The 285,114-nt window shown below is 45.6% G+C and overlaps 1 protein-coding gene across 2 annotated transcripts; it reads left to right on the top strand.

The window, feature by feature from the left end:
• Positions 1–41,892: 41,892 nt before the first annotated feature.
• On the top strand, positions 41,893–208,283 carry SFMBT2 (Scm like with four mbt domains 2). 2 transcript variants are annotated; one of them, XM_059725755.1, is made up of 21 exons: positions 41,893–42,181; positions 58,788–58,939; positions 68,147–68,241; positions 71,509–71,749; positions 110,754–110,842; positions 113,801–114,047; positions 122,947–123,044; positions 136,898–136,999; positions 138,414–138,561; positions 146,087–146,169; positions 154,235–154,361; positions 162,689–162,802; positions 164,763–164,805; positions 165,936–166,006; positions 169,239–169,378; positions 185,910–186,019; positions 193,735–193,910; positions 195,858–196,030; positions 197,819–198,067; positions 198,237–198,365; positions 200,464–208,283. In XM_059725755.1, exons 2-21 carry the CDS (start codon positions 58,834–58,836, stop codon positions 200,602–200,604), a joined length of 2,682 nt encoding a protein of 893 aa, XP_059581738.1. In that variant the 5' UTR covers positions 41,893–42,181; positions 58,788–58,833; the 3' UTR covers positions 200,605–208,283. The 2 variants fall into 2 exon arrangements, with proteins under 2 accessions (XP_059581738.1, XP_059581739.1); XM_059725756.1 differs by lacking the exons at positions 41,893–42,181; positions 58,788–58,939; positions 68,147–68,241; positions 71,509–71,749 and adding an exon at positions 99,491–100,101 and having other exon boundaries at positions 113,992–114,047.
• Positions 208,284–285,114: the final 76,831 nt, after the last annotated feature.

The raw sequence follows: 285,114 nt of genomic DNA, 5'->3' as shown, positions 1-285,114 counted from the left end.
TGCTTCCCTGACCTCTGATCATGCGCGTGGCTCTTCTCTGGACTCTCTCAAGCTTCTCCACATCCTTTTTGAATTGTGGAGCCCAAAACTGGACGCAGTACTCCAGCTGCGGCCTCACTAAGGCCGAGTACAGGGGGAGAATGACGTCCCGGGATTTGCTTGAGAAGCATCTATGGATATGAAAGGGTCAGGAACAAACTTATGAAATGGATCAACAAACTTTAAAAATGGATTCTGCTTTAAAGAACAAAAACATGGGAAACCATGGGTTTTCCCTTGCAGGCTGGCAGAGTTCCAGCTTGTAAGGGATTGCTTGGGACTCCCCATGACCCCCCACTCTCCCCACCCCACACACTATTGGCGCCTGGGGACAGCAGGTTGGAAGTGAGTGGCATCAGCAGGTCCAGGGGACTGTTTTCTGCTTAGACTATTCACTGGCTCAGGACTGACCAACCATATTTACAAATGGGTCCTGGTACAAAAAAGTTTGAGAACCATTGATCTAGTCCAACCCCCTGCTCAAAGTACAACCACCCCCAACTAGATCATCCCAGCCAGGGCTTGGCTGAGCCAGGCCTTAAAAACCTCCAAGGAGGTAACCTGTTTTAGTGCTTTACCACCCTCCTACTGAGAAAGTTTTTCCTAATATCTAACTTAAACCTACTTTGCTGCAACTTGAGCCCATTGCTCCTTGTCCTGTCACCTGCCACCACAGAGAACAGTCCAGCCCCATCCTCTTTGGAGCCCCCCTGCAGGGAGTCAAAGGCTGCTATCAAATCCCCTCTCAGTCTCCTTTTCTCCAGACTAAATAAGCCTAGCTCCCCGAACCTTTCCTCACAAATCACGTGCCCCAGGCCCTGAACCATTTTTATTGCCCTCGGCTGGAATCTCTCCAAGCTGTCCACTAGGGCGGTGCAAAACAGCACCATTTCGTTTTGACTTCCGATTCGCTGTTTCGGTGGGACAGTGTTTTGTTTCGAGTTTCATTGCATTTTGAAACTGCTGTGCCGTTTCATTTAATCAAAACTGTTTCGCTGTTTCGACGCTGTTTTGATGTTTTGCCCACAGGCTACAATGGGGAAGCACGGAACTGACTGTAACATTGTCATTTTTTGGCAGATTTGGATGAAAAGAGCAGGGATGGTAGCCCCTTTTGAGGGCATGAAGCCTGCTAAATTTCAAGGAGAAAGGTTCAGGGTTTCTGGGAAACTGCACCTCAGGCTGCTGCCAAGCAAAACTCATGTCGTGTGTGTGTGTTAAGGCGCAGCGGGGTGAAAACTGCAGGGATGGTGGCCCCTGCTGCGGCCATGAAGCCTGACAGCTTTCCAGGAGATAGGTGCAGGGGTTTCTGGAAAACTGCACCTCAAGCTGCTGACAAGCAAAAATCGTGACATGTGACTTTGTGTGTGTGTTAACTTGCTGAGGGTGCACGCTATACCATCTTCCAGATTGTTAATAAAGATATTGAACAAAATTGACCCCAGGACCGACCCCTGGGGCACTCCACTTGATCCTGGCTTCCAGCTTGACACTGAGCCATTGATTACTACCAACTGAGCCCGACACTCCAGCCAGCTTTCTATCCACCTCACAGTCCATTGATCCAACCCATACTTCCTCAGTTTGCTTGCAAGAATGCTGTGGGAGACGGTATATAATATACCTTGTTAAAGTCAAGGTATATTATGTCCACTGCTTTCCCCGCATCCACAGAGCCAGTTATCTCATCACAGAAGGCAATCAGGTTGGTCAGGCATGACTTGTCCTTGGTGAATCCCTGCTGACTGCTCCTAATCACCTTCTCCTTCAAGTCTTTACAAATGGCTTCCTTGAGGATCTGCTCCATGAATGGAGCACCATATCCCTGCCCACTCCATCCTCAGTTATTACTGAGTGTGATTTATATGCCAAGAAATGAGAAGCACCTTATTTTAACTTGCACACTGTTACTCCTCCTTGTTTGTTGCATCTCCTGACATGTTCCTCTGTTCTACCTCTTGCAGCCTATCTACTGGCGGTGACAAGCTACAGCAATCTAAGGACAACTAATTCCCGAATGACAGCATATACATAGTAACATAGGGGCCTCCTCACCCATCAAGCGTAGTCCCCAGCTTTTGTAGGCACTTATTAATCAAAGCGTTCCTCCAAATCACTACTTTGAACCATCACCCACAAGGACAAGGAACATTATCCAAAACACCAAAACTGCCCTATAAAAGTGGGAGTCAACCTTTTTGGTGCATGTGTCACACATTAGCCCCACACCCTCCCTGAGTCCCCTTCATCTGACCAATCTGCTGCTCCTTTTTCTGTCCTGTGCTCCCTCCCTGACATCTCCTGCTCTACTTTCTGCTTCCTTTCCTATCTGCTGCGTGTCCATTCCCTGATCTGCTGTGTGGTGCACACAGAAGCTGCCAGTGCCACTAGTGGCACACGTGCCACAGTTAGCCACCCCTGCCCTATAACTTGCCATTGATAAAAGCTGAGGAAACAAGGGTACTGTCAGTGTCCTGCCACTGCAGTGACAGGGGAAATGGGTGCTAATATGCTACAAGTTACATGCATTGACTTCATGCCTTTAATAGTGTGGTGGGCTTGCCTATTTTCACCCGGTTCCTTGGGCTTAGAGAATTGCCAAGTGATTGGTGGGGCAAACCCACCAATCAGAGACCAACAAGGGAGGAGCCTTGGGAAGAGTCTACCCCACCCCGCCATCAGAGCGAGGTAAAGAGCGGACCTAATTGAAGACCGTGCTCCACCTCCCTCCTGATTGGCCAGTCTTGAATCTTGGGGCAGAGGAGTGGACCTAATTGAAGACTGCGCTCCACCTCCCCCCTGATTGGCCAGTCTTTGATCTTGGGGCGGAGCCCCAAAAGGGTATATAAGGAGCTGCATGCACAGCACACAGAGGAGGCAACGAGGGAAGAAAGGTGGGGGGGGTTGCACTTTATGTCAGTGAGCAATATATATCAACCCTCATCAAGACAGAATCCGAGGTTGAGGAAGTAGAAGGATTGTGGGTTAGGCTACATGGGGGGCAAGGAGAAAGGGACTTGGTGGTAGGGATCTGCTACAGACCTCCACACCAAGGGGAAGAAATAGATGCGGGGCTCCTGAGGCAACTCTCGGAGACCATAAAAGCTAAAGAGGCGGTAGTCATGGGGGACCTAAACTACCCGGACATCTGCTGGGAGACGCAGACAGCAAGGTCCCATCGCTCACGCAGGTTTCTAACCTGTGTACAGGACCTCCACCTGACACAGGAGGTACACGGTCCCACTAGGGGGAATGCCATACTGGATCTGGTATTGGCAACGGGAGATGACATGATAGGGGACCTCCAGATCGGTAGCCATTTGGGAGACAGTGATCACCTTATAATAGAATTCAACATAAGACGGCGAGTGGGTAAGGTAACTAGTAGGGTAAAAGTGCTAGACTTTAGGAAAGCTGATCTCATTGCACTCAGGCGATTAGTCAAGGAAGCACTGCAGAGTAGGAGTTTTGATGGGATGGGTGCCCAGGAAGGGTGGCTGTGCCTAAAGGAAACGATCCTTTGGGCACAAAGCAAGACGATCCCCGAGCGAGGCAAAAGAGGGAAAGGGGCCAGGAGGCTTCCATGGCTGACCAGAGAAATCCAGGGCAGCCTAAGGGCCAAAAGGGGAGCACATAAAAAGTGGAAACAGGGTGAGATCACTAAAGATGAATATACCTCCTCTGCTCGTGCTTGTAGGGAGGCAGTTAGGCGGGCCAAAGCTACCATGGAGCTGAGGATGGCAACCCAAGTAAAGGACAACAAGAAATTGTTTTTTAGATATATTGGGAGTAAAAGGAAGGCCCAGGGAGGAATAGGACCGCTGCTAAATGGGCAGAAACAATTGGTGACAGATAGGGGGGACAAGGCTGAACTCCTCAACGAGTTCTTTGCCTCAGTGTTCCTAAGCGAGGGGCACGACAAGTCTCTCACTGGGGTTGTAGAGAGGCAGCAGCAAGGCGCCAGACTTCCATACGTAGATCCTGAGGTGGTGCAGAGTCACTTGGAAGAACTGGATGCCTTTAAATCGGCAGGCCCGATGGGCTCCATCCGAGGGTGCTGAAGGCACTGGCCGACATCATTGCAGAGCCACTGGCGGGAATATTCGAACGCTCGTGGCGCACGGGCCAAGTCCCAGAAGACTGGAAAAGGGCTAACGTGGTCCCCATTTTCAAAAAGGGGAGGAAGGAGGACCCGGGCAACTATAGGCCAGTCAGTCTCACCTCCATCCTTGGTAAAGTCTTTGAAAAAATTATCAAGGCTCACATTTGTGAGAGCCCGGCAGGGCAAATTATGCTGAGGGGAAACCAGCACGGGTTTGTGGCAGGCAGATCGTGCCTGACCAACCTAGTCTCCTTCTATGACCAGGTTACGAAACGCCTGGACACAGGAGGAGGGGTGGATGTCATGTACTTAGACTTCAGGAAGGCCTTCGATACGGTATCCCACCCCATACTGGTGAACAAGTTAAGAGGCTGTGATGTGGATGACTGCACAGTCCGGTGGGTGGCGAATTGGCTAGAGGGTCGCACCCAAAGAGTCGTGGTAGATTGGTCGGTCTCGACCTGGAAGGGTGTGGGCAGTGGGGTCCCGCAGGGTTTGGTCCTTGGACCGATACTCTTTAATGTCTTCATCAGTGACTTGGACGAGGGAGTCAAATGTACTCTGTCCAAGTTTGCAGATGACACAAAGCTATGGGGAGAAGTGGACATGCCGGAGGGCAGGGAACAGCTGCAGGCAGACCTGGATAGGTTGGACAATTGGGCAGAAAACAACAGGATGCAGTTCAACAAGGAGAAATGCAAAGTGCTGCAGCTAGGGAGGAAAAATGTCCAGCACACCTACAGCCTAGGGAATGACCTGCTGGGTGGCACAGAGGTGGAAAGGGATCTTGGAGTCCTAGTGGACACCAAGATGAACATGAGCCAGCAGTGTGACGAAGCCATCAGAAAAGCCAATGGCACTTTATCGTGCATCAGCAGATGCATGACGAATAGGTCCAGGGAGGTGATACTTCCCCTCTATAGGGCATTGGTCAGACCGCAGTTGGAGTACTGCGTGCAGTTCTGGGCGCCACACTTCAGGAAGGATGCGGATAACCTGGAGAGGGTACAGAGAAGGGTAACTCGTATGGTCAAGGGCCTGCAGACCAAGCCCTATGAGGAGAGACTAGAGAAACTGGACCTTTTCAGCCTCCGCAAGAGAAGGTTGAGAGGCGACCTTGTGGCTGCCTATAAGTTCATCACGGGGGCACAGAAGGGAATTGGTGAGTATTTATTCACCAAAGCGCCCCCGGGGGTTACAAGAAACAATGGCCACAAGCTAGCAGAGAGCAGATTTAGACTGGACATTAGGAAGAACTTCTTCACAGTTCGAGTGGCCAGGGTCTGGAACGGGCTCCCAAGGGAGGTGGTGCTCTCCCCTACCCTGGGGGTCTTCAAGAGGAGGTTAGACGAGTATCTAGCTGGGGTCATCTAGACCCAGCACTCTTTCCTGCTTATGCAGGGGGTCGGACTTGATGATCTATTGAGGTCCCTTCCGACCCTAACATCTATGAATCTATGAATCTATGAGGGATGGAGAAGAAAGAGGAAGCTGGGGCTGAGGAAAAGCTGGGGAAGAGCCAAGGGCCACTTCCAGTTGCTCTGAAGAGCCCAAAGACTCCACTGTTGGATGGGAGCGGCAAGCGGCCGCGTCCTCATCCCTCGCTGTGAGAGAGTATCATTGCGTTGCTGTTTCACAGGCATCACTACACAGAGGGTCCAAGAGGAACTGGGACCTTGGGAACCGCTGGAGGTGGTTCGGGTCTCCAACCCTGGTACAAGGCCGGACAGTACAGGCATCGCTGCACAGAGGGTCCGAGAGGGAATGGGACCTTGGGAACTGCTGGAGGCAGCTCGGGTCTCCAACCCCGGCATGCCCTGATGGTGCAGGTGTCATTGCACGGTGAGTCATTGATGGGCCAAGGGTCCTTGGAGGGGGCAGGGGGAGGTTCAGCCCCCATTCCCCACTGCCGGGCCCAAGGGCCCATCGGCAGTGGAGGCTTCCCAGCACGGCGGGCCTGTCCTGGAGCCCCAGCCCTGGGCACGCACAAGGCCACCCAGGGCTGCAACCTGCTGAGAAGGCCAAGCCATCCAGGTGTGTGAACGAGCCATGCACCTCACAAGGGGACTGAGGCAGAGCACCTGCTGCAGGAGCCATTTGCGTAGCTGGGGACGAAACACCAGGAACCCTTGCTGGACCCCTACTCGCCAGGAAGCATGAGTTCTTGGGCTAGGGGTTTCCCACCGGGGAGGGACACAGTGGATAGCCCCATCAAAGGGGGTTTATGCTAGAGAAAAGGAGACTCTTTTAGAGGAGGGGGGTATTTGGGATTGCCATATATTTTGGAGTCTTTATTAATTGCTTACTGAGTCTTATATTTTGAAGTGTTTATTAATTGCTTGCTGCATCTCATATTATGGAGTCTTTATTGACTGTTTATTGTGCTTTATATTTTGGGGTGCTTACCCATCGATTGTTGGGACATACCCTCTGGGGATCCATGGGCGAGGTTTCTCTCGTGGGTCTTGGGGACTGCTATACTTACCCTTTCTGTTATTTGCTGACTTGAATATATTATATGTAAATATTTATTTTTTATCACCTATCCAGTTATTTTATCTCTTCCCCCTTTTATTCTGCACCTGAATAATCCATGTATATAGTTAAGTTACTCTGTCCTGGTCTTCTATAGGGACATTGGAGAAGGAAAACTGAAAGCAAGCTGCAGTGTCCATCTCCAGCACATATGCCTTGCTGACCATCCCCTTCTATTGGAGAGGGGAGTACACATTCGGATTACAGTAGATTCACCTAACTACCTAGAGAAGTGTGGGATCTTCATCTCTGGACATTTTCAAGAGCAGGTTAGACAGACACTTGACTGGGGTGGTTCAATCAGTGATGATCCTGCCTTGAGTAGGGGGCAGGACTAGATGACTTATGATCCCATCAATTTACCCAAGTGTCCATTGTCTAGATGAGGCTATAGAGTCCATCCACATTACAAAACCTCTCTTGACGTAGCAAAGCTGCCATTGCTCCATCAGCAAAGCTCCCTAGCAGAGATGCGGGATATATTAATAGACGGCCATTTCACTGATGGCATAGCTAACCTGAATGACAGCAGGTAAGCTAACAAAAGCGCTCTTCTGTCTGCCAAGCTGCACCTACCACAGGGATTGTTCTGGCATTGCCAAGGGTGTGATTTTTCTCACCCTTAAGTACGCCAACGGGAGTCAGTTGTGTAGATCAAGCCTTTGCATGCCTGCTACACCAGTGTCACCTCTCTCAGGCTCAAGAAGCCAACTTTGGAGGGGATGTACAAAGGGCAGTAGGTTGCTTCTGGAAAAGTGGCTGTGAGTCTAAGTCAGTCTCAGGGCACGTCCGTGCTGCAGAGGCACCTCAACAAGCTCCAAATACACTTGCTTCAATACTGGAAACAGTCTAGCCATAAGTTTCCATGCAGGCTATTTCAGTCTGTAAAGCCTAGTTTGTGCCTCTCCTTCCTATATCAGGTATGCAGGTTGCCATATTGGTCTAGAGGAAAAGTCAATCAGAACTCATAATAGAGGTGATATCTTTTATTAGACCAACAAGATTTTTGCAAAAAGAGGTCTTTCATTGCAAGCTTTTGGGCACAAACACCCTTCATCAGGCATTGGAGAAAAGATTGCAAAAGTTATGAACCAGCTATGAACTGCCTGCCCAGAGGAGTTTTCCATCGATTGACTCCACTGTGAAATCCTATGAAATATGAACTTTCATTTCTACCCAGAAGAACTTTTGCAATCTGTTCTCCAATGCCTGATGAAGGGGGTTTGCTCCCGAAAGTTTGCAATTAAAGAATTTTTTTTTGCAAAAATCTTGTTGGTCTAATAAAAGGTATCATCTCTTCTCCTTCCTATGTGTATATCTGCACTACAGCCTGCAGTGCCTTGTAGGTATATCTGTACTAGCTTGGGTCCTGGAAGGCATGTATCTGGGGAAGCCTGAAGAACAATGTTTTGTAATAGGATAAAGCAGCTGTTGCCAAACTCCAGGGATTTGCACTAATCCAGGTGTCCCTACAGTACATTAATGCTATTGTAGCTCTTGAAGCGTTTCCAGGCCCTCTCAAAGCTAAAAGCCCTTGCCATTGCTAGGCGAGAAAGGCCATAGATCCAGGACTACTGCTAGATGCTTGGGGCAATGAGAAAATGAACAAACAAAAAAAACCCGAAAGAAGAGGGCATAGGTTGAAGGTTGCAGTGTAGACCTCCCCTTTGGGAGTCTCCTTGGTGTAACGTATGTCCAGGATATTGGAGGATCCCAGATGAACTAAAAACTAAAGCCTTGAATGTGCCCTTGGGAATGAATTCTTTCACGCCTCAAACGCTTCCATCGGGTCAAGGTGGACCAACGTGGCTCAGGAAGCTTGCACGGCTGCCTATGCTATGCTTCTTCCCGATCAACTTCATGGCTGTCAGCAACTTTGCCCTGGCGCAGCTAGTCTTAGGGGCACGCAAAACATGTAGTGAGAGCCCCTGCTGCCATCAAAAGACAGCAATAACGCAAGCGCAGATTTTTGCCACCAAGCCACCGGCATTTTTAAATGCGTTCAACATAAGCCGTCACGTCGACTGCCAAGCGATCCTCCGTGCTGCATGGTGTTGCAGCAGGTCAGCGAGGAAACAATGGCAGCGCATCTGCAGGCTGTCATAATTATGTTATGTCAGGGGGAAACTGGCGTATTTGCTTCTTTAATGTGACATTATTGTAAATGATTTTATTTCCCTCAAGGAGGCAATGCCTGTGGAAATCAGGTCCCCTTGACAAAACTTCTTTTAACTGGCGCTTGAAATGGATTCCATTCACTGCGCCAGTGGCAATAAACCCAGCTGATTAAAAGAGTAAATGGCCATTATTCCTGCAGAATTACATGTCTTTACAAAGGAAGACATATTCAACATTCGGTTTCTGTTTATATTAATATGCAATCAGCCAGCGCAGGTTTTTCTTTCAACTAAGACTTTGTATTTCAATATTCTCAAAGGGATAATGTCAAAATAGAAATCGCATTTCCCATAAATGTCTTACCCGTGTTGTTAGAATATTTTAATTGATGAATACAGAAGGGAAATGAATGATCCCATTCATCTTCTACCATTTAAGGCTGGTTGGATTCTTTGTGCATTTCTTTGGGTGTAGAGCAGTGATTTTCAACCAGGATGCTGTGGCACACTGGGGTGCCAGGGGATCCTTTTATGGGGCCGTAGGGTGCCGTACAGTATTAGCGCTATTAGATGTGCAAACACCTACACAAGACTCACATCATCAATCCTTTCAAAAAGGACTCTCTAGTGTCAAAAGCATTTTTTGTGGTCTTTCTCAGGTCTTTGTCACAGAAGAAATACTCAATTATTTTTCCATAGTCGAGAAACAAATGAAAAATTAGAGCTGGCGTTTTCTGAGGGGTGCCTTGAGTCTAACGAGGGAAGTCTTAATCAAAGGGTTGAGAACCATTGACTCAGAGGAAGGATGATCTAACGGTTGAAAAGAGCTCAGTTGTTGGCTCTGTCTTGCTCTTCCTCTGTAACCTTGGGTAAGTCACCCCATCCCTTTCTGCTTCCCTTTCCCCCTCTGTGCATTGCAAGGCCAGGAACAGAAATTACACCTTTACCACTATCAGTAATCAGCAGGAATCCTGGTTTTCTCTGTTAAAAAATCCAACATTTTCTGATAAAAATCCCAAATCCTCTGATTTAAACCCCCCTAAATCTGTGTTTTTCCATGATTAAAATGGAACACCACTATATATAAATAATATGTATCAGTTGAACACATTTTATACACATCTTTGGGGTAAGTAGGGCCTGGGGGCGGGCTGGGACCTCCAGCTTCCCCCCCACCCCAGGTCCCAGCCCGCTCCCCCCACCAGGCCCTACTTACCCCAAAGGCTGCAGGAGGCAAAGTGAGTCTGAGCCAACCCTGGCTGGTCTCAGCTACTCAGGCCCTGCCCCCTCTCCCTCCGCTTTCAGACAGGGCTTAGGGTTTTGCATCCTTTTTTTGCAGAAAGCTCATTGCAGGCTGGAGCTCTGCCAGCTGGCAGAGAGCTGTTTGCAAAAAGGGAAACCCATGGTTTCCTGCTTCAAAGGGGGAAAAGCCGCGTTTTTCTCCTTTAAAGGGGAAAATCTGTGTTTTTCAACAGGAAAAGGAAAACCCAGATCCCTGGTGATCAGAAACCTGTCTATACCCATAACAGAAGTTTGGCACACATAGACTGATTTAAAAATGGTGGAACCCAGTCTCTTTCCCTCCCCCACCAAAAGGGCGAACATGTATTTTGTTCGCTACTGGTCTAAACTACACCACTTACAGAAAACCACGTAACTTAGATTGATTCCACCTTGGGCTTTTTGAATGTCTGTTCCTAGCCGAAGTGATCGTAATTCCTCCCTGAATCCTCTGCGCTAGGGAGACATTCCCATGCAACGGTGATGGTGGTCACTTATTAGACCATTAAACTTCACTGATCAGTTTATTTTCCTGGTTCAGTTTTGTTTCCTGTTTCTCTTTGTACTTGCACAATGCTGCTTTGCTTGTAGGAAATCAAGAGTCACAAAGCGCTCTTGAATGGCTTAGATCTGATCACACGAGCCAAAAGTATTAGCTATTTCTGCAAGCCCCCGCTGAGATCAGGGCCCTATTGTGGGTGCTGTGCAAATGCATATTGAGACAGCCCGAAGAGTGGGACTATTCCCCAAAGAGTGGGAATATGTCCAGAGGCTTGTTCATCATTCCCATCAGTGGTAGACTTGGTGCAATTCATAAAACCTTTATGCAATCACTGTCTTTGGAGGAAGGAGCCAGAATTGCAATCATCCAACCAAGGGTTGAAATGAACTGGGGGCACCTTGTGTGACTGTCAGAAGAGCTCCTTCAACTTCGTGAGAACCAGAATCACATGCACAGGACGGAAAAAGAAAAATCAAAGAGGATTTTGTTCTTTTCAGCACTGTTGACCTTTCTGTGGATCTAATGTTCCCAAGGGGAAAGGAATTTTTTACCCTGGACTATAACGGCCTTGCATAAGTCTCATCCCACCCCTGCTAGGCCTGAGATCTGGGCGGTGTTGTAAATATTGATGCAAGGGGTCAGTGAGAAGATGGCTATTCCATGACCAGTGAAATGATGAGGATGCTCAAAGTTCATGCGATATGAACCAGAGAGGAACTCGATTTTCCTGTGCTCTGTGTCTTGTTGAGAGCCCTGAAATAAAATGCTAATTTGCTGTGACCTGGAGAATACGCGTCGCTTCTAACCCTTTGCTCCCTTGGCGCTCAACAACCATAGGTTCCTTCTCTTTCCATCCTTGATGTTTTATAAATGTTATAGCGAAGACATTTCTTTTATTCCTTTAATGTATCTTTTACAGCTGCAGCAGAGAAACTATTTGGATTCAGGGCTGCAGCCTATCTGCAGGAGACACGACCTCCGCTCAGTCCCCTGGGACACTTTCAAAGCAGCAGTGCTACCCGGATTTAAACTAATAATCTGTTAGATGACAGCACTTCATATGAACCGTGCGGCCCCAACTTTGGCCATCTGAGGTAGTCCCAGGGATCTGAGAAAATTCATAGGAAACATTCAGCCAGGGACCTTGCCCACTGGATCCTGGCATGGCTTGGCTCCTAAGAATAGTGAGAGCCTTCTGCTCCGGGATGGAGCCCAGGCATGGAGAAAGTGGGTGTTTTTGGGATTATTATTTTTGGGATTATTATTTTTGCAGGAGTTTGCTCCCTGCCTTGATCTCTCCAGCCAGAGGCAATTCTTGGTGGAGAGCAGCATCGCTGCATCTCAGCATTGGCAACTAAGCATCTGTGTGCTGACCAAAACCTTTGATCTGTGATCTCGTCTGTTCACAGAGAAGCCTATATAGTGTATACACTAATTAATTAAGGAAATGCCAAAAGTTGTGAATTACTGATGTCTCCTTCAACAGGCGATTGACCTGTAAAGCCCCCAAATCTGGTACTTCTTGGCAGAGGGAGGATTTTTTTTTAAATGCTTCACTATCTTGATAACGCTACTGCAGAACACCCTGCTTATTAGTTATTACTGGTTACAAAAGCCGATGTTTTTCAAAGGCTTCCAACGTGGAGGAGAGATTACTTAACTAGGAGCAGAGCCAATGTTTATCAAAGTCCATGGGAATCTTTCCACCAACTTCAGTGCGCTCTGCAGCGTTGGCTTATAGATCTGCAAAACAACCAGGCTTTTGTGAATCAGTCTATTCTGGACATGTTTGTAACACATTTTTACTTCCCAAATCCTGGATATATGCCATAGGGGTGCTCAGTCAGGATAGAGGAACTCTAATTGAGAGAAAGGAAGAACGTCCGCCTGGGTGAGATCAAGGCTTGGGTAACCCCTTCTGCCGAGTGGTTAACAGGAGGAAGCAAAAAGGACCAATACAATTGGGTCACTCTTGACGAGTAACTCTGCTGACTGAAGCCCTCAGCAAGGAAATGGGAAACTCAGAGGAACCCTCCCTGAGTCTCTGTACCTGCCCTGCTCACAAATCATCTGGGTGTGTCTACATTGGTCCCATGCCACTCTCAACACTGCCAACTGGCTCTAAGTATAGGCTACGAGGACTGCTGAGTAGGTAACCAGTTAGCTTATTTTATGCATATCTCCCATGCAATAATTTCCAAAGCTGTATAAAGCAAATACAATTTCCATGTTGCTTCCTTCAAAATATTTCACCCTTTTTTTTTTTTAAATCAGTGAGACAATCCGCTTATCTTGCAATTACAAGGAGGCAGGGTTGGCTACAGACAGTCATATCTCCACATCTGGCTTAGCACAGGACAAGGGGAGCCAGTGAGCAAGTCTCCCTTTCAGCTATCCCAGTGCTGGCATTTGTCAGGGATTGTAATGGCAAAGCCTACAAGCTCATGCCCATGAGCGTAGAGCATTTCGAGTCTGCTCCAGCAGCTGAGTGCATCCGAGTCCACTTCCACCTCATCACATCCCAGTCCGTCTCACCTGCCACTCCCAACGTGCCACCTGTGCATGCAATGGGGTGCATGATGTATGTGCCAGCTTTATGCCACGTAGGATTTCCTCCTAGATCCGGTGTTGCTTAAAACACCCCTCTGTCCCCTTCGGGCCATCAGCATGGCAGCAATAGGATGGAGATGCAAGACATTTTGATTCAGGACCACCCCCAGAAGAAGGCAAGTACACAGTCCAGCTAATGACATGAGAAGCGTGATGTGCCAGGCAAAACAACCACAGGAGACGCAAAGAGTCTCAGTTCACACCACCCAGTGATGGAAACACAACTGATCTGCACAGATAGAGCCATTTTGCAATGCCAAGGGCTCAACAGCTAAAGAGGATTTTCTTACTCCCCTGCTAGCTTGGGAGAGGACGAGGAGGTCAGCTGTGGGTGGCATCTGCAGGGAAGAGACAATAAGGTGGAAGAAGCTCCCTCTACCCACCACTTCCTTATAGCAGCCATGAGGGAGCTGGCTATAATACTGCTCTTGGGCTTAGACCCTTATCATCCTTGATTTGCACAGCTGAAATCTGGCCCTTGAGATGTAATTAGCCCTGCCTGTCTCGCAGTTAGCTATCTCACTGGGAGAATTACTGCCCACAAGTTCATCACAGGTGTCAGAGTAACACCTGCAATGTAACACCATAAACTCAGAGGCCGGTTGAAGGCCTGAGGGATTGATGTTCAGAAGTACTTGGCTGCCGTGGCTTTAGGACCCCCTGAGCTAATCTCCTTTGTCACCTTTCTGGGAATTTGGCTGGTTCACGAAACCTGCTTTTAATATCTTTGCTGATGACAGGAGCTTGATGCCTGGGAGCTTGTGTCCTCTCTCTTCCAATTATGTGAGTTGGTGCAATAAAAGATACTGCCTCCCCCCACAAATCTTTCTTCTCCAATATCCTTGCCGAGCAGACAGGCCCTGTAGCTCCTTTAGATAAATTGCTGCTGAAACCCCCCATGATAACTCAGGGCCATATCCAGAGCCAAGCTGAGCTTTGACTTAATTGTCTCCTTTTTACCCTGGATTGGAAATTAGTCTTCAGGTGAAACAAAATGATCCTTTAACGAGTTTATATTGATAGCTTTTGAAATGCAGGTAAATGAAATCACCTCGGAGCAAAGCAGACTGACCAGCTTGCGAGCTCAAATTGTGTTTTCTCCGTTCAATTACCAAATGCTGCAATGCGTTAATGAGAAGCGGACAGGAGTGTGTGGCAGCTGTCCGTGGAAGGGGAGTCCTGGGGGAGCCCACTTTTCTTCACGTCTTATAAGGCTGGGGCTGTTTGCATCTTCAAGCAGTAGGAGAGAAACAGGTTTAATTAGCATGAGTGGCAGTAGCTGGTATAACCCTAACCCCTGTTCTCAATTGCCCCTACCTGTTCGAAACATTCACTTGTCATGCGGAAAATGTTCCGGGTCTAATCCCTGACCAGAAGTGATGGGTTTGTTTAAACCCTGATTTCTTTTGTTAAGGCTTTTTCCAAACATTATCCCCCCAGGGACACGTGTGGTTCCTGCAAGCAAAGGCACACACAAGACGGCTAAATGCAGCTTGCAGGCTTACAAAGCCCGAAGGTAGAAACAGGACCCAGACTTGTGTCATTCGGTGCTCTCATAACAGGTAGCAGCCCAATAAAATAAAAAAAACCCCTCCTCATCCTATCAGTAGGATGAGATGCCCTGAAATGTAGTAGAGTTTGCTGCACCAGCTGGAAATAATAATGATGTTAGCACTGCAAGAAACCAAGCCATAACTTTTTTTCCTTAGTCGGGAAGAAAATGAGGAAAACCCACTTTTTTCATTATGAAGGCATTCGTGCTTGGCTGTTGTTTTTAAGAGCTATGGAGAAGGCAGTTTTCCTGAAGGTTTTCTAAAGAAACTGGGATAGGTACATTGTCCAGAGTTTATAAGGTAAGTTCTTTATTCCACGCAGTCAGATCAGCAGGGACTGTGTGTTTTTGCTATCTATCTATCTATCTATCTATCTATCTATCTATCTATCTATCTATCTATCTATCTATCTATCTATCTATCTATCTATCTATGCTTTCCTCTGTAGTGGGGACTATGGCTATATTTAAAACTCTCTAGTGTGTTTTAATAACCCTTGCAGCAGTGGGATGCTGATAGTTCCCTTCTCTACCTGCCATACCTGTGGTAGGTTAGGGTGTTTGGGGGGCAATGTGCCTTGTAGTTACACAACAGAGCTGTTTGGAGATTTAGGAATAAGTTAGACAAGTACTAGTATGGGCTGGTTTGGAAAGGCATGATCCTGTCTTAGGCAGGGGGTTGGACTAGATTACATTTGGAGGTCCCTTCCAGCCCTAGTTTTCTGTCATTCTAAAATAGAAACAGGAGGTTCAGCTAGCAAAGCAAATTGTTGCTGACAAGAGCTCAGACCTTTGACCCCAGCTGACTTCCTGCCCCTGGGGCAGGGGACTGGACTCGATGATCTCCCGAGGTCCCTTCCAGCCCTAATGTCTATGAAATCTATGAGATCTCTCTGAACCTAGTCATTTCTATGTTGCCACCTTGCCCTGCTTTCTTCCTGATGCTCCACCAGTGTGAGGCCATTTTTTCCTGCAGGACAGGAGTACTTTTTAATTCCCTTCCTGTTCTTCTTTAGAAAACAAACAGCCCCCAAAACCTTAAGAAATGCCTCAAAAATGTATTTCAAGAGACTGCAATTAACCTTCCCCTGAGGTTAGAGGGCTTAGGTTGCATAGCAAACCTTCACTTTGCATTTCTTGCCTTTTGACTGATCAAAATGATGCAACCGTAATAGTCTCTCCCTTAGGAGCTTGTCTACACAGCACTCCAAACAGTGGCTCCAGCTTTAAGCTAGTTAGCTTGAGTACTGATAGCTGCCCTGCCCATTCAGGCTGCAAAACCAGTCCAAGAAACAACATAAATCAACATGTGCTGAGCTCCTTGCTGTTGTGGATAAATGACTACTGTTTAATAGTAGCTGGGGTATAGCTACAGCACATTGCAGTCACTCCTGAGACTGTGTGGTAAACGTAGACGTCACGTGCTGATGGAGTGCGTAGTGAAAAGGATGGCTTCCCAGATCAGGCACTGGGCAGGGACTCAGGAGATTTGGATTTGAATGTCAGCACTGTCACAGATTTTTTCTGATACGAAAAATGTTTATAATGCTTCATCACCAAGATGGCAACCCTGCTCACTACTCCCACCTTGCCCTGCACCTGCCAAACCTGGATGCGAGGCAGTAAAGCTAGCTCTTTCTCTCATTTTCCTACCAGTAGATAGTAAGTTAATAATAACTAGCTACCTAATAGGGGAGATGTGAGATACACTTGTGAATATTTGGAGGAGCCTGGGGGTCCTCCAACAAATAGCTCATAATGCCAGTAGCATGGCAGGATTGACTCATGGTGATATGGGGACACTGCATCTGCACCCTCCATCTTCTCACTCATGAAGCAAGCTCATCAGCAGGGATCCTGGTTTTCTCTGATTAAAAAAAACAAAACAACTTTAGTGTGTTTTAATAACCCTTGCAGCAGTGGGAAGCTGATAGTCCCCTTGTCTTCCTGCCATACCTGTGGTAGGTTAGGGTGTTTTGGGGGAAACGTGCCTTGTAGTCAATTGATGTTTATGTTGTTTAATCATGTTTAATTGCAGTTGAAGTTGTTTAATCTTTTTTGCAGATTAAAAAAAAGTAACCCAAAATCCACATTTTTCTGTGATGAAAATGAAACTCCACTAATATATATATATACATCTTTCAGAGTGCAGAATGTAATTTGTTCAGTTTTTGGGGTTGCCAATTCTGCATTAAAAATTCAAATCTCATCCACTTCTACATAGCAGGGATGAGAGATCATAAATATATGAGCAGTTAATACAACTGTGTGAATGTAGCTCTCTGAGCAACAGCTTGTGAGACATAGTACTGCAATAGCGAGTGATTGATCAGAGGTACATACATCCATCTTCCAAGGTAAAAAGTAACATCCCACTAAAATCTAGGGGACAAGTAAAGGGAGAATTATGACAATGCACCCTTTAGAGGGAAGGTGACTTGCATCAGATGTCAAAGTTGATACAGATAATTAAAGACTAAGCAAAAACCTTGCCAGAGTCTGAGCCCCACGACCGTTGCTCAGGAATTGAACCAGGAGGATACAATACATAGAACCATGATTCTCAATCAGGCTGCCTTGACATCCTTTCAAGGGTGCCACGGGGTGCCACACAATGTTAGCACCGTTCGGTTGACAAACACAAGTTACAAGATAAAGCCGGAGATTTCAAACAGAAATCCACAGCTGCAGTCTTCCTGAGTTCTTTGCAAAACAGAAAAACTAAAAACTGCTCTATTATTTCTCAGAACTCTGGGTAGAGGTGATATCTTTTATTAGACCAATTAGATATTTGCAAAAAAATTTTAAAAAACTTTATTTGCAAGCTTTCGGGCACACTCCCCCTTCTTCAGGCATCAGAGAATACAAAGGTTGTAAAATTTCTCCTAGGTGGAAATGAAAATTCATATTTCACAGGAGAGCTGAAGATGTTGTAAGATCTCCTGGTTGGAACAATTCATTTTGTGCAAATTAGGCTCAGATAAAAGAGCAGTCTCTTTACCGTGAAGTAGTCTGACGGCAAGCAGGATGTTGAATTAAGTTTCCTCCTGGTTGTGATGTTTGATATTTCACAGGAGAAGGGGTTGATGGAAGGCTCTCCTGGGCAAGGAATTTCTCTTGTGTTGAGGCAGCTCTGTGCTCTGTGAACATGCACAGTTAGCTGGAAACAAGAAGGCAGGAGCCAAGGTGTCAGCTTTCAAGGTGTTGAATTTAGCTTCCTTCTTGAAAAATTATGTTTTCAAGGAAGAGTGAAAAGTGAGAGCTGGTATTTTCTAAGTGGTGCCTCAAGCCTAAAAAGGCTGAGAGCCGCTGGCGCAGGAACTTACCATAGGTCTACAATGCTTCTGCAGGGGTCCCTCGAACATTACTGAAAAGCACCTCTCCTCCCTGTCCCAGGTACTTTACTGTCAGGAAAATTTCTTTAATTGCAACCTTTTAGGCACAAACACCCTTCATCAGGCATCGGAGAAAAGATTGTAAAAGTTCTCCTGGATAGAAATGAAAGCTCATATTCCATAGGAGAGTCGAAGGTGTGGTAAAATCTCCTGCTTAGAAAAGTTCATTTCTAAGAGAACTTTTACAATCTTTTCTCCGATGCCAGGTGAAGGGTGTTTGTGCTCGAAAGCTTGCAATTAAAGATTTTTTTTTTGTGCAAAAATCTAGTTGGTCTAATAAAAGATATCATCTCTACCTCCAGTCCTGATTGCTTTTTCCTCTAGACCAATGTGGCTACAACCTGGATATCTGAATACTGTCAGGACTGGAAGCACTTGACAAGGGAGGGCATTTTATATGGTGGAAGGAACAGAGCCTGAATGTTGGACTGTCACGGACTGATCTTTTGACGCTCACATGCAGAAGAGGTATTCCCCCTACAGTGGTGCAGAACTAGTATAGCCATTTTCTGTTCAACACACAAACGTACCCCAGCAGGAGGGTGGGAAGGGGAGAAGGTGGAAATGGACAGTTCTCTGGCAATCTTGCAGGAATTAGAGCAGCCCCCAAGAGTGTATTAAATTAGGCAAGGACGGTGCAGAGACAAACAGAGAAGTAGGGACTCTCCTATGCCCACTGCCAAGATCTTGCTTAGAGCAGTGAATTTGCTCCATTGTACCTATCTAAGATGCACCCGATGATCTTCCGACGTGCATTCTAGCCTTACAACCTATGAATCCATGAATACATTATTGCTTCCTTCTTCAGAGGCAGGTATATTATGGATCAGTTCCCCAGTGGAGGAGAAATCAGTGGCAATCTGAGGATATTGCAAGTATGATGTGATTTATTTATGCTGAACCCCAGTTGTGTCACCAGATGGTCTCAGCCCAACATGAAAACTTAGGTCCTAGAAAGCCTCCAGAACCGCCTCTCATCAGAGCATGAGTGGAGAAGAGACTTTCCTGACTGCAGATTTACAAAAGGAATCAGCAGGCCATTTCACAAGGGTTTTTTTCGTCACCTGCTGTGCATCCAAGACAGGCATAACTCTCACCGTGCAGCTTTCAACCCTCTAAATTTTCCTTGCTTGTCTGATGCTTTTTCAGAACTATCCCAAATCTGCACTGATGGGCTGGGATCCTGGTTTTCTCTGGTAAAAAATAATCCCCAGTTTTCAGATTAAGAAAAGTAACCCCAGTTACTGCCTGTCTATACAGGCAGTAACCCTGCCTGTATAGACACCGACACCTTTCTCTCAGCTGGTCTGCAGTTACTACTCTAATTAACAAAAATAATTAGCACAGCCTATTTAAATGCATTGTTGGGACCAGGATAAGGCAATTGGAAGAAGGGGCCCATTATTAACATTGCCAGGTCTCCTGACTTTATCATATGTCTCCAGAAAATTTGGGGTTCTTCTTAATGCTCCTCTGGTGTTGGAATCAGACACTTTCATATATATATATTTTCATATGTGTGTGTGTGTGTATAGATAGATAGATAGATATAAAAATAACTCAAAATCCACATTTTTCCATGATGAAAATGAAATGCTACTATATATATATATATATATATATATATATATATATATATAAAGTAACCCAAAATCCACATTTTTTCATGATGAAAATGAAATGCCACGTATATATATGTTGGGTTGAAAATGAAATGTTGCTATATATATTTTTGAATTTTCTGATTAAAAAAAAAAATCCAATTTTCAGATTTAAAAAAGTAACCCAAAAGCCACAGGTGTGGGATAATCCCTGCTCCAGAGCACTCACAATCAGATTTAGCTGAAGATGCAGGGGGTGGAGGCACTGCTGCAAGGTTGCAGTATCCATTAGTAGCAGAGCTGGGTCTAGAGCACAGGTTGTCCAGGTGCTCAGCCAGTGCTTCGTCTTCTGCACTGTTTTGCCTCTCATCCGTTGCATCTGTCATGGATATTGTGACCTACAACATGCAAACTGGTGTCTTAATGCTACTGTCCAAAAGGAGGTCTCAGCCCCTGTTACAGTAGGAGAATTTATTCTCTTATTCTAATCCAAGCAGATCATTATGTTTTCTTTTTATTACCTCCGCCCTTCCTCCTCCCCCACCTTCTCATCTATCCCCTTTTGGCAGACACCAAATAGGCAGCATTTTAGCCCTAAAAGGGAAAGCTGGGCAAAGTCAGACCCTCTGGAAACAAGGCATTTATAAGTTTACAGCAGTGCTACTGCTCATGCTAAAATATCTGTTCATGCCATCTGCCTGCTCTAAGGTGCTCTCAATGTTGCCTGTTACGGGGGGAGCCTGACACTGGGCATTTGGCATCTCTAGTGTAATAAAGCAAACGGAAGTGCTTTCAGACTAAGAGGGTGCATCTACACGTGCAATTAGGACGATGTGATAAACTCTGGCACAGTTTGCACCCGAGTCAGCTGCTCCCAGACACAGTGTTTACACATGCACCTGGGACTGCAGCATATGGAAGCAGGATGAAGCATCCCTGGGCTGGCAGGTGGCCCAGGATGTCAGCCCTGGGCTCCAGGTGGTAGCATCAGGTGGTGGAGGGGCCGGCAGGCAGCCCCCACACGGTAATGCCCTTATTTCCCAACCAGCCCTGTCACAGTCTATACATATATTTGAGCGCCTGTAATTACTCCACCATAGTACTATTCTTCTAAGTCGGAGTTAATTAATTGACTGTGCCTTAATACAGGTGCACATGTAGAGCTAATTAGTTTGCTGTAAAGTGCATGTGTAGATGGACCCATTGTAGCTTTCTTCTGGAGAGCTTCATACAAGCTCTATAGCGGGAGGGGAGAATTTAATCATAAATTCCTAGAGATGTATGAAGCTTCTCAAAATTGCTAGATCATCACAGCTACTTAGGCAGAATAAGTACAGAGGGTGTCTCTTTTTCTGAAATGTAAGGGATAAAAAATCTTTCCCTAAAGCAAAGGGAGTATTTATTCTGCAACTTGAGAAAGCTACACTTTTTTCCCCCCGTGCAGTGAAGGAAGTTGTGATGTACATTGAGCTCTGTCTTAATGTTCCAGCAAAACCGCTAGGGAACTTTGTCTGAAGGCAGCTGCCTACCAGGTAAGTGATTCTCTATCTGTGTTCATGATGTCCCAGCAAATGCTCCTGGTATCTGCCAATTTGTGGCAAATACACATTGATTTTCTTGATGTGCTACTCATTCCACGGGGAGCCAGGCTAAGATAAACAGCCCTTCTATTTAGGGATTGACTTGGCCTGTGAAACTGGAGGCTAGGAAGTGTCTTAACCAGAGGTAAAACAAGGCTTATTGCCAGGGAGGATAATAAAGAAGCGCAATTAAGTGAACACACGGACGTGTGTACATACTTGCACCGTTTTCATAAGCCAGGCAAGCAGCATTTACAAAGGATTTTACTGCAATTTACTCCAAAGGAAAATATGTGCTGGTTTCCAGCAAGTTTATAGGACATTAGTATTCATCAGCATGATTTACAGGTCTTCGGCAGATGTGTGTGTCTGAAGCCAGGTCTATGCTTAAAAGTTTTTCTGGCAGAGCTGTGTAAGTGAGGGAGTGAGGTTTTATAACAGAGCTATACCAGCAAAATCCCAGGAGTAGATGCAGTTACTGAAAAAAAAAAGCACTTTGGCCAGTATAGCTTATTCCACTCCTCAAAACAGAATAAACTATACAGATGAAAGATTTTTTTTGCTGGTATAACTGTGCCTACCATAAAAGGGTTTTGCTGATATAACTATCCTGGTAAAACTTTTATGTTAGTCTAGGTCTGAGCGATATACATGTTTATTGGGGCTGGGTGAAATTCTTCAATGGGAAACATTTATTTCCGATAGGAATAGTTTTTCCCTTCAAGCCCCACCCCAACAAGTTTCCACATATTTTTATCTTTCAACTTTTTTGTTTTCCTGTGGAAAAAGCAAAAAAACCCCCAGATTTTTTTTCTCTCCTTTTTCCACCTTCTTTTCCATGCTGTCACTGGATATGGGAAAAGAGGGGCTTGTTTTAAAACAAAATGAGCAAGGCAGGGGGAAGGCAAGGGGGAAAAAAAAGGACAATTTTCGCTTTTTTTTTTGACAATATAAGTCCTTGGGCATCTTTGTGTTTTTTAAGTTTAATTTTCCATGGGAAAACCAGCAGGTATTTTCTCATCATATCTCATGCTCAAGTTAAAAAGCAGTAAAAAAAATAGAGGAGGAAAATTTCCCCTAGGCTACAAGTGGTAGAGATCACCAGGTACTTTGTCAGCTTTTATCTAATACAGTGAGGGGGTCCATTGGTCACTGCAGCTTACAGGCTCCAGCAATAAATTCAAGGACTGCAATGAGCATCTGTGCAGTTTCTCCTACTGCAGCAGCTCGTGGTTGGATTCTCTGCTGAGCCTGAAGGCACGATGACCGCTCCCTTGGCCAACACATCAGGACTAAACTGATGAATCTTGGAGCTCAGAGCAGGAGCTGTGTGGCTTGAGTGAAGCAGCCAAAGTATTTTAGATGGAGCTGTCACAGGCTCCTTTCCTCTGTGGATTAGGCGCTGTAGCACACTCATCTGTGGGTTGCACAGGTATAGCCCCTTGACCCTCTTGTGCTTTCTTGTCCCAACTCTTCCCTTTTGCAGACTTTGGCCTCCTAGAGACACCTTCCTGGAGCCCAACGAAGGAGGGAAGGGATTGTGTGGGTAGGGAGACAACTGAATTCCCTGCAAGCCATGCAGAAATAGGGACTTAGGTATATGACTGAAGGTCTGTGTTTGGCCCATATGTGCAGCAGCTGCTTGTGATTCTGTACAAGAGGTAAAATTAGACAGCTGCCTAGATCTCTGTAATGGGACAAAATGAACCTGGGACTTGGACTTTCAGCCTTCGGACACGGTTACAAATTGTCCTTTAATTCGGGGGTTTGGGATTTGGGGTTTGGTGCTTTGGTCCTTAGGAAAATGCTGGAGCCGTGAACTTGGAACCTACTCTGAATCAAGGGTTTTAGTATGAAATACCCCAAGCCAGCAAGCCAATCTCTGCACCAAACAGCAGATGGGCTCATGGTACAAGATGGTGCCCTATAGCAGAGAATAGCCTCACGGTGCTGTTGTTAGCTGAAACATTTCACAGGGTAGGTGGGTTTGTGGAAGAGTGTTGATGCATGCGACCCACATTATATCCCCTAGAGCAATGTTTCCCAACCTTTTAAGTAGCAAGTACCCCCTAACTTCTGAAGATTTTAATAAGTACCCCAACACTCAATTTTCCAGGAGATTTCATATTTACAGACTAATGTGTGCCATATGTTGGAAGAAGGGCTGTGTATATAAGGCTGTGATATAACAGATGTCTAATGCCTTTTATGCTGGGGGTGCACAACTCAAGTATGTACCTGGGCTAGAGGTGATCTTGGGCAAAGCTAGGAGGGCTGAACCCAATGACGTGCAAAGCACGGCACACCAAATTATTACTGGGGAATTTAATTTTTTTTAATCGCACCACATTTTTTGCCATAGTTTTGAGAGGAGGAAGGGGCGAGAGAGAGTGTTGGGGTACCTGTGTACCCCCTGCCTGTGTCTTGTACACCCCCAGGGGTACGCGTACCACAGGTTGAGAATCTATGCCCTAGAGACCTGTATCCTCTTGTCATTTCTGATGCCTACACTGTAAGCAGGTATTCAGGTTGTAGCCGTATTGGTCTGGAGGAAAAGGCAATCGGGACTCGTAGTAGAGATTTATTAGACCAACAAGATTTTGTTAAGTTGTAGGTAGGCTTTCACCTCTACGGGGCCTTACTTAGTTCCTGTTAATCAAGGTGGCTGTCACACAGAGAGCATTTATACTGAGCATTTCAGTGTAGTGTGACGATACCCATGCCAGTGGGGTGCCAGAGATAGTCTAAATGCAATTGCACAGAGCTCTGCCTTGACTAATTCACTTTGCTTCTCTGCAGGGGATGTGCTGCAGTGGCTAGGCTGCTTCCAGGACATGAACCTATGTATTTAAAGCTAGCTCAGATATCTGCACACTACTCTGCTATATGCAATGCAGTCACAACTATGAATTGGGAGTGTGGGCCAGCAAAAGGGGTGATGTGAAAGGAGTTCTGGCTGGGGAAAGTGCAACACAAAAAGCATGAATGATGCAGGAGCTGCGAGGGAAAAGCTTAAACGTGTGTGTAGAGGCCAGTGCAGATCTATTCAAGAGTGCTGTGGTGAGGCTTCCTCTTGCTAAAGGACCGGTGCTCTGTCTCTTTAATTAAATATCTCAGCATTTGGTGGCAGCATCCATAGCAAACTTTACAAAAACTCCCATTTCTTGGGAAGGAATTTCTTCAATATAATTTCTTTACAAGGTTCTTTCTTTAAAAAAAAAAAATCATTTATTTATCTCAGAAAATATGTTCATTGCTTGGCTGGATTCCCATGTTTACTCTGTGTTCCCATCAATCACTTTTACTGTGAAGCATAAATACAGACTCTCTCAATGAAGGCTCTTTTACAGCATACAATAAAATTGATTCATGACTCATTTTCCTCTTATTATCTTTCAATTGCTACAGCTCTTGATACTCCTTAAAGTGGACATTAGCCCCCAGTAACACTGACACAGCCCATGATAACACCGAGCAGAGAGAAGGCTTCTTCTCTCTTATCCCATGATGCTTTCATCACATTGGGATAAATATTATCTCATTACACTGTGCATTTTCCACGAGAAGCTCTTGTGCAGATGACAGTGTCTGTGAGAACTCGCTGTACCCACAGGGCTATTCAAAGGCCTTCAAGCCTTGTTGGAGTAAAATAAAAACCCCAAGAAATCATTAAATCGCTGATAAATGACTTATTCTGAAAAACTGGCCAATATTCTCAACAAGGGTAAATGGAGAGACTTAATTGCTGCAGAGACTGTTTTACTCTGAGGGTCCGGTGCTCTGTTTCTTTGGAGGGGGAAGACTGAAACCACCAAGAACAAAGTCCAACATTTTCTTTCTATTTGGCATAGCAGCAAAAAATGTTTTGAATTTCATCTGACCTGGAACAGCCTGTTTATAATCGGTCCTGGAAGACTTCAAGACTTGCTCTGTCTTTTGACCTTTTCCTGCATTTGGATGGATAACATCAATGTCGACTGTTATGCGGTTTTGCAGACTGTTGATTCAAATTCATCTTCTAGGAGGAAGATTGATGCACAGTTTTTCTAACACTGCTTTTTCACTTATTTAGGAGGCAGTCCTGGAAGGGACTGAATGCAATAGGCCTGGTACAGCAAAGCACTGAAGTACATGCTTGAATTCAATTGTGCATAGTGCCCCAGGGTGACATCCTGGCAAACCTCCCATTGACTTCCGTGGGGATCAGTGTTTCATATAACCCATATTTGCACTTTAAATCCTTTAAGAGCTATCACAGTTGTCACACAAGCTGTATTCAACTATGTCATAGAAAAAGAATAGTTTGCTACCGTTTGTGTTCAGTATTTTGGATCTGCTAGTCCTTGTCCTTATCTTAAGGGTGACAGTAAAAAGTAACATTGCTTTTTTGCGTTCAGGTATTCCGCCAGCTCCAACTTGGCCAGGAGTTTTAAAACTCCATGCATAATACACGCTGTATTAAAATATGACCTATACACTTCTGTACAACTTTGAAGGCTCTTTGGTTATTCATATCTGTGTAGCTGATGACTGGAGGGTATTTGAACAGGCTGGCATTAACACTAAGGCCCAGGATACAAAACAGCAAGACCAGTTCCCCAGTATTTGCACTGACTGCAAATAGGAAATGTAGAAGCTGGGTGGAGGCAATGCTGCCTAGTAGGTAGGTGATTGGGCTGTGATTGAGCTGGGTGGTCTTAGGTGTTGGTTGGTTTACCTCTCTGCGAGTGCATTTACACGTGCTGTTGATGAGCCTTGGGGTTACTGCACAGTAAAATAAGGCACAGTAAGCTTTCCCCAGGAACGTGTCTACATGGGCACCCGTTGGGAGCAAATTTGCTTCCAATGGGAGCAGTTCAGTGCAGGGCTGCTCCTGCCCTGCTCTGCCCCCTCCAGAAGCCATGGGGAGCTCCCCTGGGTGCGAGCCCTGGGCTGGCAGGGGGCATGAGGTCAGGCTCCTGAGGGCAGGAGGAACTGCCTGGGCTCCTGGGCAGCTGCCTGCCAGCCCTGTGCCCTGTTTTGCATGAGGCGGGGGGGTGCATTGGACTGATTTACTGCATAGTAATTGTTGTGCATGTATAGATGGTGACACTTTACTGGGCATTAGATTAGTTTTATGCACAGTAAAGCATCTCATGTAGACATACGCTTTGTACCTCAGTTTTCCCATCTGTGAAATGGAGATAATGATACCGATCTTTTTTTTTTGTGTAAAGTGCTTTGAGATCTACTGCTTGAAGATGCACAGGGCTGGCTTCTATGCTGGGATGGAAGGGAGGGAGTAGTTTGGAGCAGGCTTCTTGCCAGTCTCTGCTGCCGCCGACTATCCTTGTAACCTTCTGCTAGACCGCAGGCGCTGCAGCGTGGGTAGCTAGTGGAAAAGGATACTGGGCCAGATGTAAGGGTTGTGGGGTAGGGGTGGGGAGTAGGGGAATAGGAGGACAAAAATCCTGATGAGTTTTAAAGTGGAGGTAGATCAGGTGTTTGACAGAGATTATGTGATACAGTTGCCTGTGACTGCTGGAGACTGGATGATGAGGTGGGCCTTTCCCATCTTACATTCTTTTATTTTTAAAATGTTTCCCCTGCCTGGAAAACTTTTTCGTTTAAATTTTGACAAATGTTGTTATTTCTTTTTTTTAATCACAACTAGTTTAATGTTTTCTGCACTGTGGCAAACACAACCCTTCTATAGTGGACTTGAGATTGTATTTTTTTTAAGTTAGACAAGATGGGAAAGTGTAGTCATGTGCAAGTCTGCCCCATGGGGTCAGAACTGGCTTTGAGGAGCTCTGGGCTACTGGCCTGATCTACCATCAGTGTAGAGACCAGACTTGGAGGGATGCTTAGGATGCCATGATGTCCCAGCGACTTTCAATGAGTAGTGTGGTCCCTCTGGGGCTGCCATGGCTGGCATAAATTAGAAAAGCCTGAGGGCCACTCTAGCTTATGCCGCCAGGATCAAGGGGGCACAAATGTGAGTTTGTTTTAATTCTAGCCCACTGAAAGTGGTGAATCAAGCACAGCTTGGCTGCACCCTAGGATATATCCCTTCAAGGTCTCTTCCCTCATCTGGAAATTGGGATCAGTAACACTGATCTTGTTGAAAGGGGTGCAATGAGGTGAGATTATTATTTGTAAACTGCTTTGTGAGTCCCTGGAAAAAACGGTGCTGCAAAATGTGATTCCAGTATTAGTATAAATGCTACTGCAGGAAGTCTGCTTCTTATATGCTAAATTGGAAATTAAACCTTCTGATGGCTTCTTATTGTCAAGACCCTTGGACTACAAACCTGGGTCTTTCCTGCCCACAGACAGAGGCAAATACCAGCCTCCGCTCAGCCTGGGCCCTCCTGTGAAGTTCACAATGGGGAACCAATGACTTGGGGAAACCCAGGGGAACCATAAGCCCTTGATAGGGAGGCTGTAAAATCCTCCCACCTCCTCTAGGGCCTTGTCCCAGCAACATTGTCAGGTGTCATTGTCATTGTCAGGTGTCATTGTCATTGCCTTGACTCCTTCTGGCTTGGATGAACTGCTGCCCTGACTCTGATCTCGTCTTGACCTTGGCAACTCTATGGATACCTGGTGTTGACCTCAGCTTCCTGGTTTCTGGTAACCCCCTGACTCTGGTTCTCATGTCCTCAGTCCTTCTTGTTGTTCCTGGTATCTCATTTTCTAGGTCCTGTTTCCTGAGTTCCTGACTTCATCCTGGCTCCTGTCTTTTGATTTTTCCACCCGTAACTGCTCTGCTATATAAACCCTGGGTTGAGCTAGCCAAGGCAGATGGCCAGCTCAGGCTGCGGTGGAGTGTGCAGCTCCTGAGTGCTCAGGAGACTGGAAGAAAACAGCTTTGTAGACCGGGGCATAGGGCAGAGCGACCCGGAGAGAAAGAGATGCTAGGTAAGCAAGCACACCACCTCTGTTATTTTTCTTCTTTGTTATAGCCCAGGGGCTTAGCATTTATGTTGTAGTTTAAACCGGTGGTTTGGGTTTGGACTGTAGGGGAGGTTTTCAGAGGTCCCGCTAGCGCCCAAGGGGCACGTGATCACCTTGAGCCCAGCCAGGGGCCCACTGTAAATGTAAGCTAGAGCCTCAATGCTAGGCTCAATGCAGTGGGCCTAGGCTAGAAGGCCTACCTAAAGTAAAGGGGCAGAGGCTGGGGACGTTGAAGCTCCAGTAGTGATGATTGTAACAACTGTGAGGCATGAGGCACGGTGTAGGGATGGTATGGAGCCGTGCAATTAGCCCTTAAGGCAGGAGCTCCCCACGTCTGGGTGTTTGGAGCGGAGACCAGATCTGGGAAGCCCTGGGGCAGCCTCCCCTTTGAGAGCTAGAAGGAACATCAAGACAAGGAGGGCATCCTAGTAGAAAGGTTGTATAGACCAGCCAAGGTTGTTCTTTCAGGGGTGTAGAAATATAGGGCTGAAAGGGACACCAAGTGGTGAACTCCCTGCCCTGAAGCAGGATTAAGTATATCCATGCCAGTGGTGCTCAACTTTTTTCCCCCCATGGGCTAGATGACTGGGGTGGGATCCATCCCCAGATTAAGGTCATGAAATTTGGTGGTGGGGGAGCCATGTCACTGCTCTCCCACTGTCAAATGTCCAGACCTGTGGTAGCCTGATCATGGCTGGATGACATGGGGCCGTGGGTTGGATCTGTTCCTCAAGCCCAGGGTTGAACACCCCTGGTCTAGGCTGTAGTTATCATCATTGGGAGTCCCTTGATATAAAGATGACAGTGTACCAGTTAATAGAGAAGTCATCAGTATGTCTGGAAATGACTGGGGATGCCTATCTGAGATCCACATGTTTGACTGCAGATGTGACAAATAGTTCTGGGAGGAAGGAGTACATGCTAGCAATGCTGGATCATAGCTCTTTCCCTCTATCTCTCATCTATCTGTCTCCATAGTGAGATGAGTTTGCTCAAAATGATTGATCACGGCATCACTGGGGATGATTTCAGTGCTTAAGTCTCCCAGGTACTGATGTTAACATTGCGTTTCTTCAGATTGGTCTTCCTGGTTTGTTTGAATCTTTTCTTTTGGCCATCTGTAGAGTGTGACTATTGGTAAGCAGAGAATAGAAGACCTGCTTGGGAGCCAGTTGTCAGGCATCCTTATGACATGTCCTGCAATGGAGCTGGTGCCATATAAATATGGCTTCAATGCTGGTGGTGTTTGCTTAAATCAGAAGGCTGGCATACATTCGTCTGTCCTTCCAGTCGATGTGGAGGATTTTCCAACACTGATGGTAACGTTCCCGGGGATTTGAAACTCATTGGGGTATCCGTGAGCAGGCTCATGTCTTATCAGCTGTGCTGTACTGACACCACCTCTCTGAGTAACATATACTACATTAGTAAGAGGCCTCTTGCAGCCTAGTCACATCTACATGAAAGATTTTTTGGCAGAACTGTGTTGGCTCAGGCTGGAATTATTTTCCTCTGTTCCCATAGAGGGCAGCTATACCAGCAAAACCTGTAATGTATGCCTGGAGTTTTCCCAAAGCTGGGCCACGAAGTTCAGGGAACACGGGCCTCTTGATCTTCTACAGCGTCTCAGCTTCCAAAATGGTTATCTAATTGTTAAGTGGTGAAAAAGCCTTTCCAAATCTAGAAATTGTAGAAAGACAGGGCTGGGAGAGATCTCAGGAGGGCTTTTAGTCCCAACCCTCTGCTCAAAGCACGATCATTTTTTTGTGTAGACCACCCCCAGTCAAGAAGCTCATATTTAACTGATACTTTTGTCTGAATCTGAAGTGAGCCTAAAGCAATAGATCTGAGGTAGCAACTTCTACCTTCATTTTGATGGGCATGGTCTCAGCTGGTGATGGTGATGCTGCTCCCCTGATTACCCAAGCACATCAGGGGAAGGATCGTTTTCGGGAGGTTGAGCATTGTCTTCAGAGTAAAATTTATATCGCTGAAGGGCACCAAGTCAACACACAACTGAATCCCCATTTAAGGAATATTAAGAAAATGTCAGTGAGACTTAAGCGGGAGCTCGGATGTGTGCTATTCTGGTGCACAAGGGTGAAGTTTAGCCTTGTAACCACTTGTAGGCTTTGTTTCAAGGTGGCCAGAGTAGGACTGGTGTCTTTTCATCTCTTGGGATGACTTTTCCCCCTCCGTTTGCAGCAATGCATGGTGCTCACTAGAATTTTTTAGCCTTAATTTGTAATTTTTTTTTGGCTGTTACTTGGTGGCAGATGTAGTAGCTGCAGTTTTATGCATGATTTATGAGCCAGTATCTGAATGTAAAATACACCAGATGCTTTTTATCTGACCAAATCTTATTGCTGTGATGGAAGCCTCAGCCCAGTGGGGCCTCCAATGTACTCAGATGTAGCTTAGACAAGTTTAGTGAGAGTTGGGAAACTGAATCAAAGATGCGAGCGGCAGGTGAAAGGTAAGGACCCCAAACAACTGACTGAGGATGGAGCTGGAGGCATTAGCTACGAGTATAATACTTTAGTCCTGTTACAAATTTTGAATTTCTCCAAGCCGCCATTCGCCATCTGCGGGATGGGGATAGGATGGCTTCCTTTTTCTCACCCTTCATAGCATAAATGGATGAAACAAGCTATTGAGGAGCTGTTCCTTCCCTCTTTGTCTATATCCAGTTGCTTTTTTTTTGGCTTAAATTAGACATGTCTAGCTTGACTTTCAAACCGTGAGAGCAGACGATGGAGGGAAAATGATGGACCAACGGCTTTATTCTGGAATCGTCAAGAGAGCCAGGAAAACGCGCTGGATGTTGAGTAGCTGTCAAAGCTCCAGCTCAAAATATGTCCTTGTAGCCTCCGACGAAGCACTTAAAATACTTTGCTGATTCACATTCTGTTGGGAAATCAATGGGAAAATTAAAATGAGTGGTAATCAGTAACTCGGGTGGTGCATTTAGCAGAGATATATTTTTAGGGCTGGATTATGGTTTAAATAATTCTGCACTGTCAGTATTGCAGACAAGGCTGTCGGAGCCTGACAGAGTTGCAGGTGTGGAGAGGGTGAATGGGGAATGCAGGATTTAGTTTGGATCGAAACAGTCACTTGGATCAAGAGTGGGCCTTTTAGGAGGGAAACGCTGGGTTAAAGGCTACATGGCATCACTTGCATCATCTACCTCCAAGCTCCCTCACAAAAAAAATCCGTCTTTTCCTCTTCTTACTGACGACAATGCAGATTTAGCCATTGACCAAAAGCGGACAAGGCCAGGGTTTTTCGCCCTTTTCCATACCATGCCAGTGATATGTCTCAGCTGGATTCCTCCCAAGGCTTTCATCTCCCAGGCAGTTGAGAGCAAACTGAGGTTGACCATGGAGTGGCCTCAGGCCAAACCTCTTAAGCATGCCCTTCTCACTGTTTCTATATGCGTGCTCCAAACTTAGGGATACTCCCATGAGGCCAGTTTGGGGTTTTTTCCAGTGGTTCCCTCTTAACCACATTGGAGGTGAAGGTCTGGAGAGTAGCCACAAAGGCAGGCCTCTGACTGGGCTCCCTGGTGTACTTCCATGCCCAGAGCATGGCTATGGGAGTGGGTGGTCAGGGCATGCTTGGGAACCTCCTGGCCAAAGCATGCTGTTGCTCTGACGTAGACATGCAATTGGTCTCCATAAATTCCTGAAAGACACTGTGCTGCCTTCCTCTCCAGCAGTAGATCGTAAGCATTTTATACAGCTGGCCAGTACCATTATCCCAACTTTACAGACAGGAAAACTGAGGCATGAAGTGGTAAAGTGAAGTGACGTGCCCAAGGTCATCTCCTGGGGCCAGTGGCAAAGCTCATGTCTCCAAAGTCTCAGTCCAGTGCTTGATCCACAAGGCTGATGTTGCTCAAACAAAGGGTCAGGAGCCCAAATGAGGTCACAAAACCCTTTCAGCAGAGTCATGAGCTCTCGCCAGCTTGGTATCGATTTCAAGTCATCACACAGGGTCGGGGTTATGAGGGAATTTTGTTGTTGGAAGCAGGCCCCAGCTCAAATCAACTTGAGCTCTGCTGCTCTCTGCCATCATATAACATCTCATCATATTGAAAAAGATTTTTTGTTACAAAAGGACCTGGGAGAATACCAGGTATTTCTTTCTGCTTTAACCAGGCTGGTACAACATCTTTAAAACAAGCTAATTCATTCTGGATGCTGCACAGAACATGTCCACTTGTCAGATCAAATCAATCAGAAAAGACGGAGAAACGGGCTCTATTTTTCCCAAAGCTTTCTCAAGAAACTCCTACTTTATTTATTAACCTAAAGGCTTTTCTAGCCAGGCAGAATCCTAATAAGGAAAATATTTATACATACCCTCCCTTCTGATCCCTGGACTGAGGTAGTTTGTCAGTTCGGAGCTCATTATGGCCTTAAATATGTTACCTATTACCTTTAATGGCATATTGTAGACTCATCTGCTGGTAACTCATAAGCATTCTTATGAAATGTGCTTAGCAACCTGGCACTGAAGCAATACAAATGTCAGTCTCCTCAAATTAAAATAAAAATCAATTATGCTTTTAAGGGCAGATAGAGATTAAGTGGAATACAATGTACATTTACAGTATTGTGGCAACCAAAGCCTTTATGTGCAATTAGCAGCATTTCATTTTTAAATCTTTCTGCTTAATACAGCAGGAGCCATTAAAACAATAAAAGCAGCCCACATGCTTTCACAGTCAAACGTGGACAGAGTCCTTCAACTGTTTTTTTTTATCTTTATGCTGATTCAATATGTTATGTTATAAATATATACGCTATACTTATATATGCATTACACATTACATATTTATATATAGCATACACTATATATAAATATGACATATGTTTATACAAGGCGATGTATCTAATGATGATAATGATGATATGTATGATTATAACACATACAGTGTGTACTATATATTTATATATTGTATGTGTGTATAGACACACATGTATGTTTTATGTTATGTTATGTTATATTATGTGCGCACACATGCTGTATATCCAGAATGCCACAGAAATATTCCTGTTATTTGCAGATGGTGTTGGCGCTAGGTTGAATATTCTTTGCGGGAAGGGTTATCTGTGTAGCAAGCCTAGGAGCAAGCAGGTAGGTAAAGAATTAGTTTAGTGGGTTCTCATTAAATTGAGGTTGGGGGTTATATTTTTGCCTCCGGACCACATTTTTGGAGCTTGTTCCCAGAGACATCTGACCTGGATTTTTTACGCTGGGTTCTATGCATTCAGAGCTTTTTGCAATTCAGTCAGTAGCCTGGTGGGATTCAAGATGACAGGATGGCTATTATGATTTATATTAGAGGAGTACCTACAGCTCCCCCAAGTGGTACAGCCCTGTTGTATACAACGTATACTGGAACGGTTCTTGCTCTGAAAAGCATACTTTATAGAAAAAACAGATTAAGGGGGAAGGGAAATGGAGATGGAGAAGTGACTTATTCAACATTACAGAGAAGGAAAAAAAATGAAGGTTTCTTAGAGCACGGTACAGTGCCCTGGCCACTATGGCCTACTGCCTTCAAGCCCTGAAGCCCTGTATTTAAAGAGAATGAGTGGTTTGTTTCCTGCTTCTGCCATAGATTTCCTGTGTGGCCTCAGCCAAGTCATATACTAATCTCTCTGTGCCTCAGTCTCCCTAGTATAAAACAGGGATAATATTTCCCTGCCTAATAGGCATATGGTGAGGATAAATTAATCAGAATCCAGAAGAAGAGGCAGGACTGGTGCTTTGCCAGTTGAGTAAAGAGCGCCAAAGAGAAGCCTATAAATAATTTAAAAAAATATAAAGGGGAGGACAGTAATTAATGCTGCAAAATGGGCTTATTGAGTCTTCTGCATGGGAATGAATTTCCTCTATAGCGTGGACTTGCTCAATAAGGCTCCTAAATAGGAGTCTTCATAGTGAGTCTCAGCATCATGATTTATTTTAAATGCATGCTGCTTTTCATTTATTGCTGGGAAAGAAGAGCTGTGGTTTGGATCCTAGACCAGGATTTTCAGGGAATCTGGAGCTGCAGATGGAATATAATGACCAATATGCTATACATCTCTGATTTACTTAGCCTATAAGGTGCTGCCTCTTTCCCAATATTTTTGCAAACCAACTTTCCATAAGACCTAATTCCATAGTTCGGCAGATAAGAGAGCATCCTGATTTTCCAAGCTGATGAGTACCTGCAGTCCCAGGTATGTTTAGCTGAATTAAGTAGAGCTCATGCAAGCATCAGATGTCTCTGAATAATCCTTGGTAAACGAGGGAGAAACGTTGGAACTTGGGCCATTCCAAAATGTGTTTGTTGGACTCTGCAGTTAATTAACATCTCCCGGTGAACAAGCGCTGATTCCTCGTGGTGCCTTCAGTGACTTCTAGAGAGTGCCATGGACTAAAGCAAAGAAGTATAGCAATGTTGGGGGCTTTTTGGTTTGAGAAGCTGTCTTTAACTGATAGACCTGAGTCCTGTGCTTTAAAGATGTGAAGAATACACAGAAATATAATATAGCTTGTTACTGTACAGAAAGGGGAATCTTGGCAGGTAACAATGCCCATTATCCTTGAACCATATGCTGCCCATCTTCTCCCTGAGTGCATGTTGTGGACACAGCTACCATGAGGGCTGGGCCCTCTTTCCACAAGGGAAGGGGCAATAGGGCACACAGGGAAATTTGATACATGGATCTCAACAGATGATCGGTTCTTGAGTAAAGGTTTGGCTGCTTTGAATATTGGAAACATCACTATCAGTATCCTATCCCTAGATCTTCGTCTAGAGCTTTTAACCAGTAGCTCTCAAAGTGCTTTACAAAATCTAGCGCTGTTATCTCCATGGGGAAACAGAGGCATGAGGAAGAGAGGAAACCACCCAGGTCACCCACCCCATCCGTCGCACAGCTGAGAGTAGTACCCAGATCACCTGAATCCTAGCCCATGCTGCAAGCACTGGTGAACTCTGCCGCCGTCTGGGACATTGGTTTTGAATGTTATTGGGGATTTTTCTTTGTTTGCTTTGTTTTATCTGCAACGTCTTCAGATCACGCGTGATACCACTATCTTCAGAGAGACCTGGAATCTGGACAAAGCCGGACAAACATTTGACTCCCCAGTGGAGTTATCTCAGATAACTTATCTGAGACCGCCGTAAAGGTTTAGATTGCAGCTGTCCAGTAGATGGCGCCGTGAAACTAGTCTTTTCCCATCCCATTGTTAACTCTGTGGTCCTGGTTACATTTGAATAATAATCATAATTAAAAAAAAAAGATGAATAGAGTGTAACACAGAAATCAATGGCTAGTCTTCTCTAGGTGTAAATCAGAGGTTTGCCCCCCTGAAGGATCAGGTCCAAGTGATGTCAGCTAAGTTACAAGTACCAGGGACATTGAGCAGAAGGGGGTATAATAGCAATGTCCTGTCATTTGTGCCGATTTGGCATTAAATCAGGAGCTGATTCGTCCCTGCAGTTGGAATATATCTCTGCAAACTGAGCAGCAGGGACTTACCTTTCCGAGCAGATCCCATTTTATTTCCAGTTTGCAAAGGGAGACATAGCTTCACATGTGAATAAACTAAGACTCATGGACTCCAACGAGTGTATCTTGTAATCACAGGCCAACTTACACTCCTTTATTCTAGTGAAGTCCAGAGTGATTTCACTGAAGTCGATGGAGGAGCTGGTCCTAACGCGGGGTGGGGCAGGGTGGTTTTGCTGCAGCAGGAAAAGCAACTATCAGGAAAGTCTGAGATACAGCGTGGGTGGGCGGGTCGGCCTTATCTCTCGAAACATGAGGAAATAAACTGCAGGGAGCAACTGACTTGGGTTGATGGGAGCGGATGATCTGAGGAGTCACTTCTGCGATCTCTCATGCTCCTGTTAGCTAGTTTTTCTTCTCCTGCCCGTTGGCTTCCACTTCTTGCGTTTGCTCTCTGTGAATACAAATCTGAATAAGTTACTCAGCCCTGGGGGGTTTGAAGTGTGGCGATGTTATTGCTGTGATGGTCCAGGAAACATGCAAGAGGCAAGGATCTGTGTGGGTGACACCTTTTATTGAATCGACTGCATCCTAACTAGCTCTATCCTAACTGGGATAGATGCGGACAAACTTTTGGGTATCGCAGTACTCTTCCTTAGGCCACTGGGAGGGAAGCAAATGCAGCGAAGTCGCACGTGCGACAGAAGCTTGTGTAAAACTCCACGTATAAACAAGAATAGGATATAGGAGAAAGTATCAGGCAGCCAACAGACAGGAGAGGTGCAGTGAAAATCTAATAAAGAAAGGTCAAGATTGTCCAGGAAGGTTGCTGCCACCTATGAATGGAAGAGGTTAGCCAGCATCGGGTAGATGGTAATGGATCATGAAGTCATTGTCTATGCGAAGTCCCTGATATTTAACATCCAATAAGCTAATGGATTTCTGTGTTCAAGCTCAGACAAGGACCTTGTCTGCCCACGTCCTTAGACCAACATGACTTCAACTACATCCCTGTTCTCAAGCTCCTCTTATAAGGCTGTTGCGTGGATCTCCTTTGAGCACAAGAATTATGAGGTTAGAACGAGGGTGATTCCCCCCCACCATGTGAAAACTGCTCTCCTACCTGTGTTCTTGTGTCTCTGTCCTTTTTCTTTTTTCTGTGCTCATTCATACTGGTGCATAGTTAATTTTTTTATTTCCCCCGCCTAGCACTTGGAGCACGGATGACATATTCCATGTTCTGGGAGAGCTGTGTCTGATCCACGGTTGCTGATGATTTTGTTGTGGGGAGCGTTAATTGTGGCAGTGGAGATGCAGCTTTGCCGTTTGGAGCTGCCTAGTGAGGTAGGTATAAGTTGGACTGACGTCTACATCCTGCTGAGTTAGGATAATGTGTCACTCCAGGCATTTATTTGGCTCCTGACCCTCTAGTTCTTGCTCAGAGGTACATCTATCCCACACGCATCCCATCATTTACAGCAGCTAGAGAATCTGCTTCTGTTTATGTTCTCATATTGGGTGCATCTACGTGTGCATTAATATGCTTTAGTTAATACGCATTAAATTTGGCACTTTTACACATGCTCCAGGGGTGGTGGTGCTGTGGGGGATGGCACTTTAATTACAGCAGCTCCGAAAGCCTCTCTAATTAAAGCGCCGTCGCATCTTGTGTATCAATGTGCTTGTGCTTAAAAATAGCGGTGGAAGTACTTGAACTAAAGCTCATTTGACAAGCTTTAGTTCAAGCACCCCTGCCACCATTTTAAAGCATGGGGATGCTGAAACACGGGATGCAGGAGGCTGCTGGAGTCTGCTCCGATGTGCTGGAATTCCAGTGTCTCGGAGCAGCCTTGCTGCTTGTGTATAGGCACCCCCCATTGTAAGGTATTAGGAAAATGCGCATTAGCTGGGCTTCGTGCACATTAAAGCGAACGCTTTGTAAGCGATGCTTAATGTGCATTAAGTAAAAAACACCATTTTTTAATGTGATGCTTTAATGCACATTAAAATAGGCTAATGCGCATGAAAGCATGCATGTAGATGTGCCCATTATTATGTACCACTGCAGGCCCCAGTTCAGAAATGCATTTAAAATCATTCTGATTCTTCAGCTCATGAGTAGTTCCACTGAATTTCAGCAGGACTAATTATGTACCAGGTTAATCAGAGCCATGTATGGATGCATCTGTGCATCCACATAATACCCGATGGTTGGTCTCCCCTGTGACACTTATTTTCCTGTGTGGAAGGAAGGCAAATAGCTCCTAAGTGACGGAGCTTAGAGTGAGTTTTCTTCATAGCTCTCTCTGAGCAGAGATTAATGACATAAAAAATCAGCCATCAGGTAGTGCTCTAGACCCTATTCGCAACCCAGCTGCGCTTGTGTCATGCCTGGGTGCCTGAATGTTGTCTCAAAACTTTGCAAAATAAATTGCCCTGTAATGGCTACCCCCATATTGCTGAAGAAACAGATGCACCAGAGATTCTTCTCTCCAAAGATGGTATTTGGTGAAGCCTGGAATAGAGTCGCAGGGGAAAGCCAGGCCGCGTGGTGTGTTAGTCCCACCCCACATTGGGACTCATTTCTAAGATTGTGTAAGATGGGGAAGTACGGAGAAATCATCTAACACAGTACAGTATCCTCTAACAACTGTTGTTTAGGGCTCAGCCTTGCTCTAGGCTGCACATAATAGCCAACCCCTAGCTTTTGCTGGGAATTATATGAGTAATAACTCTCTCTCAATCTCTCTCACTCTATGTATCAGGTGTATATATTTCACATATACACCATATGACGGTGCATATATAATGATATATATTTAAAAGGCATTTTTTTCCCTTTCACCTTCTTGCACAAAAATGAAACTATTGAAAATAAGAGTATGGAAAGCTGGCATGGGTGAGAAATGCTTGTTTGTGTAAGCCCATGAGCATTGCCAGTTTCAAATGACTTGGGCATTACTAGTTTGCTGAAGTGCAGGCACCACGATGGCACATTGATTATGAACGGATATAGATATTATCTGAGGCAGGTTATTCTGAGCACAAAGAGCAGATAGCTACCAGTAGAAGTCAGGGACCCAACTCCTATTTGTACCTCTGGAAAATCCCACCCTTTGTACATATTATTTTCATATAAATATTTAAAAAAAAGATAAGCCCTTACATAGTCAGTCCCCACTTGGGAGTCTTTAGCTGCATTTTTTTTCAGCAAAACTATAATGTAGGAAAACTGTATTTGGCCCCACTATCTTCCTGTATAGAAATGGTAGTTCTCCCTTCCTTACAAATAGCAGCCTTTAATCTATTTTCTTTGTTGAACCACGGGTTCAAACCCCATTTTAATGAAAATGCTATAAAACGAGTAGATAACATTTCTCAAGTTAGCTACCTCTTTAAATTAGAATACTACTGTGAAATACTTCAAATATCTCCTGCAACATATGTTCACTAAGCCAGTTTGTGTTGTCCTGTTGTCTGCTGCAGGCAAGACCCAAGGGCTATGGCAGTGATTCTCAATTGCAGCCCACTGGGGTGAGCTGAGATCCTTTCAAGGGTGCTGTAGGGTGCTCCACAACGTTAGGTGTGCAAACATGTTTCACAAGATAAACCCAGAGATGTCAAATAGGAATCCATAGCAATAAATAAACCCTGACCTGTTGTGGTCTTTCTGAGTTCTTTGTAACAGGAAAAGAAAATGCTCTTATTTTTCTGTAGTCAAAAACAAGTGAAAAAACTAAGAGTTGGCATTTTCCAAGGGGTGACTTGAGGGGCATTTTGAATCTAAAAAGGTTAAGAATCACCGTCTATTGAAATGAACTTTTGATTCAGTAGGCTTGGGATCAGCCATTTTACTCAATAACCTTAGGATCAGGCCTGATTACAAGGTTGAACCACTTTGCCAATGTCTAATCTTTAGCTTGCAGTGGCCACCCAGAAACGTTGGGGAGGTGTCCTATTTTTCATAGTCTTGTGTTCATTGCTACAGACCAGGAAAAACCTCCTGAAGAGGTAATATATTTAGGAGTTTAGGTTAGGTCCTAAACTCCTTGGGAGAAGAAAAGCTTTCTTTTATTCCTATAAGTGAAGGGCTCAGCACAGTCTCAATTCTTAAGGTATAGTCAATAAAACAGCTGATGATACAGGACAGCAAGACAAGATGTACTAAAGAGCAAGAGTCAAGAGGGAGAGCAAGGGAACCGAAGACACAAAAGACACCTGAAAACAAGCCAAGACAGTGCAGAAAAGAAAACACACAATAATCCATATACTGAGGGAGAGAAAATGTGGGAATATCTAGGACATTGAAGGTACAAACCATTGACATCTTCCTCATTTGGATTACCGTTTATCTCCTGAATTTACCAGGTGTATTGATATCCTAATGACACAATGCATGTCAGATAGGGAAACTGTAATGGTCTGCAGTGGTGCTGGGCAAACAAAGGAAGGAAATGTCATTATTTGTTTAATCTTTTGGGGAAAAAGTAGAAATCTGAATTCCCATAATTCCAGCACTGCCCCCACTTGTATAAGGTATTGAAACCAGGAGACAGAGAACATCATGGAATCCAGGTACAGTTAAAATATTTGAAATATTGCCAAAATGTTGACATTTGAAAAATTTTGGCCACTTATTTTCCAACTCCTGTTTTCCAATACTTGGATTAGATCATTCTTTTTCCATTATTATTCATGAACATGTGCAGAAATGGGATGAGGATGGATTCGGCGGATGTCAGAAATCTGGATACATGAAATGTGTGTGTGTGTGTATTAATCTAACTCCCCCAGATCACAACTTTTGATCCTTTACAATTTGTTTTTCATGATTAAAAATACAAAAGTGTGAATCAAGTATCTGTCTTTTGAGCAAACAAGTCCCCTTTTGCCTGGAAACCTCAGGGTATAATAATGTTGCCATGAAATACTGTTGGAAGCAAATTCAAGATGATGAAAAGATTCAGTACCTTTAAAAAAAAAAAAAAAAGAGAAAAAGTCCGGGTTAGAAACATATCCTCTGGGGATGTACATCACATCAGTGATCCTGCTGCAGAATAAAAGTGCAGCGTATCCGAATTGAAGTGGGAGTGGACACGAAGCCAAAAGTAGCGTCCAAGATGTGGAGGTCTGATCTCTCCCGGAATGAGAAGGCACTCGGGTCCCTTTGCAATGTGGTGGATCTGTGAAGCGGAATAGAAAATCAGATCTAAATTTAAAAGGGGGAGAGGAAAACACACGCAGGGCGTAGTCGCCTGGTGAGTGGGGGTAGTAACAGGCTCCTTTGCTGGAGCTAGAGAGATCATCGCGCGGCATTGTCTTGCTTACAGCACGGTGTAATTTAGGGCGAAGCCCTGTTTTGTTCCGTGTGATGACTGCTGGCTGTACCTGCCCGCACGGCAAGCGCCTTCCCTGGAAGGAGTTTCTTCCCTTGCTCAGTGTGCAGATCCGTGTAGCAACCCCCCTCCCTCCCAGGCGGATCTTAAGGTGTCCTCCCTGCTGCTCACGGGCTTGGATTTGGAGATCTCTTACCCATGCCCCTGCCTCCGCCCAGCCTAGGATGCGGTCAGCTCAAGGCAGGCTTTTGCCTTCCTTTCTCGGTTGAGCAAGGCAGATGGGCGGTGATGGAGCGAGGTGCAAGGCTCCCTTCTTCATCGCCCCCCACGTGGATCAGATTTGGGCTGCGTCTCGGGAGCCGACACCCTGGAGGCGTCTCCAGCCGCACGGAGCAGGGCACATGGCTGGGGAAAAGTCTCCGTGTTTGCTCGGGGCTGGGTCCTCTGCCTTCCCACCCCAGATCCGCGCGTGCCCCCATGCAAGCCCGGGGTGCAAAATGTGTCCGCTCCCCGTTTGGGGCTGCAGCTCCCTGGCCTGCCCGCACCTTCTGATCCCTAGTGAAATAATTAAATTAAAAAAAAAGGCGCCACTCCCAAGTGCAAGCGAAGTAACGTGTGTGCACGCACGGGGGGGGCCCGGGGCAAGTCAGTTTCAGTGCGCGTCAATTTGAGCCGCGCAGCGATCAATCGCGGGGCGCGGCGGGCGGATCCTCCCCGCTCCCGTGCACTTATTTATCTCTGTCTGTTGCCCTTGCAAACTTCTTTGCACAGGGGAGGGGGTGTGCAAAGGGTGCAGGGGGAGGGCTCGCAACCCGCTGTAATTGGCTCCGAAAAAAGAAAGAAAGAAAGAAAAAAAAAAAAACCCACCCAAAAAGATGTTGCAACTGCTGGAAAAAAAGGTCATTGAAGGAGTTGGCTGCGAAAAAAAATCAGCTTAAAAAAGAGTGGCAGGCATGCGCAATGGGAGGATGCCATGTTGGAATGAGGCTGTAGCGAGAGAGAGAGAGGGAGAGGGAGCGACAAACTGGTCGCCTGCTCGCCGCGGAGCCGCAGGGCAGTGCCCTTCCCGCGCCCGGTAAGACGCGGGGCCGGGCTGCGGGGAGCAGGGCAAGGAGGGAGGGAAGGAGGGAAAGGAAATTAAAAGGCACAAGGAGCCTCCAGCCCGGTCCGAGCTGCAGCCGGAGCCGCGCGGGGCGTGCGCCGCCTCGGTGCCGCGGGACTTGTGCGAAGTGCGCGGGGCTGCCCGTGCGCCGCCGCCCCTCGGGCTGCTCCCGGCCGCCCCGTCCCGCCCCGGCCGCAGGGAGCCAGCCACCGGGCGACGGGCTTCTCCCGTCTGCCCGCGCCCTCCCCCGCGCCGCTGCTCGCCGCACCCCTCCCCGCCGCACCCCGCTCCCCCCGATCCGCGGCTCGCGGCCGTATCCTGTTATTTCGGGGCTAGTCTCGGCCGGGCTCATGTGACCTCCTTTCGCGTCCAGCCGGCTGGTGCGGCTCCGCGGAGTTGTTGGATGCGGGCGTGCATGTGTGTGTGTGCTCGTGTGATCCGGTGTGGGGGGGGTGCGTGTGATTTGGGGTGTGTATTTTAGTGCGCGCGATTGCGCGGGTGTGTTACATGGGGTGCGTGTGTGTGTGATTTTGGGGGGTGTGTTAGATGAGGCGCGTGTGATTTGGGAGGGTGTATGTGTGGTTTGGGGTGCGCGCGTGTGATATATATATGTGTGTGTAATATGGGGGTGGGTGTATGTCTTTTGGGGTGTGTGCGTTACATGGGGTGCGTGTGTGTGTGTGTGATTTGGGGGCTGTGTTAGATGAGGCGCGTGTGATTTGGGAGGGTGTATGTGTGGTTTGGGGTGCGCGCGTGTGATATATATATGTGTGTGTAATATGGGGGTGGGTGTATGTCTTTTGGGGTGTGTGCGTTACATGGGGTGCGTGTGTGTGTGTGTGATTTGGGGGCTGTGTTAGATGAGGCGCGTGTGATTTGGGAGGGTGTATGTGTGGTTTGGGGTGCGCGCGCGCGTGTTATTTGCGGGGCGTGGTTTGGGGCCCGTGTGCGCGCGTGTGTTATCTGGGGGGTGTGTGTGTGTTCATGCGCTCGCCCCGTCGGGGCCGCCGGCTGCACCAGGGCGGGTCGCGGTGGCTTTTAACCCCCTCGGGCATGAGGGGTGTGAGCCGTGGGGAGGGGTCCCGTGCCGTGCCGTGCCGTGCCGGCCCGCGGTGGGGATGCTGCGGGGCTTGCGCGGGGCTCCCGCGGGCAGCGCCGGCCGCCAGGGGGCGCCTGCGGCTGTGCGGGGGGTGTGTGCACACACGTGCGTGAGCGCCTATCTGTGTGTGTGTATGTGTGCCTCTGCCCGTGTAGGTGCGTCTGTGTGTGCATGTGTGTCCCCCGTGGGGGCAGGCAGGTGCCGCTGCAGCCGCCGGAGGTTTGCTTGAGGAGCGGGTGTGTGCATGGGTGTGCACCACGGCTTCAGAGGATCTTAACCCCCTGCAAAAGCAGCCTCAAACGCGTGTCCTCGCACTGCCGGGCTCCGGGCGTGCGGCGAGCGCTGCCCCGAGCCGGGGGGTTGCGGGAGAGCACGTGGAGCGGGCGCTGGCCGGTGTTGCTGTGAGCCCCCGGGGGTCTCTGCCCAAAGCACCAGCATCCCTGCCCAAAAAGGAGCGGGGGTGTGAGAGGCAGGGCTGAGATGCCAACCCCGTGGCTCTGGCAGGGAGTGCTGCCAACCAAGCTGGGGCAAAGCAGAGCCTGAATCCAGTAGGCTTCCCCGGGCAGAGCCAAGGCAGTCAGGGAAGCCGGGATCAAGCAGCTGGGGGGGCTCCTTGGGAGACAGGCACTAGGGATCTCCATCTAGCCCCCGCTTGCCCTGATCTGAACAGCTGCAACCCCTGCATTAGGCGAGGGGAGCTGCAGCAGCCAGGTTTTTCTGCTCTCCAGAGCTCATGCACTTTGGTTGCAGCTGGAAGATCCCTTTTGTATAGTGGTGGGATGCCCAGAACAGAGGGAGGAGTCCCTGCCCTAATCAATCTCATCCCTTTTAGGCAAAGAAGAGATTAGCACTCATAACTTCCAGGATCAGGTGGGATGGGGGGGAGATGCAATGAGAGCAGGCATTGGAACAAAGTGGAGCACTGATCCGAGGATCAGTGGGTGGTAAAGGAGGAGGAAAGGATCCTTTGGGGGTGTTATTTTTTAAGAGAACATTTGGTCCTGGAACCTGGGGCAAGATGCAGGATGAAGAAACCAGTTATGGTCACACTCCCTTATTAAGAGTGGAGTAATAAATGATTAGCAGATATCTTAACTTTGTGGCAGACACCAGTAGTGCAGCGTAATGCAGATGCAGACATCTGTACTCGGCGCATAGATGGTCCTGCAGGCCACAGCCATAAGCAGCTCTTTGTTGGACCAGTTGGTTGACCATTGAAGTCCTTTAAAAGCACTAGTGCTATAAATAGTATGTAAAACTCCAGTGGGATAGGCCAGTATTATTTCCTGTCACTTAACGAGCCTTTGTTGGCAACATTCTGAGTTACCACCTCCAAAAAGGGAGAGATTTTTTTTCTTTAAATGAAAATAGAATGATGTCTGTGGATATGAAAAAGTCCTGACAACCCATTATTATCTAATCAGACATAATTGAGTCTCTGATGAGTTCGGTGGAGTAATAAGCCAGTGCTGCTAGCTGCTGAAAGGACACTAAACTTTCAAGTATTTCAACAGCGTGTAGTGAATTGTGACTTTGTCACTAACTCGACAGAAAAATGTAAACGGGGAGGATTCTTCTGTGGACACACCTATTTTTCAGAGGCATCATCTAATGCTTTTCTTGAAGCGGTGAGGAAAAGAGGAGGCATTGGAAATGAAGGAGAAATGTCCCCTGACCTATGCTGTCCTGGGCTAGTTCCATGAAGCCCTGGATACGGTACCATGCTGCTAGTCTATATGGTGCAGGGCAGAGTTGCACCTTATAGACTACCAGAATTGCAGATGCATAAGCTTTCATGAACAAGAGCTCATTTCACCATCAGGCTAATACTAAGCTGTTCCTTATAGGAGGCAGGCACCCCGTCCTCTTCTTCTGTGATGACCTTCAAACCCCGAGCACTCTATCTTCTGCCGCTTACACCATTAATATCTTCTTTTAAAGATCAGGATCCCAATCATTCATAGATGCTACACACTAGGGCTGGAAGGGACCTCGGAAGATCATTGTGTCCAGCCCCCAATCATAATTGCCATCTGTCCCTTTCAGCTATAGTGGTAATGGGGCCACTATACCTAGATGGTCAAAAGTCCTTTTTATTATATTTCTTTCTATTGAGATGTGTTGGGAATGCCTCGAAGAAGAAAGAAATCATGACCCTTCCCTGGAGGGGTTGATAAGCTAACAATAGACAGGATGCAACAAAGAAGAAACAATACAGCAGGGAAGATAAAGAAGAAAGACAGAGTGATATCAGTGAGACCAGGTGATTACTCAGTGAGGGTTAGTAGTGTGATAGGGTTTTTTTGGTTTGCCTTGTTTTGTTTTTCTCAATGACTGCCACTCCATTACTTTTGTCACAGCAGCAAGGGGTCTTAAGGAGAGGCCCAGGCACACTAGGAAGTGTATCCAAGGTAGATAGGCTGGTGATGTATGTTAGGGAGAAAAGCAGATGGGTGGGGTGTTGAGGCTGGCATTGCTGTTGGAGCAGGAGGTTTTGGAAGGTGAAGACCCTTGATGTCCTGGAGAAGGAGGATTTGGGAGTGCCATGGACTAGGTGACGGGTCTGGAAGGTGATCTGACAAGTCCTGTTATAGGTGGAGTACAGGGGGGATGCTCAGGGGGTGTCGGAGAAGCCATCTGCACCAGGTAAACTTGATCCACACGACTTAAAAATATCTCGTTAATACAGCCCTGAATGCTGTGGCTTATAGTAGGAAGGCTGCTGGCAAATGTTGTGTTAATTGTGTTACTGCATTGTGCTGTCCAGCCGCTATGGACTACTGTGGTATCCCTTCGGGTTGTGGGAACCTGCTATATATCGTTAGCGTTTGCAATCTCCCGGACGTTTTCCTGCTTAAAACAGCATGTTTAGTCTTTCCACTTTGTGCATCTTGGACATTGGAAATAGACTTGTCCGTTTCCCTTTCCCCTGGAGAAGCTTTCGACTGGCTTTTATTTTCTGCGTCTCCTGCGTTCCCAGCTCAGTGACACAGAGGTTTGGGTTGCCAGCCCTGCAGGGGAAGACAGCAATGCAAACAAAAACGGTGCTGGCATTTAGAAATTATGAAAACAGTTCTAGTAAGAGCAGGCTTTGACAAACCTCAGATCCCAAAATACCGCCGTGAGGGCTATTTGGAAGCCGTGTATTTATAACTATTCTAGGTTTTATTTTTATTCCTTTTTTTTAAACAAAGCTAAATAAACAGGAACAAGAAAAGAAAACTGAAGTGACATCTGATGGCAGAATCATAACAGGCTAGGCGATGCTACTCAGAAATAAGCCAAGTACCCAGATCTTGCAGTTTTACACACATAATCCTTGCTCGCACTATTACGTCTGTTAATGGCAGTGGAGTTCTGGTTTAGCCACAAGTTATTAGACTTTGTAGTGTTTGTTGTCTTACTAGGAAAGAGTAATTCCCTGCATTAGGACCAGTAGGTGAAATGTGGCCTGTGTAATGTGAGCAAGATGTTTGTGACCCTTGTAGTGTAAAGTCTATGAACCTCTGAGTCCATCTCAGTTCACGGGGGGGGGGGGGGGGGGGGGGGGGGGGGGGGGGGGGGGCAGGGAGGTGGAGCATGGAGAGAGACCGGCAGTAGCTTTTCTGGGAGATCGTGTAGGAAAGAGTGTACATAGACCTCCGATGTAATTATTCCTTGGAAGAAATTGTTTTAATTAGTGAACAATTTCACTCTGAAGTCAAGGAGAAGGCGTTTAGAGCGCCGCGTTATAAATGTAGGTCAAGCAGCTGTTTGCACGGAGTCCACAATCTTGATTATATTGGGTACGATAACACATTAATATTGCATGATCTCGCATCACTTGGACATTCACCATTGCATCTTTAGAGACTGTTTGTGGAAGCGAACGGCACCTGATTCATTTTCCTTTAGGGAAAAGGGGGTGGGATCACCCCCTTGTACATGACCCGCGGGGCTCTAGGAGTTAAACTGTGCGTTGCAAATTGATTCTGAGCAGATTGTGCCAGCAAGCGCGCTGCAAACTACAGTTGCTCGCCCTTACCGAGAAGGGCTCTTCCGTGGCTGCCTTCAGAGCGTCCTGAGGAACGGCAGTGAGTAATTGTGATTCCAGTGCACGACAGTGGCTCGGGTCTGCAAACGCTTATGTAAATGAGTAGTCCCTTCCAGCAAGTGGAATTATTTTTGGATGGAAAGCTACAGGCGGTGTGGAGCAGCGTGTAGGATCAGGGCCCACATGCTGATTGGTTGGAAAGTTTAAAGTGAATGGATGCTGCCAAGAACTAGAATGCAATCTTCCTAAAAAACATTAGGATCTGATGGCAGATGTTTTCTGGATTCTAATCTGCTTGCCTTCCTTGCAAAGCCGCTCAGAGAAATGCAGCTCCATAAAGCCAGACTTTATTCTCCTGATCAATGGGAGTTTGGCTGATTTAAGGAGTTCTGAATTGGCCCTTGTATTAGGGCCACAAAACCAGTGTTTCATGTTCCCTCCTGAGAGTCCTGGCACTTAATTAATCAGGCCTGTTGGTGGGATATGATTGAGTTTGTTTTTTTTTTTTCCCTGTGGCTGGTGCCAAATAAGATGTTTTGGATTGATAAGCAGCTGCGTGCATTCAAGTTGTCAAGCAGTACGAGCTGTTAATTTTAACTCTGTTTGCATGGCTGAGGCGAGGAAGAAGTGGAATTAAAACAGTCCTGTAATTGTGACCGTCCACTGCTTTGAAATGCGTGCCCTGTACCTTGCTTATATCCCTTTGTTTCCTCTAATGGCTTAAATTGCAAGGGGTTTGGGTACTAATTGTGTCTTCATCAAGGAAGGTCCCGATTCAGCAGAGCACTTTAGTACATGTTTAAATCTAAGCCTGCCTTAATCCCACTCCTGTTTAGCCATGCTGTAGCCTTTGAAGTTTTGAGACCTATGCATGTGATGAAGTGCTTTGCTGAATCAAGCCCCAAATCTTGTAAATGCCCTGTTTCACTAATAAGTAGCCAAGGCCCCGAGAAAGTGATTGGAAATAGGATGCCTATCTAATAAGTCTTTTTTTGTTTCTCCATTGCCAGCCTTGTGTTGACACTTACACCTGAGTAAAGTGGATATAAAATACTAGTACCTGGATATGGCAGCATTTTACAATCACTGGATCCTAGGGGTACAAAACAGGTGCAAGGCAGTGCAGAATAAAGCTCATTATTTCACTGGAAGTTAATGAAAGAACCACCTTTGCTATTTCAGGACTCGATCTAGCACCCTGGGCTTGACCCTGAGAGCTGTCATTGGGTGATGATTTCTACACCATAAACCGGTGATTTTCAACCAGGGTGTCATGGCACTCTAGGGTGCTGTGAGATCCTTTCAAGAGTGTCCTGGGATGCCATGCACCGTTAGCCCTGTTAGGTGTGCAGTCATGATTTGCAAGACCCACCCAGGAATCCGTGGTGTTAAAAACATTCTGCCTTGTTGTCATTGTTCTTAGTTCTTTGCAACAGGAAAAGTGCTGTATCATTTTTCCGTTGTCAAGTAAGGAGTGCCTTAAGTCTAATGAGGGTTGTCTCGAGTCTAAAAAGTTGGAGGAACACTGCTCTCCCTGATGTCAAGGGCAGTGTTGCCAACTCTCAGGAAATTTACTGACTGTCAGTAAAAAAAAGCAGGCTAAAAATGCCTGTGAGTAAAGCCTGTAAAAAAACCCTGTAGCTGTCAGTAAAAACACTTAAGCAGCCACAGCTTTCTTGAAGCTCTCACAGACAGAATAGAGCAATGCCACTCGGTGTCTGAGTGGGAGCCCAGTGAGCATTATCTCAGCCATGTGCTACTGCTGTATCTCGGGCTGCCTGCAATACTGCTGGGTCACAGGTTGGCTTCTTTGGGGCTCTGTGGCAGACTAGGGGGAGGAGGGCTGGTAGGGATAAAGCTGGGGGTGGGGCAGGGTGGTACAGGATGCAGTTAAGGGCATCAGGGTCTGGCGATGAGTAGAGGGCTCCAGTTCGTTGGGGTGGGAAGCAGGGGCAGCACAGTGTAAAACCATTGCTGCTGTCAAGCAGGGTTGCCAGCACAAGTACATATTTTATTGTTACAAACTTTTTACTGACAACCAAGCTCTTTTGTTTTTTTACTTGGTTGATGTTAAACCCTTAAATCTGTACCCAAGCTTTCTAACTGGGGCCCGGCAGCAAGGTGGCATGTGGCAGAAGAGTTACATTTACGTTATGTAAAACATGTATCAGTAAAAGTGTGTGTCATTAAAAATGTTTGGCAGCCAGTAAAAAGCCTGTAGCTTGTCAGTAAAAAAAAAAAAAAAAAAAAATCTTAGCTTTGCAATACTGATCAAGGGTTCAAGAAAAGATACCGTGAAATGGCAGGGGCATAACTGCGGTAGCAATAGTCCTCTGTAATTTAAGGCCAGAAATAGATGTGAGCTCCAGACTGCCCATGCTGTCCTGCCCAAAGCAAATAGATGGCTGCTGCTAAATAGTGGCACAGTTTGATACCATCTGTGTCATGGCCGTAAATTTTGGGTGTTTTTGATGTAACAAGGGGCACGGATATCTGTTTGCTTGGCCTTTGTGTCACCGTCAAATTTTGTATTGTAGCAGAGGCACTGAAAGGCAATATCTGTTTCAACCCTAAAACACCCCGTTCTAGCTGGAGAACTGTAAGTTAAAGAAAATGTATTTGCAGCACATTGAACTCATCCTGAAGTCAGTGAAGCCCAGATGAATTTATATGGTCTGCAGTTTCATATCACTTTGCTACCGGCTCCAGCGTGGATAGATTTATCATTGTAGGTAATTATGTCCTGCCCACTTGGATGGAAGTGGAATAAAGACCAAAAGCTTAACTCGGGTACAATTAGGCTACCCATTTATCTCATCTATCCAGTAACAAAGAAGAACTTTCCTTTGTTAACATGTTTGGTGGACTAATTAGCTATGTTATATTATCTGTCTAAATATCACTAATCTGTATACTTATCCCTTACTCCGGCCTGTTCTGTGCTGTGAAGCAGGGCATAAGAGACCCGTAATCTAGTTTGAAGTTAATGGCAAAAGCTTTCTGTGCTGTGACATGACTGGATAGGATCTGCCTGCCATAGCAGAGGACTGGGCTCAGGGACCAAACACCATATCGTATAATCCTTCTCGTGAACTGCTCACACTACTTTGAAAGCACTTGGGATTTTGCCCCCACAACTCCTATTGGAAGGCTGTTCTTGAACCTGACACTGAGAAACCTTAATCTAATTTCCATTTTATATTTATTCCTGGGCCATCTTCCCCCATTTGTTCTTGTGCCCGTATTTCCCTTTATTTTAAATAGCTTTTTAATAGATTTATTGGTATATTGGATTTTCAGTTCTAAAAGTAGCTGTTGACTTCACGGGGACCAGATCAGTCTCCTCATATTGAGACCATATTGAGCTCTCCAGACTGGAACGGGCCTTTTCCTAGGATTTTTTTTTTTTTTTTGAGTCCATGCAGTGCATTCAAAGTAGTTATTTTCCCTTAATACAATCTTGCAGAATGGTCAATACTAGAGCAAAATTGTCACTAGATATTAATGAGACCAGTTGGCAAAAGGCTCTGTTTAGAGCCCTTAAATATATATAATGCACACAGAAATTTGGAAGAAATGATCCTTAAAAGGTTTCCAACTGGCATTTTATCTAAAAAGAGAGACAGGCTTCTCTCAGAAGAGGACAGCTGCTTTTTAATGGGTGCAATAGCACTTCTGAATGATGGGCCATTTGCACCGGGGCGATGCTTTGGGGTATAAATATTGTACTAGATTGCCATGAACAATCCTTTACAAGTATGTTCTTAGGTAGGAACATCTTCCTGTAATATAATATCTGAGTTTGCCCTGAGCTGCATCCTGTAGCTTTGTTCATGTACATCCTCTTGTCAACTTCAAACAAGGAGAATTTTGACCTGTTTTGACCCAAGTTGGGAGCTTGTTTCTGAAGAATATATCAACTAAATTGGGGTCATCGGAGGAGTTTAGAGGATCAAGTTCAGACTGTTGAGACCCTGGAGGGAGTGTTGCTGGTGCAAGCCAAGCCAGTGGGATAGGGAGGTGGGGATGCAGGGTATACGTAAAATAGGACCGATTGCACATGCTGTGAACTACAATACGGCTGTATGGAGGGTAGGAAAGATGAGTCCCAGTCTGCAGTCCTCTCTCTTCAGCCTGAACATTTGGGTGTTTGCATCCAATAGGTTCCAGTGCCCCAAGCAGCCAGAGTGCTTGGTTAGGGGCTGCTGGATCCGCTGTCTCTACTGCTTTGCTCCAGATAATGCATTGGAGGGCTGTCTAGATGACGGTTGTATAGGATCGATGAGAGAGTAACTTGTGGCCCCTCGACTCCTGATGTGGGCACTGCTCATCCCATCATTCATTTGCTATGGCTGCTGGAGTCTCTGGCCTCCTCTTTCCTTCCTCCAGCATCCCCTTCCTGCCCCCACTTTTGGGGCAGGATGCGTGTCAGAGATCCCATGGGTTGGAGGGACTGGGACCTCCACATATTGCAGCAAGGAGGCCCATGTGGTGGGATGGTGGGTGGATTTGGTGGGAGTAGGAAAGGGACCGGGCCATCACGCAGTGTGTGGCACCTGGCTTAGAGGTCATGTGGCCCCAACTGCTCAGAGGCTGGACAGCCCTGCAATAGGGAGTTAATTATCTGGAAGACTATGATCTGGGCATTCAATTAACTGCAACATTTTGTATGAACAAAAGCATCAGCCCACAGCTGGGTTTTGCTTGTTGGTGGAAAAATTCTGTGCTGTTTATTTACCGATGCTTTGAGGGTGTAAGGCATTATGCACCCCTCTACATTTGTTTCTTAGTTTAAAAAAAAAATCGCGGGGCAGTACAGCGTTATGGCTTGCAGCACTTCACACTGCAGTGTTTGATTATCCGGAAGAATTGATTCTCCAGAATGACGGTAACGCTAATTATTCTAGATAACTAACGTCTGACTGTACATTGTAGGAGCTGTTGTCTTTGTGGGACGAGTTACAAGGCTCGCTGGCTGTGAATGACCTGGTAGTCCATGCTCCAGGTTTGGTTGTGACAGATCCTGCCTTGGGGATCCCAATCTCAGCTCGGCACATAGACTTGTGTGCTGGCCGGTCGTCTCTGTGGGCGTGCATTGCTTGTATTATGACAATAAATCCTCTGCTGGACCCTGCTCTCTTTTTCTGGGGCAAACTCCTTAGATCCACCAGGTGCATTGCATTCTGGGAGCCGCTCATTCTGTTGGCTAGCATCCAAGTGAATCATTGAGCGATGGCATTTGCCCTCTGTTGGCCAACGGGCTCTTGTTTAGGATGAAGTCTTGCACCCTGGGGCTGGGCTGTATTGGCAGTGGTTAAGCATATTGGGGCTCCAGAGCCATGTGTATGAGCCTTGCTCAAGGTTGCTCCTGGTCAACTTAGCTCTAAATTCACGCTCCCCAGGTTAGGGAGTCCAAAGGCAGCCAACTGTGACCCTGGGTTGCTGTTGGCTAGGAAAAAATGGGTGTGTGTTCACTGTGTTTTCCCCCTGGGCTCTTCAGCTTGGGAAGACTAATGACTTGATTGTACCCAGGGCCTTGTAGCCAACATTGCTAATGGCTTAGTTCAGTCGTGCGGAAACTTGTTGGCTGCGGGGTTGTGACTGAGTGTTACAGGCTTGGATTTGACGTCTCTTGTCACACATTTGGAGCTCCTCTTCGTTCTGAATATAGCTCCCTGTTCCCACCAAACCAGCTTCAGGAGAGCATGGTGCTGCTGGACCTATGCCACAGGTCATAGAAATTGCTGCATCCGAGGCCTCCACGAAGCCACGTGATGAACAGCAGCAGGCTCTTCCAGGATGACTGGCCCTTTTTCTGGTCAATAGGTCTCCTCTACCAGTGGAGGCTGTAGGATTATGGGTGCAGCTGGTCCTTCTGGAGCCCTGCAGGAAAGGTAGGAGTCTATGAATAAAGGCAATGTCCTACAAGGACTGAGGAGAGGGAGGGAAAAGCCTAAGGGAACTTGTATGTATTTGTCCTAGATATTTAGTTGAAACAAAAGATTGGCAAGAGCCTGATATTGTTCTGTGGAGGCATCACCCATTCATGGGTTGGTGACTTGGTTTATGCAGCCACACTCCTGTTCGGAGGTATCCTAAGGATTCTTCCTGGCATACCTGTCCCAAATTGTGTGAGGCTCATATTGATTACTAACCTATCTGGAGTCCCACTGCGAGTCAGCGGCAGTCAGGGCTCAAACCCAGATCTCCTTCATGCTTAGTCTAAACTAACACAATTTCCTCTAACATGTTAAGTGCTCTTCTGCAAGCTGTACTGAGTCTACCGAGCCCCTCTAGACCTCCAGATGGACTCGCTGAGAAACATGGATGGTTTCAGTGGGTGATTACTGCATTGTAGGTGGCAACGGCCCCACAGGTCCAGCCACCCACACCCTTGTTTTTCAGTTGCTTCAGCCATCAGTTTGCCTTATCCATTCAGGCCCAGTGGGCCTTCTAGGCTCAGGTAGACCATGATTGACTGACTGAATACTGTATAATTTAGGGTGGCGTTTCCACCCTCCTTAAGGTTGTAAGAGTAACCGGGTCCTCTTGAAGTCAATAGGAGATGCATGTTTTTTTTTTTTAAGATGCCCCGGGCACAGTGGTCCGTGTCTATCCACAGTGTGCAGGAAGCTTGAAGTGGTGTGCAATTCTTTCCACCAATCCCGTTTTCACCATCTTGCCTTTTTAATTCAAAAAAACTTTCAACTGGAAAGGTGAAGGGTGTATCACCAAGTGGGAGGACAAGTGTCACTCTGGGTGTACCTACAGTGTTTCTACAGCAGTGATTCTCAACAAGGGTGCCATAGCACCCCGGGGCGTCTTGAGGTCTTTTCAAGAGTGTGACACACTGGTGTATGACCATGTTTTACAAGATAAGCCCAGGTATTTCAAATAGGAGTTCATAGTGGCAAAAGCATTTGGACCTATTGAGGTCTTACTGAGTTCTTCGTAACAGAAGAATTGCTCTTTTATTTTTCTTTAGTCAACACGCAGGTGAAAATGAAGAGCTGGCGTTTTCCGAGGGGCGCTTTAAGTCTATTGAAGGGGGCCTCGAGTCTAAAGAAGCTGAGAACCGCTGCTCTACGGCAAATCTGAACATGTTTCTGAGGAGCAGGCTCCATCCAGTCTTCCCAACTCAGGTCTGGGACAGACATTGCATAAACCGGTTTGAGCCAAGTCAGTTAAGTCTGATCCTGCATTCAACCAGGTTTATCTCAAACTGGCAGCCATTTTCAGGCTGGTTTATGTGCACTGAACATCTGTTCTGTTATGGGTTTAAACCAGATCACTTAAACCGGTTTATGTGTCATGTCTGTCCCTAGCCTGTACGACTTAGACCGGGCACGAGGCAGTGTAGCCAGCTTGACACTGCATGCTGGTTACATGATGTACCAATAGCACACTTCTCAGTGGCGCTCCTAGGAGGCAGTGTAGATGTGCCCTCTGGGACCCGTCGGGAGATCGGAAGGGAGAGGGCTTGTCCACCATCGCTCCATGCGGTTTATCAAGAAAAACAAGCTGACGAGGCAAGAAATGTAGAGCAGTTCAATGTGGGTGCTGGCTTGTTCTATGCCGACAGCCTGTATCAGTAGAGATGACCATGCTGCGGGTTCGAGATAAGTGCAGCTGAGGCCGGGGCAGCTGTAGGAGGAACAAGCAAGGGGAAGAGATGATTTTTTAGTAGTGTCTTTTGCCGCCTGCTGATGGAATTAGACTCCTTGAGGGGAACGACCCCGATGAGGAGGAAGCATCGTGTGGACTTTGGCTTGGGTGAGAATCGTTCTTCTGAATCTCCAGTCTGAACTGGAAACTCCTCCGGCCTGAAACTTCTGACTCAGGCATTCATAGAGGGCAAGGGTTTGTGTTTTTGTTTTTTTTTTTCAATTTATTTATGTGTTTTTTTTCCCCCTTGTCTCAGTTCACATGTTTAAGCTTTTACCAGCAGCCTGTAATGACTACTTTTTTTGAAAGGAAAGCTACTGAGATTTTCCCCTTATTCATGCGATGGTGGGAGTAGGGGCTTTAATCAGTGATGCAGAGTATTGTATTGGCAACCCTGGAGCATCCGCACACGTTTTTATTGGGCTGTAGCTGACTCTACGGGTTTGTTCATGTCTTGGAAACTCTTCACTTGTGGGTCTTTGCCTTCCCAAGTGGTGGGGGATAGTTTCCCACAGCAACATTTCCCTCCTTCCAAAACTCTGGGTCCTTAGGGGGAGGTAGGGCAGGCACTGGGGAGCACATGCACCATTGCCTGGCTAGCCCTGCAGCTTCACGGCCTGTCTTGGTGGGGACTTTCTTTTTTAATAGCATCACCCAGGTGTGCAGCACTGCAGGGTGGGGGGACCACACATGTAGAGAGAGAGAGGATGACTGGGTGCTAGTGGAATTGGATCATAGGAAAGTAGGGCTGGAAGGGACGTCATGAGGTTACCTAGTCCAGCCCCTTGCTCAGGGCAGAATCATACCTGACTAAACTACCCCAGCCAAGCGTCTATCCAACTTAATTTTTAAAATTTCCAGGAATGGCGATTGCACCACTTACACAGTTTGGGCTTGTTTTCAAACCAGCCTGGAGAAGACGCTTTAAATGTTTTCTTCCAGTAAATTATAATCTTGTAACCATTCCCAAGATTGGCTATAGTCCATTACCACATCTCATTTTCTTGGAATTAAAAAGGCATGCTTAGCATAATGATATGGTTTCCCCCCCTCTTCCTCCCCCAAAAACACAATTTTCCTCACTAATGTAAGTAAAAAAAATAAAAAAAAATCTTGAGGTTCTTTCTTTATTTTGCAAGGTATTTACTTGCTTTATCTTTTATGTTTATTGACTCGATGAGGCTGAAATCCGAATTCTGGAAACGCCTTCCCCTGAATTTCACATCCAGGCTTTGTCCCCTCGTTTTTCCTCTGTTCCTTTTATTACAGTGGGACAATGGAAACGTCCCGGTCCTGTTTCTTGGGCCCAATCCAAAGCTCAATGAACTGAATGGAAAGATTCCCATTGCAACCAGTGGACTTTGCACCTGACCCCTGCGTACCCAAGGCTACAGTATTTGGCTTGCAAATATTGTGTAAATCTAGATCAAGACCACTACTGCTGACTTTTTGAAACTGTAGATGTGAAAAGATTTCTCTGTATGAGCTGCCTTGAAAAACGTCTTCGCTATATAAAAGCTATAACCCCCGTTGGGCATTCAAATCCGTCGGTGTAGAAACCTGGGGTTTTGAGTGGCTGCTGGTGGACTTTGCTGTTTACCTGCATAAATGCTACAGGCGTCTGAGCTGGGACCATAAGCTTTGCATCAGCTCGTCACTTTGTCCTGTCAGAATAATGGAAACTTCCCAAGGTTTAACTATGCTACTGAGTAACCTGTCTTTCTCCTTAGTATTTATATTGTTACCCTTGTTAAATCTATTTAAAATGATTGATTTGGCACATTTAAATTGATCTCTCTCTCTCTTTCTTTCTCTCTCTTTTTTTATATAGTTCCAGATTACCTTTCTTTATGGTCTGATTAGAGGGGAAATGTAAAAATAGCTGAGTCCACCAAGGGGAAAGTAAAAGCCTTAGTTAACAATTTCCCCCCCACCCTCCTCTAATAAGCATCGTTCAAAAAAGCAGATACTTAACCAATTCATTATTAATGATATCTGCGGAAATGCTCCAGCTCTTTTCTGCAGAAGGAGAAGCGTTTCTCAACCTCCAGCACGCTGATTGCATTTAGTTTTGTAGTTAATTGAAAGTTAATGTACACCGGGGATGACCGATATATATGTTCTGAGGTTAGCTGTGTTTGAAGGAGCCATGGTACATAATATGCCTAATTCATTAACAAGTCAGCGAAGAGGAAAGATGAAGAGCTTTAATCACTGCATCAAGATGGGGAAATAAATGATTGTTATTATTTAGATAATGGGCAATTTAAAGAGGCCAGTTAGGACATTGCTGTAAATAATTTACATTATTATTACTACTTTTATTACAACTATTACTACTGTAATGTGAATGTGATGTGTGTAACAGGATATTACAACTATTACTACTGTAATGTGAATGGGATGTGTGTAACGGGAGGTGGAACCGGGGGGGGGCAGTCTGCAGAGCTGTGATGTGTTCATTTGGACTGCAACTCCCAGCAACCTCTGGAGGCTGGGGGGCAAGGGGAAAGGGAAGAGGAAACTGGAGTTAGGGGAAGAGAGAGCACGTGCATGTGAACCTGGTCAGCCCGACGCAGGGGAGTGTGCAGCGGAGTCGGAGATCGGTGGAGTTGGGTGGGAATTAAGGTGCTACCACCGTGTTGATGTTTCTTTACCGTTCACCTGTTCCTTCTCTTTGGCCCATTGGTTTGTGACCTTAACTCCTATGATTTTCTATATAAAAATGGGAACTCCCCCTTGCTCTTGTGCCGGTTTTTGGACTGCGGGGTTGGCACACCATGCTGTTACTGCTACTGCACCCCAAGGCTTCTTCCAGGGCCGGTGCTCTGTCCTACAAGGGTCTGTGCAAACATGAAAACGCATAACCAAATTCATGGCTCCAAAGAGTTTACAGTGCAAATCCTACTGGTGCAGCTCTGAGCAGAGTGATTTATAAGTCGCTGTCACTTGAAGGTGGTTACTCAAAAGTGGCATTTCCGTATTGCAGTGGGGCGGCGTGATTGCTGTATCTGAGCTAGCGCGGGTGCTAGCACCCGTTCAAGCTGTACATGTCTATCCAGGACCCCCGTGCTTTCTCAGGGGGTTAGTCTGTACTGAAGTCCGTGCTGCCACATCTCCGGTGCTGGTGGCACTCAAGCTAGCCGGATTGAAACTCAGGCTTGGTGTGCCCTGCATTTCTCCTGCATCAGGATGGCAGTCATTTGCCAGTGGCCTGTACAAGCTGGTGTGTTGTGGAAAGGAAGGAGCAAAGGCATAGTGAATCAGGAACAACTTGGTTAAAAGACCCCTGGTTGTACATCCTCTTAGTCTAGCGTTGGACCACGCTGCTTTTTAATGCACCAGACCTATGCACAGCTTCTGTCGAACCCGGGAGCAAGAAGGACTGCATGGGCAGATCAAATCTGCAACTGGCCTTGTAATGAAGGCATTGCACTGAGGTGGGGTAGATCTGATTCCTGGTCCTACCTCAGCCATAGATTTCCTTATAGTACCGTGAGTATGTCAATGCAAGCCTGATCCAGACCTGTTAAAGCTTATGGAAGAAACCAGGTTGATTCAGCACGTTTGGGTTGAGTTCATCTCTCTCTTCCTCACCTGTACGGAGGGAATTATCATCCCCATCTCAAACCCAGGATCCCGAGATGTTCAGCTAGTGCATCAAAATAGACCAGGGGACAACAGTCAAGTTAAATTTTCTGTCTTTAAACTGCAGGGTAACTCAAGACTGCCCTTACTTGGGTGGAATAGGTTGCTCACTGTTGTATTTTTCTGTCCTCTAGGAAATTCTTGCTGCAGGATGAATTAGGAAAGGAAGAAATCTGAACAATGGAGACGAGGACGTCTTTGATTTCCAGCATGCAGGAAACACAGCATCTATCCCAGGAGAAGGGCCAGAGTCCAGCCAATGGGAACAGAGAGCAGTTTGATTCAGGTGAGCTTTTGTGCTTTTACCATTTCACTTTTACGTTGAAATCCTTTTTTTTCTGGAAGAAGCTGAATTTTATTCTTTGACATTTGGAGAAAGACCAGAAAAAAAACTTGATAAAATGATCGCAGAACATTTTCCCTGAGTTTTTCAACCATTTTTTTTTAAATGTTGGGGGGCCGAAAATGGAAATTTATAAAAATCCCCCCCCTCCCTTTCTTTTGGTGAAATTTTTCCCTCTTTCTGTTTAGCAGCTCTACTAAGTTGCTTTTAGGAAATATTTTTGACCCAAGCATTTTAATGGAGAATTTTTCACAAAGCATCTCCCTGCCGGCAGAGTGTACACTTTGCATATGGTGTTTTTAGGTGTGCCTGCAACGTCCATTAGGATTGGCTACTGCACTTGGGATCTGTGGCTATCACCTTGCCTGGGTAATGGTTTTCTCTGCCCAGAAACCTAGTATGAGGTCTGTATGCCACTGGCATCCTAGTTAATTATTCCAGATAGGATCCAGTGCCGGATCTGTGCGCCAGACCTCTGGACTGGGGCAAACATTCCTGAATGATTTGATAAGCATTTGCAGAACTATTAGCATGGCTTTTTTTAATCTAAGAAAAAGCCTTTAATTAATATTTTTAATCTTTTCCTACTTTTATTTGGAAAATTGAAGGCAGTTTAGTGGTGGGCTTGTTAAGGTACTGACTTGGGACTGGCTTGGGTTCAGTTCCTACCTCTGCCACCACTTTACTTGGCGATCACTAACTGTTTTGATCCTCATTTCTCTCTGTTCTGCTTGCTTGTTGTATTTTTGTATCCCACTCTTTCTCCATCTGGTCCAATCAGGGCCAGCTATTTGAAGATATTTAGAAGCAAACCCTTCTGGGTTTTAGTGGGACTGAGGGTCCTACATATCTGTAAAAGTCAAGCTCTGAGCTCTTGAAGGCAGGGACTGTATCTTGCTGTGCCCAGCACAGAGGGACCGTGCTGATGGATGGGGCATCTCAATAACTAACCTTCAGTATTGAACTGTTCATCTTCTGCAAGTTGCTGAGTACTTCATGCATTGTACATTATGGTGTTTGCCTTTTTGCTAATAAGGCTAAATGCTTTTTCCAGCAATCCTGCATTTCTAGGAGACTGACATGGGATATGTTGCTTTTGAGTTAGTAATGATGGAGTGAGGTCCAGATTTCTAAAAGAGCCCCTGCAGCACCCTCTTGGCTCCCCTGGGGACGGTGGGTGTTCCCTGTAGATGCTGATGGGTGCCGAGTCGTTTGCTGCTATGATCCTGATTTTTTTTCCGTGATTTTCATCTTTCTTTTCACTACCAGGTGGGAATGGGGATCCCCTAAAGCTGCATATTGGAAAAATGATGTGTGGGGCTTTTGGAAGCTCTAGATGTTGAATTAATTCTCCTCTTGTCCAAGTCAATGACCAGTTAAGTGGGAAGAGGCTGAGTGTGTCTGGATTAGTCTTGATAGTCCCTTTCCAGTCCTCTGTTCCTATGTGAGCATCCTTACTGCCTGCTTTCTGGGGTTGATGTATGAGGCAGGTAGGATTTAAACCCTTGGCGGGGGAACGGCTGTTATTCCTGAGGACTTTGGTCCCCTCATACTCTGACAAGATTGCAGGAGGAGCTTGAATTCATTGGACATATCTGCTCATGGAACTTGTTTCTCACTTAAAATAAATTTCCTTGGCGGCTGATCATTTGAAACCTGCTTTGAGGTTCCTTTGCCTTAGAAATCAGGTCTTTTATTTCAGAGGTTTCTCACTGGGGATACCGCTGGTTTGGCTTGATGGTGCAGGTAGTCCTACAGTCTGTTTTGGCAAAGCATTGGTGTCTTGTCATGTTTTGTAGACCGTGTTCTCTAGACTGGCTCAGAGTGGGGTTAATTCACACCAGGGTATTAAAAGAGTAGCCCTGGTCCAGATCGGTTGGGCTGTAAGTTTTGGAGTCATTTTTTTGTACAGCTCCTAGCACAGGTTGGGGGGTCTGATCCATGCCTGAGGCTTCTGCAATAAAAATAATAAGCAGTAACAGTGCACTTGCCCTCCAGGTGTGGGTACCAGCCATGGGGCGGTGCAGGTGATAACCACGATGGGAAACCAGAGGGGAAAGCTCTCTTCGGTGAAAAGGAAATGCTTTTCATTTACTCACAACAGGCAAACGTGCTATGCACTTCGTATTAGTGATAGGAGAATCAGGCCTGTCTCTTTTGAGGTCATACGGGAGGGGGAACAGGAGAGAGGCCATCATTTAAAGTAGGAGGATAGGAGAGATCAGTGATACTGATCTGGATGCAGGGCACTCCTGGGATGTATGGCAAACTGATTAACTCTCCAGATCAGTGGTACCCGCTTGTGGCTTGCTTGTGGCCTCTGAGACCTGTTGCTTTTGGTTGCAGGAAGGTTTGCTTTGCATAGGTAGAGATGGCTTCAGCTTGGCATGGAGAGCAGAGCACGATGGTGCCAGTGGCGTGTTGCTTGCTCAATCTGGTGGCCGGAGGGCCTGCTCAAGTTGGAGACCATTGCATTTGGAGACCAGGTCTTTCTTGCTGTTGCTCTGATGTTCCTAGTATGGATGTCATTAGGTTAAATCCTTAGGTTCCTGGTCGAATGAAGCTGGTGCCACGACAGATTGGTCTGGGAAGTGCATTTTCAAGTTTTATTTTTCAGCTTGCTTCTGTCTTTAAACTCCAAGGGGCTGTTCTGGGCAGCGCAGAAACGACTTTGAAGTCTGAAATGAGTGGGCCTGTTTGGACTGCATTATTACTGCGCACCTGTTTGGTCACAGTTCGTTGCTGAAGTCTGGGGGGGGGGGGGGGGGTTTGAGCACTTGTAATTAATTTGGTTGACATGTCCTGGTATTGCGGGGTGGGGCAAGATCACCTTGCCCTTCCCTTCCAATACATGGGAGGTAGCAGGAATTAGGCAGGGGTCCCAAATTTTTTTCCAACTGTCTGGGTCACGAACTGTTTAGCCGGTGACAATCTGATGCAAAATGTGTGGAAAACCCAGAAAATCCTGGACTGGAGCCCGGGCCTTTCCATCTCAGTTGGGTGCCCTAACTAGTAGGTGATAGAGTCCATCTGGATCACTTCTCTGGGGCCAAGTGCTTCATTATTAGCTGTCGCAGCCTGTCAATGAAGGTGTTTATGGGTTCAGAAAGACCAGCTCCCCCCCTCAAATGATTAGGCATCAAGTTCCCATTGAAATGAATGAGACTGAGATGCCTAAGTAGGAGTTGGGTATCTGCATAGCTATAAGGGTCTAGGCCTAAAGGATTTGCCCAAGGTCACATAGAGAGTCTGTGGCAGAGCTGAGACTTAAACTCAGGTCTCCCAAGACCTAGTATTGTGCATCAGCCCCTGGACCACCCTCCTCCTTCTCCATTTTCTCTTTTCAGGTTGGACGTGAAGACAACTCTTTTGTGGACAAAGTGTAAAACTTAACTAGTGTGTATCAATTGGTAGAGGTTAAAATCAGAACTACTCGGCCATCCACCTGAGACTCTCGACTGCTGAACTTGGAGACTTTTCCCTTAGGTGGGGCAGTAGGGATTTATGCTTTCAGAGTAGAAGGATCTCTCTCTTCTTTCACACTATCACCATGAGGTTCCCATAGTACATAGTGCCAATGGTTATGTCTTTAGAGGATGCGGTGTTTTTGTAAGAGCTTGCATTTTTACAAACTGAGGCTCTCCTAGCTCTTTCAAACTACGGAGAGAGCAGATTCATTTTGGTTGTATACCAAAGCCTTAGGTGCATCTACTTAATACAGCCTAACAGGACATGAAACACATGGTGGATTTGGGCTGTTGCTAGGCTTGACTGTTTCACAAAAAAAAAGAGCTTAGGGTGAAAGGCTCAATAAGTGATTTACCAACATACAGGGGTCAAATAAGCACCCTGTAGAAGTAAAATAACCATCTCCCAATGAACACGGGGGGAGCCTGACCCCATTGAGATGAACAGGGAGTTTTGCAGTTGTCTTCAGTGGAAGCCAAGTTTTCATCCTTTGAATGCATGACTCAAGCATTTGGAGGTGATACAGATGGCTTTGTGATCATCTCCCTTGTAGTAGACACAGTCATAAAGAATAATATTAAAAACACTTTGTATTTCTAGGAGGGGGTGAAAACACTTGATAGAGCTGAGCACGAATCATCCTTCACACTTCACTGGTGGGGGAAACCCGGGCAGTATCCAAGTATATCATGGATAGACTTGGAAATAGAGCCCAAGTGTCCTGACTCCCTGCTCTGGGTTTAACCCTCTAGGTAATACTGCCTCAAGCCTGGGTAATGTTATGGCAGACCAGAATCAATAAAAATGATTAGGGGAATTTCCAGTGTCTTCAATTTCTCCGTGATAAAACAGAGCTAAAGAAGGCACTGACGCGATGATAAATGAGCTCCCTGCCATTATTTTTACAGACCCAGTAAAAGTAATTTCCTGATAAAGTCTGTAGATAAAATGCTGGAGAGAGATCAGGCTTGTGAGGTGTCACAATGAAGTGGACGGACTGGCAGTGAGCGAAGCCTGCCGGCTGCTCCGTAGAGGGTGCGGGGAGAGGTACGTGCCCCTTGGCAGTCTTCTGGACTAAATCTCTCCCTTTTTGAATTTGATTCACAAAGAGGAGAATTAGGCAGTTTTCAAAAGGGGCAGTATTTAGGTGTGTTGATAGACATTTACCCATCTGAGTGCTGAATGCCAACAGAGCCTGATTTCTCCTGATGCTCAGTGAACAGTGGGCAGACAATCCTGGAGAGCTGGTTTTGTGCCACACAGCTTGAAATCTCTGTACTTCCATTTCTGCTTGGTCTATGCCTTGTCTAGTTCAACTCTAAGTTCTGGGGCCAGAAACTCTCTTACATACTTTTCTTTATGGTTATATGCGTATGCATATACACATGCATATGCATACATGTGTGTGCGTGCCTGTACATTCACACATACATATATGTATTTATGTATGTTCCCTTATTTGAGGAAGAGCTTTTTAAATATTTAAGCCCTGGTACTCTGTACTGCTGAATACTGCACTCCTGTCCGGTGCCAACACCCTTATACCCATCATATCGACACACAGGTGAATGCCGCCATGCGAGTAGTAAGTGGCACACTAAAACCCGTGCCGCTTCCATGGCTGCCGGTGTTATCAATCATTGCTCCCTCCATGGTGAGAAGGGGTCCACTTGTACTTCGGAGAGTATGAAAAGATCGTGGCTGACCATGAACTCCCATTGCATGAAGATATCGCCCGCCCACCAAGTTGTAGGCTCAAGTCGAGGAAACCTTCTGGTTATGTACGCTCCAAACTTTCATTGAGCAGTCTGGATGCTGAGAGCTGGTGGCGCGAAATCTGGTCCACAGCAACAGCGTGCAGCAAAAATTTGGTTGTAGATCTGACCATCAAGCTTCTGGGTTTCCATCTGCAATGCATATATTCGACGGTACTGAACCGCCTTCATATGGGACACGGAAGGTGTGCCTATTTATTGAACAAATGGGCCGTCAAGGACTGACTGAACTGTGTATGCGGTGAGATGTAGTCAGTGAGCCACATTGCAAACTCCTACCCTGAACTTGCTTATCATGGAGGGATTGAAGCAATGCACTTAGCCGGCCTGATGTCATCAACTGGCTATCAAACCTCAACCTACAACTTTAATTCACTTGCACCTTTTCTGCCGTTGCTTGCCTTAGCCATACGAAAGAGAGAGAATATTTAATGACAGGATTTCCCTAGCATTTGGTTTAGCAATTTGAGTGTTGTGCTCACTTACAGGACTCTGCATTCCTTTTATTTGTGTTTCATTAGCACTCGCAGACGACAGTTCAGCAGTGGCCCTATTGTGCTAGGTACGGTACAGACACATAATGAGAGCCAACTCCTGCTCTAACAAATTCACCAGTCTAAATGGAGATGAGACGCTAAAGTGAAGTTACCTGCCGAGCTCCTAGCAAGCCCAGCTCGGTGTCCTGGTTTCAAAGGATTGGGAGCTATTGCTAGCTCGTGAAGCTATGAGTGGGAAGCAAAGAAAAAGGTTTCTCATGGATGCTTTCTTATGATGATACTTTAGTAGGAAGGCAGAGAAGTTGGATCTCAAGATCAGAGAGCAGATGGAAGAGACTACTTTTTACCCTATATGCCCACCTGGGAAGAACAGCCTGGAAGGTAATACATGCACTGCAATGAACTGTCTAGCGTGTGTAAGCATGATTTCTGGAAGGCAGAAGCTGGGCATCACAGGCATTATAATGAGCTGTAACTGCTCTTGGGTTATTATGCAAAGTAGTGTAACAAGCTAAGTATATAGCATATACCTAGATGCTATCCTATAGCTATATGCTATACTATAGCTAGTATATAACAAGCTAAGTGTATAGCATGTACCTAGATGCTATCCTATAGCTATATGCTATACTGTAGCTAGTATATAACAAGCTAAGCCATTGATTGTAGACTTGGCCAGCTTTAGCCACCTCCAGTATTCCTGAGAAGAGAAATCTGAATGTCTTTGGGGGGAAAAAAGTGTGAGCGTTTTCTGTTCTGTTCCTCCTGTGCTTGTCACGGAGGTAGCGGAGGGTGTATATATAAGTGTAGTTGCCAATAAAGGATGAAAACATTTTTGAAAACAAAGGCTTCCTTTTCTCCACGTTGCCTTTCAGGAGCTCCCGTCACACAGGGCTTATGAAATGTCCCCTTGGTTGGGTTTTGATGAACTTAGTGGGTGCTTCTGAGGTGGATCAGTTGGAATTGGCACGCAGATGCTGCCCTGGCATCTGGAAGTCTCTTGTTCACATCGCACCTTCAATGAACTATAAACCAGGTAGTCCTTCCCTTTTGGGATCCCTTTCGCTTAGACTGAGTTGATCACAAACCCTGGTGGCAGATCTCTGTTATGAGCATCTTTTCTTCCTAGGACCTAGGGGCTGTCTGAGCACCCGGTGAACAGAATCTGGATGTAAAGCCTCCTAACGCATAAGCAAAGAAAGAGCTGCTTCATCTCCCTGTTTTGCCAGAGGAGAGCAGCGATCATTGAGGCTGTCCCTTTGCATAATACGAGCCGAAGAGCCTCATCCAGCAATTTCTGTTCAAGCCCATACCTCCTGCTCGAGCTTTTGCAAGTCACCTAGGACACCCAGTCCTGACAAGACTTCAACTGGTGGGAGAACCACCATGCCTCTAGGTGTGTAGCTAACCACTGGCACGGTCAAAAGAAAATGCACACCTGGTTGCTAGTCTGAATTCCTCTGTCTTCACCTTCCATACATTGGATTGCATTATGCTTTTTTCTATAAAGTCAGGAGTGCACAACCTCCAGCCTGTGGGCCAGATCAGCATCTCTGAACTGTATCGTCTGGCCCCTGGGGCTCTCTATGGGTTTGGAAATTTGGAGGGTGGAGCAGCATTCATTGCTGCTCCCCTCCTGGCAAATTTTTGGACCTGTGTGGAGCCCCGCATACGGGATAACACAGCTTTACATACCGTATTGCACCAGTGTGCGGCTAGATCTGGCCACACAGGGTCATGCTGGCACACGTCTGGGTCCGGGTATGTGGGGCTGGGCTGATGTGCTGGATCGTACCTGCAGAGTAAACCCACGCAGGATCTGGCCTGCAGACTGTCCCTTTGCCACTCATTCAGTCGGTTGGTGACAGAGCCACCGTTTCTGTGTTTCTTCAGTAGATTCATTCCTGATTTCTACTGCCATAGTCGCACCAGGTTCAAACAGCACAAATCAGAGGAGACTCAGGGCCATCATCTTTAGAAACCAACTTTTATAAGTCGTTGTGCTATATTTGACAGCTTTTGGAGCTGTGACTTCTCTGAACTGCTACCCAAGCCTCCCCCCGCCCCTAGCCAGCTCTTATACGCTGACACATTTCTCTTTTTTTCTTCCTGATGCATGTGTCTGGCACCGTGGGCAGCAAATATAACCTGTTTCTTTCCCTTTTAATAATGAGAGATTCACATTACACAATATAATTTTCAGGTCTTGAAAAACGGAGACCTGTAGCAATAATTGCAATAAATTAACCCTGCCGTTTTCTTCATAAAACTGTCTGGGGAGGTTACTTAATTCCCTTTGTCATGAGTCACTTTAATTACATCATGACCGGGCTGATGAATGCCCGAGTAGGTAAGGGGCTCTTGGAGTTTGCCTGATAAATGCTTATTGCTGGATCTCGCTGTTTGGCTGTAAATATTTGGCTCTGGGACTGAGCCTGGGTTTACAAGATTGTTTCTGTTTTGTTTCCAGGCAGTCAGATTTGGCTGCTTTTCTGCAAGCAAAACAAGATTTATTTTTTTTAGTTATTTGTATTTCATAATCACTCGGAGCCTCTGGCCCCCTTGCGTTAGGCTTGCTATAGATATGCAATAGGAGTATGAATGTTTAGAGTGCTTTCGCTGCGGGAGGAAGTATAATGTAGGGCATAATACTCAGGCATTGGAGATTAAATGTTCTTAATTTGGCCGTTGACTCCTGTGTTACCTGAAGCTAGTAGACACTTTGATCTATGCCTCAGTTTCTCCATCCGTGCAATGGGGATAAAATTGAATTCCTCACAAGGATGTTTGGGAGCTCAATTAATTGGGCAGTGCTCAAGCCCCTTCACATGGGACTTGTTGCAGAAATAAAAACCAGTGTCAGTAGTTATAAAAGGAGACCGAGAAGCATCACTAATCACGATTAACTCCTCACAGCCACAGCGAGAGGACGACCTCTGCCCTCCAAACTCAGTTTCCTACTCCTTCAGAGTATCCACAGAGCATAAATGTTTTGGGCCACCAGCTTGGTTACTTACTTGGCGCGTTTTCCTGTAGTGCCACACACTGCTCTGTCCCGGTGACCCGAGGACCATAAGCTGCCATTGAATGACAATATCCAAACATAAGTCATAAAAACAGTTCCATCGTTTTTCATTGCTACATGTAAATCCAACTATACCAGAAGCTGGTTCATTTTGCTTTGGAAAGCATAATTGCCAAAGTCGTCTAACTAAACCATCTGGTAGAGACGCAGCGAAATCCAGGTAACTAGGTAAGCACAGCAGTTAAAACAGCCACATTTTCTTTTATCCAGGTTTCGGTGTTTGTCGCTGCCCTGGTCTGGGGTCCCAGCTGGCGCCGTTGGGCAGTTCATGGCTTTTAGCAACCACGTTCTAATTATTATTTTTTGTTTGCTTTTTTTAAAACAGATGAAGGGTCAAGCTTAGAGGATACCGATTTTAATTGGGATGAATACTTGGAAGAAACAGGAGCCAGCGCTGCTCCTCACACATCGTTCAAACACGTACGTACTTTGTCTGGGCCTTGAAAATGCTCTTTGTATTGCCTCTTCGTTTTCCTTGGACAGGGTCATTCTGGAAGATTAAGGATGTGACTGATGGTTCTTGGGGAAAACATCATCAGGCATTTTTCTGTCCGTCTCAAACAGTGTCCTCCATTCCAAGTGCTGCTGCCGAAATCCCTGCCTGCCCCCACTCAGATCTCCTTTCTCTCTCTCTTTCTTCCTTGCTAAAATCCTGTTTTCCCCTCTGCTCTCCTCCCCTTAGCTGTACACTTCTGCTGGGTCTGTATGCATTGCAAACAAGGTGGGATTGCTGCATATTCATTCCTCACCAATCTGGCTTTAAGCTAACCAATTTAGCTACTGATAACACAGTGCATGGTAGCAAACTGCCCAAGGCTGCAAAACCTGCCCAAGTAATTGGTGAATAGCCTTACTTCACCTCCAAGGTACCACAGCTGTACTTCCAACAGAGCACAAGCCAAGCAGCTTGGGTTTGTCTACACGAGCCACATTTACCTGCTTGATTGTAGTGTAGACACACCCCTTGTCATCCTACCAGCCACATCAGAGTTGGGATTTCTCTGAGACACTGCATTGCTTTTCCTTCTTTTCCTCTTGCCTCTTTCATAGTCTCATTCATTTTTGCATGGTGCTCCAACACAAATCTCTCTCGTACATCGTTCCGTTTCATCAAAGCTCATCTTGAAACAAAAATGATCTGGGAAGCCTATCTATGTTAATTTGCCTTGTTACCAGGGAGTGCCTCCACTTCTCCACACCGAAGATATCTCAGTGGGTATCTCAGAGATCCCTTCTGGTAGCAATTTGGCTACTTAGGGCACTTGGAGCCATACATAGGTCTACAAATATGATACCCTCACTCATGGAAATGTGGCTTTATTTGTACAACAAGAGGCCTGGAAGCATCGTGATAAATACAGCCGCTGTCAGCAGTCCTGACCCATGCTTTTTTCAATTAGTGGAGGAGAGCCAAGAGCACCTGTGATGGTAAAGACCTCCTTTGAAGAGGAAACTATCTCCATCCTAAAGCACAAGAGAGTATCTTCAGGATGTAGGAAATCATTGCTCAGTGTGACCAACCTTGCCACATACCAGCCATTATTGAACTCTCCCTTTCCTAACTGGGAGGCTTCACTTTTTGTCCCTGCTGGATACTAGATCCAGTTGAACGTTTCACTCTTCATCTTCAAAATCCTCTATGGGATGGAAAGGTCTTTGATTTCCAAGGGAGCCCCATTTCATTGTGCATGATCATCCCCCCACCCAGCAAACGTCAACCTCAAGAGCAAGATGTGTGTGCTTGTGTGTATGTGTGCGTGCTTGTGTGTGTGCTTGTGTCCCTTCGTGGTGACTGTTCTCTTGAGTCTGGAACTTATTTTCAGAGGAGGTTGGGTGGACCTCTCTAAAAGCATTGGGGTTTGTGAAGTAAACAGCCCGCTTGTTTGAATTAACCTTTGTACTGTTGCATCATACAGTCACTCTCTCATGAAGGATGCCACGTTTTCCCCTCTCATAAATACCAAACTCTGGTCCTTACAAACAAGAGCAGTGAGAGAACTACAATTTAATCATTTTGGGAGGTGCTTGGTCACCACGGGCGCATTTACACGAGACCATGCACAGAAGACTAATTCAACTGTGCATTAGTGCGGCAGGAAAAGCCTGTGCTAATGCACAATAGAGTTAGTCTAATGCACAAGAGTGTCACAGAAAAACGTTCATCTGTGCTAACGTGCAGTAGTACCAATTATGGTGCATTAAGTTAGTACCCGTCATTACAAGCACTAAACTTAATGTGCCGTAATTATGGCTCATTAATGAACGTGTAGATGCGCCCCATGGTGATGGATGCCACCGAAGAACTTCCATAGAGGTGTATGATCCTGAGACCAAACTGCTCCTGTTGTTTTGAGACTTTCAAGATCTGACAAAGACCACATTTTGGGGTTAAGGAAAAATAGGAAATGCTCTCCTTGGCTCATTCATGCAGATCTCACTGATACTTAAGGACCACAAATGTACAGTGTAGCCTGAACGTAATTAGCAGCCACAGCATAGCATTGTGATGATCATATATGGCAAGCAGAGAAAGAGTATTCAGTCTCAAAGGTGCTCTTTCTCCAAAGTACCGTGATGTATCTCTTTAACATTTGGTTGGAACTCCCAAGGTATAGATTGCAATTTGTGTATATGCAATCCAGTAGCACAACAGTAGTGTATATATATCTTTACAACATCCTTTTGAGGAAGGGAAGCATTATTATTCCCATTTTAGAGACTGGCACTAAGTTATAGAGAAACCAAGGATCACTTTTTTTTAATAAGCATTTGCCTTTATGGTGCTAACCAGATTCTTAGAGCAGTGGGTCTCGCACTCGGGCCCGTAGACCATGACTGGTTGGAAAGGCCATGGTAAGTGCTCTGTGGATTGTACCTTTGCACCTTTGTAATGTTTTCAGTTAAAAGTTCGGTGCATGGTGGTCTGCGGGAAAAGTGGAAGATCGACAGTGGTCCATTAGTCCAAAAAAGGTTGGGCACTATTGGACTAAAGGTTGGGCGCCATTGGACTAAAGGATGTGTGGAGTGCAGTAGGGAACTGAGCTTGATTCTCCCAAATTCTAGGCCGGTATCCTAACCATTGGGCCTTCTTTCCCCAAAAAAGAGTAAGGAAACTTTCCTTCAAGTTCTGTAGCAAAGAAAAGATATATCAAAACAACAGTTCGGAGATACAAGAAAGTCAGTACATTAAGCATGCGTTCAGCTCTTAACTGCATTGGTTAGGAGTATCCTATAGAACATGCAATGCCTTCTCTTGATTTTTTTTTTTTCTGGACAGTTACTTGGGATCTGCTTCTGCCCCTGTTGAAGTCAGTAGAGGTTTTGAGAGTATCTTCAATGGAGAAAGACGGTGACTGTAGTCTCTTGCTTCTTTTCTTCTCTCAACCAGAGACTGAGGCTATGTTGTGCCAGCCATGGTGCAGTCACATTGTAGTAGATTTTCTGCCCCAGAGAACTCACAGCATAAATAGACCAGACAGGCAAAGGAAGCAGAAAGAGTTTGTCCAAGTTTGCTTCTCATGTCATTAGCCAACCTGAGAACAGATCACAGGCCTCAAGCCCCTGCCTGGGACTTGGACCTTCTGTAGTGTTGTTGCCTACCTCAAGGTATTCCTTCAATTTGTTCAGCTGGAGAGACATGTTTCTAGTATAAAGAAAAGTAATAATACCTGTTTCTAATTTTGTAAGGTTGAAATCAGCCTACAGAGCAGTTTCCAACCAGGGATGAAGTTAGAAGTGGCCAACAAGAACAATCCAGACACATACTGGGTGGCTACAATCATTACGACATGCGGGCAGCTCTTACTGCTACGTTACTGTGGCTATGGAGATGATCGCCGAGCGGATTTCTGGTGTGATGTGATGACAGCTGATCTTCATCCAGTCGGCTGGTGCACCCAGAACAACAAGGTGCTGATGCCTCCGGACGGTGAGTACTGTGCATCTTGTCAGGGTTGTGTTCTAGTGCAAAGGGTGATGGCTAGGTGGTAGTCTGGCACCCGGTCTGCAGTTGTAACTCTGCATCCTCAGCTTTTGTGGCTCTGTTCAAGTCATGTTACATGAGTTGAGAATCAGGTCCTGTGAGTCCCAAGAAAAGCTTTCAGGGACAGCTATCCTTGACGGAGTTGGCCACTGAACTGCAAAACCCCTGTCCTCATGTGCTGCCTTTACTCCCTTAAAGACTGTGGGAGTTACGCCCGAGTAAGCACAGATAGATTTGTTCCTTGGGCACAAAGGTTACGTCTACATGGAACAGGGAGAGAGACCCACACTAGGTGTGAATGCTCTGCTACAGTATTGTTCTCGAGAGAGCTACTTAGGTTGGGCTGCTGCATTAATGTTGCATTAGATTGCTTCTGGTATACGAGCCTGCTTTTTCAGAGTCAGCGTGGGTATGACACTGCGTTGTCTCATGTAGACCTACCCTAAGGATTAAATACAGTTCTTTAACAGCTGAGGTGACGGAGTGACAGCTGCAGGTTAGTTGTGCTGCTGGGGCAGTCGACAGAGAGCAACGCCATGGTCCCGACCAGAGGAGGAACCACGTTCTGTACGAGCAGTATGAGAAAGCATGGTGGGTAGAGGAGCAAAGTACAGCCAGTGGCATGAAGCAAGTTGGCCGTGCCCCAGCGTGGGGAGAAAGTGCTGCGGCCCCATACGCTACTGCCGCTTCCATGAAACCTTTCAAACCTAAGCTCAAGCACAGCTACAAGTTTCTCTTACCACTGACCACATAATATACCCTCCCAGTTTGTTTCTTGAGCAGTGGATGGACATTTAACCTCCAACTTCAGCTGTTTTTGAATCAATTTTAGAAAATTTAAAAAATTTAAGGCGACGTATGAATGCAGCTGAAATGAATTTTATTTTTCTTGTTTATGAGAACTGCTTGCAAGGCTTACACTTCATTCGCGTCTTGTGCATGATTTTTTATGGGGGAGAGAATGTATCAGATTGCTCTCTAAGACAGCGGTTCTGAACCGGGGGTGCATGTACCCCCAAGGGGGTACATGAGATATATTTCATACATTGTCTAACACAGGTCGAAGGGCCTAAAAAAAGTCTTGACAATTTGAAAAGTCTTTGTATGAGTATCTTGCCGTTTTTATAATACACGATTACATGTAGTTTGACATAAAAATTAGTTTCTCATTGAAAGGGGGTACGTGAAGTCTCACTCTGAGACCAAGGGGTACATCGACTGGAGAAGGCTCAGAACCGCTGCTCTAAGCTGTTATCAGTGAGAGATGTACTCCCTTAAATCAGGATTGACTTTGGCCCGATTGCCTTTGCACGTGCTGAGCACTGAGAGACGGTGCTCTGGACCTAATTTGCCCTGTCTGTCGTTTTGAATGAAAAGAGGATCGACTTTATAAATGAAGCCCAAGTGTGAGATCTTTGAGTGCAAATATGATCAAAAGATTTATTAGCCAAGTGGTAATAAATCCAGATCATTTGAGAGGGTTTTGATTTTTATTGGTCTCCTAAACTGGCTTTTATTGCATGCCGTATAATCAATGTTGCCAGCATGTACACAATGCCGAGAATGAAATCACGAAATGCCAGGGTAAGGGGGTAAGAGATTTTATTGATTTCTATAATAGAAAATAGTGATTGTTTTTATAACTGGAGGCAATTGCTTTTCATGGATAGGTTGAAATCTGTGTTTTGGGTCTGGCTACTCTTGTGTGTATAGTGTTTGACTTGGGTCACCAACGTCGTTGAGTCACCAGCTTCACTCCCCTGTACCCTTTGGTCCAGTGAAGGCATCGGAATTGCATAGGAAGTCATGGCCCACACTGAATTCAGGCCACACTGTCTTGAAATAGCAGTGGAAGCCTTTGAATGAACAGATGCTAATTTACAGAAGTTAGGTACAATTTTCAAAGATGCCTAAATGACTTAGGTGCCTCAGTCTTATTTGAGAGATTTGGGCACTTAACAGTCTAAAAGTAATACTGTAGAGTGAGAGGATGTGGCTTTACCACACATTGGTTGGTTTGCCATAACTGCCGGCATACATGCCATTACATCATGGCGGATAAAATGCACAATTTACCACTCCTTTCTTTTTCTTTGAGGGCTAATCTCTTGGCGCTGAAGAGCATCTACAGAGGCAATTGCCACAGAGAAACCAAGGGGGTAAAGTCTTGCCCCCTCTTTACCATGCTGTGAATTGCATGTGCATCCCCACATCCCATTGAAAGCAAAGGGAGTTAGGCACTTAAAGTTGGGGTTTTAAGTCTCTAAATCACTTCAGTGCTGTGAACATTTCCTATTCGGTCAACTATATATATATTTTTGTAGTTTTCGTGACAGAAATATGATTTTTAAAATTATTTTGACACATTTCATGAAAAATTTGTGTTTTTTTTCTACATGTTATTTGGACCTATTGGCAGTTTTTTTTCTTTTGTTACAATTTTTGACCTGTATTTGACTGGTCAATTGACCCGACTTTATTTGACCAGTCAAAAACCTAATCCTACTTAAAAGTTAGGTTTTCAAGAGAGCCAATTTAGGTACCTGAAGGAAGTGGCCGGATTTTCCAAAGTACTCTGAACTTGTCACCCCGCATCGAGAGCGCTAGGGACAGTGGTGTCTTGCACAGTGGAAAATCAAGCCAGAAGAAGCAGATCCGTAACTGTGATCTGGGGAGTACCAGTTCCACCGTGCTCTGATGTTTAACATCATGTGCGTAGGTGCTTTGAATCCTTGTTTCAGTCGAGATCAGGCTTTGGGCACGTGCTACAAGAGGAACCGCTCTTTGGCAGGAGGCTCCCAAAAGCATTAGTGTTGCATCGCTACCGTACTTCTGAAACCTTACTCTTTGTGGTTAATGGCACACTATTGTACCTTTAACAGAAGTCTTGATCAGTACTGAACTTTATGCTGCATAACTGAGGCAGGATCCAGACCCTTAATAACGCTGGAAGACATGCAAGCAGCATGGCTGCAGCCCAGCTATCTGTCGCGAAGATTTGATTGCGGTCTGTCATTGAAGCACTCTGTTTAATAAGCAAAGAAACAACTTGTTCGACTGGCAGGCTGGCAGCACTGGGAAGTGCTGCGTTCCTGCTTACCAATCAACTCGGTCTAATCAGTGCTAGTCTTGCTTATAAAAGCAATACGTTACACCTCCGTAACACGACCGAGAGTATTATAAATGTCATTAGACTGGAGGGAGATGCAAAAAGCGGGTCTGTTCAGTTTAGCGAATCGATAGAGCTTGATTTAGTCTTCAGCACGTGCCGCGCTTTCAAGGGGCAGCTGCCAAAATAATTATTGTTTATGATCCCGGTGTAAGGAAGTCATTGAATTTACAGACTGGTGCATGATTATTTATTGGGAGGTGTTAGCATTGCATCATAGTGCTTGGGACCACGATGTCAAGTCGTGTTATGTCCTGCCGTGACATTATGATGCGATGCAGCAGAACAGATCGTACGGGAGAATGCCTCCGTATGCAGTAAAATGTATTGACTTAAGAAAGAAAAGCTCGTGCATGCACGTGTGTGCATATGTGTGTCCTTACTGCAGAAAATGAAAAGGACTAAAACTGTACATTGCTTCAAATCTAATCATTAATTATATATTTTTTTCATTACAAATCGGTGCGTAATTTGAATTGCAAACTCAGCTATCCTGGCAGAATAGATCTGTTTACCATTCAGAGCAAAATGAAAATTATTTAAATTAGTTAATATGTAACTCATTTGAATGAACGGATGTTTATTCATGAACTCACTGAAGAAAGTGTGAAGACATCCGTATGGTCTGAAGCTTTGCTGCTAATCGGCTCCAAAGGCACGTCCTGGGACGGGTATTTTTTTCTGTTGCATATTAACTATTGGTGTACCCAAACAGGAGCTGCTGCCTAATACAGTTGAAGAGGAAATGTGATGTTTTATTTGTTCTCACTCTGCATGAAAGCCAAGTAAATATTAAGAACAGAGTCTCACCCAAAGCATGTGAGGACAAAGGGAGTCCAACCTTACTATAGTCAGCGTTGGTTTAAGTCCTAAGTCAACGATGCAAATCATAGCTGAGGGCTTGCACTGTACAGGTCCTGCTCTCTCCCTAGAAATGGGTGTGTGGATCTCCACGACCCCGACCTGCTGTTAAAACTTCCCATTCACACCTGCCTTTGGAAACTGGCCCAACGCTCAACATCTCTTCATGGATTCCCCCTATGCTATCCTCCTTCCCATGACTTTGAGGATGTCCTGGCTGTTTCCTGCAGAGTTAAGAAAAAATTGGTGCCCTGAGCTTTCCATGGCTAATGATGTCTTTAATTGTGAAGGAAAATGGGCCATTTTTCCTCTCCTCGCCATTTCTGTTCACGTGATGTTTTCCTTTGTTGATGACATTTGGGTTCGTGAACACATTTACCGTCGGGTGGAAGAGCAGTGCAGAGAACTTGACAAGTGTAGTAGCTAAATTATGCATTGTGAAACGCACAGAGAGAGCAGTAACATCTTTTGATTGACACCTGCTTTTTTTTTTGGGTACAGATTGCAGATTTACAGCTGAGCCAACAGAGCAGAGCCTCTTCTGCCGTTAGCTCAGTGCAGTGGGGGGACGAAGTTAAGACGCTAGACGATGAGATGATTGTGTAATTGCCTGTAATTGCCATGGTAGTTGTGCCTTACCCTTATGGATAGATAATAATTCAAAGGGGGCCATCCCTATCATAAATCCACATGGTGAGCTTGATTTCGTTCTCTGTTGCGCTGGTATAAATTTGAAGGTGCTTGCCTGAAGTAAATGGAGGAAGGCAGGGGTGAACGAGGGAAGTAGGTCTGTAAAGTGATTTTTTGAATGTGTTGAGAGGATAAAAACCCGAGGGACACTCCTTCTCTTTCGTGCTCTGCCATGGGATCAATAGGACCATGTTGACACATCAGCTTTTACTTCTTTATGTGTTCAGAAAATAACCTTTCTTTTGTAAGTTATGGGTGTGTGGGCAGAATTTAAGCTTCAAGTCCTAATTCTGGCATGTATTGAACCCCTCCGTGAAGGGCCACGCTACGTCAAGCTGTAAAAGTGCCAATTGGTCATGGGGATCATAGGAAACTAGGGCTGGAAGAGACCTCATGAGGTCATCTAGTCCGACCCCTTGCTCAAGGCAGGATTGTCCTTGACTAAACCATCCCAACCAAGTGCTTGTGCAACCTGCTCTTGAACATGTGCAGGGATGGAGATTCTGTATCTTCCCTAGGTAGCCTGTTCTAGCCCTTAACCACCCTAATAGACCATTCTTCCTAATTTCCCACCGAAATTCCCTCTGCTGAAGCTTACATGCATTGCTCCTAGTCCTGCCCCCTAAAGCCACGAAGAAAAAGCTATTTCCAACCTCTCCATAATCGCCCTTCAGGTATCTGAAGACTTATCAATGTCTCTCCCTCTGTCTTCTCTTCTCCAGACAAAACCCTAGTTCTTCCAGGTTTTTCTCATAAGTCTTGCTTCCCAGGTCTGGTATAATTTTTGTTGGTGTGTGCTGGGCTCTTTCTAATTTGCCTACATCCTTCTTGAAGCATGGAGCCCAAAACAGGACAGAGTTGTCCAGGTGAGGCCTCACCAGTGCTGAATCGAGTGGAAGGATCACTTTCTTTAATGCGCAACACCTTACAGGATCAGGGCTCTGCATGAAGGTAAATGCACAGCACGGGCTGTCCTTGGACTGCTAGCCTGTGATCATTGATGTTTTCTGTCTCTGTGTGCAGTGGATTCATTTGGGACTCTTGCTCCAGGCTGAGGGTGGGGACCGTTCACTTGAGTTCGAGATGCTGGACTTGATCTTGAGCCATTTACTCATGCAAAAGAAGATCAAACTTGTGCAATAGGAAAATGGATTGCTTTATAATGCATGCAAATGATGTCCCTATTTCAGTTGACATCTGCCTACTTATGGCACACCCTACCACTTACTTGCTATGAGCTAGTTTTAAAATCTTATTTAAAGATGCCAAGTTACAAGCAGAAATCTTTAAGCCATCTTGGCACAGACAGTGTCTTTTTTTGCATATTTTTTTTTATAAGAGCGTTTTGCCTGAATTTGGCCTACCAGAGTTATCCTTAGCAAAATGTATCGGTGGGGCCAAACTCCACCCTTTGAGACCATTTTGGGTGTATAAGTCGGTGCCAAGATGTCTTGCTGAGACTGACGGTAAAACCTCCTAGTGAATTCATTGAGACCAAGATCTTAACCACTCTATGAAATTTATAACCACTGGAACTGGAGCTGGATGAGATCACCAGACTGATTGTGCTCTGCGTGTTTAAACACCAGTGTAAAATTACTCTCATCCAGGAAGAAAATCGCTTGGGTCTTCGGAGATAGCGACCCACAGAGTTTTCTGTTAAAAATTCAGAGGCTGTGTTTTGGCATCAGTGGCAATCCTCTTGTCTTTGTTGGCATGGAATGGTGTAACACAGTGGGTGCCAACCTGTTTGGCAGGTGTGCCACAAATTAACTCTGAACCCTTGTTGTTCCCCTGTCCAATCTGCCGCTCTGCTTTCTGCCCTGTGCTCCTTGCCCGATCCGATGCTTTGCTTTTTGCTCCCTGCCCTATCTGCCGTTGTGCTGCCTGTCCCTTCCCTAACCTGCCCCGTGACACATGCAGAGGGTGCTTGTCCTGTGCTGCAGGTTGGTCACCCCCGGTGTACCGGGTGACTCAGTCTGGCTCATTGATCTCCTTGTGGCTTCATGGTGACTGATTCAGAAGCAGACCATCCCCATTGACATGCTTGCATCTGCGTATTTTGAGTTCAGAATCGGTCCTGCCTGCAGCACACATATAATAGGCAAATTGTGAAGTCAGATATATTTCTTTAGTTTCAGCAGCAAAGAGTGGTAATGCAGCCCCCATATCTGCAGTGGCTAAGTATAGACCGTCAAAAAGCGTGCGGCCGAATTGATTCAATCTTTGCTAGGTTAGTCTGAGGGGTGTAGATTGAACCAATATGCCACTGAACAGAGCCTCACTTTCGATTCCAGAAATGCAGCCACGTGCCTGCAGTGGCTCAGGCCAGAAACTGGGGGTGCGCTGTAGGGCACGCCTCTCTGCTGGGCTGGAGCAGACAGCTTTGGGCCAAGGCTAGCCCACCTACCCTGCAAGAGAGGGCTTGCAAGGGAGGTGCAAAGCATCCTGGGATGCTGGGGGACTGTGATTTAACTTGAATCTGGAGGAGATCTGGTACTGAAGTTCAATAAACCGATTTAATCTAAATCAGTTAAGTCTGATACCACGCTGGTTTATGTTAAACCAGTTTCGGCTGTTTTTGCAAGCAGTTCATAAGCACTGAATTTCTGTTGCGTTACAGATTTGAGCTGGTTTTCGATCACTTATTCTGGTTTATGTGTAATTCCTGTCCCTAGCCGATGTGATCAGGAGCAGACTATCCCTTCAGGCTGCTGTGAGCAATGTGTTCCCTCCATGATCCCTGGATCTCATCTAGCCAACTAGATAGTTGCCCTACCATTGGTTCCCCCAACCTGTTCAGTTCTTTATGGGTGGAAATGACTGCAGAGCTAATGCTTTAGTGGTTATCAAGACGAGTGAGCATTAATTCCCCTCAATGTTGGGCAGCAGGAGGCACCGTGCGGCTGTCTGAAATTTCCTTAACAGCTGCAGTCGTTCCAAGCCACCACCATCCTCTGGGTTCGTCTCAGAAAATCCGATCTGGATATTTAAATGCACTGACCTCTCCCCTAAGGAAATAAACTTTAACTACTTTTGCAGCCCAATGTGTGCAATGCTTGAAGGAGCTCAGATGCCAAGATTGGATTTCTGCTTTTGGTTATGAGAGCTGAAGTTCGCATGGACCAAACTGTTGATTTTTGTGCTGAAATATAATGGAGAACAGTTTTGTTCCCCTCTGCGTTTGTCTGTTCACCATTGGCTAAGGATTTGGGGCCAGATGTGTATCGTGGTGTAAATCTGCCCAGATCTGCAATCCTGATTTACGTTAGCTGAGAATCAGTCCGATGATTTTCAATTTACTCGGTTCAGAAATCTTCTTGGGAAATCAAAGCAGTAAATAGTGTGGAGGCTGCTGAAGTATTACACACTTTCTTTTATCTTCTTTCCCTAATCCTTATCCTTTTATTCTGTCGGTGCTGATTTGAGATTCCCCTAATGTAAATAGATTGCAGGATTTCTTTTTTTAAACGCCACAAATGGCTCTTTTAGTTTAGTGTTTTATGTGGGCTTTTAGAGTTGACTTCAGCAGAGTATTAATTATGCTGGAATGACGTTAACATAAATAACGAGTCAGCAAATAAATGTCAGTTAAATATTCTATTAGCGTAGTAGGCAGCCTTATGCATTGGCACAGAACATTTAGCAGATTACTTCTAATGAGCATGTAAAAAATCGCATTTTTTTTCCCCCTCAAGTCTGGGTATTTCTAATGAAAAATGGGAAAAAAAAAAACGGTCTTTGTTTGCTGAAGAGCACAGGATAGTAGGGCTTGAAATCCACCCTAGTGTGAACTGCGTTAGTTTGCATCTGGTCCCCTCAGGCTAAAAACAGACAACTAATTTGATCTGCCCCAGAGCTCTCTGCGCCACATCCAGACCTTGCAGACAACCAAGCTCAATGCCCTGCATTGAGTACGTTTGAATGACTCGAATTAACACTTTGCTTTGGAACAATTCTGGCTCATTCAAAGTAATTGCCATTTAAGCCTCCTGGGTCAGCAGCACCTGTTTCGGTGCAAGGCATAGTCCATGCCGGCATGTCTAGCATTGGGCCCGTTGTCTGTTTTTTAGCCTCTGAGACCATACAACAGCTGGGAGCTGCTGGAGCACATCAGTCCTAGCCCCTTGCCGTATCCCACCCCCCGCCGGCCCCCACGGCATCAGGACTGTTTCGAGGGAGGGACCCAAGAGAAGCTTTTCCTCCCTTTGAGTCATGGCAAAAATTTGGCCTTTGAAATGTAACCGGTAGTTAACCTGCATGTGGGTTTGCTCTTATCCTGTGTGTGCAAATCTGAAATGCTCTGTTCTGTGTTGGTGGCTAAAAGTAGGACTCATTTCATAGCTTTTAACAGGTTGAATGCTCCCAAATATGTACGCTTAAATTGGCTACAATGGGCAGCTTTCCCTGGTTTTTTTTTGGGGGGGGGAAGAAAATTTCGATCAAGATCTTATTGATTTAATGACAGGACAAAAGCATATAATACCCGATTCTTTGGATTGTGGGGATTGTTATAGTTTTGCATAGTCAAGCATACTGAGCATTGAGTTTCTGCTTGAGTGCTGAATTTCCGTTTCCCCGAGTCTTTAAAACTGACCTCTGTTGTTTTTATTCTTTTTAATAAGCTCTGTGAGCGTACTTCGGTGAACCATTGGCAATTAAAGACGAGGCTAGGTTGGTAAGAATGGATCCTGATGAAAGGCCTGATCAGAATAGATTTATTTTCCCGAGGCTCAGACAAAGGGAGTTTGTGGTAAGAAACCTCTAGGGAATGAAACGCTTCGGTGCGAGGTGTACTTAGTGCGAGTGTTGTGTCCTGTCCCAGGCAGAAATCAATATGTCATTTATCACAGCTTCTCTTTGCTTAGGAGAGTCCACAGGTGAGGGTATCTCGTTTCACCGATGTCTTACCCGACTCCTCCATACTGCGGCAGCTGTTACTCGCCAAGTCACAGAAGTTTAGGGCAGGAAAGACTGCCGGGGTCTTTGCTGGGGTCTTGCTGGGTTATTTGACTGCTGGGGTCAAACACCCCAGTAAGGTGTGCATCCAGTCTCCTTTTGAAGATCTCCAGGGTAGATGCACCACCCCTGCTGGGAGTCTATTCCAGAGCCTGGTCTCACAAATTGTAAAGAAGTTTTTCCTTATATCCAGTCTGAAACCTCCTCCTAGGAGTTTGACTGTTGCTTCTGGTTTTCCCTTGGTGCACTTTGGTGAGTAGTTGTTCGCCTCACCCCTGATGCTCTCCCCTAATATATTTGGAAGCTGCCACCAAACCCCCTCGAAGTCTTCCCTTTTTGAGGCTGAACAGTCCCATATCTGTCAACCTTTCCTCGTACGGATTGCTCTTAGGGCCTCTAATCATACGAGTAGGTCTTCTCTGGACTCTCTCAAGGTTGTCCACATCCTTCTTGAAGTGCATGCCAGCTGCGGCTTCACCGATGCCGAGTAGAGTAGTAGAATCACTTCCTTAGTTTTGCTTGAGATGCATCGGTTGGTGCATGCCAGCATAGTGTTTGCTCTGCTAGCTGTAGCATCACAATGGTGGCTCATGTTCATTTTATGGTCAATTATAACCCCGGGCGCCTTTTGGACGTGGTGCTAGCTAGTGCAGCACCACTGAGCCTGCACGTTTGTTGAGGATTTTTCCTCCCCAGATGGAGCGCTTGGCACTTCTCGGTGTTGAACGGCATCTGGGTCTGGTCCGCCCATCTAACTCGTCTGTCTAGGTCCACCTGGATGGTAATCCTATCCTGATGTGGGGAAGGGTGGCCACACAGCTTAGTGTCATTGGTGAACTTTGCCAGCGTGCTTCTCACGCTGGGGCTCTGTGTTCTCCTGTGCTGGGAGGTATGGAGGGACGGTGCAGAGAGTTTAACTGGGATGGAGAAAACCTCAACCAGAGGTGAAAGGAAGGGAAAGACTGTGGCTTTGTGGCTTCTTCTCGGCTTTCTGCTGGAGTTCACAGATGCCCATCAAACCACCATATAGCTCTCAGGGTCAGGGGTAGCATGGAAACAGCAGATTGGGGGGGTGGCTATGGAGAGCCAAGCTTCCAGCTTTCTCTTCCTACAGGTTCCCAGGGTCTTCAGGGTTAACCGGCTGGGTTGACCCGTTAGCCCTGGAGAAAACTGCATGGGATGAACTGCATGGAGTTTCTGGATAACCGTGCTTCAGGGTTTGAGGCGAGGAGCATACACTGTGGTCCTTTAAAGTCAGTGGGTCTTTTTTAAACTTCAGCCATTGCTTCACTTGAGTAAGGACTCGATGCTCAAAAAAGCTGCCTTCTGCCTTCTAGGCTCCTGAGTGACGTCTGGACATTAATAGAGAAGGGGCCCTCAGGTGTTGCCTGAAATACTGCCCCAAATTTTCAACTGAGTCCAAAACAGAAAGACTTTGGGAGTTCAGCAAGTGCAATGTAAATACTCAGAAAGAGATGGAAATTCATCCCTGGGGATCATGAGCTGATGGACAATGAGCTAAGGCTGAGGTCAGGCGTACGTGTTTCATTAACCTCCTACTGACTGTCTGCTGTGGGGTGAGTTTCTCCCCCGGTGGAGTCCTGAGCAGTAAAACTGAACAATAACTCATCTGAGGTGCCTTGGAAACTTTCCAGTTTTGGGGTGTTAGGTTTGTCAGTGTAAAGTACGTATTGTCGTAGAGACTTTTCAGGGGGAAAAAACCACCCCCACCCCCGAGAACCCAATTTTCTGCTGAAGAGCGGTTCCCGCAGAAGTTTTTCCAACAGCCCCTGTTCACAGTTATCAGGGACAGCAACATCTGCTTGTATGATATTTCTTGCCAAGAAGAAGTGGAATAAGGGAAACAGAAAGAATTAATTAGTTTGATTAGGCAGCCCTTCTTCTGGCAAAACTCCCACTACAGTCAGGGGAAAAAAAAAAAATTAGCGCGGGGCTCAATGAGCTTGATTGCCATGTGTGCTTAGGACCTTTTGATGCATCCATTTGGAGACCTACTTATATTGTCAAAACCATCTAAGGGGGCTTTAGGCTTGCCCAACGCAGGGTTGGCATTAGGGTAACTATTTTTAACAATGTTTTAACTGAGATAGTTATGGTAGTAGAAGCCCTAGTGTAGATGCACTTTGACTGGTATAAAAGTGCCTAGATCAGGGTAGCTTACTCTTTCCCCTGCTGGAATAAGCAAAATCTATATCTTTGGCCATGTGCATATTTTAGCATGCATTGGGGAAGTACATGTCACTCTTCAGGTATTTGCTGTTTGGGGATGCCCCTCTGCACAACAGCAGTATTTCCACTAAGGCACCTGATAGAAACCTTGCCCTTTGGGCCATGGATGTGCCATGAAATGTAGAAATTTGTTGATTTAATTTTTTATTTTAGTAGGTGGAGAGGCCTCTTCCCATGTTAGTTTAGTGCTGAGTGTACGCAGGGAAAACTCTCATTGCATTTGGGGGTGGCTTAAGAGGATCTTTATCCTTTCGGTGCATTTCAAGAGGCAAAATTATGATTTTTTTAGTAATAAATTGCCTACAATATTCAATCGCCTTATGTCCATACTAGGAGGTCTTAGTTCCACCTTTAGCTGTTAAAGCAGTACGATTTTGGTGTGTAGACAAGGTTGTGTAGTACTTGAGAAAAAGGCCCAGGGCCGTATAGTACTTGAGAAAAAGGCCCAATGTGATACCTGACAAGGCTCAAGTCTGGAGTCTGGAGGGAGATAAGGGAAAAAAAACCCCATTTTCTTGGTGTACGGCACATTATAAATATATCATGGGTGAAACCAGTAGTGTGCAACTTTATGAAAGATTTAATGAATAAATATTTCATGCCCACATGGTGCTTCTCCAGTAGTGCCTGCTTTAGGTAAAAAGCAATAAACAAAGAGCCTCCTTCAGGGTTTGTTTAAGCTTTTAAATTAAACTAATTTAATCAACTCTTTCAGTCAAGCTTGTTATTAGTTCGTCTCTGTACACAGCACTGTACCCAGAGCTGTTGTTCTCTCCTGATATTTTACTTTTTGTTCGGAAGGGGCTTGAAGATCTCGGTAAAATTATTCATTTAAACCTGGTTGTGCGATTTGAGGCGCTGGTCTCGGGGCAGATAATAGGAGCCGTGTTCTCCGTGGCCCTAGAGCTCACGGATCCAGGCTTGAGTTATGGCGCTCAGTTGCCGCTGCACGTGGCTGGGCGTAATTCTGGGATGGGGCTCTGTGGTCCATGCTATGTCCAATCCAGGTGATCTCAACAGTCTCTTCTGTGCATTTATACCAGCACCGTGTTGTCTTGCATTTTCACCATTTTGGTTGCGAAGAATTTGATGCCTACTTTGCACCGGTTTAACAGACAATACAAGCTTCAGTTACCGAAGGATGTTGCTCAGCACATGATTTCAAGCATAAGCTGCTTCCTTAGTTCACTGGTGGGAACTGGGCACGGCCGTAGCTGCTGCCTTCGTTCACTGGTGGGAACTGGGCGCGGCCGTAGCTGCTTCCTTAGTTCACTGGTGGGAACTGGACGTGGCTGTAGCTGCTGCCTTCATTCACTGGCCAACAATATCTGGAGGATCAGTCAAGTCGGAGGTTCCCCAACTAGAAATGGGGGTGTAACAGGAGAGCCCGATCAGCCAAACCCTGTCGGAGAGCAAATTGAGTGGCTTGAAGCACAGCGTGTAGGTGGAAACAGGAACTCCAGTGGGAGTGGGGGAGGCTAGGAAAGGGGATGAAACCCCAATGGGTTTGGGAGGTGGTTATCATCTGAAGTGAAAGCCCCTTCCCCATTTTTAAAAAGGGCTTCAGGGGTTATCTGGGCAACTGAAGCCTAGTGAATCATACTTCGAATCCCGGTCTAATTACTGCTGCAGGCAACTGGAGGATCTGGTAGAGGATGGATCACTCAACACCTGCCCTGCTGCTCATACATTTCCTTTAAAGCACCTGCTATTTGCCAGTGTTGTGGACAAGCTCCCGGCTCAAATGAACCCTGTGGTGTGACGTAGGATGACAGTTCAGAGGGTCTTGCAGCCCCCTGGTTGAGAGTCACTTTATTAGACCTATAGTGTACACTGTCTGCATGCTAATTCCTAACACGTGACGGACCATGGATGCATTTCTGTCTGTCTACAAAGAAAAGCCCTGTATTATTTTGTTTCTCTGCATATTCTGCCTAGACAGGATGCCAGTCTCTTTCAGCAATTCTGAACGTGTTACCCAAGCTGGGATAGCCACGCTTATTGTGGCAATGTCAATAAATTATTGTGAGGCACGCTAGGATGTGAATTTATAGTGCATTAGCTGCTCTGCAGTAACCACCCGTGTGCATGCTCTTACCCCACACTAAATGCGACCTTGTTTCCCTTTCACTATGGGTAGGAGCAGCTGGTTACCAGGGAACAGCTGAATTCATACCCTCGTGGTACTTTCTTCAAGTAACTATAACCCAACTAAGAACTGCAAGAAGTACATATCCTGTGGAAATCCTCTAGTCCAGTGGTTTTCAACCTTTTTCGACTTAAGACACTCCTTGTGGGACTCAAGGCACTCTCCATAACTTGTGAATTGTGTGGCACCAAATTTTAAAAAGTAATGCATACATGGCAGTGCTTTCCTCCTTGCAGAGCAGCAGTGGGGCTGGGGGATGACCAGGTAGGGATAAGCCTGAATCTTGAGTTTATCTGCTTGTCACCTTGTGGCATCCTTGAAAGGACCTGACATCACCCCAGGGTGCCGGTTGAGAATCGCTGCGCTAGTCCTATTAGGTAAATAATACTGCTCACCGGAAAATCCCAGATAAAATTCTCTTTTCAGGGCACTCTTTTGGGTAATGGGATTTAAAATGAGCTCTTGAGACGCTGAAGTTTTGCCTTGTGCTCTCTCTTTCTCTCTCTCATATATATATATATATATATATGCACACACACCTTATTTTGTTTGCAAGGTGCATATCTACCCTGCCTTCTGTCTTACAATGCTGGTCACGGTATGAGGTACGATGCTCCTTCGGTTAAAGTGTGACTAAGCAGCTCCTTCTAGGACTGCCATTTAGAGCAAATTGTACCATGGAAACAAATATATTTTAGAAGAAGATGACTACAGAGTACAAGACAGATGTGGCGTGTGAACAGTCAAGGAAGATTGCATCCTAGGAAAAGGCCAGTGATAATATTAACCTTTACTAATGCTACAAAAATGCTTTGTGATTCTTAAGGCCAAATACTGTTCCACCCGATCTGCCATGTAAGTGGACTTAGGGCCTTGCGACACCTCGGGCTGTGAGCTGCAGAAATGTCGATCCGTGTTAGTGCTAGTTTGGAGCTGTCGCATTCTTAACCTAGACAACTTTTTGACCATCTCCTATGTGCACAGCTGTGTCTTTCCACTAGAGGCCGGGTGAGCAAGGGCCAGACTGGGAGCTGTAGCTGTGAGTTGCTATTAAAGGGCTGGTGAGCCAGGACAGGCTTTTAGCCCTTCTCTATGGGTGGGGTTGTGGGAGATCCTGGGATACTGGAGGACCTCAGCTTGGGCAACACATCTGTTGGAAGTGGCCACATCTTAATGGAACAAGAGCTGGGTAGGTGGATCAGAGATAACTCTGCCTTGGAGTGGTGTAACTTGGAGCTGCATAACAGTGCTTAAAGCCACTCATTTTGTGGATTGTGCAGACAGTCCAGGTGTTAACAGCTCCAGGAGCCACCCAAAATTCCTGTGTAACATAGGTACCTATGTATGATCCTATTCTGTCCTTCCTGAGTCCCTCAAAATGATGAATAGGAAAGATGGGTAGGTCTTCTTTTTCTCTGTTTTTTGTGACTTAGTTTTAGGGCCAGATGACACATTAATGGCTTTTCATGGACTAAAGCTGAATGGAGAAGGATCTTCCTAAGTGCCTCAGTCCCCCCAGGTGCCTAATTGGTGATATAGAACCTGACCTTTAGTGTTTGAAATTTTGGGCTCAACTTGGCGCACCTTCAAGTGGTTTTTCTGGAAACGCTGAGTCCTAGGTGACTGGAAGCCAGACGTGTCTAAGACCTCTCAAGCTGGATATCCAAAATCTTGGGCAGAAGCCTTTAAAAAGCCACTTGAAAAAAAATTCCAGGGCTAAGCTCTCTCAAGTCATTGAAAACTGATAAGAGTATTAAAAATCAGGCCATCTCTTTAGGTGCTGAGAAGAAGCCTGACTTTAGGGAGCCCTTCTGAAAACCATGGACTTGGGTATGTATTTTTCACCCTTGGTTGTTCTCCACATATTGGGTGCAAAACCACACGTGAAAAGTTAAAGCATGGGTTTACATGCATAAAAAGGGAAGAAATGCGACCTAGTTTGCATGTGCAATAGTCTTCGATGACTTAGCTTCCTTGTTCAAAAAAAGCACAGCAGACAGCATTTTTCATTCCAGACTCTGGACATAACGTATGAAACATTATAAAAACAGAGCCCATTAGGAATTGTCCTATTACTGATATTCTTGCACAGAATATACTTAAGTTCTGCTGCTATGTGCTGCACTAGAAGATTAAGTGTGATAAGTAGAAAATAATGCTGCTAGAAGCATCATAACTGATACAAATAGCTTTTCTCCTCTGTGGCTAACTCACCCATACTGTTCAATAGATAGTTTTGAAAACGTTCTGAGCAAAATTGCAGATTGCAATTTGTGTGGGGAAAGTGACAGGTGATGATAGTGGGAGCTTTAGAGTGCACAAATTGTCTCATCCTTAAGCATAGGCTTATGTAGTTAATGCAATGATACAATGATAATAACAAGGGGAGGAAACACCGATAGATCCTTAAGGCTAAGTACAGACATTCAAAAAGCCCGAGCCTGAATTGATTCAATCGTTGCAGGTTAATCTAACCTGCGTAGACTGAACCAGGAAGCAAGTGAATAGACATTCACTTTTGATTCTGGAAATGCAGCCAATTGCCTGCAGTGGCTCAGTCTAGACGCCAGAGGGCTAGAGCGAGCCTTCCCTTTGGCAGTGGGAAGGGAAGCTGAGTTGGGGTTGGAGGGGTGGGGGGTGGCGAAGGCCAGGCAGGCTGCTGAGTATGATTGGAGAGGGGTTTAAACCCCCCCACCCTGGGCTGCAAGGACCCTAGCTGGGGTGTGCCTGGAGGGGGCAGGGGGAAGCAGCCCTTGCCAGGTTTGTCCCTGAGTGATGGGAGGCATGCCCAGACACTGTCAGGGACAGCAGCCTCAGGCGAAGGCAGGGAGGGGATTAAATCCCCCTGCCTCCCCTCTCCCACCGGCACAGGGAAACCAGATGGGGTCTGCCTGGCTCTCTGCACCCCCTTCACCTAAGACTGTTGCCCAGGCCAGCTCCGGCTGCACCCCCTGCCACGCAAGTAGCCAGTGGTGGGGGGAAGAGGGTGGTGTTGAGCCGGGCAGACCCTGGTTGGGGTCCCATGCTGGTGGGAGAGGGGAGGCGGGGGGTTTTTATCCTCCTCCCTTCCTTCCACCTGAGCCTGCTGTCCCACACCCCTGCCCCTCCACTCCAGTGGGGAAAAGTCTGGCAGGGGCTGCTCCATCCCTGCTAGGCAGACAACCAGGTTTCCCACCCCTACCCTCTTGTCTGCCAGTCCGCACTGCTCCGGCCAGAGGGCAGAAGGGCAGGGACAACCCTGCTCTGCTTGAGCAGACAGCACAACCCAGCCCAGGGCTGCAAAGCATGGTGGGGATGCTGGGGGACTGTGATTTAACTTGAACCAGGAAGGGGGGCTCGGACAGAAGTTCCCTAAACCGGGTTGACCTAAATCAGTTAAGTCTGATACTACATTCAGCCAGGTTTATCTTAAACCAATTTCAGCCATTTTGAAGCTGGTTCACATGCACTGAACTTTTGTTCTGTTACAGGTTTAAGCCAGTTTCGGATCACTTAAACCGGTTTACGTGTAACTTCTGTCCCTAGCCTAATGGTCTCTCCATTGTAGTAATTTGCGAAGCCATAAAGACTTTGGGCCAGGCCTTCAGCTGGTGTAAATTGGCACACAGCTGGTGTAACATTGGACTTTGCATTGATTTACACCATCTGAGGATGTGGCCCTTGGAACGTGGAGTGGTGGTGCCATGGGGGTCTCATTTGAGTCCATATAAGCTCTTCTTCAGTGGGCCTTGTCGATTAAACTGTGCGGTGTTTGGAGCAGGCCTCCTACAGATAGGAAAGCCTTTTTAGACTCAAGGCACCCCTTAGAAAATGCCAGCTCTTAGTTTTCACTCATTTTTTGGCTATGGAAAAATAATACAGGAGTTTTTCTGTCGCAAAGAACTAAGAAGACCACAACAGGTTAGATTTTTTTCTTTATAATTTTTACACTGTGGTTTCTTTGAAGTAGCTCGACGTATCCTATGACCATGTTTGCACACCTAACATTGTGTGGCATTGCATGGCACCCCTGAAAGGATCTCCAGGCACCCCGGGGTGCCACTGCCCCCCTGGCTGAGAATGGCTCCATTCGAGCATCGTGGGACGTCCATAGGCAGAGCACAAGGGTGTTCGCACTTGTATTTTCAGCAGTGAGTGACTAGATCCCTTAGCAGAGGAATTTCTGAGGGTCTGCACATCGAAGAGGTTGTCCAGCAGCTGCTTCGGTCGGTCGCTTAGAGCAAGCGTGTGTGTTAGCAAGATCCCGGGGCAGCTGCGGCTCGCACTCTGTTTTCTTTCATCACAATCGTGAGCTCACAGCCCGCACATTGTCGGTGCGCTTCCTGAAATGCACCATATGCCCCGGGAGGCCGTCGAGGTGGTTCTTACACAGCGCCGAGAATTTAAGTGACATTTTTATAAAGCATTACTTGATGACCGTTAAAAAGCAATTTCTCTGACGCAGCGCTCAGCTTCTGGGTCAAGTGTCCTCTGTCTCACGGCATTAGGAAACTTCTAAATCGAGCCGTATTAATTTCTCTTCTCTTACAACCGCAAATCCACCGCCTTATTCTTGCTTTGCATCCCCAAAATGGCCCACTCTTTTTTTTTTTCTTTCCGCCTCCCCCCAACCCACAACTCTTTCCACTGCTTCAGTTGCAAAAAAAAAAAAAGAAATCAACCGTGCTTGTGAAAAACACAAATATTGAATCGCGTCACGTGTGTTTTGCAGCCTTGCCTTTGTCTGTGTTGAGGGGCAGTGAGGAGGGACACCCAGCAAAGTACAGCTATGCGGGAAATTATTAAGTAATACATGGCTAAGTTCAACATTTCTGTTCGGTGCGTATAACTTCATTAGATCCTGTTGTTTGTACTGCAGTAACACCTCTACGTCTCGGCCAAGGTCAGGGCCCCATTGTGCTAGAGCCCTTAGTAAGAGATAATTCATACACCAAGAGCTTGCAGTCTAAATAGACAAGAGGAAGGAAGCAATGTTATCAGCAGAGATTAAGCCACTTGTCTAAGGTCACAGAGGAGTCTATGGCAGAAGTGGGAATGAAACCCGGCTCCGTGGAGGTCTGCGTAATGCCTTAGCCATAAGGTCAGGCTTCCTGTCTAAATCCAGGGGTGAATTTCCCTGCACTCAGCAGTCCTGACCGTAGCAGCTGGCTACATCCGGGGGGGGTTTCTAGTGTCTTTCCGACTAGTACATCTAGGAAATGTATTCTAAAAAAAAATAACAAACCCTGGATACCAAAGACAATGTCAAGACCGTCAGAAAACAGCTTTGTGAGCTATAGCTCTGCACTGAGATCTAGGGCTTTGCAGCCTGGGACTAGGAAAAAGCTGTCAGGGCATCAGCGCATCATGATCTCTAGTCGTCTTTTTTCTTTTTGTCTCCAGCCACGGCAGAGAAACATGTGCTACAAAATTAGAGGAGTGCTTCGGGAAAAAACTGGAGGAATCTCAAACTGTCTGTACCAGGCAGTGTTTTAACTGGAAACACTACGTTGGCTAAGGTTGCAGGTTGCCCTATGGGGCAACCAAATGCAGATCCTTTGGCTTGGCTTGGCAAAGCTTGCCCTTTTCTTCTCACGCTGGCAAGGGTGAGGAGTGAAGCGAACACAAGACACTTGGGTCCTGGGAGGTGAATAAAATACCTGTGGTGTTTCCCATCTATGTGACTGATAGGTGGGAAGGGGTCCCCTTCTGTTATAGTTATTCAAAAAAATAAAAAGGTAAAATGAGGGCTTACTAGGGAACAAGGACTGTGCGATTGCCCCGTCTTCTGGAAAGTAGCTCACTTTTCCTTCTGTTTTTGCAACCCCCTCTTACCCGCTGCGGGCAGGGATGATTTTGGGGGTAATATGCCGTACAACTTCTAATAGTATTCTTGCCGCTGAACCGAGCGTACGACCCGGACTTCTGCTTGCTGGTCCCCTATCCTGATGGTTGGACTCCAGTCTTTTCTTAATGTTTTAAAACGTCCCCTTTGCTTCTCTTTTCTCTGATCTTCTGAGAATACCAGTGTACTTCCTTACTGTTGCAATGGCAGGGCATTGGAACTGCTTTTACTTATGGCTTTTTGTAGGGCGGTGTCGGTGCTTCAGGTGCTCTGCCGCGTAGTTGTGGCAGAAGGGTTGAAGCGGCTATTTTGGGGATGCCTTGGATAAGTGATTGCCTGCAAACACAGGAAACTGGACTGTGGAAGCCTCTTCTAGTCCCATGTCCCTTCTTTAGAAAGATGTCTTGTGATGCTCGGAGACCCTGTGACTGTGGTTTGATGTCACGTGATTGCGTGGTGCTTGGCTTGGTGCGTAGCTTCACTGTTGGTTAGCCGTTTCTTTTCTCCGTCCTTTCCGGTATGTTTGCTTCATTTTCCCGTTGCGTCTTTTTATAGCCTAGACCAGTGGTTCTCAACTGGGATCCTGCAGCATGGCCACCGCTGTCACTGCCATGGCCGTGTAAAAGTGCCCCATGTGCCCTGGGCACAGCAAGGCTGGGAAGGTCTCCGGTGCGTGTGCACTTGCCCTGCGTTAGGGTTATCTGATGAGCATAAAGCGGGCAGGAGAGCTGGCTTGTGTTGCAGCCTTGCTCATGTTCCCATGCTTGCCTCTTGTTTTTGGGAGACGCTGTGTTCGGTTGCACCCCAATTGAGAACCACCTAGGTAAACCGAAGCCGCACGACAGCCGTTCTCAATCGGGGTGCCACCAAATTCAGAAAAGTTGAGGAACCTAAACAAGTTGAGAAGAATAAGCATGCCCTTTGTAAAATGTGGACCGAGCTGGCCCTTCACAGATCAGATCTAATCCCTTTGCAGGCTGGATTCGACCTGTAGACCATAGATTGCTAATCCCTGGCCTATGAGCATTGTGCACATAACAGGATCTGGGCTGGCACCTTTGAAACATTACTGCAAAAATAATAGTTATAACCAGAAAATTACATTCCATAGGGATGTACGTTTTGGATGTGAATTCCTATCTGAATCCCCCCTAAGCATGGAGCTGGGATTTATAGTTTAAGCCTGCTTCTGGCTCAAAGGGAGGAAAACACATGTTTGGCGAGCATAAAGCGGTGCCCTGTTGGAGTGTTTCTTGTGATGATGATTATGAATGTACACCTCTTGCGGAGGATGGAAAGCATCTCCTGGGGCCTGGCTGCACCATTAGTTTTGGGGAGGATGCGTGATGAATGTCCAGAAAGTCCTCCAGGTTCTGATTTGCAGCACTTACGTCACACTTCCAAGAGGCTCTAAAGTGATTAAGTAGGATTTGATCATTAGGAGCCAGGCGATATAATTCAGATTAATTGCAGAATGTGTTGCAAAGCAAAGAAAGAATACGAGATGGGGCTTTCTGCATATATTTCTGGTTTTACAGGATGTCAAGAGAAAAAAGTAATGAGGAAACTTGGTTGATTAGATCTTTTCTTGATTTGGAAAAAGATTGGGTTTACGTCACAGGACTGGAGGTGAAGGGTTGATATGCAACTGGGAGCCACTTGATGCCAGGGGTGTGGACCAAACCTTAGTTTTCTGTGCCCTGACCAGTGCTTAAACCATGGAGGGTGCAGGCTTTACTTCTGGCTGGGGTTTGAAAGGAAGTAATAGCCCCTGCTGAGTTTTCGGAGCTATCATCAGGAGTATTCACGACTGTGAATCCTAAGTAGATGGTGGCATCTCCAACTAGTAAGCCCCTACAGGCCTGAAAAGCAGCAGGTTTTAAAACCTCCCCTTGTTCTTATGTGGCCCTCCACCCATGCTGTTTTTTTGTTGGCCCCATGCTGAACATCACGTGGCATCTCGGCCTGGGTATCTAAAAGCAAAGACACCCTAAACATCTGCGTTAGGCTGAAGTGCCGTGCCCTGTTTCACATAAGTCATCAGCAGATCTAGGAACAGACCCTGTGTATTAGTCTGTCTCAGGTTGCGACACTTGACCCACTCACCGGTGCTTTCTTCCCTTTTTTGCAGCGGGGTTTTGCACAGGCTCGGAGGTGTTTCCATGTGAGGAAGGTTTTATTTCGATCTCTGTTCTGATTTTCTTAGTTATCCTTCCTCATTCTTTTAAATGATGTGCGGTTACCTAAAGCATGTCCGATGCTGCTTCTCTCTAATCATTCTCACATCCTTTTGGGTAGGAATTGAAATACAAAGGTCAATAATAGACGCCGATTCTTAATGTCGCAAGTGTGTGTGGTTAGACGTGGCTCTTTATTGTAGACACTGACATCGCCCCGGGGGGGTGGAAACTAAACCAATAAACAGTGCAGCAAAATGGTTTGTTCTTTGCATAAGGACATGGTGTTGCTGTAAAGTTGTTAGATTTTACAGACCTGTCTCCAAAGGATTGCTTGCAGAATGTGGATGCGGGACTTAGAAGTGAGAAAAGGCACTTAGTGTAAGAGATAATTGGATCGAGTTTGCAGGCGTGAGGCCAGTGCCTCGGGCGTGATATTTACGCTTTAACAACTTTCCCTCGCACGCCGTTCTGTCGTTTTTAGAGGTGCTTACGGTGCAGAATCAATTTGGGGCTGGCCTAAAAAAAACTCCGGTTGGGAGGGCATAAATGTGTTTCTTTGCTTAACTAGCAAAGAAGAGTCAAAAAGGTGTGGCTTTTGCCTTTGGATCAGGATCCAGCTGCATTCAAATCCAGATATGGGTTAAGTTCTGCTTAGCCATCCCTGCAGGTAGCTCATCATGGCTAACCTCTTTGCACCTTGGCTGGGCCAGTGCTCCTGCAGGGAGCAAACCTGGAGGTTCCCGGCTAGAGGATGTTGCCCCTCCACTCGGGGTCAGACTGATCAGCATGTTTGGGGTCAGGAAGGAGTTTTACCCCATGGTCAGATTGGGATGGGCTGTGGGGGGGGGGTTTGCCTTCCTCTGTAGCATGGAGCATGGCCCTCTATGTGGGATCTCTTGGGCATATATTGAATCAACATTTCATAGAATCAGGATGTTGGCTGCCTCGGTTCCCTTGCTATACCTGGAGCAGGTAGGGTGTTAGCTCGATGTTGAGTCAGGGTTGATGCTAGTCTTTATATGGAGTTGAGACAACGGTTGTGTGCGATGTTTTGGATAGGGACGATCCGATCCTGCCTCAGGCAGGGGGTTGGACTGGATGACCTCTGGAGGTCTCTTCCAGCCCGACTTCTTCTCTACTGACTCTATAATAAGACCTCTCCTACAGCGGTTTCCTGGACAAAATGTGTCTAGAAGATTGGAAGCTATGCAGGCTTTTATTGGAGGTGGGTTGGTCACGTTACCACAAACGACTCGTGTAAATCCATTCTCAAGGCTTCGTTTCTGATAGTCCCTGTAAAAAAGCATGGAGCGCCTGATATCGTGGGCAGCAAAGATCACCAAGAATTGTTCTGATCTGCACATGGCTGTAGGACCACACCCTAGCTATAGGAGCCTTTGTCTTCTCCAGGCTGTAGGATAGCAGTATGTTTAACAGTGGCCCTTGGCTTCAGTCTGTTAAGAAATATGTCATTTGTGGTCCTTTCTTAGGATCCTTTAAGAGTATTTTTAAATTCAAATTAATTTTCCTTTAGGAACAAGGCATTGGCATTTTACCCTTTGATTGTCTGTGCCATGTTGTTGGGTTATAAGATGCTTTCTGGATGTGGTGGTCTAGGGGGATTGGAGTAGAACTTGTGGACCGCTCTGGACACATGGGTGCATCCCAGCGAACACGGGTGTGCGGTTTGCAGCGCCTCAAACCCATTCGAGGCACTGCAAGCTGTATGTGGTTCACGTGCTCCCATTTGCCACACTGCTAATTTGCAGCACGGTGGGTTTTTTTGACTTAGTGTCAGAAAAAGCTACTGGTAAAAAAAAAAAAATGGCGTGGCACACATCAGTAGTGTGCACTGCTGAAAATGGAGCCTGGCTGGCCAAGGACTCCTGCTGCCTGGGAGGCTCCCAGAGCCCCTGGTAAGGCTTCCTCTACCCCAACCGGGTCAATTTGCTGCACGCCGGAGCATGAGTGCAAGGGTGTGCACAGGGACAAATAGCAGTGGCACAAATATTTGCAGCTGCTATTGATCCCATGGGAAACATGCTCCCCTGCACGTGCGCTCTCGTCGGGATGTACCCGTGGTTGCCAGTGAATGCAGGAGACTGGACTCGGTTACCATTGCAGGCCTCTTCCAGCTTTCTGTTCCAGTCTGCCTCTGAGCTTAGCAGCTTATAAAGTGCTTAAAGAAACATATAAAAATAGAGCTGGAGGGGACCTCAGGAAGTCTTCTAGTCCTGCTTCCTCCTCAAGGAAGGATTATCCTTGTCTAAACCATTCTTGATAGTGTTTGTCTGACTGCTTTTAAAGACTTACAAGGGTAGTTGGAAACATCTGTAGGAAATCTCTTCCATTGCTTCACCATTCTCAAAGTAAGAAACTTTTCCCTAATACCCCACCTACATTTTCCATGTTGCAATTGGAGACCGTTACTCCTTGTCCCCCCCGCAGCCACACAGAATAGCTTGTCACCATACTCTTCATAGCCACCTTTGAGATATTTGAAGACTATTTAATCAAATCCCGTCTCAGTCTTCTCTTGTCCAAATTCAATCGTCTGAATTTTTTCAGCCTTTTTTCATAAGTTTTTTGCTTCCCACAATTTGATTTACTGTTGTTGCTCTCTACTGGATTTTTCCTAATTTGTCCACATCTTCAAGTGTGGTGCCAAGAGCTGGCTGAGGCCTCGCCAGTGGTGAATAATATGACTTCTCTTGACTTGCAAGTGGCATCCTCCAATGCATCCCAGACTGCTGTTGGTTTTTTATACAGTAAGTGCACGCTGCTAGCTCATATTCAGCTCTGACCCCTTGCTTTTTCTCTTCAATACTGAAGTCTACCCAGCTGTTCCCCGACCTATATTTGTGCCTGTGATTTTTGAGATCCAAGAGCGAAACTTTATACATATCCTTACTGATTAATTTTGGATCACTTCTCCAGTTCAAGATCGCTTTGAATCCCATTACTATACTCCAAAGCGTCCCGTCATCTGCAGATTGGCTAAGCGCGCGCTCTATAGCATCCTTCAAATCCTTAATGAAGATATTAAACAGTACCAGACCCAGTAACAGTAGATCTGAAGACTCTGTTTTTCAGATTGAAACTGTAGGATTTTAAATACTTTTAATACCACTGTGTCCAAAAAACCAATAGCATTCTGGTTTCTTCTGCATTTGGTTTAATGCAGGTAGCAGCAGAGCCCCCATCTCCAGGCACAGATAAAGAAATCCACCAGCATTTCTGCTCTTGGACATGTCTCTGAGGACTTCTTTTAATGTCAGTGGAAAGACTTCAGTGGCACTTGGACCAGATCCACAAAGAAAAGTAACTTCATTGGAGTGATGCAAGCTACAGACCTGGCCCCTGGATACCTCTAGCTGCCCAATTTTGTTTTCTGCTTTGTTGAATGAACTTTGAAAACGAAGCTGGATTTAAAAACCTATGCCATCCATCATAAAATTCTGCTCCTAAACAAGCCACGTGTTCAATTACTCTGCTGTAAATCTGGATTAATCCCATTGTGCATGGGGGTATCCCAGAATGACAACCAGCGATTCAGCCCCGAGGCTGGACTTCTGCTGGAAATGCAGCAGCTCAACCTGGAGATAACAATGTAGTTGGGTTTTGCTTTTCTTAAAATACATTTTTACAGTTCATTGGGTCTCTCTTTCTAGCTGTTGATGGTATTTAAACCATTTGATCTGGGTTCTGGCTTCATGCACACCGCTCCTGAGGGTAATTTGCAAGTGGAACAGCCTTCGAGCGGTATACCTGCCTCCATTGAGTCAGACATGGGTGAAACTCTGTGGCCAACGTTGCGCAGAGGGTCAGATTAGATCAATGATGCTTTACGGTTCGGCCCCACGGGCCAGATGAGTGGTGCAGGGGCAGTCCACATGCTGGACCAGGCCCCGAGCACCAAGATCAGGCCATACACTGCCTTGCAAGGATTGGACATGCACTGATCAGCCCTGCACTGCCTCCACTTGGCCCAGCGTGCCAGGATGCGGCCCTGTGCTGCTTCTGCAGGGCACCTGTGTGCCAATAGCTCACATGACCCCATTATTCAGCCCATGAGCCTCCCCATGGGTCTGGAAACTGTAGCAGGGGATGGCCACCGCTCCCTTGCCACCAAATTTGTGGACCCTTGGAGTGCTGTGGGCTGGATGATACAGCAATATGGGCCAGATCTGGCTCATGAGCCAGGGGTTGAGTGCCGCAGGATTAGTTAGTCTCTTAGCCACATCGTCTGTCAGTAGAGTCCTGGCTCCATTGAAGTCCCTGGAAGAAGTTATCATTGCTCCATTTACATCAGTAGATCTACAGAAGTGTGACCCACATCACAATTTGCATTTTAGGGTAGCAAAGTTTTTTGTTTTTTTTTTCTCTTCGTGGTTTTGTGCTGCAGTTTTGTCTAGTGGGCCACCAGCAGACTAATCAGCTTCCATTGACGTCTACCAAGACACAAGAACGGGTAATCGGCAGCACGTTCGTACGCAGAAGATCTTTTGGGTCTCCGAGTGAGTTGTCTAGAGGTTGCTCTTCTAGGTTCGCGGCTGAGTAAGCACTGTAAATATAATGGAACTGTTCCTGTTATTTAATGCTTCCTAATTTTTACTAGAAGGAGGATGATTAAAAGCACGCGTCAGATGAAATTAGCACTGATTCATGAGGACGCACTGACGAGAAGGCGCAGCCAAGGCTGGAAAACCTGAATGCTTGCAGTGCATTCAGCCCCCGTTTTTGGTTGTTTTTTTCAGTCCCTGGAAAGTGTTGAGTATCCTCGACTCGTATCCAGGGACCAGGCAAGTCATTTCCAGCAGGGATGTTTCTCTTTCCTTCCACTTGAAGCAAGTTGGTGAAGTCCTTCTTTCTTCTCCTAGAGTTTGGAATTGGGGAAGGGTCCCATGAGTCCCTCCTGCCCCAGCTGCTGTCGCAAACTTGTTCAGTGTAATATATTTTATTAGAGTTTTGCCCCGCAGAATAATAAATGCCCCCACTTAATGTGACATTGCCGCTTCCATTTGTGGAAAAGGCATTCGTATTTACCCTGGAAGGCAATGGTGAAAGGCTGTTGAAACGAGGAGGCACTTTTGCAACAAAAGTCAGGGAGGAGAGGGAATTGCAGGACCGGGTTACTTCCATAACCATGACCACATGCCCCCTCTCCCCCCATCTCTCTCTCTCTCTGTCCCTCCTTATCTTTTGTATTCTAATTTCTCTCTCCTTATACTCTGCCTCCTGCACGCCCTTTTACAGCATCTGATGAAGTGAGCTACGGCTCACAAAAGTTTGTGATGTGTGTATATATATCTCAACTTTGGTTAGTCTATAAGGTGCAAATCCACCCAAGCTTCTGACTTCCATAAACCAGGGAGATGATGGCAGAGAGCTTCCTCATCTTCTGGCTTTCCTGTTTCTCTCCAGTTCACACACAGATTAGACTAGTAGTACACAGTCGTTTAATGGCCCTGATTTTCAGGTACTTCAGGTGTTGCGCCTCAGTAATTCTCCAGCTGTCCGGTGCCATTTGCTGTTCTTTAACGGGCTCTGGGAACGGACTGTGACAAGAGTAAATAGAGCAGATAAATTTGCTCATGTATTTTATCTGCATAATCTGATTGCACTTTATACATAATGCTGCCTAGATAAAGCAAAGCCGTTTTCCATTACCAAATTCCTTTCCTTTTTATTTATTTTTTATTTGCAAGGACACGGTGCTAGTAGGATATTGACTTTAACCAAAGGGAAGTAATTAATCTCAGTGCTTATGAGGTAGATCATTTATTGCGGCTTGTATTACAGGGATTGTCAGGATAACTGGAGTGGTTGCTTCTTTGTCAATCAAGGCAAGCTGATGAGGTTTAATGGCACATGGATTACAACAGTGCCCTGGATTTATTAGCAAATTTTCTTTTCCAATCCTGGACAATTTAATTTGTAAATAGAAGAATACCAGTGGCTGCTCGGAGAAAGTCTGTTAGCTGGAAAGGTAATATTATAGAAGCAAACAGTTGAGCTTAGCAAGAGCAAACTCCACCGTGATATCTGATGGTGACCTTTGCACAATATATTCTTTGTTAGGTGAAGTGTGACATTCTGTCCAGCCTAATACAGTGGTGTTGTAGGGAATTAATGCTTCTCAGACGTAGCTGGGAGATAGGAGCATTTATGCTGTGAAGACGCTCCAAATCACTAATGGTACTTAAGACAAAAATAGTAAGTTTATTGGGGGCAAGAGGGAGAAGATGCGGGGGAAGAGAATAATGGCTATTGAATAAGAGTGCATGAATTAAAGGGTTTGAAGAAATGAGGTCTTTTGGTGGCAGTGGGCCAGATTTTCATTTACACTCCATTTATAAAGGGTTAATAGAGTCACGTGGCTAAAATAATCCACTGATTGTTGGAGCCCAATGGATAAATAGGCTGCTTGCTGCTACTACTTCCGTGGAAAAATAATGTTTCCTCCATGTCTTGATTTGCTTATAACCATTTATATACATATTACTCATGTCTGTAACATCTATTATGTGTCAACTCTTTTAGAAATTCCTGTTAAGAGAACCTTAATATTAAGTGCAGCCAACTCCAGGTATCTATTCTGAATACATACTGAGTCTTTGACATAGGGCTGTTTAAAGTTTTTGGTTTCCAGGAAATTCCAGCATTTTAATGTTTTCTTCTGATGCATCACGAACTGCAAGGGAATTGTAGAGAAAAAGCTGTTTGTGCGATTGGAAGGTATTTATATACCACAGTGTTGCATGATTCATAAAGATGTTGGTTAAACACACATTTGTGGCGTTTTATTGCAGCACATTATTCTTCTTGGAGTTTTGTGACCATATATAAAATTAAATGAATCAAAAGGAGAAATGCAAATAATGAGTTTTTCTTCTATTAAAAACAAATGTGTTTTTGCATTACCAAAAAGTACACATTTTGACCTTATGAAATGTGTCAACAAATTGAAATGTTGGGATATTTTTTTTTCTTTGTTTCACAAAGGAAGTTTTAAATTTCAGCTTTTTGTTCTGGTTCATCATTTTTTTTAAAACATCAGTATATCTTACTAGTAAGTAGTTCAGTTATCCCTTTTGGTTGTTAGAATCACAGGTGTGCTCATCGTGTTAATCTGTAAAGTTAATGGGAAAAATCAGCACATCTTAATACATAATTCATTTAAGGACCTCAAATAGGTCATAGCATGTTAAATTATTTTTGTCCCCATTTTACAGATTGGGGAGTTGAGGCACAATGAGGTTTAGGGTCTAACTGTTGTCTTGATAGGGATTTGGATCAGGCTAAGGGCCAGATGCACAAAGGTGTGTAGGCACCAGGCTCCTAGTTCTCCGAGCTAGCCGTTGACATAGCTGGGTTTTATATCGGTGGTGTCCTCCCTGCCCTCCATTTGCACTATAAACACTAGACTAGACCACTGCAATTCTTTGGAATAGGTAGGATTCAGGATGCTTTTTCATGAAGTTACATAAAGACCTTGGTTATATGCTTTGCTTTAGGGATTAACCAAATACATGTGACTTTTCCACTGTATACCTTTCAAATGGAGTCATGCATGAGATGAAGCCCTGAAAACCTCATGAGCTTGAGGTTCGGTGAGGAAATCATGTTCTCTGCTTTGTAAATCCTGGGCTGGACATATGAAATATCTGCCCTTAATGCTGGACTCCCCAGCTTCCCCTTTTGTGAGTTTTATGGCCTATTCTAGCAAACCTGAACCCAAATAGCTCCTGCATTGGGGGAGGCAAAAGCACTAAAGGGGACTAATGCTTCTTTGACTGCTGAGACATCTTTTGGTCATTGAAGGCAACAGGGTCTCTAAATTGTCTGCTTCTGGGATTTACTGCCTTTCTGATCTGCAGCCATCGCCTTCAATGGCCTGGAGTTCTCATACAGGCCTTCCTTAGACTCAGGTTTAATGGTGCAACGAGTGATATGTAGATATATTTATAGATACCTTCGATATCTATCGATAGATAGATAGATAGATAGATATATATGTATAGAGATATATTGATGGATATATAGATCGATTGATTGATCTACATAGATATAGATAGATATATAGATCTCTCTCTCTCTTTGTGTGTGTGTGTGTATATGTGTGTGTATATATATGTGTGTGTATATGTGTGTGTGTGTGTATATATATATAGATAGATAGATAGATACTATATCTATATCTATATAGATATAGCTAGATAGATAGAATCTCACTCTTTGTGCCATTTATTTTTATATAGAATATAATATAAATACATTGTATGGTGTCACAGACTCCTTCCAAATGCATATCCCTTCTGACTTCTGCCTGGCTGGCGTTTCATTTGATTGCACTAGAGGCAGGTAGCCTCTGGCTCCTCATTTGCTCCTGCTATAGTTACATTAAAGTAGATTAACACCTAAAATGAAAATATATTTCCCTGTTCCTGCTCCTAGCTCCATCCTCATCAGTACCGGTTGGATGTCTGTGAATGAAGCTTATTCCCTGGGCAGCTCTACATCCCCAGCACTCAGCAGAGTGACCTCTTTATTCAGAGACGTGACTGAATTACGTGTGCACGAAGGAAAGTGGAGTTTACACGGCTCCCAGAATGAATGATTGTTATTCTGGAAAGCTGCATTTCCTTTCAGTAACATGATGCTGCCTGGCCTTTATGGAAACATTTTCCCCATATATTATGGCACTGCAAGTATTTTTCGGAGCCAAGGAGTGAAGCAAAGAAGTACTATAGCTAGGCATAAAGACAATCTAACTGAAGGAATTTATGTTCACCTCCCGTAGAGTACTGTTGACGCTGGCTTTGAATTGTCTTGGTAGTGGTAATGTCAAGGATCTTATGACCCTCAACCATTACCACTGCTGAAAGAGAGAGTTCACCACTTGGACTGCACAGGCCCAGCATTCAGATTTATGAGTCAGAGCTGTAAAAATCCCTAAGCTGGCATAAGCAAAGAAAGAGTTTTTCTTTTTTTCCCCCCTTTACCTTCGTCATTCTGGTGCTTTATGTTTCCCTTCTGTTTTTTGAGTTTTTAAGTTTAAATTTTTCCTCTACCATTAGAAATTTACCCCAGTGAAGGGAAGAGAAAGAAATGCAGAACTCTCCTATTCTTCCACAAGTCTAGGGCAGGGATGGCAGATATAAATCGGTTGGAGGGCTGCAATCCCCACTCTTCAGGGCTAAGTACAGACTGTCAAAAAGCCTGAGGCTGAATTGATTCAATCTTTGCAGGTCAGTCCAAGCTGCATAAATTGAACTGATAAGCAAGTGAACAGACATTCATTTTTGATTCCAGAAATGCAGCCACATGTCTGTAGTGGCCCAGGCCAGAAGCTGGGGGGCCCTAGAGCATGGCTCCCTGCTCGGCTGGAGCAGACAGCCAAGGCTAGCCTGCCCTCCCTGTGACAGGGAGGTTTGCAGGGGAGGTGCAAAGCATCCTGGGATGCTGAGGGACTGTGAGTTAACTTGAATCTGGAGGGGATCTGGGACAGAAGTTCAATAAACCAGTTTAACCTAAATCAGTTAAGTCTGATACTACATCCATCCTGGTTGATCTTAAACCAGTTTGGGCCATTTTGCAAGCAGTTTATGCGCACTGAACTTCTGTTGTATTACGGATTTGAACCGATTTCTGATCCCTTACCCTGTTTTATGTGTAATTTCTGTCTCTAGCCCAGGTGCCCAAGAGCTGCACTCATAATTTTTCACCAAAATTTCTTCTTTCCTCAGTTAGCTGAGTTTATACTTGGCAGCACACCAGTTGTTCACATTTAAGAGCAGGTTTCAGCCCTGCAGTTCAGCTGGCGCACTTCAGCAGTCAATGCTGAAAGTCGGCGTCATCCAAGAGCTGATTGAACTGCTGATGGTTGAGAATCCTGGCTTTTTACTATAACATTCATCACCGAGTTTTGGCCCAGGGAGCTTCTTGAGGCAGGTTGCAATGAAAAACACAGAGCTAATGGTCTGGATTGACACTCTGTGCTTTGCTGTCGTTTCACCACAAATCTTCCTCCCTTCCTTCCTGCTCAGGGAGGAGCCCCATCTGTTGCAACACTCGCTGTCCTTTTTCAGTCCTCATCTAACTTGTCCAAAGTTGTGGCCACCCCGTTGAAAACGTCCTTTCCTGTTGTTGTGCCTTTCATTGGCACTAACATCACAAACTCCTCAGCCACGTTCGTATCTCAGTCAACACCCCGAACGAGCACAGCAAGCTGTGCAGCATTGATCACATCGGGGCTTTCATCAGTTGCTACTGAAAAGGAAACAAATGCCTTTGCCTGATTTTGGAGTTCACTTTGCAAATGATCTGATATGTCACTGACTGTTGTGTACTGTGTTTTTGGAGAGGCAAAAGCTTGCTGGTTCTCTGGGTGCATGTTGTCTGGACCCACCATCATGCACTTCTTTACAAACTCTCAGCAAAAGGCTTTGAGGAAGCAACTATTTGTCGAAAAATGGGATAGCTACACACTCACTGCTCCATCACGTGTGTGATGAGGTTGTGTGAGGACAGCTTGTTGGTTTTTCAAAGACTTCTAATTCATTCAGTTCTGTCTTCGCTCAACTTTCCAGTGAACTTGCTGTGCCCGATGCCATGGCATGACTCGCAGTGTCTTTTAATGTTGTCTTCTTTGGGATCAGCTAGTGTTTGCTGACAAATCAAACGTGTGGGCTTTCAATTTTCTTCTGTGAAGAAGTATTCATAGATGTTAGGGGCCGGACGGGGCCTTACAAGATCATCGGGTCCAGCCCTCCTGCACGTGGGCAGGAAAGACCGCTGGGGTCAAATGACCCCAGCAAGATGGGCATCAAGATGCTTTTTGAAGATCACCAGGGTGGGTGACTGCACCATCTTTGGGAAGAACCTGTTCCAAACCCTCGGCACTCAACTTGTAAAGAAGTGTTTCCTTACATCCAATTTGAAGTGATCTTCAATTAGTTTGTGCCCATGAGAACCCCCATTATTTTTTAAACACCTGATGCTCCTAGTCCACTTCCCTTTTCCTAAACATAGTATGTGGCTTACAGCTAGCCCCAATACACAAGGTGAGACACCTGTGTAACTCTGCTGCCAGGCAGTGGACAGCTGTACAAGTTCCCTGGATGAAGTCTTCTAGTCCTCATAACAACTCTTTACTGCCCTGGATGCAAGGGCCACTTCACTGCAGGGGCACCGAGTCCAGATCCTTCACAAAATGTGTGTGCTAATAACCTCCACAATTCTGATGAGAGATCCTGTGGGCACAAAATCAGGTCCACCTGACCCTTTACACACTTCACACTGACAAAAATTACCAACAAGCATTAAAAAAACAGGCAGAGGTGGCCACTAACTTGCCCAAAGTGCATTCTAGCAAGGGTATTCAAAGGGATACCTAATGTTACCAATGGCAAAAAAGCCGGCTAGATCCCCGTCATGTAGCCAGACTATAGGGGGGAGCAAGACCGATGGAGTTTGGCTTGCCACGTGGCCAGAGTTCAGGCACTGTGGTGCTCCTCAGTACTTCTGCTGTGAGCATGACCCGGCGGGCGGCTAGTGTTTAATTAAAAAAAAAAAAAAAAATGTTGACTGTTGCAATAAGGATGGGAAGCCCCACCACATAAGCCAGAGCAGGGGTTTCTGCCCACAGAGCTCCAGCAAGCCAGCTTTCCTCTGGGTCTGGCTGCCATTGTGATAAGCCCTGCAAAGCAAGAGCCAGGGCTCCAGCCTGGGGTTTTCCTGGGGCTCCAGTGCCCCAGCTCTTGCTGGGCACTGGGCTGCCACGGTAGCAACTCGGGCTCCTTCCTGGTGCTGGGCTGTCTCCGCGGGAAGCCCTGCCACGGGAGCCAGAATCGAGACCAGAGGTTGTGGGCTGGATGACCCCGCTCTGTGGGCTCCCTGACATCGAGGGATTGCGTGCCTGGTTCAATGATACAGTTCCCATCTCCGCAACTGGTTCAACTGGAGTCTTTGATGGTTACGCGAGCAGAGAGGAACTGAAGAGGTACAGACACCGAGAATGCTGAAAAAGACGGAGCCATTTATAATTTTTTTTTCTTTTCTGGTTATTGCTACACTTTACATTTTAAAGGTCATAAATCTTTTGGTTTCAGCAGAGAAATTATGCAAAACTAGCGTTGCATAAGACAGAAGGGAGTTAGAGGCTAGTTTAATCATTTTATATTGGCTAAAGTACAGTTGCTTTTTAAATGGGCTAATTTACATACATCTGCAAGATCTCTGCATCTGTAAAACCAATTGCATAATTCAGTGAAATTGGAGAACGGGGTTTTTTAAAGAAAGTGCATAGCCCAGCAGTGGACACAGCACTAGGACTCCTGAGCTCTGAGCCTGTCTCTTTAAGTGTGTGGCTTTGGTATGTCACTTAGGTCCTGATCCAAAATTTGTGAGTTAGCAGACGCCCATTGGCTTCAGTGGTCTTTTGGATCAAGCTTGCCCAGAAAAGCAGCCGCCAGGTTTGGCTCTCCAGTTGGAGATTCAGCAAGTGTGCTGTTTGGTGCTGAGCTCCCTAGGCTGTCTTTGAATCCAGTAGAAATTGTGAGTGCTCAGTACCGTTGGCTCCAGTTCCAGTTGGGCAACCAGACTTAATGCAAACATTTGGCAATTTGGTCCTTGATCTCTCTGCTCTTAGGTTGCTGATTCATAATATGGAGACAGTGAAAGTGTCCTGCCTTCTCGGGATGGGAGGGACATAGTGCAAAGTTCAGAGCCTGCCGTGTTATGTGAAATGCTGCAAAACCTTCATGCAGTGAAGCACTTGAAAAATCGAGCTTCTGGGAGCAGTGTATTGGCTAAGAAACATTGATAACCCTCTTGCTGCTCAGAAACACTCCACTCACCCTTGACTATAAGACCACATTGTGAAGAGCATTAACGTGACTTGTGGATTGGCATAAGTCCCCTCCGAAGCAATGATGTACCCCAATCTTGGGGTCATGTCCTGTGTAAAATGTGGAGGGGTTCATTCCACCTGTTCCTTCCAGGGAATGAAGGAACAGGGAGATCCTCCTTCCTTGGGTGTGTTGATCAGTGCCTAGCTGGGCAGGGGGAGTAGGGAAATAAGTCACGTCATCTCACAAGGTGCAGTCAGATTGCTTCCATCCCTGGAGAAATAAAGAAAAACAGGCTACTTCTGGGGCTGTGCTGTTTACCAAGTGTTGCCGGTGGTTCCTGTTTAGGCACCATATTTGGACCTTTGGTGGCATTGCTTTTGGTGGCATTTGGTACCTTTGGTGGCATTTGGTGGCTTTGTTTTTTAAAAAACTCTTTTGGCATTTTAAATTCAGTTATGCTTCTGCAAACATCACTGCCCACTCTGCTGTTGACATCAGCTGGAGCTTGGGTCTTGTAGTATTTGGCCCTGTACTGGCAGTGTTGTTATTAAATGGCTCAGAAATACTAGGATAAATTGTTGGATAGTTTCTGTGACCTACCGGATTTTATTCCTGTGTTTTAAGTGTGGCTGTATCCAAGAGCTTTCAAATGTTACTTGGCTGTTTTTGAAAGCCCCTTAGCTCCTGGAGAAATGAGCTTGCTGGAAAATTAATAGACCTGATTTGCAAATGTTCAGAAAGCGTTTGGATTCCCATTCATCTGACTTTAGAACTATAACAGCATTGTCACTGCAACCAGTGAATTAACTCGAAGCTATTCCCTTACCTGCAAAGCAGGGTGGAAGGATGGGCGGGTACTTCATGGGTCTTTCCAAAGCTTTGGCTTGAGGGTCTCTGTGGTCTGATCACAAAGGGGTGGGCCCTGCTTGCCTTCAGAATGAAGCTGGGATTCACATCTTGCTCTCCCCATCGAATTTCCTTGGGGGAGAATGAGAAACGGAAAATGTGTAGCAGACCTTGTCTTAGTGACCGGTGGGAATATGTGCTGTTTTAATTCTGAGACTGTTCAAGGAGCTCCCCAGCTCTTATCGTGAGTTAGAGATGACTCCAGCTCTTTAACTTACATACCAGGCATGTCTACATGTGCATTTACTGTGCAGTAACTTACTGCTCAGTAAGTTACTGTGCAGTAAGAACTTTTTACACTGGCATCTACATGTGCAGGCATTACAGGGTAGTAACGCTGTGTGTGGACTGACTTGGGAGTAAAGTTAGTCCCAAGTCAGTCCATACACACAACGTTTCTGCGCAGTAGGCAACTACATGTGCCTTACTGTGCAGTAACTAACTGGGTGTAAATTTGCTACCTGCATAATGCAGGTAGCAAATTTAACTCCCAAGTTGGCATAAGTCACTACAGTTACTGTGCAGTATGGGTGTGCACTTGTAGACGTGCTTCTGTACTGTGCGGCAAATTTTGGTTACTGCTTAGTAATCATGCACGTGTAGATGCACCCTCTGCTTCCCAAGACCCCGTGTGAGAAGCTCCCCAGGGTCCAGTGTAGAAGGCCTCAGGTTTTTCTCTTCTTAACTATAGCATGGGCTTATTGGGCGACTTGGGGGCCAGGCAGTTAGGGATACTTCTTTTTAAAGGGCAGGTTTCCTTGAAACCTTTGTGCTCATGCTCTTCTACGTACAGTTGACAGGTCTGTAAATCTGAATGTGTCCCCTTCTCCACCCCAGGTGCCTGGCTATAAGTGTAAACCTGCCTGTTAGAGGGCCAAGGACTCAATATTTCACCCACCACTGCTTTTGCAGGCATAAGTGTGGGCAGCAGTTGTGTATATCCCATGTCCTAAAGGGCAGATGCCCTTTTAGAAAATCTGGCATGTAACAGGCGTGTATGCCTGGGTTTCCTCCTCCTGTCTGCCTTTCCCAAGTGCTGCTAGAGGTTAATTCACTAAGGCTTCCAAAGTGCTTAGAAAGCACCAAATGGCAAATGCGATGCTGAAATGCAAAGCGTTAGGAAGCGATTTGTAAACAGCTGGAAGGGAAGGTTCTTTTGGGGCGAACCCAAGAGCTTCTCAAAGTGCAGACAAAGGATTTGACGGCTTTGGGTCAAATCCTCTGGTGGTGTAAGATGGTGTAGCTTCATGGATGTAACTAGAGCCATGCCTGGCAATATTGATGAAGAATATGACCCAGTATTTTTAATACAGGTGAACAGATTTCAATATGTTTTCAAGGGCTTTTTCTGAGCAAAGCTTTCAATTTTTAGTTGATTAAAGTTTTTTCTGAAGTTTGCTAATGTTGCTGTACTTAGAGCTATGCCTTTTGTTTATCAACCTGTTCTCTTACAACACCAGAGTTAAGCTGGAGGTGGAAAAAGTCTGATCTCCGTAACTCCCGTTAGTAGCAATTAGAATTCATCCTCTGAGTTTCTTACTTGCAGATGCACGAGACAAATATTACAGGGGGCCTTTTATATTCTCTGAAGCTGAAGCCAATTTTTTTTCCAAATTATCTAAGGGATTTTGGTACTCAATTTCCACTCATTTTAAAAGGAATTTGGACATTTAAATCCCAGAGGCAGCTATGTAAATTCTGGCTTAAAGCTTATGCATTAATGTTGAATCCTAAGGAAATACAGATTTGTGGCATTTCTCTCCAAAAGAGTGGATCAGACTTTGTGAAACAGAACAGAACTTGGGGAATTTGGTTCTTAGTTTTTCTAAATGTCAGGGAGTTTGCACATTATTGGCCTGCCAGACATAGATGTGACTGTGCCTTTTCTTCTCTGTGATCATTTATGAAATGTGCAGAAATATCTGTTAAGCTAAATATGAGCCTGTGAGGTAGTAGGAAGTGTGTGGTTGCACATACGGTTGCAAAAAAACAGTTGGGATGATTAAGTCGTGATCATTTTCAGCTGGTGTGAATCAGTGTAATTGATTTCACTGATTTATGTCTACCTGAGGATTTGGAGAGGGTGTGTGTGTGCGCTTGCGTGCGTGCGTGCATGCATGTGCTGCATCTAAAACTTTAAACTGTTTGTGGTGAGACAGTAGGGGGTGCTACTATGCTGAGCCACCCACCTCACTGTGCCTGGCCCAAACTCATGCTTTGGGAGTCTTCCCCAGGGCACCTATGTCCAACCGTCCCCCTTCCTGGAGACCTTCCGCAAACCTGGGGTAATACTGCCACCACCTGGGTACTGGTCTCAGTTAGGGCTTTGTGCAGCCTGGGGTACACAGACCCAGCCAGCTTTAGGGGTGCTTTGCCCCCTGGAAGTATATCTGGGTGCTCCTTGTAGCCTGAAGCCTTCCAGTATATTCTCAGGTAGGACTGAATTAATTTTTAATGAATAAACTGCTGAGCACTGCTGGGAGTGAAATGCCATTTGACCCCTTTCTCCCCAGGCATACACAGCTAGGCGTGCTGAGCAAGATAGCCTTTTTATTAATCAGAGAGAGAGGATGGGGGAGGGGTACAGGACAGAGAAATATTAAAAGAAAAATGCCTTGAGCAAAACAGAGTGTGCTTGATGGCCCTTTTGATCCACAGCTAAAGTTACATACCCTGATTGACTGGCTGAATTTCAGGTAAGTTACTCACATGTTCATCCAGAGACTGAGAGAGCTCTGGAGGGTCCTGCTTGTTTCTGTGTCCCAAAATGACTGCCGTCCCCTTCCCCAAAATGCCTGCTCCAGGACAAAGGAAAGAGCGAGCTCTCCCCTCCCGTAGGAATTTTTACAGCCCAGTCCCCTAGGTGACCAGGTGGAGACCAGGCAGTGTGAAAAAACAGAAGGGGCTGGGCTGCCCCACTAGAGGTGAGGCAGACAAAGGAGGATTTCTTCACACCTTTGGCTGTATTTTCTCTGGCACCTAGAAAAAACACAAAGCTGAAAAGCCTGTGGCCATGCCCGTTCTGTTCTCTCTATAATGTACACGGCAGTTGATTTCAGTTTGCAGCACTAAGTATTTCTCTTTTCTCTTCCCCCCCCCCACCCCCAGCAATCAAGGAGAAGTACGTGGACTGGACGGAATTCCTTATACATGATTTGACAGGCTCCCGAACTGCACCTGCAAACTTGCTGGAAGGCGTATGTATTAGATTGCAATTTATATCTGATCATGTGTCACGGTATTTATGCCCTAGCAGTGTTTGACCTTTTAAAAACAAAGGGCTTTGTGCATGCAGTGTCTGTTTATCCCTTACAGGCCTGACCCAGTGCCTGCCCAGATCAAAGAAGTACTTCCATGGAGTTCAGTGAACATTAGATCTAACCAAGTACGAGGAAATTTAAGTGTTTTTTAGGAGAGGGCAACAGAAAGCCCTGAAGTCACAGAAATCAGAGTCCCCTTATTCAGGATGGTCAGCTGGCAACAGGATTTGACTCTCTCAGGTGCAAGAGTGCCCTATGTATAGTAGGGAAACTCGCTACCTGTTGGGCAGGTGAGAAGTTGGGGACATGAAAACACAACCAAGCTGTCTGCTCATGTTATTGAGCTCGGCACTATGTACAGGGAACCCTGCTATGCCAATTTTACCCAGTTTCAGCATCCTTCATAAAGTCAGATCCCGAATCATGTTTGTGAGGAGTCTCGCCCACAGATCCTTTTAGGTTAGTCTTGGGCCCGTTCATGGTTTCATCTTGAAACTGTATGAAATCAGCAACTTCTCCATCAGGGCTCCTGTCGAAGGAAAAAAGAGGTGGCCATCAGGGGAGGTACATAAAGTCCATGCTTGCAGGGCTGCATGAGGCTCAGGTAGGTAAGGAATAACCCTGATGAGGTAGGGAAGCAGAGTTAAAGGAAGCATGTGGCTCATCTTTGCATAAATATTTGCCTACCTCTGGAATACACATGCATCTCGACATTTCTCTCTTAGATTACTTTGTTCCTGTCCGCTCATGCAGGTCAGATACTTGCAGGATTTAATGTGGGGGCATTTTGCTAGCTAGGCATAGATGTTGACTTAATAGAATATAGCTGAGGTTCACAGGACCAAAAATACTGCACACTCAAAGAAATATATGTCATCATGTTCCTCCTCACTCCTGGCTAGAACATGAAAAAAGCTTAAGTGTTTGACTCCTGCCTTGGAGATTGTAACTCCAGATGAGTATAAATGGGATTAGAATAAGCCCCAGTCCTACTAGTTGATTCAACTTTTCCATCCTTGCGTAGGCAGAGGAGACAGGCAGGCAAGTGGGGCAGAAATACAGAGGGAAGAAACAGTAGCATAGAGAGCATCTATTTGCAATCTTGTGTTAATTATGCTCTGTTGGGTGCAGTATGTATATGACAGTACATATTATGCAGTGTTTGCAACCTCTACTAAATAGAATTACTGTTCATCAGCACTGCAGACCATTGTTACAGTGTTAAATCAATATGCAATGATGATTTTCTGTACTGTAGCTATTCATAAAAGTTCTGGCTTTATTTTCAATATTAATACTTAATATAACCCACATATTAATTTTAGCTATTCTGCTCTCAGGGGTAAGTGACGACTGATTGGTTTAGCAACTAGTGCTCAAATCAGAAGCAATATTAGCTTTATAATGGCCAGGGATGAATTATAATAAATTAAGTCATTATGGTGCTACTATATCCTTTGATATTAAAGAATGTTTTATTGCACAAAAGCCATTGTGGTATGGAAGAAAAATCACATTACATCCAGTTGCTGCAATGTTGTTATATTTAGAAATCACATTTTACCATGACAAAATATTTTAAAATATTGTACGGTTACATTTAATAAATGCGATAAGAAAATAGCAGAGGTTATAAGCAAAATGTCTTGTACTGAGATGTATCAACTCATCGTAGAGCTGGTTAAAATTTTTATATGCTCTGAAATTTCAACGTTATTTTTAAAAATTGAAAATAAAAGAAAAACTTCGCCCCATTTTTCAACCAACTATAGCGCTGGTCAGACACTTTGGAAATCATTCAAAATGTTGACATTGGGGATTAAAATCAAATCAGGACAGTTTTCTTTTTAAAATAATGTTTTTCTTTTTCTCCTTTTTCCCCTCCTACCAGCCAAAGAGAGAACCATTCTAGACTCTCTTTCTGATATACAGAATATCTCTTTTAAAAATCCCTAGAAAGCTTGATTTTTACTGTCTTTTTTTTTTTGACAAGATTCGGTACGCACACAAATAATGAAAACTTAGGTCCTGATCTTTCAAACATTTTGTATGCACTTCCGTGTATTGCTTTGAGCAATTTGGACGTTTTACTGTTGCAGTGTCTCCACTCTCATGATTTATTAAGAAACTTGTGATTTTTTTGAGTCTTTCTCAAAAAACTCCAGCTCCTGGAATCAAGTGTTAGCACAAGAATTTCATTTTTTTTTTTTTTTTTTTAAATTAAAAGGAGGGTTCTGGCCTTGGTGATTGCAAAGAAAAGCCTGAATATGTGAAGAGGCTCAAATAAAAATATATCTCATGATCCGTCTCATGAATTTTGGAGCATGACTGTTTTTGAATGCTCAGGATTGGCCGTACCATGGTGGTAAAGTTAAGCACGTGCGTATGTGTCTGTAGGATCAGGACCTAAGGACACAAGTAAATGAGTTCATTGTGTGTTAGTGAAGCACACTGAAGTCAACAGGAGTCTTCCTTTGATTTCAGTGGGCTTTGGATCTATGATTGCGTGTATGTCCCAAAACTTCGGCTGGAGTTGGTATGAGGTTAGGGTGGGATCCTTTGGTGTGATATGGCGCTAAGTCATCAGCATCCAGATAAATGAGTTCTTGAGAAACCTCCAAGATGGACCAGCCTCTCTCTCTCTCTCTCTCTCTCTCTCTCTCTCTCTTTTTTTTTTTTTGGTGTTGGTTGAGAAATTAATACAGCTGTTGTTTTTCTGTTTACTTCTGCCTTTGAACTTGGAAGACGCTGGGTAAAATGGAAAGGAGAGCAGACTGTTTGCTGATAGCTAGGATGGTGGTGTGAAAAACAAAAATAATCTTCTGCTGTCATCTGTTTCCTTGAGAAGTCTTCAAATAAAGTTTAAAATAAGGAGTTTTGCTTCTATTTAAACAGCCTCTGCGAGGAAAAAACCCTGTAGACCTCATTACAGTTGATTCCTTAATAGAGCTGCAGGATACCCAGAACCCCTTTCAGTACTGGATAGTTAGTGTGGTTGAAAATGTTGGAGGAAGATTACGCCTTCGCTATGTGGGATTGGAGGAGACTGAATCCTATGACCAGTGGTTGTTTTACTTGGATTACAGACTTCGACCAGTCGGTTGGTGTCAAGAGAATAAATACAGAATGGACCCACCTACAGGTAAACCAACTTGTTTGCAAATTTGATCTCACTAGTTGCACTTAAGTCTGTGTTTATTGGGAATTCAATGGCTCTGATGAGTGTATCTACTGGTTCATCATTTCTGTGTCTCTTCTTTTTTTTACTTAATAGAAACTTATTAGTATGGAGGAATTTGCTATGTACTAAAAGAGTAAGGATGCTCTTGTATTACGATGCTGTAACTCTGACTTGAGAAACCTGCTTTCCCATTGATCATTTTTTTTTCTGTATGACCATGGGTAAAACACTCCTCTGATCTGCAATTCCTAGATGTGATGTTGCTTGCTTTGTGTGAGTTGGCTATTAGGACTGCACGCTCAATAGAGCAGTAGCGATGTTTTTAGGTTGCCTACGCAGGAATATGACCGAACATTAATCCAAATTAAGGCAAAGTGGCAAATATAAAACGGTTAGTTAAACTGGACTGCATGAAACCTGTGTGTGGACCCTCTAATTTAGAATGGGAAGGGATTTAATTTGGTTTAATGTAATTTCACCGAGAAGTGCATTAAGATGACGGGATACTCTTAATTGGAAATGAATTTGGTTTAGCTTAACTTCATTTGAAAGTAAATGAAGCTAAACTGAATTAAGGCCCCTTTGATTTTGAACAAGAGTAGCCACACACAAGTTTTTCATTCAGCCTTGCTAATCTACTTTCAATTTTTTTTTCCTGACCTGGATTAAATTTCCTGAGCATCCTTGGGTAAGTAAGCCCTTGCTATGTTCATGCAGTCCCCAGCACAGTGGGGTCCTGGTCCTGAACTGGAGTTTGAGTTAGTGTAATTCAAATAATAATGAAAAATCCCATGAGAAAGAAAGACACCTTTTGGCACATGCAAGCAGAAATAACTCGGTTGAAGCCGGGCAGAGGGCAAAAACTTGATGTTTTAGAGGTGAAAGAACAAGGCTCTAGCCTGTATTCCCCTGAAGGGCATTTTCTGAATAAATGCATCTGTTGTGTCTATATGACAACAGGACCAATATCACCCTGGAGGATATGCCTGTCAGATGACTTTTCCTGGAAGAGTTGGGCTGGATTAGGAGACTTTTGTTCCCCTTGCAGGCCTTTTTCCCCCATTTATTTGAGGTGCATTTATTTGCTCCCCTCATCCTGCACAACAGCGGGGACTCACTTGGCTCTGACAACTCGAAGTGAAAATCAGCCCACCGCACGGTTGTGAGGATGCAGAATCGGAGGACTTTGCACTGTAATTGCTTCCACCCTTGATTGAAGCAGCCTGCTGCTTGCCTTGCAGCTTGACTTCTGCAATCAGGATACTTGCCTTGACACAAGCGAGGGCTTGTACTGAACCCACAAACAGGCAAATTTCTCTTGGACGAGTGCAGATGGTTTCTTAGCCAAAGCATGGACCTTGGTGTAGGAACCGTGTGCTCTGTCTTAGCTTTCCCTGTGTTAGCAGAGCAGGTCGCTTCACCTGAACTTTTCCATTGACTCTGGAGACTCTTAGGTCTCCAGCTGGTGACTCTTGGGTCTCCATTTACTACTGGACAGCTGGTGGTGGCTTTTGGCAGGAGTCCCCAGCAAGGCCCAAGCTTCTCACACCTGTGGAGCTGTAGTGAGACAGGTCAACTACTCTACCAACCTGCCCCACCTCTTCCTAATTAATCCCCTCCTAATTCCTATGCTTGTCCCTTCACGCTCCCTACCTACATTCCCAAATGTTGCTCTCCCTACTCCACAGACAAGGTCAAAAGCAACTGAAAGCCAAGGATTTCTAAGTCTCAGGCTTGCACAGCCTTCAGATATCTCACTTTCTCCTTTTGGCTTCACCACTGGGGATGCAACTGCTTCCCTTCATGCACAGTGAAGTCCGCTGGCTGCATGGTATGGTGTTCACTGGCAAAGCCAAATGTTACAAAATGCATGAAAGTCACTGTGCTGCTGCTTCATGGATGTTGTTAACTCAAGAAATGAAAATGGAAGAGGCCGCAAATTGAATTTGGTCCTTAGTGCATCCCGCAGTAGTGTCCTAACTTCTTGTTCGGCAAGGTGACAACTGGAGCAGAGAAATAATAGGGCTATAAACTTTTCGAGTTTGGAAAAGAAATAGCCAGATGTTGCTCTAGGTATTAAGCATCTAAATAAACTTACACGCTCATATGTGCTCCTGTTCTACCCTGCTCAAATCCTTGGAAATCAGTTAATGCATCTGGTTGTGTACCCTACCATCATCTTACCCTTAAGACTGAGTGATAGAAAAGCCACAAGGAGGAGGAGGAGGACCCACCAATTGCACCAACTCTTCTTTCAGGGACTCAGACAGGGTGGAATAGGATCCTGCTTAGGCGCCTGAGGCCACTCACATGCCCGATAGGTGGAATAGGTCCCATGTCCAGAAGCTGTGAGTACCTTAGAAAACCAATGTGTATTTATCCTGTTTTGGGCCTGACCCTCCAAAATGCCAAGCAGTTGTATCTCCTCATAGGATCTGGCCCCCGAGTGATAGACCCTGGGGTGTAAGTAGGGGTGGGTGAATGGGATGATTCAAAATTGGCCAACTGTGGCCTCGGCTACGCCACAGTCCGATGGCTGGGAAATTGGCTCCGTGGTCGGACCCAGAGAGTAGTGCTGATGGCAGCGAATCGTCATGGTGCTCCATGACCGGGGCGTTCCCCAAGCCTCTGTCCTTGGACCGGTTCTCTTCAACATCTTTATCAACGCTGTGGACATTGGTGTCAGAAGCGCACTGGTTAAGTTTGCCGACGACACTAAACTTTGGGGCATAGCGTCCACACCTGATCCAGGCTGACTTGGATAAACTTAGTAAGTGGGCGGACACAAACCTGATGATGTTCAATACCGATTAAATGTAATGTGCTCCACCTTGGGGGGCGGAAACCCCCCCGCAGCATACTTATACGCCTGGCAGTGCTACACTTGCTAGCACCACGGCTGAAAGAGACTTGGGGGTCATGACTGACCACAAGATGAACATGAGCCTTCAATGCGATGCTGTGGCTAGTAACGCTGGCTTGCATCCATAGATGCTTCTCAAGTAAATCTCAGGATGCCATCCTCCCGCTGTACTCGGCCTTGGTGAGGCCACAGCTGGAGTACTGCATCCAATTTTGGGCTCCGCAATTCAAGAAGGATGTTGAGAAGCTTGAGAGAGTCCAGAGGAGAGCCACGCGCATGATCAGAGGGCAAGAGAATAGGCCTTATAAAGAGAGGCTGTGAGCCAGGGGACTGTTCAGTCTGGAAAAGTGCAAGCTCAGGGGGGACCTGGTAGCTGCTTATAAGTGCATGAAGGATGTGCATCAGGATCTGGGGGAACGTCTGTTCACCAGAGTGTCCCAAGGGATAACAAGGACCAATGGTCATAAACTCCTCCAAGACCATTTTAGGCTGGACATAAGAAAAAATTTCTTTACGGTCCGAGCCCCCAAGACCTGGAATAGACTCCCTCCAGAAGTGGTGTAGGCACCTACTCTGGACTCGTTCGAGAAATGCTTGGATGCTTATCTTGCTGGGATCCTTTGAGTCTATCTGACTTCCTGCCCCTGGGACAGGGGGCTGGATCTGATGATCTTCGAAGTCCCTTCCAGCCCTAATGTCTGAAAATTTATGAAATCTATGAAAAGGGCCCCTAGATGGGCAGCCTGCTGTTTAGCAACCTCTAGCCCCCTGTCCCAGGGCACCAAAGTATCGGGTTCATCTCTGCAAGGCCCTCAGCTAATGTAAGATGACATTGTTCCATCACAGGCACTTTCTGCTGGTCCTTACGGTGCCTTTATGGTCTGCTTTCTTGATCTATCAAAAAGAAATGCACCATAGACTTTATTTCTTGTGTGACTATGCTATATTTTCCCCCCTATACTGAACATTAACCCAGAGCCTGCTGGTCTGGGTTTCACTTTGTTTTTTTACGTGTTTCCCATTGGGGAAAGTCTGCTGTTTCTCATGGAGCTGAGGATATAGCTTACAACCTAGAGGCAGGTGGGCAAAGATCCCTCCAGGTGATCTTTACACCTCTCTGATAGTGCCTTGTGGCCCAGAATTGGTGCAGCGCCATGGGCAGCAAGCCTACCTTCAACCCTAGTCTGCATTGCTCCCATGCCGGGGTTTGCAAAGGTCCTCATGGTGGTCACACTTTCTGCCCAGGTTGTCCTTGCATACCTGGAACCAGGGCTTCTAGCACCCCTTTACACTGCTTAAGCCTTTTAACCTGATATACAGTGGATGTAGTGGGGGGGTCCACCTGTACCAATATTACAAGTCACCAGCTGATATAAATCATGGCACAATTGGGGATCTGGTGCCCAGCATTTAGATGAAGTGAGATTGCCTCGGTTTGTATGACTTTCTAGGTAAAGATGAATTGACAGTGATTTTAATTGGTTATTTCTTGTTACCCTGAATACAAATGGTCACAGTCCTCTTTGTTCAATTACCTGCAACGCTATCTCTTAAAGAAAATGCGTTATGCTCCTTTAACCATGCGATTTAGTGTCCATAAACTTGCCAACGTAACTCGGCTGTCTCAGTCTAACAGAATGCGTACGTAATATTGCTCTCCAGTTATTGAAACCATTAGATGCATCTTTATCTTCCGCGGGTTGTTGACTATATGCAAAAAAAAATTGCAACTAATTTTCACCCAGTGTTAGTGCAAGGAACACCAGCTTCCCTGTGTTGGCTATCTCCTGCAACTCCATTGCAGTCACTGTAGGGAACACGAAGCCTTTCGGGGCATTAGTAAATATAAAACACAGTAAGAGTGCAGGGAAATAGTTTGTGTTGGATCCTTTAGCTGGTGTGAATGGTGTAGCTCCAACACCACAGCTGAGTATCTGACCCTGGCAGTCCACAGCAGGTGTTTGCACCTGGCTAACCCCATGTGTTTGGAGGAGTTGTCAAAAACCCAGGGTCAGATTCTGTTCCCCCCATTACAAATGGAAGTAGATACCCCAATGGGATTCTGTTTTACCCTGCGCAAGTCCCTGAAAAATAGTTGATGCGAAAGGTATGCGACTCTTTCTCCTCCTCACTGTTAATTGTGACTTGGTGTTAAGGGTGTCAGCGTATTACAAAAGTTGATGCCTGAACGGTTTTTCAGGATTTGACCAGGGTGGAAGAGAATTGTATGCAGGCGCCTAAATCCACAGACACTTGATAGGAGGACTAGAATCTGGCCTCGAGAGATTTAAAAATATAGTGATCTTTGGGCTGTTTCTGTTTCCTGATTATAAAGCCTTTTTGGAGCCACCTTTTTCTAGTTTTTTCTCTATGGGGAGCTAGAAATTAAATGAAACTTGGGTTCCCCCCCCAAATCAAATGCCTCTAGGATCTGGGCTGTATAAAAAGGTTAAGATCTGTGGCTGCAAGAAGTCTAAGCCTGGTATACAAAGGGCCTTTTTCTGATTGTTAAGTCTAAGCCCCAAAAGAAAGAGTGTCAATTTTGAGCCCAGTAAAGGAGATACTCAGCTCTTGGAGGCAGCTGTATTATGAGGGCCAATCCTTATAAGCAGGAAATCCTCCATCCACAAGGCCATGGGATGCAGAACCGGCTAGGGAAAGATCCCCTGCTGACAGCTGCATTTGGGAGATCAGTCTGAGGAGAGAAAGGAAGGTTCATCTTAGCTTGAAGCTGAGCAAAAGACATGAAAACAGATGTCTGGGAAAGAATAATGGGGGATGGCTGAGATGGGGCCAGGTTTGGTGATACCCTCAGAGTTGCATGTCCCATCTGAAGAAGAGATCTCTAGCCTCTCTGTTAGTTCATGTTAGAGCAGGGGTGGGCAAAATGCGGCCCGTGGGCCGAATGCGGCCCGCCAGGCCATTCTATCTGGCCTGTGGGGCAACTAAAATTTTTAAAAATGAATATTTATGTGCCCCTGGCTGCCTGTCATGCGGCCCTTGATGGCTTGCCAGAACTCAGTAAGCGGCCCTCCGCCCGAAATAATTGCCCGCCCCTGTGTTAGAGACTACAGTCTACACGAGATACTTTACTGCATATTAGACTAATGCACAGTAAAGCATCACCATCTACACATGCGCGGGACTTTCGATGCAGTAAATTAGGCTAATGCACCATTTGCTAGTACCAACAAATATAGGTGTTCGATTCACAGTGCATTAGCTACTGCGCAGTAGTGCATGTGTAGACCCTGACCTGGAGCAATTTGCTCCTGGTCAACCTAGGCAGCAGGGGGTGGTGGGGGGAGCTGTCCACGGCTCTGGTGCAGAGCTCGGGATCACAGCCCAGCTTGGTGGCACTGGCTTGGGGCAGTGTCCTGTGGCTGAGCGGCAGCAGTGCCCTGAGCTCGCCCTTTGCTTGGCTTGCTGAGGGGACAGGGAGCGCTCTGTCCCTGGTCCCAGCACTGTTCAGCTCCCCCCCGGAGCAGTGCCAGGATGGGGGAGCTCTTTGTCCCTGCAGCACTGGGCTGGGGACAGAGAATTTCTCCATCTCCTTAGCCCTGCTGCTGCCTGCTCAGCCCGTGTTTCGGTTGACTCCCGCTCCCCACTCGTGTCCGGAGGGTGTTGGGAGCTGAGCAGCACCAGGACCAGGGGAAGATGCATGGGGGCAGAGGGTAAGCAGCACCAGGACTGGGGGGAGATGCTTCTGGGGACAGCCAGGAGCTGAGCAGTGCCAGGACCAGGGACAGAGAGCTCCCCCAACCCCTCAGCAAGCAAAGCGAGGGGAGAGCTCAGGGTGCTGGTATCACTCGGCCACACGGCATCACTCCAAACCAGTGCTGGTGATCCTGAGCTCCACATGGCTGGGACCTGTCCCCCACTCTGGGACAGTTCCCTCCTGCTCCCTGGAGCCCAGGCCTGGCTCCCCATGCCCTCAGCCAGCCTGGGGCTGGCACCAGGGCAGCCTGGAGCTCCCCTTGGCTGCTGCAGGATTAAGGCTGCAGCTTGCTACATCGTCCAGCCATATTTGCATCAGAATGGGTGGTGTAGGGCAGGGAGTTGAGCGAGCCTTGGTCCTATTCCCCCACAGCACACCATCCAGCCGGGGAAATATGGTGCACCAGGTCCCAGGCAGCTGCAGTGCCCTTCTCTCTCATAGCCAGGGGACACCCTCTTGTATCCGAGTCACATTGGGTGCATCTGTGCGAGACATTTAATGCACAGAAGAGTAATTCTACCACCTATTAGCACAGTGGGCAAAGGCTGCACTAATGCGCAGTAGATTTAGTCTAATGTGCATTAATGTCGCACAAAAAGCATTCAAGTGCGCTATTGCAAGGTAGCGCCGATTTATGGTGCATTATGTCAGTACCTGTCATTACAGGTACTAAATTTTAATGCGCCGTAATTACGGCACATTAATGAGCGTGTAGACATGGCCAGTGTCCCTCTTGACCAAGCAATACCCTGTCCCTAGGGGAATGAATTGTACTCCTGTGAATTTTCCCCTTAGCTACAGTGAGAGCATTCAGGCCAGAAAGTAGGTGTGGGTGATTTTCATTCATGCCTTCAAGCAGGAGCAGCGATTCCAGAAACACTAGGGTGAGCACGGTAACAGGTACATAAAATAATGACCACTTCAGTAAAAGGTCCACTTGATGCTAAAGACCATGACTCAAATTTGCCCTGTAAATGGGGGCTCCAGATCACATTAAAAACCAGACAGGCAAGGAATTAAAAATACAGCCCTGAAAGGTTAACATTTCCGTTTAAGGGTGCTTAAATTCATATGCATATCCTTGATGTCTGCCTGAAGTAGCATAGTTTGATATAGTGGATGTATAAATACTTCCACTTCCACTGAGTGATTCTGCAAATCCTATTTTGATAAGGTCTTAAATCTGTTGAGATCAGAGCATAAAATTCTCTTGTAGCGGCAGTGCTAGGTGAAGGCAGCGCTTGCCAATTCCTTATTTTTTTTTCCTCTTCTCCCTCAGAATTGTAAGATGCAGCAGTAAATCTTTGGCAGCGAGCAAATTCACGTTTTTTTTTCTCTGAAATATGGAATTTCAAATGCAAATTGGGCCAAATACACCATAGGTGTAAATGGATGCAACCGCATTGATGTCAATTGAATTAGATCCTGTTTATTCTGTATCTGGATTTCTGCCTGTTATTGGCTAAATGTTCATTTCCATTTTAATAATTGTTGCAATCTATCGTATCTCTTAGCTTTAAGACCTTGGTATGAATGTTCTGCAGTAACTTGCTCTGGGTAACAATATGTTATGTAGGGCAGAAATAAAGCCAATATAAAGTTCTTCCTCATTGTATTGTTTTCTACAGGAGATGATTTATTGGCATTTTACTGCAATGAATCACAAAAGGATTTGCTAATATGACTAATGACATTAAATCTATTTAAGGATATTCACTAAAAGCAACGTGAATCCCCTATGAAGATACTGTCATAAAAGTGTACTTCAGTCTGATCAGCATTCATAACCGCTTGCTTTTGACTTGGCATTGTAACTTGGATTCTGATACAAATGTACTTGCGCCAAAAGTTAAACGCAATTTTTTTTGGTGTTTTGGACAAAAGCATCCTTTCAGCGAAACGGGAAAGTTAATGAGAAAACTTCTGGATTTATCGAAATATTTTCAATTCAGTTGAAAAGCCAAAAGCTCCAAACGTCAGGTTTTGACGATTGAAAGCCTGAAAGGATCTGGTTTTCAAAACCAAACCAAAAAAACCCCCTATGTTTTTCAAGGAAAAAAAAAAAAAAAGATATGAAGATATGAAGTACATTTCTCAACTCTTGCTTTCTATTAGTTTCTCTTTTGTGTTGGTTTTAATAGTACTGTACAGCGTGGTTTAACATGTATTGTTTGGTTTAAATAGACTATACAATTTCCTAGTGCATAGTGAGATGAACACAGTATAAGAGTGCTTGATCCTTAAATTGTTACGTGACTGTTGTTGTGTTGTTGCTTTAGAAATCTATTCTCTGAAGACTATATCTGAGTGGAAATGCGCTCGGGAAAAATCCCTTAATGATGCAGCAAAATGTCCTCTTCCAATGGAAGTGTTCAAGGTAAGAGATGCATTTTTTTTTCTTTTTAATTCAAGAGCTTACAACGTACAAGTAAATGGAACGATTTTGCGTCACGCATTTACATTGTCTGGGCAATGCTCTGTTATGTCCTGCTGCAGCGGGTCACAAGTGAGATATCTGCCCATAGTCATATGAAGTTTTTGGGAGAGGGTAGAACTTGGGTATATTTTGCATTTTTAAAGGCCCTTATAATAAGTCCTCTGTATAAAGCCCCACCTATTTCACCCATGTCCTCAAAAGAAGGCTTCAGTGGGATTTCTGAATGAAGGATTAGTGATACTGGATGAAACCCAAGGTGCAATCCTACTTCTGAGAGTAACCTGTACTGAATTTTGGAAAGAAAACTCCCCTAGTAGATATTATCTCTCACTTGGCTTCTCATCCTGTCCTCTACTAATTACAGCCTGGCTCCTGCCCTGAAGCATAAGGTTTAATATGCCTTCCAACATTTTTCTTGCCTACAATTATATGCATTCTGCATTGTCTTGATTTCTATATTAATGTGTAGTTGATTTTTGACCCGCTTCTTAAATTCTTAGCCACTTCAGGAATTGGTGAATGCCACAGTCTAATTCGATATAGTGTGGCTGAAGTGTTTTACTTCGGTTGGGTTTGAATGTCTCACCTTGATCTTTGGTTGCAGGGCTGTTTGTTCTCAGTCCTGAGCCAGAGATGAGTGCAAGGAAGGGCTACTGGGGAAATGGAGTTCTAGTCTTGTACGTGGTCCTCTATACCACATATGATCCTTTCACTACATTGTCTTCTAATGTGGCTGGCTGTAATTTGCCTTTTGAAAATGGGTGCCGGCAACTTCTTGGCTAGAATTGAGGGTGTTGAAATCCAACGGATTAGTACTTCAGCTAGGCAGAGGCATAAGAAGAAGTCAGTGCATTGCAGAGTACCTATTTACTCTGTCTAATGTGAAAATATCAGCAGGCATAAGTGATGTGTAGGTCTTGTGTTGGCTCTTTATACACAGGTGGTCCCTTATTATGATGGCAACTGGCTTCTTATTTCATGTATCCATCATTTCTTTCCACGAAGCAGAAAAAACTTTCCTTACCTTGGTGCACAAACTATTGTTAGAACACAGAGGTGGTACAGAGAGCAGGAGACTGGACTAACTGACCTCCCGAGGTCCCTCCCAGCCCAGTTTTTTTCTTTTATTTCATTTCTTTTCCTGTTCGTGTTCTACATAAAAGAAGACTAGACTATTTCTGACAAAGCTCAACTTACTATTACTGTCACTTGTCAGTATGTAAAGCTTATGCTCAGTTATTTTCATGATGGCATGAAGGTGTTGGGATGCAATGGTGGTAGAGCACTTCCGGTGTCTTGCTATAGCACTGATGGAAAGTTCAAGCCCTGCTGTGGATTCATTTCAAAGGCTGACCCTAGCCAACCCAGCTGAAAATGGGAAGCTTGTTACTTGGGCTTGGGATTCAGAAGCACTTGGATGCAAATGGTAGCCACATCCCACTCTTGTGTGCCAGTCGCTACAAGAAGGACACTACATTCAGGTCTGTATTTGACTAGAAGGCCTATATAGGGCATCAGGGCTCTATCAATGAATAAATGAGCCGCCACAATGCACATCTGCTAGGAGAAGCGAGCAATGCAAAGCTGAATGAATGCACTGAGATGAGCATTACTGTAGGACCACAGACCAAGGAAGACAGATGGTTCAGGTCAATGTCTTGTAATCTGCGCCCCGGATTCTGGCTTTGGGGTAAGGTTGGATGGGGGGTGTTGCACAAGTGGTTCTCCTCTAGGCTCATTTATTTCAACTGCAGTGCAAAGCAGCAGGGCTTTGGTTTGCAAAGGCAACCAGGTTGAGAATCGCTGATCTGGTTGCTAAGCCATATGGCCTGAGAGTGTGTGCGCCTACTAGGCTGTGCTGCACCAACGGGAATTTCCTATTTGAATCTCAAAGCACTTTACAGAGGAGGAAACTTTGTGCCTATTTTACGGATGGAGAAACTGAGGCTCAGAGCTGAAGTGTCTTGCCCAAGGCTGCCATAAGGACTAGCAGCAGAGCCGGAGGAGACCTCTTGTCTCTAGAATTGTATCCCCACTGCTTCTCGGGTACCAAGAAGCTGCTAAGTGCTACCTTTTCCTGTGCAACATCTTACAGAACTTTTTTGTGGTTACACTAGGCAGGCTTTGTAAAAATGCTGGGGTGGGGGCCAAAAAATGACTTTCCCTGTCATTTTACTGCTACCCATAATACTATGTGAGCTGCACCTCCTGAACAGGCTTAGCGAAAAGACATTATAACACCCTTTGTAATATTTTTATTTATCTTTTGTTTCTATTTCACAAACATCATATTGCTCCTTAAAGTAGATGAGATATCTCCAGGGTGCCTAAGTGAGTTAGGAGCATCAATTTTGCTGAAAAGCTTAGGTTCCTTAGATCTTCACAGCACTCTCAGTGATGTTGTGTAGAAATGACCTGGACTAGCCTGAAAGAAGCCAGCGTGGGCCCTGCTAGCAGGGTAGCTTTAGCCTCATGGAGTTTGGCACGGGCAGAAAAACACTCCTGAAACAGAGTCAAGTGGTGAAACCACGCTGAGGTCTGTGGTGCTCCTGCTAGGCTGCTACTGATACCGTAGCCAGTTTGCGTTGTGTCTTCAGTACGCTGCAGTCACTTCTGCGAGTAGGAGACTTAACCTTAGGAACAAGCCCTTTTTGGCAAAATTTATGCCCCTCAATGGCTTAGGCATTTTGCATTTTTAAAAAAAATAATTCCCATCGCTTATGGAAAGGAGAGAGGGGCTTTTTCAATCTTATTCTAACATATTGGTAGGCGGTGTATTCAGTTGTATTGAGCAGAGGCCCAAAAATATCCTTGGGAGTATGATTTTTTTCTAGGATGCCATTGCACCCCTTTGTAACTAGAAATCACAGGGCATTTCCCGTAGGAATACTTGTTTGTATCTATTGCTAGCTTCAGCCTAAAAATGGCTTGTACGAACCTGCAAGGAGAGATGACTTCCGACTGCGGAGAGCCCTTTAATCTGGAGCCCAGGAATAGTGCGAGCCAGCATCTAGAGGCTGACAGTAGTCAAATTCACACTAGAAGCAAGGGTCACTTTTTCACAGCAAGAATGGGGAATTTAGTCTAGGGATATGATGAATTCTCCAGCATGCAAAATCCTTGGGCCATGCCTTTTAACTGGCATAAATTCTCCTAAACCTGTCCTGTTAAATTCAGATTGGACATCCTCCCTGTTTGTGCAGCACCTAGTGCAATGTGCCCTTAATGTACAAGGGCTTTTCTGTTTCTATTTTAGGAGGTAGAGAGATCCTTAAATAAAGTAGACGGGATGTTTCCAGGGTGGCTGAGTAAGGGCACCGTAATCAGCAACAGTAATAATTGATGCTGAGAGTAATGGGATGGATTTTTACTAAAGAATAATTAAAAAGAGAAGATTTTCCCTAGGGCAGTCTCACCCCTTGAAATGAGAGCTGCTCAAAAGCATTAAAAAATTCAGTAGTATTTTGATCTGAAATTTAAAATCCAGATGAAAAACTCTAGGCTAGGAATTTTCCATAGTGATTGGTAGATTTTTTTTACATTTGGAGGACATTGTCCTTCAAAACTCTGACACAAAAAGGGCCCAAATGGCCCCAGAATTGTTCACAGTTATCTGATCATGTTTTCTGACCAGCTCTTCTTGAGATGCTTAAAGCAGGCTCGACAAAGCTAAGAGGAAGAAACCTGCACAGGATGATCCTGCACTGGAGGGAGTGGACACATAGAAAACTAAAGGAGTTTTTACTCCGCGACTGCCTGCTCTCGTGCAGGTTCAACTCAGAATCGAGACTGTCCCCAGTCCCTCCAAGTGCTGATTGCTCGGCCTGCGGTTGCAAGGTCTGCTGTGCTCTAATAACCTCCAGGTCCCCGTCCTGCTACAGCCTGCCAGACTATTTATATTCCATCTGTTCCCTTGCATCCACCGCACTTGTCAGCCTCCTGAAGCGATGCTCTGTGCCATCCACGTGGCTGCTTTAGGCTGCACCGAGTTCAACTCTCCTGGCTGAACACCTCCATTCAGCCTGCTGCTGTCCTTTCTCACTAAATCCATTCATCTTTTCTAATATAGAGGGACAGATCGTTGCAAAGTGACTTAAAAGCCTATAGCTGCTCCCCACCACTCTCCCCCATCAGGAGCAAAGATGAACATATCAAGGTGTTGGATGGTGACTCAGGATCTGGGCTGCAGTTCCTACCCCTGCTCCTCCCATGGGCTTTCTGCTGGGTCTTAGACATGTGTCTTAACCTCTCAGTGAGTCAGATGGGATACCGGCACTTCCCTCCCTAAATGCATTGCTGTTGCGCGGGTTTTGGGTTGTAGCCATGTTGGTCTAAGGACATAGGCAGACAAGGTTCCTTGGGTGAATTTGATATCTTTTATTTCCATCCAGGAAGAGCACACACCAACCGCTGAAGCTTCCTTAGCCTGACAAAGGGTTTTTGAACCCAAAAGCTTGCTTAATAACTATTCTCCAACCATTTGGGTTGGTCTAATAAAAGATATCAAATTCACCCGAGGAACCTTGTCTTGCTGTTTGTGAGGATCGTAGGTACTATAGAGAATGAAGCATGTCGTTGTCCAGGCATGCAAAATGCAGCTGCTTCTGGGGTGGCTGTCGATCTGGAGCAACAGCTGCACATAACTGTTAAGGGTAAGGAATAAAACTCCAGAGGAAACTCCCGTAAAGGGGAACATAACTTCTGACATAAGCAGAGAGGCCAAGTAGATCAGTTAGTTGGAGCATGGGGCTGATGACCTCAAGGCTGCAGGTTTGATCTCCCTCTGGGACCCAAGACCTTTCCTGCCTCAGGCAGGGGGTTGGACTGCATACCCTTTTGAGGTCCCTTCCAGGCCTACTTCTCTATTAATTGAAGCGATTCTCCATTTTGAGTGAACATTTGGTCCTACCATCCTTGGTTTTTTAAATCGTACTCATTGCTTCTTTAAATATTAAACACCAAAGGTTGTCAGGCCTTGAGAGGCCAGCCTAGCAATGCGGTCTCTTCAGCTTTCTGACAGCAGAATTAGTGCTGGAGATTTCCTGAGGCTAGTCTTTGACACTGACTTCCCCAGTGTCCTTGGCCATGTCACTAAACTCTTTTCCAAGGAGATTGCCTAACCTCACGCCTGTCGAGCTGTGTTCTCCTAAGTGCAGTGGGGTGGGTATGAGATAACGCTGGTCATTTCAGTGCAGTTGCTCTGATTCACAGTAGCATAAATGCAAGCAGAGCCTGACCCTGAGCTGTTTGCACAGGTGCTTTTAAGCAAGCTTTTCCAGGAAGCCCCATTCTTAGGTCTCTTACTCTAGTGCATCTCCACTGACTTCACTAGAGTTACTCCTCATTTACTTCTTTATAAGCAAAGAGCAAATCAGCCCCAACAGGTAGCTGGGAATGCCCAGAACCCCTTGAAAGTCTGGCCGTTAATTCAGGATTTGGGTGGCCCTGCTTTGAATTCTCCTGTTAGAAAATATGGAGCTGAGCCCTTTGTGCACCTCAGCTGTCCTGCCTGTGAAATGGGGATAAACCATATAATAATGGCTGTCGAAGGCCTGGTGTGGTTGGATTGGGATTGGCTGGAGACTCCTATCGTTTTCCTGGAGGACGGTAATGCGGGAGGGGGAGTCTGTGTGCATTTAACTCTTTCTCTGCTGCTTATGTTTTGAGATGAATCGAAGCATCTGGCGGGCTGTGTGTGTAGGAAGGAGTTTTTGCTCCTCAGCAGTTTCGCCATCTGTAACAGTTTGAAGGATAGAGAAAAGGTGCTTTGGATTTTCCATTTAGGGTGACTACGCTGCAATTCTTGTTTCTATGGTAACTGTTTAACAGACGAGTCCTAAAATGCACACGGCTATCTTCAGCCCTTGAGTGCAGGCGTAGGGCTACCCCAGATTTCAGGGGAGGCGTTGGAGGGCAACGTTTGGCCCAGTTGGCTTCACGGTTACTTCGGCTATGGGATCTTGCATGACTTCTCCCCCTCGGTGGGGGCTGTCGCACCGCACACCGCTAGCTTAATGCCGCTCCAGTTCCTCGGGAAATTCTGCCTCGGTGCAGGGTGCGTCTCTCCGGGGTTAGAAAAGGAAGCTGATGAATTGCAAAACAAGCCCGATTCACGTGCAAATAATGCAGGGTGCAGCATTCGGAAGGGCTGTTTTTTCTTAATGAACCATTAAAACTAGATGCCTATGGAGGCAGCTTAGAAATGGTTGTAATTGATATTAATATGATTATTATTGTCTTATTCCTGACTGCCTATTGGGATGAGAGGTGTGATTACAGCGAGACTGTTGGAAGCATCTCATCCCCCTGGGATGCTGGGGAAAACATTGGGAGGGAGCTTATTATTAGACAGTAAAAACAGAAGCTACCTTCTTCATTGAGACATTGAAGGATCTGATTCTTCCGCTGCTCTAAAACAAGAGAGTTTCTTAAAATCAGTAGCATTTCATTCCCTATCAGCTGGCCTATGGGGCTTGCCGCATGGCAGAAATTTAGCAGGAGGGGAGTGGTGGCTGCTTCTCTACTGCCAAATTCCCGGACTCGCAGGGAGACCCGCAGGCTAGATGACATGGCCCTGTGCTTTAGATCACTGATCTGCGGTTTGGCTGCTGTGCAAGGTCACTCCAGCCACATCCAGCCCATGGGATTTGGCTGGCATGTAGCCGGTTCCAGTGCACAGGATCAGGCCATGTGTGGGATTGGGCTGGAGCATGTTCAGATCCGGTGCGTGCAATTGTGCCGTGAATGGGGTCAGGCCCATGCACAGGATAGGGCCATATGCAGAGTTGGGCTGGCATGCGGCTGGATCTGGCACACGGGATTAGGCTAGTTGCAGGGTTGGGCCAGCACAAAGCTGGTTGAGCATCGAGGCCTGGGTCTGAATAGCCTGCACGCTCGCTACCGGAGCACATGTCTAGTGGGTCGGAGAAGCTGGGGCGAATCCAGTGTTTCAGCCATTGACCCATTCGGGAGCCCCTGGAACTGGATTGCGCTCAGCAGCAGAGTGGCCGTGAAGGAAGTTTTTGCATATGCAAAATGGGTGCACTGGCCCGTCGTGGTGAGTCGCTCCTGAAAGTGTTATGCAACACCCCATTTTCATAGGGGGCTCAGTAGTCTAAATCCCGTTGCTTGGGTCTGTCTATGCACCAGGGTAACGTGGAGATGTCCGGCCTGGCTTGGGTATGAGAAACAGCACTGAATTTAGCACAGCCTATTTTAGATTGCCGCTGTGCCGTGCAAATCAGGCTGCACTGAGCTTCATGCTGCAATGGCCACAAGTATTACACTACAGCAATGCGGTAGTTTACGCAATGCAATACGTGTAATATAGTAAATACTACCAGTCTTGATACCACTGCTGTCTGCAGTGTAGACATAGTGAGCAAGCATTACACTCCTGAGTGCCTTAGAGCCAGATTTACAGAGATATTTAGGTGCCTACAGACCCTGATAGCTGCTCTGAGAATTCATGTATGTCTCTTCAAGACCAGGTATCTGTTATAAAGTTACTTATGGTTATAGGCATCAGTGTTCAAGGACGCATGTAGCGTCGTCCAGTGCCACGTTCCTAAGTTATTTTGGCGCTGAGTACCTGTGCCAGTCACTCATTCTGGGTGGGAGTTAGGAGGCGTTTGTAAGGAAGTGAGATGCCTCCCTTCTGTAAGCATGTGCATGCTTCATTAAATGGTGCCCCTAAGTCCTATAGGCTGCTGAGTCCCATAGGCACTTTTAAAACTCAGTATCTAATTGGATGCCCGGATGTGTCTGAATAGGACTCTGTTCTGTTCCCAGCTCTTCACTGGCACGATGCTTGCTAGCGCATGACTTCAAGCTAGTCGTGCCCCGCATCCCAGGATCACATCCTGCAGGTGGAACAGGGGTTATACTGCATGTGGAGTTTGTTAACTAATAGTTGCTAAGTGCTCCGAGGTCCTGGGGTGTTCATCCCATTGTAAGTTAGAGCAGGGCACTACAGTGTCGATGATTTTGAAGTGCATCTCTCTACCACCATCTTGCCAGTGACCCAAAGGGTCAGAGTCTCAGCAGGTTGGAAAATTTGCAAATGGGTTTGCTGCGTGCGCATGGAAACACAGTGGGAGCATGGCTTCATTTAATTGCTTCTCAAGAGTCTTAGGGAGACTCATCACAGCTCTGGCTCTTGCTGATGCAGTTCAGGCTGCAAGCGGCAGACTTTGCTGGAGCTGAGGGTTGTGTTATTTTCCATTCAAAACTCACGAACGCCGGCAGCGGCCGTAATCACTCATGTTGGAGATCGTGACCCTTGAACGAGTGACTGCTGCGCTTGTACCATATTAATTCCTCGTACTCTGGCTGCTTAACGTAATTCTAGCATTGCCGTGAGGACCTGCACAGTGCCACAACAAGCTGTCAGTCCCACTCAGCGCCTGAATGGGTCCTCGGTGGTTAAGGCAGGGGGGTTATTTCTATTCTAAACTCTTGTCTTCAGGGCATATAACTTAGGGAACAAAATCCTTCTCTAGTGCAAACCAGCCTGGATTTAGAGTCCTCCAAGCTGCATGTGAGCAGCGCGAGGAGAAAGGTCCAACTGGCCGTCGCCATGTGGGGAAGAAAATGTTGGACCCTGCCAAAGATATTGCCCCCCTGCACCTTCTTTGTAGGCCAAGTTCTGCTCGCTGCACTCGTCCCTGGTGGAGACACAAGTCCCCTCCTCTGTGTGTGGCTGGCACGTCCCCTCATTCATTGGCTATGTATATAAAGCTGTAAAACACTGTGATCTCTTAATAAAGGGTCAGATTCTGGCACCCTTGCTGGCACTAGGATCGCTTATCTGCTGCCTGTTGTCACAAGGAGTATCAGGGGCCTTGGACTGTGTGAAATTCGTTGGAGCCCTTTATCCAGTATGTCCCGTTGCGGGTAAGGGGGCAGTGGTGGAGCAGAAGGAGCTGGAAGTATGTCTGTACCCTGCTCACCAGCCAGAATAGGAACACAGAAAGAAGGAGCTACTCCACAGGGGGCGCGTCTACATGAGACACTTAATGCACATTAGCCTAATAACACTGTGCAGTAGCAGGGCGGGCAAAACCTGTGCTAATACGCTACTGCACAGTAGTATTAGGCTACTGTGCAATAAGCATCACAAAGACGCTGTTAGCCGGTGGTACTGCGCAGTAACGATAATTACTGCGCGTTTTGTAAGCAAGTACTAAACTAAATGCACAGTAACTATTGCACATTAATGCATGTGTAGACATGCCCAGGGTGAAATAATTTTACTCAAGAGATGGGGGAACAGGGATGGGATTGTGAGTTGGCATGGGCTCTCTGATCTGCTTCTGGGGCTGATTTATGCACCAGCCCCGACTGGGGACAGACAGTAGGGACTTGTTGATGCCACATCCCCTACTGAGCCCAGAAGTTTGGTGGAGAAATACTCCCAACCCATTCAGCCCCACGTTGTGTGGGCGAAACCGCAGCAGCAAGGAGGTGTAGCTACCTTAAAAGAGCTACTAGCATGTGCACACAGGCGTGCCCAAGGTGGAGTCTGGTACTGTCTAAAGCAGCTGATCTCCAAAAGGAAGTGCTTGGCCTTCCTTGGAAAAGGAAATAAACTCAGAGAGAAGACTCAGCACACAGCTGCACGGAAAGCCGTTTTTCCCCCTTTTCCCCCCATTTTTAACGCAGTATTTCTCATAGCACTGTGCATAAAGGAATTAGAGAGGAGTTCATTATACAGTGTATCAATTTGAGTCTAATACTAATTAAAAGCTTTCCTTTCACTTCAGTGAAACCTATTCTTAGAAATTATGTAAATTAATTGGAGTTTTGAACAGAAGCATATGCCATATCCTAACTAATTCCCTGTGGACCAAGGCAATCAGTGCACTGGAACTGGAGGGCTTGTATTTTGGATCTTTAATTTCTTTTTTCCCTATTTCAGTGGTAAAAATGCATTATACAGCTCTTCTTCTTTTTTGTGAAGTGATGATATTGTTTCATAAGTGTTGGGGGTCTTACCCATCTCAGCGGATAGTGGAAAGGCTTCTTTTCCAAGAAAAAATCTTAGAATCAAGAAGAATCTCAGAAAAATTAGATACGTGCCATTCATCATCGACAGCACCTTTCTTGTAGCATCCTTCCAATCCTATCCTCCCCCCCAAAATCCCGGCTCTTAATATTGTGACTCCAAAGATGAGCGAAGTGTCATATATTCCGTGAAGTCTCCTAGGACCTTCATTATTTATTCTTATGTAGAAGATGCTCCGATGTGCTAGTGATAGGTCACGAAGTAAGACAGAGATAAGATAGTGAATGTCCTCAACAGCATGAAGAAGTAGAATTTAATATCTTGTGAAATAAAACTACTTTAGCTATTATTAGATATTTTTTTAACATCTTTTTTATTTTGAATTATTTTTTCTTTTAGAAAAGCATCAAAATAGAACTAAAGAAATGTTTTTAGACCTGGATTCAAAGGGGATTTGGCATGGTCATGGAGGATGATCTTTAGGGTGCAGCTTCCAAGTGAGGACTACCTAGCCTTTGAATGCTGGAAGCTGTAGGGAGGAGAGGGGTAGGGGACAGACCAATCTGGATAGGCTTTGCTTAAATACCCTCCCCTTCAGCATCCACTGTGTGCCATTGTGAGATGTAGGATAGTGGGCTAGATGGATCTGTGGGCTAACCCAGTAGGACATTTCTTATGGTCTTATGTAGAAAATGCTAAGCAGTGTATTTAGATATTTCATTCTTGATTAGGAAAACATGCAAACATGGACTGGCCTTTAAGCATATTAGTAGGTCCACTGAGGTCAGCATGTGGATTCCCCATGTTAAGCATTTAAAATGTAAATATGTGCTCAGCTGCTTTCCATGATCCGGTCTTGAACGGTGCTGAAGCTTGTGATGGACTTGAACCATACCCTAGGTTGGAGAGGAAGGTGTTGCAATCTAAACCTAGTTCCAGATATGCATGTAACAAAAGGGTCCCTGTCTTCATAATCTGAATCAAAGGGCTGGGGTGTTCAAAGGGCTGGGGTGCAATTCCAAAGCTTACCACTGGCCCTGTATCTCTACTGGACATAGTCTTGGTGCTCCTGCATTGGAAGGACTACAGAATTTAGAACTGCAGTTGGGTCTGAGTTTTGCATCCCACCTGCCAACCTAAAAAAGTCAGTGGGGCTGCTCTTAAAATAAAGCCTTTCTCGGTGGGCGCATTTACACGAGACGCTAGAAGTGCAGTAGACTAATTGCACTGTGCATTAGTGCATCATGGTGAAAGCCATGCTAATGCAGAGTAGAATTAGTCTACTGTGCATTAACATCACGTAAAAGATGTGCACCGGCATTATTGCTCAATAGTGCCGATTACAGTGCATTAAGTTAGTACCTGTTATTACAGGTACTAAATTTAACGTGTCGTAATTGCACTGCATTAATGCATGTGTAGACATGCCCAGCATACGCAGATAGCGGTAGACTCTCAGCCTTTAAGAGTGAGCAAGATTGATGTACTGCTCTGGAGAGCGCTAACCAGAAAGTTGTATGGCTTCAAAAATACAGCGGGCATCAAGGACCCCTGGGCTCTCTTTCTTTCTCAGCCACTAATTCACTGAGTAGGTTTGGGCAATTAATGTAAACTTCCTCAGTTTTCCTGTCTATGTAATGGCAATCATAATGCCTGCCCTGCAGTGAAACTAAATCCATTAAGATTTTTAGAGTACTTTTTGATCCTCGGATAAAAGGTATTGTAGGAGTGCAAAGATGAGTAAGATAAAAACAGCGATTCTTCAGCCTGTGATGAAGGTTGTGAAATCCTTTTTCTAGTGTCACTAGAAACATAAGTTCCTCAAAATAGAAACTGTTAAATCTACAAGTAAAGACAGTTCTAGGGGGGAAAAATAATGACCTACAATGTTGAATCAATATAAAACCACTTTAGGACAAGAATATAATGTATAGCGGTGAAGGTAAATGGAATGACATTGCCAGCTGCTGTTAGATGGTAAGTTTTCCCTGTGCAATTTGGAGTCCAGTGCATTTTTTAAAATACAATAATGCCACTTTTCCAGGGGCTGTGCTGGTGAATACATGGATGGTTCAGAGACTGTCTCACGGCAGAAGGGAGAACGCTGCCCCTCAAATACAACTGAAATGTGATCCTTAGGCTAAATTATTCTTTGGGATTATACCTCTGATGTCATTTTTTGTCAAGAGTATATATAATACATAATGGGAAACAGATCTGCTGGAGTTTTGAGCAAGATAAATCCATGGCATCATTTGAGTTTGGCTGAGATTTTAAGAGCAAACACCTGATTCTTGTTAGAAGTGAATTCTCTGGACATTTTGGCAACCCCCAAATGGACATTTTTGGCCCCCTGCCCCCCCTTAATCTCACATGCACAAATTCAGGCGGCTCTTTTAGGGCCACCTTCTGCCCTTTTGTTCACACAGCTTGTAATGACTATAACAAGTGGGGTTGCATCTGTTCATTTGTTTGCTAGATTTATATGCTACCCTCCCAAAAGAGGCTTGGGGTGACTTATAACCCCCCCTTCCCCCAGATGAATGATAAAGACAGATAAAAATATTAAATTAAATAATATGTAATAGAGTTGATACTCCAGACAGCGCTCCAAAACTTAATCCTGCCCAAATAAAACATTTTTCCTCTGCTTTTGGAAGATGTCCAGGCTTGGGCTTTAATGGACCACAATGGGCATTTTCAATGCTGAGAAGAAACTACCAAGAATGACCTCTGAAAGGTTTCGGCCAAATGAACTTGGTGCACAGATGGTACTTGCAGGAGGTTGCTCTCAGCTGACCTTAGGGATCACAACATCATGGAGAAGGTGGTCCCTTAGACATGTAGGGCCCAGACTGCTTATGGCCGTATAGATCAATACCAGCACCTTGAGTTATGCCCGGAAAGCAACTGGAAGCAAGTGCCTTCCCATATCTCAGCTGCTAGTGGGCATGATTTTGCTCCTTGGCCCTGATCCTTGGAAACAGGGAAAGGGTAGGGGAAGGGCTCAGATGCATCTTTAAACCACCTTTGCTCTTCGTGTCTTCTGGTGCCACAGAGGAGTCTGCCCAGTCCCCAGCTTAACACAGAGTTGATCAGGACTTTTCTGATCTGTGTTTGGCCTTAGGATATGGGCTCTGAGAAGCAGAAAAGCCATAGTGCAATGTGATGTTTTCCCATGTCACACTCCTGCCATGCTCCTCACCTGTACTTTACCCCACTGTGCATCCTGATGAGCTGGGCCCTTACACCCTGTAAGGAGATTCTAGGTGGGAGATATTCCCTGAGAGGCCATGGTTGCACTGGTTAAGATCCCAGTGTGCTGCCAGAGGGGGCCTTTGTGTGAATGAAGAGCTCATGGTCACCACGATCAGCTCAAGAGCTCACCTCTCAGGATCAGGCCCTGCTGGGATCCAGTTAGAAACCACAGGTGAACCCAGTGGCAGCTGGGGCTGCTTGAGGAATGGAGGGTTTGGTGCAGAATTACTTCCCCCCCCACCCCCCGTGACATCTGTATGTGAACTCCCCTCCTCCACTCCTAGTTAGCATTAAAAGTTTCCACTCCAATTCTGATTTTTGTTAAAACCGTCCGCCTGGAGAAAGCGATCAAAGCTGCAGACCAGCATGTTAATTAGATATGGGAGGAAATGCAGGCAAATTCATTAACTCAGGCAAGCGGCCTCTATGTACAATAAAACACCAGGGCACTTCCCCTTAATAACTCCTCAGCTGGCGGACAGTGAGACTGATGCACAGGTTGTGGTTTGTCTCCTCTCTCTGCACGCAGGATCATGCTGATTTGAGGAGCCACTTCTTCACAGTGGGGATGAAGCTAGAGGCAGTGAACATGAGGGAACCCTTTACTATCTGTCCTGCATCAGTGACTAAGGTGAGTTTTTGGAGCAGGGACTAGCAATAACCTGCTGAAATCGAACAGACGGTTCAGAACCGGCACATTTAAATTACCACCACGTGAAACTCCATTAACCGGAGGTCAGGAGAATAAATTCATGCTAACGCACCCTTGCCCTTCACCTTCTCTCTCAGTGCATCATCCATGTAGTTTTATTCCACTGGTCACCATGAGGTGGTGAAGTGCCCGTAGACTGATAGGTAGTAGTGGCCCTGTATGTGCAGATCTCCCTTAAGGAGGAGGAAATGCCTTCTGTAGCAATTCCTCATCCTGCTTATACAACTCTGTAACAGAGCACCCACTCCCCAATAACCTTTTGTATAGCAACAATGCAAAGGTGGTGTTTGCTGATTGAGGACTGGCCCATTAACCCCCACTTTGCCTGCTCCTGTTACTCAGGTTCACCGTTTAGGTGCTTTAGGGTCTGTAAGTGTATTCGCTCCCTGAGAAATGCCGTTGTGTGGCATCCCTGTCGGAGTCCTCCCCACCCCCCCCAAAAACCAGAGCATCTGTCTGCATTGACTCTGCAGCTCTCCTCCTCACAGCAGGCACCATTGCACCTTCACCTGGTAATTAAAGCAAGGCTCAAACCAGCCTGCAAGCATGCTAGCTGTGCTAAAGGCACTGTATGGACTGGAAGCCTCTGAACAGTGCTGGAAATTCATTCATTTGGAAGTGGCTTTTGAAAGTCACATACCATTTCTGCTGCCGGTATGAAGGCCTGGTCCTCAGCTTGGCTGGATACATCCCCTTACGACTATGGTTGTGAAAGTGCTAATCTACACGTCTCTATAAATGAAATGATCCATAAGATTTATCAATCAGGACTCTGGCCTGGATTAAACACACTTCTGTGCAGAGAATTAACCCAAGCAGGGCAGGAACAGGCTTTACGTGCCACTTAAAGCCTGTTCCAGCCCTGCTTGGGTTAATTCTCTGCACAGAAGCGTGTTTAATCCAGGCCAGAGTCCTGATTGATAAAGCTTATGGTTTTGTACTTTGCTGTGGAGCTGCAGTAGCCAATGATCATTTCATTTATAGAGCTGCCTTGGCTGGTATACACCAAACTGTGTCCAGATGAGGCCTCATGACTGCTGGCTACAGTGCTAGCTTGGGTCCTGGGTTCTGTGTTTGGGTTGCCTCAAACACATTCATTCACCTCCCAAGACCTCAGTTTTCCCATCTACAAAATGCAAACAGTGTTGCTGATGTATTTTTAGGTGCTTTGAGATCTATAGATGAAAAGGGCTAGAAAACAGTGAGGTGCTATCATGTGAGTTGATAACCAGGCCCAGGTGTTTGATTTTTTTTTTTTAATCAAATGTCCGGGCCCTCTTGATTGTTGTGACATGCCAGCCAACTAACAGTTGAATTGTTTTCTCACCTCCAGGTTTTTAACAATCACTATTTACAAGTGACCATTGATGACTTGAGACCTGAAGCTAGCAAAATCTCAATGCTTTGCCATGCCGATTCCTTAGGGATCTTACCAGTACAGTGGTGCCTTAAAAATGGAGTCAATCTCACGCCTCCCAAGGGTTTGTATTAACCGTTCTGATTTTCAGTGTTTTGTTGTTTTCCCCTCCCTTTCAAAGGACAAATTCACTTCTTTGTCCCCTTAAAAACCATGTTGCAGTTTAAAACAGAAAATAGTATACTAACAGCCTGAAAATATTAGGGTGTTTTAAAACACTGTTGTTATGGTGAACCCTGTGGGCCAAGTCTGATGCTAGCATAAATCGGCATAGTGCCATCAATGGCATGGGAGCTGCAGATGAGCTGTCTGTAGAACTGGTTTCATACATTGGCTTGTGCGGTGTCTGTCTTACTGACAGGGATTAAAAAGTCCAGTGAATTCCTGTGATCTGAACTTTGATTGTACTTAACGTGTTACGCTAGAAGGGCTCCAGGAACATTGAAGGACGTGTTCTGCACCCCTTTCTTGTCCGGTGCTTAGAAAGGGAGGATGTCCAGTAGTCAGGACACTTGCCAGGGAGTTGAAAAACTTAGTTTTAGGTCTCTGTTCCATGAAAGACGTCCTGTTTGATTTTGGGAAAGTCACTTAGGGCACTTGAGTGGACGACCAAAGTGCAGCTTGCAACCAACTATGAGTTACCCAACTGAAATGGAAGAATGGTCCCACCACCTCTTCTGGGCACATGCATGCCACTGTTAGAGGAATAGGGAGAGATCTGTCTCTCTCTGAAGGGTGATCCTATTCCTATAATTGCAGCGCTTATAGGCCGAGAGCGGGTAATAGAGTCGCTCTTATGTTTTAGTCAGATATCTCCGAGTTGAATCTCAAGTTGGTTTTTTTTGGTCATCCAATAGGTGAAACAGATTTCTGTCCTTAATTGTTCTGTGCCGTCATTTATAAAGGAACAACAGCATTTTCTTACCTCCCTGGTTTTTGACATAATCAGATACTGTGGCAATAGGAGCCACGTAAGATGGCTACATAGGGTATAGTGCATTTCAAAGGGTCCATTTTACAGATATCAGTGCTGACACACGTGATGGCTGGGTGGAGGTAAGTTGAGAGTACCACTAGGATTAGGACGCCAGGTAAAAAAAAATGTATTTCCAACAAAATATGACAGCTTTGGAAATTTGGAGTTTTCCCATTTTTGTTTTAGGCTTAATCCAACTTCATAAAAGCTGCATACACCCACTGGGTTATTTCTTCTTCTGGGGGAGAGTGGTACAACTTTTGAAATTCTCCAGTCCTGTTTTAATGACGTGTTGGCCAGGATGCCCAAATTTGGCAACATAGGACATTGTGTAAAATAGAACAAAATCAGAGATGTTAGTTTTTCCCTAATATTTTGTGCATGAGATTTTATTTTAATTTGCGGGGGGAAGGAAAAAATGAAAGCTTGCTGTGGTTTCTAGAGGCATAACTTGTTATTCCACAATTACTTTAATACTGTGGCTGAGTCAAAAGTCTGCTTTCTCTGGGTTCGGTTGTGTGAGGTACCAAACCCTGGTAGAAATCCAGTGAAACACTAAAGCATATGCTTTGTTTGAAGCTCACTCTGAAGTCAGTGGTAGCTCTGTGCTTGCAGCTGCACACCAAATGTAGCCCTTATTATTCTGCTACTTGTAGTGGAAAAAAAATTGGCTTCTTGACACTTATCGCAATGCAACTTGCAACTGAGGTGTTAGAAGGCATCGTGTATTTAAGTGTTCATAACTCTCCATTATGAAAACACAGCTCCTTTAAAAGAATAGCTGAACTTAACCCCCTTACAAACAGGGTCTGACCTACAAGTCTAATATATGGATGTTGGTAGGCTTTGGTTGGGTCTACAGATGTATACAGAATTTGCAGTGTATTATTGTGCTAAAGCCTACTGGTCTCTGCTGGCAATGGGGCATTATAGGTAGGGTCTGCCCTACCCATAGGTCACTATAGGTAGGGCCTCCTCCACAGGCATATAATCTTACCTAAATAGTCAAGACGGGCTAAAGAGACATGAAGGAAAAGTGACTAATCCAGAGATTTGCAGCTCATCAGTGGAAAAGCCCAGCGTAAAAACCAGTCCGTGTTCTGATTTTAATCCTTTAAACCTGAACAGGATATTACCTACACTCCACTTTACTATTAATGAATCCTTGAGTTTGATTTATCCACTCTATTTTGATCAGGACATTCAGAACCGGTTAATTAACTAATGCAGAAGACAGGCTATACATCACTGTCCTTGGCAGCTGTTGCTTCATAACTTCCACCGTATGCCTTTAGAGTTCAGGGCAAGACCATATTATCTGGAGTTTTATGATGCGGGTTGGCACAGGTTCTGCCTACAGTGCCAAACTTTGCAGATCTGGCAGCAGCCCATTTGTACCCTTTGCCTGAATAATTTCTCTCCTTGCCCAAAAAATGTTAAAGGAAGGAATGGATGAATAGCTTCATCTCTAGTAATCTTGGATTCACTAGGGCTCTTGAGGAAATATTGGAAGTCCTCCTTAATAAAGTCCTAGAAACAAACACGCACATACATAGGAGTCATGCTGTAGCGGTACATAAAGTCTCTCAGCTGCTGTTGAATTAAGGATCCTGAAGGGAACGTGTGTGTGTGTGTGTGTGTGTATAGATATATATCTTTATCTCTCTCTCTGTCTCTCTCTCTCTCTATATATATATATATCCATATATATAGATATATATAGATAGATATATCTATATCTATCTATCTAGATAGATAGATTAAAAGAAGGACATAAGGAAGATGGCATATATCCAGTATACTGAGACATTCCTTCTAGTGTGTGTGTGTGTGATGGCTTCATGCCCAAAATGCATCTTTACACCTTGGCTTTCCACAGCCTTCTGATCTGAAGAGTCACTCAAGTGTGATCAGAGATGTGAGCAATTCCTAAATTCCTGATTTAAAAAAAAAAAAAAGAAAAAAAGATGAAAAAGAAAATGCATCCAAACTGGCAAAGGGATTTGAAAGAACTTGCACTAGTGCATGAACCTCTGACGCTTTCTGAACAGGACACGATGGAGTTTGAGCAGCTAACAAACAATTTAAAGAAACAGTTGCGGCAGATTATAAAGGGCTGGACAGCTACAGAAATGAAGTCTTCAAAGTAAAGATGACAATGGTATAAACAGGATAAAAAAGGAATATACCTCCTCCACAATCAGAAAGGTTGAAGGTCTCACCTCGGTGGGTTATTCTGCTTGCCGTGCAAATGGCAGAGATGTCTCTTCTATCAGACTGACCTGCCTCCTTGTGATTCTGTGCTGAGACATTTCTGGCCAGGATCTTTCTACTGAAGATATTCACTGCTGAGGAAATGTGCATCAGTGAGTCAAGTCCATGAATGCAGCACGTTCAAGAGGAGCTGAAGGTGCAAACCCACAAATGTGACTGTCTTCTCTATCAGAGGAATCTACGTTCATCTCGTCCTGGATCCGGACTCTGCCTCACCTGCAGTGAAGATACGGTTCTTTTGCTTATAATATTATCTCAGTGTCATTGTCCAGCCAAGAGTTTTATAGGAGAAGAGTAGTTTATTCTACCAGAAATAGTACAGCCAAGTTGGTTGTTCAGGGTCAGATTGATTTTTGCAATTTCTATGTATATTGGACCTTTTATAAAGCAGAGCTCGCACGTGTACAGGACTTGAGGCGTGAGCAGGAGGTGTAAACATTTTCGGCTACAAATAGAGCCGTATATTTCAATGTAGTGCCAAAAATGAATACCCATTTACTACCACTGTATAAACATTGAATAGGCGCTGTTTATATTTATTAGAGCTGGATTTATAGACCACTTCCATTTAGAGTAACAGCCATTGTTCCTTTTTATGAGCTATTAAGAGAGGGAAAAACATTTCAGTGGAGCTACTAGTGGCAATGTTTGCTAAAAAATGCCACCTTTTAAAACTTTCAATACATTTGTGGTGTTACATTCACTTCTCATCATACTAACTAGGCTCTTACAGACTTGTAAAGTCAATTGAGCAGTGGAGATTTTTTGCATGTTTTGTGGGCAGCATGTGAAGTGCCCTAGCAAAGTGTGCATTAAGCTGGGTCGCTGAGTGACTGTGCATCGTTACACTGCTGAATCTTAACACTAGCAACTTGTGGCACACTCTTCTGTAGTTTCTTAGATTTCATAGACATTAGGGCTGGACGGGACGTTGAAGATCATCAAGTCCAGCCCCCTGCCTCAGGGGCAGAAAGTCAGCTAGGGTCAAAGGATCCCAGCAAGATAAGCATCCAAACATTTTGTTAATGAGTCCAGAGTAGGTGCCTATACCTCTTCTGGAGGGAGTCTATTCCAGGCCTTGGGGGCTCGGACAGTAAAGAAGTAGTTCTCTGTGCATTTACTGCTGATCCAGTGGTGGTCAAGAGCAAAGCTTGATTGCAGCGGTGCAAGGTCAGGCTGGAAGGTGCTTGTGTGACGACCTGGATTTCATAAACATTCGGGCTAGAAGGGAGATCGAGTCCAGCCCCCTGCCCCAGGGGCAGGAAGTCAGCAGGGGTCAGATCACCCCAGCAAGATAAGTATCCAAGTGTTTCTTAAAGGTATCCAGAGTAGGTGATTGCACCACTTTTGAGGGGAGTTTATTCCAGACCCTGGAGACTTGGATGATAAAGAAGTTTTTCCTTATGTCCGGTCTAAAACGGTCTTCCAGCAGCTTGTGACCATTAGACCTTGTCTTACCTTGGCGTGCCCTGGTGAACAGGCGTTCCCCCAGGTCCTGATGCACACCCCTTATATACGTATAGGTTGCCACCAGGTCACCCCCGAGTCTTCGCTTCTCCAGGTTGAAGAGTCCCATGCCCCTCAGCCTCTCTTCATCAGGCTTGCTCTCTTGACCTCTGATCATACACGCGGCTCTCCTTTGGACTCTCTCAAGCTTCTCCACGTCCTTCCTAAATTGTGGAGCCCAGAACCTGATGCAGTACTCCAGCCCATCAAGGCCGAGTAAAGCAGGAGGATGACTTCTTGGGTCTTGCTCGAGATGCGTTGGTAGATGCAAGCCAGAGTTTTATTTGCTTCGCCGGCAGTGGCATTGCTTTGGTGGCTCATGTTCATTGTGTGATCAATCACAACCCCCAAGCCTCTTTCGGTCACAGTGCTAGCGAGTGTAGCACTGCTGAGCCTATAAGTGTGATGTGGGGGTTTTTTGACATTTTTACAACCTTTTTTGTACCTCACATTGTTGGTCACGCTGATAATTCTGTCATCCTTACTGCGAAGCTTTAGCATAGCTCACTGGGATTTTTCACTTGGAGACAAGAAAAGCACTAGAAAGTCCCTGGGTTTTTGTTTCTTTGGAGAGCAGCGTATTCTGCAAGCTGGTATCCAGAAGGAGTGTCTTCGCATCACTCTTGTTGCTGGTCCTTAAGCTTAATGTAACTGTTGCTAAAGAGCCAGGCAGTCATGACACCTTTTAAAGGAGCCGTAGAAGCAATAACAATGATGCTGTTCAGATAAAGCACTGACATTCTGCATGTTTTTTCGCTCTGTCTTTCATTTCAATACACGGAAGACTGTTTTGCTTATCACATTTTTCTTTCTTAGAGTCGCTTGAAATTTTTCTTAGAAAAATAGTTGTAATCAAAAACTATGACTTTTCTTTCTAAACACAGATTTTGGTAGGATATGTTTTTGATCTCTAAGCTTTGTGTGTTTTCCATGATTTAAAAAAAAAAAATCATGAGGGGAGAGAAACAAAGGGATTGAGGAAAACATTTCTGTTTTTGAAAATGGGCATCATTTTGGGGGGAGGATGCAGAAGATTGCAGCAAAAATGGAAATTCTTCATGATAACAATGCTCATTTATGACTGATTATTTTTCCCTGGGAATTTCCGTGTTATGCTTTGCTTCTGTCTGCCATTGAGCTTCATAGGGGCTGACCGTGTTCAGTTCCTTTTGTGGTCAGCACCACATGAAAGCATGTATTAGTTGCACATGCAGTCATCTTATCCAAAGACCTTGCTTTGCGGAAGGATTCTGAGGGCTACATTGCAGATATAATTTGCACACACATTCTCTTCACTTGCAATATACTTGCAGGTCAACAATAAAAAAAAACCCCAAGCAGACCAGGACTAATTTTTTACTGGTGCAAGTCTTGTACACTTTTAAGCACCTTATTTCCCATGCATGCTAATGGGAGCTACAGGAGATTTTGAATCCCTGAACGATTGAGCCCAAATGGTATCCACTTGATTTGAATCAAGAATCCAGAGCCACCCACCCCACACAGAAACATATGCTCGAGTTGCAACAGAGTCTGTCCATCCCAGGTTGGCCTTGTCCATCATCTTTGGACCCACGTATATGACATTCATGGAGGACAGTCATCCTCGACTGCTAGGGATTGCTGAAGATCCAGTAAGAAAGGACTGGCTGAAAATCTGGACTTTAAACCTCCTTGAAACTCTGCAATAATAGTGACTCTACAGTTATCACAGACTGCAATCAGGATTGGAGCCCTGTTTTCCTAAGCACAAGAGTCCTAAGCACTGTGCAAATGCAGCATGCGAAGCAAGAAAATTGCACTCTAAATAGCCAAGTAATGCAAGCACCCCCTCCAAATCCTTGCTAGACGCATGGCACTCTGCACAGGCCATGTGTACCAGGCCTTTTCCGACAAGACCTTATATCACAAAGTCATGCCTTGGTTCAGATTAGACCTTGTGGAGAGGAAAAGTGGGTTGAAATTAACCCTCACCTAGAACTCGGGAATATGGATTTGTTTCCTTGCTCTGCTGTAGACCCCCTGTGTCACTTTGGGCTTAGCCCTCTTGCCTCCATTCTGATCTGTAAAATGGGGATAATGGTGCTTTTCTACCTCACAGAAGGGTTGTGCAGATCAGTGCATGCAGGACCACGAAACACACGGATACTGTGTTTGTTAGGGCCCGTAGAGGTAGCAAAGAGAAACAGAACCAGGATATAGTAGGATTAGAAATCCCATGGAGCATTTTTAAAAAAAAAATAAGACCAGGAGTTTATCTGGATGGTTTCAGCAAGAATTTCCTCACCTGCATTAAATTGCGGGGTGCTCCCAGGTAGCTGCCCTCTGCTCCATCTTCAGTAGTATTGGATGTACCTATTGCTGCTAGGTAAGTACGCGGTAAGCCCTCAGAGGCCGGTGCAATCTTTTTGTCATAGATGTGTGTAGAGCCCCTGGCACATTGCATGCCCAGTACCTTCACAGAGCAAAGAATAAGTCATTGGGAAGTATTCCCTAACATATGGCTTGCATCCAGGTGACCCGAATGCTATTGTCAGTTGTGCCACTGGCTCACTTTGTTCTAACCTCAGCTTTCCCTCCATGTAACTGGGGATGATATTCATTTTTGGCCTCCCAGGCAGACATTTATTTTATGTTTTCATTCCTTTGTTTGTATGTATGTATTCAACTGATGGGGCTCACTTCATTCAGATCTGTAAAATGCATAGAGATGGATAGATGGGAGGTGGCACTGAAATGCAAACTATAATTTAATTGACACAGTCATTTTTTTCCCTCCTCTCTCAGTGTGATGTGATGTCTCATGGGGTTTCCCTGTTCTCTTTCCTTACAGGTTACTCTGGCCAGGACTTTGACTGGGCAGATTATCAGAAGCAGTGTGGAGCAGAGGCAGCTCCTCACTTCTGCTTTAGAAACGTAAGCTCTGTTTTCCCTTTCCGTGGCTGTTGTCGACATGTGTTGAATCCTGCTATTTATTGCTCTGAATTCAGAGCTTCATCCAAAGCCTTCTGAGAGGGAAGTGTGCCCTCATGGTTATAATTACTGGGCTGGGAGACGAGAGCCATGTAGAGTTGCTCCCGGGGTACAGTTCTTCGTATTGCTCCAGCCTTCCTGCGTGAGTTGAAGTCACTCACTTAATCTCTCCGTGCCTCAGTTATCCCTATGTGACAACTGATACTTCCTTCCTCTTGTTCTTGGTCTGCCTTGCCTACTGTATTTGTGCAGCACTTAGCCTGGGTTTCCTTGAAGCCTGGAGGCACAAATGATCGGTAATAGAAAAAGCCACTGACATGAATGGAAACACTCCCCTGACTTGGCAGGCTGATGTTTTGCTTGTCTGAGGCATTTCTCTTACTCCCGAGAAGGTATTTGTCCCAACCCTACCAAGGTACCCAAAAGAGACATTGCAATCTTTTGAGCTCTACATGCAACTCAAACTTGGGCTGCTGCACGTGGAGTTTCTACCATTCGGGCATCTTTATGGTTTTTCCTAAGATGGCAACCGTGACGCATGTACTGTGTTTCATTCTGCCCAGGCTTGTAAAAGTTATGAGTTCTGGAAAGGGTCCTTTATGGGCTGATCAGACATGAGAGTCCACCGCTCCTTAAGCACTGTAGTAACCATCTGTCTTCATGATGCCCAGCGCTCTTCTCACATGGTGTCCATGCAAGGAAACTATGGGCCCTCCCAACCTGAATATTAGTTGGGACTGATGTTCTGCGAATGAGTTCGTTGCTCTGAAATGTGAAAGTAGAACAGATCCTTCTAACGGGGTGGGCAGCTGGGGCCTGTGGGGATCTGGGGAGGCAGCCTTGCATTGGACTGAAAGAGGAATGTAGGAGTCCAGTCCCCTGTTTTCTCAGGCAATTGTTAATCCAGGGAATCCCCCAAATCTTCCCTTTGAACCGTTTCCCGCACTTACAAGGAATGTCATCCAAACCACCAGGACAGCTTATAACACATCATAGTAAAAGCCAAGGAGATGGAGCACTGCCACGAGAGCACATGGGCTGTTTGTAGCAGGTAGGACTCATGCCAGCATCATTACTGTATTCAAGGCTCTCTAAGGCACCTATTAGTAGTTTAATATATGTATCTCTTACTCTAGAGGCCAGACTTAGGCCCCTTAAACATCAGTAGGATTTGGATCAGGTCTTTGAGCAGGGTTGGGGACCTTGGTGTTCAAAGAAGGATGAGACAAGTGTTTGGAGAATAGGTCCCTTGGGGGTTGCTACCTACCCTTGGTGACTGGAAGTTTCCAATGAGGGATAGATCATCCATCTCTATGCTCATCCTCTAAAGGAGGGTAGCCAAGCTCCAGCACAAGTGGCATTCAGTGGCCTCTGTGTGTAACATGCAGCAGATTGGGGAGGGGACAGCTAGCACAGTGGCAGATAGAGCAGGGAGCAGAAAGAAGTGCAGTAAGTTGGGCAAGGAGCACAGGGCAGGAAGCGGAAAGCAAAGCAGCAGATCAGGCAGAGGAAGGGTTATTGAATTGGCTTTGAGGGAGGGACCAAAGCTAACTTGTGGCATGCCTGCCAAAAAGGTTGCCCCCCACTGCCCTAAAGCATTTGTTATTTGCCACTGTTGGAGATAGCATACGGCGTTGGATGGACTTTTGGTCTCACCATGACGGCCCTTATCTCCTCATCCGCATGTTGTATCCTTCTGTATGAAAGTCTGCACCTTGGAAGGCATATACCAGCGGTTCCCAAACCCTGACAGATTGCGCATCACCAATTTAAAAATGATACAACCTTAAGTACCACCAGCAAATTTTTCAGTTCAACCTTAAGTACCACCAGCAAATTTTATTCATATAAATTACAGCAAAAGCTCCGTTAGCCGGCACTCATGGGAAATGGGAGTGCTGGATCACCAAATGTGCCGGTTATCTGAGAGGCCTCTTTGCCTGGTCGGGCAAAGACACCCCTCCCACCACATCCACATCTCGGATTAACTGTGCCGCCCCTCTCCTGGGAAAGGGAAGTCTAAAATGAAGGTGAACTGAAGCTACAGAATGAAAAAGAATTGAAACCATTGACATAAGTTGACCAGAATTCAATCAAATTTATGTAAAATATTTTTTCCTACAATTCTGTCCTCTTCCGGGGAGGGAGAGGGTGCATCCTATGTACAGTCAAATCTAATGTAGGGGTGCTCAGTCCCCAGTCCACTGGCCAGATCTGGCCTGCAGAGCCATGTCATTTGGCCTGCAGAGCTCCCCACGAGTCTGGAAATTTGGGGATGGGGGAGAGATGGCTGTTAATTGCTGCTTCCCTGGTGTCAAATTCCAGACCCATGGGGAGTCGCGTGGGTCAGATATGACCCTGCATGCATGGGGCTGCAGAGCAGCGGCGCAGGGCCGGATCCAGCCCTGTGCCACCCAAGACCAAAAGGTTGAGCACCGCTGATCTAATGCACTGGAATGATGATAATTTACGGCACTGCAATTGCAAGAGGGTGTGAGCTGGGGCAGTTGCAAATAAAATGCAAACAAATGACTGTCACACTTCCCTTCCTTCTCTTTCTTTCTTTCTTTCTTTCTTTCTTTCTTTCTGGCTGTGTGGCAGAGTTTCTGTTTACTGTGTGGGAGATCTGAGTTCTTTCGTTCTTTCGTTCTTTCGTTCTTTCGTTCTTTCCATCTCCTTTTCCTTTTTTTATTAGCATACCGCAGGTGGGCTCACCTTACAGGAGGCCTGAGAATGAGTTATAATCTTCTGCAAAGATTAAATCAGCTCCAGTAACTTCTTTTTAACATTCACCAGACAAATGTGCTCCCATTGTATTGCTCCTGTTTTATAGCGAAAGCTGTAGTCTCTTTGTTTTCATCTGTATGACAACCCCAGCAGGTCTGTCCACGTTTTACAGTGCTATAAGTGGTTCTTTGATAGACCGCTTATTGCAAACCGTTTTGTTTTTTTTTTTTTTAATCACACATCTTCCGCTTAGTACAAGACATCGCAGGGAAGCGGATACCTTGTAACCGGTTCCCTTGGGATATTTAACAAGTAAAGGCAGTTATGAAATGGATTGATGTGCCCACATGTGCTTAGTAAAAATAAACTCCCAGCTAACTGTTATGCCATTGATCCTTTATAAATTAGCCTGGAGCGCTGAGCCTCAGCACAAGGAGCCTGTGTGAAGATAGATGGCGTTTCCTTGTAAGCCAGCATAAAAATGTATTTAAGCAAACTCACTCTGATGTCCTGGAGACCTGGCCTGTTAGCTGTTTCTACTCTATGTGCTGGGTATAGCTTTAAACCAGCCAAGCCCTGCAAAAAGTATGGAAATCGCTACAGGCGGCGATATGTTTCTGCAAAGATTTTTAATGAAATAAGGACCTGATTCAGCAGCCTGCAGTTTCATGAGTAGCCTCAGGGGAATCGGAGAAGGCTTTTGTTGGTTTTGCCTTGCTTAGGGAAGATGGATGAGTTGACGTTGGGTTAGCCGATATGCATTAGCTACGCTTGATGATAATGCTACTGCTTTTCCTACTCGGGACAAAGCCATTGTCCCTTTGCTTAAGTGTGCAGTTTGCAGGATTGAGCCCTTAATCATCTTGGATTTGCAACGGTTGTTAATTGTGTTCGTTACAGTAGTGCCTCCGGACCGACTGAGGTGGGGAGCCATTTTGACATAGATCTGTAGACAGTCCTGCCTTCCTAAATCTTAGGAGGGGTTTTGGGGTTCTTTTTTAATAGTTGAAGTAAAAGGGCAGGTATCAAGGGCAGGTAGAGAAGTAGAGCTGGAAGGGATCTCCAGAGGTCATCTAGTCCAACCCTCTGCCGGAGGCAGGATCGACCTGATCCAAGCCATCCTATACTAAACCCTATCTAAACCATCCATAATCTAAGCTGTACATAAGATTACTGTCAACCCTGACACAACACAGACCTAACACCCTAATTTGTCACGGCCAAAGCAGGGGAGCCGCAGTAGCCAGAGTCTTGCTTCTGTGGAATGCTGCTGATATATGCTCGAGAAATCCTGGGTAGAGGGCCCACTTCCACTCCTTCCCCTGCAAAATCCCCTACAGTCTGTACCAACCTGACCGTGGGATAAAATTCCTTCCCAATCCCAAATACAGGGTCTTTGTAAAGTCCTTGTGCACTTTTCAACTTTAATAACTTAGGTTTTGCACAAGGACTTTATGAAGACCCTGTATGATGATCAGTCTGACCCTGAGGGCAGGGGTAAGGCTCTTTAGTCGGGAACCTCCTGTTTTGGTCCCAGCAGGAGCATCAGCACACCCCCAGTCCCGCCTGCAGCCAACACGCAATGCCTCTAATGGAGGCTTAAAAATATCTTGACGCATGTAGCAGAAAGGTGGGGCAGGGGCAACCGGCAAGCATAAGCATAGCTATGCCTAGATTGCCCCCAAAACAGTGTCTGTCCAATGTCTTGAACCCCTCCAGTGATAGAGAGCCCACAGCTTCCCTCAGCATCTATCCCACTGCCATCCTGTTCCAGCAGTGAAGAGGTTTTTCCCAGTTTTTCAGTCTAAACATTGCTGCAGCTGCAAGCCATTGGTCTGCATCCTCCTCTTTACAGCAGGAGAGAAAAAGTGCTTTCTCACTTCTTTATGGCAACCCTTTGAGGACCTGGAGACTGCTGTCATGTCCTCCTTCAGCGCCCTTTCCACAAGCTGAACATGACCAGCTCCTTCCCATATGACTTGCTTTCCAAGCCCCTGTAACAAGTCCCCCTTCCCAGTGCCATCTTCCTAGTACTCTCTGCCTTGCGTGGGGCCCTTGGATCCTTCTTTAGGGTTCTTATGTCCCGCCCTATACTCGCCTGCCACGTCTTGATGGAAATTATGATGGTGTTCTTGCGAGCGGGAGGCTGCCTATTGTATTGGGTATGTTGGGGCCTTTCCCCTGTGTGAGACTGACCCCTGATTTTTCTCTAGCTAGGCCTCCCCGTCTAAACCCACTAAACAGGGTTTGACACCAAGGCTCTAGCCTTTTCTATTGTCTTGAGGCCCGTGGCCCCTTTTCCTGTTCCAATCTGTAGCTTGGCCCAGAGGTTCAGGCGCCAGCCCCACAGCTGGAGGGTCGCAAGTTCAAAACCAGGGGATGACCCCAAGCCCGCAGCCTCCCAGGCCACAAAAAAAAAAAAAAGTAACTACCAACACCAAGCTGCATCGCAGGCGCACCTGAGCTTCCCGGCTTCTTTTAAGACTGAGCCTCGCTGGCGCCAGGGTCTGCGCCCCTCTCCGGCGCTTCTTGCTGCCCCTTCTCCGGGGCTTCTTGTTTCCCCCTCTCTGAGGCTCCTCCAAAATGCTGCCCCCTTCTCTAGGGCTCACCATACCTGCACTGGGGCTTTTCGTCAATGCCCCCCCCCCCCCCGGGGCTTCTTGCTGCCCCCCTTTCTGGGGCTGGGGTCAGTGCACCCTGAATGCTGCGCCGTTGCTGGCACTGGGATCTCCACACTGCTGTGGGTCCCTTATGGGGCCTCCTCCAACCCCTAATAGCTTCACCCAAGCCACCGGATTTAAACAGTAAACAAAATGCAAGCCCCTCGGCTTTAACAACTTTCACCCTACCAGGAAATACTCCATCCCTCCACAGTGACAGAAGCTGTTCCTGCAGCCAGGTCTCTCCCCTTTGGCTGTTCTAGGAGAGCTCCTTCCCCTTTGGCAGCCAGGAGGGAACTGCCTCCCTGGCCTCAGTCCTGGTGTTTAAATGGGAGCCAGGCTCTCCCCTTCCGGTCAGCTGACTGCTAGCAGGTGTGGGACATTGGCTCCCTCTGGTTGTCTGATCAACTGGCACCTGAGCAGCTATTTCGGCTCTCCAAGTAGCAGGCACGTTAGTGCCCTGCTACACCCCTTATCTTGCTTGTCCGCCTCTGGACTTTCTAACTTCTTTCCATCCTTTTGAAAATGCGGAGCGCAGACCTGCACACGCTGCTCCAGAGGTCTAACCGGTGCCGAGTTGAAGGCACTGTCTGGCCGCTAGAAGGAAAGGTGGAGCGTGGAGGGAAAAGATAAAAACCACAAGGACAGAGAAAACACTGCGAGAGCAACGCACGTCACATTGCTTCCACGGTGGTTTGAAGGGTAGGAGGTAGTAGTTGTGGGGGCCTTGCTTGGAGAAGGTAAGCTCTGTGAAAAGAAGAAAGGCACTTGAAAGGGATGGGGAGACAGGCCAGAGGACCTTAGCAGAAGTTCCTCAGGAGAGGCAGAGAAGGAGGACCGGTGTTTATGGAAGTGAAAAGTGTTTGAAGGGTACAGAGGTGTCCATCTGCTTGGGCACTTGGAGGGTTGCAAGTGGGAATCCTCGTTCTGTTTTAGTGGAGTGACTCTGGTTTGGGGAGGAGATTGGCAAATGGTCTGCCATGGCTGTGGGCATGGCTGTTGTGATTGTCACGACCTGTTGAGGCGTCCGTCCGTCTGTCTGCAGCCTTGCAGGGCTCCCCAACCCCGTGGTAGGGGACTGCCTTGCAAAATCAGTAGCAGCTGGACCTTCCAGTGGTGGAAATGGGTGGGATTGCACTGAAGTGCACAGAGCTATGCCCCTAACAGCAGCTCCACCCAGGTACCCCACGAAGGCGAACACGTCTGTAATTCTCAGATAGGTTCATATCAAAATCCTGCCCAAAGTCCCTCAAAAGGTGGAAAATTTAGGCACTGAAAAGCTAGGAAATACCAGAATTAAGGTTGCCCATGTCAGCTTGTTTGGTCTCCCTCATGCATAGACATTATAATAGATTCCTTGCTTACATGATCACGCACCATTATTTTCCCTCATAATCATCAGAAGTAGGGAGAATAAAGGATGCCTCAGCATTTTGAATTGTGTTATTTTCTAATGTATGTATAGGTGATTTTGCAATAAATTGAGGGGTTTGGGAGACAATTTCCTAGATTTTCTTAGAGAAAAAAAAAAAAAAAAAAGCAAGCTAAACCCTTCCCTCTCCTCCCCAAGGTTTTTCAAAGAAAAAAACCGTCCGAACTTTTAAATATTTTGAACACAAAGAGGTTTTGTTAGACTAGTACTTGGAAATTGGTGGGCTTTTTGTCTGCGGATTGAGGGATGATATTTTGGGTTTTTTTTTTATTATTTGTGTATTTGTGTTAAATCAGATGGCAGCAGATACCCTGCGTGGAAAATCTCAGCCTCAAGCGTTAGAGTTTGGCAAAGTTATAAATGTCAGCTAAAAATTGATCTTCTAATGAGAAGTGTTGGGCAATCATGTTGGGTAATAATAACACATGGTGCTGCCAAGCTTATAAGCATCAAAAAAGGGCATAAATAAAATAGAGTCTTGGAACTGCTTCACCCAGATATATCAGACCTTTAGTAATGCAGTAAAATGGATCCTGCTGACGTTTTGGATGGAAAATTTGTTCAGGGACACGTTCTTACGCTTGCGTGCAATGGGTGTGCCCCCATTGCTCCTCGCCAGCTACTTAGCTAAGATGCATAGGCATGGCTCAGTGTTTCGACATGAAGCAGCTAATACGATGAAGTGAGTGGCCCATTTAAATCAGCGGAGGGTCTGGCTCCCTATATATACGAACAACTATTATGTGAACGAATGGATACACTGGAGGGCTTGCTTTGGAAATGTGGTTCGGGGAACCTAGGTATTGCCTGACGGGATGGGATCAGAGATCCGTCTGCTTTAATATTCTGCTTCCCCCAGTGGCCAGCTGGAGATGAAGATTTTAAGAACCTCTCCTGCCTCCATTTAGCTGTCCTCCTACTCCCTGTTAGTTCAAGGTTTGGCTTTGCTCTGAAGCACAAAGTTTACCATTTCCTCCTGAATGTGCCATAGTTGATTATGGTAACCCAGGAGTATTTCTTACCACCTTTATAATAAACCAGCCCTTTGTGACACATGCTAAGTTCTTGGTCCAGACAGTCCTAGATATTACCCATGGAAACTGGCCCCAACTAGATTTACGTTCCCATGGGGAGTGTCCATTTTGGGCTCAGGCATGATGTTTCAGTGTTGGCGCTTGACTTCTTTCAGACGTCCTTCAGCCGTGGCTTTACGAAGAACATGAAGTTGGAGGCGGTGAACCCCAAGAACCCTGCAGAAATATGCGTTGCTTCGATCACGTCCGTGAAAGGAAGGTTAATGTGGCTGCACCTGGAAGGTATGTTGAAATATCCACTGGGCTATGCTGGCTTGTCATTTTTGGGTTGTGGTGCCAGATTGTTGAGGTCCTCTCCTATTTCCTATCTCCCACTCTGCCCCTGTGGAAATACTCGCCTGCTTTCATAGCCAGTGACCAAGCATTACATTTAGTGCGGTCTTTCCCCAACTTTTTCACTGAAGCAGACCACCTGAGTGGAGGGAAACTGGATACCCAAGACTTCCACCCCTCTCTACAGGAAAATCCATGAGATGTATCTTCCCAGGTGGTTGGTGAAAGGTCCCAACCCAAGTGTAGAAGCATCCTTCAGATCCTTCTCTGGCTCATACCAGAATGGGCATCTATATTGGATTTGGGTCTCTGTTTTCCAATCACATGCCTACCGATCTTGCCAATCTCCCTGAACACAGTCTTCCACAGCCTCCATCTTTCATGCACCCTCCCTCCATCTTTTCCATCATTGTCTCCTTCCATCTTTCCATTTTCATTGTTTTATCCCCCCCAAATCTCATTTCTTCTTCTCCCCTTCTCTTTCCACTTCATACCTACCTGAATTCCTGCTATCTTTCACCCTGACCATTTGTTGTGTAGGGCAGGGGTGTCAAACTCATCCAGGTCAGGGCTAGACCATGGGGGTTTCTCCCAGGCTAGACCACGGGGGTTTCTCCCAGGCCAGATCTGTGGGGCCAGTGGCTGGCAGGGGAGGCTGGAGGGCTGGGGCCAAGTGGCAAGTGTCTGAGAGTCCGGCGGCATTGGGGCAAGCAGGGCAGAGCCCTCACTTGTTTTCCTGTTGCTGATAGCCATCGAGTCATAGAAAATGAGGGCTGGAAGAGACCTCAAAAAGTCATCCAGTCCACCCCCCTGCTCAAAGAGGACCAGCCCCAACTACATCATCCCAGCCAAGGCTTTGTCTAGCTGGGTCTTAAAAATCTCCAGGGATGGAGAGTCCACAAGGTCTCTGCATAGCCTGTTCCAATGTTTTATTACCCTCCTTGTGAGAAAGTTTTAGTGGGGTTTGTGTCAGGCCGAGCCCCCTCAGTCCTGTTCCCCAGCTTCTGGTAGCCTGCCAGTAGCCCACCAGCCTGAATCTAGCCCACAGGCCATAGATCTGATGCCCCCGGTGTAGGATATCCCACTCCTCTGGTCTTGGTCGGTCCCTTGCCACCAAGGACACAAAAAGCAATAGGTTTAATTGGTAGCAAAGCATATTTAGATGAAAACTTGGTTGGGGAGACCTTCCTAAATATAAGAGCAGCAGGACAATGGAATAAGCTGCCCAGGAAGTTGTTGAATATCTTTCCTTGGAGGGCTTTAAGAAGGGGCTGCATAGACATTTGTCTGGGGTGATTTGGGAACAGCATACCCTGCTTTCACGCAGGATGTTGGACCAGGTGCCATTGAGATCTCTTCCAATGATTTCTATTCTTCTTTCATAACTTGCAGCTTTTTGGTGCAGGTGCTGCTTGTAGAGTTTGGGAGAACTGCTGCCGTATCTGTTGTGATGGTTATTCAGTAGGGTTGTCTGATGGGTCTCATAGTCATCCCTAGACTTTCTTTTTTCACTAATCAGGTATTGAAATGAGAAGTTGAGGAGGTATTGTGACCCTGATCTTTCCCCCACAGTACACACCTGAGTCATTATTTATGAATGACGCCATTGTATGGATGAGTAAGAACTTCTCAAATGAATTCAAGTTCACAGTATGGTTACGGCGATGCCCTGGCATCCCTAACAAAATTAAGTGATTAATAAAGTCCCTGAAACTGCAAGGCTGAGTTGCTAAGGTCTTGCATAGCACTGCCAAAAACTGATTTTACTTTGTGTGTTTGTAACAGGTTGTTCCCTGTGCAGAAGGCATTGGTTTGATCTTCACCCTTACGCAGTCATTTGCAAGTTGTAAATAGAAGCCGTGGGGCTGGATTACAAAATAACTGCATTTGTTCTATTTTATGAAGTGGGATGTTAATCGGCATTGGGGAACTGCACCTGGATATCCAGAAAGTTGCAAAAGAAAGGAAAATAAATAGATTTTTTAAACTGCATTATTGCATTAGGGTCCAAATTTGCAGTGCTGTTGTGCCAGATGTGTGAACAGAGCTGTGTTCCTTTTGGCTGCAGCTTAATAAAGCCAATTATCTCAAAGTGCTTGTGAAATAAAAGTGCATCCTCTCTGCCCTGCCTTGCACTGCAGCTGAGGATACAGCCACATCTGGGATAGTGTGTGGCAGTTGTTTGTGCCTCCCACTGAAGTCGTTGGGAACTGGATGAGTGCATCTAAGGCCCCTGACAGATGTTAGATTTAAGACATGATTAACTGGTTAACTGCATGTGAAGTAGTGACCTAGCCACATGTTCGTTCAATGAATGGTGTGATAAAATGAGGAATAAGCCACAGCGTAGTACACCAACTATGTGTAATAACTTTGTGGTTGATTCCTATTACGTCTTTAATTGAACGTTTGGCCAGTGGTCACAGCCTCTGGACCACTTTGTGACCCCTTCAAGCCTCCTAGGTGCTCCAGAGGCTGGAAATGCTTTTCAGCCTTGTGCTCCTATGGCTGGGAGCCCCAGTCATCTGATGGAGAGCACAGGGAGCCAAGTTTGCCTGCAAGCCAAGCTTAATTCAGGGCTCCCCCTCACAAGTAATCAGCAGTGCTCAGTCACCAGGGGTCTTGGTTTTCTATGATGTAAAAAAATCCTGAGTTTTCGGTAAAAAAAAAAACAAAGTAACCCCAAATCCACATTTTCCCATGATTTAAATGAAACACCACTAATATATATAGATAGAGATACAGAGATATCTCTATAGAGATTTTTATCTATCTATCTATCTATCTATCTATCTATCTATCTATCTATCTATCTATCTATCTATCTATCTATCTATCTATCTATCTATCTATCTATCTATCTATCTATCTATCTAAAGGTGTATATCCCCAAATCCACATTTTTCCATGATTAAAATGAAACATCACTATCTATCTATCTATCTATCTATCTATCTATCTATCTATCTATCTATCTATCTATCTATCGAGAGAGATCTATATAGATCTCTATACCTATATAGTGGTGTTTCATTTTAATCATAGAAAATTGTGGATTTGGGCTTACTTTTTTCAACTGAAAATTGGGGAAGGGATAAGGAGCAGCCTGGCAGGGTGGGAAGGGATGAAGATTAGAGCAGCATTCAAGGGGATTGCAGGGCTACATTTGTGGCATGCCTACCAAAAAGGCTGGTCACCGCTGACCTGCGCCCTTTTCCTGGCAGCTGACAAAGACAAGGGGAAAAGCCCTGGGGCATTCAGTTTGGAGAAAGAGCATTCGCCCTTTCTTTAAATTCTCGTCTGGGTCAGGTGACAGGCAGGTAGCCTTTAACACTTTCTTATCTATTTCCACCGGCAGAGCAGATTACCCATTCCTCGGTTTCACGTGGCATTGATCGTCCTAAACTGAGAAGTCTTTCAGTGTATCCTGGTGAGATATGCACTCAAGAAAACGTCTCTTCCTTTAATGCCTTAAAGTCCATAAAAACTTTGAGACGTAAACCAAAGTACCTTGGCTGCACTAACAACTCACCGTTAAAAGATAATGAAGGCAGATGTTCTGTGGCATTTTAGCTCCAGAAAGTGGCATTGTTGCATTGTGCTCTAGTCAAGGATCTGTCAGTGCCTCTGTTATAAATCCCATTTTTGGAGTTTTATAACTCAGTTGCCATTGAAAGAGCAATTCCTTCCAAACGGAAACTTGGCATTCAGCTAGAAGCAAAATCGTCAGCGCTTATTCCATCTTTATTGCCAATTCCCTGGCTTGCGATAAACGCTGAATAGCTGGTGAGATCTGATTGAATCCAGCTCAGGATGGCATTGCTGGAAAGTGAGAGACCAGTTCAGTGGGCCAGTGGGATTCAAGTGTCTGTATCAGAGGCTTGTCCAAGCTCTCCCACTGATTTGATGTGGGACCCTAAGCTAGTCCCTTCCTGACTGTTTCCGCTTTCTGTCCTGTAAGTTAGAGCTCGGGGATTGTTTCTCAGTACAGCTTTGGTGGTTTAGAGCAGTGATTTCTCAACCAGGGTGCTGGGTTACATTTAGGATGCTGCAAGATCCACTGAAGGGTGTCCCAAGGTATGGGGACATAAGCTAGGTGTGAGGAAATGGGGTGCTGCTCAATTCACACAGATTATGGAGGGTGTCTTGAGTCTAAAAAGGTTGTGATCCGCTGTTCTAAAGTATTTTAATTTGGTCACCTCTTAACTCGTATTATTTTACAATGCGAGGCTGCTCGCACCACAGACATTTGTAGTTACAAACTCAGTGCAAGCATGTACAGTACCTAGCACAATGGGGTCCTTACATTAGCATGGCTTCATATAAAAGCAAGAAAACCCCAGGGGATGCTAGCAAAACAGGAGCATTAAAGTCTGTGCACTGTCCTAAATAACAATTTAGGAAAGTGAGTGTAGCTTACCAGCTACACTTAGTCATTCAAGACTTTTTTTCACTGAATTAGATCCCTGGCTGAAATCAGTACGTTTACAAGTATCCAAACTTTGACTGTGCTCTGTGGCCCTGATCTGAAGCTTCATATCATTATAGTCAGTGGAGCTGCATAGATTTATCCCAGCTGCAGGTCTGGCCTTTATCATTTCTATTGTGGCAATGTCCAGAGCAAGCCCTGTTGTGTTTGGTGTCATGCAGGAATGATAGAGTAAGGTCTACACCATAGAAGAGCTTAAACTTAATACAAAACTACAGTCTTTATGCATGCTACATAGGTTGCCATCGGACAAAGGGATTGCCATGCTAGATCAGACCCAAAGTCCATCTAAATATCTTCCTTTTCTTTCATTTGATCGCTGTGCACTCTCCAAAGTGGGGATGGGGTCATTATTCTGCAGGGTAGCAAACGGACATGGATCCAGCCACGGTTGCACAGGAAACCAATGGTGGAGTCAGGACTAGAATCCAGGTCTCTTGTTTTCTTGAATATGGGACTGTGTTCATGTTATATATTGAGTCTTGGGATTGATTGGGTTTGTTTTAAGGAAAAAAAAAAAAAAAGGGACTGAAAATACGCAATTGATGATGATAAAAAGAAGATGACTTTGCAGCTGGTGAGATCAGTGGTAAAACTCATTGACTTGTATGGGAACAGAGGCAGGTCAAGGCCGAGCATTTTGGTTACTCCTTCCTGTCATGAAAAAAATGTAATTTGGGGCATGCGGGACACCAGTCTCTCTCTGCCTTTTCCGAAGTTGTTATTTATATTCGGATAGCAGCTCCCATCCCGACTGGGGCTCTGTGGTGCCAGACACTGTGGTCCCTCCTTTCATCATGGCCTTCCTAGCTGCTGTTCCAGTTCTGTAGCTTGACAGCAAAGAGGGCGACTGTAAAACTGGACGCAGTAGTTAAGCAGCATCGAGTCAGACGTGAGGGAACATTGCTTAATAAATCACGCTTTGTACAGTAGCAAAACTCTCTAAACTCCATGGTGAGCATTTAATGAGCAAGCAGTATGGTTCACTCAAAGCAGAGGAGGAAAAAGACCCAGGGTTGATAGGAGGCTATGTGTCTCGTATCTCTTTTGGCTCCCTTTTGGAGTTATTACTCATGATCTGCACTGTTAATTTTTACTAGCTCATTTTCAGTTTAAAACCTGGATCTTTCTGGTTTGAATTTATATAAGCAATAAGGTATATGCTCGACATGGCAAGGAAGGCTACAACCAGAAAGTGGTGCAGTAAAATAAAAAATCATGCTGATAAATTTTCAGGGAAAAATTGTGTTAACATGTCCCAGAAAAAAAGAAAAGGAAAGAAAAGAAAATGCTGCTGAAATTGCACAGCCAAGTCGTACGTGGAACTGAAACTGGAAATTTTCCTTTTATTCTTCTTGTCTTCTGCTTTTATTTTTCATCTCCCAAGTCTCAGCAGCGGTATGGTGGGCTGTAAAGATGGTGGTGGTAAAATACACGAATCAAACCACCCGAAATCACAAACAGACCATTTCCAATGATATGGTCCAAGTGAAGTGAGGCAGGAAGGCGCAGGGAGCAAATGGCAGCGCTGTTGGCTGCTCAGGTAAAAAGCCGAGCTGTATGAAGCACGGTTAGAGGTATATGCCTTTGTGGTAGCGCGAGGGGAGAAACATTGCAGCACCTCTTTGCCATTTGGGGTGGCCGAAGCTGTAAACTTTTAAGATCAAACTTCAGTGTGGCATCTGTTAATGTTTGTAAGCAGAAAAGACCTCTGATCTACTCATTGGACCAGAATAACATCATAGAGCAATTGTAATGATGAAACTGAGAGATGTCCTGCCTCTACTCAGACTTCAGGCATTGATCCTGCGTGGAGTTGATTTCTTGAATCTTGCTATGGGTTTAGGGCTCAAGCTAAGGTCCATTAACTTGACTCATCTCCTGAGTTGGATTAGGTCGTAGGAATTGGGATAGATGTCATATATGATGAGATAAGATCCTATAAACGTTAAAACAGGCCCTGGACCAGCTACTGGTAAACGGCTATCAGGAGAGGAAGGATTTTCAGTGGACATATTGTAGCCCAGGACAGGAAATACCTGCCTATATTCCCCCATTTGACCATGGGCAAGTTGTGCCAGGTATCCTGTGCCTCAATTTCCCACCTGTAAAATTGGGAACGGACATCCTGGGGACTTTTAGGAGGTTGTGAGGTGCTCTCATAGGGGCTTCAGGAGCATCTAGGCAACACTGATTTATTTTCTTTGCCCAGATATATGAGTCTCTAGATGTTTTCCTGCCCGTTTTGCATCTCTGTATGCGTTAGACAATGTGTTTCCAGATTCACAGGCTTTGCTTTTGAAGGCACCGACTCCTTCAAGCACCGTGACTCAGCCTGGACTATGCTGCTGTTACCAAGTTCGCATTATGCTGCTGGCCCGCAATGAACATTCATTCCTGGAAAGGTCCCTGTAGCTGGCGAGCTCTAGGCACTGTTGAGTAGCACTGCACGAAGCAGGAGACAGAGATGCTGTTGTGGTCCCAAAGACTATCAGCATCCTCTGTTGTGGGGTACACAGTCACAGGAGGCAGAAGCAAGTGGGAACTGAACGCCTTGGTCAAGCTCCATGGCATAGGTAGAGTAATTTAGCAGCATCCTGACTGAGGGCACAGACTCTATCCCAGAAGCCACTAAAGTCCAGGGCAATCTTCCCATTAACTTCCCTCGGTTTGGGATCAGACCCCTAAAGAGGGGTTTTCAATCCCAACAGGAGGTCTTATGAAAGAGCTTCGTATGGAGAGCTTATCTCGTTTTATAGCTGTATACACGAGATGGTAGAGCTGAATCAGAAGTTATGGTCCAGGAGCAGAAATGGCTGGGTGAAGTTTATAGCTCATGGTAGGTATGCATGAGATCCAGCCAGATCACCCTGTCTGTCTGCTTATGTATGTCATACCTCACACCATGGTCTCCCTGTCTGCCTGTCTGTTCCACACTGCAACCCTTCACAACATTACCTCTCATCTAAGGTCAGTAGCACTGGAGAAGTCCCTAGCGGGTCCATGGAGTCTGTCACAGTGGGCATGTCCCACAAGGGGTTAAGTTGTGGCCCCCAGCCACCCACGTGGCTGCCACTCTACCTATCACTCCAGCTGCAGCAGCAGCTCAGGGCTCCAGACTCCCCTTCTTCCCTCCAGATTCCTCTTCTTGCCCTGCCCCAGGGCAATGCACAGGGCAGCCCATGGTGCTGGGGGAGCTTGAGGCCTGGGCACCCATGTGGTGTAGCGCGGTGGGGGAGCCCATGGTTGGGAACCCAGTGTGGGAGCCGGTGCAGCAGGGGTCCACCTGCCCATACGGTGTGTGGTCTGGGGGCCCCATAGCTCATGCTGGTGGGACCTGGGGGGGCTCATGTGTCACACCGATATGTCCTGTGCTGTCCCCACTGGTATAATTTGTGCAGGGTAGAGCCCCCATCCACTTTGAGGCCGAACAGCCCTGCTTTAAGTCAATAAATCTAAGAATGAAGGGACTTATGTCAGGCCCCCCTGTTGTGTGAGTGTGGGGAATAGTTCACATCCTTGCTGGCTTTTCTTGGCTTACCTGTATGCCCTTAACATTCAGTTAATGCTGACTTTCTCTGGAATCGCATTGCACTTTAAATGCACCGGCCTTATCATTTCTCTCCGTATGAAATTGAAGATGAAATGATGCCTGATCTCTTTTTGGAGCAGCGGATTTATTTTTACGCGTTCCATCATTTCTTCCCTTCGCTTGGTAATGAATGTTCAAGCTGCTCTGAGCTCAGTCGTCCTGTGCTTAAATTGCATTATAAATTTGTGTTTATAGGTTTACAGATGCCCTCTCCGGAGTATATAGTTGATGTAGAGTCTATGGACATTTTCCCAGTTGGCTGGTGTGAAGCAAATGCTTATAACCTAATACCACCCCACAAAGCAGTTCGTAAGTACATGAAACCACAAGCCTGTCTCATCTATTTAATCTCCTGCTCCTGCCTACTAGTCTACCTAGCTAGACTCTACAACCTTGATATCGAGTGGCTAGTAACAGTGCATCAGTCAGTCCCTTTAAGAATGTATTTGCTTCCCTGGGTAAGAAATACACATGTGAGTCAGGATTGCAGGATCTGGCCTTGGGTGTTTCCAACCTGGCCATAGCAGAATCTATTTTTATGCTTTCTCACCCATCGAGACCTTAAAATCGCTTATAAGCTGTTTAGAATACATGGCAGACATAATGTCTGAGACAAGAATTGGGTGACGCAGAGAAGTGATGATGGATGGGATGTTCCTAAGTATCTGAGTTAGGAGCACAGTTCCTATTGACGTCCAAAGGGATTTGTGCCCCTAATTCATTTAAGCCCTTTGGAAAGTCCTACCCGTAGACTTTCCTGCTCCTGGGCAGGATTGAGGCTCATGGGGGACCGCATGGAAAGTTTGTCCTGCTCGTGCCCATAACCTTCTCATTTGGTAAATGAAGCAGCAAACTATGATCTCTGGCTCTGAGAGCCTAACGCCACTTCTCAGTACTGAGGCTGTATGGCTGCCTGTACATGAATGCGGAGGCTGCTCCGACATGCTGTAATTACAGTGCAGTAATTACCGTGCTCCAGCCAGCCTCTGTGTCTCGTGTGTCAGCATCCCCGCACTTCAAAACGGCGGCAGGGGCGCTTGAACTCAAGTTTGTTGAACGAGCTTTATCTAAAGTGCCCCTGCCACTGTTTTGAAATGTGGGGATGCTGATGCACAATTTGTTGTGGCGCTTTAATTAGAGTGGCTCTTGGAGCTGCTCTAATTAAAGTGCCGCCCCCCCCAACCCTGCACCCCTGGGGCACGTGTAAAAGTGCTCTGTGTTTTCACTCCATTCTGTGCATCTGGTGTGACAGGCACAGCTCTCTTGAACTCGATCGCATCTCTACCATTCCCATTGTAGTTGACCTAAGGTGTAGAGGGGTGGAGGGAGAAGGGCAAGGGGTGTGCAACACCAGGGAAGAGAGGTAGCCAGGAATGAGATAGCTGTCACTATCTCATAGCAAAATCTTCTCATTTGTGTCTCAGCAGCAGAGTGGGGTGGGACCAGGAAGCAGTTCCCTAGAGTACTTCCACACAATGCCATAATGAAGACAGACATGCTAGGTGGGAGCTATGGGAGACGGGTAGGAAAAAAGGGTTAAGACAGGCATCGCAGTGGGGAGGAGGGGAAGATAGAGAGAGATATGACCAGGTGCCAGTATGGACAGGGTCTTTCCCCCTCCCTGGATGTCTTGTGGACGTGGTCACAAGCTATAGGCTGAGATCCAACGATCATGTCTTATCAAGCTGCAAGTCAGGCAGATCTCAACTCACAAGCTGAAAAATTACCATTGCGCTGCTTTTATATTAATTAACATTTGAAAGGCAAATTTAAAAATGTGTCAGCCCTTTTGAAGAGTTAAACATGCTCGCATTGAACATCAGGCAGCCAGACCTAATTTGGGAGAATACTGCTATGGCAACATTGCGCAGTCTTTATATCTCAATTTATAGATAGGGACAAATTAGGCTGGGAGTAATCACGCTTGTGAAATGTACTCTTACTCAGATGTGTCCTTGCACAGGAAAAATATTTGTGTTTTATTTTAGTGTATTTTTGTAAAAATACAGATCCCATAAACATAGACTTAGCATCGCCGTGGACAGATTAAATGTACTATCGCATCTTTAATACAATTTTAAATGGCGTAGTGGCTTGCTTAAAAATATAAAAGAAAAAATGGTGGCGGTAATGAAATAGCATTTCATTGTGTTAAATGTTATTTTATACCCATTGCGTTTATAAGACAGATCATATCTTACTGGTTTGATACGCTGGGAGGGCTGAATACAAAAAAAACCAAATTTGCTGTTGCTCTCCTGTTTTGCAGTGCGAAAGAAGAGAAAGATTGCAGTTGTGCAGCCAGAAAAGCAGTAAGTTTGTTTTTAAAAAATGCCTTTGCTATAGAGATGAAGAAGATTTTGCATGGGGAATAATAAATGAGATTATTTGAGCCATCAGCTGTAGGTGAATCAGTGGGGAGGGACCCACTGTTATAGAAATACAGGAAGCAGTGTTGTGTACAGGCCGTTACAAAATGTTACCCTGTGTCACGTCTGACCTGTAACTTGACTTTGTGAATTCGGTGGCAATTCTGGCATCTCTAGTCACAAAGACCCCTGCCATCCACGGGGCCCTGGGTGAGACCAGTGGGACTGGTCAGGGGTCTTTGAGCTCATGTTTCAGGCTTTCAGCAGACATAGTTGGTTGCTTGCTGCAATAATTGGTGTTTCGTCCACGGTGTAAGGTCGTTATAGCCTTAGAGGCTGGATATTCCAGGTTCCCATTTGGCAGCATAATTTTGCAACAACTTTTTTACAAGCTTTGAAAAAGGTGGGCCCTTGACCATAAGACAACACAGTCATTTTAGTTGGAAATAGGGTTGTGTTATAGGCCATTTGCACATGCCACAAAATTGGCCTTTAAAGCTGCTTAATGCCCTTTTGCACCGCTTTAATGGTGCAGCTGTGTGCATGCGTTGGCAGCGCAACACGCTTTAATGGTGGGATGTTTGCATGCATCAGCAGCGTAATGCATGTTAAATGACTTTGGGATGCAGCAAAATAAAACATCTCCAAGGTGCTTTAGATTGCCATGGAGGAAAGCACCAGGCCCCGTGTATCTCAGGGCTGTGCAGGTATCCCTCCCCCCCCAGCAGCTCGGGGACCACTCGGCCGCCGGCAGCTTGCCTTCCCCTCCCCGCCACTGGAGAGGGAGGTAAGGGTCGGGCCCAACCGTTGTGTACACACCATGGGTGTTTACTTTGCCCTAAAAAGAATCAATGTTTTTAAAGACCCTCCGCTTCAATTTAGGGAAAATTAAACCAAAGTAAACTCCCGTGGCGTGTACAAGTGCCCAAAGTGACTGTGTTCGAGTCCCCATCTAGCTGCCCTGTTATCAAATCTTTGTTGGGTATGGCACCAAACCCAAACGGCTCAGACCCCGATCCACGATCTATCATGTAGGCTTGTGAGATTAAGCGTATTGTATTGTCATTAAACAGGTTGCCTTCCACAGTGCCTGTTGAGAAAATACCTCATGACCTTTGCCCGGTTCCTCAGCCAGACACAACAGGTAGGTCTGCGCAGCAGCCAGGAAGGATCTCCGCTACTTCAAGCTTCCTCGGGTTGTAGAGATGGGGAAACACTGATGGCAAAACATGCATGTATCTATACAGAGGGAGACTCTTCCCAGGCCGGATTCTCAGCTGCTCTAAGTCAGTGCGATTCCACTGATGTCAGTAGAGCAATGCTGATTTACATCAGCTGCTGATCTGGACTGGTGAGCATGTTATCTCTCTCTTCAGATATCTAGCTCTGCCTCAGGGTTTTAGAAGTACAAGAGTCCAGTCCTACTCCCATTAGTGTTGGGCCACATTAAGCCCCAGAGGAAACAGATAGAGCTTTTCTTATCGGCATCAATGGCACCACACCGTTCACACCAGAGCTTGATGTATCCTAGTACCTCTACTCAATGCTCTCTGTGTGGCATTTCAACTCTTCTTAACCAAAGCAAGTTCTGCTTTGTCCTTTCATAATGGTCGGATATTTCTGTAGCTGATATTCGGAGAGTTCGTTACAAAGAAACCTGTTGTGAAACCCTTTTGTGTGAAAGAAGCATCTTCAAGCTCTCTTCTGGCTGGGTATCTTAAACATACGGGCTGAAGTGAGTTTATCATCTTTTCTTTCTATACTGTGCGTGAAGAGGTGATAATGTTTCGGACTAACCCTCCCACTATTCCTGTGAGATCTTTGCAGTAGCTAGTTCAATCGTTTAACTCCCATTTTACTGATAGGGACACTGAGGCAGGTTCTGTAGGCCATGAAGCCAAGTCTTCATTTAAAATCAGAAGATCCTGGCTTTGTGGACAGTGCCCTGACAACCTGTTCCCTCAGTGGAGGACTTGAGGAAGATGACAGCGAGGGTAAAAGGGCCAGAAAAAAGCTAAAAAATCAGAGATTTGACTTGGTGAGATGAGCTCTGATTAAAATATCGAATGTGACAAAAGGCCGACCGGTCGTCTGGCCAAGTCCAGGTGGATGATGTCCTTCTCACCCAAAGCTGTGGAACAATTACAGTGTACCTACTCTGGGCTCCTTGGTATCGTTCAAGTCTGCAGTTCACCCACCCAGTGAGAGAGCACCCCCATTCAGACCTTGCAGCCCTTCCGGATATATCCTGACACAAAACTAAATGGGAAAATGGGTTGGGTCCTACATGAGCATTTTGCCAGCTGGTGTGCAAGGTCCCTGGAAAACTTGCTGAGGAAGGATCGTCCAGGGATTAGTGCATCAGCTTGGGATCCTGGAGACGTGACTTCAGTTTGCTGTACTTCACACGTCTTCTGTGATGTGGGCCAAGTCATTTGGCTTAGATCCCTAAGGGGGATTGAGGTGATGCAGCCACTGACTTTAACATGCCCTGCTTCCTAGTGGGGTTCACATCTCTGCTACAGCTCTCAATATAGTGGAGGTGGCTCTCCCCGGGAAGAAGAGCCAGGTACCTAATGGGATTCACAGAAGTCAGCGAGCTAGCTAGGAGGAAACATGGAGGGCAGGGGTCTGGCTTAAGTCCCACCTCTTTACCCCCTCGCCTCTTGGTTAGGGTTGTTACTCGAGGTGAGTTCAAGTCCTGTCAAAGCAGAAGACTTGAACCGACTCACCCAGGTGAGTACTTTACTTCCAGACCGTGGGGCCTGTGGGGTGAAACTCCCTCCATCTTCCTTGTTGAGACTTTTCCACTTTGCATGGAATAAATAAATAGTCTTTAGACTTGAGAGAGAGAATGGGTTTATAGTTCAGGGATTAGGACCTTTACCTGGGAGTTGGAAAAGCTGGTATCCATTCCTGTCTCCATTAAACATTAACATAACTTTACATAACGTGGAGCCACTTCAGTAGGAAAAACAGAGAGAGAGTTTCCTGCCCACCCCAACGTACTGTCTTACCTATGGTTAGGCTTTTCAACCCCTCCAACATCCCATATGAACACCCAAATGCTAGGTTGTTGGGTACAATGGACTGCCTTCTCCTCTTGGCTTCCTTCAGTGTGGCACCCACCAGACCTGGCCCCATAGTTGAGGTGGGAGAGGCAACACGTGTAGTGAATCCCTGGGTTTGGTTGTGAGCTGGGCACCTCACTGCTCAGTGCCTCAGGACTGGGGCAATTGGGTGCATGCAGGAAGTTGTGCACCTGGATGACTACACATCAACAAAGCTAACCACGCTTTATCGTGCGTTAGCAGGTGCATGAGGAACAGGTCCAGGGAGGTGATACTTCCCCTCTATGTGGCACTGGTCAGACCGCAGTTGGAGTACTGCGTCCGGTTTTGGGCGCTGCACTTCAAGAGGGATGTGGACAACCTTGTGAGGGTCCAGAGGAGGCCACTGAAAGCAAGGCCCTGTGAGAAGAGACTGAGGGACCTAGATCTTTTCAGCCTTTGCAAGAGAAGGCTGAGAGGTGATCTTGTGGCTGACTATAAATTCGTCAGGGGAGGGCAGCAGGGAATAGGAGATGCTCTGTTTACTAGGGCACCCTCTGGAGTAACTAGGAACAATGGCCACAAATTGACAGAGAGCAGATTTAGGTTGGACATCGGGAAAAACTTCTTTACGGTGACGGTTGCCAGAATCTGGAATGGACTCCCGAGGGAGGGGATGCTTGCCCCTACCCTGCGGGTCTTCAAGAGGAGACTGGACAAGCATCTGGCTGGGTCATCTGACCCCAGCGCTCTTTCCTGCCCAGGGCAGGGGGTTGGACTCAATGACCTACTGAGGTCCCTTCCAACCCTAGCATCTATGAATCTAGAGGCGGGATTTTTGGTCAGGAGGGAGTGACTTTAGGTGCCTACTAGGGTAGGCTGGGCCAAGGTTGGAGTTTTACAGGTCTAAATGCCACTGGAAATTTAGTGCCAGTCTCTTCCTGCCATGGTTCCTCACGTGGAGAACATGGACAGGACTGTTGTCCTACCTCTCAGGAGTGTTTTGCAGACTAATAAGCATGAGGCACTCGGATACTCTGGTTACATGATCCATGTAAGAGCCATGCACAACAGTGTTTGATTCCCTTAGATAGTCACCTCTAGTAGGACACTCAAATATATTGATTTCCATTTAGCAGTCTCATGGTTTACCCTGTTTAAACCCCGAGTGCTCACCTGGGGGCTGATCCTATTAGCAAGGGCTTGAATTCCCTTCCTCTCAGAAGATTTTGGGTGGGGGGTGGGTTGCCACCATCTAGCAGGAAGAAGTAGCACTTTCGGTTTTCTTATGTGAAAACACTTGGCAATGTTTCTGTCTCCTTGCAGGTACCATCAATGGAAGATACTGCTGCCCCCAGCTCTTCATCAACCACCGCTGCTTCTCAGGTCCTTATTTAAACAAGGGGAGAATAGCAGAGCTACCTCAATCTGTCGGGCCTGGCAAATGCGTGCTAGTTCTGAAAGAGGTATGACTCCCGGTGTACACATGGACACGGATGCGCACGTAATGCTGCGTAAACACAAACGGGGGGAGATTAGGGCCAGAATTGGGGAAGCTGGTCCCTCAAATTGCATTCAGGATTGGGACAGTTACACTGTTCTGCACCTGTCACTGTGTCCATGAGACAAAGCTAAGGCTGGGGAGGGGGTGTTGACTGGACTGCACAGAGGCTCCTACTGATACTTAGGCAATCAAGACTCATAGTGGAGATGATATCTTTTATTAAACCAACACGAATTTTGCAAAAAAAAATTCTTTAATTGCAAGCTTTCGGGCACAAACACCCTTCATCAGGCATTGGAGAAAAGATTTCTGGCTAGGGAGGATCTTGGTTTTCCACTTAAATTCAAGGCAATCACTGCGTTTGGAGCAGGAAAGGAATTTTTCTCTTGGTTGGATCGGCACAGATTGGGGGACGGGGGAGTTACCATTGTTACCTTCCTCTGTAACATGGGGCATGGTCCTTTCTTCTAGATCCTCTATATTAACCAACTACTTCCCTGTCATTGCAATGGCAAGGCATTGGCAGTTACTGTCACCCCGGTTTTTAACTATGGTACATTATGCGGCGGTGCTGGCACTTTGAGTGCTGCACTTTGTAGTTGTGGGTAACTGTTGGCAGTGGTGATTTTGGGGACCCTTAGGTAAACGATTGCTTGTGAATGCAGGGGTCTAGATTTGATGGTCCAAGAGATCCCGTCTAGTCCTATGTACTAGTCCTAATGAGAAGAGCTGAGCTGGACAAACAATATTTCCAACCCTCCCTTAGAGCTTGGAAGGAAGGTGGGAAGTCTTTAGTTTGGTGTTTCTCAACCGTGTTAGACTTGAGGCAGACTTCGGTAGGCTTGAGGCACCTCTTGGAAATGCCAGCCCTTAGCTTTCACTTGTTTTTTAACTACAGAAAAATATTAGAGCGATTCTCTTGTTGCAAACATCTCAGAAATAGCACAACAGGTTGGAAAGCTTTTAACGCTCTGGATTTCTATTTGAAATCTGAGGTTATCTTGTGAAGCATATTTGCACACCTAACCTTGCGTGGCACCCTGCGGCACTCTTGAAAGGATCTTAAGGCACCCCAGGGTGTCATGGCACCCAGGTTGAGAGTCACTGTTTTAGTTGCTGAGAGCCAAGCAGTGGAGTTCAGCATTGTGGATGGAGTAGTTACTGTTTCCTGAGTTGGGACCCTATAGGGTTGTGGCCAGGGGACACTGTTTTACCAGTATAAATTCCACGTTGGTTTTGCGAACTGTGGGGACAGGAGGTTGAAGTTGTCTGCGGGCATTGGTTTTATTTGAGCAACAGAAATCTTGGGTTTTTCTGATGGGCCTCACATGTTGACATGCAACCCTCCAAAGCTAAGTCAAGCCGTGTGGTTGAAGGCCGGGTTAGGTACAATAAATTTGGCTCTAAGATTGAGCCCTCGGTTTTCAGATGCTGGTGACGGAGTGAATCGCAGGGGATGTTCTACAGAGCTGTACCGCTCACTAACGCTGCACCAGGGCAGGCTAATTGTACCATCACACATACCATGATTGATTAATAAGGTGCAAGTCTGCAAGGTTTTGAGTCTATAGGCCTTACAGCTAGAGGACCCTGAATGTCATTGTAACCTAGTTTTCTGAAGTGTCCTGGGGTGTTGCTGTCACAAATTTTAGGTGCCTACTCAGAGTGGGCCTGATCTTCAGCAAGTGCTGAGCTTTGTTGTATGTAATGCCGTAGCGCCTAGGAGCCCCAGTCATGGACGATTGTGCTAGATGCTGTACAGATAGAAGAGAGAAAGTCCTTTTTCCCAAGAGCTGAGGCGAGGGGCAACAGGTGGAGCCAGACAGATGAGAGGGTGCTAGAAAAAAATGATAACCCCGTGGTATGAGGAGTAACCTCAGAGCTTTGGGCTTTAACTCAGTTCAACTTGCTTTGGAAAATCAGCTGGGCACCTCACATCTTGAAATGAAAGCTGCTGGTGAGCAGGTTGGCGTTGCTCACTACAAGTCATTCTGTTTGACCACCAGCATCACCACTGTCACATCTGGATTCAGCCTCAACTGATTTACCCATATCTAATTCCCACTTGCAGCCAGATACTGGACATGGACTGAGACTGCCGGGTTTGGGTGAGATGAGAAGGAGAGAGAAAAATGTATTAACCAAGCAGCGCTACAAAAGGGCACAAAGATCAAGCTGCTTTTTTCCCAGGTGGGGCAGCTTAATCTGAAACAGGGGAATCAAAGAGTCCATAGCATAATGCAAGATAAAGTGCCTGCAAAGCCAGAGGTGACAGCTACCAAATTGTAAGCTGGAGCTCGTTGCTTGCTTGCTACTAATATTTTCACCCAGGGAAAGGGGTAGAAAGAAAAGAGCTACTTCAGTGTTGTAAGCAGGAGATGGAGATGAGCTTCCCCAAGCAAGAATTCATGCAGGTATTTCTTCCTTCTCCACCCATGGAATATTTTGATTTTAGAAATGCAGAGGATACAAAGCCTAGGCCAGACCATCAACTGGCATCAAGCAATGTAACTCCACAGAGCTACACTGATTTCCACCCACTGAGGATCTAGCCCCTTGTGGAAACCACATAATGAGCCTCTGAAAGTCTTCACACAGGACCTGATTTCCCAGGGCTCTGCTTCAGCTACAGCCGGTTACAACTGGGGGAAGATGTGCCAAATTAAACCAAAGTGGGATCCAGATTGTTCCTATCTTGGTGGTTCACAAGCCACTTCATTCACATCTTGTTCAAATTAATTAACACTTAATTTGCAGCAGTGTGTTGAATTACGAATGAGCTGCTTAGCTGTTTGCTCAGAGGGAACATCTCCTACAGGCATTTGCTGCAGCTCTGTATATCCCCAGATAGTTCACAAACCCACATCTTTGCAGGGGAGGTAGGAACTTTGCAAAGCCCCCAGTCTCTACCGTAGTTGTGCATTGCACCTGGAGGTGCACGTGACTTTTTCAGGGGGGAAGGCAACAGTGAGTCCAGCCCAGAGTGTCTTCATGGAAGATGTATAGCCATCCAGTAACACTGGTGCACAAAACTCACTTCCCGCTATGAAGTATCTAGATGGTTACTTTTCCAGCTACAGATCTGAATGCCACACAGACCAGACCGACTCGGGCGCTACGGTGGGAGGGTCGCTTGCTAGTCTGTATGAAAAGCATGTGACAACTGTTGCCCAGTTTTGAGAGGCCGCCTTGCTCACATCACATAGATTGTCCTCATAGTGGAAGTACCCAGAGGTAGTCAAAGGAGATAGATTCAAATAAAAAATGTGGTCAAATGAGTGAGGTCCAAGACTGACTTTCCACACAGAATATAGAAGAGGCCAGACAGAGGCAACCACAGTACAATTGAGGGCAAGTGTATCCTTGCATTTGTGCCTCCGTGTTTGTCTTAGCTCTTTGATTATAGGTTTATCCGTAGTCTAGCTACTCTCTCGGCTGCCTTTGGAAAAATAACTAGTGATAATATTTGTAGTTTTATTTTCTTATAGACTCTCAGAAAAATAACCACCGCTATTGGCTAAGAAATGGATTGAGGAAAAACTGTCCATAATGTCAAGCCACTTTACTGTAAGGAGCACCTTTCACCCTCTGATGATTTGCAGTTGCATTGCAAGGTTAAGATAAGCAGTGGGAGGGGAATGAGGGAAGGACAGATAAGAAAGAAGGTGGATTTGAAGTAAGATATGGAGTCAGGAAGGGGGGAAGGTTGTTCTTGATAAAGGAATGCTGCAGAGAAGACAAGTATCCAAGTTGTAGCTGTATTGGTCTAGAGGAAAAGGCAATCGGGACTCGTAGTAGAGATATCTTTTCTTAGACCAACAAAGTTTTTGCAAAAAAAAAATCTTTAATTGCAAGCTTCCGAAAGCTTGCAGTTAAAGAATTTTTTTTACAACAATCTTGTTGGTCAAAGAAAAGATATCATCTCTATTACGAGTCTGGATTGCAGAGAAGACATTGCTCTCACCAGGGTGGTAATAGCATTGAGTAGACAAGGAGAAGTGAGGCGGGAACTGTGGAAGACCTAGAATCCTACAAGCTGAATGCTGACTAAGTCCTGATAAAAAGCTCACTGACATCGGGAGAAGTTTCCCCTTTCGTTTCAGTGGGCTTTGGATCACATCCGTATGCCAGCATGAATCTAGTACAACTTCCTGGAGCCACGGGTGTCAGGTGAGAATCATGAACTGGACCTGGGTCGCATCATGTATAGCAGGAGGGAAGACCAAGCCTGAGAGCTGCAGATGGGCATCTGTCAAGGGTTAATTGTTAAAACCGCCTAGTGCTGCATTAAGGATCAAGTCCAATTACCATTAGAGTTAAGAGAATTCCACGTGATGGGAGTGAGACAGGCTGAATGGTAGTGATTTGTGTGTTTGCATTGCTTGCACCATTTAGGAGTGCCAGTCTGTAGCTCTGCTAGGGGCTGTGCACGCCTAGAACAAAGAGACAGCGCCTGTTCCAAAGCGCTTTGTGCCCTGTAAGAAGTGCTCTGCCATGAACTTGGCAGAGAGTCACCCAGATCCCCATTGACATGACGTTCTTTGAGCCTCGCATCCTAGTTCATAGAGTGAAGAGACAGGGCGAAAGAAAACCCTTCTATAGCTCTAGTCCTAATTCATTCAGACACAGGAGCCTCGACTGTGTTAGAAGAAAACCGCGGCTCTTTTCAGAGTCCATCATCCACAACGAGCCAGATAAGGAGGTACGGCCAGCTTCTTAAGTGATGTGAATCACAGAATTCATTGTAGTCAGTAATGCTGTTCCTGCTTATGGTAGCTGAGGATGTGGCCAGGGGGATGTATTGCAATTATACATATATAAAATTTGCAGACAGTTGTAAATTATGCCTCAGTGTTTCGTGTTTGGAAGGTATAAATTATACATAGGATTTACTTCGGCAATACACAGCTAAAAAATATCAGTGGCACAAACCGAGCCAACTCAGTGGTAACCTTGGGCCAGCCTTTGTTCCAACCACGTTGCTTTCCAGCCATAAATCATTGCTTTTGGAGACGCTGTAGTTAAAACGTAAACCTATTTGGCCTCCATCCAGTTTCTCATGGGGCAGGAATCCACGCGACAAAGCCATCGCCGTGGTTGGCACTAATAGCACAGAGGCCAAAGAATGAATGAGCATGAAGGGCGATTTCCTTCCTGTCTTGGAAGCTGGTCTTTTCAGTTCAGAGTGGAGGCATTTTGGCTGGGCAGTGCAGAGAGAGCAGCTTTCCTGCCATTAAAATGAAGGGAGAAAAGAAATTTCTTGTTAGCCTTAGGCATCCAGTGGTCCTGTAGCATCATTCACTGGCAGACAGCATTGAAAAACCCCAGCATAAAGGGGTTAACAGGGTTGCCCTTGGAAAAGGGCTTGAGATGCATTTTCCATTGCACAAGGGAGAGATTTACTCACTGCTGTGAGGTTGTGCTTATTAAAATATCTCATCCCACAGTAACAATTTCCAGCCCAGGACCTGTTCCTGCTTTGCAAAGGCTCCCTTTGATAGGGGTGGTAAACTGAGGCCCAGATTAGTTGAATAAAACACCCAACTTTATTACCTGCAACCCAGTGGCAGAGATGGAAGTAGAAGTGTTCATGACCCCCATTTCTAACTCCTAGACCATTCAGCTGGGCAGTGGAGATGTATGTCACAAAAAGCCCTCTTTCAATAAGAAAGCTGCCACAAAGTCAGCTTGCATGTGAATTTAAAGCACGGCAGCCATGCTGCACGTGCTTGCTCCTTTTGTGGACACGCTTGTTCTGCATCCAGGTGTACCTGTTTGGGACTAAGCTGAACAGCACAAAGCATCCCTAGTGTGGATTAAGAGCGTGAATCTGCCTCCACACCAGGAGCCAGTGCAAAACAGGCGCTCTGGGCTGTTTCACGCTGTAGCTAAGCATTGCTGTAAGCATTTAAACCTACACTCCCAGCACTGAAGAATATAGCAGCAGAGCAGCACCCTTGCTTCTCTCTTGGGCATTGCAGACTTGTCTTTTCATTGCCAGGCGAAGCCAATGAGGCAATATTTATACCAGCTAAATAAAACTGGGAGTTGATATACAGTCAAGTCTGGCTGGCGATTAAACTGGAAAGCGTTCCATGCTGAACAACAGTGGTGTTCAGAAATGAATTGCTACTCACTGATTTTTCAGAGAGGAGGAAAAAGCACCCAAACAACCACTCTTTTGCTTAGTTATTTTGGCTGTTGAATAAAGGAGGTTGATGGAAAGGCTTGGCCTTCAGGTAGCCCCTGCTCGGGGCTGCGCGTCATGGTTTGCTGCTCTTCCCATTCCCCCGCCAGGCCGCTCTGCTCTGCTGGGCTCAGTCTTTTGGTGAAATGAATGGAAATCCCGGTCTTGAGCTCACTGGCACTCAGCGCTTCAGAGAGCAGCGTCTTGGTCGGTCGTAACCTCATTGCCAGCACAGAAATTAAGGGGGGCAGGACTGAGCGGGGCACTAAGGGGATCAGCCCAAGGCTAAAAATGAAAGGAGAGATGTTATGACAGCTTCACCGTCATCCACCCCTCTCATCTCTGTGGCTGGACAAGTGGTGAACGCTGACACCTGCCAAATTGTGTTGGTTACCACGTCCAGCCCGCTTGACTGCGTCATCCGAGTATTGCATCCTATGTGCTGTGAAGATTTAGATCGGGATCTCTTGGCGGTTCAGTGCCTAACATATGGAGGCTTGTACCCTTGGTTCAGATCCCCAGGAGCAACTGCGAGAGCAATTATGAATAACCCTTGAAAAGCTTTGCATCAAACTTACAGCTATACCCTGGCACCCATGCAAAACCTTGTGTGTCCGTCCTTCCCTGGTGGAATTGGGACTCTGTGTCTTGTTCTGCCCTTGGAGGATGGTGAATCAAGGGGATGTCTAAAGTGTTTTGCCTAATATAGACTCCAGTCCTAGACTCCTCCAGAGGAGGTATGTCTGAGGCCAGTAGAGAGAATTCAGCCAGCCCAGCAATGCAGCCACCTCTGGGGTGGAATTCAGCAGCCATTAATAGTTGTGTCTCCTACCTTGTGCTTTTTTAAAATAAAAGAAAAGGTTAGAACGTCCTAGCAAAGTTTCAGAGATGAAATGAATTTTAACACACCGGAAAGGATCATTCAGAGAACCTGGTCTCTCTTTTTTTTGCACAACACGTGCCAAAACCTTCTCCCGCTGATTTTTATCACTGCTTTAACTCTTTGTTGTTGCAGTATAATATCTCTTTTAAAAAAGGTGTCCAATCTTGTTTCAAAGATGCCCGGTGATGTGGAGTCTACCATGTCCCTTGGAAGTCTGTTCTGAGGGTGATTTACCGTTGCTGTGAAAAGTGAGTGTTACTGGCTTGTTTCTTCTGTTCGAAAACAAAAGGACTTTTGGTGTAATGCAGCTCCCTTTGGTGAATTCAAGAAAAGCAGAATAAGCCAGTCTGGGAAAAGAAGGAGCAAAGCATGTTGAACTGTTGCACTTACTTATATAGTTTGAAATTTTAGAGCATGGAGCAGCTTGTTAAGAGAAATTTGCATAATGAATTGTCTCTCGCGCTGCTCCGACAATTAAGAATTATGCTGAGTTTTAAGTGTATGATGCAGCGAGGCGGATGGAGTTATCATTAGAAATCAGGTTGGATGTTTGTATGGGCGGCGCCTTGTATAAGCTGCATGGACTGGATTTTCTCTTGGTGAACTCAGTGGCATTTTTACCATGGACTTCAGCCTAGATCTTCAGCTGATAGACTCCCGTCATCTGAGGATCCAGCTGAGGACCAGCCTCTCATTATTGTTGGAGGCTATAGGTTCGAGACTGGATGCAAAAGGGTCTTGGGCATCTAAATTGCTGTTTAGATGAAACTTGTTCCTGGGATTTGATACACCCTGGGCCCGGAGTTAGACTCCCTTTTGCTTGTTTCTGGCCCTGTGGATCTTACATTCATGGCTGCACAGCGAGCCAGTTTCAATAGGAAGACCTGAGGGTGCCGTCACCCAGCCTAGCCTATGGCCTGATGGCTGGGGTGATTTTCTAGGAAGCAGATATGGTTTCAAACCCCTCAAGCTAAGGTAGGAAGAGCCCAGCTCCTGCTTTTTCCTGGCTGAGTGCTCGTATGACTCCTGAGCTATCAGGCAGATACTGTGCTCCTCCTCTATTACATGAGCTCTGGGTACACGTACTGCATTGGACCCCTCTAAGGACTGAGACACCAAGTCTAGATGGGGGTACAAATGTTGGCTAGAAGTGCCTGACCCAGCAGTGCAGGGATTGCCTAGTTTGGGGGCTGGCGACCCCTGGCACGCATGCCAGAGCATGGTGTATAATCCGTTTTGCTCAGCACACCATAACTGCCCCCAGCTTTGGGCAGCTGCCGCCGGCGATAGAGCCTGGGCTGCTCGCAGCAGGCAGGGAGGCTGCAAGCCCTGCTACAAGTAGCCTGGGCTCTGTGGCAGGCAACAGCTGCCCAAAGCCTGGGCCAAATGTAGGAGGCTGCAGCCGATGCACTGGAGTCTGGCCCGGCTTGGCACTGTGGCTGGCAGCAGTTGCACTCATGCTTTGGGACACACGGCGAGGAAGGGGCTTGGGGTAGCGCAACCCTGGCCCCTTCCCTACTGCATGCCCCGAGGCATGCATGCAGCCACCACTGGCCACGGAGCCGGTCTGGGGCTCTGGACCCCAATGCAGCTGTCTGCAGCCTGCCCGCCGCCTACTGCAAGCCACCCTGGCTCTGTAGCAGCAGTGGGTGCACGCATGGCTCAAGGTGCATGGCAGGGAAGGGGTCGGGGCTGTGCTGCCACAACAAGGATCAGGCCGCTCGTAGCTCCCTTGCTGTCCACCCCTGGCACGCCAACCTCTTCGCAATCCAGGTTGCGGGATTTTTTGAGACCATCCCAAAAACTTTGCCGACTCCTGGGCTAGTTGCTGCCTTAGTCCAGGAGAATGATGGGATTTCAGACAAATGGCTTTCTTCTGTGATTCCTATTGGCTGGGCTGGGCATGGCCCCTCTCCTTGCTTTGCATGCTGGCTGCTGTTAATTCTCATCCCAAGTGCTATATCCCTCCATTTAAAGTGCAGAGACCATGGGGCCATCACTCAGGTTTCTTTAGTTTGTCCTGGGGGCAGATGCCCATGTTTTGGGTGAGATGATGCTCAGTATGGTCTCTATTAACCTAGACCCACGTCTACAAAGTGGACATAGGCATTGCAGTGCCAAACGCTGCAGCAGCTAACATTCAAGTGCCTCATAGAATATATGCCGCCCAAGTTAAGTGCCCAGAGACTGTGTAGAGAGAGTTTGGTGCCTGAAATTGGGATCCACAGAAGATATGCTGAAAGGGAGCTGAGACTGGTAGTAGGAAATGCAGAGGAGAGGAGCGCGACTTAGGTCCAGGCCCCATTTGAACCTTACAGCAGGCTGCAAGGAAGCATCTCCTTCCAATTGGATTCGGCAGGCCTGAAAATGTTCCACTCCTTGCCCCTGTGAATACTTAATTTGCATGTATTAAACAGCACAGGAACCGAAACTGGATCATCTCAGTGGCCTCATCTTCTCTAATCACACTGCCTCTTGGCCTCTCCCTCTTTCTTTCTTTCTGGCCTGGTGACTATCTAATTAAATCATGCTAAGTGGAACAGCTTCTTATAGTGCCATGTCCTGTAGATCAGTGTTTAGGGCAATCTCGTTTGCAGGAGTGTGCTTGAACTGAGGGAAGGGATTTGAATGCAAGTAGCTCTTATCCGATGTGTGTGCTTGAAACTACACAACCGTTGAATAAAATGAGGCAGCAGTGCTGATGGTTATGATTGGTGTTATCCATGTGCAGAGAAACCTAGTTAGCTGCGTTAGTTTGAAGTCAAGTAGAAGGCAGGGTACATTTGCACTGTATAGACTAACCAAGGTAGATATAGGTAGATATATCGATTGTTGTTAGTCTGCAAGGTGCAACTTTACCTCCCACTGGACTTGTGTTCTCAGATCACCCCCTGCGGAGGTAAGGAGTGGAAGGACACCTACTTTGTGAGTCCTGGCAAGTAGATAGCAACAACATACACAGGTCTATGAAGACTGAGATGCTTCTGGGCATGTCCAGCAGACCTTTTGGCACATGATGAATTTAATTTTGGAAATTTAGATGCCTACCAACTTTAAATGACTCTGGCTTAATCCAGTGGTAGGTTTGGGAAAGCACTTTTGGAGTATCTACAGTGGCAGTTCAGCGAGCCCATCCCTTGTGGATCTAACTAGACACACACACACACACACACACACACACACACACACACACGGCGCTCATATATATATGTGTGTGTGTGTGTGTGTGTGTGTGTGTGTGTGTGTGTGTATATATATGGCACTGGAAAACAAAGGACTGGACAGGCATCCCCACTGCTCCCAGGCATCAAGTCCGCTCTACTGTGCTTTCACAAAGTGAGGGATAAAAATGCATGTGGGTGTAAGAAAGTCCTCTTGGATCAAACCCCGGTGATGCCAAAGTCGACAGGAACTTTACTGACAAAGATCTGAATTTGGTGTGGTGACCGTTTTCACCTTAGACACAGTTCACATAAACCCAGTTCGCTTTCCCCAATGAAGTCATGTATCACAATTTCTCCAATGAAGTCATGTAACAAAATTTTCCCTGGTGGTTAAGTGTGTGTGAGATTAAGAGATAATGTCATTGGAAGGGAACATCGTTAACATGATAATGGACTCCTGCTGCTAGGTAAATACCAAGCCAAGGGACTTAGAGGAAATAAACACAGACTAACAACTACAGCTTTTTTTTTTCTTCTTTTTTTTCCCCCATTCTGCCCCAAAGGGAAATGATTATCCTGTCAAAACATTCTCCTCCAACATGAGCTTAGAAGATTACTGAGAGTCACAGTGGTGACAAGGCAGCACAGAGAAACACTGGTATTATTAGCATCCATGAAATGTATTTGGTGTCTAGCATAAATCCTGGACAACGTGGAACGGAGTGTTTGCAGGTTCTTGTGGTTTGGGGTGGGCTTTTTGGGGGGAGGGGGTTGTACATAACTTAATTACTCATCACGGACAACACATGCAGCAAAGATTGTCTTTATAGGCGATGAAGACGGTGAGGCTTAGGATTCAGTCCTGCCAGCAACAGCTGATTTCAGTTCCCAGCTCTGCGGACGGGGTTTTGCATGTGATCATTTGGGGAAAGATTTTTTTTTTAAATGCACCCTTTTTCCATTAGGTTCTGTAGTAATTGGTCAGGTTTTCAGCACCTTGGGGACTTGGCTCATTCAAAAATATTGGAGCTGCTGTACTCTGTCCATGTTTGAAAATCTGACCTTCATTGCACATGTTGCACTCAATGAACATCCGAGCTATATCTCGGCCTCAGGTTTCCCATCTGAAAAATGGTCATACATATTTGGAGTGATGTAAGATTTGCTAATGTTTAAGTTCTGAGGCTTATTACATAGGGTTTGACTGACCAATTAAATAGCTGCCTATCCCAGACCCTACATAGCTGGGACACATTATATATTCATCTGTTGTGTGTGCCCTGTGAGCCTATGGAGAAGCAAAGTGCAAAACTTGGTCCTGTGTGACTGACCTGTTCCTGATTGAAATCAGATGATTTTATATGTGCAGTGCTTAGGTGGAATCATAGCCAGGTGAATGCGTGTGCCAGTAAAAATGAACATGTGAGCAGTCACGCTGTGGATAAGTGTTCAGGAGTGGGTAACGTCTAAGTGGCAAATGAAATTAAAGTAAGCACAAAGGAGAACATAGGGCAGAAGGGGCCTCCCGGGCCATCAAGTCCAGTCTCTTGTGCTCGCAAGCAAACATTTATCCATGGAAACCACAAAATCACCACTGCAAACCTACAAGGAGCAAAATCCTAAACACCAAAAAGCAGCGTATCAAAATGCCATAGGTAAAAGGAGAGCTGAGGTCACTGGCCATGCCCTGCTACTGCGAGGACGTAGTTAGTTAATCTATGCTTAAAAGATTATAGGAAAAGGACCATGTCCTATGTTAATTCATCATATCCTAGGAAATGGTCCTTTTCCTTTTCCATGTCCACAGCCTGACTGCTCACATGCTCATTATCACTGGCACATGCATTCAGCCGGATACGATGCCACGCAAGCATTGCACATGTAAAAGAATCTGATTTCAGTCAAGAACAGGTCAGTCGCACAGGACCAGGTCTTCCAGCAGTGTGCCCTTCTTGCAAAGTAGGCTAATGGCATCCTGGGCTGCGTTGGTAGGAGCGTTGCCAGCAAGCATCAAGGGGAAGCGATTCTTCCCCTTTATTCAGCGCTGGTGAGGCCACATCTGGAGCCCTGTGTTCAGTTTTGGGCTCCCCACTACAGAAAGGATGTGGACAAATTGGAGAGGGTCCAGCGGAGGGTGGCAAAAATGGTGAGGGGCCTGGGGCACATGACTTACTAGGAAAGACTGAGGGAACTGGTCTTATTTAGTTTGGAGAAGTGAAGACTGAGAGGGGATTTAATAGCAGCCTTCAACTCCCTGCAGGGGGGCTCCAAAGAGGATGGAGCTGGACTGTTCTCAGTGGTGGCAGATGACAGAACAAGGAGCAATGGGCTCCAGTTGCAGCAAGGGAAGTTGAGGGTAGATATTAGGAAGAATTTTCTCAGTAGGAGGGTGGTGAAACACTGGAGCAGGTCACCCAAAGAGGCGGTGGACTCTCCATCCTTGGAGGTTTTCACAACCTGGCTAGACAAAGCCCTGGCTGGGATGATCTAGTTGGGGACGGTCCTGCTTTGAGCAGGGGGTTGGATTAGATGCGACCTCCTGAGGTCCCTGCCAACCCTCACTTTCTATGATTCTGTGTTACAGAAGTAGGCAAATTATGCCAATTGGAAAAAAATTCCCTCCTGACTCCAAGCTGGTAATCAGGATGACCCTTAGTGGAAGAGCAAGTCTCTCAATCTAGGAGCCTTTGAGTTTCTAGTACCATCAGGAGTATCGGTGACCCCCCTCCCCACCATACAATCAAGTGACTTTGAAAAACTGCACCGTGATGTGCACTCTGCAAGATGCAGCTGGCCGGCAAACAAAAAAACCCAGGAGAGTCACCGGTCCCTGTGAGAGCCTGGATTCCACCAGAGCAGCTCGAGGTGGAAGCATGATTGAATTCGTCTTGTCCTTCTCCCCGTCAGTGCAAGATTGTTCACTTCCGTGTGTCATGTTTGCTACTGTTCTGCCCGGTCTAATGTGTCAAGCAATTTGGTTTACCTTGCTCCCCTTGGGAGCCCTGCTCAGCAATGTAATACCTCGCTCGCTGCATTTAGAAGTAAGGCGGGTCAGAGTCCAATTGATTAAGTGCTCTCTAACATACAGTTATTTATTCCTAACCAGCGCAGGATTAAAAAGATACATTAATAAGAGGGAATTATGGGTAACATTATGCAAAGAGTAGGGCCATTGTTTTATGACCACCGAAGTTACAGCCAATGATGGTAGGCTTAGTGTAGATGGGTTACCAGCAGTCATGTTTCTATACTGGTTGGTAATGAATTGATGGGAGTTTACCCAAAAGAGGCTAATTATATCAGGCTGGGCTGGGCAACATTGCAATGCCATCTACCCCCAATAGCAGCAGATCCTATTGGGCAACGACACTTCTACAAGGGAGGTGGGGAAGGAATATTTACAGAATTTGATTGGCTGAGAAGAGTGCAAGGAATCGTATGGAAGTTTGTCCCTTTATGGAAAGCTGGAGAAGAACTTAATGTTATTACAAGGGATTATTGCAGGTATCTCTAATTTAATTTATTTTAATGAGAAGTCCTGATGCAGTGTACAAAGGCTCCACAAGAATTGCATCTTGCTGTCACTAATGAACGAACTAGACAAGCTCTTTAGACAGTGCTTGTTCCACATTGCTGTGTACAGCAGGAAGTGAAAGCTGGAGCTGAAATTTGTCCACCCAAGGAAAAATATCTACAATGCAGCCACAGAGGGGACTGTGGTAGATCAGGGAGATACCCGCGCTATAACTTTAAACACGTTAGCTTGCTTACCAGTAGCAGTAGTGCCAGGTACTTTACCCTGTCAAACACCATTTCTGTAACTGGAGTGTAGGCACAGCCTTGCTTTCCAAAAATGCCAGCGAATGCTCATGACTGAGAAGGATACAGGAGCAAAGAAAGATATACACTTGACTGTTTGCTACTATAATAACAGTCAGTTTTTCAAGTCTAATAACATCTGTGTAGGGGATCCATTGCAAGACTCGAGAGGAGCAGGAGCAAGTATTGGGAGGAGGATGAGAAACAGTATTGAAACCAGCTCATTACGCCCATTAGAGAATCTAAGAAGCAAACATGATGGAAACGTAATGCATACCTGACCCTTTATACTAGTCCATTTTCTTTAAGTAGCTGTTAACTGTATACCTATGAAGACTTGCACGCTCTGAGTTCTTTTTTTATCCCATGAGGACCTGGGAGAAGTGCACTGGCACAAGTGTTTCATCACATAAAATTAACACACCTTAAGTCTTGCATCTATCACTTGCAACTCTCTTGGATGTCATTACCTGAGTGCTCTGTTGCCCAAAGAGCCAGGACCATTCAGCATGGGCTGAAGTTTTTTTCTGGATCGGGGCCAGCGTGGGTCTTAGTGTGTTTCAGGACTGGGCCAGAATAGATTCTCTCATCCTTATTTGATAGGGTTGTACCTGCTGCGTTAACCTGCATAACACATGCACCTTTCTTCCAAAAAATCAGCCGTCCGTTTCATAGTAGGTGGGGTCGGAAGGGACCTAAGTAGATTATCAAATCCAATCCCCTGCCATGGGCAGGAAAGAGCGCTGGGGTCAAACAACCCCGGCTAGGTGATTATCCAGCCTCCTTTTGAAGACCCCCAGGGTAGGAGCCAGCACCACTTCTCTTGGAAGTTGGTTCCAGATCCTAGCTGCCCTGACAGTGAAGTAGTGCCTCCTGATATCTAGCCTGAATCTACTCTCTGTCAACTTATGGCCGTTATTCCTAGTTACTCCTGGTAGCGCTCGGGGGAACAGGGACTCTCCCATTCCCTGCTGGTCCCCCTTGGCCTCTCTTGTGGAGGCTGAAGAGGTTCAGGTCCCGTAGCCTCTCCTCGTAGGGCCTGCCCTGCTGCCCCCTGCTTATGCGGGTGGCCCTCCTCTGGACCCTCTCCATGTTGTCCACATCCCTCCTGAAGTGCGGCGCCCAGAACTGGACGCAGTACTCCAACTGCGGCCTGACCAGTGTTGCATAGAGGGGGAGGATCACCTCCTTGGACCTCCTCGAGATGCATCTGTGGATGCATGATAAGGTGCAGTTAGCCTTCCTGACCATGTCCCTACACTGTCGGCCCATGTTCATTTTGGCCTCAATAATGACTCCAAGATCCTTTTCTGCCTCTGCACTGACAAGAAGGGAGTTCCCCAGCCTGTAGTTATGTTGCTGGTTCTTCCTCCCCAGGTGCAACCTTAAACTTGTCTGTAATGAAACCCATCCTGTTCTCATCTGCCCACCCCTGTAACCTGTCCAGATCTAGTTGTAGCCTGTCCCTTTCCTCCAGCATGCCCACTTCTCCCCACATCTTAGTGTCATCCGCAAATTTGAACAAGGTGCTTTTCACCCCCTCGTCCAAGTCGCTGATGAAAATGTTGAACAGTGCGGGCCCGAGGACCAAGCCCCGGGGGACCCCACTGCCCACATCCCTCCAGGTCGAAAAAGACCCGTCCACCACCACTCTCTGGGTGCAGCCCTCCAGCCAATTGGTGACCCATCTGACTGTGTAGGCATTGACACCACAGTTGCCTAATTTCTTAATGAGAATGAGGTGAGAGACAGTGTCGAAGGCCTTCCTAAAGTCCAGAAAGACCACGTCCACTGCAATGTAACGTAGGAAGGAAGCAGATTTTTCTTTGCTGCAATAGAAGCAAGCCTGGAGATACTATTGAAGGATGTCTGATGGGCTTCTCCCTCTCCCAGGCTTAGGGAGGGTGGTGGTGGGGTGGTGAAATGCCCCCATCAGGGTCTGAGATAGTGTTAACCCTCTCACAGCCCCTACAGACAGGATCCCCTGCTGTCAGCAGTCAGCCACGGCTGGAAAAATCTTTTCTTCTCCATTCTGCCTTTTGAAAGCAGGGTGTGTCTTATTTGGGGGATGTGATATGTGCAAAATTGCAGCATGTTACTGGTACAGGGAATGCAAATTATTGCCCAGGATATATTGGCAATGCAAAGTATTGTCTAGGTCTGCCTCGGTGCAGGGCCCCAATGTTCCTTTCAAAGGAAATCCCTTTTGCTAGGTAAAAACATCTATTTGTAGCAGTATCATTCCCAGGGATTGTAAACTGTCTCGGATTGGGCCCTCTTTCATTAAAAGTATATGCAGCACCTGGGACAATGGAGCTATAGCCCTAAATTGGTACCTCTAGATGCTACTGCAGCGCACATCATCAGTGCTAATATTCGTTGTGTGGTCATGAGAGCCCGTTAAAGCTTTCCATTGTACTTTTTTTTGGTCTTTCATCAGGTTCTCAGCATGGTAATCAATGCGGCTTACAAACCGGGGAGCGTTTTACGAGAGCTGCAGCTGGTGGAAGACCCGCAGTGGAATTTCCAGGAGGAAACGCTGAAGGCGAAGTGAGTATCTCCTCGCGCTATCGTATTGTTTCCAGCTTCTTTTATTTTCAGAATATGGAACGGATTGAAAAACCAAGTGACATTTTTGTGAACATTTTTCTCTAGTGTTTTTTTTTAATACCGCATTAGTTTTTAATTTAGTCCTGTATCTGTTTAAACAACTAAAAGCAAATGCTCTGACATTTCATTTCTATATTTTCTCTTTTTTTGTCACCAGCGTTCCAGATGTTAATAAAAGCTTTTATGTTTGAATCAGCGTAGTATTGAATTTTACAGAATGCTGTTTGGATGTAAATTTGAGCTGTTTAGTGCTAATCCAGTTCTTTGTCTTCTGATCTTTGCTTTAAAGGCCCTTTACTTCTAGGGAAGAAAAGTGTAACAAAAAACAGTTCTTGGGAGCTAAAACCAAACAAATTTGGACAAGGCATACATTTTGAATAATGATTAAACATCAGAGAACATGATTAAACATTGGAGGAGAGTAATGGTTTCTTCTCTGTAAATCTTCATATCATCATTGGATGCCATTCTGGAAAAATACGTCTTAGGCAAGCTCAAGTTACTGGGCTCAATAATAATTCAGCGAACGTCAATGATCTGTATTACACAGGATGTCCAACAACATGATCTCATGGTCCCTTCTGATCTCAAAATCTATTAATTTGTATTTGCCTTATAGAGTAGTAGTAGTAGTATTCAACTCTATTTCCCTGTTTTAATAGACTTTGCTACAATCTGAAGTTGAGTATGCGCAAATATTGAATATTCTTAAATATACCATTGTTGAATGGTCTTGTATTATCTGTTTGGCCATTCGGATACCGTTGTTAGGTAATCCTGCACTCTGATTGAGGGATAAAATGTGAGAACCTTTTTACTGTAAAATCACGGACCCATTGCTGTTTGAACTAAGGAGGCAGTCTCTGTTAGAACTGAAAACCTTTGAAAATCTCAGGAAAGGGGAACTTAACATTTCATGATGAACTCAAGTGAGTTTCTCCTACAGATTTGCTAAGGTCAGGAGACCATAAGTGTGTTTAAGAGGCACGAATCTGTTTCAACTGAAGATTGAGTCACGTTGAAATCATTAGAAAATCAGGTTGTTGGTGTTTTCACTAGAACACTCTTCTGTCTCTGAAATCCAGCATCAGGTGTAATCTGGCAGGTGTTAAATCAGGTGATAAATGCTTTTTGCAAAATGTTTTTTGGAAAAAAGATGTAAATGGCTGGATTGTCATTGGTACCGGTCAGGAATAGGTCCTGTGATACCCACAGCCCCTCTTGCTTCTTTGCACTTCAAAAAATCAACGTTATTGCTTAGTTTGAGGTCCAGGGCTGCAAACACTTAAACTTATTGGCGATTCTATAAAGTTAGAAGTCCCACTAGAGCCTTAGTAGCATGATTTGCTTGAGCTGATTGAATGTTTAGTAGTAATGCTTGCTCAGTTGGCCCCTACGACAGCAGTGGTTATTCCAGTATGTCTGTTGAAAGTCAGCCACTAGTGGTGAAGTACTCCCAACTCTTTCAACAGGACATTCCTTCCCAGTAGAAAGCAGGGATGATTTACCCATTTACTTGCCATGCACTTTGTTTCACTGAGCGCTTAGATCCCATAAACCACTGATCGGCTTTCTTGCATTGAATACCAGCTTCTGGCTGCTTTACTATTCATTCCACCCAGGAAGAGCGCACACACCAACTGCAGATGCTTCCTCAGCCCGACGAAGGGTATTTATACCCAAAAGCTTGCAAAGAAAAATGTTTCCAACTATTTCCGTTGGTCTAATAAAAGATACCAGATTTACCCAAAGAACCTTGTCTGCCTGCGTCCTTAGACCAGCATGGCTACAACCTATACCCCAGATCCCATAAAAACAGCTGTCAGAGAGGAAAGCCTGCAGACCTTGCAAAATGAGCCTGACTGATTTTGTGCGTCTTGCTTGGACTTCGGAGAAATCTGGCAGCGCCTGTATTGAACCCAGCCGTCTAGAAACCAAAGCAGGCTCAAAAAATCAAACTCTGTGGAATTGTTAAAGCAGCATATGACATGATACATCTGATATGACAGTCAGTTCCACTTCTGAATCTTAACCAGTGACTTATAATAAGCCAAAGCCGGTGTAACCCAGGTTTCAAGGGCGCTGGTTACAGTGGCATCTGCCGACAGACTACTAATCGGAGCAGCTGGAACATGCCTGTTGTAGTGCGATGTGTCACATCACCACCCTCCTTCTGGTGTCAAGTTGACAATTTTTTAGGTCTTGATAGTGTTGCTATTTGGTTTTGAAGGGTGCAGCAGGGGAAGAAGGTGAGATGGGGAGAGGGAGGATTGCCCTTTTCCTGGCAGCAAGCCGAAACACTAGCTGCCAGGAATCGATTAGCTCCGCAGCCTGCATGCAGTTCATTTTGCTGTCATCAGGGACCGTCACTGACAATAGCTTTACAGAGAAGATATAACTTTTAGATCCATGATTCCTCCCGTGTTCCCAGCAGAGGTGCTCTGCTGAGGTCGGAGGTGCCCGTCTCATCCCCTCTGCTCCTCCCACACTCCTGGGGCCAGCACGAGGAGCCGTGGGGACAGTCACCAGAGGCATGAGAGACCCTGCAGGAGCAGCCACAGTGGTGGGAGCTACCCTTGCCCCTGGAGGTACAAACCAGGGCAGAGAGGGGAAGGATAGTGGAAAGATCAGGTCCCAGCACGGTTAGGATCTGGCCTCACCAGGCAGCACCTAGATCAATGGTTCTTAACCTGTTTTAACCTCTAGGACCCCTTCTTTATCTATTCTGAATTTAGATTCAAGCTCAGTGATTCTCAATAGGGGTGCTGCAAAATTCAAAGACGTTATGGAGCGGTGCTTTGAGGCTAAAAAGATTGAGAACCACTGATTTCGAATGTCCAAAGGGGTGTGTATGCACATTTGGGAATCACAGTCCCCCCATCAGTGCTCCCTGCAAACCACTGAACCTTATTTATTTTGCCACGATGAGCCAAAGACATTATGTCCGACTAGCTGATTCTTCCAACATCTCCAAATTTAAAATTCCCTAAAGGGTCCCTGACAGATGTGGGTCTCCAGTTTTTCTAACCACTAGCACACTCTCCTTCCTGTGCCTAAATATGGATGTGGATGCCTGGCTTTCAACACAAGGGCTGGGGTGACTTTTGGCATTAGAACGGTTGGAATGATTTTGGTAGCCACAATGAGCCAGAAAATATGAGAAAACCAAGGATTTTTGTGGGTGGTATCTTTTATTGGACTGATTGCATGGCTGTGATAGATAGACTTAGACAAGCTTTTGAACGCAGGGCATTCTTCTTCAGGTCTAAGGATAAAGGCAGGCACCACAGGGACTCAAACCAGTTGGCAGAGCTGTGAAAATGGAGAGGAGAGAAATTCCCAGGGGTGGGGTAGCAGACAAGAAAATCATAGGAAAAGGGATAATTTGATTAGTGCAAGATCAAGACCTTTCAAGAGGGAAGAGGGTCTTTATCACCTGTGGTGTGAAGAAAGATTAGCAGGAGTCAAGCACATTATAGCATTGAGCAGCTGATAAAGTGAGCTTACGAAAGCTTCTGCATCTCTGATTTGGTGAGTTTGTAAAGTGCAACTCTCGCTTGTCTTCTGCCAGATTATTATATGCCGTGGAGTCAATAGCAACGTTCAGTCCCTGGTCCCTAGTTTTCAGTCGGCTTATGAATTTTTGTCCCCGGGGTCGCCTTTTGAAGGTGTTTTGTGAATTTTCTTTGAGCACAGTGATAATAAAGTCAGGAAGTGACTGTTTGTCCTGTGAAAAGTGCTCTGCTTATTTTCGTATGTCTCTGTCCTTCATCTTTTTCCTGTGACCTTTCATTCTGGTGCATAGTTGTAGTCTAGTTTCACCCAAATAGTTTCCATGTGGGCATTGGGCACCCTGGATGAGAATAGTGAGCAAGGGCTCACTTCAACAGGCGCTCTGTGCTATAATTTACCTGTCTCCTGCTAATCTTTCTTCACTCTGCAGGTGATAATGACCCTTTTTAGAAATCTTGATCAAAATATCCTTTCTTCTGTGATTTTTTTCTCAGTTTTACCACCTTGCAAACTGTTTTTTTTTTCGTTGTTGCACCCGCCTTTCCTCAGGCCTGCAGAAGAATGCATTGCATTAGAAAGCTTGCCTAAATCTATCCTAGCCATGCCATTGGTCCAATAAAGACTATCCCCCTGCCTTTTTGGTCTTCAGGCCTTCCCAGTGCCCTAGTTTCTATGGCTGAATCATGCCTGCCCACCTTTGATATTGGTGGGTGAAAAATGCACCGATTCACAGAAGTTTAGGGCTGAAAGGGACCTCGTGAGATCATCGCGTCCAGCCCCCCTGCTCGGGGCAGGAAAGACTGCTGGGGTCAAGTAACCCAGCAAGGTGTGCATCCAGATGTACACATATGCCTAGTGATGTCTTCTGGGTCTTGTTCCTGAGCTGTTGGCGTAAACACAGGCCCTGGCAAGATCTCAAAAAGATGAAGTCCCATGGTCCTTTTGTGACGGTAACTGCTAGTCGCAGGAGTAGGACTCAATCAAGCTGTCCCCTCATCTGAAACTATTGCTCATGCATGCAACAACTGTGTCCCGCTGTTTTTTAAGAAGAGCCATCCATGCTCCACAAGTATTTTTTATTGGGTCGGTCTAGGGAGCTCTAATGTGTAACGTTATGAAAGGGAAGATGGTGTTTGACTATCCAGGAGAGTTGCTGAGCACTCACACCAGCAAGGAGAGATGGCCTTGTGGTTAGGTCACTGTACGGGGACACAAATGGTCTGGGTTCTGCTTCTGTCACAGGCTACCAGGGACAAGTTCTTCAAGGTGTCTACACGCCACCGCCTGGGCATGCTGCCGAAAAACATGTCCTACTCCCTGTGCATCCAGGCCTACAAATTGCAGGAGTAGATGGCTTAGTGGGATGATCAGGGTTGGATGACATGACCCATGGAGGTCTCTTCCAGCCTAGCTTCCCTATGATTTCTGTGATGAACAAGCTTTTGATGCAGAGCATTCCACTTTAGGGACCTGCATTGCCCTGAATTAAAAGCTCATCGAGGTCTGTCCCAGTCTTGTGGTTGGTCCAATGATACCACCCACAGAAAGTCTTGCCTTTCCAATAGCTAATGCAATTATTGACTAAATCCTTGGGAGGAATCCATTGAGTTTGATGACTCCTGTTGATTGCTCCTGTTTGAAATACCTCCCTCGCATAAGGTTTTTCATCTTTAGAGGATCTTGAGTTTTCATCTTGTTTTTCCTTGAAAATCCTCCGATATGGTTCATGACTTTGAGATTTTTAAAGATTTAGTTGTAGTTGTAAAGCAAAACATAAAATTTGTGAGCCAGTGAACTTTATAATCCTATAGTGCAGCCAGGGTATTTGTGCATGATGCTTATTACTTAAAAGCAGTAGCAAAATGAGTCTTCATCTGAAATGTAATATCAATAATGGTGATATTTTTGATGACACTAGTGGAAAATGGTCTTCTGATTTTATCCACAGTAGCTTTCTTTCATGGGGCTGTCGGAGGTGCGTTCAGATTACAGTTAATGTCATTAGTGTTAGGAGGTTTAAAGTGTGGCGAGAGTGGAAAATGTTAGTAAATCTTGTTTTATAGCTTAGAGAGACACTGCCAAGACAAAAATTGTGTATAAAATATTCTTTTCTTGTGGCCAGTAGTAACACTTTGGTTTATTGAGACAGACATGACCGTAAAAATCCATCTATATTTCACTTTCCATACTATTTCTTTACTTTGTGTGTCTCCTTCAAACTGGGTCATGAAAGGAGGCTCCACTTCTTGTTAGTCTTGGGTGTGTGCTTTTGCAGGCACTATAATGTGGTCCTCTTTGGGATTGCAGCTCCACAGGGCAAAAAGGGTTTGGGGCTGACTTGACTGCAGTGGATAGATACCTTCACAGCAAGGGCTTTTCACCCTAGGGGAGACAATCATAACAGGAACCAGTGGGTGGAAGTAAAATCTAGACTATTTCAATTTGAAATGAGGTACAAACATAAAGGGGGATACTTTAACCACTGGAATAAACTACCAAGCCAAGTGGTAGATTCTTCATCTGCTCATGCCTTTAAATCAACACAGGCTGCCTTTCTGGAAGAGGTGCTTTAGCTAAGCACTGCGATTGGGCTCACTGTAGAAATGCCCAGTCAAAATTCGCCTGTGATGTGCTGGAGGTCGGATTAAGTAACCTCATGATCCCGAAAGCCTTGAACTCTGTATCTATGCAGAGTAAAGGGGGCAGGATTTACGTTTTTTAGAAGTAAGCAAAGTCAGAAACTTTCTTTTTAAAGAAATATACATTTTTTTTAAAGAGAGAGCGTTTTTAAAAATGTTCCTAGCATCATTTCTTTTGGTGTTAGCATTCATAAAATCCAATTTTAAACCTAACTCCCTCCATTCGTATCTAATGGACACTCCCCATTTTATACACCTGTCATAGTGTTTCTGGGCTCGTGAACATCCCAGTCATTTAAAAACAGCTGGGAAGCCCAGTGGCTATCCTGGGAAGTGTGGCTTTGCTGTTGGCACTTTAATGGGTGCCTCCTTGCAGCTGACCTGGAAAAACAAGTCCATATGGCATTTCATTTTTTGCTTAAATTACCTTTGAGTCCACAAACATGAAGATCACCATAAGCTGTGCCCTCTTTGAAGCCCTGATCACTTCCCCACCACTTCCGTGTTTCCAGAAAGGGCCTCTGGCTATTGAAATGGAGAAGTAAGAGAAGAGCATCCTGGTGGCAGGTCAGCCATTGTAGCTCCTCCTGCCATTTTTCCTGTTCCACACCTGCCTCCTCTCCCTGTCCCACGTCTGACTAGTGCTTACAATGGCCTATTGCCTCCGTTTAAGAAATTATGTGGTTAATTGCCTTGCAGAGTTCACATCTCCAGCAAACAGTGGAAGTACTGAAATGGTCTTCTTTCAGCTGTTTAGTGCTCTTCATATAAACTCTTATAGCAAATGCTTTATTGGCACGGGGCAGTGAATTTAGGGTCAACCTCTTGCCTCAGACCTCAATCCTGAATATCCCCCTAAGAATTCAGTGCCTGATCCGAACCCCAGTGAAAGCAACTGAAAGATGCCTCTCAGTTTGGTGGGGTTTGGATTTAAGGCTAAAAGGGGCCGTTGGCCTATCCAGTCTGACATCCTGTATCACAGACCACCACATTTCATGTAATCCAATGGCTTTATTCATACTAAAGTATTCCAGGATGCTCAGCCTTGTGCAACAAGCAGGGAACAAGGGAGGTGGCAATGGATCCAGTCCCTATGTGCCCTTTTCTCCCAATACCTGGTGCTCTAAACCTCAGTTACTGCCACCTCTTCAGTGCACCCTGTCTTTGCCCCATCCAGTCTATCCGAAGTAAGATCATCAGACTGATGTCTGCCCTTCTGATACATCAGGGCCACTCCCATATTGCCAGTGAGTGGTGCATCTCCATAATGGGCACCACAACAGCCAAATGTCCTGCCTGCATCATTACATGCCATCTCACTAGGAGGTAGTGAAGCACTGGAACAGAGGTTGTGGACTCTCCATCCTTGGAGGTTTTTAAGACCTTCCTAGACGAAGCCTTTGGTGGGATGATCTAGTTGGAGATGATCTAGTTGGACTAGATGACCTCCCGAGGTCACTTTTAACCAATATTTTTTTTGATTTTTGCCATGTTCTCTTCTAGGTACCGAGGGAAAACCTACCGGGCGACGGTCAAGATCGTGAGGACGTCTGATCAAGTGGCAGATTTCTGCCGGAGAGTCTGTGCCAAGCTGGAGTGTTGTCCCAACCTGTTCAGCCCTGTGCTTGTAGCTGAAATCTGTCCCGAGAACTGTTCTATTCACACCAAAACCAAATACAGTGAGTAATAGCTTATGTGCTGCTCTGTCACAACTAGGAGCTGGAGCATTGCAGGGATGATTGTGGGCCAGGCAAAAAAAAACAAAACAAAACATGCTTAGCATCACACACTAGTACTGGAGTGATGTAGCCATGATGATCCAGGATATATGATATTTTTGGGAAAGGGCAATATCTTTTATTGAACCACTATATAGTTGGGAGAGATCTTAGACAAGCTTTTGGGCATGAGGCCCCCTTTCTAATCCCGGGAGTGGAAATTGTTGCGAACAAGAACACGGATGCCCAGGATGCTTTTGTGTGGAGTGTGGTGGTTGGGGCTCAGTGCATTGGGCCTCTTCACCCTCATGTACTGGACCTGAGTTACATAGTTATGCTGCACTTAGCCAGACTCATCATGGGACATGAGATCACTGAGTGCAGTCCTTCATGGTGTGAGATGCAAAAGCCCTGCTCTAGTGATCATTGTGTTTGCTTATTTCCAACCACTCTGGTTTTCTGCCTGCCAGAGGATACCAGTTGTAGCATCTTTTCTTCCCCAACTGTGGTCCCCTGTTACATTTGGAAGATGGCCTAGGTTGATTACAGCACTGTATGCTAATCTTGTGGTCTCTGTAGTATCAGGGAATTAGTTCTACTTACATGCACATAATTTGGGGTAATCTGCAGTTTGCCTAAATGTAGAAGACAATAGTACCTGGAGCACATCACTGTCTGCCAGTGAGCCAGCTTCCGATTCGTTGCATCACTATCAATCTGCAGTGTGTCTGCGGCTCTGGACTTATGCCTCTGTAAGTGTAGCTTCAGTAGACATAGTTGATATTAGGGGAAGCACTTGCTCAATGTTAAGTGCACACTTCATCCCACCCAAGTCCATGCTGGTGAATAGAGAGAGACTGCTGAATTGGGGCCTGATGGTGGAATTGGGTTTCATTGAGCTGTCAAGAGGGATGAGTGATGCGAGGCCAGAAAGACGGCAAAGCAAAGGGAGCTGGTTTTGTGGCTTAGGGTAGGGTTGTCAGAGATGTGGTCAGGAGAAACATTTCACCCAGCCCACAGAGGAGGCTCCAAGAGGGGCCAGGAATCTGGCAATGGGGTTACAGGGGGGGTAGGGCACGCCACCAAATTTTCAGCGTCAGAGCCTAGCCAAGGATGTGGAGCAGTAGTGAACAGGGATGAGCAATATCTGTGTTAACCCCTGCACTGCTACTCATCTTACTGCCGCTGGGTCCAGATCCTGTCTGGGTGCCCAGGTGAGTTTGACACAAGTGGCTTAAGGAGGTAATTTCCTCCAATGAAACATGGAAAATGCAGATGTGCCTTGGAGGCAGGAACCAGAGCATGTAAATCGGGTAACTTGCCTTTACTGTGTCAGGTAAGCATTACCTGTATGGATTGTGTGGGGTGGGTATAAAGCCTGCTGGGGTTCATTGCAGTCATAGTTCAAAGCACTGACTGAACAGCTGCTTGGGCCTTAATATGATCTTCAGCAGAGACGACTGCCTCTATTTCCTGTTGTAGCTTCACCTCATTAAAAGTTCGGTCCTGGAATTGCCCTGCTATTAATTCCTTGGCTGTTGTGTCGAATCCTGCAATCTGCATTTAGTTCTCGGGCAGGCAAAATTCGCAGGCACTTGAATGGAGGTTTTGCTTACTTCAGCCAGTCTGAAGTGCTGAGTCAAGAGTGCAGGATTTAACCTGTAGTGAATAGAAGAAATGCATGTACATCATAATAGCTCTGCCCCTTCGGTCACTAGTCCAGGATGACATCCACTCTTTCATTCTGCTTGGGGACATTCACTGCGGATCGGGTTATTTTAAAGGTCTTTATGAAAACCACTGTTCAGCAGGAGCCTAACATGTAGGATGAATAGCATAGAGTAAGCCAAGGCTTCGGTTTCTTGGCAATTATATTTTTAATGTGTTAGGTTTTTATTCCCCCTCTAGCCTATTATTATGGGAAGAGGAAAAAAATCATTAAGCCACCAATTGGGGAAAACAACAACTTGAAGAGTGGACACATCAAGCCTGCAAGGCGCAGGAAAAGACGGAAATCCATTTTTGTGCAGAAGAAGAGGAGGTCATCGACTGCTGATTTTAACACTGCAGGGTCTGCAGAGGTACATGCTGGAGTTGGCTCTTTCACTATGTTTTAAAGCATCCTGTAGTGTGTGGCATTGACTTTAAAAAACATACATTTTCAAATGAGCACCTTGATGCTTTCTTCTGTCTTGCTTCTTCCATAAACCTCCCTCTTAAGACTCTCCCTTGCTGTGTTGCCAGCAAAAAATGTGACCGTGGTTAGGCATCTCTTGTGCTGAGATCACTGCCTGCCTTGTGGACTGATACAGCCTTACTGATTCCTTGTGCTTCCTTGTCTGTCTGAGGCCACTCTTTTGGGCAGAGATGGGCTTTTTGCACAGCCCCTTGCACAGTGGGGTGTCCCAGTCCATGATTAAGGCTGCTAGGTGCTATGGCAATACACATAGCAAGAAACTATAAATGGAGAGTGCAGGGGTGTAGGCTGTAGCCGTGTTGGTCTAAGGACACAGGCAGACAAGGTTCTTTGGGTGAATCTGATATCTTTTATTAAACCAACTTAAATAGTTGGAAAACAACTTCTTTAGTCTGACAAAGGGTTGTTGAACCCGAAAGCTTGCTTAATAATTGTTTTCCAACTATTTAAGTTGGTCTAATAAAAGATATCAGATTCACCCAAAGAACCTTGTCTGTAAATGGAGAGTGGACATTTATAGGTTGCTCTGGAGGCAGCATGAGTTCTAGTGCTCTCCTAATTAATTGTCATTTAGTTTAGTATCTAAAGATACTCTAGGAGCTTTGAGACAAAGTTCCCGTGCTACACATTGTGCCATCCAAAGTCTCGTTCCTTCAGAGACACAAATGTTGTCTGTGCACCAACTTTCACTGGTTTAGTTTAACTGCTCTGATGTGGCCACTCATTTTGATTTAATTTGGGCTTAGGTTAATTTAAATCTGTTTCTAACTGACTTAAGCCAGCCCAAGTAAACCTCTTAGCCGAAATGAGAGCATCACCCAGGCCTTTGAACAGATTTGACTGAGTCAGCTGTAAATCATGTTTTGACTCAAAGCCATGTGACACAGCACGAGGATAAGATCTTATGAACATGCTCAACTTTAGACATAGGTAGCCTCTTTGAACTCAGGGGGACCATGTGTACGAGTCAAACTTAGCCCATATACAAGGTCTTATCTACACGTAAGAGTTTGGGGGCATAACGGTGTCAGGTAGGGTGTCTCGAAGCTTTTCACACCCTACCTGACACAAGGAACTACAAAGTGAGTTCTCGCCCACCCCATGGCCATCTGTTTTAATTCAGTTGTTCAGCCAGATGCAGGAATACCTGGGTGAAAGCCTATGTGCTGGGTTATAGAGGAGCTCAGAAAGCTGCTTGTAATGCTCATTATGTTAGGAATGGCAAAGATCATTAGCACGCGCTGAAACTCTTTGCTGAAGCCGAGAGAAGGTCAAAACAAAACAAAACACCAAAAACGCAGGACTCGTCAGTTTCATTTTTTCTAATCAGTTTCACTTTCCAGGTCTCCTGCCCCTGTGCGGTGCTGCAGGGCTCGAGGTGCGCTCGCTGGGAAGGAACATTCGTATCAAAACAAGAGATGGTTTTAATTGATACGAGAGTGGAAAAAATTGTTTCCCTATAAAGTGTTGTAACAGAACCTAAATATGGGGCTCAACTGACATGCCACTGTGATAAACATGGTGTAACTCAGTTGAAGCTACCGGTGTGACTCACTATTGAACTTGATGGGCGAATAGAAGTTGATCTGATGTCTTTTAATGTGCGGAAGGAAATGTGCAGTTGTGTTCAATCCTGTGTCACAGTGATGTTTCTGTACCGATGCCACCATAGGAAAGTGAAGAGGAGGAGCCAGATGCTATGGAAGATGAGACAGGGAGTGAAGAAACCAGCTCAGAACTACGGGATGACCAGACAGACACCTCCTCGGCCGAGGTCCCGTCAGCCAGACCGAGGAGAGCCATGACATTACGAAGCAGCACCGAGTCGGACAGGCCTCCTCCCATTGAGAGAGCGAGAAGGAGCCGGAAAACACCGTCTCTCTCGTACAGCGAACAGGAGAAGTGCACTCAAGTCAAGGAAGTGAGTCTTCTAGCAAACTACTTTGTTCCCATTTAACAGCAATATTTTTTTCCGTTGACATGACCTTAGGTGTTGAGTGCTAGCCATCTGAAGAGAGCACTACGTGCTTCACAGATGAGTAGTTTTGAGTGTAGTGCCCTTTTCTTTACAAATGCTTTGGGTCTTGCAGGAAATAAAGCAAGAGGAGGAAGAAAAACTCATTCTGGACAGCAACCCATTGGAGTGGACAGTGACTGACGTGGTGAGGTTTATCAAACTGACAGACTGCGCTCCCCTAGCCAAGATATTTCAGGAACAGGTAGACTGCTTCACCTTGCTATTTTTTTTTTTTAGTGGCAGTGGGGTATTCGCATGCTTATTCACATCACAGGAGTCTGTGAAATAGAGGAAGACTTGCATCTTTCCTGTTCATTAAGGGTAAAATTCATTCTTCAGCAGGGCATCAGTGTGAGGCCCAGACACCACCATTTACATCCTATGTAAGTCCTTAACAGGAGGCTTACGTGGCACTTAGTTGGTACAGGGTCACGTACTGGCCCCTCTGCACAAGGGAGTATTATTTCACCCTAATGAGATTATAGCTCTGGACCAGGAAACAAAAGATCTAGGTTCCCGTCTGAGCTCTGTCACTGCGGGCATGCACAGAAAAAATGCGTATGCCACTGTGAAAGACAGCCCAATGAATGAATAAAACTGGGTAAACTACGGCGGTTTAACTTCACTTACTACATATTAGGAGGGGACAGTTGGAAACAAAGGTGAGTTTCCTGAAAAGGTATTTAGGTACCTGCTTCCACTGTAAGCAGTGGGAGTCAGGTATTTAAATGCCTTGGAGAATATGGCCCCTAATTCTTTTGGAGCCATGGAAAGTGTCCCCATTTCAGAAGGTGCGAAGTGCTTCCAATTAAGACAAAGCAGCATGCAGGAGCTCAGCATTTCTGGAGATCAAACAAATAGTGCCTTTCATCTCAAAGCAGCATGGGCACTTATAATTATAAGTAATCAGTCATTTCTCCACTAATAACATTTACCACTATCCAGTTCAGAACGAAGGGGCATCACAAGGACATCAGTTATTAGCCAGCCAAGAACATTGCCAGGACATGAAAGCTAAGACTCTGACTCTTACCAAAAATATTGTGGGATCTTTAATTAGCCAAAGCCATCAATGCTTTGGCCTTGCTTATTACCTGCCGTGCAGCTCCTGGTGCTCTCAGGCTACGGGTCGTTTCAAAGAGGGCACCCCCCCCAAGTAGGATCTCCTAATCAGAGGAGCACTTACCATGTGTATTGACTATGTTTAGGGAGTTCTTGAGGACTTGATTATGACATTAATGATTCTTATTGACACACTTTGATTCACCTGTTTTTCCTCATTATGATCATATCTCTCTTATTTATGTTTCAGTCTGTCTCTTTAAAGAATTGGTCTCCTAATTAACTAGTGGCACCAAGGAAGGAATATGGTGGAAACAGTCCAAAAGTCTCACACGTGGGATGTTGGGGTCCCTGCTCCTAAGAGTCAGGAACCCACATAAGTTTGCATTCAGGGTGTCCGAGAGAACTCTGTAAAGAGCTGTAAAGAGCTGTAGAAACATCCCACGGGTGGCTTCAATCCAAACCAAGAAGTATGAGTTATTATTATTGCTGGAATGAATTTTCATGCCGTCCTCACAGCTATTTGTGCTGTGGACAGGTGGCGACCGCACAAATAGCACTGCTCTTAGCCACTGGAGAGACTCAGGACTGAATGGGGCATGATTTGAACTGGTGTATTACTTCTTCAAGGTCTCCCTTCCAGATTATGGACCACAGCAGTGTAGATAAGGAGGAGGATGGCCCAGTGAGGCATATGCCCCAATTGAGGCATAAAGTGAGGCATATGCCCCAATTGAGGCATAAACAGGCATTAGATCAGGCATGGGAAGGAGCTAAACTTAGAAATTCAGTCCTGCTCTAGGCTTTCACCACTGGGCCATCCTCCTTGAGCTAGGGGGTTTACTGACCCTATCATCTCCTAGGGCTCCTAAACATCTCCAGTGGCTCCTTCCCATGTCTGATCTAATGCCTCTTATGCCTCAATTCCCCCTCTGTAAAATAGTGGTAGTTGTGCTCCCGTCTCTTCCACCTCTGTCTATGTAGAGTGTGAGTTGTCTGGAGCAGGGGCCTATGTGTCTGTAGCTCAGTCAAGCTCTTCTGGGGTCCCTAGGTGCTACTGAAACAAATACTAATACAAGTGCCTGGTGCCTGGCTGTCACCCCTTACAGTACTCCAGTGCTACTCAGAACGGTTGTCATCCAGTCTTAGATGCACCGAAGCCAAACCTCTTGTCCCTGCCCTTTCCTGCTCAGCCTTTCTCAACCAAAAGCAACAACATGTTATTTGTTTCCTCCCAGGACATTGACGGCCAGGCGCTTCTGCTGCTGACCCTGCCGACCGTGCAAGAATGCATGGAGCTGAAACTTGGCCCAGCCATCAAGTTGTGCCACCAGATTGAGCGAGTAAAAGTTGCTTTCTATGCACAGTATGCCAACTGACTGCCGCTCCTTGCATTGCCTTCTGGGCTTTTCTCACTGGTTTTCAAACGTTACAGCTCATTTGGGTTTTTCCCCGCCCTGCGCTCGTAAGCCTGTGGAAGCCGAAACACTGAGAAGCTCTCTGTAAAAAAAACAAAAAAACCCCCGAAACAATCTGAATGAGTATTTCCAGTTTTTGTGAAGCACATTGGTATTTCTTCTTGGGAGCCTGTCCACACATGCGATATTGTAGTGTAGCAAGGCTGTAAGAGAGCAGAAGGTTTGTCTTCTTTTTTTTTAGTAAAAGAGAAAATAAAACAAGTTTTCCTACAACCGGCAAACACATTCCATGGGGGATAGCGTTCAAACATTCCCAGCTGATTATGGTGTGTCTAGGTCAATTTCTGGACATAAATGATCCCCGTCATGAACTGACACACTTCTTTCATATTGAAATGTGAGTGATCATTTTTAGTGATCCACGGTTTACTGCAGATTTGATCGTAATGATCAATGTGCTTTATTCAGGCCTGCAAAGAAAGCATTAGAGCCGTGATATGCCATGTAATGTCTTAGCAAGCAGTTGATAAAGGGGAATCCCAGCTGTGCTCTCTATCAGAAAAAAATTCAATGAACTTCAAGGGGTACAGCAAAAGGTAGTGCCCAGTAACGCTTCCGAAACCTGGTAGAGTTATGTACAATATTCTGATTTTCTCTGTGATTGGACCTGTACAGTTCTTCATTCTTGTAATGGAACATGCATGAAATATTTTATACTAAAGCCCATTCAATTATCTCCAAGTAACGTTAAAGGTCTAATGGTGGACGCCTACACAACAGGGAATTCAGGTGGAAGGATGAGACTTTGGAGTAAATGCTGATCTAGGCTGAACCTGGTTAAATCCATTGAAGGCAACTGAACCTCCTGGGTTGACTTTGGTGTAAAAAAGATCAGAATATGTTCCGCAAAGGATCTGCATTGTTTTATACCAGCTGAGGATTTAGCCCAGCACACCCTTCTGTTCCTGAGCATACAAAGAGCCAGATTCACCAGATGCCCTGTGCTGCTGTCCGTGGTTAAACTGGATTTGCACTGTTTTGTGTCAATGGAGACATGCGAAGCATCTGAAAGGTACCGGGTAACCTGGCCCTGAGTGCCCGTGTGGCCGTGTTAAAGAGCTGTGTGAAACGCATGGACTTTGGCTCAGCATGGCTCGTGATAGGAATCGGAACAAAGTCCATTGAAGTCAATGGTGTTATACCCTCCTAATAACTCTACCCCGAGCAAGAACAGAAGCTGAGTTTTATTTCGAAGATGAGTTTCAAGTGGAGCTCCCCAAAAAGGCAAACTCGGTCGTTGTGGCTGGGTTTTTTTTCCCTAGCTTCAGAGGAAACCACGGACTTTTTTTTTGGTTGTTTTTGCATGGTTTCCTCTGAAACTATAAATAGGCCTGTGATCTGCAACTTCAGCGGACTCAGAGTTTTGGATTTGTTACAGAAATCTAGTGCAGCCTTGTCAGGATGCCAGGTCAGAGTCTCCAGGGACCCCTTCTAATGTGAGACATGATTTTTTTACCCTGAATTCTACATGTCTTTGCTTTTGCCCAGTTAGCTCAGAGCTCGAATGTTACTTCAACAGAATCTGTTGGTTTCAATGCCTTTTTTTTACCCCCGCTTTTTAAAAAGCCGTTTTGCTTGTGTTCACTCTCTCATTGCCCACTGACTTGGATCTGATAATCCTGCAGACTGGATGTGCTCAGCTAAACGACCGGGCATTCTCAGATTAGAGCTGGTTGGTTCTGCCATATCCATTTTCTTCTTGACGACTCTGTTAATTGTGTGGATTATTGGTGCTGTATAATGCTTCTGAAATACCCTTTACAGACTCTGGTGGACCAGAATTCACTTCGGAGAATACTTTATGCAAGGATCGATTCAGGGGACCATCAAGCTTTTCAAGGCATCTTTATAATGTGCCGCTATAATAACGGGTTGCCTGGTTGAGTCTGCTCCCAGTGAATTACCTTCGTCTGACATTTGAATACAAATTCAATATGAGTTGCTGCAGGTTAGACCAGGTCCCACAATACTACAGTTGGCTTCAGTAAAATTCGTGTACTTCCTTTGTTCACAAGATCTTAGTAGTAAGATTTAAATGATCTTTATTTAAAGGAAGGGAATAAAGCGGCTGCTCCTGTGCTGAGGCTTTTGTTTCACCAGAAAACAAATGATTAAGGGTTAAGTTGTCCTTTGAGACAGCGGGCAGTGGGTTTTGCATTGGGAATCCTATGGGGTGTTTAACAGCATGCTAAATCACTGCGGTTGTGCTGATGATTTTTGGTGAACCCTTCAAGATGCCAGTGAGTTTAAATGCCCACCTTCCCTTTTAAAATTTCCCCCAGAAAAGCTCAGCTTCTCTTCTCTAGTCCAGTGGACATCAGGGACATCATATTCTCCCTGGCAGCTTCCACCCAGTCACTGTGCTAAATTAAAGCAGCTCATGCGTTGTTCATATATAGACACGTATGTACACTGTATGATCTTAAAGAAACGCTAGAATTGGCCCAGACACCGGGGCCGGGTAAGGGAAATGGAAAAGGTGCTGAGCGTGTCTGCCTGGCCCGGAGGTGGCTGTGCCCTGATGCAGGTTCAGGTCTCTGCAGGGCAGATCCATCTGCCTTCTGCTCCTTTGACGCTTGCTGGATAATCTGGCCCAGGGGTCATCAAAGGAATTGAATGCATTTGAGGGTCCTGTTACTTTCTCAACATGGATAATCATTTTGGTGCCACCGAAATACTTGTGGAAGACTGAACTGGAGTGCACGTGGCTGCCTGCTTTATATTCGGGACCATCTCCATGCTCAGTTTTGATGTAGCAAAGGGGGCACACAGCTTTGGGCGGTGATATGCAACCTTATGGAAATAACAAGCGGAGCTCTTACTGATTGTTTTTTCCTTCTATTAACAAGAATCAGAAAGGTTAATCATGTTTAAAACCACAGCTAGCAAAAAAAACAAAAAACCCCACTTTGACTGTAGCTTATGCAGACTGTAAAGCTCTCCAGGCTTTTGCTCCCCCCTCCCTCTGTGTTTTTTTTTTTTTTCTTCCTTTCTTTTTAAATATCCCTTCATTTATTTTTCTCTGTTCCTTTTGGAGAGCTGTGACCTCAAGTCTTTATTCTAAAATTACCTTGAATTGGCCTCAGTGGCAAATGCTTTATTATAGTGACACCTAAAATAGCGAGTGGGAAGGGATCAAAGAGATGCAGTCTGCTGTTCTAATTGCCTTCCAGAGAAGTAGCGCTGAATCTCCTACCCAATTTTTTTTATGTAAAAGAAAACTGTATGGCAGGCAGTTAAATTGAACAATGTGCTCACATTGTCACTTAAAGATTCAAGCCGAGATCAGAACGATCTGAATGCTCCTTCCGGCGCATAATCCCAGATCCAGAAAATTAACAAGATTTTAGAATAATGCATGTCTAAGGAGACATTTGAAACACAGAACTCATTAGGGTGAAATGCTGATATACTTTGCTACATAAAAAAAAAAAAAAAAGTAATCGGTAAAAAGAAGCATTTTTATCCAATGTATAGAGTCAAATTCAGAGCTGGGATAATAAGGAACAGACTCCCATCATATTCAGGAAGCTGCATCTTATTACATCACATCTGGATTTGGTCCTGAGAATAGGGGCAAGATAAATGATGGTGTTTTCTTTGTCTCCAGGATGAAAAGGTTCAGGGTATGAAATTACTGTGGCCAAAGCTAGAACCATTGCTACCTACCAGCAATGCTTTTCCTTCTGGCCAAGGAACAAGATGGTCATCTCTCTGCCGCCGTCCTTGGGGCCAACTCAGAGCTGGGATGGGAACCCCAGGGTACTTGTGCTGAATCAGTGCATTCAAGTCAGCACTGTGCTTGGCCCATTCAGGTAGACTAACAGCAGCTCTGCACCATTTTGGTGTCTCCTTGGAGGAATCTAGCTTCTGAGATGTAGGCCTGGAGCTCTATTTTGTGGAGTTTTACTAAGCTATTTAAAATGCTGTGCACCAGGCATATCCGTGGTCCTGTGCTGCTATGCACCTATCTCCTTCCACCAACTTAGATCAACTATTAGAACTGGAAGGAGAAGTTTCCATCCCCTCGGGGTAAATCCAGCTCCCGTTTCCCTCCACTATCAACCAGGTGAGAACCTGCCCTCCTCTTCTCCTATATACTTCCTTGCTCCAGAATGAGATTTCTTCCTCTTGAGCTCTCCATATTCCAGGCATTTCCCACATGCTACCCACCATCCATCACCTGGGCACCTACTTTTCACCATTCAGCTCATTAGCTGTCAGCAAACACTGGCCACTGTCGCCTCTGATGGGCATCATGGCTTTCAAGCACTGATGTCTGCTTCCGGGAGCTGAATTTGAGCTTTATTAGATAGGTACTGGTGCCTGAAGGACTCCCCCAGCAAACTGCAAACTACCTCCTGAGGGTGCTGAATGCTCACTGAAATCAATGGAAATTGGTGGCATTCAGTCTTTCTAGTGAGGATCATTCCAGGACTGGGCTCTCATTGAGATGGTGTCGGACATGCCGTGATACTGTCTGCAATGTACTGTCAAGACGCTGATGCGCAAAGGTATTTAGGATTAACAAAAACGCCAAAGCAAGTACAGCCAGGGGAGAGAGGCACCAAACTCGCATGACATCTGTCTCATTGCAATTTGCATTAATTCTGAAACGACGTTGAATCCGAAAGTCAGCAAACCTGACACAAGCTCTTTCAAAGCCAGCTGGCCCCGTCAGTCAGTATTTACTCACCGAAAAAGCAAGCCTTGTTGTTTTCTGAGCCTTTTCATTGACTTCAGCAGGAGCTCCAGGTGTACAGCACTTCAGTTAAAAAAAAAATAAATAAAGTCAGGTCACTTACCATTATAATTTCCTGGAGTTCAGAAATGTCAGGGCATTTCAAATGTTCTTTGTTTCTCAAGGCAGCGAGCTCGGAAAAAAATGTGGAGCATGTTTTTCTTTGCAGGTAAAACTCAAGTGCTGAAGGAAAAGGAAACGCACACTAGTACTGAGTGCCATAAAAGCCAGCTTTATTATGTGTGGGTTAAAGTAGCCTCAAGATCTCCATTTTAGGGCTGCATAGTGCAAAGCTTGGTCTCGTACATCTAATTCCCCAAGCCAAGAAATATGCTTTCCATGATCAGCAAAATGCCTTAAGCACTAGGATTTGATATGATTTTTTTTTAATATAGAGCAATGGATTTTTTTAAATTCATATTCACCCTTTTTTTTTCCATACCATTCAACAAAGTAGCTGCCCTACTAGAAAAGGAGTTTTTGTTCTTCACAAAGGACTTGGTTCAAAGCCAGATGAAATCAGGGGAAAGAATGGGCTTTGGAAACAGGTGAATTTCTTCTGTCATTTAGAAGATATTAATTAACGCAAGGATTAAAGACTGGATTCTCAGCATTGGCCTTTGCAGTCCTTAAATTTCACCTCTCCTGCAGGAGATGTGTTTTTGGGTTTTGTAGGGACTTAGTGCCATTCAGCAGAGCACACGGTGCAGGAGAAGCAAAATGTTACCATTGCACTGCTGCATAAGAAAGCCTCCCGTGGTTTATCCTTTACACAATTAATTCCCATCTTGCACTTAAAATGTCAGTAACATCTCACACCACATAGATGAAACTCCAAAAAGTGTAGCCCACAGTTCAGCATGCTCCTCTCATGCTCTTATACCCCTCATTGTGCTAGTTTCCAGCCCGCTCATTTAACAGAGGCATACATTGACTTATCACTTCCTCCTGGACTGATGCTCCATATATGCAGGTGTTCAGGGCTTGATCTAGCCTCCAGTGGTGATGCTGCACCATGTCCCAGTAAAGTCAGTGGGAGGACAGGGCATGTAAGAAATATGCAACCACACTTTTGATATTTCACTGCGAAATCTGTAGTTCGTATTGGGTCCTCCCTAAGCCCAAGCTGCCACTGAAGTCAGTGGGAGCTTCGCTTGAGCAGAACCCCAATTCATAGCAACCCGTTCTGCTTCTGCATGTAGGTGAAATCTGCCTCCGTGGTAGCATCCCCTGCAGCTGTTCTACATGCATATGGTGTGAAAGTTAGCAGAGTACCAGGGGGGAAGTTAGTAGTGGAGCTGTCCCCACCTCCACCCAGTTATTTCTGCCTTGGTGTCCAAGTGGAAAGTTAGTGGCGCTCCTGCTCAGTGGTTATCTGTTACAGATAGAGCCACAGCTTCATGTTTCCACTTATCCCTCCATGACCCTCAAGGCTATATATGGAAGGCTGGAGGAAGACTTCAGGGAAGAGGAAGAAAAAGGGTTTAGGTAGAGCTGGCACTAGATAGAGGAGGTGTTTTAATTGATGTCAAATCCCTAGAGCTCTGACAGGTGCCAGATGGAAGGAGAGGATGAAGCAGACCTGTGCTCAGGGTTAGGCCCTCTGTCCGTGGTTTCCAGATGCAGGCAGGTCCAAGTTTTCTCCAAGGCAGCAGAGACTCGCTCCAATGGCAGCACACCCGGAGGTCCTCCGGATGGATGGGAGTAGGGGCTGCGGATGATTTTGTTCTTCCGTCCATGGAAGTGAGGTCCCAATTCCTGTGGATCCCCCGGCGTGGAGGGGCCAGGCCAACCCTCCCCTTTGCACCCTCTTGGCCTAAAGGGATGCTGCTTAGGGAATACTACGAGAGGGTTTTCTGGCCTCCTATGGGATAGCGTGATCTGGCTCAGGGTAAGGATTTCTAGATCAGCAAAATGCATATGCACAGGTTTTGAAACCTGAGTAGGTGCCCAACTCCCACTGAAATCGAGCCCAGAGGAGTCGATCCAATTGCTGTTTAAGTCAATAGCAAGAGTCCCATTGACTTAGACATTGAATGAGGGCCTTAAGAATGCACTTAAAGCAACTGAGTACTCCCAAGGAAACCAACGGGAGGATGTGCGTGCCTTTAATGTTAGGAATATTCTTGTTGGGTCAGCTCATAACATGCACTAGATCTCGGAGTATTTTCCTGCTTCTGCATAGATCTGCTAGAAAAATGACTGTGCAGATGGTTGAGAACTGTCCCTAGTGAGACTATGAGCAGGATTACTAATCCTCCCAAGCATTGGACTGGATCTCTGGTTAGACAATTGGATAGAGGCAACTCTCAGGATGATCCTTGTTGGAATCAATTTTTCCTTTAGCAAAATGGGAGAGGGATCAGAAAAAAAATTCTCATTTATACCCTCCTCCCCCCACTCTTTATAACAGCTATAATACTGAGAAGTAGGATGACAGCCAGCCTCATAAACCATTCATAGTGGCATATGTTGGAAGTCTTTGGACTACTTTGCATTCCAGTTTGTATCAAAGAAGCAGTTCAGATCTTGTGTGTGTGTATATATATATATATATATATATATATATATATATATATATATATATATACACACACCCCCCTTTGATGTGCTACAGGAAAAAACAAAACAAAATGCTGGTGTTTTTACTTTTTAAAACTCACAGGGCAAAGGGCATGTTATTAGTTTGCTGTAAGATTATATTCTGTATATATGTTTTCATGTAAATAAATGAAAATCTATATTCAGAGTTATATTTTAATTTTTATTCAAAAATGAAATCCCCTTTTTACTTGAAGAATTGTAAGCCACATTGTTAATAAAGGAATAATAAATTATGGCTTTTCTGCCTGGCTGGTGTTTTGTTTGCATGGGCGAGATTGTACCTTGATGCACTCTGTTTGTTTTCTGGAGGAAGGAGCACAAGACAATAGTGGCTTGAATTTTGTGCTGGTGCAAATGGTAGTTTAGCTCCATTCTGAACGATGCCAGGTGAGGATTGGGCCCAACCTTTATATCAGGCCCCCAAAGGGAGTTTTGCTCTTCTAAGAGATAAGGTCCCTGCCCTTAGTGCACGGTATAAAATTACAGACCTGTAAGGCAGGTGTTTCTGTCTTGTCCAAGCTGTTCAGAGGGGAGATGCCTACCTGGACCAAGCCCACTAATCAATTCATAGCAATGACTTCAATACAAAGCACAGCAGCCCATGGTTACTCTTGAACATCAATGCTAGTAGCAACTTTTTGCTCACAGCTGAGAAGTTACAGCACTTGCCCAGGAAGGAGATGCCCCACATTTGAGAGACCTTTAGCCTGAGGTTCTCACTTCCCAGGAGAGTGGTGTAAATGCTTGTTGGAGTCTGGTTTTGCTTAAATGATGCCCATCTGATATCAAACACGAAGAGGCTAGAGAGACCGTGACGGGGCGTAATGTGTAGTTCAGTGAGGAGGGCACTCAGGTGCATAGGCGACCTTGGCTTGTGGTCCCCGCTGCCAGGACTCTTGGTGTTTTACATCTGACAGGCATTGATTAAAAACAAAGAACTATGGACGAGGGGAGGAGTAGGGAGGAACTGGCTCAAAACCAGTAGGCTATGCAGCCACATTTCTTCTTGCCTCTTCTCCCCCTGGCCCTGTAAATCTTACTCTCTGGGCTGCTTAGTGACCCAGATTAAAGCAGAAGGTATGTCTAGGGTCCCACTGAGCCCAGCCCAGTTGCCTAGTGGTTAGCATGCCACCTCTGGAAGCAGGGGGTGTAGGTTGGACTCCTCTCTGAGTAAGGATCCAATCTGGGTCTACAACCCGGTCATGTCTCTGACTTCTGCATAGGTCCCTAACCCCTTGCCTACTGGATGGAAAGGGGACATTTCTTCTTCCTCCTCCTCCCCTGATGGCCTTGTTTGTTTGGAGCTGCAGGTGGGCTCTGTGTCAAACAACGGCTAGGTCTAAATTCCACCTGCTCAGATGCCTTTGCAGTCACTTTGGATGTGACCCTCAGTCAGTAGGCATTTACAGATGTTTAACCCAAAAAGTCTATGTCTTGAGCGAGACCTGGAAGCCTTTGCCAAAACCATAGACCAACAACTGTAGTCAAGTTGTCTGTCAACTGTAGTCAACATGAGAACCCAGGAATGCCAAACCCATGAACATATCTTTTTAAAGATCCATTGCTAGTTTGCTATTCATGGACTCATTTAGAAACCTCCTCTAGAGGGTACCTGATTAGCCTGCTCAAAATGACTGGATGCAGGGAAAAACCCTGAATCGTTTGTCATTAGCCAAGGTGTTCATTTTGGACATGCTCCAGCATGAAAATGGCATGGCTTACTGCAGCAAGACAAGGAGGACTGTGCCCTTTCTTCTAAAGTGCAAGTGCAAGACAACAATCCTGGACGTAGGTACCATCTTTTACAGCTAGGGCCAGATGAGGTGGCATCAACTTTTAAAGAACAAACCAAAGATGCCAGTAACAGTTCTTCAGTTGCAGATGTTGAGATATTTGTGTTTTTTACCGAGAAGGAAGAATAGGTTGGAATTTGTAGCCAAAGCCCAAACCAGGCATTCTTTGTTGTTTTTCTTACCTACATATATAAATACTTGCTGTTAATCTAAGTATATCATCTAGGTTGGTTAACGAAGCATACACGTGTATAGCACTTTATGCATAATGCTTCATTCTTTTCCGTGACTGGCACATACCTGGAGGAAGGAAAAAATAGAACCTGGCCCATAAATGTATATACCCTCGATATGGGCCTATAAAGGAGTTAAACAAGATGGGAAAATTAAAGTGCCCACAAAGATGAGTGATGCGGTGCTACACAGCAAGTGACTGATACTCTTTGGGCGGTAGAAACAACTCGCTTGACTTAGGTGGGTTTTGAATCAGGTCTTATGTCAGATGGCAAAATGAGTTCCTTTTAGTTAAGGCACCGAGTCTCTAATTTTGCCACTGACTCTATGTCTTCGGTTATATTGATTCCTCTTTTTTTGCTTCAACTGTCCTAAACTGGTAGCAATACATACCAGCCTAAGACTGGAGTTGCGAGATTAAATTCATTGAAGTGCCTGAGAAATGGCCAGTGACACTCAGAGGAAGTCCCTAATCCTTTCCTCCTCACCTCATCATAGTCCACCTGCATTGCATCGTGGATACAGAAGAGGAAGGCAAGCAGAATTGTATACAAGTGATTCCCCTTCTCCATGAGCACAGTACTTATTTAATTGGTTCATAAAGATTGGACATATTTTAGCAAAAGAAAATAAACACGTAGAATAACAGATCTCTTCGGGTGATTGATCAGAGCAAAAAATCCGTCAAGGATTTTGGCATTTCAGCCCATCTCATGTTCTGAAGTACAATGCTTAGCATATGCATATAACTGACCTGCCTACGTGGTTGTAAAACTAAAGTATCGGGCCAACGGATGATGACATGCTTTGACGTATGGCTTGCAATGCTATTATTGTCATCATTGAAGGATGATGTATAGAACAGCAAGGATTTATATAAGGAAATAATGTGGAGAGATCTTGATGGCAGCATAAAACCTAAAAAGTGAAAGCTTGAATGCTTTACGATATCACCAGAATTCAGGGGTGAAAATAAATCTGTGTGATTCCCTGAAGCTTGTCTCTTCATGTTTATAAAATAATGCAAAGGTTGACACTGTTTTTAAGGCTCCAGTCACAGCGAGGCTAAGAAATTCTCGAGAATGAGCTGCTCTTTAGGATGTTTAACAGTTGCGATGCAAAGAGACTTGAGTTAATATTAGCCAATAGCCTAATAGAGCTCTTTGAAAATAACCTACAATTCATGGACTGCAGTTGTCATCTTTGATGGCCCTGGGAGAACAACATCACCATCCTGAGTCCTGCTATTACAGGCCATGATTTTGAAAAGTAGTTTCTAGTTTTTATGGTTGCAGTTATTCATGCACAATTAGTGCTAGGCAGAAATGCTAGCAGGAGATGTCTCAATACCCCAGATGATTTGTGGGTGTCATTAGGCACCTAGACATCTAAATGGCAACATTTGCAGGAGTAGGGAGCGTAGGGACTTTGCAAAGTTATCTGCAGGCATGAAATAGTGCCCACAAAGATAGAAGTAGAGTGAAGGTTTGATGGACTTCCAGTTTTCTGAGAGCAGGGGCTGTATTTTTTTGTTCTGGGTTTGTACCGCCTCTAGCATCATGGAGTCCTTCATGCTTGGGGCTTGGAAGCAGTACCACGATACCAATAAATAATCATTTCAAACCCAGTATTACATAATCATTTAAACCCAGTATTACAATACCAATAAATACTCATTTAAACCTAGTATTACAATAGCAATAAATAATCTTCTAAAATTTACCGTGTCAGTGAAGCTCAGTTACTACCAAAGTCTATACCACCTCTGTTAAAAATGAATGGGTGTCTTTCCTTGTATCTTATAAAGGGAGTTGGCTCGGGCAATCAACTCCTGAAGAGAGGAGAAGAAAAAGAGAGGACTTCTTGATGGTAGGAAGCAAGGTTGAAACTGAGACCTGTCTCCCAGCAGGTCAGGCCAATATGTAGCTTCATGCACTGTTATTTCTTAAACTTAATCCACCATAATAAAAAAGTGTAATAAAAAAGTGGTTTTGTGTTTGTTTCTCTCCTGGGAATGAGGCTGTTATTATGCAGGCAGTTTGAGGGTTGGCTTTTTTTTATCTAATTCCTTTAATAAAGGACAGCGTTGTGTTTCCATTTCCAATCAGTAGGCCTATGTGTCTTTTTAGTCCATTGTGAAACACAGACCGGAATATCAACGCTCTGCATTTTCGTAGATCGTTTTTTTTAAATCGGGTGTTGAATTAAATAAAGGGCTTAATGTTCAAAGTGGCACTTGGGGAGTTACTTGCAAAAATTCTGTTATTGCTGTTAATGGGATTTGTATAGATTGCTTTGAAGATGAGCCCCTTAATGTTGAATCAGAAAAGACATTCTAAATTGCAACTTATCCCACGCGCACATCTTTAATTTTCACTGATGCAGCATCATGACCGGAGGATGTAAGATAATGAAAGATACCTGCTTTAATACTGTTGAAAAGCAACACACAATGGGTTTAGACTTTTGCCACGGTTTGGATGAGTGTCCAAAAATCTGGATATTGAGCTAAAACCTTGAAGGATAGGGTGGGTGATATTTTTTTTTTTCAAAATGTGGAAGTTGGATGAAATTTTAGTCAAGTTTCATGGATGAAATGTTCACAAAAAGTTTCACAGGAGCCCAATTCAATTTTGAGGGGCCAACCGTAATTAGAACATCTTGGGCCTGGGAAAACCAAGCAAGAAACATCAGTCCAAGTCTTGGAAGTCTTTACTCATCTGACACAGGCCACTTTCACAGGGGTTTTCATGGAGTTAGTCAGGGTATCAAGCCTAGTTTAGGGCATCAAACTTCAAGACAGACATGGACAAATTAGAAGGGATCCAGTGGAGAGGAACACAAATGGCTGGAGGTTTAGGAAACATCCATCCTTGTAAGTTTTAAGAGCAGGGTAGACAAACCAGTTGTCTAGGATAATTTAGGCAGGGATGATCCCACCTTGAGAAGGGGCTTAGATTAGATGACTCCCTGAAGTCCCTTCCAGCCCTACTTTCCTATGATCCTAATAACAAGAGTCATCACCAGGTAGGCATTGTCAAACATGGAGCCCAATCCAAAACCCACTGAACTCAATTGGATCATGCCCTTTGCCTCAGTCACCCGTTTCTCATTTCCATAGGAAACGTACTTCAGTGATGAAGACACCGATGTAGATGGGGGACAAGAAATCCAATTAGAATATACGGTTCCTTTGCTTGATGCTTTACTTATCTTGAATATGGGGAGGCATGTTTCTTTCCACGTTACTGCATCCCCTATGTTTTATCCTATGCCATAGATTATTAAAGTTGACAAAAGTTGTGCAAATTACAGTCTCTGGCATATTAATTGCCTGTTTCTAAGAGATTAATTATACAGCATCTCTTACATCTAAAGAAACATACAGTGTATTATTTAATGATATCTCTCGTGGACAGGCCCACTAATCCTGAGTCGATGCAGGCTGCTGAAGTAGGTAATACCAGGATCGTTCCAGAGTAAAGCTGTTGTTACTTAGGTCACAATGTGGCCTTACATGTGTTGCTGAGAATCCTCCAGGTAGATTGTTTTGTTTGCTATCAAGTTTTCGGTCATAATTTTTCACATTTTTTTTTAAATCTTGATTTTTTTCCCCCCCCACAAGAATTCCAAGTTTGTGAAAAATGTTGATATTTTTCCTCTCAAAAAAGTCCATTCTTTAACCTGCTGAGTTTCTACTTGGCCAAGTGCTTGGGGGCAGTTCTGCAAAGAGACTTAGAGACTTAAAGTGCCCTTTAGGAGCCCAAGGGGGAGCCTAAGGGGGGATGGAAGTGGCCATCCGGGCACGGAAACTGCTTGTTATGTCTCTGCTATTTGGCCACCTGAAAGTCTGTCAGCCGCTGGAGGCAAAAAGCAAGGTAGAATTGCATCTTGTAGATTAACCATTTCAGAGAGAGAGAAGCTTTTGCAAGCGGCAGGCACTTTGTCAGATTCTTGTACTTCTGAGAACAGACCGACAACTAAATTACAGTGAGTGAATCAGGGGTGGAGACACATCGGCAGCTCCAAAGAAGTTGTCCATGAGTCTGTCCCATGGGCAGAGGCAGGACTTTGTAAGGGCGCGTGCAGGAGCAGTGAACTGCCCTGCAGGCGTAGCTGCATCCCTTGCTCCATGCACCCCGCCCCCAACACGCATAGCAGGGAGGGCAGACCGCTTCACATGAGCTCAGCTAGGCATTGTTTTAAAGTCCTTCAAGCATGTGAAAAGCTTCTCTTCCATCTCAGTAGCATGTTCCTTCCTTGCCCCTTCTGTCCCCTGCTCTTTGCTGTTGCTGCCACTGTCCCTAGCTGATCTGAAGGTGGGAGAGGTGCTCTAGAGCAGCTCCTGCCGGCTCGAACCAGGCTTGACCAGAGACCGTGGCAGCAGTGGGCAGGTTCCCTTCCCCTGCAGCTGCTTCTGGGCTGGAAAGGAACACCTAGGGGACTGGGCTGAGAGGAGCTGCCACTGTGCCCAGCTGAGCCTAGGTCTGCATGGTGGGGGAGGAAAGGGGAGGGGAGAGGACATGCCGCTAGGAAGAGGGAAAGGGGAGGAGGGAATTCTTTCTTGCTTTGGGGACTTCAATAAAGTCCCCGGCTGCTGCTCCTACAATGTGGTTGATTGAAAGAGAGGTATATTCATGCCAATGCATCCGCCCCAGATCCACCCTTGTCTGCTCTTATAGCAGTATCTGTCCCTGACCGTTCCATCGCACTGCTTTATCCCTATCCCTTTTATCCTTTCAAGTCCTGCCCCAGTAACTCTAGCTCCTCCATTTTGTGTCCCCGGCTCCTTGTATTAGCATGCAAACATGCAAGCTGTTTCGTACCAACCACTACCAATTTCTCAAATAGTTTTTACCAACTGCATCACCTACCTGACTGCTGCCATCATCAATATTAGCTCTTCTTCCTTCTTGTTCATCCTCCCACCCTTTGATATTCCTTTATTAGTGTACTTACCTCTTCTGGTGCACAAAAGCCAGATATTGAGGCATCTAAAGTGGCTGATTGGTGCCTAATGGGATTTCCAAAGATACCCACATATCAGACATCTAGCTGCATCTTTAGACACTTAATTACCTTTAAGTCTGGTCCTAACATAGCGCCAGAGAGCACCTATACTGAGTGCAAAGGCTGCTCCGACATGCTGGAATTCCAGTGCATCGGAGAAGATTTGATTAATTAAGTCTGCTGGACCATGGCAATTATCATGTTCCAGCAGCCTCCCGCATCTTGTGTATCAGTGTCCCTGAGCCTAAAAATGGCAGCAGGGGCAGTTGCACCCCGTCACCATTTTTAAGCAGGGGGATGCTGATACACAAGACGTTCCATAGTTTCATAGTAGTTTGGGGTCAGAAGGGACCTGAATAGATACCTAGTCTAACCCCCCACCACTGGTTGGAGCACATGCTGGGATCACATGACCCCAGACAGGTGTTCATCCAACCTTTTTTTTAATTTACCCAAGGTAGGAGCGAGGGCCACTTCCCGAGGAAGTTGGTTCCAGATCCTAGCTACCCTAACGCTGAAATAGCGCCTCCTAATCTCTAACCTGAACCTATTCTCCAGCAGCTTCTGGCCATTGTTCCTCATCACTCCAGGTGCTGCTGGGGGGAATAGGACCCTTCCTATTTGCTGCTGATCTCCCCTAATGAGTTTGTAGACAACCACCAAATCCCCCCTCAGCCTCCGCTTGCTAAGGCTGAACAGGTTCAGGTCCCTCAGCCTCTCCTCATAGGGCCTGCCCTTTTGCCCTCCATCCAAGCGGGTGGCCTCCTCTGAACCCTCTCAAGGCAGGCCACATCCTTCCTAAAGTGCAGTGCCCAGAACTGGACGCAGTACTCCTACAGCTGCTCTAATTAAAGCACTCCCACTTCTGGAGCGCATGTAAAAGTGCCCAGAGTTTTTAAGGCACTAGAAAAAAGCAACTGGACAAGGCACTTACATTGTCTCCCTTTTCCAGCAGGATCCAGGGAGAAGAAATAACTGCTAAGCTCTGTCTCTTTAAACCACCCTGTCTTTCATTAAGCTCTGCAAGGCTTGGAAGTGTTGTAGAGAATGCAGTGCCATTGCCCTCAACTCTTTGTTTTCCTCCATTGAGAATGGGTGGAAACCAATACATTGTTCATAGGCAACAAACTGTTGGGGCCAAGCCTTTCTGTGCTGTCTCCTAACTTAGGAGACTATATTTGGAGATAAGAGGAAGGAAGCTTCTTTGGAAGTTCTTGATGTGGCCAAACACGATATGAGCTTTTGTTCTTATTCGTTGTTATTGCTGATATACTGAAGATGCTACTTAGTTCTTAGTGGGCGTGTCAACATGAGACATTTCCTGTAGAGCTGACTAATTAGCTCTGCAGTCAAGCATCAGCATCTACACGTGACACTTTTAGGCCAGAGTAAATTAATTAACTCTGCCATAGGATAGTACTGCCCAACACAAGTACTAACCTATGGTGGAGTTATTTAGTGTGCTGCAATGCACATGTAGATGCTGACCCTGGCTGGCTGGGGCAGAAGTGTGCTACAAGGTGGGGCTGCCTGCCAGCACATGCCTAGCCAGCACCCCTGCAGCACTTTGAGCTGGGTTGGAGCACCCTCAGGACATCCTGCCAGATGGGGCTGCTCTGCCCTGACTCCACATGCTGCAGTCCCAGGTGCACGTGTAAATGCTGTGACTGGGAACAATAAACTGCAGCATGAACAGTGCCAGAGTTCACTGCATTGAATTAATTTAATGTGTAGATGCACCCAGTAAAAAGTAAAACACATTTCTGTTTTCATAAGAATTATACTTCCTTTTATGAGATGGAAAGGATGGTCTTTGGCTTTAGATATGAGACCTGAACACAACAGATCTCAGTTCAGTCGATGACACAATTTTCTATCCCATGACATCCCTTGTCTCTGTAGGTTGGATACAGGAAATGCCTCTTGCTATGGTCATCCCCGTAGCATCTCCCATGGAAATATCTTTAGAGCCTGGTTCTACACCTGGAGTGAGGATGCTCATCTTCTTTCCAGAGCTGTTCTCACACAACCCAGCTAAGCATATTCTGAAAGTTGTCCCCAGCCAATAACGCATGCCGGTGCTATGCTGAGGCCTGAGTGCCCTTGCATTTATCAAGTCATTTAACTTCCACAGCATTAATCCTACAGTAGGCCTTACCTTATTTTATGGCTGAGGCAGAGAAAATGGATTAATACCCTGGCTGAGGCCAGAAAGGAAAGCCAACACCTTACCTGCTATCAATAACCAGGAGCTTGATTCCACTTTATGAGTTTAAGCAATTGGCTTCAGAGGGAGCAGGATTAGACCATCAGGGCTTGTCTGCAAGGAGATGCTCTGCAGTAATTAGAAACTGGTATTCAAAGTAGATTAAGCAAACCCTCCCCAAACTCTTGCTCAGTGTTCCTATCGACTTCAAGCTGGCTTCAGGCATGACAGCCTTGGAGATGTGGTACACAGCAAGTCAGATGCAAATGTACAGAGCTGCTTGGCACTCATTTCCCATGTGGATGCCATAAAATCCAGGTCCAATAAAACACTTAGGCCCCTACAAATTAGATATCACAGTGTGTGATTTCAGACACCTGGCCCTCCCAGCAGAATCCAAAGCCCAGAGTCCAGCAGCGAGGCTCCCTATGCAATGCAGAGACAAGCAGGTGCTTCAGAAAGGGGCTCCAAAACCTGCTGAGCAAGAAGGCAGCCAGTACGTTGGCTACCAGTCAGTAGGGTGATACAAGAGTGGGCCAGAGCTCCCTCCCCTCTGCAGAGCTGAGATAACTGGGGCAGGGCTGCAAGCAGGAGGAGCCTCCAGCTTTGCTGTAATAGCCACAGGTGGCAGTGCTTGTCCCGCAAGCAGGACACCTGGGTTTAATGTCCTCCCTCAACTGTTCAGACCTGTATCACCCACCTCCCAGAGCATTGTAGCGGTCAGATGGCTAAACAGGCTGGCTGGAAGGGTTTTCTTTATGACTTCTGTTGGAGCTGAGCCACTGTGCAGACAGGGATGCAAGATTCATGAGACCAGAAAGAAAGCTGGGTGAGGAGAAACCTGGCTGTGTTGTAGTGGTGTGAGTACTTCTGTACGAACCAGGAGGTCTGGCCTCCAGGCCCCATCCCTTGGACTGTGTATGCATTTTGTATTAGGACTATTACATTCAAAAAAGAAACCAAAAACAATTTTGGGAGCAGAGAAGGAATCAAAGGAAGGCCACTTGAATTTAAGAGTTTCCACACAGGGGCTTAAAACTTTTTAGTCCACTTCAAAGTCACACCTTCAGTTAATTTTCCTGAATATGCCTGTGCAGACAACATCGAAGAGGAGCGGGCTACTTTACCAGAGCGTATGAATGGGATGTTAGTGCAGAGTCACTAGTGCGTGACAAGCCCTTCATTCACTACCATGGGATTTTAAAATAGTCCAAATCCAGGTGATTTTCCATTGCTGAGATTTAAGGCAGGTAAAGCATGGAAGATAATCTCTATCTTCCATTGCTGAGATTTAAGGCCTATGCTGAGATTTAAGGCAGGTTGACAAATCCACTTTATAATGACACCTTAAGTTAATTCAGAGTAGCTTTACTGAGTGTCTCATACAAACATGTCCTTATGCAGTGTCCTCGGACAGACCATACTTGCATCTTGGAAGCCACACAGTCCACCTCATAAAACCCAGGACAGGACCAGAAGACATGGGCGCTGTTTCAGGATCTGCTATTGCTTTCCTGTGTGGTTCAATATGAGTTTGCAATGTGATACAGCTGCACAAATGGTGAATGTGATTGTGGGCTGCATCAGTAGGAGTATTAGTTGCCAGATGCAGGAGGCACCTACTCGGCACTGTTTTTAGGCTTCATCTAGAGTACGGTGTGCAGTTTTGGATTCCACATTTTAAAAAGGGAACGGAGAAGTTAAAGAGGGTCCAGAGGCAGGTGACAAAAATGATGAAGGGTTTGCAAGGCAAGGAAAGATTGAAGGAAATGGGCATGTTCAGCTTGCAGAAAATGCGATTAAGAGGGGGCACGATAGCAGTCTTCAAGTATCTTAAGAGCTGCCATAAATGGGAGGGAGAACACCTTTTCTCCCTTTTGGCAGAAAGCAGGTCATGGCCCAGTGGTTATAAGTGGCAGTGAAGTAAGTTTAGATGGGATATCAGGAAAACTTCATCACTGTTAGTGAGGTAGTAGAACAAACTGCCTGGGGAAGCGATGAAATCTCTCTCACTGGCAACATTCAAGAAGAAGATGGATAAAAATTGGACAGAGATGGCCTAGGAGCAGCTATGTCTATGCTATGCAATGGGAATTGCACATGGTTTTGGTCTTTGCTGGTTGCCTTCTTCCTTGAATCTTGTGAGTGTTTCCTGATGTTGTTCAAATACTGGCCGCTGTTGTCCCCCTGCTTCACCTGCGGCAGGTTAGTGTGCTCTGCCTCACGGCTGTGTAACAGGGTTGATTGTATAGTTTAGTAACAGGTTAGACAGGATTATAAAGTGCCATGAGTTATATGGCTGAGAAGCACTAACTATTACGTATCATCAAATGCATAGGGTGGATTTATAATCGACACTGTAATTTGCATTTCACATTTTGTATTAAAGTGACAGTCCAATGGTGACATGATATTTACCAAAGACTTCCAAGGATTAACCTGGAGGTTTTATTTTTAACAAACTGGAAATTAGAAGTTGAATCTTTCTGTGCTAAGCAGGAGCAGGGTGGGTCAATTGAATGATAATGATGGGTTTCTATTCATGAAAGATCGTTTTTTTCAATTGTTCACCCTCCCCCCCCCCTAAAAAAAAAGAAGAATCCTGCCCTAGGAGAGTCTCTTGGCATTTGGGTAGTCAAAATGTTTTATTAAATTGTGCAGGAATTGACAGATTCTAAACAAATAGAGAGAATAATCATTGGAGTGTGTATGATAATCTGGCAATATGGAAATTATAAATTGTAATATTTCCCCCCCGAGTAAATGAAATATGCAAAAGAACAACTGCATAATACAATAGACTCCATGTAATCCCTAGGCAGCCACAGTGAGCAAGATACTCTATCAGTGCCACTTATTTCTTGGTTAATAATGAATGCACAGAATTAAGTTACAAAAAGTTCCTCTGTGAAGTTCAGTCATGACAAAAAGCTGCTCCGTCAATTAGCCAAACTCGAAGGATGCTCCAGGAAACTTCAGGACTTGTTGAATTCCCATCTGGCCTCAAAGGGTTAAATTCCACCCTGGAATAAACTGATTGCAGCACCCATTACTTTGAATGGCAGTTGGACTGGTTTATTTTTACGCTCAATTTGATCCTAATATAATGTAAATCAGCATGGAGCCTCCCAGAATTTGCAAGGAGTCAGATTATCTGTCCATCAAATCTCACGCATTGCTGCCAGCAGAAGACAGCACATGAGGCTCAGAGAAAAAGGTGGGAAATAAAATCTTGAGATGGCCAGGAATCAAAATCTAATTTTGAGAAACCTTGGCTAGGACCCAAAAGAGTTTTGTAGGCTCTTCGTCCATTCTTCATGTGTCCAGTGGCTCAGTACTGGGTATTTGGAAGGGAAGGGAGAAGTTATTGTCTAAATTAAATCCATCCATCCATAGTCCCTGAGAGCCAACTATCCCTCATTCAATCAAAGTATCCCTGACTTCAGTAGGCATTTGATTAGATCCTAAGTGTGCATGGTGTTAACTCTTATGATTGGAGCAAGAACTATGGAATAAAAGTTTTGCTTCTTGTATCACACGTGATAAAACAATTTCTTTACCAACAACGTTGCCAGTTTATTAGGAAGCAACACCACTGCAGTGTGCTGGCCACTCTTACAGCAATAGGAGTATCCAATTCAACATGAATCAGTCTGATATTACCAGGCCTGCCCTCCCTCATGCTTTCTGTTCAAAGATTCAGCAGCACGGAAGCGGAAAGGGATCTCGGAGTCATTGTTGACTCCAAGATGAACGTGAGTCATCAATGTGACGAAGTGATCCGTAAAGCTAACTGCACTTTATCATGCATTAACAGGTGCATCACAAACAGGTCTAGAGAAGTGATGCTTCCCCTCTACGCGGCACTGATCAGGCCGCAGCTGGAGTACCGCATCCAGTTCTGGGCATCGCACTTCAAGAGGGATGTGGATAATTTTGAGAGGGTCCAGAGGAGAGCCGTTCATATGGTTAAGGGCCTGCAGGCCAAGCCCTACGAGGAGTATTGAGGGCCCTGGATCTCTTCAATCTTTGCAAGAGAAGGCTGATGGAGGATCTTGTGGCTGCCTACAAATTCATCAGGGGGGCAACAAAGAATAGCAGATGATCTGTTCACCAGGGCACCCCTTGGAGTAACTAGGAACAATGGCCACAAAGTGGTGGAGAGCAGATTTAGTTTGGACATCAGGAAGAACTTCTTCATGGTAAGGGTGGCCAACATCTGGAATGGGCTTCCAAGGGAGGTGGTGCTCTCCCCTACCCTGGGGGTCTTTAAAAGGAGGCTGAACATGAACCTGGCTGGGGTCATCTGACACCAGTGCTCTTTCCTGCCCAGGGCAAGGGGTCAGACTCGATGATCTACTGAGGTCCTTTCTGACCCTTGCATCTATTAATCCATTCATTTATTTTTGTGGGGGTCCTGATTTTCATTTTGAGTTACAGGCCAACATGACCACAAAAACTTGAACAAAATTCAACAAAACTTGCTTGGGCTCCAATTCAGAAGAGCATTTTAGCTTTTGCTTTGTTCTAAGCACATTTGGGCTTAAGCACATACTTCTGTTCTGGTTAGCTCTGAACTGAAATAACTGAGATGCGTGCTTAAATAATACCTTCCTGGATGGGAAAAATTACAAACCATTCAGTACCCTCTTGAGCCTCAGCTTGTTGGAGAAGGGTTTTCTATGTAAGCAAGCTCCCCACTCATAACTCAGGGCAAGCCTAATGACTTGTCTGTGCATGGAGTTATTCAGTAACCCAATGGGTTAAGATAAACAAGAGCAAGGCACTCATATTCTGGAATAAGAGCGTCCTTACATGAATATATTCCATTCTTGAGTAACTCCGTCTGTTGTCAGAACTGAGGACTATTAATCACTCTTTGAGGTTAATGAGAAATCAGGTTATCTTACTCAGCAAACATCATCAAAGGGCTTTGTCTTCACTACTGAGATAAAGTCTTCTCAAGTTAGCCCAGCTGACAAGCTGTACTTCAAAGGAAAGCTTGAGCTGCAGAATGGTCATATTGGCAAGGTGACAAGTGTCTATCCAGGACTCATAGTAGAGAGGATATCTTTTATTAGACCAACAAGATTTTTGCAAAAAAAAATGTCTTTAATTGCTATTAAGTGTCTATCCAGGCTTTTAATTATACCAACCAAGTGTGAACCACCCTCAGCTACAGCACGAAGACATTCAAGCTAAGGGTTTTTATGTATATATGAGACTAGAGTTTGGGACAATGCTCAGCTCAACTCTCCAGTGAACCCAAGAAGCAATGTAGACACACTGGACTAGGACTTCACCTGTTGTAAATTAGGATAGCTCCATCCTTTCCGTGAAACTACACTAGTAGTAGCCTGGCTTCGTGAGATGTCAGACAGATGCTGCCTGGTTTGGGACGCCCAGTGGGAGCTGTTAGGTAAGTCAGTGTGACACTACTGCATCCGTACTAGAACTGGGCAAGCTCTTTTCACCAGAAGCAATTTTCGGTGGGTGGAAATGTTGCTATTTCACCTGAAATTTTTAATGATAAAATTTTCCCCTACTTTTCTACAAATGGTCCAAGCTAGAACTTCCCAAATAAGTAGTCCAGGCAAAGAACCCAGTTCAGAGGCCTTCATCCTTAACTGGGAAGCTGTTTTTCCTTATATGTGGGCTGGCAGTATAAATCTTTAACAGCCCCTGCTGGAGTAAGGCTAATCTCTTCCTGCTAACTCCCTCTCCGACCAAACAACATTTCCAGTCATTTCTCTAGTAACAAGAAAACTCTGGTTTCAGAAAACGCTGCTGGTAGCATCCAGTTGTATGCTCCTAATGCATTTGTCCATCCACCTACCCCTGGGTTCCTAACAGTGGTTTTATTTACCAAACGAGCTTTCTTATCAGTAATGTTACGTGAGGGCCCTCCCACACTTTTCTCTTATCAATGACATGTTGATCTATGCAGTCAGTTCATGGCAACTATCGAACGAGGACCTTGGAAGCTGTCTGATCCTTTTACCTGTGAAGAGGCTTATTGGAGTCATTTCAGTCTTTCCAAGAGCACTGTACAGTGCTGGTTACCCCAGCTGCTGCTTTGAGCATGCTCTTGGAAAGTAGCTGGATGGGCCTTTATATTGTAATAGAAGATCAAATGGAACAATAATAATGCTTAGGAGTTTATAGCACCTCTACACCCAGAAAGCCCTGTAAATGCATGAACTAAACCCTTCAATGCACCAAAAAAAGTGAATAATGAGTTTATTTACACAGACTGGGAAAGTGAGGTACAAAGAGGAGAAAGACCCCATGTTTCCTATGCTCTGTAAATCACAGGTATCTCAGTGTCTGGGTGGTCATTGGTAAGCACCTGCCTAGATCCTCTGAAAGTACTGAGGTGCCTAAGTCCCACTGAAACCAGGGAGCGTTAGGTGCTTAAATGTCTTGAAGGAACTGGGCTGTAGACTCTGGTTTTCAGAGCATTAATACCTCCAGGTAAAAAGGTTCCCAAAATCACAAAGGTCTGTTCAAGCTGAAGGGCCGTGGTTAAGGCATGCCAGAATTTACAGCCAATTGCAGAGAAGGGAACAACGTAGCTGGTGTCACATCCATGAGCAGATCCAGGATATCAGAAAGGGTGGGTGCAGGAGCACCCCGGTTCCTGGCCTGCCCCTCAAATAGCAGGGTGGGCAGCTTGCACCTCAGGGGAAGCAGCAGGGACATTTTGAAGTCTCTCAAGCATGTAAGAATCCCCCCTCCCATTACCTCCATGCTCAGCAGCACTTCCTCCACTCCCATTCCTCCCTCCTCCGCCCACCACTGCCACTGCCGCTCTCTCCAGCTGATCCAGAGGCTGCGGGGAGGATCCCAGAGCTGCTCCTGTCCTGCTCCAGCCAAGCTGCTTGTGCAGCCAGGCTCATCCTGGGACAGCAGCAAAAGCAGGTGGGTTCCCTTCGCTTCATGCCTGCTCCTGGGCTGGCAGGGAACATGGGTGGCACTAGGTAGGAAGGAGGGACTTGCTCTGCTGCTGCTGTGCCTGGCTGAGCCTGGGTCTGCATTCATCCCAGCTGGAGCAGGCAGGAGTGGCTCTGGAGGTCCCCCTCACCTGCCCTGTCCCTGCCCTTGTTGCAGCTGGGGACAGCAGCAGTGGTGGGTGGAGGAGGGGGTGGAGGGTAAGAGCGGGGAGGAGAGAGGAGTGCTGCTCAGCACAGAGGCAAGGGTGGGGGAAATTATTACTCACCTTGAGGACTTATGAAAAAGTAAGCGCTCCTGTGGTGCGGTCAACTGAAAGGAGGTGTGTCTGCACCACTGCCCCTCTTGGATCCACCCCTGGTCACATCCAGTCACCTTTGACCCTGCCTGTCCCCCAGTGCGAATGACCCATTTACAGCTGGATGGGATGAGTGCAGGCTTAAGCATGAGTCTGGAGTGAGCCTTCGAAATCAGTGTTTCTGGAGCCATATCAAATTGCCACCATGACTTTACCACCTCTTCCCCTGACACAAGTTGAAAATATTGGCTAAAGCCACACATACAAATGTAAAGGCTATTTTTGGAAATGCGACCGTAAGCCATTTGTTCGAGAGCACCCAGCCCGCAACCGTTGGCCAAGCTACAGCTCAGAACGCAGGCATTTGTAGCTCCGTGACTTGGTCCGGCTTTGTGCCAGCGTGCCTAAAATCAAAAAGTGCTACTTAAGTCGTGTGCTAGCAGGGAGCCAGTCGCTTTCCTTCCAGCTGCCTCGTGCCTGCCGCAGAAAGCACTGCATATTGCTTTAATTACTCTGCAACTCTAGAATGCAAACAGTCTTGTCATGCTTTAGTAATATTTATTCAACGGGTTGCAGAATGCACAGCGTGCTCAGATGTCGGATGCCCCCCAGCCATCGCATTTCACTAATGACTCCGGCGTTTCTGAAGGAGACTAATGGTAGAAATTGCTATCAACATTTTGGCTAGATCCTGCCAGCTGGAAATTGGATTTTTCCCCTCTGCCCTTCTCCATTAATGAGTTCCTTCTTCAAGATGTCAATGATAGGGATAAAAAGTGAGATGAGCCATTTATGTTCTGGGCTTTAGGCCCTCCAACAGGGTGACTTCATGGTTGCTTATTAAAATATATCCTTTGTTTGGTGACACAAGTGTGCAGGTATGGCCAAAAGATGAGGTACCTTATCCCAAGGACCCTGAGGAATAGGGGCCAAAGGAGGACTTTGACCTCTACAAATTAAACACCACAGTGCTTAATGTTTTTTTAAAGGGGCCTTGCTCCCAGGATGGAATCCAAAGCTCGGCATGAAGATACCTAAGATCTCTTTCAGAAGAGCAATCCAAAAACTTGCAGGCTTAGCTGGGAGCAACTTAAGGAAGTCAGAGAAAATGCTGAGCTCAGAGCTGTGCCTGAAGCTCCACTGTCCCTTGGAAGATAGGTACCTGAAACATGGCTACAAAGCACCTTCAGATCCACAGCCCAGGGGAGATACCTCCAAGCATTCTTTGCAAGTCATGAGCAACGCAGGCTTTTTTAGCACATGGCCAGAGGTGGTGGTGGTGCTCAGGTTTTAATAAATATTGAAGCACTCATCCAAAAGTGTGAAACTTGTATTTTACAGCATCCTCAGCCTGAGGGAGTCTCAAACCCACATCTCCCATTTTGCACCATAAGCTGGCTGTCTCAGTACTCACCAGGCTTTCTATTGATGGTAGCCACTATGCAGACAAGAGCATGGGATTATTGGGGTATGAAAGGGAAGAAGAAAGATGGATCCCTATATGCTATAGCTTACGACAGTGCGCTGTAGGGTCCCAATTTCTGGTCCCTGATACCAGGGTTTTTTCTGCTTTGGGTCCAAGGACCATTTCATATTACCTACAAATACCAGTCCTGGGAGCAGGGACCAAAATCCAGGACTCTCTGCCCACTTCTTAGCTGTGCCCTACAAAGTCAGGCTAGTTAGCAACTGTGCTGCCACCCAGTTCCCCCTCCACCCATGTTTTGATTAAAAAGGTCCACTAGTTGGCTAGGTTTACGCTTGTGGTATATGGTAGGACCATGCCTACTGGATTGGGTCCCTCAAAGGACTTAGATGTTGCCATGCTTAGTTGCTAGATCCAAATAAGCTGTAGAAAGGAGGTGGATTTGAGTTGCTCAGGGCAGAACATTTTTTGTCCATGCACGGAAGGCTGAACTCCAGGCACATCGGGAACTTTCAGGTCAAAAAGGGAGGTGGCCTCAGGAAGTGAGATATTTCCAGCATTAGGTGGCCACTTGGATCAGAGTTTTGGGTTTAGGCACGTAAAGTCCTCCAAGTCCTCTTCTGACAATCCAGTTTTTCAGAATCATGCACTCACTAATAATATTCTGCGATGGACTCATGCTGGTTTTGAGGCAACTTTTATCAGGAAATGTTTCTCAGGACCAAGGTGGGATTTCTGATCACGTTAGATCTAAGCCAGGTGAAAGCATTCACTTAAAATGTGAAGTAAGAGCTCTGCCGGATTCAGGCTTGAACCTCAGTCCCCTTTGTTGCAGGGGTGTTTTCTGCCAGGCTGGCTGCTGATTCTTCTTGGAACCAATTGCATCCTCCAGATTTGATAAAAATGACCAGTTTTAGGAACCAAGCCAGATAAGTAGAGGTTGAAGAAAAAGGATTATAGAAGTATAGAATCATAGAAAATTAGGTTGAAGGGACCTCAGGAGGCCACATCTAGTCCAACCCCCTGCTCAAAGCATGGCCATCCCCAACTAGATCATCTCAGCCAAGGCTTTGTCTAGCTGTGTCTTAAAAACCTCCAAGGTTGGCGATTCCACCACCTCTCTGGGTAACCTGTTTCAGTGCTTTACTACCCTCCTAGTGAGAAAGATTTTCCTAGTATCTAACCTAAATTTCCCTTGCTGCAACTGGAGCCCATTGCTCTTTGTTCTGTCATCTGCCCCCACAGAAAACAGTCCAGCTCCATCTTCTTTCAGACCCTGCTTCAGGTAACGGAAGGCTGATACTGTCTGATCCCCCAAGACCTGGAATAGACTCCCTCCAGAAGTGGTGCAGGCACCTACTCTGGACTTATTCAAGAAATGTTTGGATGCTTATCTTGCTGGGGTCCTTTGACCCTAGCTGACTTCCTACCCCTGGGGCAGGGGCTGGACTTGATGATCTTCAAGGTCCCTTCCAGCCCTAACATCTATGAATTTATAATCTATGATATTAAATCCTCTCTGTCGTCTCTTCTTCAGACTAATGATGTACAGTTTCACAAAGCATTTTTCCTCAATAACCTCAAATGTTCCAAATCCCTTTCCACGGGTCAGTACCATCAACCCTACTTTACAAAAAAGGAAAGCAAGGCACAGAAGGATGTGATTAAGCCAAAGCCACTTTCACTGCATGGCAGTCACATCAGGAGCAGAACTTGGTCCTTCTGGGCTCGTCTACATGAGTTGCTTTATTGCACAGCAAACGAATTTGCTGCACAATAAAGCATCACCATCTACATGTGCCCGGCAATTAGGGCACAGTAGATTAATTTACTGCATTGTTGGATAGTCCCGTCAGATACAAGTGGTGTCCAGCACCGCAGTAAATTATTGTGCTTAAACACACATGTAGACGGTGATGTTGGGATTAGTTTACTCTGGCTCAAATTGAGCTGGAGTACATTCAGTCACATTAATTGCACATGTAGATGTGCCCTCTGAGTCCCAGTTTATTTTCCTAGAAACCAGGTCACACTGCCTCCCAAGAGCAGAACCCAAGAAGTGAGCCTGCTGTCCCAGCCATCAGCCCACACTACCACCACTACTATCAGGTTGTGGTTGCTAACATATTGCTGCCTGTTGGGCTTATATTGTGCAGCCAGCCTACAGCCTTATCTTGAAAGAGATACAAGAGACAAAACCACCAGCCAGGTAGCAGCTTTGCCTTTGCCAGTACAGCTCTTTAATTCACTGACAGCACACCAACACATTCCCTTCCTCTCTAACATCTGATGCAATTACTTGTAACATCAAGAGGAAAACCCTCATGTCGGCTGCTTGTTTCTTTTGCTAAAGAACCTCTACGGGACCATAATACATTGTTATTTTTTGCAAGATGCTCTTTTGATTGGTGTTTTATTTGACTTGATTTAGAACGTGAGACACCAGGGCAGTTTTCTTGCTAGCTTTCCTCCTCCTGCAGCCATCAGGCTCTTGAGAGCAGCTGAGAGGTGAGTTGAGAGCCATGACAGGTGATGGCACGGGTTGAAGAATGGGGCCTTTTTGTTTTATTTTCCATCTAGAATAGTTACTGCAAAGAGATTTCCCTGGTGGAAAATTAGTTTCAATATTTATTTCCAACCTGACACTTTATTATTGTTTTATTGAGTGGAATTCACTCCTCCTCCTTCAGTGTAGGCTTGTGCTTATAACCTACAGTGCTACATCTCCACCACTTCATCAGAGCTGTAGGGCACAAGGGGCTTGCTACAGGTGCATACCAGGGCTGCATGAATAACTGTTTGCAGCTGAGTAGCCAAACCAAGAAAGAAAAGGAAAGCAAACCCAGTGTGATCCAATCCCCAAATAGTTTGGTTCTGCCAAAGGAAGGGGAGAGGGCAGCAACTATGTGTGTGTGTGGCGGGGTGGGGTGTTCGTTCAGATCAACTGATATGTGTTGATCCACCTGAAACATGCCATTTTCTTTCTTTTTGATCATTAACAGCAGGTAAAGGAGTGGAAATGGGAAGGTAGGCTTAGGCACTATGTGCAAAATCAGGGGTAGGGAGATGGTGTACTTTTACTTGATAGCTCAGTGATTTGTGGAAGACTCAGGCTCAATGCTCCCTGCACAGAAGCAGGTGTAGGTCTCACTGGAGCACTGATCCATCTATCTGCTGCTCACAAAGGCTTTGCTAAAGCATTGCCCAGATTAGGCTTTACCAACAAACCTGACTGATAGGTCAGGATGAGAAGGTTGGAACGGGAACACCTAGGTCAGGATGTGAATCAGACCCATGCTACAGAGATATTCGAGATACAGATGGAATGCAATATGTAATTCGTTTGGATCATTGAAATAAAGGAGAATTGGGAATCAGGGGAACTTTGCACTGGCCTAGGAGAGCCTCCGTTGTGTTGTGGCAACTACCTTGTCACAGGGACAAATGCCTTAACACCCGGTGTGATGTATGTGGGAGGACCGTGCTTGTAAACAATAAACCTGGCCGAATCATTGCCACTGAACTGTGCCTGTGATCGTTCTTGAAGACAAGATTGATGCTGGGATCTCTTAGCTGCGAGTTTTGCCAGCATTGCAATTCCCGAGACACATCCATAATACATGATGACTGCAGGTTAAATTGCCCAATGCCCCAAACAGGGTTTGGTGGCTGGGGGTGGTTCTCTTAATTTGTTTTGTTGATACATTTTTACTTTTATAAAGCACTTCATTACTGAAGAGGAGACTGGAACACAGACCTATCTTCTTCTAGGCAAATGTTTCAACTGGCTGGGTGGAAAGTCATGCACACTTGCTCTCTGGCTCAGAGACATTGCAAGATCGATCACAGCACATGCCGCGCCAAAGGAAAAGGGGGGAGATATGTTGGTCCATACTCCTTAAGGCAGATGAAGGAGTTCAACCTTGCACTTCCATGTGCAAGCCAAGTGCCCTAAACACTAGGCTGAGCGGTAAAAGGCCTGGTCATACTTGCTGGGTGACTCTAGCCTGAAAATCTTCTGTTGGCTGAGTCCATAGGGAGAATTTGGCTGATATCTTGTTTTTCAGTGAGCGATTTATCAACCCAGTCCTATTGCCAATGAGGAGAGTGAGCTGGTAAGCCTGCGCTACAAATACTCAGGTTTTTGGCTGTGGAGGAGCCAGTTTTGATGACCAAGGTGATGACTGTTTTAAATGAGTCCATGTTTTCGAAGAGATCTGGATATAGACTCTCCCCATGAGAGACTTAGAGCCAACATTTTTCTAAGGAGTTTAATGTTAGGGGAGGGGTATGTAATTATGTAAAGCAGTGCTTTTCAACTAGGCTACTGAGGCACCCTGGGGTGCCACCTGACCCTTTCAAGCATGCCACTGAGTTGTAAGGAGGTAAGTGAGGCATGCAGAGATAAGCAGATAAGCTAAGCAGATAAACCAGGCTGGTCCCTACCTGGATGATCCCCCACCCCTCCTGCCCAGACCTTGTGTGTGGTGGTAAGCACTGTAATATATACATTCATTTTTGCAATTGGGTGCCTCTCACTTCCCAAAGATTATGGAGTGGTGTGAGGGTACCTTAAGTCCAAAAAGGTTGAAAAGCATTGATATAAAAGGCACTAATTAGTTAATAAAAAGACCACCATTTGAATATAATAAAAGACTTAGTACTTCCATCTGTCTGTCCGTAATGCTCCGGGCCAACTGTGCATGCAAGGCTCAGAGTCTTAGGACAGACAGACTGACAGGCGGAGGCGGAGGTGGGGGTTGAGTTGCGCAAGGCCAGGCTGTGCTCCCTGCTGTGAGGACTGGTCATGCAGGGACGTGGCTTGCAACCGTGGGGGGGTATGGCTTGCATCTGTAGTGGGGGGCATGGCACACAGACGTGTGAGGGGGGGTATGGCATGCCATCTCAGGGTGCAATGAGGGCAGCGGGCAGTGGGCATGGGCAGTGCCCGCTGAATGCAATGCATGGCCGTGGCGTGGGGCACATCCCCCCTGTGTATGCTCCCCGCGTGGCACCCTACGACCATGCCCCCCCCCTCATACTACCCCCCCACCCTCCACTCAGGGAACACCAAAACACTGGAGGGATGTGGTGCATGGCGGCAGGGTGCCGTGTGGGGAGTGGGCATATGGGGCGCACTCCACCCTGCAGCCATGTGCTTCCTGTGTCCCTCTGCCCACTCCCTTCAGAGCTGCCTGCACCTGCCCCCCCGTGCCATCCCCTCTGCAGCCTGCAGCTGCCAGGTGCTTCCCATGTAGGTGGGGGGTGTTGCATGGCCACAGAGAGCTGCGAAGGGAGTGCATGTGGGGGGTGTGCCCTGCCCCACATGCTATAGGTGGGGGGTGCTCCCCACACCTCACTTGCCCCTTCCCCACGTAGCACCCTGCATCCGTGTGCCCAGCCCAACCCTGCGTGCTCCACTTTCCACAGCTGGTGGCTGCTCCCAGCACCATGGGGTGGGGGGGTGCACGGCCATAGGTTGCTGTGAGGAAAGCGGGCAGTGAGGTGCAGGCAGAGCCCACCAGCTGCAGCACACAACCATGGGGCAGGGCACTTCCCCCGTGCATGCTCCCCAAGTGGCACCCTGCAGCCATGCACCAGGGGAAATAAACATGGGTTCATCAAAGGCAGGTCCTGCCAGACCAACCTGATGGCCTTTTATGACCAGGTAACTAAATCCCTGGATGATGGTGTCACCATGGATGTAGTCTTTCTGGACTTTAAGAAGGCCTTTGACACTATCTCTCACCCCATTCTCATTAATAAATTGAGAGACTGTGGCATTGATGCCTACACAGTTGGATGGGTCAGAAATTGGCTGATGGGGCACACCCAGAGAGTAGTGGTGGACAGGTCGTACTCGACCTGGTGGGATGTGAATAGTGGGGCCCCCCAGGGCTCGGTCCGGGGGCCTACACTGTTTGACATCATCAGCGACTTGGACGAGGGGGTGGAAAACATGTCCAAGTTTGCCAATGACACCAAGATGTGGGAGAGGTAGGCACGCTCAAAGGGAGAGAGGGGCTGCAATTAGATTTAGACAGACTACAGAAGTGGGCGGATGGTAATAGGATGGGCTTCAATGTGGATAAGTGCAGTGTGCTGCACCTTGGGAGAAGGAATCCACAGCACACAAACAAGCTGGGGAGTTCCCCTCTTGAAAGCACAGAGATGGAAAGGGATCTCGGAGTCATTATTGACTCCAAGATGAACATGAGCTGCCAATGCCAGACCGCAGCCAGCGAAGCCAACTGCACCTTGTCATGCATCCAAAGATGCATCTCAAGCCAGTCCAGAGAGGTGATCCTCCCCCTCTACGTGACATTGGCCTGGTCTCACTTGGAGTACTGTGTCCAGTTCTGGGAACCGCACTTTAAGAAGGATGTGGCCTGTCTTGAGAGGGTTCAGAGGAGGGCCACCCACTTGGTTGGAGGGCAACAGGGCAGGCCCTATGAGGAGAGGCTGAGGGACCTGAACCTATTCAGCCTCAGCAAATGGAGGCTGAGGGGGGATTTGGTGGCTGCCTACAAACTCGTTAGGGGAGATCAGCAGCAAATAGGAAGGGTCCTATTCCCCCCAGCAGCACCTGGGGTGACGAGGAACAATGGCTAGAAGCTGCTGGAGAATAGGTTCAAGTTAGAGATTAGGAGGCAATATTTCACTGTTAAGGTGGCTAGGATCTGGAACCAACTTCCTAGGGAAGTGGTCCTCGCTCCTACCTTGGATAAATTCAAAAAGAGGTTGGATGAACATCTGTCTGTGGTTTTGTGATCCCAGCATGTGCTCTGGCTAGTGGCGGGGGGGTCAGCCTAGATGATCTATTTAGGTCCCTTCTGACCCAAAACTACTATGAAACTATGAAACCATGCCCCTCCCCACACTGGGAGCACCCTCTGGCTGGCTGGTGGGTGGCTGTGTGTGTGTAGCTCGATGGGTGGGGGTGTGTTTGTGTAGCATGTGGCTGGGTGTGTGTGGCTGGGTGGGTGTGGTGTGTGGCTGGGTGTGGTGTGGGTGTGGGTGTGTGGCATGTGGCAGATGGGTGTGGCATGTGGCTGCATGTTTGTGTGGTATGTGGGTGGGTGTGTGTGGCTGGGTGGGTGTGGCTGGGTGGTTGTGGCACGTGGCTGCATGTGAAATGGCTGGGTGGGTATGTGTGGCATATGGGTGTGTGTGTGGGTGTTTGTGTGTGACATCTGGCAGGGTGGGTTTGTGTGTGTGTGACGTGGCTTGGTGGGTGGCTGGGTGTGTGGCTGGGTATGCGTGGCATGCGGCATGTGGCTGGGTGTGTGGTTGGGTGGCTATGTGGCTGGGTGGGTGGGTGGCTGTGGCGAAGTGGGTGTGGTGTGTGGCTGGGTGTGTGTCCAAGGTGTGTATGGGGGTAGGTGCATGGGGCCAGACACAGAGCAGGAGGGAGGCATATTGCACGTGGCTGCATGCAGAGCAGCAGCAGTGTGGGGCAGTGGGTGGTGCCCGCTCGTCATTCTTGATGGGCACTTTGCTAGTTTGTTGGCATACCAGAGCAGGCACAATGTCCATAAATCAATACATTCATTCAAGTTGCTATGCATTAGGAACGACTTCCTGATTAAGCTGCTCCTAACACAGCTGGATGGGATTTGAGCCTATGCAGCATACAGAGCTTTTGAAACTCAGCATCCATAGTGCTGAGCAAGTGTGAAAATCTGACCCAAGCAGCTTAGGCAGTGTTAACCCTTCACACCCTGGCTGTATGACAGGATAAAAGTAGTCCCTAGTTTTTGAGGAAAAGGAAGAAAGAAAGGAGAGTGACATTTTGGAAAAAGAAAAGAGGATTTTAGGCCACAAGATGACACTGCCTAGTGAGGATCGCAACTGCACTGACTCCTTCCATCTGGGGACACTCCCTGCTCTGCTCCCAACTGCTCATACGTTTATCAGAGAGGGAAAAATCTTCAGCAGATGGACGGCTGCATGGACTGTGACAAGATCAAGTTGTTAAGGAACTGAAATGGAAACACTATTATGGTGTGATCAATAGAGGTTTTAAACCTGAGCGAAGGATTATAGTTGTAAGATTCTGGGAAACCTGTGCACACCAAACCCAAAGCCTCGCAAACTGTACGTGGTGGTAGAACCCAGGTACTACACAAAGAGGACTATCAGCTCTCATGCTACATAGTAAATGTGCAATAAATTAATGGATAGAGTATTGGTCTTGGGCTACAGTTTAGGTCTTCAACTGTGTCTCAGCAGAAGAGGCTAAGAAAGAGACCCAAGCCCTCAAAGGCTCTATTAGTACATTCATTAGGGAATAGCTCTGGGCATTATGGGATCTGCCCCCTGCTTCTCTCCAGACACAAGACAGCATTGGACCTGAGTTTCCCAAGAACCACTGAGTTATTAGGCAAAGTGGCGCCTGATCCCCTGCCCTACTTTTGTAAACAGTACCTACCTCTAGCTTGGGTCCTAAGATCAAGTCCTGGATTTCAGGAGCTATATGTCAGGGCTGTGCAAAGCTTTGGGCGGTGATTTGATTCAGAGGAGTTTTGGCCCGATTCGGTGGCCAAATCTCTGAATCTGAACCGAATCAGGGGACCAATTTAAAGGTCGGAATTGATTCAAAGCTCTCCGAATCTTCGCAAAAGATTTGGAGAGCTTTGATGATTCAGGCAGTCCCCGGTGGCTGCAGCAGGGAACTGCAGCTGACTCCGAGCTGGTAAGTAAGTACTAGGGGCGAATCGGCCGAATCCGAATCCAAAGTGAATACTAGCCACTTCGCACAGGCCTAATATATGTTCTGGTTCAGACTCTGTTCTCATGAGTGAATTTATGCAAATCATTTTACTGATTGGTGCCTCTGTTTCCGTAGCTGTAAGATAAGGAAAATGGTATCTATGCTCTTTGTCCATGGATTACAAAGCACTTTACAAAGAGTGCTGCAGCATGGTAGTATGCATTACAATAGGCCTGCCCGAAGCCCAAGAAACACTTCTTCTTTTAATACTGGCTTTGACACTGCCATTCTCTGGGGTCTTTGGTAAACCATAAACTATTTCTGCCTCAGTTCATTCTCTCATGAAACAGGGACTAATATTTAACTACCCAGCCAAGGAAGACATGGCATAGGAGAAACTACTTAGAGGGCTTTGAGGATGAGTGATATAAAATGCTAAAGTATTATTAAAGATGTACCAGATGGCACAAAGAATCCATGCACTTACAGGGTTATAGCAAAAAAAATACATTAGCAAGCTCACATCTATAACAGGGCTTGCCACCAGAAGGACAGTGTCCAGGACAGTACATACCTATCAGGGAAGTCTTTGCATTAAACCATGTCTTCTATTTTTGTAATGGAAATGCAAGAGTTTCTGCCCATGTTTTTTTGACTGAAATGTGTTTTCTCCTTTCCTTGAGTTGATTATTTCTTCACTTTGGCATCTTATTTGTATCCTTTCTGCTTATACAATTTTATTGTGACATCTGGCTGCAAAATAAAATGTAGCCTACAGGAAACTTGCAATTGTGTTCCCTATAGTGCATCCATCAGACGATAAAATAGCCATCTCCAGAAAAGTGTGTTTACAAAAGCTATTACTCTGAAATAGGCAACTTCCTCCTGGCTTTACGTCTAAATGAAGATACAGGGCCAGACTGTCAACGGGTGCAAGTCAGCCGTGGTTCAGCCATGCTGATTTACATTGACTGCGGATCTGGTGTGCAGGCCCTTATGACTGAGCTACCTAATCTCTTGTGTCTAAAGACAGATCTTCTAGATCCTGCAAGGTATCCAAGCACAGTGGGTGTCTTTTGTACAGGCATAATTCATTTGTTTACTGCATTACCCCTTTTCATGTACCCTATGATCCATCGCTGTCTCCTTATGACCACTCATTGCTTTCTATTTATGATGTTGCACTTCTTTTCATACTTGTGCAACCGAGTAACCTCTTTCCTTAACCATTGCCTGCATGTGAAGAACAGGAGAGGTGGGGCCAAAGCTATGGAAGACAGGCTGTTCTGAGCTAGGTTCCTGCTCTGGACTTATACAACCATTGCAAAAGGGATCTACTCCTAGGTCATCGCACATGTGTCCTTTTCTATTCTTAGCTTCCCAGAGCAATCTTATGCCATAGTCACTGTGGTCCTACTTGGGAGTGGCGAGCAGACAACCAGGTCCAGGATGACTAGTATCCTAGAGAAAGAGAATGGGAGGAGCACTAGAAGTGTGTGAGAAGGGTTAACAAGTACTGCTGCTTTTAGCTTGTACCCTTGTTTGCCAGGTCCCAGAGTTAAAAACCACGGGGCTCTGGGTTTGGGCAAAAGAACTATATGATTTGGGTTTGTTTTTTTTAAGACACAGAGGTTTATTTTGGAACATTTATAAAGAGAGGCATTATAAAGAAACTGCCTCTACGTATCTGATGCAGACTTTAACATCAGGTTGACGCTAGTTGGGGTGTAGGGGAGGCAGAACCCCAAGAGACAGTGCCAGGTCTGGCGAAGAGCTGAAGGTAGGAGAGAGAAGAGTTTCTTCTCTCAGTAAAAATACAACATCAAGTCATGGCAGGTGAGAGCCTTTGGCATCCTTAGAAGTCAGACTAATTGGCCAAACTGTCTACCCAGAAAGGTACCAAATAGAAGACCATCATGAACATGGTAAATGGCTAGCTAAGGACCGACACAGTTGGTTACAACCTCCCACCCTGTGCAGCCTTCTCCTTTCCAAGCACAGTTCTGAATTCCAGAGGGAGAAAGAGATAATTGATATTTTTTCCCCCAAAATGCTTCCCTTTACCATTTTAACCAATCACAGAGCAGGTCAAATATTTTCCAATTGTATAAAAACAGATGTATTTGAACTAAGAACTAAGAACCCCCAGGATCTTTCCCTCACCACTTTTCTAGTCAGTCCTAAGACCATCTATTAGCTCTGTGCCAAAAGGTGGCATCCCCCTTTCTCCTGAATATCTGCTCAGAAGGCAGGTTGGCTGGAGAGAAAGCACAGCACTTTAGAAAAGCCATGAGTATGCTGTTCTGTTCAAGTGTGCTCCTGGGGAAACACACTGCATACTGGACAACTGGACATGCTCAGAAGCTCAATGCAAACAGTCACTGTCATATAAGCATTACTTCAAGCTAACCACATAATGACTCCCATGCTGGGACTCACTTCAAATACAGGCAAATGCTGACTTCTGTATGATGTTTGTTCCTTTCCTGAGCTGAGCGAGGGCTTTAGATGAGGGGAGAAAGTGGATAGGTACCTTGGATCTGATCCCACACTGTGGAAATCAACAGGAGCTTTGCAGCTCCATTTATAAGCATAAGATTAAGCACGTTGCCCTTATGAAATGGCTCTTCTGGCCTCCCAATTATACACTGTTGTGCTTTTGCCCTGCATTTGTTCATACCCTGGTGTCCTTCATGGAGCTTTAAAAGCATTTCTCCTTGAAGTTCCTGAGGGATCAATCCTTGTAAGGAGCATACTATCAACTGTGTGGAGGTCACTTTGGTCCTGATGATATGGTCGTAATCTTGTGGAAGCTGTATCCTGTAGCCCCAACCATTTTGACAGAAATGAACTAGTTTCTGGCAAGTTTTATCCTTCTGTTGCTCATTTCTAATTTGCTCAAACCTAGTAGCAGATGCTGGCAATGCTTTCAGAACATGGTCAATATATAGAATAACCTCTTTTTCCAAAGTTATTTCTTCTTTGGTTGGTGGCTACCTAACTGATGTACTGGATATAGTGTCTGCACCTATGAGCAGTTTCCCTGGTAAATGTTCAACAGTGAAAGAAAACTACATTAGTTCCAGTCAACATCTCTGGATTCAAGGTGGAGGGTCATCCAAGGCTTTGGATCGGCAATGCTGGCAGGGTATTGTGATCTGTTTCTAGTTTAAAATTAGGGTCAAGCAAATAAGAGCTGAGCCATTCACAGCCCCAAGTGATTGCCAAGGCTTCTTCTTCCACTTGACTATAGCATCACTCAGTATCGGTAAGACATCTTGATATAAATTTTACATGGTTCTGGCTGTGTTTGAATGAGCACTGCTCCTAAACCATGTGAAGATGTATTTGCTGTGACCATGGAATAATTTACTGAATACTGTGCTAAAACAGGTGGTGATGCCAGTCGTTCTTTGATTGTATCGAAGGCCCCTTGCTTTGCATTCCCTAAACACACATATTGCCTCCATCAAGGAGATCTCTTAAGGGTTTTGCTAGCTATGCTAAATTCAGGAAAAAATTTCCAAACTGACACCCAGTAATTGTCTTATGGCAGGAATATCTTGGATTCAGATATGGCATACAATGCTTTTATTGCCCATGTAGATAGATCATGTCAAAATTTTTCCTTTTTTTTTACTCCAAGTTACTCTTCAATTGGCCACACACTTCTAATGTGGTATTAGCTGCTTCTCTGAGAACCTTATCTGACTTTTGAAGATCTCCTTCCCCGGGTGAATCATAATCTTTTGAAGGGACGGCACTAACTGCAGTTCCCATGTCTATTTTGTATGTAATAATTCAACCATTGAGATCTATATTAGTGCACCCAGTTATTGATGCTTCTATATAATATAATTCCAGGTAGCTTATTGTCACCTGATGCCACTTCCCCCCTCCTGAATTATTTCCACTAGCCTGGATGATATCTTGCAAATTATCCTTTTTTTGGCATCTCCTGCATTCTGTATTTATTGCTGGACGTTGTTGCCAGTGGTGGCTTGGTGTTTTGCTACATTTGCCATACCTTTCCCTGCTTTCACTATTAAAGTTTCTGGATTGATTTTGCTCTATTTTAATACTGTATCTTAGATATGAGTGTCTCTTCCTCTTTTGGATCTTATCTCTTTACTATATCAGTGTTACATGTTGAAGTTTTAGGTACACTGTGGCAGGGGTTTAGGTTGTAGCCGTGTTGGTCTAAGGACATAGGCAGACAAGGTTCCTTGGGTGAATTTGATATCTTTTATTAGACCAACCCAAATGGTTGGAGAATAGTTATTAAGCAAGCTATGAACCCGATAACTTGCTTAATAACTATTCTCCAACCATTTGGGTTGGTCTAATAAAAGATATCAAATTTACCCAAGGAACCTTGTCTGCCTAGGTACACTGTGGGTGTGTCTACATGTCGCCATATGGTGACATTGTTACTACACTGTGTTTTAGTACTTCCTTTTGGAAGTACTAAAACATAGTGCAGTAACCGCCCATACTGTGCTGTATGGATGGTGCATGAGAAGATTTCCCCGCTACGTCACTGTAGCAGCGCTGTATAAGAGAGGAGCACACTGCTCTGGCAATATAGCAGGCTATCATGTGTAGATCCATGTGATTGCTATGTCACCGTAGTGCACTGTATGTGCGGTGCAGCGCACGTAGCCCACTTAGCCTGTAAATCATATTGTTGCTTCTCTATAGTTTCTTGCGTCTTAAAATTTGTTATGGCTTTTGTTAGTGTGCGTTCTGGATATAACTAAAGTTGTCCTGTGAAACTGGTATCTTTGATGCCTACAGCAACCCTGTCTCTCATAAGCTCTTCTTTCAAAACTCCATAACTCTAGTGTTCAGCAAGAGTATGAACTGCGGTAATAAAAGATTCAGCCATTTCCCCTGGTCCCTCATATTAAATGTGTCCCTTTCATCTATAGCATTTGTTTTCCTGATTAAATGAGCATCAAAAGTCACTTTACCTTTTCTATAATTTTTTTTGCCTCTTCAGTGAGGGAGAAGGCAGGTAGAACATCATCTGCACCCTCTCCCCTGGCAAAGAGGAGGGCATTTACCTGGTATTCCCGTGCTCTTTCTGATAAGCCTGAAATCATTTGGAAACTCTTAAACCTGCTGGTCCAGCAAGGCCCAGCACCTGTATTCCCACAGTCAAACTTCTCTACCAGAGCCATCTGTGTTCTGGCTTCCCTAGCTACGCTCGGCCTGGCTCCTTCCCGCTGCAGCGCACACAGTTGGCAGTTTGGGGCTCCTCTTTCTCCTTTTCTTTCTTCCTAGAAAGAGGGATCAGGCCCACTTTTGACACCATCTGGCTCTCCTCCAGGGACAATCCAATCTTTATTGCAGTTCCCTTAGTACAGACTGCCTAGTGGGTGTGGAGGGCCACAACTCGGTGATCACCCCGCACCAACTGCTGCAGTTAATAGCATCGGGGAACCAGGGCTGCATGCAGGCATGGGTGAACCGGGTGGCCGCCCAGGGGCCCAAACGATATATTTTTTGGTCCGATTATCATTATTATTATCATTATTATCTCTGGCGAGGGGGGGCCTGATATTAAAAGCTCACGCGGGGCCACCAGAAATCTAGGTACGCTGCTGCAGGGAACTCGCTGGTGCACTAAGCTTTAAAGGAAGACATTGCCACAAACATCACACTTGACGCTCAAGAGCATGGGCGGGCAATTATTTTGGGCAGAGGGCCGCTTACTGAGTTTCGGCAAGCCATCGAGGGCCGCATGACAGGCAGCTCAAAGCAGATTAATATTAATTTTCTAAATTTTTTAGGGGCTCCATGGGCCAAATAGAATGGCCTGGCGGGATGCATCTGGCCCCCGGACTGCATTTTGCCCACCCCTGCTCAACAGTCACTCTCATTAATGTTGATGGATTTTATCGGCTTGTGGTGCGTGGGTAATACACCACAGACTGATTCCAAGAATACGGGATACTGTCAGGCAATGCAATGAATAGTTTGCAGCATCAGGTATTTTATTAGCTATTTATATCCACCCTGCTTGGGAATTGATCTAATTACTGAAAATCTTAACTAATGACAAATACATGGACACATGTTTTCATCATCTGTATCCTGCATTGAAATGATTCCCTGCGAGGGAAATGCTCAAAAGGAACGGACCCTTTTGTGGCCCTGTGCTGTGGAGGTCGGGCGCGAGGGGGAATACATGGGATTGACTGCTTGTCACCCTCGATGTCCTAATGGGAAGACAAAGTCCAATTTAGATCTCACATGATACTGGAAAGAAGCAAGGTTATTGCCAGCAAAGCCAAAGGACATACCGCAGTGTCAGTGCTAGCTGAACAGAGAAACCTTGCCCCCTTTCCCACAGGCACATCTTTCCTCTTTGAGTTTCATCGCCATCGTCCCTGCTTTCTCTCTGCTCACGTCCCACCCTGCATTCATTTGTCTGTTTGTCAGTCTCTCGGGCATTTTTTTCTCTTCAGTACAGCTCCCACACATAGTCTGAGACATGCATCCTGCCCCCCTGAGCTTGTCCACAAGGCTCTCTGCCCTTGGGTTAACAGCTTGGCTTGTTAGCTGATGGTGACTCATGCCTTTAACTCCAGAGGTGGCCAGGGTCAGCCATGGCTGTGCTACTTATTGCAAACGGAGAACAAAAATATTCGTCTTTGGAAAAACCTTTCTCTTTATAGGCTTTATTAAGTATCAGTGCTGGTTAGGGCACCAGATTGAGTTCCCTGGAGTCTTCCATACACAGGACAGAGGCAGACCAATTAGACTTCTAAAGGATAACTCTGACATTTCACCCTAAGCCTTGATTTTTGTGGCACTCCAAAAAGTGATGGCAATTCAGTCCCTGGTGATGCAGCCAATGAGAAGGGAATAGCTCAAGAGAGAGGCATGCTTCATGCAGGAAACAGATTTTGCAAATGGGCCCAATGGTTACAGTGTTCAGCATATTTGAACTCAGTAGATCAGACTGTTTGTCTCTCACAGAATTGGTCTCCAAACCCAATTTTGCTATTACATCCATACAATTGCATCTTTTGCTCATGCAGAATTCCATGCATTTTAGTTGAGACAAAGGTTCCCCTTGCATGGATCCAGCTAAAAAACTGTGACTTATGGCTATAATCCTCTTCAGGACAACTGGAAGCCATTTTCTTTTTCTTAGAAAAACCAGTGTATAAGAACACATAATGGCATTTATAGTCAATGGGTTTTTCTAAGAATTTGAAGACCTACCACAGACACCTAGCCTAGCTTTCTAAATGGGAAAGGAGTTTACTGTCCATCTCTGTTGTCCTCCATACCTTGGGTGCCTTTCCAAAAAGATATGATTTACTCAAACATAGGGAGTTGGGTGAACTTCTAGGGCTTGTGAGTATTAAGTCATCTAGTCTGGCCTTTTGTATAACATAGGCCCTCGAACTTAACTCAGTGATTCAGGGTGAAGTGAACTGCACTGCTCTGCCAGGTAAATAAAGGCTATGCAATTCAAGTAGGAGCTGTAAAATGCATAAATGTGTTCACGCCATATCATTGGACTCTAGAGTCTTTGACAGACAGCAACACACTGTGGGTTTTCAATGTTCCCTTTGCTGGCACTTTTCTAATAAGCTTATTGAATAAAACTCATTGAAATGTAACCGCTCCAGAGAGTTTCATGTTCAATTTTACTGTGGATTTGGAGTTTTCCATTTAAGGCAATTTGAAATCCCAAGTGGTAGCCATCAAAGTTACATCAACTTAGAAATTAGTTGCTGTAGCTTCCCCAAATCCCCCAGAAACCAGCTTACCCAATTCATGGTTTTTAAATGGACCAGTGAAGTTTAATTTTAGACTGTTGGGAAATTTGCTGCTACAAATCTTTGACAGTATAAACTTTGTTGGTGGTTTCTAAGTTAAAGAGGTCTTTTGGAGGATTTCCAAAGCTCTTGCAACTACTAGAACAGAACCTGGCATTTATTGCTTTCTATCTCCTCCTAAACAGAAGCATAAAGGAGAATTCTGCAGCGGAATTGAGGGAAGGACTGAATGCTCCAGCTGTAATTTTCAAACCTTATCAACTGAGATATTATATATGAGACTACTTATTTCAGACCTCCTGCCCATGATTCAAAAGTAGGTCCTTAATACAGAACACCATCCCATTGCAATTATTTTGTTTAATTAAAAGACAAGTGCAAGGTAGTGCATCTAGGGAGAAGGAACTAGCAACACACTTATAGGCTGGGGAACTCCCTTCTTGTCAACACAGCGGCAGAAAGGGATCTTGGAGTCATTGTTGACTCCAGGATGAACATAAGCTGCCAATGCGAGGAAGCAGTCAGGAAGGCTAAGTGCACATTGTTGTGCATCTACAGATGCATCATAAGGTCCAGGGAGATGATCCTCCCCCTCTATGTGACACTGGTCAGGCCGCAGTTGGAGTACTGCATCCAGTTCTGGGCACCGCACTTCAGGAGGGATGTGGACAACATGGAGAGGATCCAGGGGAGGGCCACTCTCATGATCAGGGGTCAGCAGGGCAGGCCCTACAAAGAGAGGCTAAAGGGCCTGAACCTATTTAGCCTCCACAAGAGAAGGCTGAGAGGGGATCTGGTGGCCATTTACAAACTCACCAGGGTGGAGCAGCGGGAATTGGGGGAGGCTCTGTTCCCCTGGGCACCACCCGGATTTACTAGGAATAATGGCCACGAATTGTTAGAGAGAAGGTTCAGCCTGGACATCAGGAGACATTACTTTACTGCCAGGATCTAGGATGGGCTCCCAAGGGAGGTGGGAAGACCTTGGGGGTCTTCAAGAGGAGGCTGGGGTGATGTGAGCCTGGCACCCGTTCCTGCCCGGGTCTGTTTAGGTCCCTTCCGACCTTAAGCACCATGATACTATGATACAATCATACCAGAGAGCAGAAATATTGGAATTTGCTGTTCACTGTCTGATGGCCCTAAATCTGCTATGGCAAATACAGTTGTGTAGTTAAGACATTGGACTAATTTGCAGAAGGCTCAAGTTCAAGTCCCGGGTAAACTAGGAAATCAGTGATCTTGGACAAGTCACAATCTGTGCTTCAGTTCCCCACCTCTAAAATGATGGTACTTCCCTGGGTTGCAAGAGATGGATGAGCTGACCATCTTCTACAGAGACAGGCAGAAGAACTTGGTCACTGCCTCTTGATACAGGATATTGAGTCGATTGTCTGCATGCTGCCACGGGAGTGCTGCATTTCACCCTGGCAATGTTTGTCTTTCTGCAGAGGCTGAAATAGGCATAATCACAGAAGTGACAAATGCTGTCAAAGAATCATGGGAATGGAAGGAACAAGAAGGGCTTGTCCATACCAAGCCAGTGGCAGAGGTGTTGGGCAAAAATTCCCAGGGCGGGAGGAAGGGGAGCAAGGGCCAGAAAGCAGTAAGAGGCAAAAGGGAGAGGGAAGGAGGGTGGTGCTCTCCTGATTCACTTCTATGTTCAGGGAATGCCAAAAGGATGTCATGCAACTGCCTGTTGACATGTATGGAGGTCGTGCCTAGCATCACCTTCAGGTTCTCTGCCTGGGGTGTGTTCCAGTGGCAGCTACATGGTATTTTATTCTGCACGCAGCACACACGCACAAAGCAGGAGTAAAGCAGATGGGGCATGTTCTCCCCTGAGTGTTCACTAGCACCATCACATGTATTGTAGACGCTCTCCAGGGGTCATTAGTTCCAGCCCTTGCACAGATTCAGGCTTCACTGCTCCTAAACCATCCCAGAAAACAGCCTATGTAGCTGCTTCTCCAAACCCTGCACCAAAGGAGATTCCACAATCCATCCCTGGGCAGCTCATTTGATTATTCTCCTGCTCTCACACCTAGGAAGCTTCTCCTGAGTTAACCTAAATCCCCTCTCCTGCTATTTAAACCCACTGCCTCTTGTTCTGCCCTCTGCAGATAGAGAGAAAGATTGTCCTTCCTATTCTTTATAGTAGAGGGAAGGGCAGGGGCACCTTAGAGACTAACTTATTCAGAAAGGCATAAGCTTTCATAGGCTAATTAGTTTTCATATATAGTAAAGTACACTTTCATGCCCTCCCTTACTCTCCTTTTCTACGAGGATACTTATTTCCATCAGTCATCCCACATATGACTTGCATTTCAGCCTCTTTATTAATGTTCTGGTGTGCATAGATTCATAGATGTTAGGGTCGGAAGGGACCTCAATAGATCATCGAGTCCGACCCCCTGCATAGGCAGGAAAGAGTGCTGGGTCTAGATGACCCCAGCTAGATGCCTATCTAACCTCCTCTTGAAGACCCCCAGGGTAGGGGAGAGCACCACCTCCCTTGGGAGCCCGTTCCAGACCTTGACCACTCGAACTGTGAAGAAGTTCTTCCTAATGTCCAGTCTAAATCTGCTCTCTGCTAGTTTGTGGCCATTATTTCTTGTAACCCCCGGGGGCGCCTTGGTGAATAAATACTCACCAATTCCTTTCTGTGCCCCTGTGATGAACTTATAGGCAGCCACAAGGTCGCCTCTCAACCTTCTCTTGTGGAGGCTGAAAAGGTCCAGTTTCTCTAGTCTCTCCTCGTAGGGCTTGGTCTGCAGGCCCTTAACCATACGAGTGGCCCTTCTCTGGACCCTCTCCAGGTTATCTGCATCCCTCTTGAATTGCGGCGCCCAAAACTGCACGCAGTACTCCAACTGTGGTCAGACCAGTGCCCGATAGAGGGGAAGTATCACCTCCTTGGACCTATTCGTCGTGCATCTGCTGATGCACGATAAAGTGCCATTGGCTTTTCTGATGGCTTCATCACACTGCCGACTCATGTTCATTTTAGGACTCCAAGATCCCTTTCCACTTCCGTGCCACCCAGCAGGTCATTTCCTAGGCTGTAGGTGTGCTGGACATTTTTCCTCTCTAGGTGCAGCACTTTGCATTTCTCCTTGTTGAACTGCATCCTGTTGTTTTCTGCCCACTTGTCCAACCTATCCAGGTCTGCCTGCAGCTGTTCCCTGCCCTCCGGCATGTCCACTTCTCCCCATAGCTTTGTGTCATCTGCAAACTTGGACAGAGTACATTTCACTCCCTTGTCCAAGTCACTGATGAAGACATTAAAGAGTATCGGTCCAAGGACCGAGCCCTGCGGGACCCCACTGCCCACACCCTTCCAGGTCAAAGCCGACCCATCCACCACGACTCTCTGGGTGCGACCCTCTAGCCAATTTGCCACCCACTGGACTGTGTAGTCATCCACATCACAGCCTCTTAGCTTGTTCACCAGTATGGGGTGGGATACTGTATCGAAGGCCTTCCTGAAGTCTAAGTATACGACATCCACCCCTCCTCCTGTGTCCAGGCGTTTCGTAACCTGGCCATAAAAAGAGACTAGATTGGTCAGGCATGATCTGCTTGCCACGAACCCGTGCTGGTTTCCCCTCAGCATAATTTGTCCTGCCGGGCTCTCGCATATGTGAGCCTTGATAATTTTTTCAAAGACTTTGCCAAGGATGGAGGTGAGACTGACTGGCCTATAGTTGCCCGGGTCCTCCTTCCTCCCCTTCTTGAAAATGGGGACCACATTGGCCCTTTTCCAGTCTTGCGGGACTTGGCCCGTGCACCACGAGCGTTCGAATACTCCCGCCAGTGGCTCTGCAATGATGTCGGCCAGTGCCTTCAGCACCCTTAGATGGAGCCCAACCAGGCCTGCTATCTTAAAGGCATCCAGTTCTTCCAAGTGACTCTACACCATCTCAGGGTCTATGCATGGAAGTCTGGCGCCCTGCTGCTGCCTCTCTACAACCCCAGCGAGAGAGTTGTCATGCCCCTCACTTAGGAACACTGAGGCAAAGAACTTGTTGAGGAGTTCAGCCTTGTCCCCCCTGTCCATCACCAATTGTTTCTGCCCGTTTAGCAGGGGACCTATTCCTCCCTGGGCCTTCCTTTTACTCCCAATATATCTAAAAAACAATTTCTTGTTGTCCTTTACTTGGGATGCCTACTACACCTGCACTTGGTGTGCAGGTCCTCCTACTTTTGGGTTGTCTACAAGTTTGGCCAGTTTACTCTCAATTCTGGCAGTCAAGTCATGAACAACCATGTTTAACTTACTGAGCCCAAAACAGATCCCAATGGGAGCCCCGCTCAAAATCCCTTGCCGGTCTGGCATCCATCCATTAACAGTTACTCCTTCCTAGTGGCTTTCCAGCTTATTTTTGAGGATGGCATCTAGAATTGTGTTAAAGCCAGACTTAAAGTCCAAGTATGTTATGACCATGGCAATCCTTTTATCCAGAGCCAAAGGAAGTCTTACCCTGTCAAAGGAGAAAGTCAAATGAGCTTGGCATGATTTATAGGCTGTCAGTGATTATCCATCCCTCCTCCAGATATTTACAAGTTGACTCTCTTATAACTTGCTTTACCAACCTCTCACTTATCAAAATCAGGCCGATTAGGCTAAGATCCTTCCTTTAAGAGTGGCTACTATGCTAGCCCTTCTCTAGGTCTCTGGGACCTTGCCTGGTACCCTTAGAGGACTTTGCAAATATAGCAAGTGGCTCTGGGTAGGAACCCGTCAGGCTTTGAATTCAATTAGGTTCATTAAGAGATCTGATTTGTTCTTTTATTCTCTTGGTCTGCCTCTCTTTTGCTTATTTGTTTATATTAATTCTCCCAGTCTGGTCTGGTATTTTTGGGGACAACTGAAGCAAAGTTGCAACTGAGAGACTCTGCTGACCATCAATAGTTAATCGTTACCATTTAGCAGAGGGGTGGGCAAAATGCAGCCCAGAGGCCGGATGCAGCCCGCCAGGCCATTCTATCTGGCCCGCGGGGCCCCTAAAAAATTTAGAAAATGAATATTTATCTGCCCTGAGCTGCCTGTCTTGCGGCCCTCATGGCTTGCTGCAACTCAGTAAGCGGCCTTCTGCCCAAAATAATTGCCTGCCCCTGATTTAGCAGCAGATTAGCAGGCTCTCTGGTTTTTTTCATCATATGTGTACAACCATTTCTTTTTTGTCCTTCACATTGCTTGCCAGTCCTAAACTTGTTTTTGGCCTTTGCCTTCCTGCTTGTCTCTGTTCGAGCTATTCTATTGTAAACTTCCCCTGAGCTATGCTCTTCCAGCAGTTGCCTAGGTGTATCTTCTTTTCAGATTGGTAAAAGTCTCCTTTCATGGCCATGTCAGCCTTTTGTTCTCCTTGAGTTGTCTCTGCATCCACAGCAGGGATTATCTGTATGGTGCCTATTTGTATGGTTTGTATGGTGCCTAGCACCATATTTGTATGGTCATTATTACTTGCATCTACCATAATGCAAGCAATAAGGAATCCTTAATTTTTCAGAAAGCAAGAAGAAAACAGTGAAGGACCTCTAATTCCTCAAAGCTGAGCTGAACTCTTAGAAAGCAACCTGGAATTAAGATAAAAGGCATCACATGTGGAGGCTTAGCTGGATGTATAAATTAAATGTTTGGTCCAAAAATCTCTACTAAAGCATATTTCAGGGCTGCTTGCACCTTAGTTTGAGGGCTGTCATTACAGACTCAGGATTGCCAAGTCTGAGAATTCAAAAATCACAAACCTTCATTTAAATGTGTTCTTTACTTATGTCCTCCTCCCTGTGTATTGTGAGCTTTGATGGTTAAACCCAGTCCCATTTTTTTAATTTTCTCGCTGAAACCAGGAAGGTAGGTCCTTGTTCTTCACTAGAATTAAGAGCTGACGTTCTCATATGATCACATGAGTCCAGGAGCTGGTATTTAAGAAGAAAGCAACACATTTGGCATTTGGCATGCAATCACAAGTCAGCCACGCAACCCATCACATGACCAGGCTTACCATGAATGTAATATGCAGGAAAACATTTTCCTGAACTAGTCCTGCAGCTGAGACAGCTCTTCTGCCAAGCAGGTAAACAGAGTCATCTTGAAAAAGGAAGGAACGAAGGAGAGGGTTGATGCTATATGTGACGTGTGTGAATGTACTGAGTGGGCACACGAGAATCTAAATGTACTTTTTTGTCGATTCTGCTGCTGGCAACTAATGCAGAGATTTACCTTCTGACCAAAACATATTCCTCGCTGGCCAACAGGGTAGCACTTACCCATCGATGCTTTTGGTTGGAGTCTATTTCTGAATGCTCCTGGATAAATACATTGCTTTGGTTCTGAACAAGACTAAAAATACCCCTTATTGCCTTCAGTTGAAGCAAAGGGCAGTTGTGGCAGGTACAAGGAACTGGGTGTGTCTACATGTGTGCATTTACTGCACAGTAACTGAAATTTCTGCGCAGTATGGGCATGTGTCTACACATGCATACCCATATTGTGCAGCAAATATGGTGACTTATGATGACGCGGGCGTAAATTTGATACCTGCATGATGCAGGTATCAAATTTACGCCCGATTAATTACTGCGCAGTAATGCATGTGTAGACCCCTTACTGCGCAGTAACACTCGGTGTGTGGACTGACTTGGGACTAACTTTAATGCTTTGTGTGGACTGACTTGGGACTACTGCTGGCACGTGTAGATGCTGGCCTATTCCCGCAGTAATTTACTGCACAGTAAATTTAAACTGGCAGAAATGCACATGTAGACACACCCACTGAAAGTCAGCCCCCCCACTCCCACAGGTGCAACAATGGAAAGAAGACATTTGTCATCTCAGGATGGGACCCCTAAGACCAACAACACCTGCTGCATCCTGTCCATTCACTTGTCTTCTGCACCAGCCTCCCCAGTATTATCCATCTCTGTAACAGGATGGATGAACACCAGAAGAAAAAAAAAGGGGAATGCACCTCTGCTATGAACTAACAACCCTGTAGATCATGCTAACTGAAGGCTTCATGTCTTATAAACATAACACAGTGCATTAGTCAGGACTGAGTTATTGTGTTTCCTTGCAGAGAGCAGTGAGCTCCGTGGAGTATATTAATGATTCATGCTCACCTTGCCAGAACATAATGTATAGTAATCATATGGAACCATTGTACAGAAATGCTTGAGACACATTTGTCCAGCTAATAGTTTGACTTACTCTAATGTTGCGTTGGGTCACTGACCTATTAATTGCAGGCAGTGTGCAGAAGAAAAATATATAATCACACTTCAGCCTGAATCTTTTCTTCACAGTTACCAGGCAACCTGCTGTTTAGCTTTACCTCTGCATAACACTGCAAATACTTCTCGCTCTCTTCCAACTGAAAAACTTTGCAGTGGAACACGTCAGCCAGAGAGAGCGTTGGAGGAGAGAGACAAGGCAGAGTGTATTTAAGTTATATGGCATTTTACAAGCATTAAACAATACACTCCTGCAATAAACAACTATGCCAGAACTAATACTCAATAAACAGTGTGGTTTATAAGCAATTAGGGAGTTGCATCAGGAAAGAGCCATTTCGGGGGAAGACATGCTACTACCCTAACAACGCTTAGCAAGATAAGTGGCTTGTTAAAAGCATCATAATTCTCCTTTAAAAACCAATTAACAGTTTGGTGCATTTTGGTCCATGGCATGCCAGGCGTCTCATTCAAATGAGAATAAATGCAGGAAACTGCTGCTCATTTTCTGTTAATTGGTCACTGTTTTACCCCCAAAAAGCAATTGAAAAGAACATAAAAAAAAACAAAAAACCCAACCCATCAAAACTGATGCTTTTTGCTCCCATGTTTATCAACCCAAGAGGCTGTTGAAGACGAGGAGATGAATCAGATAAACATTTTCTCAGAGCAAAGGGGAAGCCAGCGTACGTATCAGACCATTTCCTTTCTATTTCTTAGTACTTTTAGCTCTTCTTTTATTAGAGCTAATAATGTCTTTCCTGAATTGGAGGGGGCGAAGGGGGAGGATGAGGGCATTCAGAGCCATGCAAACTGTATTTGTATTTTTTGCACAGACAGCCTTCAGGCTTCTTCTTGGAGCAGGTATTATGCTCCCTTACTTTCTCACTTAAACCAAAAATGGTAATAATTGTTAACTACCAAATTAACAGTTTTCTGCCATGGATTTAGGCCTGGATCTATAGCTACTAGTATCACAGGGAGGACTCCCGGGGTGCGTCTACACGTGCATTAATGAACTTGAGTTAATGTGCATTAAATCTAGTACCTCTGGGCACTTTTACATGTGCTCTGGGGGTGAGGGAGAGGGGACAGCACTTTAATTACAGCAGCTCCAGGGGCCACTCTAAGTAAAGAGCCCTAGTGTCTTGTGTATCAACGTCCCCACGCTTCAAAATGGTAGTGGGGGCATTTGAACTAAAGCTTGCTTGATGAAGCGCTCCTGCTGCCATTTCAAGGTGTGGGGATGCTCATACACGAGATACGGAGGTCATCTGGTAATTACCACGCTCCAGCAGACTCGAGTCTGCTCCGATGTGCTGTGATTACAGGCACCCTCCATTGTGAGGTACTAACTAGCCTGTCTTAACGTGCATGAACTAAACAGTGAGGTTTTAAAGTGACGCTTAATGTGCATTAACCTATTTTAATGCGCATTAACTAAATAGCACATTTTTTGTGACACTTTAATGCGCATTAAAACAGGCATTCAAGCACACGTGTAGATGCACCCCCCATTGGCTGAAGACTAGTTTGTCCCACAATCAGCATCAGGCTGAAGGGGATAAAGAAATACCCACAGCACAGGAAGAGCCTGTATCTCACAGTAGTTAGAGGTTCTTCTACACCCATCATCTTCCAAAATGAAGTGGGAAAATTGGACTGTTAGCTGCTTTGCCATGTTTGGGCAAACACAGCCAGGGGAGGAGACCTTGATGAATCCACTCCCTTCTTGTTTAATATTGGATAATAAATTGTCACCTTGCAATGCCTGCCATGTTTTCCGCTTCTTCAGACAGCATGGAGGTGAACGAACACAGACTTTTTATAAGGGAGCCCGCATACATTTGTCTTCCAAAAACATAACCATGAGATACTTTTCTTTAGCTGAATCTGATGCAGCCTTTATTCGTCCCCAAGTAGCAATGTACTCTCAGCCATTGATTTTCTATCAGCTGCTTATGAACTCCACCTCAGTTCCCTCCCTGATTAATTATTAAACTATTAAATCAAAAGCAATATCTGCGAGAGTTTGTAAATCACAGCATCTAACCCCCTCAGCTGCTCTCTGCCTAGTGTAAACTAAAGGATCTTTACAGTAGTAAGATAAACTATTTCTGTTGCCACATTCCCACTGTACATTGGTGACATATGTGTATGGAGCAGAGCATGGAAGCAGACTTTGCAAAGTAATTAAGAAACTTTCTAACACTTGCAGCAAATCAATATCATTTGTTCTTACAGTACACATCCATAGAGGGCTTTGGGGATCTGGGGGGATGAATTGTGCGATGCAAGTGCAGTTTTTAATAAACCCAATTGTAAGAGGAACACGCTTTATCATCATTCAGCAGAATGTTTAATTTATGTATGGATGCACGTTTACTCAATGGTTGCAGCATTTGCATAAATAGCAAACGATGAAAGTCATAGTGCTGCTTTTATTGCACTGTTGATGTTGGCGTGCCTTTGGCTTCCAACTCAAGGAGTCCTCCTGATCACGGCCCAGAAGGACATTCCAGGTCTTGTCTTGCTCTGTTTTCTAGGAGATCACGCTTCGGGTTCCCAGGAAGAACAGAAGCCAAGAATTTCAAATGTTTAAAGGGATTTAAAGACATCTTTCAAAATACTTATATTTTTTAAACGATTGTGTCAATTAGCATATTGTTTACATTTAGGCTATTTTTTTTTTTAAAGATGCAAGTTTTGAAATAACACCAAAACCTGAAGTGTTCCACCCTGAAAGTTTCAAGACCGATTTTATTTTGATTTGAAGGAGCTGTAAGCAGGCTCCCACCCGGAGGTTTGGTTAAAAACAAAACCGAGAAACAAAACCAATCCTGCCCCCCCTCCTCCTTAGCATTTCTTAAAAGAAGGCAGAAAATATGACCCGCTCTCCTTATAAGGCTAGATTTAGGGCTACGTGGTTTTTGTGCAAGATTCTCCCTACATCCTCATGCACGAGAAGCTTAAAGTTGACCCGTGTTTATATTCCAGCCAGCTGTGAATTGGCAAAAATGTTCCCAGGAAAACTGCAGAGTAGATCTCATTCTTGTCTGAAAATCAGAGCCTTGATAGCAGCACTCACGGGGATTTTGCTTCCAGTACCAGAGCTAGCTTAGTCAGAGCCGGTTTGTGCAGTGCAGACATATACCTAGGACAAGGACTTTACCACTTCAGATGTGAGGATAGCTCACTTATTCCTGTGATCAGGCTGGGTAGACTATTGAGTCGTAAAGGGATTACTAAATCCTCACATCCAGCATTCACCTTTTCTCTGAAAATTAACCCTCCCTCCAAAATTGTGTATTTAGCAGAGAAATTGAGTTTGTGACAGGGATAGAAGCGCCTTGCTTTCCTGCTCCCCAATGCAGCAACTGTTGCATTATTATTCAGGCAGTGGAGGGAGGCACTTGACTTCATGGATCATTGCTTTTCACTCTAGAGTGGTTAATGATGACTAGATTAACCTGTCTCAGGGAAATGTTGCTGTCTGTTAGCCTCTGTCTTCCTGTTTCACAGCCTTGGAGAGTCTTTAGCTTTTTCAGAATCCTAGATCCACCCATGAAGACCAGCCTTCAGCCACAGCTAGGGTTTCAGCTTTAAGCAGGAAAGGGAGGGTGAGCCAGCTGAAGATTAGGCTCCATCCATGCTCTATGCAAATATAGCACTGGAAAAGTCATTTTTCTTCAGTCTGCCTTTCAAAAACAAGGTATATTTTAGATTTAGTAGCAAGAATGCATGCAAGATAACATGGTCATTTTTATTTTTGGGTGGAACTCAACACATGAACTGATAAATGGCCATTTTAGGTGTCGGGGTAGTACAAGGCATGTTGCTATGTTTTACCTCCAAGAAGTGTGCCTATATTTTGTCACAGTCTATGGGGCTGGCATGTCTAGTGGGTTGAGCTGTGCATGGGACAGAGGACTGCAGAGACAGAGGTCAAAAGCCATGAGTTAGGAACCACATACCAAGCCAGGGTCAGGATCTGGGAATCAGAAGCCTAGTTACCAAACCCAAGGGACAATCTAGAAGGTGAGATGCAAGAACAGAACTAAACCGGGGTTAGGAGCCTAGAACCGTTCCACAGGGCAATCCAAAGCTGAAATCCAGGAGCAAGGCAAAAGTATAGTCAGGATCCAAGAAAGCCAGTGATGTTGCGAGGACAGGAGCTGCTCAGGGACTGGAGACCAGTAGGTTGTGCAGCTAAGTTCAAGTGTTGAGGTCTTCCTTAAAAGCAGCACCACAACCAATCAATCAGAAGAAAGAAGGACTAGGGGTCAGCCGGTTTTGATTCATTTGTTAAGTGCAGATGGCTGGGTTAGAAGGGCTGCAGGACAGAAGCCTTACATATTTGGGTTGAGGTTCCCCCCCCCACGGGAAGCTATTCTTCTCGGCCATAAAGTTCAGCTCTCCAAAGTTCAGGTACCTGCAACTGAAGTCACTGATGTAGAAGAACTGTTCAGCTCCTCTCTGGGCCAGTCCCCTCATCCAGTCTCTATTCCCCATCGTCTCCCCTCTCGATTACTAATCCCAATGCATTATGGAAGCTCCCAGCTGCAGTTCCTCATCTGAAGGGCTGCATGGAGCTGTGCCATTTACAACAGTCCCCAGTTGTTGCCCTCATTTAAGTTTCGACATTTTAGCTTTGCAGATGCATACACACCCACCCAGAGACAGATACACATAGCACCCCCCAGCTGTCTACATAGACAACTTCTTCTGGATCTTTTTCATCTTCTCTTCTGCCCCCAAGGTGTATAGCGATGAAGCTATTGCTGCTTATCCCCAGTGTCTTGGCTTTGCAGAGCAAGTCTTCCCACACAATAGTGTCCAAGTCACTTTAGACCAGAGACCATGAGACAAGGTGGTTAGACAGAGGATTGAGAGGTCTGAGGAGTAAAAATATGATTGTGCTGTTATTCATCTAGTCACATTTGTACCCACACTGCCCACAGACACATCCTGCCTTGTAGTATCTGAGCACCTTTACTATAATAACAATAGTGGAGCTCCCTACTGGCCTTCATATAGTCTCATCCTTGCAGACATCTAAACCCAGTATGAATCTTAATTTGACTTACTAACCAATATGGAAGCAATGATTGCAAACTGGCATGTTGGCTGCAGTAGGACATATGCTTGGTCATTATCAAAATGGAATAATTCCTCCTCCATCCTGATTTTATTCCCCTTTTTAAAATCATATCACACTTCAGTTATTGCCACGTCTGAGAATGGCATCTGACATTCCCGGACCACATACTTTAACAATCTAGCACGATCAAAATATTTTGGTACTGTGTGGAAAAGAGCTGGACTTCTTCTGGCTGGTTTTCTCCATGTCATGAATCCTTCATTTCTGTTTTGGTTTTAGTTGGAAGAGTGGGACAAATGTCATAGGGATTAGGCACATTTAATGCTATTTAGAACGGGCTTATTAAAAAAACCCAGCCTGAATATTTCATCTGCTCTAGCCAGTCCAAATCAAGTTGCAGGATCATTGCAGTTTTCATTTCAAAATAGGCTAGATCATGTTTAATATGAATGAAAACAACACTTAAGGGTCTGGGCCAAACCCTACTGAGAGGCAAGAGAAATATTCTGTGACTTTAGCAGCCTTTTGCCTGCATCCTCAGCTTGCTGTTGAGGTTGCACGAAAGCAGTTCTTCCACCTGTCTTCCACCCGTCTTCCACCCATCTTCCCCGATCTATAATGGGCTTCAGCATCAGCCCTATGCTTCCAAAGCTTTTTCTAGTCCTAGGGTATTTCCTTCCAGGCTCACAGTCCTTTACACCCTTCCTACTGGAGGCTTCTCACTCAACAACTTTTCCTCCCCAACATGATCTACCTAGAAGCTTAACACTTAAGACATCTCATTTACCCATTCCCCACTCGCAGAGCAAGCTCTGACATGCTGCCTTTATATCCCCCCAATAAGCCTGGTTTCAAGTCATATGGACCAATCACTTGCCCTTGGACTTATTCCCATCACCTGGGGAGGAGGATGAAACAGAGCCCAAAGCCCTAAGAGGCCAGCTTCCTCCAGCACAGGAAGCATCGAGCAAACAAATATGGGAATGTGTATCATCATTCAATATATGCACATGTGTGTTTATTGAGAGAACCCAGAAAACCATCAAGCGAGACCAGAAGCACATACTTATTGCAAACAAGGAACTGCAAACATTTACCAAACCACCCACTGCTACTCAACAAGGTACTTCACTAGGCATGTACTGAAGTCCCAGTGACTTCAGAGCAATCTATGGCAAGAGAGAGCTTAGAGTTGAAGCTAATGGCTGAGAGCCCCAAACCAAGATCATCTATTCATCTCTCAGCCTGATCTGGTATCATTTCTAAAGCACCCTGTATAACTTCTTTCTAACTGTATTTTAACTACTACTAACTAGTAGTACTTTTATATTGAACTACTTTGTAGTCCTTTTCCAAATAAAACAACTTCAGGATAAATACAGGGGTTTTTCTTGCTGAGACGGGCCATGCCGACATCACCGTGGAACATGGAGGTCCTCATGGAAAGAAAGGATGCCAATTTGAGAGACTTCCCCGTAGGGCATGGCACAGAAATACTGCATGCTTTACTCTTCAGGGCACTTCCTGGGTTTTGTTCTGTGTTTAAACGTTATGTACAACAGGGGAGTTTGGTCTGCGACCTGAAGAGTTACCGCAGTGTAAATAAAGAATAATATTTCTACCCAGGAGGAGGAACAGAGCCTCAGCCAAGCTGTTCTCCCTACCGCTGGCATGTCTTGGGTAGCTCTCTAGAGTAACGTGACTGAGCAATGTGCCGAGCCAGCTCAAGGCCTATACGCCTTGTCTCATTTATTGTCTTTAAGGGCATTGCCAAAGGGACCTGACCCATCTATACTACACGCCAAATAATACAATGCAACCATTGTAAGACAGCATGGGGGCAATCTCTCAGGTGTGTTCACTGGCACATGCCAAATGCCACTCTAGGTAGTTGCATTACATCCATTTTGGGCCACATGCATTGCTCAGGGGCAGAGCTTGGCTCGTACATGTTGGGGGGCTAGGGAGCTGAATTGATATAGGAGTGCAGGGCCCCATCACACCCCTCTCCCAGCCTTGGCCCATGGTTGTGCTTCACTGCAGCACTTTCTAGAGCAGTCTGGAGCTGCATAGATATACCCCAAGTGGTGCACAGAGAATTGGGTGGGATGCCCACAACTGGGTGAGTATCACCCTAGGGAGAAAGCCCATTCATCACTAAAGGATGTCACAGTATCACTTCCTGGGCTCAGTCCTACAGGCTGCTGACACAGCATCGATGTTCACAATTGCATCACAAGTGTCAAGATGCCTGGTGGTTTTTGAAGCCTTCAGCTGAAGTGCTCTTGTGGCCCAAAATGGATCTAGAAATCTTAACTTTGGGGTTTTTTGATTTGTTTTGCTATTAAAAAAAGAGAGATGTTTCTAATTCTCTCAGTTCCAGAAAAAAGCTGGAAAACATGAATCCTAAAGGCTCCAGCACCAGGAGATAGATGTTAGATGTTAGGGTCGAAAGGGACCTATTAGATTAATGAGTCCGACCCCCAAGAGAGATCATGAAGAACAATCCAGTTGTTAACTATTTTTAAAAGCTCACCTTTTTAAATCCTTCCTGTGATTTGTGGGGTCTGACTTATGATTTTTAAATATTTGGGGTTGGTAACACAATGACCGAAGGCTGTCTTCTGTCAATCTCTCCCCCCGTCTGAGAGATCAGTAGGATGAGGTTATAATACTTCAATGCAAACTCATTTCAACCTTCATTTAAAAAAAAAGTACAGGTGCCTAGTTTTTATAATAAGGTTTGTGGAGCGATATTTTCCCTCTTTTAGTATAATGTGATGAACCAGAAATGCAATCTGCAGGAGAATATGGAATATGATGTATTCAATTGTAGATATAAAATAAGGAATTGCAGAAATATGAGATTCTGCCATACTGGTTCATGCTGTGATCTTGGAGAAGTCTCTTATGTCTTTGCAAAGAGTTGCCCCACCTATAAAGTGCATGCGAGAAAGAAATTGGCTTTGTAAAGTGCTTTGAAATCCAGAGATGAAAAGTGCTTTGTAAGTGCAAAACTTTACCTTGTTTCTCTCATTTTTTACAATATACAGCAGTTGCTGATGAAAACCATCATGGCACCTGAAAAGCATAAACTAAGCAAAATCAAAATTGATGAGAAACCAAACAGAGTCCATTTTCCTCCAGATGCAGTTAAGTATACAAGGGCTGTCAAGGCGAGATGCACATTAATGCTTAACTCAGAATGACTTCAGAAAGCAATCCTTAAACCTCCATTAATATTTTCTTGACAACCTGGCAATGCCCGCCTTGGCATTTATTTAGCAGCAGGATACTCTCAACCAGTGACAACTTTGTGTGCTCTTGAAGCCTTTAAAATACGTGTAGCCTTTGGAAACATTTGAGAAGTGAAAGAGGCATCAGTCCCAAATGCTGGCTGAAGATAACTTTTAGTCCTCTGTGATTGTCACTGCATTAATCACCACAGGTACCTCTGTAGTTTCACTCAATAGTACCCATTAAAATACACAGCCCATACTCAGGGCCCAAAATTTAGCAGGAATCTATCAATATGACATTAAAGGAAGTGGCAACTCTTTTTATAACTATGTACCAAATCCAGGCTAAAATCTTATTAAGTTACAAAGACAAGCACTTGAAAGTTAGAAAGTACTAGATTGATGCCATCATAATTCAGCCCCTCTGTGCAAATGAGTTATGATGCAGGCTTTAATCACATAAGCATGATATGCTGGTTCCCTGCTCCCCCCGCAGAAGCCTGAACAAAGGGGCTTTGACCTGTTGGTAACATGGGGTTGGACGATGGAATCAGCAGACAAGGTTCTTTGGGTAAATTCGAGATCTTTTATTAGACCAACTCAAATAGTTGGAAACATTCTCCAACTATTTGCCTATTCTTCCAGCTATTTGACAAATTTGACAAGCTATTTGGAAGTTCTTCCAACTATTTGACAAATAGCTGGAAAACTAGTCTTCCATGGGGGTTGGATGATGGATGCCGCACTTGATCCCTGGTCAGGGAAGCTCGTTGGAACAGAAGCCACAAGTTGTGGCAAACATGCAGGGGCTTTAGATACTTGGATATGTCAGTGTAATACCTCCTGCTCCAGCAGGATTTGAACCTGGAACCCTAGCTACCACAGCACACCATTATCTGGTAGCAAAATTATCTGTGGATTAGTCACTAGAAAGAAATAAAGCACAAACGCTTTCTCAGTGTCACTGGATCATGGATCTACTAGCTATGTCAGGGACCTCTCACATACTCAATGATGTGCCTCTGTCTCGTGTCCCTTGCCCCTATAGAGTGCAAGTGGGGTGGCTGTACTGTGCTGAAGCCTTCCACAGCTCCTACCTCAGTTCATAACTGTTTTCAAACGTGCCTTACAGTGAAGGCATATGATTGCATTAAACTACTTGGAGATCCTCAGGGGGAAAATCCTTTGCAAAGCTGTTGCAGGATTTCAAGCATGTGAAGAAGATGAGTGCCAAGGTACCAGCATTGTTAATAATAAACTATAGGGGATCAAGGGGGTAATTCTTAGGTCCTGAAGACATGGCTTTGAGAGGAAATGAATCTAAAAGTAGACCTCAGGCTTAGCGTCTTAAGACAGATATATTTCCCTCAACGAGCCAGGAAAAATAAAAAAGTCCAGAGACTTCAGCCTGACTTGTTTTTGTATCACTGCTCCAGTTGCTGTATCCAGAATTCATTACAATAACCAAATGCTCATACATCACCGGTTTAACATGACAACTATGATGTTTAATAAGGCTGGGAGAAACATAGCAGTGACTCTATTTGGGTTTGCGAGACAATCAGTTATTGCTCAGAAGGTTACACCAGTTTGTATAGCTCAAGAGCTGATTTGCAATTTGTATTCATCTTTCATTTTGACTAGACCAATTGTATGTTCTAGCCATATTATCAGCACCATAAAAATTCATTCCTGGCTATAAAAAAAATAAGCTTCTTAATAACACAGGTCTTATTTGTGCACGCATATGCATGGGGAGCTGTATTTAAAACAGAAAGTAGTTTCCAAGTTATATACTGTTCAGCTTTAGCTTTTCACTGCAATAGCTGAGCCTTCACTAAAACATTGCTTCAGTCATAGCAGTACCTAAAACACGTCCAGACATCTCAGTGCTTCTGTTAGGAGTTGCAGGGAGTCTGTCCTTATGCAATCCAAAAAGTTATAAAACGACTGCATGTTGAACGGCCCAACCTGTAGCGAGTTAGCTCTGGGCAGACGGGGTCTCCGACATGTATCACCCACTGTGCCTGGAAGATAGGATGGAACAAAAGGGGAAATGTATAGAGGTCTGAGTCACCTATCCCTTGGAAAGGTCACACCCAGCAAAGCAATACATTTTGCAGGCATCAACAGCAACATTTGGCGCCAAACATAGATGCTGATTTTGGAGAAATCCCACTATGTGCTTGCTCTGTGCAAACACTACTGTGAATAGGCTTGTTTTATCATTACAAAATGGAAAGAAGAAATAGCACCCCAATTTGCTGAACTAGGAGGAGTTATGCCCTGTGAAGCACGCTGTGCTGGGGTTGTGGTGACGATGGCTGGCACTGGGTGCAAGGCCGGTGCTGCCAGGGGCAGTGTTGTTTCCCTTAATCAGACCTGGCTTGGCAATGGTTTGCTGTGCATTTTTTGGGGTGGGTGCCTACCTGGGGCATGCATAACTTGGGGAACTGTTGGGGTGAGCCCCTAATTTGAAGACTGATCGAAATTTGTGCCTGCTGAGAGAAGTGACTTTGCATGCTTAGAGCGATCACCCTGTCCAAATATACCCAGGGTGGGTGCTAGGGGCACCTATGGGTAGAGGGTGACAAAGGTAGGGTTTTTCTAGGGTGAACCGTGAAGGGCTGGCTTTTCCATCAATGGCCTGCAACCTTGCATTTGTATAATATGTGTTATCTATACTTCAGTTATCATGTGTCTCTGGAGAGGTAAAGGGCTACAAACTATTTTACTTTGCATGGCAAAATGACACAGGAGCAGGATCCAGATTTGGGCCTTTGTGCCCTGTGGCAAAACAGAATCACCCTGCACCTGGATCTGCAGGAAGTGAGAAGGAGGAAGAGGCCCCATTGTTTTAGCCCTGGCTCTCCAACTCGTGGCCCAGGGGCCACCTGTGGCTCCTAAGGGGCTAAGATACAGCCCACAGGCTCTGCCACAGCTGCATTCAAAGTCAGAAGGGGAGCAACAGTTGCAGTCTTCGAGCTCCCCTTCCTTCCCCAACTTCTGCTTCCTGCCCCGACTCCTGGGGGAAGGGTAACCACAGAGTGAGGCTGTAGGCATGACATCAAGAGCGGGGGTCAGGGTGCTGTGTGGCACATGCGGTGTGGGAGAAGGCCGGGTAACTCATAATGCACATGCGGCAGGGGGTCTGGGGTGCCTGTGCTGTGAATACAGCAGGGAAGGGGGGCTAGGCTCATGAGAAGGGAGGGAGCTGTTTTGCCTGTACCCAGTGTAGCACCAGAGGAAGGAGCTGCCCATGAAGTGTGCCCAGCTGGGAGCGGATGAGGCTGGGCAGCTGCCTGTGCGGAAAGTGGTGTGTGGCCCTCCTGGTCTGTGGCCCATGCAGCGAATGGACCCCAGGTGCTGAGAAGTTGCACAGGCCCATTTTATCTTATAGCTTAGTGGTTAGGGCACCTGCATACAGAGCAAGAGAATCCTCCTCCTCTTGTGGTATCTAATCATGAGCTTTTATCCAGGTGTATGTGTCCCTGGGCCACTGTACGGTGCCATGTGCTTGCCTAGGGAGAGCACAAGCATGTTCACTCGGTGTGTGGATGCTTGTGTGCGCAGAGGTGAGCTGCAAATTGTGGGCAAGTGCCAAGAAAAGCAATGATGTAGCCGTGTGACTGCCACTTAGGTGCCTAGAGGTAAACCAGGGAGCTCAGCAGGTTGGATCTCTTGGGAAATGTGTGCTTGAGATAGTGGGATGCAGGGGTGCATCCAGGGGGCGGTGGGCAGAGGTTACAGTGGTGAAGTTGCACCTTCCCGTTGATTTCTGTCTACCCAAACTTTAAAACCAACTGCCTGGGAAAGTTTGTGGCATTTCAATTCAAGCAGTACAGAGCGAGTCAGCTGACTTGACAGCTCCCTGATTCCTGCTAATCTCTCTCCACTCCACAGGTGTTAACAATAGTCTCTCCTTTTCAATGGTCTGGATGTTCCACTATTCAAACTCTCCTTTCTTCTGCAATTTTGCTGTCTCTTAGCCATTCCTGGTGATGTCTCTCTTCTATTTTACAGGTCTGCAAACTGTTTTTAGCTATAGTGAAAATCTTTAACCCAGGCATGGTCATATTAACTCAGGTGTAGCAATAAATGACTGACAGTGAAGTATGGAGGCACTGTAAAGAAAGTTAAATTGTATTTTATGAATCTAAATAAGAGATGTGCATTTAACTATGGCGACTGCAGGACTAATGATATAATATCCTTTGATTATTTTTTGCCTAGTTTATTGCATTATTTAAAAAAAAACAACTTTATATGTATTTTAGCAAAATGATGCACTTTCCAGTAGTTATATTTGTTTTTTGTTTTGATATTTAATTGAGCAATATAGTGCTAGCCCCCTAACATATTAGTAAAGCTTTAAGCATCACTTCAGCTGGAGAAAAATGTGGTGTGTTATATGTGATGATGTTTCATAGTTTCATAGATGTTAGGGTCGGAAGGGACCTCAATAGATCATCAAGTCCGACCCCCTGCATAAGCAGGAAAGAGTGCTGGGTCTAGATGACCCCAGCTAGATACTCGTCTAACCTCCTCTTGAAGACCCCCAGGGTAGGGGAGAGCACCACCTCCTTTGGGAGCCCGTTCCAGACCTTGGCCACTCGAACTGTGAAGAAGTTCTTCCTAATGTCCAGTCTAAATCTGCTCTCTGCTAGCTTGTGGCCATTGTTTCTTGTAACCCCCGGGGGCGCCTTGGTGAATAAATCCTCACCAATTCCCTTCTGTGCCCCCGTGATGAACTTAAAGGCAGCCACAAGGTCGCCTCTCAACCTTCTCTTGCGGAGGCTGAAAAGGTCCAGTTTCTCTAGTCTCTCCTCGTAGGGCTTGGTCTGCAGGCCCTTGACCATACGAGTTTCCCTTCGCTGTACCCTCTCCAGGTTATCCGCATCCTTCTTGAAGTGTGGCGCCCAGAATTGCACGCAGTACTCCAACTGCGGTCTGACCAACGCCCTATAGAGGGGAAGTATCACCTCCTTGGACCTATTCGTCATGCATCTGCTGATGCACGATAAAGTGCCATTGGCTTTTCTGATGGCTTCGTCACACTGCCGGCTCATGTTCATCTTGGAGTCCACTAGGACTCCAAGATCCCTTTCCACCTCTGTGCCACCCAGCAGGTCATTCCCTAGGCAGTAGGTGTGCTGGACATTTTTCCTCCCTAGGTGCAGCACTTTGCATTTCTCCTTGTTGAACTGCATCCTGTTGTTTTCTGCCCACTTGTGCAACCTATCCAGGTCTGCCTGCAGCTGTTCCCTGCCCTCCGGTGTGTCCACTTCTCCCCATAGCTTTGTGTCGTCTGCAAACTTGGATGTATCATTTGCACACCCCTTTCAAAACTCCAGATCCACCCGTGTTGGGCTATCTTGAGCAGGATCAGTGCTGGTTTGGGGAGCTCAGGGCTAGTGGACTTCAAGGCCCTCTTGCTACGAAGCGGGTAACAGATAGATCTGGTACCCATTGCAGGAGCCTGCCTAGGCCAAAGTAACTCAAAAACTATGAACTGCTGAGTGTCCAGCTGAGGGAGCATTACCACGGCTATGACAACTTCTCATTATCTAAAGTATCTCTACAGCATAAATCACCCCAGTGTCTAAATACTAGCAGCATGCTATCATTCTTTCATTTTTTTCTCAGCATATAATATTACAAAGAATGTTCTCCATGTTTTCTAGGCTAGTTGTCTAGAGGTTGACAATATGAGTTTGCTGATGTGGCAGTGGAGAAGACAGTGAATTATAGTTGCCATAATCATTTTGTAATGAATTGTCTAACATGCACATGCATGGCTACTTCTATGATTAGATTTTATCCAACTTTTAGATCGTATCCATCACTTAGATCTTATCCACGTTTTTTCAAGGAGATGAAAAGTTTGGCTGATAAATCTAGCCATGTTGATGCAATGTACTTAGACTCCTCTCATGCAGAGGAGTCAGTGCTGCATGGTGCTCTGATTAGGGAGTTAAAATAATGCAAAATGAATGCAGCCCATTAGATAGATTAAAAACTGGCTGACAGGTCTCAATGTAAGTGTTAATAGGGAATCATCATCAAGCAGGTGTGTTCCTAGTAGAGTCCCACAGGAATAGGCTCCAAGCTAGTTAAGACTTTTATAATTGACCTGGCATATAATACAGTGCAGAAAAAGTTTGCAAAAGGCACAGAGATTGGGAAAAGTGGTTGATAAAGAAAAGATCAAAGGGCACAGATACGGGGCAAGAAAGATTGCTTCGTTAGGTGGCACATACAAACACTCTTCATTTTAGCGTAGTCCAATGTAAGGCCATCCATTTAGGAACAGGTAATACTGGTCAGATGTCTGAGTGCTCTAGCTATACTACCTCCCTGCCTTTGTGCACTATTCTCTGGCAATGGGAGGTGGGATGGGAATCATAAGCCTATAAAAGTACCTAGACTATGGGTATGGAGAATATCATAGGAGACCGTATCACAAGCCTTGCTAAAATCAAAGTATATCACATCCATGGCTCTTTCCAGAACCACTCATCTTATCATAGAAGTGAACTAGGTTGGTCAAGCATGACTTGCCCTTGGTGAATCCATGCTGACTGCTCCTAATCACCTTCCATCACAGGCTTGATTTTCTATATGGTCACAAACAGGGCGAAAGACTACAATGACTGGGAGAAGTCAGAATATAGACACAAATCCCCTTCCTTCCTCATCAGAGCAAGGCCTTATAAAGTCTTGGCCTGAAATTCTGCCTACGCTGAAATCAATGATGAAATTCTTCATGTCACCTGTGGACTCCTGTATCAACTAACAAAATCCTCTGGGCATACCTGGCCATCAGGCAACCCAGCTTACCTGGGCTCAGAGCCACCTACCTGCCCAGCTCCTAGGAAGTGCTGTGCTGATTAGTGTCCTGATAGCTAAAAAAAGAAAAGGAAAAAAAAAAAAGAACACATAGCTTATATTGGGGGGTATTTAGGGACAAAATTGGTACCTCTTAAATGTCAGCATACTGATTTGTATGTTGTCTCTGCTCTGCAAAACATTAGCAGCCTGCACACAATTTTTCAAAATAATATTTTGAAAAATAATATTTTTCTCAGCATATAATGTTACAAAGAGTGTGCTCCATGTTTTCTAGGCTCAGTATTTTTCAAAATAATATTTTCCACACGGGTAAGTGGCCTTCTCAGCCTTGGTCAACTGGAAGACTTGGATCTTGATGTAAAAAGGGTTTGTGCCATATGCTGTTTTGTACATGCAGCTGTGCTTGAGCTTGCCCTGTGGTTGGACATGCTTCAGGCTCTTGTGTCCAGTTGTAGAAATCAATAGCAAAACTGAGTTTCAAAGACAGAGCATGACTCTGTAACCCTGCAGTGGGGGGCTGGGTCTGCTTCCCATACCATTTATCTGCGTATATTAAATAACCATTGGTTAAAAAACAGAAATAATCCACACCTGCAGGACTGGCTGTAACTAGGCTGCTGCACCTCATGCTGCCTCATTGTCTTGGGCCTCATCTCTCATCGTGAAGCCTTCTGTCTGTCTGCATTGATCTTTTGTATCTTGTCTGTCTTGTCTTAAATTAATGGTCACAAACTGCTGGAAGACTGTTGTAAACTGGACATAAGGAAAAACTTCTTTACTGTCCGAGTCTCCAGAGTCTGGAATAGACTCCCCCCAGAAGTGATGCAAGCACCTACTCTGCATACCTTTAGGAAACACTTCAATGCTTATCTTGCTGGGGTGACCTGACACCAGCTGACTTCCTCCCCTTGGGCAGGGGGCTGGCCCTGATGAAATTGCGAGGTCCCTTCCAGCCCTAATGTCTATGAAATCTATGAGATTATAAACAATTTGGGCTAAAATCTTTTCGCTTTTCAGCTGCATGGGCCCTAGAGTAAGTGGGCACCAGCCCACGACTTGGCCCCAGTAATACAAATAATTCTTAACAATGGAAATTTAGGGCCATTCAATTTTACAAAGTTATGAAAAAATGCTGATAGGAAACATCACCAGCAATTTGGTTGCGTTGTCACTGGGCTGTTCCCAGTGACTTTGGGGAAAGTGGTCAGTGACTGACACATCTGAAAACAAGGCCACATCATTCAGTGTCAAATTTGGGCACCTAAAGGAAAGTGTGGGGCTACTGGAGAACTATTGAGGGGTCAAAGCAGTGGGATGCATTAGTCTGGGGCTTTGTCCAGAGGTGAAAGTTGCATTGATGTGATTTAGCCCTTAAGCATGTTTAATTAAATTGGCACAAATCCTTCCTGTGGGCAATCTTATTTCAGTTTGAGACTGACTTATTCCAGTTTATCAGGAGCCAGTTCCTAAGTGGCTTAAATACACATGAAAATAAGCCTGCTTTAAGAGCGATGCATTTCCATATGTCTGTTTAACTCTGTTTAAAGTCACACCTGGAGCCAAACCACAGCAACTTTCTCAGGGAGACTAGGTATAAAGGTGCATTTGAAAATCCTCCGGAGGCAGTGTGCATCAGTGGGTAGAGCACAGGATTTCAACTCAGGGTTCTGGCTTAGCCATTGGTCTTCTGGGTGATCTCTTGGAAAAACCCTGTCCCTCAGATTCCCCATTCATACAATGGTGATTGGGATGCTTTTTTCTAAAGCACATCAACCTCTGTACATAAGCTAGACATCATTATTATTAAAATAACAGCTGCACAATCCCCAAAGCATGAGCATTAGGATAGAGAACGGACAACTTCAAACACAGAGGCAGCAATAAATACCCGTTTATTTCCCATTATTGTTAACCAGAAACATTGACCCACATGCAGTAACGTTCCCCGTGGCAGAAGGCCATATGTACCAAAGCAGTGAAGCAAACTGGGTTTCACTCTTGGGATGCGAGATGCCAGAACAGATAGTAACAACTGGGGGAAAATGCTGTTGGCTGTGAAAATCTGAGCTCCAGTCCTGTTTTCTTCACATTGCTATGAGGCCACAGTTTATTGGGGCAGCTATGAGGCGGTGTGTGTACCCCCACCTCTTGCCCTGGTCTCTTCCTCATTCTCTTCTTCATTTATGGAAAAAGACCTTGACAAATGAGGGAAGGAGATGAGTGGGAATAAGCATTTTTGGCATACAGCCTCAGCTGGAGAAGCAAGGCTAACACATCTGGAATAGCAGAAGAATCGATGTCACTGTAGATCCGTTGGTTAAGAACGCAAACAGCCTCAGAGAAGAAACATGATGCCATAAAGGATGATTTATCTCTGTAGCAGTTTTAACATGTCCGCACACTCCAGATCTTTGTGTTCCCATGGCACGTGCTGCATTCTTCCCATTGGAAGATGACACGGTTGCATGGAGCCGCTAGCAATGCTTATTTCAAGTACAGTCCCTGGTGAGAAGAGGACGTGAAAAGCAATCTGCTCCTGGTGCTGGCGCTAATAAAGTGAGCTCTCCATCAAATTGCAATTCCTGTGCTGAGCCCTGTCTCCCTTATGGACAGCCAAGGGCTGAGCTAGTATGATCATCATGAACTGCCAGTAAAGCAAACACGTCACAACTAACCCAGCCGCCTTTCATAGATTTCATAGACATTTGGGCTGGAAGGGACCCTGGAGGATCATCGAGTCCAGCCCCCTGCCCCAGGGGCAGGAAGTCAGCAGGGGTCATAGGATCCCAGCAAGATAAGTATCCACATGTCTCTTGAAGGCATTCAAAGTAGGTGCTTGAACCACCTCCGGTGGCAGGCTGTTCCAGACCTTGGGGGCTCGGACAGTAAAGAAGTTCTTCCTTATGTCCAGCCTGAAACGGTCGCAGAGGAGTTTGTGACTGTTTGACTGTGTCATGCCTTGGGGTGCTCTGGTGAACAGATGTTCCCCCAGGCCCTGATAAGCTTATAGGTGGACACCAGATCACCCCTGAGCCTGAGCTTTTCCAGGCTGAAGAGTCCCATAGTTCTCAGCCTCTCGTCATAAGGTCTGTTTTCCTGACCTTTGATCATGCACGTGGCTCTCCTCTGCACCCTCTCAAGCTTCTCCACATCCTTTGTGAATTGTGGAGCCCAAAACTGGACGCAGTACTCCAGCTGCAGCCTCACCAAGGCCAAGTACAACGGGAGAATGACATCCCGGGATTTGCTTGAGAAGCATCTATGGATGCAAGCCAGCATTTTGCTTGCTTTACTAGCCGCAGCATCACATCAAAGGCCTTGTGCTCCCTCATATCCTGGGGCTTCCTTTACTGCTTCAGCAAATGAATCATAAGAAAAAAAAAAGGTAGGGTTGTGACTACCAGTGCCATCACAGTCAGTGCTTTAATCTGAAGTGGGAGAAGAGTGGGAGACTGTTCTCTCTTGTCCTGGGGAGGGGTGAGGTATTCAGACAGGTTTCAGGGACCTTGCTTAATCCCTGGTCAGCAAGGGGTTAACTCCAGATCCGCTTCCCCTGGGCGTAAAGGCAGTGATGGGAGGGGTGGCTGGGTAGGGACGGAAGAGGGACGGGTGCTTTAAGAAGGTTGCCTTAGCTCCTGAACACTGGGCCCCAAGGAGAGATGAGTTTCTATTTACTTTGGATCATATCCAAAGCCCTTGCAAGGTGATGGGAGTTTTTCCACTGCCTTTACATGGAGCTTTTTTTCTCCCTGCAGAATCATTTTATTACCTTCCATTAAACTGCTTTATTTTCTAAATGGAAAAGCCCTCCCTATTATTTTCTCTATAATTATAAAGGCAAGTTATGAAAAAAAAAGGGAGGGGACTGGCTTGAAACCAGAGGCATTAGTCTGTATGTCTAAAAATAGGCAAGATACACCTGCATCTACAACAGAGACCCTCTCTCTAGCTTTGGGCAAGTTATTTATTTCTCTGTTAGGAGGAAGCTCCTCCCTTGGTTTGATGTGCGGGAGTAGCTTAGCGTTTCACAGATCTTTCTATTCCAGAGCTGGAGCTTTTAGTAAAGAAAACTAAACTTAGTTTCTGTGGGTGATGGTTGCCAAGAAAAACATCAAGCAGAAAATAGATGGCAATGTCTGCCAGAGTTTGCAGAGAGCCTGCAACATACCCCTGAGGAACTATTTCAATCACTGCAGCTGGTACATATTAAGGACTTGAAATGTTGCCATTGTGAATGATTTCACTTCTCAAAGCATGTAAAAAGGGGAAGATTTCACTTTCCAAAGTGTGTCCAAAAGGGAGAAGGTATCACATTATGAAGGTCTGCCGTGGGGTTTGCCTCAAGGAAGGCAGAAAGGACTGGTTGCATTGCAAAGGGAAGATGTACCACAGAGAAAGAGTAACCCTTACATGCATGGCAGGGCTGTGGAACGAGGGTCGGGGAGTTCAAAAGTCTGGGAGGTGATAATTTAATACCTGCCTTCATTTATGTGCAGCTGGAAAATAGGCATATCTTTTCCCTACATCACAGGGTGGGATGTAAAAGCAAGGGCTTCTTTACTTGGGGAAATAACTTGGGGTCACTGTTGTGGACCAGGTCTCTTGGTGGCTGCACTTAGGCCATGCACAACACCCAACCCAATGTAATTTACTGTATTTCATAGTGTATAAGTCAAGGGTTGAACCCCCAAAATTTACCCTTAAATTTCCACCTTGACTTATACACTCTATCAATATTTCAGCTGGACCCCGCACTGGCACGGGGAGGTGGCATGCTGGTGGGCTCCGGGGAAGTTTGATCGGGCCCCTGGGGGCTTGGGCAGCACATGGCCCAGGGGGAGCCACTGCCATGGAGGGAGGGACAGGGTCCCCTACAGCTCAGAGGCTGCCCAGCCTGGTGGCAGCTCACCCCGCCAGCTGTAAGAGAGGCAGGCAGGCTCTGCCGAAAGTAGGATCAGGCCTCTTGCTGCTTCTGCCTTCATCAGGCTCCTGCAGCTCACAGGACACCTGGTGCTACCTAAGAAGGGGCTGCCTTGTCTATGGGCAGAGTGGGGGGTGGCAAGAGGGTGGCAGGGTGTGCTGGGGGTGGCAGGAGGCGGTGGGGGTGGCGTGGGAGGCACAGGAAGCTTGGGCAGCACCCGGACCTGCCCAACACCCCCAGTCTCCCCCCCACCCCTGCCTGATATCTAGCAGTGCCCATGGGGTGAGGCAGCCCCTTTCTGGCTGGAGCCAAGCATCCTGCCAGCTGCAGGAGCCTGTTGAAGGCAGACGCGGCAAGGCGTCCGATCCTGCTTTTGATGAAGCCTGCCTTGCCCCCTCCATAGCTGGGGGACCACCTGTCTCTGGGCCGGGCAGCCTCTGTGCTGCTGGGAGACCCAGTCCTTCCCTCCATGGTGTCGGCGCCCTCCGGGCCTGGGTAGGAAGGCTGCCAGCGGGCTGGGTGCTGCCTGAGCTTGTAGGCACCTGATCCAACACTGATACAAGCCCACCTGGGCTTCCAGCGCATCTCATGCCATCCCCACCATCTTCTCCCATTGCCAGCACACCCAGCCACCTTCCTGCCACCCCCCAGCTAGACGGGGTCGACTTATATACAGGATCTATGCAAATCCTAACTTTTTTGAGTGGAAATATGGGGTCTCCTTATCCAACACGTCAACTTGTACACCGTAAAACATGGTACATTGTTTTGTACATATATGTGCATTCCACAAGGAACAGGAGCATAGACATGCATTAATTAATGCTTTCCAGGGTAGCTATAGGTGACGATCAAGGAGCTTTGCAATTAGGCAGTGGGGGAGTAGGTAATAACGTGCTCCCTTTAGTAAAGGGCTACCCTGTGATGGAAGCAGACAGATGATGTTTAAACTGGTATAACTTACCCTAGTGAAGGTTTATGCCTGATTCTTCTATGGGAAATTCTCCACTGGCTTGGATGAAGTTACCTTAATTTAAGGGTTTGTGTCATTTGTCTGCTATTCCTCACAGTGATATAGTCCCAGTTCCACCCGGGTAAACATGCCATCTGTCCATGCCCTTATCCTACATCTAGTGTGCCTTTTTTAGCACACTTGGGAAGTAGATTAAGCTAAACTGTAGAAAGGCACCAACACTATAGAATCTGCACGAGAGGTTAGTGCCAAGTAGATTTCACACTTTAAATTCACATTATTCCAAAACAGCTTTTCCATCGAGGCAAGCCCATATCTCAGGTGTTATTTGCTCCTGCATTAGTTATCCCACTCTAAAATTTTAGCAAAGATAAACAGTTTTACCTATATGACAGCTAGGCAAGTGTACGCTCTGAGCGTGGTGGTGCACCCCTTGCAAAAAGGTGCCCCCGAAACTGCCGGTGGTGCCTGTGGGCGGTCACTGCTCACCATCCCCACCCACCACCGACAGTGCTGTGGCCGCCTGTGGGAGCTCTCTACTTGCCGCCACCACACTCCCACTGTCAGCAGTGCCATCGCTGCCTGCAGAAACTTGCCGTACCCCCCCAGCCTCTGGGGGCACGTGGCATTCATGTAAGTGCTCTTCCTGACATTTCACCTTCATGGAATATACTCTGCAAGGTAAGTTATCTTTTAAACATATCATCGTGCTAAGTATTTTCTATTTAAAAATGTTCTGCACAGGTCTAAAAATTTCTCTGGAGAACAGGACTGTTCGGGAACCATAATAATTTAGTCACATAATTCCTGCCTAGGGTTATGTTCACCTTATTATCATCAGATTTAGTTAACATTTCATTATATAAGATAATAATGGCACAAAGCTATTTGCTGCTGCAGGTGTGTTTCTTATAACACTTCACATTTCTATAGCCCCTTTCTTCTGAGTATCTCAAAGCACTTTGAGAACATTAATTAAGCCTCATGCAACTTTTCCCCTGAGATAATTAAACATTATTATCCTCAACGTTGTAGGAGAAGGGTGTGTCTAAACCAGCAAAGTTAACCTAGGTCTGGGCACCCAGATTACCTTAGTCTAGGTGGAAGCATCCACTCTGCAAAGGCACAGGCAGGTTGTAGCTACGCTGCCATGCCCCAAATGGTGGAGCACTCACCCATAGGAGGGGGGGACTCTTGGAGGCATATCCCCAGCTGTGCCAGTCTATGAATTATTTTGCAGGAGAATTTGCCTGGCATTGCAAGGCTGGTGGGTTCATAGCCTGCCTGCGTGATAAAATAAACCACGTCCAGCTTGGCATACTCTAGGACTTCTGTCTATAGCCTTTGTATCAACCATTGCAAGGCATGGATCTAAGTCAGGCTGATGACTTATTCCAGGTGTTGTTATTATAGCCACAGCCAGAAAAATACCTATGAATTGTGATACCCCCAACTAGCCAACAGGCACTGCCACCTCCCAAATAGTAGTAGATATCTCTAGTGGGAAAGGACTGTTCTTGCCTAATACCTTCATTTTTTTTTTAACTAGGTTCAGCCTTTTCAGGAACACAGAAGAAAAGAGTGATCTGTCAAGAGATTATTTTTTTTCTCCCAAATGATTCCTTTTTGTTTTTCACAGGCTTTCAAAAACAAACAAAAGCCCTGGGAAGGGATGCATTTCTTTATAAAAGAATATAACAATAAAGAAAAAAATACCAACTGCAACACCTGAAAGTTAAAGGCCTTTAATAACTAACAGAACAAGAAAATGGGGCTGAATCATCCTAAAAGGCAGCCGAAGGAAATTGGTCTCATGTTTCAGAGAGGAAATGGGCCACTTAAAATGGCTTGCAGATAATAAAATTATTTTACCTCACCTACTTGTGGCTATAATAGCTCATACAAAGCATAATCATTTTAAACACAGGGTTTTCTGCTTGCATTGCAGAGGGGCCTCTCCCATTAAGGGCTGTTGTACAAGGGCTGGTACTCTATGATGTCCGAGGTAATAAAAGCTCAGATCTAACTTGCCTATAAAATGGTTTAGAATGAGTTGAGTAACAGAGACAAAAGACTGGATTAATCCAAGCAAAAAGGTCTACTGAGACCAACCAATGACTGTGAGGTGAGATCGCAATGGGTGAATAATGGGAATGGAGCTGAAAATTAATGGACCAAAGCTGGGGTGTCAAAAACGAAACCTAGTTAGTGGGTAGAGTTATGAGGGCTATTCCATGCATTGCCATTACAAAGAGGAAATTTAGATGTGGCCTCAAAATGCCAGGGAGGACATGGGTGGAAGGAACAATCTTGACCAACACAGCAGCCATTTCCACCACCCACTGGGACCCTGGGTGCACCAGGTCACCACTGTCCTGATCCTGAAAGATGGTTTGACTGTAATGGGTTGAGAAAGGAACCCAGATAAAGGCAGCAACTCCATTAGGTTGGGTTCATTTCTGAACTCAAGCAGTGAAATTTAGGCTACATCTATCCTAGCTGTCAATGATACTTGGAGACACCATCATGAAGCATAGCATTCCTCTTCTGTTCACACCAAACCATGACATAGATGAAGGGTCACCTTACAGCAGCAATTCACCAGTAAACTGTCTTGGGTGAACTTATTGGTACCTATCGGGTATCACTTGGATAGGGTGTATCTACATGAGATCCTTCACTGTGCATTACTAGAAGTTGTCACATTAAACAGATGTGCCAAAGAGCATGTGTACATGCTGACCGGGAATAAATTGCTTCTAGTCAACCTAGGCAGCAAAGGCAGCAGGTGGTGGGGAGAGCTGTCCTGGCTCTTCGGATGCTGCCTGCCAGCCATGTGGAGATCGGGAACCTGGCATTTGGGACAGCTCTCCCCGACCCTGTGGAGATCGGGACCAGCTCCTGGCACCCATGGGAACCTGGAGCTACCCAGGGCTGCTCTAGGGGGATGGAGTAGGGAAGGAACAGCTCCTGACAGATGCACAGTTTAATGGGCCTGACTTTTCTGCACAGAAAATTCAGGCTCATTATTTGCACATGTAGACATATCCTCAGGCAGCTATATTACATCCATTTGGGGATTCCTGCTGTTACCCCCACTCTTAAATGTCATTGTCCTTTCTCACCTTATTTTATCTTTTCTGTTTCACTCTCTTTTCATCCTTTTATTTAATAATGGCTTGGCTTAGCCAGGCAAGGCAGTCTCCTTTACAACACTGCTTTGAGTTTTCCATTTTGGATGGAAAAAAATGATTAGAAGCAGTCAGCATGGATTCACCAAAGGCATGTCATACCTGACCAAACTGATTGCCTTCTATGATGAGGGACGGGGAGAGAGCAGCGGATGTGATATACCTTGACTTTAGCAAGGCTCTTGATATGGTCTCCCACAAGATTCTTGCAAGAAAGCTAAGGAATATGGGTTGGATGAATGGACTGTAAGGTCATTATAAAACTGACTGGATTTTTGGACTCAAAGGTAATCAATAGCTCAATGTCTAGTTGGCAGCCGGTATCAAGTGGAGTGCCCCAGGGGTGAGTTGTTAGGCTAGTTTTGTTCAATATCTTCATCAACAACCTGGAAGCTGGGATGGAGTTCACCCTCAGCAAGTTTTCAGATGACACCAAGCTGGAGAGTGGGTAGTAGATACACTGGAGGGTAGGGCTAGGATTCAGAGAGACCTAGACCAGTTGGAGGATTGAATGAAAAGAAATCTTATGAAGTACAATACAGGCAAGTGCAAAGTCCTGCACTTAGGATGGCTGGCTCCAAAGAGGATGAAGCTGGACTGTTTTAGTGATGGCAGATGACAGAACAAGGAGCAATGCTCTCAAGTTGCAGCACGGGAAGTTAAGCTTAGATATTAGGAAAAACTTTCTCACAAGGAACGTTTTCACTGGAACAGGTTGCCCAGAGAGGCTGTGGACTCTCCATCCTTGGAGGTTTTTAAGATCCCTTGGCTGGGATGATCTAGTTGGGAACAGTCCTGCTTTCAGTAGGGTGTTGGACTAGGTCTTGAGTCCCTTTCAAGCCTAATTTTCTAAGGTTTCTATGATTCTATGATTGTCTTTACCGAACCCTGCTGTATCTATATGTCTTATTTAGTCTTTCTAGAAACAGGACTCAACTTTAACAGCAACAGTCCCAGTTCATCTCAATTGACAAATGTCTCTTTTCTCCCCAAAATGGTAGGTGTTGTCATCTCAAAGACATATCTCAAATGGTAGTTGTAGCATCTCTAAGACCATGCAATGGAGTAGGGGAGAAGGTCTTCTCTTAAAAAGTTTCTACAACTTGAGGCAAAGGGAATGAGGAGTAGTGTTAAAATTAAAGCCTTGTTTCATAGCTTACATTTCAAGCACTTCAACCCTATTTCCTTCTCCTGTATCTTTAATAATAGAGCCAAGATTTTTAATGGCCATTGTTGCTACAGCACTGGAGAGGTAGAGCTCTCTATACCTGGAACCCCAATGGAGGCAAAACACAGGTCATAAACTCCAATATAACCTCATTCACTTATCTGAGCTTAATCCAAGGCCTATTGTATTCAGTGGAAAGAGTCCTACAGACTGCAATGGGATATGGATCAAACTCTTAATTCTTAGGTATAACCTTGGCCCCATTGAAATATGGGGAGTTTTGCCTTTGAGTTCAATGGGATTTTGGGTTCATTTTGAAGTGACAGGCAGCTTTATAATAACCATATTATTCCTACCATATTACCCCATACATCCTACCCTTGCAATGGCTGATACAAAACCAGCCCTCTAAAACTGCCGTGTGTATCTTGTACAAGGAAGCTGATTTTTTTTTTCTTTTCTGGAATAGAAGCATGGAGAAACAGAAGTATGGAGGCATGGAAATATGACTGACACTAGTTTTTAGCTCAGCATGAGCAGCTAAAAAGTGCTGCCAGTTTGAGAGCAGCTGTGAAAAGGCCCTCCTACTTGCTGTCTCAGAAGGAAACTCACAGCCATGTTGCAGCACTGCCTCTCCAGAAAAAAGCCAGTTCTTGGCCGTGACTCTGGAAAAATATGGGGTTTTTTCCTCCCTACACATTGCCTTTCAAAAACAGGGTGCACATGACTGATTTGGCAGGGTGTGGTATGTGAGAAAATATGGTAAGTGGTACAGTTCAAATCAGAAGGGTCAAGATTTCAGAAGTGGCCAACAATTTTGAATGCCTCAACCTCAGATACTTAATGTGATACCCAAGTTGAGCACCTAAAAATTGAAGGCAATGGTAATAGAACAGTCTATACCAGTCATTCTCAACCAGGGTATACATGGCACCCTGGGGTGCTTGGAAGATCCTTTCAAGGGTGCCATGGGGTGCCATACAATGTTAGTAGGGTGAGGTTTGCAAACCTGATTTATAAGATAAGGCCAGAGATTTCAAATAGAAAACAATAGTTGTGGTCTTTCTGAATTCTTTGCAACAGAAAAAATGCTTTATTATTTTTCTGTAGTGAAAAAAAAGAGTGAAAACTAAGAGGTGACATTTCCTAAAGGGTGCCCCAAGTCTGTTCGGGGATGTCTCGAGGCTTTCCAGGGGTGGCTTGAGACTGAAAAGGTTGAGAAGCACTGGTATCACATACTGGAAATGGAAATCACCCTTCAGAGGAAAATCTGTCTATGACAATGGGATTATGTAGACAGACACACATATATAGAAGTGTCAGTACCTACTCATATAATATGCAGGTCGGTTGTACAATAGCTTGCTACTGTAATAATAAACACAAAGCAAAACAAGAGGACATATATAAGAGGGGATCAATTCTGCATTGGAAGAGATGATCTAAGAGGTATTTTCCATCCCTCATTTCAAAGATGCACGAGCCAGACCGGGCCAAAATGGTAATCTTGAATCACTATTAAGATTCACATTGGAAACTCTGATTCATACAGTTCTCATCTCTGCTTGAGCTTATTGCTGATGTAATTCCTGTAATTGTTGTTGTTAGTTGTATCTCTTTGAGGGATTTTCCTTAAAGGGCTTCACATAACAAGAAAGAAGAGGAAGAAAATTGCTGTTTGTCTATATTAAATATCAGTATTTCACATCTGGCTTCTTTTATTCCAGGAGCAAACAAAGTAAGTACTTGCATTTACTACGATTGTGTGAATATATGTTTCTGAAGGCATGCTATTATTTACCTAGTCCAAATGGTCCTGGAAAATGCTATTTAATCGATCCATCCAGCAAGTAGCACAATGAGGAAAGAGTAATTGTACTTTGTGGGTCAGAGTCTTAAGTGGTGAAAAGCAAAGTAACCGCTATTTGACCTCAGTGAAACTATGCTGAGTTACTTCTTGAGGATCTGGCTTTCCAAGGGCTGCTCTTTTCCAAAACACACAAAATGAATGCCCAAACCACTTTACATACACTGGTGAACAAGGATCTATAGCTCTTTAACGGATTTGGTGGGGACTTGCATGGTGCAGGCGCTAAAGAGCCTAGTTGACAGCCCCAAAGGCACAAGTTGGAGGCCACAGCAGAAGTGCTCGTGGCACGGTCCTGTCAGATTCCAGCAAATCTGCAAATTCTGCTAAATGCCTTGTCGCAAGGACATGAAAAAGGAAGGATGATTTGGTTTGCCTGGTTCATGAACACATCTGGGAACTGGCTGCACCCAGGAGGAGGGCAGCTCACACCCTTATCCTGGTCATCTGGTTTTGTCTTCAAGTTTGCTGAGCTAAAAAAATGAGAAGAGCTGGTTGGACTGTTTTGGCCTCAATGAAATTTTGCTGAAATACATTGGTTCAGCAAAACCCATTGTAGAGACTGTGACAAAACCTTAGGGTGTTGGGTTATTCCCAGAGAAACATCCTGGGTTTGTGTGAACCTACTGGTCCTCCACTGTGCTGAATAGGTATACCCAGGTTATTCATTTGCCCCAAAATCCCAAATAATCACGGGTACTTTGGTAAAATAACAGGAAAACAAAAGGGTTTATTTCAAGGAAGAATGAATGTGGCCCACAGAGCCTTGGAGTCTGTCCCATGGGGTTCCTCCTTACAGGTCAGGACATTTGGCAGCAGGGGAGCAGTGGCAGTTAGTACGACCACCCCTCTGCACTGCCAAAATCTCAAACCCTATGCAGTGAGTTGCAGCTGGGCCATGACCCTCCCCCTACATGGCTAATCTGGGGCTAGGTCATGCCTTCTTCCTCCTGTGGGGCTGGGCCATGGACCCTTCCCCCTTGCCCAGCCAGGTTGGGGCTAAGCCATGCCACCCCCCCCCCCACCTTGATGCTGGATCAGGGCTGGGCTGCCCCCCACCCCTCTGCGCAGCTGGATGGGGCCTCATGACACCTGCCCTGGGCGCCAGATTGTGTCTATTGGGCAGATCCAGTCTGTGGAGGGATTGGGCACTGCCCATCTGGCCCACTGAATGAAAAGGGTGAGCCCCACTGCTCTAGACTGTTTCTTCCTGTAGAGTCACGATAGAGACATTTTAGATTCAGCAACATTTTTGCTAGTGGGTAAATAGGATGCACGCTCAATGACTTAAACATTTGGGCGCTGGTATACCAGGACCATGTCCAGGGTTACATCCTTCTTCTGCATGATTGTGAATAAAAAACTATGCTCTGAATCAGATGGAGCTGGAGTATGGACTGGCATTTCCTAGCCCCAGGCCCTAACCACCAAGTTATATATATATGTTGAGACAACATCCAAAGATGGCCAATGGCACCATATTGTTTTATGGAAAACTCTGAAACAATTTCAGTCCAGTCTATTCATTTCAACAGAGTTCCCATCTTCTGGCTAGGTCTATGAATGAGTAGCATACCTGCTGTGGTAGTAGAGAGCCTTGTCTCTCTGGCATTTGTAGTATGGCATGTAGGTATCATTATTGGGTTTTCTTTAACTTAAGCAATATTCTCAGCATTGTACAAGACCCAACATTTCAAATGTAAGCAAGACATGACCTTGATTCAAAGCCAACAAACTGAGTGTCATTCCACTGAGCCTTGAACCATGCCCGTAGAGCAAACCTGATTCACTAAGGAGAGAACAACAAGAATTTGTCAGGGTTTTAATTATTTGTTTATAGGGCTCATCAGAAACGGGGACGCATTTTTCCCCACACGTTGCCAAACTGTCTTGCTTTTTTGTCAACATTTGATGTGAAGCGAACCTGTCCATGCATTAAAAATGTAGAGACTTTTGCTTGACTCCGTTCATATTCAGGTTGCCTCATTCCCATCTGTGGACATGAGAGCAGTGCTTGTCATGTGCAGAGATTGCTTCAGGTTGGGAAACCCAGGTTAGAATAATAGATGATTAACTAGAGAGCCAGCAGCTTCAAAAGGGGATGCTTCTGAGTGGTAGCAAAACTGATCGGGGAAATGAGTGGTAACTTTTTTCTATTTTGTTTGGATCTGCATAATTCTTGTGCTAGTGCAAGTAAAGAGTGATTGGCTTTTGGAGCCCTTGCAATGCCTCTGTGTGTTTGCTTCAACCATCGTGTGTCTTGGAAAAGATGAAGTGAAGACCACAATTTAAGAATTGTCTTTTTTTTTTAAATTAAAACTTAACAGCATAAACAAGGAATTGTAAACTGTATTTTATTTTCTGGATTTCACTGGGCTCAGGGGGTAAGGATGTGTCTGTAAGCTGCTGTTTGCACTGTAGGGGCAAAGGGGAAGTCTGGGAAATTCGTAAATAATTTAATTTATTATTTGTATTGTCCTCGTCGCAGCATCAAGAAGCACTGACTCTTCTCTGCCTTGTGCCCCCTATCCATTTGCACCGTGTGGGTGTAAATACGGCTAGATCAAATGTAGAGCATGATACTTCCATGATGCAGAAATGTGAGTGACCATTCAGGGGAGGGTGCCAAGCTTGATGTAATACCTCTGGGAATGGTGGGGAGCTCTCATCTGACTGTACTCAGAAAAAGCCTGTGGCAGTGGTTAATATATGCTACCATCCATTCAGGACTGGGTCGCTTAGCTGGGGAGACATGGTGCATGCTGTGTTAGGACCTGACTCTGCAGAGCACTGAGCTCCCTCACCTCTCTTTGAGGTCAACATTTGAGGGCAATTTGAGAAAGTTCAGCACCTCTTTAAATACAGTGGTTTCTATTTATTAGCAAATCCCCAGGGCTAGGCTACAGGCAGCAAAATAGGTACATGGAATTGGAAGTGAAACTGGCCACGTGCTCTGGTCACTGGAGATGACATTGTAATAACTACGTAATTACTACACCATTTTCTAGCTTTCCTGTCCCCTCTTCCCAGTAGGGGCAATGGTTATGGCCCCATTAGAATGACATAAAAGGCTTTTTTGTGGACAGCAAAGGGTCAAGGGGCATGTGTTTGCCCTCACAATTTCAGAGCGTTTCATCCATGCCTGCTTCATTTCACACTTCTATTGCTTTTAATGGAGCAGCAAAATTTATAGGATCATAGACAATTAGAAAAATCCCTCTCTCCAAAACCTGATGAACATTGTCACTGATGTAAAACAACTCTCGCATTCCACCCAATAAATGCTGAGCGATCACTATATTTACAGCTTATAAAGCACCTGGGCATTCTTCATGATAACTGGAACCATATAAACATAAGTTATTATTGTCGAACTGGCTCTAATCAGCTGTAGAGTGTTTTATGATATTTGCAAGTGAGGTAGGCTACATAAAATAAATCCTGTTGGATGGCAGCATTAAGGTTTTTCCTTCTTCAGTGGATAAGGTTTTCTTATTAAATATATCATCTTATTGTTCAGGCCAGGCTGAAATAAGGGCGCTGAATACTTCTAGGTAGGAAACCCAGAATGAAGCCTGCTTTTTTTCAACAGGAGGTGGTTGGGAAATTTTCCATCAGAATGATTTTCTGATGAAAAATGATGGAAAATGTTGGCTTTTTCAAGTTCAATTTTCCATTTTTTTTTCTAGGAAATTTGCAATAGTTTGATCTGCACTAGATTATTTTGGTTTGAATTGACCCCAAGCTTCTTGTCTTGAATCAGTTCATTAAAACATTAAGCTGCATTTTCTTCAGTGCACTGCCTTATGGGAATTGTAAATTTCACCTCCCATTCAGTGGGAGAGGAAGACGAGGGCTTCAGTAGGAGGACTCATGTGAATGGATCTGTGTCATCCTGGTGAGAAGTGGGCAGCGGTGTCCAGCGGGGGTCAGTGCTCAGTCCAGTACTTTTCAACATCTTTATTAACAATTTGGATGTGGGGGTGAAGAATTCACTGACCAAGTTCGCAGATGACACCAAGTTATGAGGAAGCGTCGTCACGCTTGAAGATAGGTTACAGATACAGGCAGACCTAGACAGGCTAGCAAGTTGGGTGGATCAGAATCGGATGAAGTTCAACGCTGAGAAATGTAAAGTGCTTTATCTTGGGATGAGCAACCCCCAACACACCTACAGGCTTGGTGGCACCAAACTGACTGGCACCATGAATGAAGGGACCTGGGGATAATAATAGACCACAGTATGAATATAAGCTGGCAGTGCGATGCTGTAGCCAGTAGGACAAATAATACCATGGCATGCATCAATCGATGCATCTCCAGCAAAGCCAAGGAGGTGATTCTTCCCCTCTACTCAGCACTGGTGAGACCACAGCTGGAGTAGTGCATCCAGTTCTGGGCACTGCACTTCAACAAGGATGTGGACAAGCTTGAGAGAGTCCAAAGAAGAGACACCCATACGATCAGAGTCTTGCATGGCAAGCCATATGAGGAAAGGCTGAGGGATCTGGGACTCTTCAGCCTGAGGAAAAGAAGGCTGAGAGGGGACCTGGCAGCAGCTTACTGCTACACTAGGGGAGCACGTCAAGGGCTCGATGAGCAACTGTCCACCAGGGCATCCGAGGGGAAAACCAGGAGTAATGGCCACAAACTCCTGGAAGACCGATTCAAACTCAATATTAGGAAAAACTTCTTCACAGTCAGGATGTCCAGACTGTGGAATAAGATCCCTCCAGAGGTGGTGCAATTGCCTACCCTGGAGATCTTCAAGAGAAGACTAGATGGTCACCTTGTTGGGGTCCCCTGACCCCCACTTCTCTTTCCTCCTTGGTGCAGGGGGCTGGACCCAATGATCTTCCAAGGTCCCTTTTGGCCCTGCAATCTATGAATCTATGAAGTGCCACCACATTCCAATCCCAATCCCAATCCCAATCCCCACCCCAATTTATTAAAACAATTTCTTCTCTAATTTACTGCCTCTTTATTTATTTTACTTCTTTTTATTTTATCCTTCAGTGGCTGACTTCCTTCATTTCACCACCCATCCCCATCCCAATTTCCTTCGCACCTCCCATTTCATTACCCATGCCCATCCCATTAACTTTCTGCCTCCCGGCTTCATGGTCCTGATGCCACAACTCATCTCTTACCCACCCTGACCTACAGCAGAGAGAGAAGCCCGTCCTGGCTCACCAGCTCTCTAATGGCAACTCACAGCTGTAGCTTCTAGTCCGGCCTCTGTTTGCAGCCCTCTGGTGGCAAGTCCTCCAAACTCCTCCATGACTGTTTCCAAACTCCTCCATGACCGTAAGGGAGAACTTCTTTACTGTCCGAGCCCCCAAGGTTTGGAATAGACTGCCATTGGAGGTGGTTCAAACACCTACTTTGAATGCCTTCAAGAGACATTTGGATGCTTATCTTGCTGGGATCCTATGATCCCTGCTGACTTCCTGCCCCTGGGGCAGGGGGCTGGACTTGATGATCTTCCAAGGTCCCTTCCAGCCCAAATGTCTATGAATCTATGAAAGTCACAGCTGTGCAACTCGGTGACAGTCAGAGAAGGTTTTTAGCCTGAAGGTGTGCCTGTTCTGAACTTGAGCTAGCACTAACACCGATCAACATTTGAGTAGCTTGAAGTGCAGCATATAACAAGGCCCTTGTATAAGTGCACCACATCACAGGTCTCCATCCATCCATATAGACATGGTTCTACATGTCTTATGGAAGATGTAGTTTGGCTGGGAAGTCCTGTCCATAGGGGAAACTGGGAGTCTCAGGCTTGTGAGCTACAGTTTTTGTACAGCAGTGAGCTATTGTGGGGAAATACAGTTGGCTGTTGAAGTAAATCCATGCGGTGCTCACGGAAACAAAACAAGACAACATCAGAACCGTCAAAATGTTTCATTCCTGTGGCAAATGTTGAAATAAAATGTTTTGACATTTCCAAATTGAAGCTTTTCAGGATGTCTGTTCTGCAAGAAAGTTTACTTTTTGTGTGTGTCCTTATTTGTGACAAAAACACAAATGTTGAAAAATCAGAATTTTCTGGGGGGTGAAAATTCAGCTTTTTGCTCAATTCTGGCTTTACTCATTTATACAGGAGGGTTACCCTTTTGCTCTCTGATAATTAAAAATAGATTTCCTTTGCCTATAACACTTCTAGTTAGAACTCAGTTCTTCCTGCTCCAAAAATGTACGTGACTAGCTGTGAAACCAAAAGAAAATCCCCTTTAGCCATTAACACGATAGCTCCTATGACACATAGACAATTCTACCCAGTAGAAGTTAGTGTTATGTATATACAGTAGCTGCTTCGTTACAATATTTTAATCTTTTTTCAATATTTTCCCCCTTCTACGGGCTCTTCTTTTCTTCATGTACCAAGAAAAAAGGAATAAATATACTCTGTGTCACTTCCAGCTTGACAGATCATCTTCCCTATTTTACATCTTAAGTGTCTTGAATAACAAATTCAAGCTTTGGGTCAGTTTGGAGCACTCTGAGCAATTTTCTTTCACTCACAAAACACTAAATTACCACACAGCAGAGTTAAGTCATTTGCTGTTGTCCTAAAATAATAACAACGCTGCTAATATTGTCATGTTGCTAATACAGACATTTTCTGGGGGTGAAATACTTCATCTTTGTCACCCTTGATCTATCAGATCATTCATTCCTCACGGGCTCCAGATTGCTGTGTATTCATTTTTTCTCTGATGCAGGCCTGAACCCTAACCTCCCTTTAAAATAGTAGTGAAGATAAACAAGAAGCCTACAGCACGCTATATTTTTTATATCAAGGAACTAAAGGAAATAGTAATGCAAAAGACCTATTACTCCTTTTATTGTGCTTTCGCTAATAAAACTCCTGGATGTCTATATCTAGTCTATAATAAAAGACTGATTGGAATTGCATATACCATCACTCCCGACTCTCAGTTATTTAGTACAGAGGTTGTCGACCTATGACACAAGGGCTGGATCTGGCCCACAAAGAGATTGGATCCTGCCCGCGGTGGGCGGGGCTGGTCGTATGTGGCAGTGGATGTACCCCCTCCACACTGTGCAATGCATCCCTCTGCCTTGGGCAGTTAATCGTGTCTGCAGTATCCAGCATTTCTGCCACAGAGTCCTCTATCACCCCTCTGTAGCCAAATTTGTGCCACCAAATTTGTGCCTCCCCATTGTTGCTGGGAATAGGAACCGGATTGTACGTACTCAGCTAGAATCCTATTGAAATGAAGTGTCTTTGTAAATGGAACATGGTAAAACCAAAATGTGTATCATGTGTAGAAAAGAAATGAAAGGGAGACGCAAAGGTGCTTTGGGAGTGGGGATCCAGGAACCTAGTGGAAAAGGAGAAGTCATTACCACAACCACCTGTTGTCAGCTTTTGCCAAATGCAAGGGGCTTATGCTAAGCTGCAGAATTGCGGTTCAAACAGGAGGACCTAAAGTCTGTGTAACCCTCGCACACAGCACTACCCGTGTGCTACAACCAACTGTTTCAATCCTGGAGTGCTTTCCAGCAGGGAGGGCCCCTTTTTACATTTACAAACCCTTTGCAACCACTGGAATCATTATTTACAAATATTTAATGATATACGATTTAATTATATACAGAACAAGATATAACTAAAGCAGATACAAATTACAAAATTGCTACCAAAATAACTCTATATACAGTACACAAAAGGAGCACTGGTGGTATGGAGACAGTCACTTGGGTGCCTACAGGGTTCACAAACTGATAACCTCTCAGGTCTGACATAGGTTAAAGGAGAAGTGCAAACAGTAATTATATGTTGAAGGCACTAATAAATAAATTGCTTAATATTTACAACACGAGCTATTGGGTACTTATTTACAAACACGACTAATGACCTTTATGCACCATGAATTTACACACAATCCACAGCTCCTCCCATCACACCATGGCGGGTCATCGTGGCTGTGGTCCTACCATGTCGCCCCAGGCATCACTGCACTGCCAGCAGCTGTTCCCACGTCTGGGTCCCTGCAACACACAATGCACGCTGCCCCAGCCCACTGCCCCTGCACAGTGGGCTACACAGCTTGGGCTGCGGGC

The sequence above is a fragment of the Alligator mississippiensis genome, chromosome 4, assembly GCF_030867095.1.
Source record: "Alligator mississippiensis isolate rAllMis1 chromosome 4, rAllMis1, whole genome shotgun sequence".
Lineage (NCBI taxonomy): Eukaryota > Metazoa > Chordata > Crocodylia > Alligatoridae > Alligator > Alligator mississippiensis.
This window is presented reverse-complemented; position numbering and strand designations above follow the sequence as displayed.

Coding starts and splice junctions, on each gene's coding strand:
- SFMBT2 (XM_059725755.1), top strand. CDS start 58,834: ATGGAGACGAGGACGTCTTTGATTTCCAGCATGCAGGAAACACAGCAT. Junction 137,000..138,413: donor GTCCTGCATCAGTGACTAAG/GTGAGTTTTTGG, acceptor TCTCACCTCCAG/GTTTTTAACAATCACTATTT. Junction 198,068..198,236: donor AGTGCACTCAAGTCAAGGAA/GTGAGTCTTCTA, acceptor TGGGTCTTGCAG/GAAATAAAGCAAGAGGAGGA.